This window comes from Carassius gibelio, chromosome B7, assembly GCF_023724105.1.
Source record: "Carassius gibelio isolate Cgi1373 ecotype wild population from Czech Republic chromosome B7, carGib1.2-hapl.c, whole genome shotgun sequence".
Classification (NCBI taxonomy): domain Eukaryota; kingdom Metazoa; phylum Chordata; class Actinopteri; order Cypriniformes; family Cyprinidae; genus Carassius; species Carassius gibelio.
The window spans coordinates 17,320,709-17,575,218 of record NC_068402.1 but is presented as its reverse complement, the minus strand read 5'-3'; the positions used below and the strand labels follow the sequence as shown (position 1 = coordinate 17,575,218).

General features: G+C 38.3%; 3 protein-coding genes and 1 long non-coding RNA gene across 7 annotated transcripts; 1 reads left to right on the top strand and 3 right to left on the bottom strand.

Moving 5' to 3' along the window:
• Window positions 1-1,084: 1,084 nt before the first annotated feature.
• Window positions 1,085-11,770, bottom strand: LOC127962549 (AKT-interacting protein). Of its 3 annotated transcripts, none has more exons than XM_052562157.1 (10): window positions 11,640-11,770; window positions 10,149-10,252; window positions 8,578-8,786; window positions 8,183-8,247; window positions 6,808-6,908; window positions 3,845-3,933; window positions 3,627-3,725; window positions 3,210-3,317; window positions 1,504-1,604; window positions 1,085-1,292 (listed from the first exon to the last, which is right to left on the bottom strand). In XM_052562157.1, the coding sequence occupies exons 2-9, from the start codon at window positions 10,188-10,190 to the stop codon at window positions 1,532-1,534; spliced, it is 786 nt and encodes a 261-aa protein (XP_052418117.1). In that variant the 5' UTR covers window positions 10,191-10,252; window positions 11,640-11,770; the 3' UTR covers window positions 1,085-1,292; window positions 1,504-1,531. The 3 variants fall into 3 exon arrangements, with proteins under 3 accessions (XP_052418117.1, XP_052418115.1, XP_052418116.1); XM_052562155.1 differs by having other exon boundaries at window positions 1,544-1,604; XM_052562156.1 differs by lacking the exon at window positions 11,640-11,770 and adding an exon at window positions 11,081-11,246 and having other exon boundaries at window positions 1,544-1,604.
• Window positions 11,771-33,920: 22,150 nt separating this feature from the next.
• Window positions 33,921-34,901, bottom strand: LOC127961628 (uncharacterized). The gene is made up of 2 exons (XR_008154480.1): window positions 34,722-34,901; window positions 33,921-34,582 (listed from the first exon to the last, which is right to left on the bottom strand). It is a non-coding gene; the product is annotated as an uncharacterized LOC127961628 (long non-coding RNA).
• A 48,138-nt stretch (window positions 34,902-83,039) lies between these two features.
• LOC127961773 (alpha-ketoglutarate-dependent dioxygenase FTO) lies at window positions 83,040-210,475 on the top strand. Of its 2 annotated transcripts, XM_052561025.1 has the most exons (11): window positions 83,141-83,188; window positions 104,141-104,407; window positions 107,439-107,516; window positions 108,445-109,198; window positions 113,068-113,301; window positions 116,797-116,876; window positions 117,002-117,145; window positions 125,237-125,356; window positions 139,444-139,568; window positions 208,741-208,881; window positions 209,015-210,475. In XM_052561025.1, the coding sequence occupies exons 2-11, from the start codon at window positions 104,378-104,380 to the stop codon at window positions 209,019-209,021; spliced, it is 1,713 nt and encodes a 570-aa protein (XP_052416985.1). In that variant the 5' UTR covers window positions 83,141-83,188; window positions 104,141-104,377; the 3' UTR covers window positions 209,022-210,475. The 2 variants fall into 2 exon arrangements, with proteins under 2 accessions (XP_052416984.1, XP_052416985.1); XM_052561024.1 differs by lacking the exon at window positions 104,141-104,407 and having other exon boundaries at window positions 83,040-83,188.
• Window positions 210,476-243,392: 32,917 nt separating this feature from the next.
• On the bottom strand, window positions 243,393-246,804 carry irx3a (iroquois homeobox 3a). The gene is made up of 4 exons (XM_052560242.1): window positions 246,363-246,804; window positions 244,638-245,670; window positions 244,100-244,166; window positions 243,393-243,735 (listed from the first exon to the last, which is right to left on the bottom strand). Exons 1-4 carry the CDS (start codon window positions 246,573-246,575, stop codon window positions 243,681-243,683), a joined length of 1,368 nt encoding a protein of 455 aa, XP_052416202.1. The 5' UTR covers window positions 246,576-246,804; the 3' UTR covers window positions 243,393-243,680.
• Window positions 246,805-254,510: the final 7,706 nt, after the last annotated feature.

Sequence of the window (254,510 nt, the reverse complement as noted above, 5' to 3'; positions counted from 1 at the left end):
TGCAGATTACGAATCAAAAATTACGTTTTGATAGGAAGGAAATGTAAAAAATCTTCATGTAACATGATCTTTACTTAATATCCTAATGATTTTTGCCATAAAAAAAAAAGAAAAGAAAATTTTGACCCTTACATCGTTGGCTTCAAATATACCGGTGTTACTTATGAATGGTTTTGTGGTCCAGGGTCGTACACAAACATATTAATACACATTTTACGGTAAAAATAATAATAATAATCCATCCACCAAATACAAAAATCAGACCAGTTTCATTGTTTATGCATTTATTTGCTTATAGTAAAAAAAAAAAAAAAAAAAAAAAAACACATTACTTACACAGCTGAGCTCACATCAATATTCTTACTGAAACGGTCCAAAATAAACTTAAAAAAAAAAAAAGATGCATTGTAAAACAGCAAAATAACTAAAATTTAAACCATTGTAAATTTCTAGATAAATAAATGAGAGCTATGGACTCTAAAGAGCCCATTCATTTCATTGAACTGCTCCACTATGTACACATCAAACCAATTTAGATCAAACCGTTAGGACACAATAAGAGTGAAGAACATTGCTGAAAAATAAAGGATTAACTTAGTGTCTTAATTAATAGTATTTGTCTTGCTCTGTATTTTACATTAAAACTATTTCATACACAGGATATTACACACACACACACAAAAAAAAAAAAAACGACCTCAACCCAAATATATCAAGACACAAAATCAAAGCGTTCTGTCCCAGTCTGCAAATGTATGTTTAAAATTAAAACTTACTATCCAGGTTTGTAGGGAAAGTAAAATAAGTGGGGAAAATGTACTAAATCCATCAAATTATTAGCTAGAAAACCAAGTTTATCAATTAGAAGAGCATGACTCAACACAAATAAGTGAGGTGGTTTGTTGTGCCTGATTAACATGTGCGAGTAACAGTAATGACTAGAACCATCTCTGTGCTGTCTTTGCTGAAATGAACGAGTGGGGTCTTTAGATCTATACTGGGAACATGTCTATAATTTGTAAGCCACTGTAGCAGTTTAAAACTGTTTTCTTTTAAAGCTGAAGCGCGTTTTTTGCAAACGAGGATGAAGTTCATAGAACTGCATCAGAATTCTATACATGTGGTTCGATGCAGCCACAGTAGCGTAGCGCCCCTCCTGGTGGACAGACTGAAGGGATGAATGTTCACGTCTGAAGGGGGTTGTCCTCTTTGCTGAAGGGCTGAGTGGAACCAGGCTTCACCCAAGACAGCCCAGACACCGGCAGTCCCTTGTTATAATCCTCTGGCCGCCGCTACAACAATAAAGACCATTGGTCGCAAGCACCAAGGATATAATTCAATTTTCACAACAATTCACATTCTAACCAACCCACAAGTATGTAGAGTAGAAAAAGACAACAGGAAATAGAAAAGGAAACGGTGTTCCACACACACACACACACATACAAGCTCATGCTTTAAAAGACGACATGCATCAGATACCAGGAAGAAGACAGTTTTTACTTGGTTGTGGGGAGCAGTCAGGGGAGCGTCACACACTCACTTTATGTGCAAACATCTTCTCTTTTGCCTCTTCATGCACCGCTGGATTCCACGGAGAGAAGCTGCAGAGAGAAAACACAAACATCAGAAGCGGAATAACAAATGAGCCGAAGTCCAGTCTGATGACTCAACACTGAACTTTTAACCACACTGAACTAAAACCCCTGGTTTCATTTTCATAAATGAATCCTAGTTTCAAATAGTTAGGTTATATTTACACTAAGGCTTATTGCACAAACCCAATCTTTTGACTGATTTTTATATAGCCTGTATTCAACATCTGTGTTTACATTTATTCCGACAAAACTAGAACGGTTCCACTGAACCATTTCAACTGCGGACTCTCAACTTTTATATCCCAGCTGTGAGTTTACGTCAAAAACACTACGGTTATCACCTCACTGATGAAAAATAAGAGGGGATAACATCAGATATTTTTGAATAATATTCATGGGGCACTTGTTCAAAACAAATGTGCACAATCTCTTATCTATAGTTTCCAAAAAAAAGTTTCCATCTCAAAAGAAGCTGCGAGTTGTGGTAGCTTGTAGTGTTGTCAAAAGACCCGGTACTTCGGTACCAAGTCCGTACTAAAAAAAAAACAAAAAAAAATTAAATGTGACTGTACCAGGTTTCTTTAAGTACCAGTGTCACCGAGTACCCGGTCAACCCGGTTCATGACGCATACAGTGCTATGATTTCCGCGAAGCAGGAAATCCAGTCATGAAAATGAAACTTACATTTTAATATGGACAGTGTCACCGAATTTGTCAAAGTTAGCATAAATTAATCAAATCTCCATATGGACCAGTATCTGTAAATGTTAAGCCGCAGAAGTTGTTTGAAATATGAATCCTACATGTTCCACGCATCTCTGTGTGAACGAATGAATGGTTTGTTAACTACATAGACTGAAGCGCGTCTTGCCGCTTAAGCATTTTACCGTTTCATTTGAGTAAAACCAGTGTCAATTTAAAGGTATTCATGATAACCCGTCAAAATAAAAGTAAACTTTTACATAAAGGCACTGTGCTAGAAATATTACTATTATTTAGTAGAATGTATAGGTGATACTGCTACTACTGTTGAAAAGAAAAAAACTATTTTTTAAAGAATTAAATCACACAATATTTCTACAATGTCTTAATTTTAATAGCAAATCTCCTTTATTTACCAAAAAAAAAAAAAAAAAGTGTTAATTTCATTAATTAAAAGAAAATTAAATTTGGGTGAAACTTGTTTACTATTTTTCATAATTATATTACCTGTAGAAAAACTTTAAACAATTGTAAATACATATAAAGAATGGCATTGGTTTTAATTTTTAGTGATAGAGTTTTTTTTTTTTTTTTATTAGCAATTTGAGTGTTTTGCTTTGGTACAGACAACAGTGGATTTTCACTGGTATCGGTAAAGAATACTGAAATTTCGTTACCGTTACAACAATAGGGCTTGGAGTTCGAACTTGTATATATATCAGATATCCAGATAGGTATAGGATTAAGTGGCTCAAAAGTGGATACAAAAAAACTAAATAAATTGCAAAAAACATTATGCAATCTGTTACAGATGTGAGTTCAGATTTTTTGTCTCGGTGTAAATATAGCATAAGATTTCATAATTGTGGAGGAAAACCTCACAATACAATAGCTAAGTGCATGACTTGCCTTATTGCATAAGGGTCATCTATCTTGGGCTGATCAAACAGGTGACTATTGCATAGCTTGACACTGTCTACCGCTTTGCTTTTGAAGAGCTGGATGTCTTTGTCATACCTGCAGAGAAAGCATTAATATAAGTAAGCAAAAGCAGTCCAGTTCATAGGACTTCAAAACAAGCTTTTAACTACTAAAAGGAACAGCTAAGAGGAAATGAATGTGGTGGGGGTGGGGGGTTAACAAGCTTTCATCTTGATGTGACTTACACAGGCAATGGCTAAGCACATGTAAGAGAAATTGTGGTTACTTAATTTCACCGAAACAGAAGCAACTTCAGTGGTTACACTTATTTAGTGTATTTGCTGGGAAGAGTTCAAATAAAAAATTAAAATAAAAAATAAAAGGAATGTTGAGTCCATTACTCACAGCACTGCAGCCTCTGGGTTGAGTGGATCCATGGTGTTGATCTTATAGAAGATTGTGCGGGCGTACATAAGGACCTGCCAGATATGATTGTGGTTTCGCCTGCAAATTTATAGAATTTTTTTTTTCCAATAGTCACATAGTACACAACATACAAGTATTCATAAAAAACCTTGATGTCAATACGACAGATTTTTTTTTTTTTTTTTTTTTAAACAGACCTCCATTTGGTGAAAGCTCTCCTCACATCCAGCTCTCCAGAGACCGGGTCCACTAGTGGGTGGAAAACTGGGGTGTCGAACACAACCCTCTGGAATAAAATATATACAAGAAATATATATATATATATATATATAAAGCTATAAAGAACAGATCAGCTCTCCTGGTGGCAGCAAACGGAGATGACATGGGCATTGTCAAAATGTGCTTCCAAACCTTTTGAACAATTAGTTGCTTAGGAGTTAAGCATAGATATTATCAATAGACATTTCCATGACTTCAAGGGATAGTTCACCCAAAAATAAAAGTTCTGTAATTACGCACCCTCATGATGTTAAAAACCTGTGAGACCTTTGTTCATCTTTGGCTCTCAGACCCTTCCATAGACAGTAACGCAACTAAAATGTTTCCAGACCCAGAGACATAGTAAGAAGTTATAACGTCGGTAAAGCTACAATAATTCTTTTTTGTGCGCAAATAGATTTACTCATCAATTCTATTGAGTATTCTCTCAGCTGGAGCTGGACGATTAATCGTTAAAAGATCACGATCTTGATTCGGACACCCTCTCGATCTCATTTCTAAAATAACAACGATTCCCCGAGTCTATTAAATCTTTGACAAAGTCTTACCGGATCATTCAAATCCATGCTCGTACTGCAACTGACACAGAGAGAGCAGTTAGCATGTTTGGTTAAGAAACATCTTCACAAACTTTTTCAACTACTCAGTAATATTTCTGTCTTACAGTCATTTATATTAAATCACAGAAATAGTAGGATAAAGTTTATAATTCAGATATAAACATTGATGTCTATATGGCAGCGATCAAAATATAACAAATCCCCTTTTGAAAGTACTGAGCTTCAAATAACGTTTGTGTCGATTGCACCGTTTCTCCACTAGGTGGCAACAAGTGTCTTAATGTATTTGTCAATTGATTAATTTTTCATTCAAGAGAATCGTTCAAAAACGCCGATTCATCCAGTAATGAAACAAGTGTAGTAGGATTATAAGAGAGTCGTTTAATCCGTCATTTAAACAACTTTTCATCATTCTAATATAAAAAACTGGTGTTTTAAATCTACAACAGTACCAGTCAAAAGTTTTTGAACCATAAGATGTGTAATGTTTTTTAAAGTCCCTTCTGCTGAATTTATTTGGTCTATGCAGAGTCAGAGCTCTCAAAATTATTTTTATTTGGGTTCCGAAGATGAACGAAGGCCTTACGGGTTTGGAACGACATGAGGGTGAGAAATGAATGACAGTTTTCATTTTGGGGTGAACTGTGCCTCAGTTTCTTTAGTCATAGAAATTAATGACGACATACAGGTAAATAAAATGAACACATCTGACTTGATAATGATGTTGCCAGTAATTTTCTGTTCCCGGACACACCCTGCTGTCATCACACCATACAGTTAAAGAATTTAGACTGAAGTATTTCAACATTCCATTTGGCATTAAAAAGGCAAGACACTGCAGGTGAATCGGGTTTAAAAAAAAAAAAAAAGTTAATCACCTTACTTACGAAGTTCATTGATTACATTGATAATAGCAAACATTTTTTGTATTAATTTTTTTAATGTCATGTTTAAATATGCAAATGGGTATTATTTAATGAAATGTGTGCTAACTGGGATACATTTCTAGTACAAAAATCTGAACACTGAATGTAGTCAATTTCAAAATTCTTGTTTAACTTTTTTGACAGTCAAATGTTTGTACAGAGGGAATTCTGGGTGTCTGTCACTCCATAATTCAGAAAATATTTTGAACAGCCGGAAAACAATATATTTTCACAATTTTGGGGGGAATAATAAAATGTTGTATTTAATCAAGAAAATTATATATTAACAAATCCCTCCGTAAAAAAACTTTCAGAATATAGACAGGAATAAATATGTAAAGTTTGGTGTGTGTGTACGTGCTACTGAAGTGGAGATTTATGGCTCAGTGTTGGAGAAAAAAAAAAAAACTCCTTGAGAAAACTGCCTTTAAAAATATGTACTGTAGTTGAAATCTATTGACAAATCTACAAAAGAAATACCAACCGTGTCTTTTGGATGTTTTCTTTCCATTAGTCTGAAAAAACACTTAATGAAAAGCCAAAAATCTAAAAATCGACAGGTGCATGAAAAAAAAAAAAAGTTGAATCAAATTTTTGCATGTGGTGTCTCTCTTTAAAACAAAGAAACCTGTGTAGACTATAGCAAAGTTTTCGATGGCAATTTAAGGAAGAGATTAGCCAGCAGAGGTGGTTTGTAGTCTTCACAGAAATCTAATTCTACTTAAGAAAAAAATAATAATAAAAATAAATAATCAGTCTCCTGTCTTTTTAAAGCCCTTTATATGACAAACTGTTCACTGCACAATCTAACTTGTGTTGTAGTCTGGAATTAAATATGCCATGCTGGTGGTTTTGTCTGGCCAGAGGAGAACTGACCCTCACGACTGAGCCTGGTTTCTCCCAAGCTGCTTTTCTCCATTCTTTACCACTGTCACCTTTGGCTTTCTTAGTTGGGGACACTTAATTTCTGGCAATACTTTCAAACATAATACTGCATCATATTCTCACAGGCAGTAAAATGTTCATATATAGTGTCATTTTCCAACCCCCAATTTTCTACATTTACTAACAAAATGCCAAGAACATGCAGTTTCACTCTTGGTTTGATATTTTAAAGCCACAAGTACACAAGTTTCCTATTCTCCTGCTTCTTCATAAAATTGGTCTTACATTTCAAACAGTTCCAATTCATGGTGTGTGTGTAGCTTATTCAATGACTGTTAAAGAGTTTGCCGATTTAAAAAAAGAAAAAAAAAAAAAAAGAAAGAAAGAAAAAGCAAACTAACATCGGGAACCATTACGGCGAGTCATGGATAGAATGATCACGTAGCAAAACCTCTCCTGTTACAGCACAAAATTTAGAGAAAAAGTGTGGAAATTGTATACTATACTTACAGGACAGTCTCCATCTGGGTAGTTATCAGGAATGTAGACTGTGAACTTGAACACACCATCTTGGTACAAGCCATGTCGAATGAAAATTACACCAAACCACACTGCAGCAGAGACAAAACATTGAGGGTTACTTAACAGAGCAAGTCAGCAATCTAGCAAATCAATTTAACACTTCAACTCCATTATTGGAAATGAATAATTTTACAGGTAATCTATTTGATGATTCAAAACAAGCAATACAACACAATGACTAATGCTGTGCTCCATTGAAAAACTGGTCTGGGAGTCTTCTAAATGTCTGACTTGTGGCCACACTGATTTATGGGGTCTGATGTTTGGTAGATGCATAAAGAAATAAAATGACAACCCTAGTATGCGTTTTGTGTGAGAATATATTACATTTGATTTCATTAATCATGAACCTCTCTCTGGACATCAACAGATTCATGTGAAACTGCAACAGAGACATAGAATTCCATAAAAGGTTCCAAGTTAATCAACTGCACATTCTGTTGCACTTTTCCAAGCAGGAAGTCAGAAATTCTTTTGGAGGTGAATGGAATGCAGCATAAGAGCATTCTGTATGGAAACGGTTTCACACGGAATGCTCAATCTGTGCATTCCGTGTCCAAATGATATGAAGATTTCAAAACAGAGCAATAGGAATTATTAATAATGTGGAATATCTGGAACAGACAAATGTATAAAGTCAAATATTGATACGTTTATTGAATTGGTTAAAATTTAAAACAGCACAAGTTTTGTTTAAAGCAAGAAATGAGTTCCTTCCGGGAAATGCACAATTTTTTTTTGGAAAGCAGGGTGGGTATAACTTTAGGGAGGAGTTCAATTTTAAAAAGATTTATATAAGAACAGTTTTAAACCATACATGTATCTCTGTTTGTGGGGTGCAGTTTTGGAATGGCTTGAGGCAGGTGTTAAAGCATTGTATAAATAAACCATTTAAAACACTTTAAAAGAATATGTGGATGTATAGAGGAGATGTGTGGGTTGTGCTGGTTATAAAGTTGATCACATTGGGATGGGTGATTGTGAGGTGACTGGTTGTTTTGGATAAAAACCATTTGGTTGCCATTTAATTATTGTGGATTTTTCATTCTGTAAGGAATATAAAAGAAACTAAGATACCGATATGATCTATTAAAAGATATACTGGAACAATATGGAACTGTATATGGCTTTTTTTTTTCCATCCCACTCCTTTTTGGACATTTGGCATAATGTCTTTGGGATGTGGTTTTCTTTGGTGATGCAAAATTTTTTTTGTATTTATGCGTTATGTTTTATATGGTGTTTTGTTTGAAATAAAAATTAAAGTATCTTTGACAGCCAAAATAGAGGAAGACATGCTTACTTAGTGCTGATCTGTATGAAGGCTGTACATATATGCCAGGGAGCTTCTGCTTGATCACCAATGTGCTGCAACAGACAGACAGTCATAATTGTATATTTAAGACATGCACCTCAAAATATGCTGCCAAACTTAAGAGTGTTGCTACACAACTCCAAGACAGGTGCTGAATAACAAATGTGATGCATATTCTCATTTAATTCAGTTGCTGTACTTGATCATAAAATTATATACGAGTATGAGATGTTTTATAAAAATCACAGCTCGATTTAGGCTATTAAACACTTCTAAAAACCAACTAAACTCTTACTGCCCAAAACCTAGTTAAAGCCTGTGGAACCTGGTTGTCTGTACAGTTACTCATGGAAGCCAATAAATAAAAACGGAGCATAACTCACAACTCAGCGAGCAGCGAGTACTCCAGGTAAAAAGGGCCATATGAGGCATGGGTGCCGTTGGCAGACTGTGTAGAGGAGGCGGGCGAGGCGGCTTTAGTAATGGGGACGGCATTCTTTGGGATGGAAGGAAGCTGCTTTTTACCAAACGAAGGACGAGCTGGACTGGATCTCTGCTCCCCTTGGCCACCCTGCTCCTCACCATCAGATCTCTGCATAAACAAAATCACACTTATTTAATGGTTCTAAAATCTATAGAAACCTTTTATTTGCAATAGTTAATAATGTTTTTTTTTTTTTTTTAACATTTGAATCCAGGGCCATATCAATGATCTAAATACTCAACATGCTGGATAATGTCCAACATAAATTCTTTGAGGAAATATGTACGTTTTCAAACCAGTAAATGAAAGGAGTTGTGCTTAAATAACTCCAAGTACTTTGTTAACTGTACAACCGTTAGTTGCTTGAAAACAAAATAAAAATATGGAAAAGTGATATGCTACAAGTGCAAATTTATTTTCTTTTGGATGCAAGTGAAATGTGATGCTGAAGTGGAAATCAATTGGAAAATATGTTCAAGCTTCTTTCTTACACATTTTTCTTATTGTATATATGCCTTCATCCACCAATACATATCTAGCACTGTTAATACATTTTACCATATTTAAATTCACTATGCAGAATTCCACTTTTTTTTTTCCAGAGAGAGAAAAGAAATCCAGCAGGGCTTGATTATAATTCAATAGAGTATGAAGGTAAAAATCTGTCACCAGAAATCAATAGGCAGTAGAGGCCTAAGCTTGGGGCTTAATGAAAAGAGAAACTAACAGCAAATTGTTTCAGCTATTCAGCACACATTCAAAAAAAAAAAAAAAAAAAAAAAAAAAAACACATAATACGGTCAAAGAAAGAAAGAAAATAAATTACTAACAGCTAGTCCAAGTGTCTATCAAAAATCGAACAGAGTAGTTGAGCCATGAGTCATCGATTAAGAAACAACTGGTTTTAACGTCTTTATGACAGCTGTGGCCCACACCACACCCAAGTCAGGACAACACCTTTGTAGTTTACAACAAAGAAACCAAATCAAAAGCACTAATTGACTGCAATTCTCAGACTTTAGCAAGAAATTTAAAAACAATTCCAAAACAAATCAGAATTGAATGACAAGCCTCCAAACCTCCTCCACTACAAAAGCTTGTGACTTTAGAGGCTGCTCTGTGCAAAATCACCTTTAGACCCAGAGCCTTCCACGTGATTTCTTATTGCAGTCACCTGTTGTAAACCGTACTCTGTGAACAGTCATGTAGACTTCAGGTAGAGTGCACTGGGATGTTTGTGTGTGCTAACAATGTCAGACAGTATCCCAAATTCTCTTTAAATAATAAATATACCAGTTCATACATATGCATTTCAAGTACTGCTTTTACAGCACATTGTCTTACAGGAGAGATGGTGAGAAACTGTCTCAACTGATCCACCAAGTAGTTTAATAGGCCAGAAATAAGTGACAGGATCAAGAGGTCAAATGTGTTCATGAGAAGACATACAGGTTGACGGCCATGATTCACCTTACGACCAGCGTTTGTCGACATGCTCCAAAATGGGTTCATTACTCATTGAGCTCTTGATTGGAGTATGCTGGTTCACTGTTTGGTGGCATCCGAAGAATTCGCTGTGAGAGAAACAGACAGAGAAAGAGAAAAAAAAAAAAGTGCTGATGAGAGCCTGGACATTTGGAGAACACAATGGGTAACCCGATGCTTTATGGCAGCTGGTGGCAATCCAATCCCCATGAACCATGATGTTGTCAGAGCTAGTGAAAACTTCAGTGAGCTACGGTCTTTTATTACAGTAAATGTGATCAACCTAAGAGACCCCCACTCTGAAACTTAAAAGGCAGGTATATATCAAATTTATACTAAATATTAGAAATGTAAATAATTATTAGCTAAATATTTAGTTTCTATTAGGTTACATAATTTAGTTTTCATTTATTAACTTTAAATTTATTGTGCTTCTTCATTTTATATTTTTAAACTCTTCTCGAAAGTTTTCCATGTACCACAAAACCTCTGGTCTACAAGAGCAAACAATCAATTCTACAGTCTTCAATATGTGCCCTTTTTGAAGAGCCAGATCTATCAGACATGAACCGAAGGCCTGAGAATCCTCCATATAGCTCATATTAAATGATAACCAGGGCGAGGAACAAGTCCAGCTGTAACATTATACGGAGACTGATGTCAACGCCTGAGCCTCAACTAGAAACAAGAGCTCAGACTCGTTGTAAGGCAAATATATTGCCTTAATTTCTACCTGACACACATTACAGGACGCTTTGTTTGGTGACCAGCAAAACTGAGCGTTTAATGAGGTGTTCTCTGGGTGAAAACACAGTTTTTTTTAAAGCGGAGTTTGCGTTACTGTCGCGGTATTCGTAAATATGGCTAGACTAGCCTTTATTTAGCAAAACCTCCTTAACTAACGGGGTTCCACTTACCGGAGTCAAATAATGTCACCTGGCTGAAGACATCTTACACCGTAACTTGTCCAAATGTGAAACACTTTGATTTAAACTATTTTTAATTCTATAGAGTTAACTAATCCACCGTCGACCCTGTTATCCGAATAATCTCACGAAAATACTGAACACCTCTAACTAACTTGACAGGAAAAGGCGGGACATAAACACAATTGAGAGACGATGATTGGCTCCCGTTGTGAGTGGCTAGCGCTTCGCCCTATCAAACGTTCAATACAGCATTCCACAAGGTTAAATGTCTTTAGGTTAACGTTTAGAAAGCAAATATTTGGCACATACCGATCTTTTTAGATGGAAAATAGTGTGGGGATAATATCAGCCGCAAAGTCTACACCGAAAGTGGTTTGAAAACAGCTGACAAAAAGACTTGCTGCTTGTGATGTTAGCTCAAGTTTTAAGATGAGCGTTTTAACGGACGTGAATTGTGGATTTGAGTTTACGGTACCATATACACGGAATTATCTACGTTAAACGTTCATCAACCTTTGTAAATCAGAATGAACTTTGAGAAACTTACCGTGCAATACTCAGAACATTTCACGCTTTTTTAAAAACATGTAACGTTAGTATCCAGCCTCCCGCTGACTGACGGCACAGAAAGAGCTCGCGCGCTGTCATTGGCTTATAGAGACGCACGGCGCACTCTATTGGTGCATTTCCCTGTCAATCATGTCAGACCAAGGTAGTCATTTCGGATTGGTCTTTTTTATCATGCCTTCATGTGAATTTATCAAACGGATTCATTGGAAGCTATTCATACATAATGAGGTCAATTTATTACGAGCTTTAGTGTACAGTACCTACAGTCAGCCATTGTTTTAATTTAAGGCAAATCACTTGTTGTAAAACTAGGAATATGTAGGCTAATCTGTTTATTTCATTTTTACATTAGCCTTTATATAGCCAAAACATCAATGATACCTAAGCTATAACACCATTGGAGTAGAAATAATTCCGCCTTTTAGTCATTATAAGAAATGTTTGAAGATAAATGTGATGAGGCATATTTGGCCTTTCACATCAGCGTTTTAAAATAAAATTAAGAAGCAAATATAATTTCCGAATGCACAGTCATTGGCAAGTGGATTGACTGAATTTTGCAATGTCCTCTTAAGGACAACAGAGGGAGTCAAACACTAGGAATCAGAACAATTCAACAATCTTCCCTACTGACTGCCTAATTTCACCCTCTCTGAACAGCTTTTGCTTTAGAAATCAGTAGTGTCATTATCAAAACTGTCATTGATGATTTCATTACATGGTCACAATAGTAGATTACATATAGACAGTTTCATTGTGGCCTGCTATAGTAGCATGGCTGGAGTAATTGCACGTTTGATTGATTGATTGATTGATTGAGGGATATGCCTAATAATAATTTATGAGGAACAGAGAGAAAAAGAAAAAGCAAATTTACTGCTTCACCGATTTACCTAATTGAGGAAAATGACAAAGTCCAGAACTGAAAGTGGAAGCTAATTATTGACTTTAATTATCGTTTAATTATCTGATTCCTTTTTGTTTTTTAATGCAGTCTGCTAAATAAAAGTAATTGGCCTGTAGTTTCTTGATGCAGCCAGTAAACAAAGCAAGGTCACTGACTCGCTGACAGAACTAATTTGACTGGATTCCAGTGGCATTTCCAAAATGTAAATGTTGGACAGGAGACAGGTGATTAAACTCGGCCTCAAATGCAAACACTCTCTGGCCTACCTGAGCAGAAGAAGTTAAAAATGTTGCCAGCACAGAAAATTACTGTTTGCTTTGTTCAACAAATAAAATAATGTGGCATAGTCTGGTTTCAGACTGAACATTTTAATGTCATCCTGATGTTGTGTGAGTACAAGTCAATGTTGAATGTTTTATATGTTCAATAGTAATAGCAGTATATGTGTATAGTTTTCTGTAGGCAATTTCTTAGTAATGTATGTTCACCTAGGGAAGTCTGACCTGTAAGAGGTCAACAGAGCTCAAATTCAGCAAGTTTGTTTGTGCTCCCATTTAGTCTTTAAAATACAGGAAGACCTGTCTAAAAAGCCTTTTTTTAGAAGACTTTAAAATAATGGATTTCCAACAGGCTTTCAGAAGTTGTTAGCTCGCTTAGTCTGTTGTTTGAAGTGAAAAAGCAAAACACTAATGAGTGGCTGGGTTGTTGTTTTGTCCTTTTTGTTAGTATTGATTAATGTACCAAACTTTCTAAAAAGCAGACACTCAGTAAGCCATTGTGTTTGAAACCGCAGATGAAAAATATCCTGTGCTCATCCTCTCCATCACTCTGTGTCTCCTCTGAGACACCAACGGCCTGCTTATTCTGATCTGCAATTTGGTTTAAATGACAGTTAAAAATTGCAATTGGCAGCCCCCCAGTGAAATATGCCACGACAGCAAAAGCCATAAAGCAGGCAGAACGAATGACTTCACGTCTACATAATAAGTAATAACAATGTTAGTTTGAATAAGAAAAGCCAGAGCTGGATTCAGATGCAATATTCATTGTTGGAATATGCACGACTGGGGAGAGGAAAGAGGAGGAAGAAAAGCATCAACCAAGTCCCACACACAGCAATAGGCTTGTCTTATCCCTTAGGCTATGGCCCGGCTAGCACCTCAATGCAGCAATTATTTGCTATAATGACTGCAGTTCAAATAAGCCCGGAGATTTTATTAAACCAAATGAGGAAATCTTCAGTGTATTATCACCTTGTGATTGACAGTGACAAGTGTTGGGGCGGCTCAGATGTGAGTGTGATGAAGAAGCTCTCGGCAAAGCTCTCAATAATGTTCCCCCTGATAAAGTTGCGTATTGAACTCCAGCGAGAAGAGAGCGCAGAACTGCACGCATATTAATTCTTATTGTCAAGAGGTGGTTAAGGGAGCAAGGGCAGACGGAGGAGCGAATAGTCTGGCCGGGCTGGAGGACCCTTACACTGCCTGGGCTGGCATTTTACTGCACTAATGAAAAGGAGATCTATTGTGCGTAGATTTTACTATATGATAGTAATAATGAAAAAGAAATATTCATATTAAAAGCAAAGGTCATTCACAGAGTAGGCTAAGCTTTCCTAAGCTTCAACCTTTACAGGAAAAGACAACCTGTGATGCAGATGAAGAGGAAAAAAAGAGTTAGAGAAAAAGACACAGAGTGCTGTTTCTTAGACTGGACAAAGGGGGGAGACAATGCACTGTTCATCGGGTGTGTTTACACACAACTAAACCCTACTGTAAGGGATTATGATGACCATTATTCTGGTTTACACAGACTATTAAATACAGTTGGCATGGTTAAATATATTATCTAAAGGCTTCTGTTAGAAGTTTCCATTGCAACATACAAAATGTTTAATAAAATGTAATAATAAAAGTTACCTTAATTTGTGAAAATTATCATAATGATAATAATTAGCCCATAGTTTCTGTAATAATTGAAAAGCCGATGGAAAAATACTTTTGGGCATTTGGAACCAGGGTGACGCAAACTTCTGGTTTCAATGCTTACACATCATCACTCTATAGTGTGTATAGTTATATTGGCTGTTTTCGAAAGCTTAGACAGCTGACTTGATGCCTTGCTGCCTTATCAGGCAATGACTTCACAGGTGTGTGTGTGTGTGTGTGTGTGTGTGTGTGTGTGTGTGTGTGTGTGCACAAATGACACCTCACGATGCAGCATAATTGTTAAATGATCTACAACATTTTTTAAGTGTCTTTTTTTAGCTCGACGCACAGGATTGTGGCAGCAAAAGATCAGATGAAGGTATCTTGCAATGCATCTTCAAAAGGCAGCATTTTTCAGCATTCAGACCTTGCCAAAGAGTAAGGTTTTTTTTTTTTTTTTTTTTTTATCAGCCAGTTTTTGGCAAGAATCAAATCAAGTCACCTTCATTTCTAAAGTGCTAAATACAATACAGAATGTGTCAAAGCAGCTTCACTGTGATAAACAACGAAAATAATCAGTTATGGAAACTCTACTGTGAAGATGATTCAGATTCTGCAATTAAGCAGCTCTAAAAAGACAATAGTGTCATTATAATCACAATCCGATAACACCTTAATCATGTCAGACAAATAAGATGTTCTTATGATAATATCTGAGAACAATTTAGGATTTTTATTTGTATTTTTCAAGAATTGCAAGTTTATGAACTGGAATCTATGACCACCCTTATCTAACTGATAATCCAATTAAATATAATCAGATTGTGTGCAGTCAGCATGAATGATAGTTGTCATAATTCATATCGTTGCTTGGGTATGTTATGCTAATCTTAACAGATCTGAACGCAGAATGATATAACTTAATTTTAACTAAGAAACTATCATCCTCACAACTTTAATCCTCACAACATCCTCACAGTTTTAATCAAAAACATAGGCTAACTCACTTTTAATAACCAGCTCACAGATGATATGAAGAATTCTCTTTAAGCTGCATGCTCTGGTCGTTCTTTTTTTAGACTCGGGCAGAGTTGCTGTGAAAGACAGTGCGCACATTATTGTCTGCAGTATGTGAATGAGCGAGTAAGTGATGTGGGCTCTATGTCCGCATATGCATCACACACGCCACCATTTATTAGAGCCGTGCACTAAGTACAGGCCATGTTATTGGATTTGAGTACCGACTCCCAGACACGTTCTCTGGCGCTGGATATATATTAAGATGAAGCAATCTCATTTAATAACACCCAAACTAATAAAAGGCAGAGAAGATTGGAAATTAAATTTATGAATATTGCTCAGCAGCAGGGGTTAGCCCAAAAAGGCAGACTTGAGCTGTCAGTCTTGAAGCAGATGAGCTCTTATGAGATGTTCAGACGGGCTTCTGGAGAAACTGCAGGGAGACACTCTGGCACAACCTTCAAAAGCAGGAACAGAGAAAGCACTGTGACTTATCTGAGGTCTGCGAGTCACCATATTAAACAGGAGTGAATTAGACATCTAAACATATGCTCCTTGTGTAAATTCACAAAATTCTATGTATGCTAGAAGATAGATCACTTCATATGTCATGTATGCTTGTATATGACATACTCTATGGCATATTTCTCCAGCAGAAACAAAAATGAAAAGATACTGAAATATGTATTTCAGAAAATGGAGAATGTTACAAATAGCCATCGTTTTTAGCTATATTAATATTATGATTACTGATCCATCTTTTGTGCTTATTCAGCTACAGGACTACAACTAATTGTACTGTGGCTTTATGTCAGATATATTACTGACATTAACCACATTACTTACTGAATTATTGGCCTCAATCCACAATAGTGTAATTATAGGCTGCTTGTAGTTTTATTTTCATAAAACATGTTTAACTTTATTAAATGTTTATATTTTTAATTGTATTTATTTTGACCCGATAAATGTTTATTTGTATTGTAATTAAAATATTGTGTAGGCTATATAGAATTATAGTTTTACCAGATGCAATTATTGTAGGCCCTTTTTTTTTTATATATATCTTTAAATGTAGCCTATATCCTACACGATGTTTATTTTTATAATAAATATTGTATTTTATATGGAGTTTCCTACATAATCTATCTTTTTTTTTTTTGGCAGATAGGCCTACTGTATTTATTATAATGTATTATTCTAATCCTATTCTATCTATCTATCTATCTATCTATCTATCTATCTATCTATCTATCTATCTATCTATCTATCTATCTATCTATCTATCTATCTATCTATGGTGTTAGTTTTCTTCTGGAGAAGGCTGGATGATCCGGGTATTATGAGCGTGTCCCGCGGCTGCCGCTGATTGGCTGCAGGCATCGATCAGCGCGTCCAGCTTCTGCTGCACTTCCCAAACCTCCATCAACAGACGCAGCCGCGCGATTGATTAGCGAGCGAGTCTCTTCGGAATCATATTTATTTATGTGTGTTATGTAGATAACTTAGACGTCCATTACTGTGATTACCTTTGAGAGCTTGGTGGAACAACAGCTGCTCAAGGACAGCTCATTCAATATCACTTAGCGAGAACACCTGTCCTCACTGAGCGGAGAAAGAGATGAGACGCTTGAACAACAAAGCACTTGCATTTATTCGTCGTTAATATTGCCAGTCTTAATCAATAACTAAATGTCGTAAGTAACCTACTCTGGGAAGAGAATTAAAGGAGGGAAATATTGCTTATAAACAGAATATTGAACGTGGGAATGACAGGAAGAGAATGCTTCTGGACACAAGAGGGCGCTCATACAACATTTATAATTTTCAGATTTAAGCCCAGTGTAAGCACCAAACACGTCTGCACAGGCACGATTGTGCTCATGTCGGGTACCATATGAGCAGCATCACTGTTGTAAAAACAGTTTCAAATCATAAGCCCTCATGATTATGGTATTATTTAATAATTTATATGTAGATATCCTATGTAGGCTACTGTACTATAGGCTATTAGGCTACTAAGAGTATTCAAAGATTATTCGTGGATAGTAGGCTACATGTCAAATGGTACTTTCCTGTATATTACATTATTATAAATCTACATACCGGTATACTATATACCTTTTTAAATTAAGCTACCACAGTTTTATTAATTTGGTCAAATAGTTTCTTATGACGTGGCCTACTGATTTTCAAGAGACACATATTTAAAGCATTTTTCAGACTAATTTTCTTGCACTTTTATTATGGATTTGCCAGAATGACATAACTCAGAAATATTACATTTATTATTATTATTACGCCTTTTTCAGCTCATAATATGCAAGGTAAAGGGCTTTGTAAACAGGATTATGTACATTTGTAGAGGGCGGGGCATTACAGAAATAAAAGCAGATTTAGCATACACTGCTTTATATACAAAATACAACTCAGTTTATTTAGAATAAAAAAAGTTCAATAATGTGAATATATATGATAGTAGTCTAAATATATTTTATATAGCCTATGTTATTAAATTATACTAGACTATATTTATTTTTTTAGTCCATGATGTCTTTTATGTTAAGCACATCTGGTTAAAGTTAGATACTCTGCAACAAGTATGCTACACTTAGCCTTCTTCTATTAGCTTCACGCGCACACTGTTAAAACACAAGCGAAAGCATAAGTCATAACACAAAATGAAATGAAAAGTTGAAGTGAAACAATTTGCATTGGGATTGGATTAAATGTTAATTCGTTCCCAAACTAAGCCCCTAACAATCTACTCTCTTCCATTTACCCCCCTCTGATTATTTTTTCCACACGGATGCGCCCATTCATTAAGCTAAAATTATAAACATAAAGGATATCTCGGTATTAATATTTCCTCTTTTTGTTAAAGCTCAATCAACCATAATGTCCTAATTTTTCTCTCCGAACCTCATTTCGCTTTATCTCGCTAACCAAAGATGGGTGTCCCAAAAGGGATTTATTTCATTTATCGGGATTATTGAATTAAATTAAACTAGACACTTAACGCAGTCGGGGCGCGGCGAGCCCGTCTAGGCCTACTTTAAGATGAACTTAAGTGTGATGTAGGGAGAGACACGCAGTCGACTTCCATCTGCAATCAGCTGCTTTTGCCTAAATCAGATTTAACGATGATCGCTAGAAAAGCAGTGAGCTGAAGTGAAGATTCGATGGTGGAGCGATTATTTTTCTTACACAGTCACGTTTTTATTTATAATTTGTTTTAATAATGTAAAAAAACGAAAGAAAATGTAATCGAGACTGGATTAGAGAAAGTTAAATAAATCAGTATGAATACTTTTTGCAGCTGTTCATTTACGGACACATTTAGCACTTCAAGGCAATATGAGCTATTGAAATGATTATCTATAAAATACCTATGAAATGTTTTTGAGCCAGTTTCTCTGAGCTGCCTGGCCTGCTTATCTAATTTAAAGACAAAACCAAGTTCTTAATGAATTAAACACTTTTCATGTTTACTGGTAGGCGACACACTTGTTTCCGGTCAGCAGTAGTTCAGCACACAAACAGCAGGTGGCAGCCTTTCTCTATCGTTCTTTCTCTCCTGGGCTGAACTTCTAAACCCCTCTGTGATGTTGCTTTCCCAAGCCTCGGAGCTCATGCCTGTGAAAAGCGCTGCCTATTAAAATGATTTTAAAAGGCAGCACCACGGTTATAACCATCATCTCCCAAAAACTGGTGCCACACACAACAGCATGTGGCGGCTGCCGCAAACAAAGGCATGGCACTTTCCTCCCCGATCGCCACGGTTACAGCCCCAATCCTGCCAGAGGCAATTACAGCCCTAACCAAGTGTGAGGTCTGAGAGAACCAATCACCGCTAATAAGATCAAGACCTAATGCCATGCCACCCTCCAACACCTCTCTCTCCCACATTTCTTTCTCTGCTCCTTTGGTGTGTTGGTCACTGCTGAGCTTGAGACAACAGCGCATTGGTATTTCACACACTTGAGGGTTAGAGACCATTATTTTTACTCTAAATTTGCACTAGATATTTAAGGGTTATGTTTATGCTTATTCTATTAGTGGACCAAAGCTTGCTTCTCCAACATGCTAGCTTGGGCTCTTCACATCTTGGGTCCTGCATAGTTCAGAAGGCTAGGCCTACTTTTTTTATTTAATTTTTATTATGATTCAGATTACCAAAGGCTATAAGACCAATTTTATATACATGTGCTGTGTTGTTCCCTTTATTACCATACAGGTGAAGTTGGATTCCAAATAAATCTCCCATAAGCCTTTTATTTTAGTAAATCAAAAACATAAAGCACAATCAGTGAAGTCCGATTCCTGAGCTTGACTCTTCTGGTCATTTTTAGTGAATTAGCATCATGCAGCATCATGCATCATGCAGTGTGATCAATTAAGTCAGAAACGGTGCAAACAGTGAAGTCAGATTCTCAAACGAAGAACTCTGAGAAGCTGGTTCTTTTTAGTGAATTGAAAGCAGAGTGACAAGTGAAGTCTGATTCCTGAGCGAAATAATTAACAGTTAATAAACAGTTCTTTTTAGTGAATCAGCGTCATACAGTGTGACCAGTGAAGTCAGATTGTCAAGCAAATGACTTTTATGAGCTGATTCTTTTAGCGATTTGAAAACTGTGACAAGTGAAGTCTGGTTCCCCAGGCCTAGTGAAAGCCTTTTATAAACCGGTTTCTTTTAGTGAATCTACATCATGCCGCGTGAAGTCTGATTCTTATGAGCCAGCTCTTTGTAATGAATCAAAAACATATACATTTCATTTGGAGCAGTTTTCAATAAAGCTGGGCAACATACTGAACCACAACTCAATGTTGTCCAACTCGTGACCAAGAACTGGTTTTGTATTAAATCAAAATATACATTATGTGTTTTGTAAATGGCATTTACAATAATATAGAAATGAATACAATTTTATTTTACTTTGACTAATTGCTAAAATGATCTAAGTATTAAAAAATGTGCATCCTTCGTTCACAATTTCCTTCTCAAAGTCTCAAAGAAACGACTTTAGCACCACTGAGTCTAATAAATTCAGACTTTATTATATTCAAGGACATAATTAGACTAAAGTGGCAACTATGAGGCAGTCTTCCAGCAAACCCGTCCGCAGCATGTGTCAGCTTTCAGGTGCTGGTGTTGAATGCTGGGTACAGAACAGACACCTGAGACATCGGCGGTGTGTGCATGTGTCCCTAAACAACCCTGAACAAGTTCAGATCCTCCTGCTATCATCTCATCCGTACAGCTCGTCTTTCACTGATGGAGAGACAGTTGACGAAAGAAAAACAAAGAAAGTCTTCTTAGATCAGCGTGTTCATGGAGGCCTTACTCTAACCTGCTGCTTAGGGAGACGAGGACATTAGTGACAATGGGAAATCAGAGCATCTGCGAGCTGATGCAACGGATGAATATGTATAAGGCTCTTTCTCTCTCTGTCTCCTTCCCCCCCGGTGGCCTCGCACACCCGTGGTTTTGCTCAGGGAGTAGCAGTGTGTAGCATCGCTGTCGCTCTGGCAGCTTGCTAAATAATTTGTGCTCTGTTAGTGGGGTCATTGGATAGAGAAGCTGAACTCTGAATAATTTATCCACAGATACAATCTGAGCTGCCCTCTCTCATATCCTTCAGCTTTCAGACGGCCGGCTGCGTGCACGCTGACGCACAAACCTGTTAACGCTAACACGTTCATTTAGATGGAAATAAGCACCGACAAAATGGGAAATACAGGGCCTGGCGGACTTTGTCCTGATTGTGACCCAGAGGATCTGTAAGAATCTCATCGTCTTCCATAAACACAGAAAAATTTGCCTGTGGATTATGTGGATGGAAATGAGACAAAAGGCAGCATGGCCGATGGGCTTTGTATATACCTACCTAATTGCTTTTCATTATTGAGCAGACAATGGGAACCTGAGGAGAGGGATGAAAGGAGTACAGTTGTTCTTGTTAGGGTTGAAATGTACTGTATTGATGTGGCTGTGTCTCAGATGTGCTGAAACAAATAGAGAATCGCACCTGATGGCTTGTCGTGCCTCCCGCAGAATATTAATGAGAGCATCCTTCGTTACAGTGAGATCAGACACTTGGACAGAAAGAAATGCACACCTGGACACCGCACACCTGAATACTGAACACAGAGCAGATGAACCTCCTGTAGAGCTTTTTGTCAAGAAATCAAGCTTTTTCGGCACCTGGAACAGAGCACAGCAGTGGGTGGCTACTTTCTCGCTGGCCTGGGTTGCTAGCAGTGCATTTTCCCATTCATTTTCTCCACATGAGCATGAAGGCTCTTCAACAAGCCAGATCTGAGTTGAATCACACCATATACAACTATATTTAAAAATCATTGATCCCCATTCATAATCTAACAAACAGTAATGGCCACAAATTTGCATACTGAAATTAGATTTTTTTATTTTATTTTTTAAACATCTATGTAATCATATAAGGCCCACTCACACCAATGATGATTTTTTTTTTTTTTTTTTTTTGATGAAAAATCTAAACAACTGACAGCCAGTCAGAATCCACCAGACTTTAAACAGCTTAAGCATTTAAACTGGCAGAAGACATAACTGCAGCCTTGCTTATAATACACAAGACATTATCATCTCTTGATGTGGATGCCAATATAATTATCCATATAGTTATCATGATCTGGCCTTTATAGCAGTTACACTGTTAAAAGTCTTATGTACCGCCAATTGAATACATGCCATACACTTAAATCCTAAACCTAACCTTACTTAAAACCCTAATGCAATTTTTTTTCCTGCTTTACAAGCACATGTTGTTGTTTTTTTTTTTTTTTTAGTTTGTATTTTTCTGTACACAGAGAAGGACCTCACAACAGCTCTGGTAAACCACTGGCGGAATGATCAGCCAATTACCATTGAAAATTTCCAAGAGACAATTATGAGAAGGGAAGAGCGGGACAAAAAGCAGAAAAGAGGCCAGCCATCAGATAACCGCACAGTTGGATGTGTCTCTCTCTATCAGAGCTCACCAGTGTGGCAGACAGACTTGACTGGTTCTCACCGCAAGAGAACTTTAAACTGGGAACATCCTGTTTGCTGCGAACAGCAACTACAAATGACATAATTACACTAAGCCAATGCAAATCACTCATTGTATTACTGTCCCTAAGATTCCCTTGCAGTACAACAAATTGTGCCTAAACACAGCACAAATACTACATTTCTGTGGCTAAAAGAGCTGCAGATTGTGTGTGTGAGTCTCTTGTACAGTATGTCCCAGTTGCTCTCCAGCAGAAAACCAGTATTTTATACATTTAAATAAAGCCATAATGTGCTAATTTTACCCAGCCTACAAAGATGAAGCTCTCCAGTATGGTCAATTAGTGCAAGACGCCTGACCCTCCACCCCTCACACCGGCTATAATGAATTGTCAGCTAATCTATCCCATCCCCTGGACATTAGTTGTCTGGAAGCATGAGCTAATATGAGCAGTATAGCCTCATTTTCCAGATCTGTGCTCACACCGCGCGCCTCTCACTTAACGCTCCAAGTCAGATGTGCCATGAGCCACAGCTTTAATATATCATGCAAAATTAGGTCAATATTAATAAAGCACAAATCCAAATGAATGCTCCACATATGCTGTAAGGATGGAGGTTTTAATAGAGGAAAGGTGTGTGAAATAAAACATGCATCTTCTGAAACTGGAAACGAAGGCTGTTTTTAGCAACAGAATGACTGGAGAGAAAAGAAAGAGAGGAGGAAGAAAGGGAAGGATAGATACAGAGTTGAAAATCCTCCATAAATCTGGACGTTTTACCTCAAACCAGTCCGCAGATGAAAAATGTGAGTTTACGGGAATAACTCTGACTGTGAACAATGCAGCAGTGTGTTTGAGTGGGAGTGTGTTTGTGTGGCAGGTCTGGAAGCACTTTGCGTCCAGCTTTTCTTTTGTCTTAGTCTGGACAACTGTCCTTTGAAATCTGCTCACATGCTCATAAATTCAAAGTGCTCTTGGATGACGATCTTGTCAACACACTCTCATAAGGGAACATCACTGTAGAGACATTCTTGTGCTGTATGACTCCACTGTGATTCAGCATTCGCCTCATTTCATAGCTTTCCATTACTTTAACCAAGGCTAAAAACTCTATAATTTAGATTTTCCCCCCGAATGTCTGCGATGCTTTTCCATCAAATGAAATTGACTTTTTAAAAAATAAAATAAAATAGGATTGATGTATACTTTCTTTCTTGAAATAATTTAAAAGCATAATGTAATTAATAAAATTACTAAAGCCAAACGTAAGTTTTCTGTGTTTTTTTTCTTCTTTACTTTCTATTTATTTTCTTTAGTACAAATTAAGGTTGCACTTTATTTTACAGTACGTGTACTAACATGTACTTATTGTGTACTTACAGTGTATTTATCTAAGAAAGTTCTGGTAATACAAGGTAACTACATAGGGTAGGGTTAGGTTTAGGGGTAGGTTCAGGGTTAGTACCTAGTTGTTACATAGTTATTGTAATAACTATAAAAAGTATATAGTATGTACATGAGGAACAGGACTGTAAAATAAAGTGCTACCCAAATTAAATTGCAAAAGCACCGTAAAATGTACTGCAGCAGTCCATTTTTACTTGTGCAACATATTTAAGTCAAACAATAGACACTATTGACTATTTTTATCTTCATCTATTTTGTTTTATGTACAGATTTGTCCCCCCAGAATTTCTTGAAAAACTAGCACATGGTTGTTTTCACTGAATCTGATGTCATCCTGCAGTCTAATATGCTATTCTTCATTCAAAACTATCAACAGCTGTCTATTAAATCAACAAAGGATCTGTCTAATACACTAGAAGGAGTATGCTATTTTCGAAACACTCTTCACAATTTAAATAAATGAATTTAAGAAACTGTGAATAGGAAAAATTTTAGGGTCTGAGGCTAATCTCCCACACACATTTCAGACCACTGTGTTTAATTGATCGCTGTTGCTTACAGGAAAGAAAACACACACACTGAGATTCAATTGGCATAAAACATACATTAGCATTTTTAAAAGATGGATTAAAAAACTTAATCCGAGCAAATTTACAGACAGCTCTTCATGCGAAGAGATGGTCTCTGCTTAAATGCCCCTAATGGAGAATTACTGGCTGGCACACTGAAAGACACTCAGGGATGAAAAGAAGTTTCTCCAAAAATGAAAGCTTAGAAATTAAATTCCTTAATCTGTATTTTGAAATGGAAGATTAAGTGTAAATGATGTCCAACTGACAAGACATGTTGGTTTTTACGCCAACATAGCAGGTGGGACGTCACCATAACCATAACCACACTACTACTAAACTTCAGGTATAGCCCATCTAGTTACAGAGAACATGCATCAATAACAGTGACAGGTCACAACCTTTCATAACCACAAGGGACGGGTCATAACCTTTTGGTAGGTTGATGTAATCCACCTAATGGAAAATGACAATATTTAGAAAATAAGTACAAGAATATCTTATAACAACTCCAGTTACAACCTGTTAAAACAAAGGCGTTGTTAGGTTGGACCGAAATCAAACGCATTAGAAAGTCAATCCATTCCTCACCTGTGTGTTAATATTAATATCCTCTCCTCTCATCTCTCTGTACATCACTCATCAGACAAGGGTTTGCACTCAACTCAGTGTAGGAATATTTTATTACACGGATTGTTAAAATCAGAACACTGTTCAGAATTAATAAACAACGGACTATATTGCTTTAAGAGGGAGAAACCCTCTTATTTTTTTATTAGCTGGTGTTACTGGAGGATCATGATTATTTTAGTGAGATTGTCCTGGTGAGGTATTTTAAAGTACAGATCCATTAGACAGAGAGGTTTCTTCTGTCTATTCGCCATTATCAGAATCGCACTGCTCTCAAAAAACAAAGTTTTAACTTGATGTTTTTGACTGGTACCAAAAACATCTGTGCGCACACATCAAGCTATACTGACATTTGCACACACACACACACACACACACACACACACACACACACACACACACACACACACACACAATGGAGCACAAAAGGGTCTACTGAAACGAATGCTCTTATCCAAAAGTTTGCTCTGTACAGTTAAGTTATCCTCACACTATTTAAGATAAGAGATTTCCACCCTTTTTTCATTTTCAGTATGAATCAAGTCTAGGACAATCATTTTTAAATTCAATCTCATGGAGTTTTTATCTTTAAAAAAAAATTGCATTTTCATTATTAACAGAATAAAAGGTAGGATTACTTCCCAAAAATATTCACAGAAAAAAGCAGAAACATTTGACAACCCACCTGCACTCTGAAAGGACAAGAAAAAAAAAGAGAAAAAGGCAAGAGAAGCGATAAGAGATACAAAAATAAAACTTTAAATGAAAGTTCAAGATGAGTTTGTTTATCTCATTCTGTCAATCACAAGATTGCAGGGTCCAAAAGTTTACAACTACCATGTATTGTATATTCTTGCAATATGGCATTGTGGTTTTAAATAAAGAGCATGCATGTTTTTCATTAATGGGACTGACATAAGCAATGGTATGCATCAGCACACCCCAGCAGCACCTTCACCCTTCATTCAAACACGTGAAGAAAACAGTTAACCCTCTTTCAAAGTGTCAGCAAAGATAACGTCACACCCCAGTCCATAAATCCAGCCTCTCCCAAATCTGTCGTTCTTATTCTCTGTACCATTTCTGTGTGTCTAACAACTACTGGAATCAAAATCTGCTCTTAATTTACAAAAAGAGAAATACAGATAAATGGGCATTTTCACCCAGGGGCTAAACAATGGTTTCATATTTGGACCTATATCCAAAAGCTATTTTTCTTTCCAGATTTTTTTAAGTTGCTGTGTGTATGTGTGTGCATAATTATGGTTATCTTCTATGTCTGATGTGCATTAGTGGCTTGAGCATTGGCCAATGCAGTTGGACAGACCAAAGGATAAAATTCATAGCAGGGAGAATCGTCTTTTGACATGGCTTGGCAACGAACTTTAGCGACAATATAGCTCATTTCCTTTGAACCAACTGATAGGAATAAGTTAAAGCTGCAAGGACATGAAGTTAAGTGGAATCCAATTTTGAAATAATTCTCCCCAAATAATATGATCTCGCTCTGGAGGGAAGATGCTGTTTAATGGGTAAAATCAAAACAATGTAGATGACCAAATTAAAAACAGAAAATTCAACAGCAAAAAAAAAAAAAAAAAAAAAAAAAAAATATATATATATATATATATATATATATATATATATATATATATATATATATATATATATATATATATATATATATGGTTGATTGTTATAGTAAAATAATCTTGTATATTGTGCTACAGCTCCCACTAAGGAAAAATGGGTTCCTACAAAACAATCACGATAAACACTTCAACAATGTTAAAGTCCTCTCAGATCGTTTTCACATGCAGTAAAAAAAAAAAAAAAAAAAACAGAGCAAGAGTATAGTATTCCATGTGTGGTAAAAATCTAATATATTTTATTTCAATTATGACAATTAAGATAATTTAGTCATGGTATTGATGAAACCAATCAAAAGTCAATGGAAAACAATCATTCTTAATTCAGTTAAAAATAAAGCCAATTATATGGAACAAGATTTTAGATTTCCTCTTTTGAGTTACAAAAAGTGAAATACTTTAGGTTGATCTGGCAAGACTGGCTCCAAAATTAAATGGAAATAAAACATTGAAATATGCTACATATGTTTCTTGCTGTTGAATTTTGAGGTCGAATTTCAACAGTGCATAATTGCTAATATTATGTGCAGACCATAAAATACTATTTTATGTCAAGTTTAAACAATCAACACAGGCTTGGCAGCACCACTGATGCTCACAGAGATATACCAATCTCATAGTTATTCTAGCAGAAGAACACACACAGTGGTAATGTGACTCGCTGTATGTATGTGTGAGTGTGTGTTTGTATTTTTAATGCATGGCTAGGGCGATATATTGGCTTTCCTTTCATCATTTCACATTACCCACGAGCCATCTCTTGCTCGCAGACAGACACAGGTAAATAAGGTCCAGCTCTTGTCACTGATCCGCATTCCAAATCAACGCTAATCATCATCATTGTCTTCATCATCATTACCATAATCATTATCCCTGTCATTTCTGCCACTGTACAAACTAGATTTCTCTCCTCTCGCTACCCTTCCGCTAATCTCCATATTCATAATGGGGACGGATATTCTAATGATGTGTGTGAATATTCCTGAAGGCAGTGTGGATAACTGAGACTAGCAGCGCTGACAGTGTGGTCTGGTCACATCCTGCTCGCGTCTCAGGTGTGAGTCCTTCATTTAGCACCGATTACCATGACGCCCAGCTTATGCATGTCACTTCCTTTCCTCTTCACAATTTAACCAAGACTGAGGCTGTTGCCGTGGCCGCGAGCCCCGGTGGCGAATCAGGCGGTGCGCTGCCGACTACCCGGCCTCCCGTCACCTCGTCTGTGAGCCTGCAGTTGTCAGGCGTGTGAAAATCACCCAGCCAGGCCTTCAAGGATCGGGAGCGCGTGCATGCTGCTGCATGAACTGACGCCTGCTATGTCCAATTAAAGTCTGAAGTGCTGCGACGAGCGCTGTAACTCCACATACAGACTCTTGGGCACGCACACACTTTGTGTCGCTATCTGAGTAGATTATTGGTCTGTCTCCTGATTCAGAGCGTGCAACATCCATTTCCTTTTCTTTAGCAGGAGCCGTCACTCCTGTCTGCTGAGTTATTGCCAATGGGAACATGCATCTACCACACACTCAGCAGCCCACCCTGTGTTATGTCCTGAAAGATGTGAGGGCCGAGGCCTTTGTGCACCTATCAGTGCTGTCCTCAGCAAAAGTGATAGATTAATGAATGACAAATGTCTGTGATGAAAACTCACACAAGTTTCAGTCCACGGTAGCCCAGTAAGATGTACATCACCAGGCTGGAACTAGAAGAACCATTCTGTGACCATGTATTTGCTTCAAACCAGAAGTTTATGAAAACATACAAGATAGTCAGCATTGTTGTGATCTTATTGTGAATAATTTGTTCATGAATATGTTTTTTACTTGGTAAGTTGTAATCAAAGTATCATCACTCAATCCTCCATTGAAAACAGACTTCTCTCTGGTAATGTATGCCAGATCATTTTATTTTTTTGTTAGTTTCTTTTTGGAGTGCAACTAGTGCTGGGTGATATACCAGGTTTTAATTACACACACAATATGATGGTAAAAAAAAAAAAACTGCATTCCGGATTTGGGGTATGGAGTCTTCAGATATATATATATATATATATATTATTCTTAACTCTGCATAATGCATATGAATGTAGTATTTGAAAGCACAGTGCTGCTCCGTTTACAGCAAGGAAACATTCTATCGCTGCTGTTCCATAAGTGCCACCTGCTGTCAGAGAGTGAATTTGCGTTCTTATACAGAAAATGATTACAAATAAAATAAATAAAAACTGTGATACATATTTTCGGTCAAACTGCCCAGCACTAAGTCAAATTAACAGCCAGTGAACCCAGTTAGCCAAGTCCCCGCCCTACATTTTTCAATAATTAATTTCACTTGGATGTTGGTTCACAATACCAAAGATCTATTGCTACTTCCGTTTCATCATAACTTTAAACGATTGATATTTTTAACTAAAAATCCACTAGTCATGTTGACTATTTACTCTCTCTCATGTTGTTCCAAACCTGAATTCTATATTTAAAGACAATTCTTTTAGTCATTCGACAATCCCAGTCCCCATTCACTGTTTCATTACATTGAGACTAGTGGTCACAATATATTCCTTTATATCATCATAAATAAAGTCACACAGGATTGGATCAACAAAAGGGTGAGTAAATAATGACAGATTTGTATTTTTTTAGGGGGTGATCTATTTCTTTAATATTTAGAAGTGTATGTAACACATGTCTGACCCTGTTGCATGAGACTACCTTGTTTTGATTTTTGTTGTTTTGTTTTTAGCAGTTGAATGATCGCCATCTAGCACAGCCACTGAAAATGTGGTCAGATCTTCATGGAACCGAAGGGTAAGCCATGTAATTCTGATGCTGGGACTACAACATTTATTGTTCGAAAATTGTTTTCATTTGCAAACCCACATTCCTGCAGGCCCGTTTAGTGACCTGCTCTCTAAATGTGTTTTCTCTCATTCTCTTGCCACACACTGAGCTGTTTCTCTGCCATCCCTGTTCGCATAAACCCCAAAACAAAGAGAAAAGTTGGACGTTTTTCAGTGGTTTGTTGTGTGTGTGTAGTCACGGTGGCCTGTCTAGCTTTCATCATGCAAGGATCTCCACGACAATGATGTCATCGCAGGGTCAGTCTTGCACATGAAAGCGAGGCCTGCGTTCACTAAGGATGTGTGTGCAAAATCTTTTTACCGACCATGAAATACATACCCAGACATACACTCAGCATTTTAGGCTTCACCTGGTTATGGTTTATTGAACAATGCAAGAGCAGATGAGTATAACGTCAGCATAAATTACAATGTAGATGCCTTCCGTTTCAAAAGCAAATGATGTTTGTGATATTTCTGTGTATAAACAGCTGGAAAACAGCTTAGAATCAAGCTCTCAACTAAAGCCGCTCTGCATCTGGGAGCGGGAGGGACCGTATGCGAGATATGTTTTACAGCACGGTGATGAAAAAGTCACCATGTCAAATGTCAGCGGAGTTCACGGCAGAGCTGTGTTGAAAGGAGGATATAGAGCGCTGAATCTGGTTTGCCAGGAAGCTGCTGTTTCTAAAGCTACTTATGTTAATCAAACTTTTATATATTTGTGGTTGTTTTCACTTTGAAACAGAACAGATTTCTCCGCCTTTAATTTTTCTGTCCCTCATATCAGAGGAAAGCAGAGGGTGTGCGATCATCCCGGCTGTGCCCTTCTCAGACATGTGTTACGTGAGGATAACAAGTCGTGTTTCTAAAGAGCTCGCTTTTTAGCCGCAATCCACTCTCAGATGAAGAGGAAGAGGAAGGAAATAAGACAGAGAGAGGGGAAGAGACAAAGAAAGGCACTTTCAAGCTTTGCATTTTAGTACAGGAAACAGATTTAGCAGAGCTGATTCCTGTCTTCTGTATCTCCATTCTCTCCATTTTTTATTCTTAAAAAAACAGAGCGTGAACCTTAATCTCATGTTTTAAAGATTCTTTGATGGGAAAGTCTAAATATTTCAATATGAGGCTGTTTTATTATTCAGGATGTTCGCAGGTGTTTTAACATCCACCGACCGGTGCTTTCTACACACACACACACACACACACACACACACACACACACACACACACACACACAGGTACACTGCTCCAGCCAGCAATATTACATGGATTAGCATGATATATGAAATATTTAGTAGATTCGTCTCTTTTTTCCAGTCCTAAAATCTAATATATCAAATGACTGCCAAATGACATTAAAAAGACTGGCAGTGCGAGTGAGAAAGCTTTTCATATTCAAATACAAGCCAGGGGAAATACAGCAAAGGAAAAGGTTACTTGATTTAGCACACAACCCTGACTGACCTACAGTGAAGAGAGCCACAGAGAGAAAAAAATGACTATGAAAGAAAAAGAGATTGAAAGAAACATGACTGATAAAATACATGAGGAAGCAGACAAATGAAAAGGTATAGTTCACCCAAAAATGAAAATTCAACATCATTTACACCGTTCCAAACCCATGTGACTTAATTTCTTCTGTGGACCATAAAATTGTAAAAAAAAAAAAAAATCCAAAATGTGCTGATTGTGCTTTTCCATGCATCTGCAATAAACAGAGACTGGAGGTTTCAAAAACACACGCACACACACAAACACAACAGAACCATGCAATTATCATAAAAAGGTCCATGCACAAATCTGCAATAAGTTTTCTAAAGCTTTGTGTGATGAACAACCCAAAATTTGACTTTGGATCATAGAGACAATTACAATTCAAGAATAATTCATTTTTTGTCAACTGATTCACAGATAAGATTTGCTCAAAAGAATAATTCACAAATTACACACACTCTCATGAATGAGAGAATTTAAAATTTTTTGAATATTGCACACAAGTCGTATGGACTACCTATTATTATAATTTTATTCAGACAAAAACATTAAAACCCATTATTAACAAGGCACCTGTAGCATCCAGTGGGGACATACAGCAATTACTGATTATAATGACTTCTACTGTTCTTTTTTCACACATTTGTTGTTTGTAACCCGGCTTAACCATAAAACCATTAACCATGTCTGCAGCTGTGATCAGAGAAACGCCAAACAACAAACCACGACTCTGCACTGCTCAAAACTCACGTTTGAATCATCAGTGGCAAATTATTTAAATATAAAAAATGTACTTGAAGTCTGTAAATCAGTTGGAATTTTTTTTTTTTTTTGGAATTGCCACACTTTCTCTTCACAGCCTTTGATCACAGACCCATTGAAGGCTAGTCTGCAGGTTCAGGAAACAGTTCTCCATAAAATGCGCTGCACACATATGAATATTTGGTTTGAACTGTTCTGGAACAGTTGTGTTGTTAATACAACTTAACCACTGATTTCTAGTTGTGTTCTCTTTTGGACGACCTAACAAAGTAGTTTCTCTTTCACAATGAAACACACCATTTAAAGGAAGAGTTGACACATAGATGTAAATTTTATCATTAATTACTCACTCTCCTATTTTTGCAAACCTATAATACGTCTGCTAATCTTAAGAACACAATTTAAGATATTTATGATAAAATCCAAGAGCTTTTTGACCCTTTATAGACAGCAATGCAACTGAAACTTTCCCTAGTGCATGAGACATCAGGGGCTCAACCGTTATTTTATGAAACTACAAGAATACTTTTAGTGAGCAAAGAAAACAAAAATGTCTACTTAATTCAACAGTTTCTTCTATCTGTTTAAAAGTGCAAAATTTCATTAAAAATAGTATAAATCTTAATTTGTGGTCCAAAGATTAATGAAGGTATTATAGGTTTGGAACGACACAGTGGTGAGTAATTAATGACATAATTTTTGGGAGATCTAACCATTTCAGTTAGAAAACGCTATATCTGAATCAGATTTTTTTTTTTTTTTACATTTTTTAAATCTTGGATATGCAAATGGTAAGGAAAAAATTTGCAGACATTATGTAAATGTTTTTTTGTTGTTGTTGTTTTTTGTTTTTCACTAAGCAGTTCACTAAAATCCACATTAAAATGTTTCAGATCAAGAAAACTAAACAGAACCCTTAACATGAAAGATGTATTGTATAAAGATTGTTTTTGTACTAACATTAGGCCAGGCCAACTGGTCTTTAACAGAGGTTCTAGTAAAGTTGCTGAAATTACCTTGCCAGAAAATTCTGAGAATATTCCTTGTAAGCTATCCAGTACATTCTAGAAGCACACTTATTAACAGTAAGAATTTACAATGGTAATGAAACACAAACACTTTCTAGAACAAAATGTTTCAATATCCACTTTAGATTTCTTGAAAAAGAAGCAAGGCTTCCAATCACAGTATAATACATTAAATTGATACTGCAAACTCTAATAAGTCAGGATCATAAAATACTAATGTTTTCTCAAAAGTTTTCCCCCTACTTTTTATTCTCACATTTATGAGACTTTTTGAGTGTTAATTAGTGTGCCCCTGAGCTCTGGAGGGAGAAGAACAGACATCATCTTGAATCATCCTGACAGGACAGCATGGCCCAATTACAGCGATGCTCCGTTTCACTTTGATGTAGCGGAAAGAGAGATAGATTGGGGCGAATCACTTAGAGACACGTGCACACACACGTTATGGTAATGATGTGATTTAGCCCCAATGCTAAACTCTATGTAGCACCTATAAAGACGATGCTAATGCTAATTACGCCGCTCTAGCGGAAAGGAAGAGGTGGGGGTGAGCTACTATTTTGCCCAAATGAAGAGGCTCTTATGTACATTGTCAACGAAAATGAGACAAAGTGACTTTTCACTTATCAGGGTTTAATTATACACGGGGTGATGTGAGAAAAAGGTCACGGGGCGGAGTTTCCTGCTTTTACATCGAACCTGTTGGGTGTCTTCCATTAATTAGAGCTTTGGAGAGAATAAAGAGAGTGGAAGATGAGAGGTGAGGGAGAGAGGGAAGACGAGAAGGAGAGATAGACGGGTCTACAAGGAAAGCTTGATATTATCAGGCTGTAATTAAGTTGTCACTTCAATTAGGGCGTCTCAAATTAGAATTGTCTTGGGTTGCAGCACTGAGCGATGTCTGTTTGGTTAATTAGTCTGGTGAGTAGCCAGAACATTGCACACACACACACACACACACACACACACACACATCATCAAGCAGGGTCGTTTACGGTCTCAGCTGACTGGTTTATTGTCGAACATCAGGCAAACACGCCAGAGAACACACAACCCTCTCCAGAATAATGTCGACTGAAGGTCAAGCACAATCCATCTGTTATTAGTGAATAAACCTGTACTGCAGCGATACGTGGATGTCAGATTTACTGAGCTCGTCCCGAGGGCTGGTGAGAACACGCCGAATAAATAATCAAGCCAATATACAGTAGATGGCAAATGAGGGACTCTATTAGTCTTTTAATGTGTAGTTCTGGGAATGGTTTAATCCAGTAAGCTTTACTGAACTTGGACTGATTAAAGCAAAATTACACTGAGGCATTAACTGAGCATGCATTTCAGATAAACTGACAGATCAACTGTTTCAAATCACGATATTACATTGTTGTGTAATGAAGATATGATTCTATTGTAACTTTTTTTTTTTTTTTTTACATTTCTGATGCGGTTCAATTCAGTGACTGTGCTGCTATTTTTAGATGTAGATCAGTGGTCAGCATACATCAACAGACTTACTGATAATTATGAAATCCATTACAGATCCAGGCTTTAGGGGTGTGAGGTTGGAATCTGGTGTGTTGTATAGGCCATGGAGACTGTTAAAGAAATGCTATTTAACCTGTGTTCTTCATGGGCACACAACAGGTGAATTTCTGAAAAATAATATCTTGATTAATAATTTCATGATAATGAAGATTGAAGGAAAGCACCATTACAAGTGGTCCACAAGACTCATGAAGCCATTTGAAAATGTTTTGTGAGAAACAGATTGAACTTCTAATTATTACTTACTGAAAATCTTGAAATTTGCCATGGCTTTTCTTGTTGTGTTCATAAGGAAAGAATCAATGTCCGATTCATTATTTTTTTTTTCTTTTGAGTCTGATCTTTTCAATGAATCAGTTGTTTCAATTCATGAAGCAAGATAGAATGTTTTGACCAGGGAGTTCACAACTCAATAATTTGGTCATAGTTTTTCACAGCTCACAGCAGTATTTTCATTTAGCTTCAGAAAATGGAAGCTTTAGCCTAAGTTCTGCCAGGAAGACTCAATCACTTCGTCACTAATTACCTTCATCATTATCCAATCACGTCTTTATACTCCTGTATAAAAGATCGTACTTACACATGTTTGAGTTCGCAGATGCCAACGCGACAACAACCACAGATTCCGACGCGATTGTACTTGCTCAAGCTGTTGTGTTTATTCATCTCCTTGCTGTAATTAAGTTCGTGCCCCGCAAACTATCTAGAGTTTGACGTTCCTCTAAGATGCACACGGGATCGTTGGCTTAGCTCCGTGTGGCGGCGATCATCTGCAGTCGTTTGTGTTGGATGATTTACAAGCTTTTCTCGGCAGAGGATGTGAACATTGGCGGAGTTCCGTGTGCTTCCAGGCCAGGGTTGCCAGGTTCTCAAAACCGCCAGTTACTACTATTTTAAAAAAAAAAAAAAAAAAAAAAAAAAAAAAAAAAAAAATAGCCCAATCGCGTTCAAAAGGGATTTATCGGTAGAATTCACATTCTAGGGGCTATATATAACACTATTGGGGTCACCTCAAACCCAGGACAGAAAAGGCAACCCACAAAAAAAAAAAAAAAAAAACGGTCTTGGCAACGCTGGTGCTTTCCGAGATTTCGCGTCAGTGCTGCTTGGGTCTCAACACCTGAAAAGACTTTCGTCTCAATCAACAAATATTCATCTGTACGCTCACGTGAACCTGCAGCAATGAAGTTTCTCCGGACCAGCAGTCAGAATTAAGGCTGCCAGTTCTCTTCGGCATCTCGCCTCCATCACTTCACAAGTCTACAGCATTATAAGTATCATTTTGTTCTATGCACTTGCGGCGCCTGGGCATTAATTTATTCTCTGCAAGGATTTATACTTGCACGTTCAAATAAAACACTGTGCGTTTCGTGCTTGTTTATTGACTTGCACAGCATAATTAAGATGTTGATCATAGTGCATGCAATTTTCTGAATTTCTTCGTAATGAGGCACTTTAAGGCTCATCATAAACGCTACAATCTTTATACTGATAAAGATTTTTCGCATTTCTTAAAAAAAAAAAAAAAAAAAAAAAAAAAGCTCTGTCTAGCACACTTGAGATTCGCTGTTTTAATCCTATGCTTTAATATTTGTTTATTCAGTCTTTCATTTGCGTTATTCCTGAAAGTTCATACTCTAATGGGATTCTATGGTTGCAGATGCAGGGAACCGCTGCTCTCACCTCATCTTTACATGGCTTACTCTTGGGCTAGTGAATTATGAACACCGGATCTACCAAGCTGATGCGTATAGAGGTCGGGATCGTTGCGTCACGTCGCAATGCATTGTGGGAATCGCGGTACAGAAGTAGATGTACTGTATAGTAGGCATTAGGTAACGTTGGTCATTTGGTCATTAATTTTGATTATTTTTTGGAAAATGGTTCAGTATTGCTGTATTGTGAACTGCTGTAATCGGTTTCATGATCGACAGGGCAAACGCCTCGTGAATCATATTAGTTTTCAACATTTTCCTACTTGGAAAAAAAACACAAGGTGTCTGAAATCACCAAGAGGCGTCAGATGGCTTGGGTCGCCACTGTACGGAGGGAAACCATCACCTTCGATAATATTATAATACATAGTTATGGTGAGACATGTTGTGTATGGTCTCTCTCTCTCTCTCACATACACACACACAAACTCAGACACAAACACATTACGTTTTCTCTAGTTTTTGGCCAGTAAGGGAGTCAGTTTAGTGTCTGTATTTTTTGTTTAAACATTTTCTTTTGACCCAATCCTGAACTTAATTTGCTTTTTGATATTTTTGTGCTGACTGTATTTAACAAATTTGAACAACTTGTTAAAAAAAAAAAAAAACTGGAACGAACTTCAAAATAGGAAGTTAAGCGTCTTGTTTTGGTGAATGGTGGGTTGTGTCTGAGGTGAATGTTCGTCAATATTATACCGGATTACAGAACTACCGGAGGAAAACAGTGGATTTTTGCAAGTAGGCTATGATAGGTGAGTAATTACTCCTGAAGTGTAACAAACCCGCATAGACAAGCTTCATAGCTCGCAGAATCTGATAAGTGTGTGTGTGTGTGTGTGTGTGTGTCACCACTGATGCTTGGTTAATGTTAACATTTCCTTAGTGAAAAATATTGTTTTCTCCACGTTTAATTTGCAGATCCATTTATGATCTGCAGGTGAGCCTCCAGTGACTTTTTAAAAAGTGAAAGTGACATTTTTAAATTGATCGGAGGTGTAAGCGCTCACTCCACAGACTCGGTAGGATAAATTATCAGGGAAACTGAGGCTTGGTAAACTTTCATGTGTTCATAGGGATCGATTCCGCCTACAACCTCTTTTTTTTTTTAAGTAGCGTTGTTTGACTTCATTATTAAGTTTGTCCGTATAGGTATAGGCAACTTTTTTTGTCACGTTCTATAACTTTTTCTGGAGACTGGCTATTATCTTATTACAAACCTGCTTTGCGATACCTCTAAAATGGCCGCCGTTACCCACAATGCACCATTCCATGACGTCTACGCCCGAGCTCTATATGGACCCTTCTTTTGAGTCGTAGGTAAGATTCGGCTCAATGCTCCGTCAACAGGCATATAACTCCACGTGACACGAGTTGCTGATGACCTTATTTCAGAGTAGTGACATATCTTCAGTTTAAACCGAATATTAATTAGCAGGCATGGTTTGTTTGCGCTCCTGGTCTCCGTCTCAAGGCGCGGTCACACTAGACTTTAAACATGCAAAATTATTTCGAACGCCACTGCGAATATGGGCGGGAGCAAGATAAAACAGTCTCCCCTCAATTATCACAAGATGGATTATTATGTTTGCTAGCACTGTGTCTTTTGCAACGGCGTCGAAAGCGTTTTATTATATTGTAACGTTACTCTGTATCTCTCTATAAATATATACACCCTAAGGGGAGGAGGGGGAGAAGAAAGAGAGAGAAAGAGAAAAAAAAAAAAAAAAATATATATATATATATATATATAAAACGTTGTCATTCCAATGTATCACCTGTTCCCGTCGACACTACAAACCATGCAGCTTTTCTTTTATAAATCTTTTAATGTATTATAAACTAGGACGCTGTGCAACAGCTAAAGTAGGCTATATAGCGCTTCCTTTTTGAATTTTTGTACAGAGGCCATGCAGCAATGTATCGCTCTTCTACTGGTCCACATCCTCACGTTATGCAAATTCCCTGGTCAGAGTTCACCAAACTTGAACTTTGGAACGCAGCGAAATGCAAAATTTTTCGCATAAGCTTGCGTTTCCGGTCCGACGCTTTCGCATGCGTATGAATGGAAGTCAATGGAGAGAAAAGTGCAGTGTGACCGCCCATCACCCATAACTAACTAACGGCCGGAGGGGCGCGTTAAGTAGGTTCTGCTCATGCTGTCAAACTGACGTCATCAGAAAATTATTCGTTACAGGGTGGAAATATTCAGAATTTGATAAGATTGCTAAGACAAACAATGTTTAATTGTTTACACCAAGATTAGCAATGTGTGCTAGTAAGTCAATTCGATTTATGCGTATTTTAAACTTAACCTCTGATACCTCAACTTAATATTATAAGAGGAGAAAGAAAAAAAAAAAAAAAAAAAAAAAAAAAAAAATTGGGGCGTGACCGTTAAGGGGTTAAGCTACAATCAAGGCTTGTTTATATTCGCGCATCTACTGGTGTTGGTTCATCACTCTTATTCGGCTGTTGCGGCTTTCACTTTACACTTTTAAACTTTCAGACAGCTGTGCCCTCAGCCAACCCGGATTCTTCAGTCTGCCCTCCGTTAGCAGACATAATACTAAACGAAGTGCTACGTCAGCTGGAAATCACATTTCTAAGGCGTCGCTCCCTCTACAATCAAGCCTACACGTTTGCATGGTCCGCTTCTAATGTTTTTCCTTCCAATTTTTGCGTTCCTATTCTAATTTCGACCGTTGCTCCTTTCTTGTCCAAAAAAATAAAAAATAAATAAATAATAATAAAAAAAAAAAAAAAAAAAATCGCAATCTTAATTTCTCTATTCGCAGACTCCTTGCCAGCATCTAATCCACGCTAAATTTTATAATCAAATTTTCAAGCCTTTTGGTTATTCAGTTCTATTACTACTTGAGGGGTTAGCTAAATCTTCCAACAAATTAAAGACAAATGTCTGCCTATTACCCTGCCCATATTGCAAAATGAATTACTTCCATCTGCTACGGCCTTCCTTCAAAGTACCTCAATATTCTTCTGGAGGCAGTGTTTATCTGCTTTCTACAGGTTATGCTTCCAGGGGAATTCACTTCAAACCAATCAATTTGATCCTGCTCGCGGCATTTCCTTCAGATCTATGATTCGGACCAAAAATTCTTCACACTCTCCTCAAGCACTCAAAAACCGATGTGCAAGGTTCTGGTGTCACCTTAACAATTCTAAAATCAATAATCCTGTCCCTTCTCTGCATGGTGAAATTTCTTAAATCCGACCTAGAATTTCTAAAACGCACCAGCTCTATTTTTCCTAACGGAGCCCCCTTTCCAAGGCTGTTTAGAACTCACTTAACCACTGTTCTCAAAGCTGCAGTCTATCTACTGGCCATTCATTCAGAATTGGGGCAGCTACTTCAGCAGCTGAATGAGGGATCTCTACATCAGCTGTTAAGATCATGTGCAGATGGTCTTCCGAAGCATTTGAATCATACATCAGACCTGATTCAAAACCATTATTGAAGCTCAGCAAGCTCTCCTGTAACTAATCAGGTAAATTTATGCAATTACTGGTGGTGGTGTTACTCTATCTGTATGGTCTTTCAAGGCCTGTCTGTGTCTGCCTATCGTGACTATTTCTGTACGGTCTATCGAGACCTGTCCGTGTCCGGCTATCATGGCTATTTTTCTGTATGGTCTATCAAGGCCTGTCCCATGTCTGCCTATTGTGGCTATCTGTGTCTGGCCTATCGTGGCTATTTCTGTACGGTCTATCGAGACCTGTCCGTGTCCGGCTATCATGGCTATTTTTCTGTACGGTCTATCAAGGCCTGTCCCATGTCTGCCTATTGTGGCTATCTGTGTCTGGCCTATCGTGGCTATTTCTGTACGGTCTATCGAGACCTGTCCGTGTCCGGCTATCATGGCTATTTTTCTGTACGGTCTATCAAGGCCTGTCCCATGTCTGCCTATTGTGGCTATCTGTGTCTGGCCTATCCTGGCTATTTCTGTACGGTCTATCGAGGCCTATCTGTGTCTGGCTATAATGGCTATTTCTGTACGGCCTATCGAGGCCTGTCCGTGTCTGCCTATCGTGGCTGTCTGTGTCTGGCCTATCGTGGCTATTTCTGTACGGCCTATCAAGGCCTGTCCGTGTCCGGCCATCATGGCTTTTTTTCTGTATGGTCTATTGAGGCCTGTCCTGTGTCTGCCTATTGTGGCTATTTCTGTACGGCCTATTGAGGCCTGTCTGCGTCTGCCATTGTGGCTGTCTGCGTCTGGCCTATCGTGGCTATTTATGTACGGCCTATCGAGGTCTGTCTGCGTCTGCCTATCGTGGCTAATCATGGTCTATCGAGGCCTGTCTTGCGTCTGCCTATCGTGGCTGTCTGCGTCTGGCCTATTGTGGCTATTTATGTACGGTCTATCGAGGCCTGTCTGTGTTGGCTATCATGGCTATTTCTGTACGGTCTATCGAGGCCTGTCCGTGTCTGCCTATCGTGGCTGTCTGCGTCTGGCCTATTGTGGCTATTTCCGTTGGTCTATCGAGGCCTGTCCGTGTCTGGCTATCATGGCTATTTTTCTGTATGGTCTATCAAGGCCTATCTGTGTCTGGCCATCATGGCTATTTCTGTACGGTCTATCAAGGCCTGTCTGCGTCTGCCTATTGTGGCTGTCTGTGTCTGGCCTATCGTGGCTATTTATGTATGGTCTATCGAGGCCTGTCTGTGTCTGGCTATCATGGCTATTTTTCTGTACGGTCTATCGAGGCTGTCTGTGTTCTGCCTATCATGGCTATTCTGTATGGTCTATCGAGGCCTGTCTGCGTCTGCCTATCGTGGCTGTCTGCGTCTGGCCTATCGTGGCTATTTCTGTTGGTCTATTGAGGCCTGTCTGTGTCTGCCTATCGTGGCTGTCTGCGTGAGGCCTATCGTGGCTATTTATGTTGGTCTATCGGGGCCTGTCTGTGTCTGCCTATCGTGGCTGTCTGCGTCTGGCCTATCGTGGCTATTTATGTACGGTCTATTGGGGCCTGTCTGTGTCTGCCTATCGTGGCTGTCTGCGTCTGGCCTATCGGGCTATTTATGTTCGGCCAATTGGGGCCTGTCCGCGTTTGCCTATCGTGGCTGTCTGCGTCTGGCCTATCGTGGCTATTTATGTTCGGCCTATCGAGGCCTGTCCGTGTCTGCCTATTGTGGCTATTTCTGTTGGTCTATCGAGGCCTGTCTGTGTCTGCCTATCGTGGCTATTTCTGTTGGTCTATCGAGGCCTGTCCGTGTCTGCCTATCGTGGCATTTCTGTTGGTCTATCGAGGCCTGTCTGTGTCTGCCTATCGTGGCATTTCTGTTGGTCTATCGAGGCCTGTCCGTGTCTGCCTATCGTGGCTATTTCTGTTGGTCTATCGAGGCCTGTCCGTGTCTGCCTATCGTGGCTATTTCTGTTGGTCTATCGAGGCCTGTCTGTGTCTGCCTATCGTGGCTATTTCTGTTGGTCTATCGAGGCCTGTCTGTGTCTGCCTATCGAGGCCTGTCTGTGTCTGCCTATCGTGGCTATTTCTGTTGGTCTATCGAGGCCTGTCTGTGTCTGCCTATCGTGGCTATTTCTGTTGGTCTATCGAGGCCTGTCTGTGTCTGCCTATCATGTCTGTGTCTGCCTATCATGGCTGTTTCTGTTGGTATATTGAGGCCTGTCTTTGTCTGCCTATCGTGGCTATTTCTGTTGGTCTAACGAGGCCTGTCCATGCCTGCCTATCGTGGCTGTCTGTGTCCTGCCTATCGTTGCTGTCTGTGTCTGACCTATTTCTGTAAAACTTAAGAAGTTTAATCTAACGTCATTTATACTGGTCATGCTAACTCCCTTTCTATTTCTTCCAGGAACCTTAGGATTCACAACTGGTGGGTATACTTCATCTACTTTTTTGGGGGGGGAAGGCTGGCCCCGTCTGGAGGTCTCATAATCCACCTAATTTTGGGGGTCTGCTGCGCCCCTGCCTTCGTCTTCAGGCAGGAAATGCAGATTCGCTACCCTTGGATTACGAACCATGGACGGGGCCTTCCGCCAAAGAAATTTATAATTGTGCTCGCTGAGCTGTCAATAAATGTATGCTTCGTACATTCCTCTATCTCCCGAGTCTTTCTGGTAGAAATGGAAGCTTTAGCCTAAGTTCTGCCAGGAAGACTCAATCACTTCGTCACTAATTACCTTCATCATTATCCAATCACGTCTTTATACTCCTGTATAAAAGATCGTACTTACACATGTTTGAGTTCGCAGATGCCAACGCGACAACAACCTCCACCCTCCCCACCACCACCAGGATGGTCCTGTCCTTACCTTCCAGGGGGGGTCTGCTGCGCCCCTGCCTTCGTCTTCAGGCAGGAAATGCAGATTCGCTACCCTTGGATTACGAACCATGGACGGGGCCTTCCGCCAAAGAAATTTATAATTGTGCTCGCTGAGCTGTCAATAAATGTATGCTTCGTACATTCCTCTATCTCCCGAGTCTTTCTGGTAGAAATGTGTAATATATTGCACTCAAGTCATACAGACTACTTATATGGTGCTTTTGAAAGACCTTTGTAACCATAAAATAGCGATCAGTGCATTATTTAAAATGTGTCTGTCTGTTCATCCAAAGATGAAATGAAGGTGAGGACATAAGTAGGACAAAAGAGTAATTTATCATTTTTGGGTGAACTGATCCTTCAGCAGAAACTTTTTGTAAAACCAATTTGTCTCTCGATTGTGGTAATCTCTTTCTTATACTTTTCATTTTGTCCATTCTTTATCCTTTCTTTCTCACAAGTCTATTGATGTGAGCTGTTTCCCATCAGTCTGCTCTGCCCTCTTCTTTTATGGTTTATCCATCACTTGGTGTCTGTGGCTTTGCTTTACTCGCAATGAGATGTATTACAACTACACTTGAAGATGCTCTTGTAAAAGGCCAGTCCTGATGCTTTCTTGCAGTCTCGAGATAACGATCACTTTATCGACAGCTGTTGTAGCACATGCTGGATAGTATTGAGCTGTTAAAAGAAAAACTACTGGGTCAAGAGCACTGCAGTACATGGACAGTTTAGATTCAAATGCTGAATAAAACACAACCCTGGTGCAAAAACAATTAGCAATGTACTTACAGACTCAGTCTGACAGTGTTTACAACACGTAACACATAGGACAGCCAATAACCACAGTGATACAATGTATTATCCAAGGGTGGATCTTTGGACTCTGCTGACCATAGCCATTCATTTAGCTAAGCCCAGATTATAAGAAATAAAGAGAGAGAGATTCATACCCTTGAGGTCAGTTAAGATGGAGGATTTGGCTGGAGGCTGCAGGCTTTGTGGTGAGAGAAAACATGTGAAAGTATGTTTAATGCTGGATCTCTCACAGTTTGTTTCCTCTGTGCTATGGACCTCATCCTGCGGGTTTAGGCCCCTGGAACTTTAAAATGAGAGCCCACACCACAAATCTAAGTTTAAAGTAAAAGTTATCTATGAATGTATATTGAGAGGATGCCAGATATATGTGTGTGTGTGTGTGTGTTTGTACTATATATATACACCAACAGCAAACCCACATTCACAGGTCAGGTAAAATATTATTTAAAATTCAGATTGTTCTTGTTTATAGTTTCTCTCAAAGTTATTCATAATTGCAACACAATAAACTAGTAAACTAAAGACTTGCAAAATTTAATGACCCAATTTCACCAAATCGTCATGACTTTGAAGAAATAACCACCACGTATTTGCTGTACCACTAGTATTGTTTATTGCAAAGCAAAAAACGTGGATGGACTTTTCTAACTTTGTAAAGAATGAAATGAAATTAAAATAAAATCAAATAATCTTCAAACTATTTTATTGGCCAAGAATGTGTGTCAAATCAATCAATCAATCAATCAATCAATCAATCAATCAATCATCTAGATCCCTGGCCAACTGTTACACCAGAGAACATTTACTACTCATAACAAGTTCAGATTCAGTCTGGCCAGTAAAAAACATCACTATATATATTTCTTTTTGCAATCCAGCTATTTGCCCATTTATTCTTCTGCGTTTTAGCATGTGATTACTACAGACACACTGGATGTTTGTGTCATTCTGAACAATGAAAATGAGGCAGATTTCAGCACCCCCAGCCTCTAATAAATACGACCGTATTCAAATACACAGAATGCTTAACAGGATACATTTGAACTCTACAGACTGTTGGATGACAGTATTCTCTTGGGGCCGGTCAGAAGGCGAACTAATAGTGCCTGACAAAAACCAAATGATAGAACTAGAGAAAATGCCAAGCTATCAAAGGACCGATGTGATTTTGGGGTGAGTGCGACATGCAGAAAATGCAGCCAAGAGATTTTTACAGTTGCTGAGCAAAATGAATCCGTCTCTCTCGCCCTTTGCTTCAGTTGTTATGTGGGAGAGAGCAGGATCCAAACTTTCATAGAAACACATTGTTAAATGTTTGGCCAATACAGACTGAAAACAACGAGGCAAACACGGAGGAGTTGGACGAAGACAGAATGCAGGGACAGATGAAGGCCAAGTTGGGTAGTGGTTTTGTGTGCTCTTTGTCTCCAACATGTGTAAGCTCTAACCCATCCACACATGGTCGGATTCTCTTCTCAAACCTACACGTTCACGTGTGACATGCTGTTTTAACTCTTGGGTGGGCACGTCAAACAATGATTTGTATTGGCCATTTTAGATGACATCACAGTGAATTGCATTAATCATCAGGGAAATACATGGTTTATCTCTTCGTATCAGGGACGCCTGCTCGCTTTACCTCCCCTAATAAATCCCATATGGGACCGAAAGCTGCCTCATCCAAACTGAGCTCTAGCATTCGAAGTCTACAGCCAGGAAATGGCATAGTCAGAGAGGCGTGTAAACACTCTCTTGAGAAATAACAGCAGTTGCAAAGACCGTGATCAACTCCACCAGGGCACGTTTCACTGTGACAGAGCTTTAAGTCATTACTTACAGTCACAAGCCACTGAATAAAGATCTCAGCTCGCACATAGTCTGCAGTCAGTTTATTAGTATGAGGCTGCGATCAGGGATCTGGGTGTTATTAAGACTGACATTGTCGTTTTGAACTGACAAAGCATCTCTGCTTCGATGAGGCATTAAAAAGAGCAGTTAAAGTGCTAACACAAACACGCTGATAAATTACATTTATGTGCCATCGAGCTTCAGCATTTGCTGACACCAGAAATGTTTTAACAGATCTGCCGAAGCAATGTGTTTTCATTATGATACTCGCGCTAACAGAGCAAGAAGGCTAATGAAAAGTAAACACGCTGTGACCTTTAGCAAAGTCGTTCATACAGAAGACGCAAATACACTGAGAGAGAAAAAAGACGCAGTAAGAAAGAGGTTTAGTTCTTCCGTGAACTCAGCCTTGAGGTCAAAACATTCAACTCTGACAAGCAACGAGTTTTCAAAACTGCTTTTCCATAAATAACGCTGCATGTGACACTGTGAAGGTTTAGTACTTGCAGATGTTGTCCACTTAGACAAATGAAGAGTTCATAAAAGGTCCTTGGACTTTGTCACCTCTCAGACACCTCACAAAGCAGAACGGTCCTAATATGCAGCTCTGAGGGCTTGGCGCAAGTCTAAAGAAGAACATTACAATTGTTTCATGAAAGCGCAAGAGTTTCTAGAGAGGCTAATAGCTTAATTAGCCCATAAGAAATAATAAAAGACAGAAAAAAGTGGGGCCGCCAAATTATGACAAAACGGCAATAACTTTTTACCCTGCAGATTCTTAGAAAATATGCAGCTCATTAACTGAAGGGGTAATAGGCTAATTTCCTATTCTGCAGACAAGGTTTATTCGTTTTTATTAAAGATAGGTGTGGCCAACAGACAGCACATAAAATTATATTTTGTTTCCTTTTATGCACTCAGATATGTAGGCATTGCTGTGATCCCATTACTGTAAAGTCGTATTAAACTTTAATTAAAGAAATCCAGTTATGTTTTACAATAGAGGAACATGTTAAATATAGTTTGACCTTTCTGTGCCCTGCAGCCACATTTCTCATAAATGTTATTTTGGATTAAAGGATAAGATAATTTTTAGCATGGTTTATTTGAAGGTCTTTGCAGACTGGGCATGGTTACTGTTGGCCTAGTGTTTTTTAAAATGTGGTTTTGCAGAATAGCGATTCTCTGGGTATTAAGAGTGCAGTGTGATCATTAAACAAGCTCTATAAAACACATCTCAAATGGCCATGGCTGGACAACTGACCTCTCGGTGACCGCAGTGTATGTCAGCGCACAAAATCTCCACTGTTTCAAGACCATTTTGAGTTTGAATTCATCAAGTTCATCAAGTTCATTTCAGACAAGTAAAGTCTCTGTTATCAATACTGTTATTTAACTTGTGAGAAAACATAATTTGTTGTTCATAAAAAAAATTGTTAATTGAACTGATTAATTCAAAATACTGATTCATACAGGAACAAAACAAGGGTTGGGTCCGGAATAATTATAAACAGTGTAAATAAAATATTGAATGAATAACTACTTTAGCTGCGTTTCCACTGCTGGAACTTTACCCAGGAACTAGGAACTTTGGGCTGGTACTCGGTGTGTTTCTACCGCAGGAACCAGGAACTAAATAAAGTTCTGGGTAAAAAATTGCCCCTCAGAAAGTACGTGAGGTAGTACTTTTCAAAGGTCCGGAACTTTCAGGGACGGGACTTGGGTGCTTAACATGCTGATTGGTTGAGTGTTTGATATGGTGGTGTTTGATATCATATTTCGTCTTATTGTAATTATACATTGAGTAAATAGTAGTAGCCAAGGCCAGCTGACTGATGTTATCAAGGATGCTGCTGTTTGCAGAATTTACATTTACATTTATGCATTTAGCAGATGCTTTTATCCAAATACAGTGCATTCAGTCTATAATTTTTTTTTTTACCTGTATGTAAACATTACAGAATTAACAGACTTGTGTCGACCCGTCCACAGGAGGTCACACTACTGAGTCGAACTCACAAAGTCCAAACTACCTAGGATGCAAGTCCGAATTTGCGTACTTTGTATTGAGAAACGCTCACAGACCTACAGACTATTTGCCTAATCTTCACGGTACTTTAGACCACGGTAGAAATGCAGAAAGCAACAGGTCTGGGGGGAAAAGAGTACCTGTGAAAAAAGGTTCCTGGTACAATTGTTCCGGGTAATTTCGGTGGAAACACAGCTTTTGTTCTATATAGTATGAATGTGTACTATTAATGAAATCCAGACATTATTAGGGCATCCAGGTACCTTTTGCATATTGTTTTTTGAATATTGTGAATTCAGAAACACACCTGTTTTCTCATTATTGTTTTTTCCTACTACTATATAAATAAGTATGCATATTCAGATTCTTCCAAACAGAATTTTCAAGTCAATGAATCATTCATTCAATTGATTTGTTCAAAAACACTGATTCATTCAGACACAAAACAAACAACATTTTGAGTCAGTCATTTAATCATTTATTCAATCCATTTACTCATTTATTCAGGAGCCAAGCATGCACTTGTGTAGTCACATCCAAAATTGTCACTTACTCAATATACAACTCTTTTTTACTGGATTGTTATTTAAAGCAGTATCACACTTACAACTGTGCTGTTGTGCTGAATGTTGGCATATCTGTATTCTAACACATCTAATTATATGATACATCTTGTGGTTGATTATCACAACAATAATTTCAGCCTGCAATGTCATCATGTGGCTTCAGATGATTTATTTATACTTTTTCATTACGCTTTTTTTCTCATTTTGGTGGTTGAAAGGGATCATCTTCCATTTTGTTTTTTTGGAAAAGAGCATAATTCCTTTGAAAATCCATGGAGCAAAAAATTGTTTGGGTAAATAATGACAGCATTTTCATTTCTGGATGAACTGACTCTTCAAAGCACATGCTACATTTGTTTATAACAAATTTCCAGATTGTGGTTCCAGACTGCTTATATTAGCTTCGTCATTGTTCTTTGATGGAAACCTCTGCCCTTTCTCACACTATGGATACGGTCATATGGCCTTAACTACAGGAGGCCTCCATCCAACTGGTGCTACAAGCCACCAAAGAGTTGTCACACCTAAATAAGAGAGATCAAAGCTCTCCGCAACTAGAGAGCTGCACCTGCTAGACCACCACGTCACAGACGCAACCTGTCCAGCATATTGCTCTGACCCTCATATTCACTAATCCAAACTTTGATCCTGTTCTTTCCTGTATTTATTATTCACAGGGGGTCATGAGTCAAATATCATGAGGGATCTAACAAGGTTTTACTGTCACGTCGCTGCTTTTTCTGGTTATTTTGAGGTTGTAAAACCACACTTTTATGTATTTGTTTGTTTGTTTGTTGTCATGTTTATTCATGAAAAGCCGCAGGCAAGAAAAAGCGATGCCAAAAAAATAGGAAAAAACTGTGAGAGACAGAGAAAGGGTTCTGCCATCTCCATGCTGCCAAGCCATAACCACCAAGGCTAAATTGTGATGAGGTTTCCACTTGTTAAACAACAGCTTTGGCTGGTGACAGAAACAGCTTTTCATAGGACAAACACGCTTGCAGCCCACAGCTCTCCACTCTCTTTTCTGAGCATGCCCAGAGAGCTCTTTCTGTGGACTGTCATTAGCAAATTCCACAGGGGCGAGCAAGATGATTAAATGCTAACTGCAACGAGGCAGCAACTTCTGTGCCATGAAAACAATCACCAAAAATGAGGGCTGTAAATTTCTTTGGGCACTGAGCAAGGCAACAAATAAGCAAACAGGGTGAAAAAATCCTGTGAGGAGGAGAAAAGCGGGAGGCAGTTCAACACTATGCTCCGTTGTTGATTAATTAAGGGATATTTGGGATTATTGAGCTTTCAGAATGTAGAGGTCCAATGACATCTGTTGGATCCCTGTTCCAGTATTCCACTTTATCCTTGGAAACATAATTAACTTAAGTATGCACACCCAATTGAACTAAACCTTTTTAGTCCAGATTGATTTGGGGAAATGTCATGGCAGATCACGTTAATGCTCCACTCTCATTCTTTTCTCATAAGGGTATTTGCTTCTTCTCTTCTCTCATTACTGCAAATAAAATGGTTGTCATTAAATGCTAAAAGCTTTTATTTTCCATTAACAGAACAAAACATGTTGCCGGAGGGTCCTAAATACATTGTTAACCTTAAAATGGAAATAATTGTTAATCATAAATACCAAAAAAAAAAAAATATTGATATTCACAGTGATACGTTTAAAGCTTGATCAACTAAAATCGTCTTAGGTTTTTTTTTTTTTTTTTTTTTTTACCAATAATTCAAAAGTCGATAAATGAGATGCAAGTTGGCAGAAGTTGCATTGAATTTGCCATTCTATGATTGGTGGAGAGCTCTTTTCAACAGATTTCTTACTGTAAAATATTATTTCTAAAATAATCCTGTCTAATGGCTTCATCAAAAGCATGCAATCGATTAACAATCTTAAAGCTCATATAGGTCTGTCTTTAAAGATTGACAAGTTATTGTTAAAAACTCCACTATGAAGAAAATTAATAGATTTTTACTTTCATAACCTGACTGTTGTACTCTGTGGGGATGAATGGCCAACCAGAATCTAGTGTTCAATTAGTAATTGAAGAAAGAGAAACAATAGAAAGAAGGTATCTTTTTATTTAGCTTTTTGTGGTTTAGCAAAATACTTAATTAGCGTAGATTAAGTCATACTGTGGTGAATTTAAGATAAACAGTTATGTTTTCTTGATATAAATCAGTCAATGTATAAATTAATTTAATAACTAATAAAAAATAAGTTTCAAATATACAAAAGATGTGTAGCATACTTGGGGAAAATAAGATCTGTATCATAAAACAGACATTTTAATGGTTTGGTTTTTGGTAACAGCTTTGTGGCATTATGTTATTGATATTTTTCTGGCAATGAATAAAAGACACAGAAGAGAGGGAGAGGGGGATCGGGGGTGGAGGGGGTAGAGAAAGAGACCCAGGTCACACTTGAAAAAACACAGATGTTTTTATCAGAAATGAGTCAGTGTATGAAGTAAGAGCTTATCAGTCAAAAAGCTGTGACTGCCAGATGCAACCGTTTCAAGACAAAACCAGTTTTTTATGTGCACACTAAAAATGAGGAGAGCAGGCTTCAGTTAGTGTCAACCACTGGTCAGTTTAGCGTTCAAAGCCATTATCACAGACCTAAGTGCCCTAAAGAGTTTTCATCACTCAGGCAGACATAAACATTTTCTTCCACATACACATATATAACATAGGCTGTATCACCTACCATTAAATGAGTGCTGTTGGAGACAAATTGTAAAGAAACATTTAGTCTTAGCTCAGTAGTAAATCAAATGATAATATTTCTGTTAGTCTATCACATTTAGATCATAGATGAAAAAAGGACTAACCGCCACCAGGTCTGTGTTTTTGCATTCTATTATAGCAAATAAACCAGGTTTTGTGGTACATAATGCAAAATTAATTATTTGTCTAAGGCTTTAGGTTTCATTTTCACAGTCAGTCAGACCTCATGCAAAGCATAGAATGCAACCACAGTTTTGCAAGCATGGAAACATTTTCATCTGTGGTTGTTTATGATAATTCATAGGAATACAATAATTACATCAGCCATGTTGCAAAAATATTTTTCCTTGAAACGTTTGAGAACCTGAGCAATCTATAGTCTATATTTCTAAACCTCATAGAATGAATAGCATTTTATCAACAGGCTGCTGTGCTAACTTCATATAATTTATTGTTATAAACTATCGACTATATTTATATATACATATAACAAGGAATAAATTAATGAAAATGAGAGACAGGTTACAGGATATCCATATTCAAAATGATTTTGCAGAAAAAAAGAATATATGGTCTTTGTATAGACCACATATATGTCCCAAACTGTCTGAAAACATTGCATAAAAACAGGAAACTACTGCTTTATGAAGATTAAATATATTTGTGGGGAAAAGCTTACATGCACATGATCCCTCATGATCCAAGAGCCTCCTTCCAGTGTGGACAAACTAAATATTTATTTATTTAAAGCAGAAAGAAAATAAATTATTTCAGTTCTAAAGGGATTTCTGAAATCTGGGAAACATCTTGCATAGAATTTATGAATAGTTTATCACACGCTTCACACATTTAAAATTTGCAGTGTACATTTTATTCAAAGTTTTCAAGGATGCTCCAAGACAAAAACAGTCCTCTTGAAGTCACCACTTTACCAGCAGTGGCAGAACTGAAATAATTATTTTGTCATGGTTTGTCATCTTGAACAAATAAATGCATGGATGTGGTATACATATCATTTTCTTATTGCAAAATGCATGATTTATATCTGTCATTTTCATTCAAATAAACATTGATTCAGCTTTTTAAATTTTAATTGCTGTGCATCAGTTTCTCGGTTGCATCATCTTTACATTTCTAGAAATCCTTATTGCTTTGTTTCAAACGAATCAATTTCAGAGAATGAATCATGAGTTGCGAGAATCCTCTACTGAGCGATTAGCTATTAAGTTGTCAGTCAGTGCTGTTTAGCAGATCTACAGCTATTATAAGATCAGTCTGACATTAGCATCTGACAGAGAGGAAACATCTTCTATATTATTATCCGTTGCTTTTGGCAACCCTACCATTACCATTTTATTAAACGTGCTATTCCCTTGGCCTAACCTGGTTCTTCATGATGCACAGTACTGTTGGCTTTTGGTCGGATTTATTGGTGATGATTAATTGAGCTTAAAATCGTAACGATAATTCCTCTAGTTCCGCACAATCCCTCCACCACAAGCTCTCCCAGTTATGAAGCTATAGAGAATTGCGGAAAGGTTAGATTATAGGGATGGCTTTTCATTTGAAATGAGAAAATGGGTAATGTTGCACTCCATGAGAGTATGTTAATCTCTTTGCTGATCTAGAACTAGTTTCCTGTGGCCTGATCTGAGGCATTAGGAGACAACGACTTCTACTAAAACCAAATGTTAGGCACAGAGATGTGTGATCATGTGCGAGGTGTTAGCGTATGCTGAAAAGCAGCGGCCTAACATCTCACGCGCTCATGTTGGCACAAGCAACGGACGACTGAATGGCCGCCAGATGTATTTAGGAGGGCGAAGACACAAAGGCAACCGAGTTGAAACTTTTCAAACCTCATGGCAGCGCGTGTGTGTGAGAGCACACAAGCTCGTCTTAATGAGTCTCAGTCACATCAAAGCTAAATTACACCCCTTAAAACCTGTCTCGCACTTCGATCTAATACAGAGAGCGAGAGAGATCTGATACCAGAACAAAAACCACAGCAGACAAAAGCTAGCCATGTGCTAACCATTAGCGAGCCGCTCTTTTCTTCCCCACTCTGATGGAAGCAACATGTATAAAACAAGAGAGACATAATCTCAGCAGCGGCAGCGAGGAAAAGATTTCGACATCAAAGACACAGCACACATTACCAAAATGTATGCCTTCACCCTTCTTGTGTCTTTATTGCTTTTTCAGATTTTTACATTTGTTAGATCATTCTGGGAATGAAGCGTACAGGCTACGCCGCACCGATACTGACAGCTGTTAGCAGACACGGCTGTCGCAAAAGGCAGCGAGAAACAGAGAGAGAGAGAGAGTTGAGCTGCTCAAAATGGACGGAACGTGGTGCTCAGCAAGGATGTGATGACTCGCTGACAGAGCGCATGGACGAGGAGGGAATGTTCCGGCATGTCAAAATCAAGTTCGCAAAGATGTGAACTAGGTCATAAAACAGTGCCGGAGAAGAATGGGAAAAACAGAGAAAGAGAGAGAGAGAGAGAGTGAGAGAAAGAAAGAGAGACCACAACTGCTTCAGTCTGTGCTTGTGGCTAAATGACACCATGTTTGCTAGTGTGCCTCTGTTGTGTTCTTGTGTTTCAACAAAGCCAAAACAAAAACAGACAACAGGCACACCAGTGCCCCATGCTTGTAAGTGTGGCATGGGGCCTTGTAAGAGGCTGAAAGATGTAATAATCGGCAGTCTGTGTTTAGTTTAACATTATTTTGTTCATGCACATGGACTTCAGCCTTCAAATATTCAACAACTTACAGTATGCATGTTCTTTTAAAATAGAACATTAAAGTGGTTTCAGTGACGAATACAATGTAAATGTCTTCTACAAGAAATGAATACTTTTATTCAGCTAGGAAGCTAAAACTTATAATGCTACAAAAGATTTCTATTTCAAAGAAATGCCTTTTTTTCATAAAAATGCACTATGGTTTTTACAAAAACACTAAGCAGCACAATTGTTATCAAAACTGGTAATTATGAGAAATGTCTTTTTTTTTCTTTTTTTTTATCTATGATTTTTGAAGGCTTGTCTGCTACTAAAGAATTCAGATTTGCCATCAAAGAAAGAAACTACATGTTAAAATATATTAAAACAGAAAGCATTTATTTTAGATTTTAATAATATTTAATAATATAACTGCTTTTGTTGTAGTCTCGATCAAAAAGCAGTCTTGGTAAGTATAAAAAGATAAAATAAAAAATCTTACCAACCTCAAACTGTTGAACGTCAGTAATAAATAAATAAATAAATCTATCACTCAAACAATCAACTTTTGGCTGCCAGTTTTATTCTCAAGTATTATTACTCGGGACAAACTTCAAAAAAATGTAATGCAAAAACAAAAAAAATTTAAAAAATGATTCATCCCTCTCAATGTTTCTTTTTTTCCTTTTTGTGAAGTGATATGTCAGTATTGATGATCATTGCTTGTAGGTTTGATTCTTAAAAGTTTTGAAACCATTGTACCCATTAAGACACAAAACCTGAGGATGCTGCAGAAGGATTGCTTCTGTAACAATGTTTCTTTACTTCACTATCACTGTCAAAATGTTTTATGAGTAAATAATCAAAGTCCACATGAGAACAAATTGGGCTTTCATCTGCTCCATTGAGTTATTTTGGTCTGAACTCACTTCCTTTCTAAGGGAAAACGGACGCGTACGTGTTGCTATGCGTTTGATATAACTTCAGCATCTCTCTCCTTCTCTCAGCCTGAGATACAGCTGGTTTGCTGTCTCAGGTTTCTGCCTTTAAAGTTCTTGATCCCACAGGATGCGAATCACACCTGCGAACAGAAAGAGCAAAGGAAAAGAGGAAGTAACGCATACCTTCCCTTGATTTCATTTCTCTCCATCACTCCATTTCCAAAATTCGTTCTTTTTTTCGTTATGAGGTGGGATGAGTTTCCTGCATGGACCAGCAGAAATGTTCTCGCTCTATCCCTCAGCCACCATTTTATCATCTCTCTATCTGTCACACACACACACACACACACACACAAATCTCTAGTTAGAGCCAGTGTTAAACAAGTGTGGGTCCTCTTTGGTTTAAGAGATTATAACAGTCCGACAGATTATAACAGGTGAGTAGGTGAAATGTATTTAGAAAGAGAAAGAGAGCAATAGTATGATTTTTCTTTTTTTCTTTTTGGTCACACTTAATGAAAGGAGGGCAGTGCCATTGTGTAAGCAGGTGATGCCTGAAACAACCATAAGACATTAGATCATCTTGATAAGAAACATTGGTTTGTCTCTCCCTCTCTCCTACTGAGTTTAAAGTGGATCCATGTGATGCTGGACTCCGAGCCACATCTGGAGCTGAATGCCATGACATTGTGTGTGTGCTCTGTTGCTCAGCCCCTTATTAGAGAGCACATTTAGCTTCTTTGTTCATGAATATAATTATCCCGTTTTTAACTTATGCAACAGAGCAGTAGCCAAGCCAAATGACAAACAGACCACAGCCATAAATTAAGATTTTTTAATGATTTTCACTGCCATAATGTTTGCCACTTACTTTGTGCTGCAAACTGCAGTGCTATTTATTTTCTTTCCATCATGTTTCCCTCTCTCTCTCTTTCTCTCACTGTCTCACTCTCTCTCATTTAACAATAAGTTTCCAAGCAACAAAACAAATGTGCCATATGTGGAATTGCTTTGCTCTGTGCATTTGGTTTCACTGCTAAACACATTGAGAGTAAGTGCACAAAATGATACCGAGGGTTTATGAGGATATAAAAAAGTTTAGAGTGTTTGTGTGTGTGTGTGTGTGTGTGTGTGTGTGTGTGTGTGTGTACGCGCGTGTGTGTGTGTGTACAAGAGTTAGGACAATGGCATATGAATTTCTTATAAAGATTTATTTTTATGATTTTTACACAATATCACACAAAAGCAATCAGCAGAACACCTCACCCCTACCTACACCCAATGTCCCTTCCCTGTTGACCTAATTAGATTTATAAAACAAACAAAAAAATTATATCATAACAATTAAATTAAAAAATGCATTTAATTGTATAGATTTTTTTTCTTATTTTTTTGGTGTAATTATTTATCTATGTCAAACAATAAAAATGTGAATTAAAGCATTTTTTTATATGTAAAGATTTTTATATTTTTAAAAAAAAAATTGATAATTTTTATATTTTATTTTATATATAGACTTTAAAAACTGTTCACTTTACAATAAAAAATACTACTACAGTCGTTCAAAGTTCATTAAAACTGTAATGAAGAAAAGACTCCGTGCTGATAGTAAACAGGTGTTTAACAAAAATGCATTTCTTGTAAAGTGCAGAATTTGCTCACAAATAAAAACAGCATTCCATTTATGGCTGCGAGAGAAGCAAAGCATGAAAAGTGTATGTGCAACTATATCATTGTTACTTGCTTGACCAGGGAACCCATTTAGTCTTAACAGGTATGTGGCACATCCACACACACACACACACACACACACACACACTCCTGTATAATTATATCTTGTGCTGGATTCAGATTTACAGCAGGCCAGATGTGGCATCAGTCGCCGTTTCTCTGACTTGTTCACGGTGTGTTTATTTTGACAGTCACCAGTAACAGCCGGAGATGCTGCTTGTTATTCAGAGTTGGTTGAGAGCAGATCCAATAACAAAATACATTTGGTTTATAAAAATAGAAATAGAATCCACATACTGCCTAAAACGCTGCGGTCTGAAGAAATGAAAGAAAAACAGCTCATATAAGCCCATTTTAACCTCGCAGTCTCTCTGTTTCTGGGAAATGCTCCGATTTAGTGCTTAACACACACAAATGTGTAAATTAGGCTTATATGTTCATACATCCGTCAAATATCGTAAGGGTTCAAGCGTTTTCATTTCTCCGCATAGCATAACAATGCTTCCTGCTCACCGCACATCTGCGGTGGATAGCAATAAGATGCCTTTAAATGCATGTCAAAGCTCGCCACTATGAAAAAAAATAATAAAGCAGACTAAAAACAACTCGAAAACCAAACTAAAACCAGACTGAAATCAAACCTAAACACAAACCTAAGAAAATCTGCTCCCCTTCTACAAATACACCAGTCCCTCTGTGTGCAAAATACATTGGGGTTTGGCTTTTTTTTCCCCCATATGATAATCTCAATTCCCCAGTGGTGCTCTTCAAGCAGACACATCTATATGTGTCTTCTTCATTTTTCAGCTTTAGTGCACTTGTCAGTGCAGAAGCAGCTGGAGAGAGGATAAAACAGCTTGAACTAACGCGAGTTCCAGCTGCTGAGGTATTATTACTAAATTAACCACACCGTGTATCTGTTAATTGCTTTCTGCGTAATGTGCTTTTCAAAAGCCCTGATGTTTTATTCTTTCTTTGCGCAGTTTCAAAGGGAAAAGGATAACGTGGACACTTTAAATGAAAGATTTCATCTCTCTCTCTCCTGGATGGATGAATATAAGACTCTCTCGTGAAATATAACCACAATGGCAGCATTAAGCACCTGTTACTGTGTCTTTCAAATGAACAGATTTTATACGGTAAGGAATTATACGGGTGCATTATGTAATCAGCATTGCCAAGCTCTAAGCTTTCTATTTCAATTTTTTAGTCTCGCTCACTTTTGCTTTAAACTGAATACTTACTATATATTTTGAACATCCCCAGTGCCTGTATTTAATTCCATGAAAGACATTCCACTATTATCTGTGTACACCTCAAACATATCCAGTTTGATTGTTGTGTCATGTATAAACTAGCACTGTGTGTGTGTTTGTGCGTTTTGTGTGTCTTCCTCCCAGGCTCCAGTAAGCTGTAATTGTTTGCTGTAAAACATTAATTAGGACCAGATGAAGAGGGAGAGATTTCTAGCATGATTTGAGGTTATTTACACAAAATAAATGAGATAATAACGAGTCACTAACCAAGACGGAGAAGAGACAGAGACTTGGAGAGGAAACCCAAACTCACACACGCTTTTGATGAGCTTGTGCTCTCACCTTGTCAATCACAACACAAAGGTTTTTAAACCGCCGCTTACTCAAGCCTAATAAAAATCATTTCTCATTTTTAATCTCTCTGCCATACATCAGCAAACTTCCATTAATAGACCTTAGTCAGGGTAGCACCGTATTTCATGTTTGTCAAGAATGAAAACAAGGCTGTGAGGGACCAAAGTACAGTATGTACAATGGCTCGTACTGTAGTTTAACAAAATTCCAAGAGTTCAGCTGACAAAGCATATTTTTACAAAAGAAAAGGAAAAAAAAAAACATCAGTAGACAAAAGCTATTGTACACAACAGTGGGGAAGTTGGGAGTTTTAAAGATGAACTTTAGTACCTTTATATAGTGCATGGTACATGCCATTTTAAAGACAGTAGTCAGCCTCATTTTCATCTGCATAAAATGCAATATGGCATCTGCCTTGACTAAAATTTGGTAATTAGGAGTTTGAGCCTCATACTCCGGTTCGTTCAATATGGATAGAAAGTTAAGCTTTATCTCTAGCACTTTCAAGGACTTGATAAACATGAACTTAGTGAAAACTTAGTAAAGTGATGTTAAAGTGATGTCTTTCTCATAAACAGCTACCAGAAGATGTGATGTGATCATTTTGACCCCTGTGCCATCAGATCAGATTTGGACAGTCCTCTTGGCTGTGTGTTAAAACGAAACTGCTCTTGTTCCTTTGTTGTCCATTAGGTGGCTGACTTGTACAGCACTCACTCCTCTCTCTCTCTCTCTCTCTCTCTCTCTCTCTCTCTCTCTCTTCTCTCTCACTCAGTGTGCACAGAGCCACAATTTGGGTACAGCCTTATTACATTAAACTTACCAAACATACTGAAGTCTGTCAAAGGCAGAAGACAGGGAGTAAGAATGAGGTCTGTCACCACAAATCAGACACACACACAAACATCTGAAGCAAATCAATGGAGTCACCAGCTTAAAATGACAAGTGTATTCTAGATTTCCTGTGGTAGGAATAGGAAAGAGACAAATAATTGCATTGCATGATGTTAAAGAGATAGGTCACCCAAAACGAAAATGTTCTCCTCTTCATTTTGTTCCAAACCCACAAGTAGCTGTTACTTCATCAGTGGAAAACAAAAGGAAGAATCATCACATAGATCTTTTCCAAAGTGAGCACAGGCTGTAAACCTCTGAAAAGAACAAAGACAGGACAGATTTGGAAATGACATGTGAGTAAGTAATGGCATTTTCTTTTTTTAATTAATGAATTGTTAATGCTTCATAATATTTAATGTTTCCATTTTTAAGCTCTCTGTTATATAACAGCTACACATTAATGAAGTCACCTAATTGGAAATGAATAGCTTAATGTGAGTTTCCTGCCCCCTATATTACAAACATCAAGCTTGTTTATATCTACAGTACCAGTTTCAAACATTAGACAAAACTGAACTTGTAAAGACTTTCTCATAATTTTCTCAGTATAATTTTGACCTCTGTGCCATAGGGTCAGATTTGGACAGTCATAGTCTGTCTGTCACTGTCTTTAGTACTTGTGTTGTCAATGTCAAACCTTGTAATTAACATTAGAGTATTTTTAGATTGAGATCTATTGTGGAGGTGAAGATCCCCCCCCCCCCCCAAAAAAAAGGGCTTGATAAACCGTTTATGTCATTTTACTGTTTCTACGCAGTATTCAGAGCTAAGAAAAGATCCAGAATCTTTCCATTTATACAGGTTTGGAAATGACATCCATGTGAGTAAATAATTTCCTTCTTATTTTAAAGGTTTATGTTTGAAACTACTGTTGACCCTCAAAAAGTCTCTTGAATCTGAAGAGCTATAATTTTTGGATCAATTCAAGTCACAATCCTCTCAAGGGTGTTACATATCACTTCTTGAAAGAAAGAAACTGTGCACCGTCAGTTGAGGAGAACTTCACCACGTTTCCCTCTCACATGCAAATGCTTCATTGATTTGATGTGAAGTTGCTTTCGCCTATAAATCTAACTCTGAGCATGGGCGGCATCACATTCTGAATCGATGTTCAGCACTTTCAGCTGTCGTTAAGGTGTACAGCACTTTGAATGGCCCTCAGCCCATGACAGAAGATGTTATGAATAAATGAATGCCCATTCCACATCAGCAGCTTTCCCTCTGCTTTTAAAATGCATATTGCCACATATATAAAACATTTTATTTTTCCACCTAGATAACATCTCGTGTGCCAGCCAAAAAGAAAGGGAGAATACAGACAAAATCAGCCTTTATGTCATTGGTTGCAAGTTGAAAGTCCTTTTTCTTTTTCTTTTCTTCTTTCTTACATCATGGCGTGATTTATTGTCACACTCCACAAACTTGACATCCATCTTTTAATTCATCCAACTTCCATTCCAGCGAACCAGAGCTGTAACTTCTGGCTGACTGTGTCAAGTTTCTCTCTCTCTCCTGCTTTCTCTCCTCCCTCTCTGAGAGGATTAAATCAATTATGTTGATTTTGTATTTATTGCGTGCATGCCCTCAGTCGTTTGTAATTAGCTTATAGCTTTTGATGTGAGGTAATGTGATGAGAGGGTTACGAAGTCTCTGGAGGCGGGAGCGAGAGAGAGGGAGAGTCGGGCGCCAATGCTGGTGGGTTTTCTGGCCATCCCTTTGTTCTGACCCAGTCACAGTTGAACAGGTGAGTTCCACCTGAGCGGAGCGGGACAGAGGGGAAAAGGAGATCAGTGTCAGGGCTAAAGGGGCACATGACTCAGGGAAGGACCACCCAACGGACTGGCGTCAATCCTCAATCAAACATTCATTACATACTGGGGTACCCCCCCCAATCATTTCCCCTACCCCTCAAATACACAATTACCTTAAAGATGGTCTTACAAGCACTCTCCTCCCTACCCCCACCCCGTCTCTCATATTCCCATACACCCCTCACAGATGTGGGTGGCCGCCTCTAGACTGGTCAGTTCAGGGATGCAGTTTTGTCCCCTGTAATGGGCTACCGTATGAATTTGGTAGCTTTGAGGAAGGAGGAGAGAGAGAGAAGCAATGTTTTAACTGTTTACAAAAATATCAACTGTTACTATTAGTGTTCCTGTAGCTCAATTGGTAGAGCACTGCGCTAACAAGCTCAAGGTTGCGAGTTTGATTCCCCGGGGAACACATGATATGTAAAAATTGATAACCTGAATGCACTGTAAGTCGCTTTGGATAAAAGCGTCTGCTAAATGAATACATTTAATTTTAATTTACTATCAATCAGTTAATCATCCTTAATCATCCTTAATGAATAAAAGTGTTGATTTCTTTCAAACATTCTTACTTTCTTAAAATCTCATGTTGTATCTCATGCTGTTCTGCGAGAACAAACCATTTTAGATGTCTGTAAAAATGTAGATGTCCACCTGAAGAGAGTTAATAAAAATAGGTTAAATGAATTCTCCTCTGCTCTCAGGATCTGAGTGAGAGGTTTAAGTCAAGGGTCAGACTCTGTTACGGGCAAACAGGCATTTAGAGCCGGAGTCGGATGGCTCGGGTTGGATCGCAGACAGAAAGGCTGTTTGAAGATAAATTTAGTCCCATTCTCTGGTGTCAGTCAGGAGGAGGGATTTTAATGGCCCTGCTCTAAAAAATGGCTGAGATGGACTTCAGACAATAGATGACTTTCAAGTCTTGCCCACTGTTATTCAAAGACAGACGCCTAAATACACCTACTCCTTTCCATCATATATATTCACACACAAACACACACGCATGCACACACACACACACACACACACACACACCCAGATCCATCTCTCTTTTTGCTATCTTAGGGTTCACTGTGCATCATAAGGCCCCAGTGCTAAAACACACACTGCTGCTGCCACGGTTACTAAAATTGCTCTGTGGCTGTCTGAACATCCCATTATAAAATAAACTCTGCATGTTTCAGGCTGCCTCGCTGAGGATTTAATGACCGAGGATTTCAAACTCTGGTCAAATTCGAACATGTTACAGAAAGGCAGAGCAAAAACACTCAAACAACTTAAAAAGCCTAGGGATATTGGATTGGACGTCAGCAGCTTTCAAGAGCTGTTTGCATTGGCAAACGGAGCAGCGGATATTCACGGGAGAAGTGTGTGCCGTGAGACACTGCTCCACGAATAACTGCATCACAGTAAGCCGTAGGAAACTGGTGGTGAAACTCAACACATGTAATGGCAGCCACAGGCTAGTAATGCCAGCCAACGCTGCCTCTCCTCTGGAAAAGACAAATCCCACAGGACTGCAGGGCATCTCTGATTTCTCGATTTTTAGGCTGCTATAATGTCATAGATGTTCTGAAAATATATGTTCATATGTTTTGTCTTCCTAATTTCTTCCCACTTGCAAATTTGATGGAAAAATTTTGTAATTCAAGGCTGAAGAGAGCCTCAGAAACCATGAGGTCAGTTGACCCTTTGCTAAGCCCCGCTTAGCCTGATGTTAGACGTGTATATTTGAGAATGAGGATGGACACACTGTTTAAACCACAGAACCAGCTTCACCGTTTTCAAGATTTATTTAAAGATCTGTCTAAGGGAAGAAAAAAAAATGTTTGGGTACCTCACTACTACAAGCAACCTAGAAACAATGTTAGACTGCATCAGTGCATTTAAACTTTATCAAAACACAAAGATCCTTCATAGACTTAGAATGAATTAAAATGGTTTAAAACAAAACAAAACAAGCTTTAAATTTGGATTATACACCAAGATGTTTCTTCGTTTAAATTCACCTCCTTAGCAATGAAGAACCAGGTTCCAGGTAGCTGAATTAAATGTGATTCCTAGACTTGGAAAAGTAAATTAATAAAGTTTTATTATGAATATATAAGAATTTTATAATGATTTTGTTTTCAAGTTTTGCCAAACTCTAAAACTTTAAAATTATTTTTTTTACCAGATAGAAATCCAATTCAGATCCAATAAATCACGAACAACTGGAAAAGTCATAAATTCATTCATGTAAATGGGAATCTTAAAGATTCTGGAATCCTAGCATTTAATTTACAGAAACAGAGTGTTGGGCTTTCAAATGTTGGAAAGGACATGGACAGCGGGGTGAATGGGGGATGTTTTTGTTGCCACGAAATGTTTTGATTCCATTTTGTTCACAACTAATAAAGGGTATGATGTGTGATTTTTTGCCTTAAAGTCCCTGATTCTCTCTGCTTTTAGACATAAACTGAATAATGTATATCTTAAAATAAAACGTTAAAGAGATTAATAAAAATAAAAGCTAGGTCATAATTCTTTGCAAAATATTCTCCATCTTTGAGGAATAAGCACCTGGCTAAAGAAATTAAAATATATTTTTATTTTTAGATAAAAGCATTTGCTAAATGATGTATGTCCATTACACAGTATTTAAGTGCAGCTTTAGCATTTTGTGTCATTTTCTCTTTAAACAATGAGAGTCAATGAAAAAGTCTACCACCTCATCACTTGTTGCATTACTTAGAGCTCTGGGATATCAACTAGTCACATACTGAAAAAGAAAGTGTGATAAACAATGGATAAAGAGAGTGAAAAAACAACACATGTGGCAAGAAAAGCCTGTGGTCTCTAACTTCTGGAAAATGTCAGTATCAGAAAGTAGTAATTAAAGATACACAAACCAGAAAAGGGACAGGAGGACGGAGAGAGACAGACAAACATGACAGACAGAGAAAGTTTAAGATGAAAATCAATAAAGGACATAACACGGAGCAAACGAGAATGCTCTTTTTTTCACTCGTGGCAGGGAGGCCACTGTCATCATGTCTCAGGAATTAGGCAGACACATGCGTTGGTGCTGCAGTAGGAGTGAGGCGCCGCTCTCGGCCTGCGGTTGGGGAACATGAAAGGGTTTGTGGGATGAGCAGGAGGGCTGGCCTGGCCCCTGGAGCGCCGCGCTGCTCCTAGCCAGAGAAATTTGGCAGCACGCTCTCTCTGCAGCCCGCGGAAGGAATCCACTCCTATATTCCAGCAGGGAACCACAACTCCAAACAATCCCCCGAGAACAGGGCTTCTGACAAAACAACTCTGTCCACACACGTTCATGCACACACTAAATCATTAACAAACACAAGTATACACACATACAAATTAGCAGACATGCCCTCGGTGTACAAATGCGCATCATAGACAGTTTCACCTGAGAATTAAAGCTAAAGGGCATTGCAATGTTTCTCTTCATCACTTCTTTCTTTTCTGTACTGCAGAGGGAAAAAAAAACTCTCCAGTCACACACACACACACACAAACAGAGAGAGAGAGAGAATGAGAGAGACTGTGGCTTGCCTCTGCACTCATTTGGCTGTAATGTTCCCCTAACAAAGTTGTCTTTGTGTTTTGTTTTATTGCGCCCAATTAAATGGTTAAATCTGATATCTATGATTAAGAGGTCAGCTGGTGTGGTGAGAGGGGTGAGAACAGAGAGCAAAGCAGTGAAAAGGTCAAAGGAAACTCTCTGTCACTCACTCGTCTACCTGTGGAAACACTGAGAAAATGTCCCAACAAAACTTCTTCTGATAAAAGGGCAGCTATAACAATGTGTCGTTGACTAAAGAGATTTTTCCAGAGAAACCTTCCAGCGAGCTGATGTGTTATTGTTTGGCGCTCTGAATTACATTCATTTCGGCCTCATTTTAGGATGCTGATTCATTACTTATGTGTATGTGTGTTCAAATAAATGAGAATAAATAGAACTAGATAAAAAAGTTTGTCAAGACAAACTTTAAGTTGGCTTGAGAAAGCCTAGCCAGTTTAAAGAGTTTAAAATTAAATTTTAAGTTAAGTTAAAAAGTTTGATAATTGCTATGCAGTTGCTAGGGTACCCGGAGTGGTTGCTAAGGTGTTGCTATGCGGTTGCTAGGGTACCCGGAGTGGTTGCTAGGGTAATGCTATGCGGTTGCTAGGGTACCTGGGATGGTTGCTAGGGTGTTGCTATGCGCTTGCTAGGGTACCCTGAGTGGTTGCTAAGGTGTTGCTATGCGGTTGCTAGGTTACCTGGTATGGTTGCTAGGGTGTTGCTATGTGGTTGCTAGGGTACCCTGAGTGGTTGCTAAGGTGTTGCTATGCGGTTGCTAGGTTACCTGGGATGGTTGCTAGGGTGTTGCTATGCGGTTGCTGGGGTACCCTGAGTGGTTGCTAAGGTGTTGCTATGCGGTTGCTAGGGTATCTGGGATGGTTGCTAGGGTGTTGCTATGCGGATGCTAGGGTACCCTGAGTGGTTGCTAAGGTGTTGCTATGCGGTTGCTAGGTTACCTGGGATGGTTGCTAGGGTGTTGCTATGTGGTTGCTAGGGTACCCTGAGTGGTTGCTAAGGTGTTGCTATGCGGTTGCTAGGTTACCTGGGATGGTTGCTAGGGTGTTGCTATGCGGTTGCTAGGGTACCCTGAGTGGTTGCTAAGGTGTTGCTATGCGGTTGCTAGGGTATCTGGGATGGTTGCTAGGGTGTTGCTATGCGGTTGCTAGGGTACCCTGAGTGGTTGCTAAGGTGTTCCTATGCGGTTGCTAGGGTATCTGGGATGGTTGCTAGGGTGTTGCTATGTGGTTGCTAGGGTACCCTGAGTGGTTGCTAAGGTGTTACTATGTGGTTGCTAGGGTACCCGGGGTGGTTTCTAGGTTGGTTTGTATAGTTGCTAGAGTGTTGCTATGAAGATAGATAGATAGATAGATAGATAGATAGATAGATAGATAGATAGATTAGAAACAGACAGATTATAGATAGATAGATAGATAGATAGATAGATAGATAGATAGATAGATAGATAGATAGATAGATAGATAGATTAGAAACAGACAGATTATAGATAGATAGATAGATAGATAGATAGATTAGAAACAGACAGATTATAGATAGATAGATAGATAGATAGATAGATAGATAGATAGATAGATAGATTAGAAACAGTCAGATTATAGATAGATAGATAGATAGATAGATAGATAGATAGATAGATAGATAGATAGATAGATAGATTAGAAACAGACAGATTATAGATAGATAGATAGATAGATAGATAGATAGATAGATAGAATAGATAGATTAGAAACAGACAGATTATAGATAGATAGATAGATAGAATAGATAGATTAGAAACAGACAGATTATAGATAGATAGATAGATAGATAGAATAGATAGATTAGAAACAGACAGATTATAGATAGATAGATAGTTTAGAAACAGACATATTATAGATAGATAGATAGATAGATAGATAGATAGATAGATAGATAGATTAGAAACAGACAGATTATAGATAGATAGATAGATAGATTAGAAACAGACAGATTTTAGATAGATAGATAGATAGATAGATAGATAGATAGATAGATAGTTTAGAAACAGACAGATTATAGATAGATAGATAGATTAGAAACAGACAGATTATAGATAGAAAGATAGATAGATAGATTAGAAATAGATAGATAGATAGATAGATAGATAGATAGATAGATAGATAGATAAATATATATGACATGATAGATGAGTTTGAATGAGTTTGAATGGGTTAGTAATAGTACATACAATATATACATAGTACATAGACTATGAGTTTAATGGGCTTCAGTGTGTTTAGATTTGAATTTTTGACAGTTGGAGTTTGACGGAATGTTCAGTTGAGCAGAGGCTTTTCAATGCAAGTCTATGGGAGTTTTTATGATTTTTAATCTTCAGTTTTATGAAAAGTATAAGTCCGATCAGTCTAAAAAGATATAGCAACTAACTTCAGATCAGTCTGAAGAGCTGGGCTGAGTTTGGAGTTTGTAGAGTTAAAGCTCTAGGAGGAGTAGCAGTCAAGAGTTTTAGTCTCAGAAGAATAATAATAATAACTAGATAAAAAAGTTCGTCAAGACAAACTTTAAGTTGGCTTGAGAAAGCCTGACCAGAAAGTCTGAAAAAGTTTGAAAAGTTTGAAAAGTTTGAAAAGTTTGAAAAGATTGAAAAGTTTAAGTTTAAAAAGTTTTAAGTTTGATGGTTTTCAATCTGAGATAGATAGATAGATAGATAGATAGATAGATAGATAGATAGATAGATAGATAGATAGATAGATAGATAGATAGATAGACAGATAGACAGACACAGTCAGAAGATAGATAGCTAGATAGATAGATAGATAGATAGATAGATAGATAGATAGACAGATAGAGAGATAGATAGATAGATAGATAGATAGATAGATAGATATATAGATAGATAGATAGTTTGAAAATGTGAAAAGTTTAAAAAGTTTAAAAAGATTTAAGTTTAAGAAGTATAAAAATGACAGTGATTAACATATTGTTAGCATTACAAGCAAGTGACTATCATGTGACAAGCATGTACTTAGCATGATTAGCAAGGTATCTAGCATGTCGCTAGCATAATTAGCAAGTGACTAGCCATGTCGTTAGCATGATTAGCAAGTTACTAGCATGTCGTTAGCATGATTAGCAAGTTACTAGCATGTCGCTAGCATGATGTTAACATGATTAGCATGTTTCTAGCATGCGACTAGCATGTTGCTAACATGATTTTAACATGATTAGCATGCGACTAGCATGTTGCTAGCATGATTTTAGCATGATTAGCAAGTTGCTAGCATGATTTTAGCATGATTAGCATGCGACTAGCATGATGCTAGCATGATTTTAGCATGATTAGCATGTTGCTAGCATGATTTTAGCATGATTAGCAGGCGACTAGCATGTTGCTAGCATGATTTTAGCATGATTAGCATGTTGCTAGCATGATTTTAGCATGATTAGCATGCGACTAGCATGTTGTTAACATGATTTTTAGCATGATTAGCATGTTGCTAGCATGTCTCTAGCATGATTAGCATGCGACTAGCAAATTGCTAGCATGATTTTAGCATGATTAGCATGTTGCTAGCATGATTTTAGCATGATTAGCATGCGACTAGCATGTTGCTAGCATGATTTTAGCATGATTAGCATGTTGCTAGCATGATTTTAGCATGATTAGCATGTTGCTAGCATGATTTTAGCATGATTAGCAGGCGACTAGCATGTTGCTAGCATGATTTTAGCATGATTAGCATGTTGCTAGCATGATTTTAGCATGATTAGCATGTTGCTAGCATGTTGCTAGCATGATTTTAGCATGATTAGCATGTTGCTAGCATGATTTTAGCATGATTAGCAGGCGACTAGCATGTTGCTAGCATGATTTTAGCATGATTAGCATGTTGCTAGCATGATTTTAGCATGATTAGCATGCGACTAGCATGTTGTTAACATGATTTTTAGCATGATTAGCATGTTGCTAGCATGTCTCTAGCATGATTAGCATGCGACTAGCATGTTGCTAGCATGATTTTAGCATGATTAGCATGTTGCTAGCATGATTTTAGCATGATTAGCATGTTGCTAGCATGTTGCTAGCATGATTTTAGCATGATTAGCATGTTGCTAGCATGATTTTAGCATGATTAGCAGGCGACTAGCATGTTGCTAGCATGATTTTAGCATGATTAGCATGTTGCTAGCATGATTTTAGCATGATTAGCATGCGACTAGCATGTTGTTAACATGATTTTTAGCATGATTAGCATGTTGCTAGCATGTCTCTAGCATGATTAGCATGCGACTAGCAAGTTGCTAGCATGATTTTGGCATGATTAGCATGTTGCTAGCATGATTTTAGCATGATTAGCAAGTTGCTAGCATGATTTTAGCATGATTCGCATGCAACTAGCATGATGCTAGCATGATTTTAGCATGATTAGCATGTTGCTAGCATGATTTTAGCATGATTAGCAGGCGACTAGCATGTTGCTAGCATGATTTTAGCATGATTAGCATGTTGCTAGCATGATTTTAGCATGATTAGCATGTTGCTAGCATGTTGCTAGCATGATTTTAGCATGATTAGCATGTTGCTAGCATGATTTTAGCATGATTAACATGTTGCTAGCATGATTTTAGCATGATTAGCATGCGACTAGCATGTTGCTAGCATGATTTTTAGCATGACTAGCATGTTGTTAGGATAGATAGATAAGTTTGAATAGATAGATAGATAGATAGATAGATAGATAGATAGATAGATAGATAGATAGATAGATAGATAGATGAGTTTGAATATAGATAGATAGATAGATGAGTTTGAATATAGATAGATAGATGAGTTTGAATATAGATAGATAGATAGATAGATAGATAGATAGATAGATAGATAGATAGATGAGTTTGATAGATAGATAGATAGATAGATAGATAGATAGATAGATAGATAGAGTCAGAAGAAAGATAGAGTTAGATGATAGATAGATAGATAGATAGATAGATAGATAGATAGATAGATAGATAGATAGATAGATAGATAGATAGATAGATAGATAGATAGATAAATAGATAGATTAGTTTTAATATAGATAGATGAGTTTGATGATAGATAGATAGATAGATAGATTAGTTTTAATATAGATAGATAAGTTTGATAGATAGATAGATAGATAGATAGATAGATAGATAGATAGATAGATAGATAGATAGATAGATTAGTTTTAATATAGATAGATAGATGAGTTTGAATATAGATAGATAGATAGATGAGTTTGATTATAGATAGATGAGTTTGATTATAGATAGATAGATAGATAGATAGATAGATAGATTAGTTTTAATATAGATAGATGAGTTTGATAGATAGATAGATATATAGATAGATAGATAGATAGAGTTTGAATATAGATAGATAGATGAGTTTGAATGAGTTTGAATGGGTTAGTAATAGTACATAGGTTAGTCTGATTGAGTCTAATGGGCTTCAGTGTGTTTAGATTTGAATTTTTGACAGTTGGAGTTCACGGAATGTTCAGATGAGCAGAGGCTTTTCAATGCAAGTCTATGGGATTTTTATGATTTTTAATCTTCAGTTTTATGAAAAGTATAAGTCCGATCAGTCTAAAAAGATATAGCAACTAACTTCAGATCAGTCTGAAGAGCTGGGCTGAGTTTGGAGTTTGTAGAGTTAAAGCTCTAGGAGGAGTAGCAGTCAACAGTTTAGTCTCAGAAGAATAATAATAATAAGAAGTTTAAATACAATATCAGTAAGTTGGCTCTCTCAAGCCAACTTAATAATAACTAGAAGGTACATTTCCTGAAGAAAATGTGAGTGGTGCTTGCAGTGGCAAAACTCGACCCTCTGTTGCTAGGGTGTTGCAATGAGGTTGCTATAGTGGTTACTAGGGTACCCTGGGTGGTTGCTAAGGTCCACATGATGGTTGCTAAGGTACCAAGGGTGGTTGCTAGGGTAATCTGGGTGGTTGCTAGGGTCCCCGTAATGGTTGCTAGGGCCGTTGCTAAGGTACACAGGGTGGTTGCTAGGGTAATCGGGTAGGTTGCTAGGGTGTTGCTATATGGTTGCTAGGGTACTCTGGGTGGTTGCTAGGGCGGTTGCTAGGGTCCCCATGATGGTTGCTAGGGCCGTTGCTAGGTTACCCAGGGTGGTTGCTAGGGTAATCGGGGTGGTTGCTAGGGTGTTGCTATGTGGTTGCTAGGGTACCCGGGGTGGTTGCTAGGGTGGTTGCTAGGGTCCCCATGATGGTTGCTAGGGCCGTTGCTAGGGTACCCAGGGTGGTTGCTAGGGTAATCGGGTTGGTTGCTAGGGTGTTGCTATGTGGTTGCTAGGGTACCCGGGGTGGTTGCTAGGGCGGTTGCTAGGGTCCCCATGATGGTTGCTAGGGCCGTTGCTGGGGTACCCAGGGTGGTTGCTAGGGTAATCGGGTTGGTTGCTAGGGTGTTGCTATGTGGTTGCTAGGGTACCCGGGGTGGTTGCTAGGGCGGTTGCTATGGTAACCTGGGTGGTTGCCAGGCAGTTGCTACGGTACTTGGGGTGGTTGCTAAGGTGTTGCTAGGCGGTTGCTAGGGTGTTTTGGCTGGTTGCTAGGCAGTTGCTATGGTCTCCTGGGTGGTTGCTATGATGTTACTAGGTGGTTGGTAGTTGTCACAGATGGTCACTATGTAGTTATTATAGAGTTCTTAGCCCATTTGAGCACTTAGCTAATCACTATTAGCATGTAGCTAATCACTGCTAGCATGACTAGCATGTTGGAAGTCCAGTGTGCTAGCATGAGTCAAAAAATCCAACCGCCATGTCTGTACGATGTTCTGATGCAGAGATATAGGTCGTGCAAAACGGTTGCTAGGGAACTCCGTTTGGTTGCTAGGGAGTGGCCTGGCAGCTGCCAATGATGATACTCCAAAGGCTGCTCGCCAATATAAACCAACCCCCATGCCTCTATGATGTACTGATGCGGAGATATAGATCTTGCAAAACGGTTGCTAGGGTACTATGTTTGGTTGCTAGGGAGTGGCCTGGCAGCTGCCAATGATGATACTCCAATGGTCGCTTGCTAATATAAACCAACCCCCATGCTTCTATGTCTTTCAGATGTTAAGATATCTCTCTATGCTTTGGGTTGCTAGGTAGCTCTTAATGGTTGCTAGGGCGTGGCTAGGTTGTCTTGAAGGAGATACATGATTGGCCGTTTGCTGCCCGAGTCAAACGAGCCCACCCTCATGTTTCTATGACACTTCTATCCAAAGTTATTCATTTGATCTTTTTCAATGGAAGTCTATGGGGCTTGTTGCTATGGCGCTCTATATGGTTGCTAGGGCGTGGCTTGATAGATTCACAGTGATCCTGAGAGTCTGATTGGTTGCCTGATTCAAATGAGCCCACCCCCTTGTCTCTATGACACTGTGATCCAGAGTTATGTTCAATACAAAATCCCTATGTAATGTCCCATAGCAGGAAAAGTCCTCCCTATACTTTGTATTAGGGGCAATTTTGGGGGGCTCTTGCGCCCCAGGGGTACAACTTATACCCCCCTGCTGGGTATGTTCTCGCACAGCCTGATAGCCTCTCCAAATGTGGTGATTCACGTGTTTCTGCGAAATTCTCTCTCAGAGCTACGTTCCGTCAAAGTTGACCCCAATGTTAAGTCTATGGGTTTTATCGCCCGATTTTTCGCCCGCCGGACGAACATTGTACACCCGATCGCTTATAAAAGTCATAGCACACCATTCCCGAATAGGTCGCACGATTTGACGTCACTTTTGCGGGTCTGTGACAAAATTTGCGGGACTAGTTACGCGCCGAAATTTGTACGGAATCTATAAGAATAATAATAAGTATGTGAGATAATAATAGTAGTGCCTTGCCTCCGGCAAGCACCACTAATAAGAAGTTTAAATACAATATCAGTAAGTTGGCTCTCTCAAGCCAACTTAATGATAAATGAGCTTGGAAAAAAAGAATGATGACAGTTATTTGCCACATTGCTATTTTGGAAAAATGCAGTAGGAAAAGCTATTAAACCCTAGATCAAGGACTTTCATACTTTTAGTGTCAAGAAGCCCAAAATAAGATGACATTTCCAAAATGTATAATTAGAGTTATTTAATTTCATGTATTTAAAAAAAAGACATAAAAAATATGTCTGAAAAACATATTAAGCATCTTATTATAAAGACAACAGGCTTTTTCCAAAATATACTACTCTTCAAAGGTTTGAGGTCAGAATGATATGATGATTTTTTTTTTTTTTTAAGAAATTATTTTTTTATCCAGCAAGCATGCATTCGTTTGAAAAGTGACAGTAACAGCATTTACGATGTTACTAATATATATATATATATATATATATATATATATATATATATATATATATATATATATATATATATATATATATATATATATATTAGTAACATCTATATATATAGACGGTTTCAATGGCAACAACATAAACAAACGTTACTGCGCGTGCCCGTATTGTGGACCTAACTTAACTTCCGGTAGACTTCCAAATAGAATAAATAACAACAGCCAAGTCCCTCTAGAGTAGATATTTTTTGATAACAAACAAAATATGTTTGCTGCGTGGATCAGGCGGACTTAATGAATATGCAAATTCATTATTTGCCAGCACGAGATGTTTTAAAGCATAGACATAAAGTGCGAGAAATAGAGGTTTCCCCAGTAACAGCTGTAAACAAAGCAGAGCTACACTCACAAACGCTGCGTTATCAGGCATATAACATGCAAGTCTTCCTTCAGAAATACAGCGATATAAAAACACCTGTGCCTCGCTTTGATATTTAAACATCTAAATGTAAGGAATTATTATTAATAAAAGTGCAGTATGTAACGTTACTCATGTTTATTCAACGAAGCCTTTTTGAAAATCGATCAGTTTTAAAATTGTGGCGAGTCTCCAAAAAATAAATAAACGTATGGGAAACACATCCCGCAGCACAACCACTTGAGCCCAACTTCAGTCTACTCATCACCTTGACTTTAACTGTGTTTGTAGAAGGCAAGGCACTGCAGCCAACAGACCGGAAGTTAACTTAGGTCCAGGTGCGTGCGCTCGATGAAACCGTCTATAGACACACACACACACACATTTAAAATGTTGTTCCTTTTAAACTTTCTATTAATGAAAGAATCCTGAAAAATTATCATGTCTTTCATAAATAAATAAAAAATATTAAGAAGTTCAACATAATAATAAAAAATGTTTCTTGAGCACCAAATCAGCATATTAGAAAGATTTCTGAAGGATCATGTCACACTACTGAAAATTCAGCTCTGCCATTACAAGAATAAATTACATTCATTCAACTCTGAATTACAACTTTGAATCCATCCTCTGCACTTCAATAACTGTCTGGTTCAGCTCAGCTACCAAATCTACTGAGCGAATCATTGGTACAACCCTCCCCACTCTCCAAGATCTTTACTTATCCAGAGAGAGCGAAAGGGCTAGCAAAATCATTCTGGACCACTCACATCCAGCAGACTCCCTCTTTGAACCTTTGCTGTCAGGTCGACTCTACAGAGCTCTGAGCACCAGAACGACCATACACAGGAACAGTTTCTTCCCTCAGGCAATCCATCTCATGAACATTTAACAATAAAAGTGGAACACACGCTATTTATACGCTTATTTATCTAACACACATACTTATTCTACATTTCAATTTGCACATAATACTTGTACATACAACTGTCTATTGTTTTGTAATAGTGCTTTCGAAAGGGGCTTCTAAAACCACAGCCAAATCCCAAGAAAGCATACTACATCTGTACATACAACTGTCAATTTGTATATTTTTATTCTTTATTTACTTGTACAATTTCTTTCTTTTTAATGTTTTGTTCTATTACTGTAATTCTGTTACACTGTGAAAGCTTCTGTCACAAAAACAAATTCCTTGCATGTGTAAACATGACTGGCAATAAAAGTTCATTCTATTCTATTCTATTCTATTCTATTCTATCATTTAAAAAACCAACAACATTAAATCATAATATTTCACAATACCTTTTTTAATATATTTTTGATCAAATTATCAAAGGCGACTTCTTTCAAAAAAATTGCAAATGTTATAGACAAAAAACTTTTAAATGGTAGTGTAGTTTACTCCTGTTTTAAAAACTATAGTTTTTATTTTTTATAGGCCTATTAGATTATTACATTTGAATGAAACATTTAATGTGCAATTTAGTGTAAAGATATGGCATCTGCATAAGAACCTTTACTTAAATTTAATTTATTTGCACTTACAGGTTCTCATGGCCTTTCCTATTTCATCTGTCATACTGAGATGGCTAAGATATAACCTCAGACAGTAGGAGGCAGCACAGACCGACAGATAAGCCATGCATCATTAAACTCTCTGTCTTCTGCTTTCTTGCTTCTCTCTCTCTCTCACACACACACACACACACACACATTTAAAGAAAATGATACAGTTTTAGACCAGAAGAAACTGTCCATCCCTCAGGCTCAGTGTCTTGTCTTAGGCACACATCTGTGGAGCAGATCACAGGTCTATGGCCAAATGTAACATATGGCCTACAGAGAAATAAAGAAATGTGTCCGAAATCAAACCCGGCTTCCATCTCTCACGTCCTCACTTGCTTTCTCTCTCTTTTCATCTCTAGATTCATCTGTCATTTCCTCTTCTGTGCTGCAGGGCCAGATTGAATTTGGCTGCTGCTGTTGTTAGCGGCCGTCATTTTGTTGTTATCCTTCACAACACGGGCTTACATGCAAACACGCAGTCATACAGTTGCTACAGACACATCTTTCCCACAGAATCAGCAGAAAAGGCCGTCCTGATGCTGCCAAACCAGCAGTCGGGAGGGAAAATGTCTTCTGGTGACACTCGATTCATCCGAACAACCGCAAAAGATATTGCAAATGGCCACCGACTTGAGTTTACATCTGCGAATGATTTTGAGGATGTCACACTATCAAACACACAGAGGGGGGTGGTTTAGGACAATTTATAACCCTTCACAGGTATAATTTATAGGATTCAGAGGCACAGAGGTTTATGTAAGGCCAAAGTATATGGTCTGTAAAACAAGGCTTATTCAAGACTATGTACAATGAAATCTGACAAGATGTTATCCCCCCCCCCCCCCCAAAAAAAAAAAACCCGGTCACCTCTTCAAATGTTAATAGAGAAATTTGTCCGTTCTGGCATAGACTACAGTTTAATCAAAGCATGATAATGTCTCATACAGCATGAGCAGGAGACACAGAGTATGCACTCATGCAGTAAATTGGCCATTAGACATAAAGAGATGAGTTTAAAAAAAGAACCATGAAGACCGAGAGAGAGAGAGAGAAGAGAGAGATGCACATCATCAAACCCAAAAATACACTTCTGCGCATCTGTCTCTCTTTAAACACATTCACTCAGCTATTTCACTTTATAATTTCATGTTCGCAATTAAAACAGCCTGGCCCGTCCCTGAAGCTGACTGTAATTTACTGAAATAATGCTCTAAATCAAGCGCTTCCCCTCTGACAGACTCCTGTCTCTCTCTGGAGGAATCTGGGATTCAGAAAACCACAGTCTGCCATCCGCATGTTGTTGTCTCTCGAAAACACGTTTAATCTGCCATCGTTGACTAATTACCAGCAGCAAAGCATGCCGGGTAAAGCCTCAAAATGGCTGTCTTATGTTCTCTGCGGCGCAACTGCGCAATAACGGCCTTTCTTTGCGTTTTTAATTACGGCTGATTTATGAGGCAGGGAGCTGAGGTCAGAGGCGTATAAAAAAAGGGGTCGCACTAGGTTTACAGCTTCACCGCTCTGCAAATCTGACGCAGCCAAAAAGTGTCAACAGTTTACTATGTAAATTTAGGGGGAGACAAAGGGAGCGATATTGTATCCCAGCTCGCTTAGGGCCAAGTGCTGTTTACTGTTTAAACGCATGATTATATGCATCCCTTCACCCGCTCATCAGGTCGGCGTAACCACATGTTAAGACATCTCTAATTGCTACATTCGCTGGCACAACCTTATCCTTTGCGCAAGTCAGACCGTTAGCACTGAAAAGCATGTAATTAGTAAACATTTCATAGCATTTGTGTGTGATGAACAGTGTTAAAAAACATTCAGACTGAACATTCCTGTGGGTTCTGGCTCAGGGAGATAGTACTTGTCCGTCCAGGGCTGCAAGTCAATAGATTTATGGGTTCATCGGGTCAAAAGAACCGGCATTGTGCGATTTGCACACCACTTGCCGTTGATGCCGATCGAACAACGCGTGGTCTTCTGGTGTGACACGTGGCGGGGTTTTTCTTGTCCTGTCTGATCAAGACAGCTCTAGGATGCTTCATCCCGCCTGCTGGGGTCTTTCACGGCAGCCCGGAACAGCGCCAGCATTTCTGTCACCTCTCCGCTTACGGATAAACAAACAGGCTTTATTCGCTGGCTGAGAGAAGTGACTAATGAGAACGTCTGGAAGCACTTTCTGAAAAGAAATAAATTGATAAGTCAGTAAATATTGTTTTGCCAGCATTTCGGTTGCAATTGCAGCGTCAGTCGAAACAAAAGGAAAACAGATTATTAAAGCCTTGGACACATATTCCGCTGTTAGGAAAACCCCAAAAATGCAGTCGAAATTCAGCCCGCAACCACCATAAAAGTTAAAAGTCAGCTAGCTAGGCCTTTTTTCTTTAATGATAAGAGGAGCATTATATGTGGTCACATATTCGAATGCCACCTGCAAATTATTGGCCCGTGGAGGGATTTTTTTCCCCCTTTAACACATACAAATGCATTGTACGCTTTTTATTAGGGTAAGTGAAAAAAAAAGAGAAGTCACTAATCTGATCCTGGTTCAGTCAGAGGACGCCCACCACCAACACATCTGCGGACCAGCTGAGCGAAGCGTTCCTTCCCCATCAAACTCCTCCCGCTTCAGCATATCAAAGAGCCTAAGGGTGCCTTGGCACTGCTCGGATAGTTGTCCTTTTTCTAAAAGACAAATAAGCCCAAACCTCGGGCTGCCGTCCAAAAGCCGTCTATGACACCATGTTGAAACGAGCACTTGGCCGGCAGACATGTGATCAACATGCGTTTAAAAGCTGTGGCGGTTTCAGGACGGCAGCGCTTGTCTTCCACATTCTAATACAGTCACACATTCTTTCATTAATCTGGCCCAGCGCTGCGCCGCAAAACAACATAATTTGCAAAACCACTTGATGGCTTCAAAAGGTTTTACCCAGACGGCTTTGGTCTCCTTGACAGTGGGAGAGACAGAGAGGGGGAGGATGGGGGTTATGGAAAGTGTCAGCACTAGGTGTGCGGTAGGCCTCTGTCTTTGTCGGCTCTTGAGCGTGCTCTTTTCCCCCTGAAGGGTGTGTTTACGTGTCGAGAGGGGTCAGATTGTTTGTTTGACAATGGTGATATCATCATGAAAATCACGAATTACAGTGGTGTTCAATTAAGCAAAACATCACAGGGTGCTTGTTTTTCTTCCCCGCGGCCTCTCGCCGCATTTGTGCATGCTTTTGCATCGGATGCGTGTGAGTTTGAAAGGTCCTGTAAAGGCTGATATAATCAGGTGTCAAGACAAGGGCGAAAGGCTTCGAGATGATGTAGCTTGTGTGATGATGATGCAGAAACTGTAAAACAATGCTACCAGTCATGAAACATTGAAAACTGACCGCCAACCGTGTGACACACTCGCACACTCACTAATAAGGCGTCCAGTTTAACACACACACACACAGACAACACATCGTCCTCACTGAGTCAGAGTCATACAACAACTGCATCTAAATGGAAACAAGCAGCTTTTGGGTTTCGACATCAAAGCAATTAATGAACGATGGATAACCAGAAGCCACTTTTTAGCCGAGGCCAAACCAAACACAATACACACGCACATACACGCCAAACCAAATACACAATTAAACACATGCTGTTCGAGCAGGGGGACTGTTTTAATACTGCTTAGATCCAATGAGCAGCTGCTGAAAGCCTCAAACTGAAGACAATATTGCTTTATCCGCACACACACAAGCGTGTCATTTTTACATCCTCATGGAGACAGAATCATTCATTGGGAAAGTTAAATATAAATAAATCATCTGCGGAGTACAGTTATACAGAAGAGATCACAGATTATCACTATTTGAGATGATTGATACAGGGGAACTGGGGACAATATTTGCTTTATTCTTCATGCTACTACAAATCTGTCTGCCATATTTTGGTATAAAACATATGGTTTAACAGTAATAGCACTACTAAAATGTTTACATCGATAAATGTAAAACATCTGAATGTTTCAACTGCTTATGTTATGGGTAACCGTGGCCCCACCTTGTAGGCTATCACTATAAAATAAAAAATGCTAATTTCGGTGCACACAATATTTATTTACGAACACGTTTTACAATCGTATGTCATTAAAAGGTTAGTTCACCCAAAAATAAAAACTGGTCTGTGTTTTACTCACCTTTAAAGCATCCTAGTTGTATTTGACCTTCAATGGGGGTGCTGGTGGTCAACAGTCCAAAAGACATTAAATAAAGTGCACGCATCCAAAATAAAACATAATAAACACTTTTTTTCTCACTTCTGCTGACAGTTGGATGCCAGCTGTGCTGACAGGTTTATTATTTTCCAACTAAACAAGGTCCACTGTTGATATAGTACTATTTTTTCATTTTCATTTATCTTTCTTAATACAAAGGCATTGATTCTTAAATAAGAAATCAAAAACCATGTCACCAGCTTGTTCCATTTAATGGCAATAATAATAACGTATATATATATAAAAAATGCAATAATAATAACAATAATAAATTTTATTTGTAGTTTTTATCTAGTACCTCTCTACTTTTATCCTCTGCAATTTAGTAATGGCTTGTACACAGTGCATCATGGGAATAAATGCACACTGCAGTCCAGACGTCATTAAAATAACCCAAAACATTTGGGTTCGAAGAGATTGCTTTTAATATTCATTTACCTCTTAATTATTTTGTTATTGTTCTTCAGCTTTCATTGTGAAGAGACTTTGATCTGAGGAGGCTGTACAGAAGTATTTTGTAGAAGCTGCTAAGACAAAAAGACCAAGCAGAAGAATGGCATTTGGTGATCTGCAGCGATGTGCCCTACTTTCTCTTTGAAAACAATGCTTTTGTATGGAAGGCAGATGACTTCAGCCTACTCTGGTGATGTATGAATAAAAGCAGTCATTCCAGTGGCTTAACCTTCACTATTAGGACTAGCAGACGAGGCACAGACACACAGAAATGATGTGTGCTTCTGTATATAGAATGTTATAATGTCTTTCAGTCTGACATTGGGCATGGGTTTTAAAACAGGGCTCTTTTGTATGTCAAACCTCACGTTTTAATGGGTTTCCTATAAAACTGTTCACCGATCATGGTATTCAAATCACAGCTCTAGCAAAACTGCCCCCTCTGATGGTGTCTGGAAGCGATCCTAGCCAAGGAGGTACACCACATCTAACGCCAGGCTGCACGCTCTTCCTTCAGCACCCATCAGGCTTTTTCCTGTGGTGCGTGTGTGATCATTTATAGGGGGCTTAATCAACATGTATTTAGTGCATGTATTTTGTGAATCATTTTTATAGGCCTTAGTTGCCTGATTCTGTGTACACAAGCCAAAGGTTGTGCCAGATCTGAACATGGATCTAACAAAAAGGGCCACCGTGACATTCAAAGAAGGGGTTGTTAACCCTTATTTCACAAACTATTACAAGGTGCAGTAAATCAGAGACTAATAACGTTTGTAGAGCTTCATATGGTCCTCGAATCATGCCGGTGCTACCACTTATTAGCCTATTTGTTGCATATCTATCCATTCATTATGTTTTGTACCCAGACTTTCCAGTGCCACAGGCCACCCTCTGACATCTGAGGGCTTTAAAGGTGGGTCATTCAAACAAGAATATGAAAATGAAACTGAGAACGGGGGCGGGGGGGATAAAAAGCAGGAATGCATAAAGTCAGCAAGAAAAGAAAATCTCTTTTGAAAGGGGTGCATAATCATTCTGAGAGCTCCAGTGTGGAACCTAAATAATACAGTTCAGGTTTTGATATAACTATTACTGCCTGGGAAGAGCGCTTTGAAGTTAATTGAAACCACTGGGCAGCAATCTCCTTTATAGCACTGACAAATAACAGTTTCCTACAGCTTATCATTGAAGGTTAGGGCATGGGGAGGCACATGCCTGTTCCACATGCCCACTCAATACAAATAAAACTCAAAAGGCCTTCCTTTTCTTCAAGGCACACCATGCAGGACACTGAGAAAATGGTCACGGACAGGATGTGGGGAGGACAAAACTGGTCTTTAGTGGTCTTAAACAGCCTTAGTGTCTGACCCCCATTACTGTGTTTTTACCAGAATTTACCACTTCTTTAGCACAAACCACATCACAACTTAATAATGCTACATTAAAGTATAGGTGGCCCAATATATTGTATGCACTCAAAGGGAAACCCATTATTAATCAAAGGAGAGGCTGCTTTTACTTACAAGCTGTTTTTCGAACCACGTAGCAGGTTCTGGTTCTAATATATGAGCTGAGTATAACGGTCACTGAATTTGTCTTTAATGTTACTTATTGTTATTCTGGCACAAGGCTCATTTCACCTTTGATTTCAGCTCTCTCTATCATTTTTAACATGCCTGTTTGCAGGGGTAAAACACAGGCCCGTCAGAGGGTCATCCATCCGCTGTCGATGCGCTGCACAATAACACATAACATCCCCCATTGTGAAAAGTGAGAACAGAGAATTGGCCAGACAAAAGACAAGGAGGATTTGATGAGCTCCAGGAGTTCAAAGTTTTCCTCCTCGCTTGTACCACATCTGAAAGCATGCTGCCCCTAAACCTGCGTTTAACTTGCTGATCACGTATTAAAAGTATTCTTGAACATGATGAGGTGCGTGATTGGACGCAGAGCAGGCTGACAGGCACCGGTTTGAAGACACAATCCGCCGCTGATGGGTCCGTGATGTCCCGCTGGTGAGATTTTTAAATAAGCTTTGAGTGACAGATGTAATATATGAAGAGTGGTTTAACACGCACACACAAAAGAAACGTTAATTGAATGATTAGATATGAAGCATAAACAGCCATGAACTTGGTTTCCTCAAAAAGCTATGACAGAATAATAATTTCCTGTCCATTAGCTTACAAAAGAATCCCCATAGACACAAGTGCTTATACACTTATATCCATATGGAGCCACTTTGCTCAAGGTATTTTTCAAACACACATTTCCCTCCAAAGCTAAAAGAGAAGGGCGGAAATGTAGGTTATAAATAGGAATCAAAAGAGCCCTCCTGTTTATTGCAACAAGATGACAGACACACTGAAATCTTTGAAAGTATGAGTGCTTTGAGCTTTTTACAAGACAGGTGAAGAGAACACATGTGTTCAATCTGCGTACCAGGCTCGCCTGGGTCGACCCTATCATAAAAGAAGAGAGATTACAAAGAAGTCTAATGAAGACACTGATCAAAGTCTGTAATGCTAATACATAGCAGGTGTTTTGAAACCTTTTAATACCCCCCTGCCCCTCCGCAGGGCTCGTGCCTGTATATCTTTCACAGAGCGGCCCTTTTGTCCTCGGCTGGAACTGGGAACCAGCGGAGCACTTTTCAACACCGCTTCACATGCATTACGAGATATCTGTTGACCTCAGACGCTCAGAGGGGGTTATGTCCATGTCATACACAAATGCTGCTACATATTCTATTACAGCTCAAAGTGGTGTTTTTGGAAAATAGAATATCCTGCTTTGGGGCCCTTCTGTCTTCAGCTGTACAGCACCTGGGCAAAAGCTGGAGAAGAGGTTGCAAGAAACCTGACAAGACTGACTTTTTTGGAATATGCTCAAAGCACGATGACTAATTTTGTAGGAGCTGCAAATCTCTGTTTCTGATTTCCATTCATTGAAAGCAAGGGCAAACCTCAGGAGAGTATAAACAGTGGCTAAGCTGCTCTGTTTTAACTCAGCTATGTATTAAACCTTATTATGGTATAATCATTTGTAATTAATTTACACTCTGATGTTAATTAGCCTCCCTATTGTCCAAAGAATCTGCACCCACCTGTGAATCTTGGATAGAAATTGAAAACCATCATGATGTAATCACTGCACCCGTTTACTAATAAATTTTGGAGCACTTCATGCTTCCTTCTGCTGACCAGCTTCTTGAAGATGCTGATTTCATTTTCCAGCAGGATTTGGCACCTGCCCACACTGCCAAAAGCACCAAAATTGGTTAAATGACAATGGTGTTGGTGTGCTTGACCGGCCAGCAAACTCACCAGACCTGAACCCCAGAGAGAATATATGGGGTATTGTCAAGAGGAAGATGAGAAACAAGAGACCAAAAAATGCAGATGAGCTGAAGGACACTGTCAAAGAAACCTGGGCTTCCATACCACCTCAGCAGTGCCACAAACTGATCACCTCCATGCCATGCCGAATTGAGGCAGTAATTAAAGCAAAAGGAGCCCCTACCAAGTACATGTACAGTAAACATACATACAACAATTCATATACCACAAATCACTAAAAAATTTTTTATTTTATTGTATTTATTTATTGGTCTTATGAAGTATTATAATTTGTTGAGATAGTGAATTGGTGCGTTTTTGTTAAATGTGAGCCAAAATCATCACAATAAAAAAAAAAAAAAAAAAAAAAAAAAAAATATATATATATATATATATATATATATACGTGTGTGTATATATATATTCCTGTAAATGTCACAAAGCCTGGTCCCAATAATCGTAATAATCTTGTTCAATCTGAAAGTATAACATATAACATTTTCCTGAAGACAACAGAATAACCTTAGATAACTAGAACTTTAATCTAAACTGGCATGAAAAGTGGAGTTTCTATTCGTTGTAGGGCAGAGTAATTCCCTTTATGAGCTGGTCATACATTGTTAATATGTTCTCTACACATTTAGTTAAACAGTCATTGTTTTTACATCACGTCTAGCACCGCATGAACATAAAATCCATTAGGAACGTCAGTCAGCCCATCTGAGCCTATATTTACTTCCGGTTTGACTCAAATTACAAGCGTGGTTTTCCTGGCGAGAGGATTTTGGGAAATGTAGTCCTGACCGGAATGCTGATAGCGACTCAAAAGCAAAACAGCAATATAAAATAACGACAACAAGTTCATTGTCATACATGTTGCATATAATATCGCGAACATAGATAATGTTATATTTAAATCCACTCAAGAAAAGTTTACAGGCTAACGGCACAATCTTAAGACTACATAGTCCAGCTCTGTGCGCTATGAAACCGAGGCAGCGTAAACAGTACTTCAGGAACATGAAAAGATCGGATGACAGTGAGAGGGAAAAGAGGAGAAAGGTATCGCTTGTAGTTTTCTCTCAGTTCTCCAAGCACCACATATAGTTGTGGAGTTTGTAAGACACCGTTCAGTGTGTCCGTGGCGGTATTGCACGCGCTGGTTGCTGCAGGGCGTTCATTTGAAGTGCGCATGTGATGCTGCTGATCGCTCCTGTAATGTTTTCATTCTTTTATCCGATGAGTTCTGTCTCAGTGTGCGCACAGCCATCCGGCACACGAGTGTGTGTGGAGGCACAGCGCGGGGGGAGTGTTTTCTCATGATTGCCACACACTGACTTTGCAGGAATGGCTTGTGTGGCGGCATTACAGCGAGTTCATTCGTGGTGCTAATGAATGAAGTCAGGACGCGTGTTCAGGTGTCTGTCACTCTGCAGGTGTCTCTTCTAAACCGAGTATTCCGCATTTAGTTTCCTTCTAAAGCGCATGGGTCCTGGTTTCATCTGTTTTCTGACTAAACAAACGACTCATACATGAGCTGGTCAGGAAATGGACATGTTGTGTTCTTAATTGAGCAGTAATGTTACAGTGTAATAGAAATAACTTGTGGTGCAGATGTATTTATCTGAACCTGTTGCTTTTTCAGTGTGGCATTTTGTGAAGCATCGTTGTGTGAAGCTTTGTGGAGTGGTCCTGAAAGTAGATAAAGTGATATATTAGTCTTTATCACAACATAAACACTGATTATTATTACATAGTCCTTATCAGATACATGGACAGTAGTATTATTATTGTGCATTTTTTTTTTTTGCATTGCATTGCATTCAAGGTATAATTTATCAGTTTATGTACTCCCTTGGAATCAAACATACAGTATGACCTAGGTGTTGCTAGCACAATAATAAGAAATTATACTTCCAATATATACCCTTTGATATTCTGCTATACTCCAGTGTAGGTGTCGGGTTTCTTAGGGGTTTCAAGTATTTAAAATTGAGTGTTTTATTGGATAGGGAAAAAATGTCAATGCCACGAAAATCTGTTTCAGTATGAATTTTTACTGGTGCTGATCTTAAATAAAAACCAGTAATCTCTTAAAAAAAGTAATCATGTTTTTAATACATCTAAAAATGAAGTATTTCAAGAATAAAGTTTTACTCTTTTTGCCACTGATCTCTAATCATAGTTTTTATTAGATGGAAGTAATGTTTAACATGTCAGCATGTTTGAAAATGTCACATTTATTTATAATTGTACTTGACAAGTTGACTTGTCACTTTCTGAACTTGTCTGCGGTTAAGATGGTTAAGTTTGATAATCAAAATACATATAATATAATGTGCCATTTTGTTTGCTTTTCCAGTGACATATGTTTGATCTGTCTGCAGTATAATCAAGTTCCTTGAAGGTCTGCCAGCAGTTTCTCTATTCAATTCTCTCTTTCTATAACCTGTTTAAACCCTTTTTGTTTTAGTCTGCTCCCTCTCTCTCTGATGGCATGCTTTTGGATCTTGTCCGACGGCAGGGAGTCTGTGTAGTACGTGGTTCCTCCACTTTATTGCAGCTGCCAAAGGAACCAGATGAGTCCCTGAGAACTTGATCCAACTGGTTTTGGGTCTGTAGAGCAGACGGACAGACAGACAGGTCTGCTACCCTGCCCCATCTCATTTCGTCTTATCTCTTCTTCACACAAAATAAACGGATATGGAAAGAAACCCACCGATCCGCTAGACTAAGGGTCTGGTGTGTGTTCCTGCGGTTCCTTAATAGAAAACGTGGGTCCATTTAATCATAATAATAAATAAAAGAGAGTACATTGTTGTCTCAGCCATAAACATGTGTGCATTTGTGCCCAATAACTAGGATGTGGATGGATGTCAAAAGAAGGCCTGTGAACTATCCGTCTCAAAAAGGAATTATTTTTATCCTGAGTTCAGCTTTGCCAGGCATTTCCTAACCAGATGCGGCACATATGTATGATAAAAAGAGCACTTCCATTATCATGCGCTGAAAGAGGAAGACTAGACTATTGGCTAATAGACTTCATCCTTTTAGAAGAGACCTTACGTGGCCTTCGACCTAAAAAATACTGTTTTAGTAGTTGCAAAGGGACAGTCAGAGTTGGTGGTTTTAACATTGCCAGGGTGACTACAAAGATCCCACTGAAGTATTATTCAATAATAAATGCCAGTTTGACCATTTTATTGCATTTGCAGGAGAATGGGGGCCCTGGTGTTCTTCTTTCCTGGCAGTTATAAATTAAAAAAGCACTTCATTGTTTTTTTCGTCCATCATGTTTTATTTCTTCACGCTCACATCTCTGTTGGCCTCCGCTGCTTTTGACACCTTTCTTGATGACTGCGACATTATGTTCTGCTTGCTTGTACTCTAAAGAATAGTGCTTTTGATTGGGGAAAAAAAATGAGTCGATAAATAAACAAAGATTAAAGCTATATAAATAAAAATAACTAAATGCATTATTTTTGAGTTCCAGAGTACGTGAGGAGCACAGAGGGTTGCCAGATGTTCAGAGGCTTGCGCTCCTCGCGGCCCATCATTCAGAGCGTTCTCGGCTCATTGGCTTTCTCAGCTCGTGTGTTTGCTGGGAAAAGCTGTTTAGGCTATTCCATTCGTGAACACTCATTAAAATGGTTTGTGTTCCCCTTGGCAATTCTGTTAAATTAACAGCTAGCTTCAGTTTAGGCCTGATTATGAGGCCACACAGCCAGTCTTGATTAATCAATTTCTCCCACAAAATGTTCCTCTGTAAATTAGTGTTAAAGTAACGATTTATAGGTCCTAATGCCGAGCCGCTGTCATGTCGAAGCCGGTGTTTTAGCGGGAGGTGGTGTCACTTTCGGCGTAATCAGCAGCTTTTCTGCCCCCCTTGTCGTTTTCCCCCTCTCCGTCCGTCACCGTACGTCTACACCCTATTAATGAGTCCATAATAGAGAAACAGTGTCGGACAGCCACATAAAACACACTCAGGAATACATAATTAGACTGGTGTTCAAGCCACGCTAGGGGCAGATTTATATCGGGTGATGTCAAAAGAAAGAAAAAATAAAACAAAATAAGGAGGCAGTGCAGTGCAGCTCATGACTTCTGATTTTCGAAATCTGAAAAGACGGAAACACAGGCGAGGGAACGAGGGAGGGTGGGAGTGTTAGAAAAAATACTGCCACAGTTGATAATGATACCATTACACTAATGGAGGCAGCAAATGAAGTAGCAGGCGGACACCGTGCTTTATTGCCATAGGGGGTCGTTTTCTGCTGCATTCCTAATGGCTGGAACTGCCGGTATTGATCAGGCCATCATACCGCTAATCCACACGCGCATTACTTTCTGCCGCAACGCTGTGTCAGTCTTTCACTGCTGCCACCCACAGCCCACCCTGTTCTCTTGCCACAGGCCCTGCAGAAGACCCCACAGAGCCTGTGATTTGAGGGGGAGGTCGAATGGTGGTGTGGACGGGGTCATTGAATGTCCCCTTAGTCAGGCCTCTTTTGGTTTATGATACACAGAGGGAGAGTGAGTGGCCTGAGTGATTAAGTACAGGCAGATGTGTTGGTTTAATTAAGAGGTAAGGCATTATCTACTCTTCTGCCTTTTAATGGTAGTCTGTGTTTGAGTTGAACCGTGAGTGTGCTGCTGTCTTTTCTAATGGTTTGGAGCTGTAAATAAGTCTAGGCTGATCCATATCCATTGGTAAAGCCATCTGCTAAAGATCCTTGATCAAGTATTTTACTGGACTCCAGGGGAAATGGCTTTTAATTTAAAAATGACTGATCTGGCAACTCTAGTCTTTTAAATTTTCTTTTGAAATGAGAAAGTAGATTTAGAATGTTCCATTAAAGGAATCAATCTCAGATTATTTATTTTTTATTTGATTATTTATATATTGATTATTTATGTTTATTTGACTATTATTACTGTCTTTTTAAATTATATTTAGTATCATGCAATACTAATATATTTATATCATGATTTGAGTTTGTTTGCAAAGTTCACATTTACATTTACACTTTTATCCAAATTGAATTACAGTTGTGACCCTGGAGCACAAAACCAGTCTTAAGTCACTCACTGGGGTATATTTGTAGCAATAGCCCAAAAAACATTGTATGGGGCAAAATTATACATTTTTCTTTTATGACAAAAATCTGTAGGATATTAATTAAAGACCATTTTTCATGAAGATATTTTGTATATTTCCTACCATATATATATATATTTGATTATTAATATGCATTGCCAAAAAAAATCATTTGGAAATCTTTAAAGGCAATTTTCTCAGTATTTTCAAAGAGTTGTATCTCAGCCAATTGATGTCATATCCTGACAAACCATACATCAATCAAATATTCATTTAGCTTTCAGATGATGTATAAATCTCAGTTTTGAAAAAAAAAAATCTTGTTTTGTGGTCCAGGGTCACAAATGAGGACAATGGAAGCAATCAAAAAAATTAACAAAAGAGCAATGATAAGCAAGTGCTATAACAAGTCTCAGTTAGCTTAACACAGTACACGTAGCAAGATTTCTTTTGTTATTATATAATAAATAAAATAAAAATGGATAGAATAGAAAAAGAATGGAGCAAGCAAGTGTTAGAGGCCTTTTTGCTTTTGTTAATTGTATAATAAATAAAAAGAAAATGAATAGAGAAGCTAGTGTTAGTAGCAGTTAGTAAATGAATAGAGTGCATTTTGGATTAAATATAAAAAATAATTCAGTAATAATAATAATTAATAAAAATTCACAATTATAATTCTGGACTGACATAACACTACCTTTTTAAAAGTTTTGTGTCAATAAGATCTCTTCAAAAATATATTTTGAAAGAAGTGTCTAATGCTCATCAAGGCTGCATTTATTTGGAGAAAAAAAATGTAAAAAGAATATAATTGAGTAATATTATTCCAATTTTAAATATAATTTAAACTAAATTATGACTAGTAAAGCTGCATTTTTTTTTCAACAGCTTTTGCTCTAGTCTTCAGCGTTGCATGTTCTGATCTGCTAATTTGGTGCTCAAGAAACTTTTATTTTTATTACTGTCAGTATTTGTATGTAATAATTGAAATGGTGACTATTTTTCAGGATTTTCTGATGAATAGAAAGAAAGCTCAAAGAAACAATTAATTAAAACAAATATAGAACTATTTTCTTTATACCCTATGAACGTATTAACTTCCATTTTTGATCAGTTTTAATGTGACCTTGCTCAATAAATGATTCACTCGTTTCACCCACACAACTTTTAAAGTTTGTGTCTAAGATGGCAATGCTTGCTTATTTAACCCTCTCAAGGCAGGCGTTGCAGATTTGCAACAGTAAAGTAACTAAAAACCTTATTACTCCGGATACATATTTTATGAATCTGGAGTACTAAAAACATTACTATAGGTTACTAAATTTACTAAGTTACTAAAACTTAATTTGAGCCTGAGAGGGTTAATCCTTCATGTAATCTTTGAGCGAAGAATTAGATTCTTAGATTATCAAAGGTTCTTCCAGAAGATTTTTCATGAATTCTTCCGTAAGCCCTTAGCACCTGATGATGAAATCCTCTTCATCACAAATGACTTAAAGCTCGATTAACATGTGCGAACAGGCCTTACTTGAGCTCGGTGCTGCTCTGCTGTCATCTCCACAGCCCCGGCCCGGCCCGAGCCATCAGTCTCCTTTTCCTGTATCAGCATATCGGCACTAACCTCTGCCCTCCGCTAATCAAACACTTCACCTTAAGGGAAACATTCATTCAGCTCTCTCATTATGATGGCTTCTGTGGCCATAAAGATGTATATTTATATTTCCCCACCTCGTTGCTCGGCTGTTGCAGGGAAACTAGATATTGATCTGGATATTTAGTCATTTCTTTCTGCTGGGACATCAATATTACGCTAACGTGTATGCGAGCTGTGCTTGACCCTGGCCCCCGTCTCTATCCGCTCTCCCATTGGAGCTCAGTGATATACTATTCTGAAAAGCAAATCAATGAGTGAATATGAAGTTTGAGGAGTAATATAAGGCGACCCTGAGGCCTATAGCAGCCGCATTGATCCAAGGTGTGGATTAAGGTTGATTTGTTTGTTGTGAAGCTTTTCACCTTTATATCATCAAGAGGTCCGGCACACACACACACACACACACACACACAAACCCACCCACATGCCCTAAATGCCTTTTATGGTTATTTCCTTCATTTCCATTACAACTTATTGGCATTTATTAAGAATACTGATCATGAAAGAATTCTGTTATAGGCTGTAATATTCATTCTTTTCTTTATCAGATAATCATGCAGGGTGTATTATTGTGCGCATTATGCACGTCTCGTTAGATGTCTGAGCCTGTTTAAGGTTTTGTGTATTTAACAAAGATTAAAGAATGTGATTTTCATAAAGACGCCCAGTCCTGAAGTTGGTTTTCAGCATATTTATTTCTCCTGAGACCAGAGAACGTCTAAGAAAAGAGCTGCTTTATCAGCTTTTATGTTCTTTTTATAGTGAGTCTGTGATTGTACTTGGTTTTATAAGGAGGGCACACTGAGTGGGGTTTGTTATTCACACTAAAGTTTTTACCCTCATTCTAACATTTCATTTAGTGTTGAGATCTGCGTGTGTTTCAGATGTCATGAAAGGGGCTATTTACTGTATACTTGGTCATACAAACTGATATCTATCCGATCGCAAAATTTAAAGCGTCAGTCCCATCCAATATATAAAAGACACAAATCAGTCCAAGAAAGATGCCACCTGTTTATAGTGAGTCAAGTCAGATACAGAGAGATTTGAAGTAAGCTGTTATATTTGCATGTAGTGCATTTTACATATTTATGTGACCAATTCTGTACCCAACTGAATAGCTGTCTAGTCAACTAAGATGCATAACATTAAATAGGCCTAAATGTGCCTTAGTCAGCCGTTTGACTATGTTTGTATGAGAGAGAGAAACTTATGTAACTCAGGGGAGGTTGATCTGGTAGCTATTGGCTGATCAGTGGTGATGTATAATCAATAATCAATGTGATCAATAACAATAGGATCACTTCAGGAAAGCTTTGAATAAACATAAGATTGACCTTTTAACCTAGACATCAGTGGTTAAGTTTTAAGGGGCTTCCATTCAAGGCTAAAGGCTTGTCTTCTAATTCTGGTCTTTTTCATATTTTATTATATAATGTTTTTATTAGTATAATTTTGTTATCTTTTTATCTTTTTATATTATCTCTGCAATATATTTTTATATTACATTAATAAATTTAAAAAACTGTATTTTATAAAGCACATTTAAAGGTGCTGTATGTAGGATTGACACCGAGTGGTTAAACTAGGTATTGCAGTCCAAATTCAAAATATTTGACGTTTTTTTTTTTTTCACCCGGCACCTCCTCCTCAGACTTTATGCACTGGCAGGTTGGCAGATTAATTACAAAAACACGAGCGAGGGCACTTGACGATGACCGAAATGAAATGCGCGGTGTTTTCTTGCTAACTGGCAACCCAGGGTGCCTAAATACAATGGGATAAAACAAAGACCGTCATTATGGCCTAGACCGCACATATTCAAAGGAGAATAACTGACTGTAGCATTGTTTTTCAGATAAACAAGTATGTTAACTTAGCATGTTTCTTAAATATCTGCAAACATATTATGGTATTTTTATGCTTTAGCAGAGTGAAAATACATACAGCACTTTAAAGTAGCTTCTCAAAGCATACAGTAAACACAATCTAAAAAATACAATAGAAAAGTAAAGATGATAAAATGAACTAAATAAACATCATCAAGCAAATGCAAGTATATAAAAAAAAAATGTCATAGTTCTGAACTTCCCTCCATTCAAAATGCATTAACGTTGGAAGAGAATGAAAGCCCTGTCCCCCATAGATTTCATATGTTTCAATAGTTGCTTTCAATATGCAATGCAATGCTTCATATGTCAGCATCATCATTTTAAAATCTACTCTGAACCAGTGCAACTGTGCAAGGATTCTAAGACTAGAGTAAAATGGTTGCATGTCCTGGACCCCGATGGCTGAATTTTGTACATATTGCAGCTTGATTAGTGTGGATTTAGAAACTCTGGCTAAAAGGGCGTTATAATAATCTATCTGAGAGATGACAAAGGATCTTTATTTCTGAGATGGAAATTTTTTTTTAACAGTACTCTGAACAAAATAATCAAATGACAGATTAGCATCAAAAATAACTAAGGCTCAACAGTCAAAAGTCAAACACAGAGAAACAGCTTTAGAAATCTGATGATGGGAACCAATGAGAATAACCTTGGTTTTACCACTGTTCAAATTATTACTGATCCATGTTTATAGCACAGTAATACAGTCAGAAAGAAAAGCACTGCCAGGGCACTCATCAGGTTTTAAATGTGTATATAAATCTGCGTATCGTCACCCTTCGTATATACATAAATTAATATGTTTAAACATTGGATAATTTTTTCTTTTTTTATGTAATGTAAAAATCACTCCATAATTTTTCCATCTGACTGCTCCACTGAACAGCAGGCCCCTTCTTTGCTGTTTATTTGTGAATTTATTTTCTTGTGTAATAGCTCACCTTTTCTTGTAAAGGGAAACTAGCTAATGGCAGCCCTTTGCCCAACATCTGCTTCCTATTGCAAGTCCAAAGTCCCTCTTTCACTGGAACTACAGGAGGCCACTTTCACTAGAGCCTGTAAACACTAACTCTTAATTTGTACATCATAAGTTATGTTCTATAAATGAGGGGAGTGAAAGTGGGCCTGAGCACCTGGTGTGTGTGTGTGTGTGTGTGTGTATGGATGGCCGATGGGTGACGAGGCACTGCCCCATGTTTGTGCCAGTTGGAAGGCTGTACTTAAGCTTGCATGTGCCAGACAGGAAAATGTAGATCCTGCCCTGCCAACCTACTGCTGGGTGCACACACAGCCAATGGATTTAGAGCGAGAGACTGGAGGCTTTTAGAGGCTTCTCAGATGAATTTGATGGCTTTACCTGCTGTTGCTTATAATACAACACAGACAGGCTGTGGAGATAGGGTTTCATGATAATAAAGAGTGTTTTGTTAGTATTCTTTTTTTTTTGGTGTTCAAAATGTACAAAATTAATATAAGCGAGTACATCCTGAATCCATTTTCCAAACTGTGTTTTTGCTAATCCTGAATCACTATGGTACACCTATAATACATTTTTATATTCTGAATATTTCAGACTGGTACTGGTGGATCCGCTGTGGAGTAGCCCAGTACCTGCGTGATTCGTCATAGACATAAACAGAGAATCAGCCATGCCCTCCTAAAACGGCTCATGTAAACACGCCCCCACATCTCTACGTCACAATGTGGCAAGATTTGCATAACACCGCCTGAATGTTAATGCAAAGAAAGAAGGCGCAGCTTTAATTCTCACTATAGTATTGCTGTTGTTGCGCCACCATGTTGTGGAGATGCTGTGTGTTTCGCTGTGAATGTGAAGCTACTTTGTTTGGCCTTCAAAAAAAGAGGATGATATTCGCTTTGTCATGGCTAGAGCTGATCCATGCTGGTCGGCGAGGAAATACATCAACTTCGCACTGTGGATTGCTGGATTGGCTTTCACTGTGGACAAAGCAGAGTCCAGCCCAGGGTTGTCACATGTGGTTGCTGCTTCTTTGTTGAATCCACCAACCGTGCCGTTCTCAAACCCGCCGCCACTCACTCATGCCGGTCTCCGCTCTATCCGCCGTGTGTGACGCTGTGTTTTTTTGTGAAAGCTAATATACATTGTGCCGGCTACAATGACAACTGTTCTGATTCACAGACTGTAAGTGCATTTTTTTTTATTTAAAGAATTTGCCACTGGCGATTCAGATGTGAGTTTTGAGTAGTTTAGAGTAGCACTTGTTTGTCATTTCTCCAATCACAAATGCAAACATGGTTTTATGTTTACACAGCGCGATGCAATGCCACATGTACAAAAGACTGTATGTCCCTACTGGACGCAACAAATGCCTCATTTATAATGGGTTTGAATGTTTTTGTCTCGTCGCTCCAGCATATGCCATATGGTGAGGGGCGTAACATTTACGTCACACACTTGAGGTATTTGGCCAATCACAACACACTGTATAGCTGGCAAATCAGAGCACACCTCGCTTTTCAGACCGATGAGATTTGTAAAAATAAAGGCATTTCAGAAAGCCGGGGCATTGAGGAGAAACAATAATGTACAGTGTGTGGAAAATAATGTTTTTTTTTTTTGTTTTTTTTTTTATACTTTAAACCGCATAAACAAATTTCATTACACCAAATATGCAAAATAATGTTCTTTTTAACAACATCATATGACCCCATAAGATATTTTTGATGAAATCCAAGAGCTTTCTGACCTTGTATAGACAGCAATGCAGCTACCATGCTCAAGGCCCAAAAGAGTAGTAATGACATTGTTAAAATAGTCCAGTCATCAGTGGTTCAATCGTGATGCGATGAAGCTACAAGAAAACAAAAATAATGGCTTTATTATATGCTACGACACATGCATGTCTGACACATAAGAACTTGTTGAATAAAGTTATTTTTGTTAAGTTTTTTGCTCACAAAAAGTATTTTTGTAACTTCATAACATTATGGTTGAACCACTGATGTCACATCCTTTTGTCCTTTTTGCTGTCTGTACAGGGTTAGAAAGCTTTTGGATTTGATCAAAAATACCTACGCCGTTGCCTAAGGATAGACACACTCCCTTACTACGTAGTCTGATGTGCACCTCTCCAAAAATCTAACAGTGCGTCAATTCTACGCAGACTGTGAACGCTGTGAATGGTTTGCTAGAATCCCTCCCTTCATATGTACTTGAGTTTTGCGTGTTTCATGTGCACTTTACTATATTTTAATGTTACACCTTCTTATATAAAGTAAAATAAAGCAAAGAACAAGTGTCTTTATCATTTATTACACTACATAGCATTCTACATCAGTAGTTGTCCGTGAAAAAACAATGTTGATGGTACAAGTTCTTGTGGAGATGGAAAGAATGCCATCTTCTGATCCATTGATGTTTCCTTTTGTAGTTTTTAATGATGATTTAATGATTTGATATTTACTTGCACGTGGACACTGCAGACTAGCAGTTTGCATCTGCACATCGATGTGGACAACGACGCAGAACTATACATGAAAACTGATGCATAAGTTACAGCGTAGCGCCGATGCAGAAGTATACAGTAAATCAGCCTTTACGGGTTTGGAATGACACGAGTGGGATTAATTAAAGACAGAAATTTCATTTTAGGACGAACTATCTCTTTAATGATTTAAGCAATAAGATTTTTTTCCTTGTATATAAAAGCTTTTTGTTAACTTTGTGATTAATATTGTTCATTTAGCATCAAAAGAATTAATGTCTTTATTCATCCTAAAATTTTAATCCTGTCATCATTTACTTACTCTCATGTCATTCCAAACCCTGTTGACTGACTGATTTCTGTGAAACATAAATATCTTGAGAAACGCATAATGATAATAACAACAATAATAATAATACAAGTAATTTCAATTAATTTAAAATGTGGTTGCCATTCCTGTTTCTTACAGAATTCTATTTCAGTGCAACAGCATTAAGCGCTCGGTGACATATTTAGCTGCAGTATGCATGGCCCTTGTTTCCTTGACTTCGTCACAACTTTTCTTGGCATCACCATGCCAACAGGTTAAATGACACCTTGTCAAATGTCTAGTTTGTGATGCTGTTGTTTCAAGGTGAGGTGCAGCAGGAGTGAAAGAGAGCTCGAAGGGTCACCGATGCATGACACTGGCCTCTCATTACTGTCTCTTCTGCCTTTACCAGCACACACACAAACAGGTTTGGTTGTGAGCGCTGGCCTATTGAACGCTCATTGGTATGCTTGTGGTAATTTTACTGTCAAAACTGGCTCTCTCTCTGTTTCTGGCTGTCTTTCTCGCTCTCTCAGTCTCTTTGCCTCTGGTCATCCAGCTGTAAGTTCACCCTGAACTACTGTCAAGCACATGATCAGGGCTGCATAAAGAAAGCTGCTCTGTCTCGCTGTCTATCATGTGCTCTTCTTCTTCCTTCTCTGTGTGTGTGTGTGTGTGTGTGTGTGATAGGGCCAGACCTCTCGTCTCTCCTGTTGTTTATTTAGATGAGATCAGCCAAGGTTGGTGGTTCAAGTTCAGTTGTTATGGTGATGAGCAGACGTCAGTGTGTGCTGTTCTTCTAGCGAGACCGGCTGAATGGAAAATGTCTGTCCCATCATCCTTTGTTTTGAGGGAGATTTGATGTTTTGAGTGCCTGTTTGTGCTACACTTGTTGTTGAGCTTATTTCTTCAGACAGATGTGATTCACTAAGTAACAGTGGGACATACTAACCTGAGAGTCTTATCTAGTGAAAGACAAACTCTGAAAAAGATTTATAGCAAGTTTTAAATGTTTATAAATACAAAATTACATTAATAATGATAACTTCTAATATTGTCATGCTTAAAAAAAAATGAATGTATATGTGTATATATAGTTTTCATTCGCTGGTGACTTGCGGTACACAGGTCAGTGTTATGGTGTTTTAAGTTAGAATTTTTATGAGTAAACAAATCCAGTCAAAAGTCAAAGCTGCTTTCTAATTTAGAAAAATAATAATCCAGGTGTTATGTTATGATTTAATTGTAAAGCATAACACCTTACTTTACTCCTTACTTCCAAAAAGTAACCTGTTTTTGTAACTGTTTGAGAGGATCTACATCTACAACATCTCTCATGCTCTTTTATACCCTAACTACACACTCTACCTCTACAGACATTTTTTATTTATTTTTAGCTTTTTTATGTTGTAATTGAGACTTTCAAGAGTCTTTTTATCTACATTTTCAGAAAAAGGAGAAACATGCGCGCACACACACACACACACACACACACACACACACTTATAAACAGCCAGATCAGTATGACACACACAGTGATTATAAACATAATCCTTCTCTGATTCTTTCCCACTGTGTGTGTATATGTGTTTGAGCGGTATATACATGTCTGAACACATTTTTGCTTAATCGCATTGTCACACATAGTTTGTCTGACATTTTCTCTATTCGTGGTGTGTGTGTGTTTTTGTGCGGTTGACACTCTGACAGGCTTCCTCGCCCTTGACTGATGGCACGTATGGATTGGACTAATCCAGGAGCCCGTTTCCTCACACACACACACACACACACACACACACACACACACCCTGTCTTCTGTTCCTCACCCACAGACAGCTTCGGTTGGGCTATCTCTGTTTGTAATGGCATCCCCTGCTCCATGATGACAATGGGGATTAACCACAAGGTTTTTTAAACATATTTCTTCTCTTTTCCTGCTTCTGACGAAAGAGAGCTTTCTTATCAGCTCTCCCAGGATCCACCATCATCCCTCTCTCCTCTCCTCCGCTGCCAATTACACAGCGGATCATTTACTTCAAGGGTATAAATGTTCCAACACAAGTATTAGCGAGCAGAGCTGAGTCGCTGACAGATGTACCAACTTTAATTCTCTACTTGTGTGTGTTTTTTTAACTTTAATTAATTTATGTATCATCCTTTCGTCCCTCCCGCTCCGTGGTGATAATCTGGGTTGCATGGCGACAGCTGTCACTCCAGCATGTGTTTCTGAGGTTCAGGTGGCTAATGTATTCAGGAAGAGGTAAACAGAGGACAACTGAGCTCCTGTGTATATTTAGATGTGGGTCTGTGACGGGACAGCGAGCGGTCTTATTGGCACATACTGGAGCATATAATCTCTTTCCTAACCTTTCTTATTTATAGTTGGTTAAATAATAGTACTTGTTTAAGTTTGTTTATCTTTTTACACAGTATTATACTTTGCAGCATGCAGTATGGCTAGTAAGATTTTGATAGATTAAGCATTTTGCTGATTTGTTGTTTGTTCAGTGTAAATTCAATTGCAATTATTTGTAAGGGTGATCTTTGAAAGGCAAGAAGTTTTGGAGACCGTAACATTGGCGTGTCAGTGCACTAGAGTCTTTTGCACATATAGTGAGTGTGTCGAAATGAGTGTAAGTATCTGCTAATGGGCTAACTCGCATTGTTTCCCTAGCATTATCATTAGCTTTGTATTATTCCTTCTGTCAGGAGGCGTGACATCTATTCTGCTGTTGATCAAACAGTGCAGTGACTGCTGTGAGTGTGTTGCAGGAAGTCTTTCTCCTGTGCTAATTAATCGTGAACCTGGCCTGTCAGCTCCGAGAGGAAACAGAAACTACTACTTCATGTCACGCCATACCTGTCCTGACATTTCTTCACCACAGACTGTGATGATGATGCATTTTCATAGTTATTAACAATGTAAATCTAGCATTTTTTACATTTCAATTTATAACACTATATTTGATACTTTTTATTAACTAAATTACTTTTCCAAAAAATAAATAATTCCCTGTTTTGGAAATTTGTGGTTAATGCTATTTTTTTTAAACCCAACTATGACTTCTGCTTCTGAAATCCCTGGAAACGTGAAATGGTTCCAAAGCTGATTTGAATCTTTCCTGCAGAAGCTGTTGTTTAGCTAGAGCCAGTATAGGTGAACCTCAAAGTGACAGTTCACGCAATAATGAAAACTCTAGCCTTTATATATCATCGGCCATTTCTCATGTTCCACAGAAGAAAGGCAGTCATTCCTTGTGGTCTGTAGTATCAGTGCTCGACCTACCTTGATTTTCTTGGAGTATGGTATCATACCATGCTAAAGTAGAGATGCGCAGACATTAAAGTTCTGGCTGATTAACCAATTATTTTTAATAAAACCAATATAACTCTGAGAAATGTTTTGAAATCTACAAATTAATTTAGGTATCCTAATGTTATAATAATGGAGATTCATTTTGAAGTTTAGATTATAATTTGCCGTCACTGTACAGTAGTGTAGTCTTCGTGTAGATTGTGCGTGTGTGTGTGTGTGTGTTTGAGTGGCAAGTCCTTTGCTCTCCACAGGACCATAATTTACTCCCACCCCTCTCAACCCAGATGAGTCCTCCGCCTGAGCTGGTTTGACCACTGGTCATGTGGTGTTACGCGGGTCAGGAGGAGTAATTATTTCTAGCCGCTGAATACACACTGAAGATGAATAGTTTTTGAAGAGAGTGTAATGTGTGGCTGACCCATGCTGACACATGGTTCATCCCGACCCTACAGCCTTGATTTATCCCCTCACTGTGTGTGTGTGTGTGTGTGTGTGTGTTAACGAAAGGAGGGTGACTGCGCTCTTAGCTTCACTTCCATCTTCATCACGGAGCACAGGAGACGGTTGGAGGGAAAGGCTAAAGGGGATGCTTTTGCTCTCATCATCATCATATCCCCATCACTCTGCTGCCTCATATAGGCCATTTATTCTGGTCTTTGTAGAGAATTGTAGCATTTTTCCCAGATAAAACAATGCAAGTTTATCTAAGGCCCTGCCCTGATTTTGACGTTTTAGTCAAACAGCGATTTAAGTTATTCAGACACAAGACAATACTAAATACTGAAATATATAGCATTATGTGAGCCTTATGGTAGCACCAACTCGATGGTAATGATAGCTGCACAGTTGCTGGTCCCCATTGGATAGCATGGAAAAAAAGAAAGTCATCGGGGACCAGCAACTGTTTGGTTTCGCAGATTTTGCATTCAGGAAAAAGAAAGAAATAAAGCTTTAAGAACAACTTGAGTTAAGTAAAGTGAGTTTAAGTAAATTGATTTTCACATTTTGTATATATGATGTGTTAAAAACATGCTCTCGAGTATGACCTCACATCCCATTTGTTGTGGTGTCCAATGACATTTTCATATGCTGAAAGTATGGAGTGAATGTACATGCCAGACATTCTCTCTCGGCTGATCATTTGAGATTAGTTAACCTGAGAAAATAGTTAAAAATGAAAACTAGCATTATCATATCTGAGCAGCAGTGTTAATGAAGAAATGGGCCTCCTTCTTTTGATGCTCTCACTATAGGGCCAGGGATCTATCACTAGATGGCAGCTGGACATCATGAATGTATCTGTTTTTTGTTTTTTTTTACCTCCCCCTCTTTGAGCAGATGTTAAAGTGTAGTGTTTTATAGGGTGATGGCTTCCCATGCCTCTGTGATGCTGTAAAGAGCCCAGGAGCATGACCCGCCCCGCTCCGCCCTGTTAACCCTTCTGATTGGCTCTAATTCTTAGTGGCACAGTACACTGGGCACATGACAGTAACAGTGTTCCAGTTCGCTGGTGAGCGAGCCTCCCCAAAACACACCCCACATGCTCTCTCCTGCACACACACACACACACACACACACACACACACGATCGTGTTAGTGTCACTTCTGTTTCACTGGTCTCATATGAACTTAAGTGCTTAAGCAGACTGTTCAATATGCCACCAGCAATTACATTTTCAAATGGGTGGGTTTGCAAACATCATCTGTGTTAATCTGTCTGTCACTGCCCGACTTCCTGCCGGAGGGAGGAAAGAGGATTAAGTTATTCAGTCCCTGGTAGAATATTCTCTTTGTTCACCCTGACTGAGGGAGAAGTAAATAAAGCAACAAGATTTTTCTCCCGACGAGTTAAAAAAGGCAGCTTCCTCCTGCCATGTCTTTTGGATTTGACTAATGCTGTTCAGACAAGTCGTCCTTCCAGAATCATCTAAACGCGAGGGGACATCATGGGTCTGGTGGTGGGAAGGAGCAGAGAGTGGCTTAGCTGTAGATTGTAAAATGTAGATTAAGTATTTTCCTTATTCGATTCAATTATGATTCACAATTTCTATTTCACTTACATTTTTCTACCCATGAAATTGTCTTTCAGTTAATACTGTAAATCTATTACTGTAAAATGATTATAAATTGTTTCAATTACATAAATATTATTTAGGGAAAAGTGTGTCAAAAATAGAAATGAATGCTTCCATTCAGCAAGGACACTTAAGATTAATTAAAACTGACAGTAAAAGCATTTAGAATGACTATAAAGATTTCTGTTTCAAATAATTGCATTTATTGTACATTTTCAATAAAAAATAAATAAAAAAAAGTTAACACAATTAAGAAAAATGATTCTTGAGCACAAAATCACTGACACTGAAGACTGGAGTAATGGCTGCTGAAAATTCAGTTTTGTATCTCAGGAATAAATAACTACATTTTTAAATATATGAAATTTGAAAACAGTTGCAATAATATTTCATAATATTACTGTTTTTACTTACTTATCTTAATGACACCAAGTTTAAATTCATTCATTCATTCATTCTACAAGAAATGCATTTTTGTTGCAATGTTGTTTGTGTTGATTATTATATTTATATGTTATTATCCCATTAAGAAGGTTGATTTATTTTTCTTTCATCCTATAACCCCTTGTGAGTCGTTTTGAATGATTCATTTAAAGACTCTCTGATTATGTCTGATTATGACTTAAACTGTCCTGCAGATTAACCGGACTATCAGTTTTACCCAGCCCTATGAATTAATGAATCAGTTTACGAACGCATATTTCATGGCTCTGTTTGTTCTGTAGAAAACCGAAGCGATACCCACGTCTTTATTCACAGTGCCAGGGAACAGCTGACAGCAGTGGTAAAATGATCTGATTTACTGTTTGAACTACTGAGAACGAAGTAATCAGTGTGTCACGCTGGGATTTTCAGCTGTGAGTCTGTGGCACAGTCCCTCACACAGAAAACACATTCTTTAGCTCAGGTTGACAGGAACGCTTTTAAAACATCATACACCAGTGGGCCTAAATGTTATTGAGTTGTTTATTGTAGGAAGATCCCAGCTCCTGTTCTTTTCAGCTTGAAACGCTCCGAGCAGGGCGAGCATGCTCCATCACTCAGCTGGGCCAAACGAGCGTGACGCTCCCGCTAGCTGAAATTTAACGCCTCACCCGCTTATTGATCCTTCCTGCAGAGGAAAGAGAGAGAGGGGCAGCAGGTCTAGGCCGGACACTGTCCTTGACTCCGAGCCCTGGAGGACGCCCCACTTCCACCGCCCTCCACAACAGCAGCCTCCTCCCAGGGGCTCACTGCACTTTAACGCAGGATATTGATTTTGTAGGAGGAATGCAAGGAGGGAGAGAGTGAAAGAGAAGAGCAGGAGGAGGAAGAGAAAGTGACAGAGAAACATAAGGCTTGAACAGGTGAACAGAGGAGAGGAGGGACACAGAACTGAGGGTTAATGGGTAACTAAAGGCCATGACTGCTCCTCAGAACAATGGACCGATTGAGTCAATCCACTCTTAAAAATATATGAATCATACTCTTATAGCCGCCCGATATAAAGATCCATCTGCAGTTTTATTCTGCCATGCCATTCCTGTGATATTAAAACATACATAAAAAAAGAATAATATTTTTTTTTACTATTTGACCTTATAGCACAGGTTAAACTGGTCTTAAAATATACATTTAAAATAGTTAAAGATAGATTAAAAATGTCTGCTAAAGGTGTAATTCAAAAACATTTTTTTTTGAAGCAAACAATGTTTACATAATTTAAAAACACTCCAAAGCCAATTGGTTATTTTAAATAAATTTGCATTAATGTTTCTTTTTTTTTGTAATAGTTCAAATAGCTAAAAGGAGCAATTTCAATCACAGATCTTTTTTTTTGTATCAAAAAAGGTGAAACATCACTGGCAGTGGTACACCCTTAAAAGGTTCTTCACAGTGATGCCACAGAAGAAAAAAAAATTGGTTCCACAATGAACCATTCATTCAAAGGTTCTTTAAAGAACCATCTCTTTCTTACCTTTTAAAATCTGAAGAACCTTCTTTCACCACAAACAACCTTTTATGAAACGGAAAGGTTCTTCAGATGTTAAAGGTTCTTTATGGAACCATTTAGACAAAAAAGCGCTTTTCTTTCTCTTTTATTTTTAAAAGTGTATATTGCAACATTCATGCCTACATATATATTTTATGCCACTTTTTTAAATCATGAATTTTGCGATATACCAGTGCCAGTGAATTGTAATCCTTTCTTTTGTAACATTACATAGGTCTTTACTGTCACTTTTGATCAGTTTAATGTGTCCTTGCTATATACAAATATTAATTTCTTTCAAAAAAGAAAAAAAAAAGTGATGTTTCGAATGGTAGGATACAGTATGTGCCATCATTTCACTTTGATCAGGACAAACTCTGTGAAAGACGTGTAGTTTAATCTGCAGGTTAATGCTAAACCGTCCTTTCATTAACATAATCTCAATATTAATGTTTGCTAGCTAACATAGTGACTAGAGTGGCATAGACTGACCCAGTGACTGTGTGTTTTTCTGCTTGTGTGAGTATAACTCCATCAGTGCGTCTGACCTTTCACCTCTCTTGTCTCCTCTTTCTCCTGTCCTGGCAGCTTGTGACGTGATCGGTCACGTAAACATCTTTTTCTGCTTTTAGATGAGGACGAGTGTGAAATAGATGTCGACACACACACCCTGAAAAGCACTTAAGCCAAGGGCTGTGTGTTATGCGTCAGGCAGGCAGTGGAGCAACTCTCCTGTGAGCATTTCTAAATACTTTCAAATGATTGATTTGAGAACCTGGGCTTCAGTCGCAGGCTTACACCTGCTAAAGACCTTACCAGAGAGAGTGAATGAGAGTAACAGGAAAAGGCATGCGGAGAGTGTCGTGTGACATTAAAGCTTCTGATGTGTGTGTGTGTGTGTGTTAGGTGTGTGTTTTAAGCAGGTGTAATATGTGTGCTGTGTTTAAAGCTAATGGATGATCCGTGTCTTGGTTGACACATTAGTAGTTTTAAAGTCTGTGTGTCAGTTTCTGACCTAGCTGTACTTTTTGGACACAATTGCTGTAAAAGCAGCAGAAGTTGGCAAAGTAAAGTTAGATTAATTCAAAACAATCCCTTCTTTTATAGGCATTTTCAGTCATTTTATTTTTTCAGCATTTAACCAAGAACCCATAAAAAAAAAAAAAACAAACAAGAAAAAACATTTGACTTCAGGACTATGTAAAGGGAAGTTCAAAAATGGTAACTTCGGTAGTTTCTAGATTTTGGGACTCATTCCTGAGGCACTCTAATGGGATTTGTCATGTTGTTCTGGAAAGTTTCCGTATCAGATCCAGAGCTTCAGCAGTCAACACGTGGTATTGATATGCAAAAATGGACTTTGTTGTGCATGTTATATGCATGTGTTTGGTGTGCATATAATATGCCATTTTCCCGTGCATTTGATACCAAAATTGTTGGTGTGCATATGATGCGCATTTTCGCATACATATAACCTACACATCGCATAGCATTTAATACGTATAAATAGCACAAGTTTTCATTTTTATTTGGCATGCTATTTATACGCACTTTCATGAGATTGGGTTCATATATTCAGTACAGACCAAAAGTTTGGACACACCTTCGCATTCTAATAGTTTTCTTTATTTTAATGACTATGAATATAAATTGTAGATTCACACTGAAGGCATCAAAACTATGAATTAACACATGTGGAATTATATATGGAATTATATAAATAACAAATAAAGTGTGACTCAACTGAAAATATGTCATATTCTAGGTTCTTCAAAGTAGCCACCTTTTGCTTTGATTACTGCTTTGCACACTCTTGGCATTCTCTTGATGAGCTTCAAGAGGTAGTCACCTGAAATGGTCTTCCAACAGTCTTGAAGGAGTTCCCCGAGAGATGTTTAGCACTTGTTGGCCCTTTTGCCTTCTGTCTGCGGTCCAGCTCACCCCTAAACCATCTGGATTGGGTTCAGGTCCGGTGACTGTGGAGGCCAGGTCATCTGGCGCAGCACCCCATCACTCTCCTTCTTGCTCAAATAGCCCTTGATTCCTTCAGTGTGACTCTACAATTTTCGTAGTCATGAAAATAAAGAAAACTCTTTGAATGAGAAGGTGTGTCCAAACTTTTGGTCTGTACTGTATATAGACTCAGGACCAAGTGAACTTAGAGTTCCTCAGACGTTTCATTGAGCCTCACTCTGAATGGTCAGTAATGTAGTGTCTGTTTCCATAGGACCGTCCTGTTTGAGATGAGCTAACCGTGAGTTTGCCGCATGGATCATCTGGCTGTCACCTGAATCTCCTCTGCGGTGTTCACATCTTTTTAACATGATGGAAGATCTTTCCTGTTACTTGGAGATGCTGACACTCTGACTACACTTCCACTTTAGCACAGTCGTGAGTTTGTTTGAGCCGGGTCCACGGGCATGTGTCATGACACCTATGTGGTGTGTTCTCACAGGCAGGTTCGATGCAGTCACACACAAGCCTTCAGCATGAGGTAAATGGCTCTGTTTGCTCAGGTGTGTCCGTTTTCTCATTCCCTTCTCTTGAAGGAGGACATCCCCAGCTCTTCCTCCTGCTTCTGTCTGCCCGTACCGCCGTCACCCACAGAACACATTCCGCAACTCTCTGAAAAATTGGAGATGTGGAGGAAGTGTGTTTGATGTGTGTGTGCGACGACATGTTTGCGTTTGATGCTGTACAGGTGAGCTGTCCGACTGCTTGATTTAGCAGGAGAAAAAGAGCTCAGTCACTGGTGACACACAAGCTCCAACTGTGTACTCGCCAAACATGGGGCTCCATTACACACATGGACCTCAATGGGCTACCTCCAGACACACGTACACATAGTGAAACTCTCAGATGTGTTAGTAAACACATTAAATATTACATTTTCTTCAGTCTTCAACAATTTAATGCTTTTATTTACAACGATTTCCTTTTTATTTCATCCCTCTCCAGTGGATTCTTCCAAGTTTTTTATTTATTTTTTTTACTAACAAGAACGTTACATTTTAGTGCTGTAAAAACTTAGCTAGTTTCCCATGAAAAAAAAAAAAAAAATCATATTGTGTGTACGTCTTTGTGTGTGTGTGTGTTTATATATAATATGAGCCCAGTCTCATGAAAATGTGTACGCCATTTAAATAGTACGCCAAATAAAAAGGAAAACACGTGAAATTGATATGCAAAAACAGACGTTGGTGTACATATGATACACATGTGTTTGGCGTGCATATAATACATAGTTTACGTGTGCATATGATACGAAATGTGTTGCCATGCATATGATATGCAGGTTTCGTGTACATATAGTACGTGTCTACCCCAAAAACCTAAACCTACCCACCGCGTAGCATATACACGCCAAAGTCCATTTTTGCGTATCAATTCCATGAGTTGTCATTTTTTTATTTGTATTTATACAACTTTCATAAGATCGTGTTAAAATATGCACACAACATAGATTTCATACATCATATTTTTATGTTTATTCATTTTTGCACTATTTATTTATTTTTTATTATTTTCAACAATTTACTGTTTTAATTAATTTTTTATTTTCCAAGGCTTTTTTTTGTCTCCTTCATTTTTAGAATGATTGTTTTCAGTGCTGTGAAAAATTTGTGTACCCCATGAAAATTGTGTGGGTTAACGTTTATTATTGTATTTTTTATTTGTAAAAACATAAATTTGTATAATTACATTTTGTGTACTAGCATGGAGATTTAAAAGTAACTGTGTTGCCTCTTGAGGTTTATTTTGCACACAATAATGCAGAAACACATATAATGTTTGTACAACTTCCAGTGCTTGGAACCTTAAGTCAAAAAATACGTATGAAAGAAACCCTTTTTTTCCTTTATTTGTTTCCGTGTGTATGTTGTGTGAGAGAGAAAAGGGCACTCGCTTAGGCTCATCTGTGGAGTTGAATGGGTCTGTCTCTTTTTTTCTTTGGAATTTGTGAGCAGCTTGATGTATTTGACATCTGCGTGACAGGCCACTGCTCCTCAAGACTAGCCCAGAAACTGTGCTGTCCAGACCATTTCTGTGTGTGTGTGTGTGCATGGGATTGTGTTTGTACATCAGAGCAGGCAAGCATTGCCACCGGCGGAAAAAAAATACACACAAGCACACAAATCCACTGGCTTTTTGTAAAAAACCCATCACTTCTGCCTTGAGATAAATTTTGACACCAACAATGAGTGCGTGTCAAGTTGTCAGTTTATCTCCATCTCTTTTTTTCTACGCATCCACTTTGTCTCATTCTTGCCCTTTTTCTCAGCATTATTCTTCCCTTCTTTTCGTCTCTCTCAGGCCTTTAAGTCAAGACTGTCCATGAATAGTGTGTTATTTTGTTTTGTAGATTTCTGTTTGACAGTCTGCCTGTCCTTTTTATTGTTTTGGTTTAACGGAAAGAACCAGAAGAATCAAGTCCAGCCCGGGCCTGAACGAACCCTACCAGAGCATCTTTTTCTCAAGAGTCTCCTTGTATCGTTATTGCAAAACCTTGCAGTGACTTTAACGGTTATACAGCCCTATTTCCACTCACTAACACATCCGCACACTCTCGCACTTGCACCCGTGTCCTTTCTCAAATCAGGACGTAACCTTTTTAATGCCTTTACTTTAATGTTATTAACAGGACATTTTATTTTACTCTAAAAGTCAAGACCCATTTGGGCGAAGTGTAGCCGCTCGGCACACTCACAAAAAGCCCTTCCCATGTGAAAACACTGCCATTATTAACATGGCTGAAATGTGAAACTCGGCCTCCGTAAATGTCAGGGAATATAGGGCATATATATGGCCCTCTTTCTCCGTTAACGTCTCTGCTGTGCGTCTGCGTTCTTAAGGGAACAGCGTGGCCATTCTGCTGCGCTGCTTGATGGGGGTATCGGGCGCAGAGGCCGGATCGGGGTCACTGATGTAACACCCCCCACCGTCCCACCTGAGCGGGGTTAGAGAAGGCAGTCTCTCCTGCACCTGCAGTGAAGAAATAGAGGACGTGTGTGTCAGAGAGGAGGAGTGGGTGCACTTGTGAAATTTATTTGGGTATCAGAGTTTTACGCCGGTTGCTGTTGGATTTACAGGTCGGAATGGAATGCAGCCCAATGAAACGCTCTTTGATGGGCAGAGCAGGTTGAGTTTTAACAGATGAGCGACGCATAGAAGGCCGTAGGTTATGTGGCTTTGAGAAGACCCTCTGCTGCCTTCTAGAGCCGTAAAAACTTGAGATGCCCATGAACTAGAGCACTATGGGATGGCAGCAGAGTCTGGGAAATGTGCTCTGACTGGGAAGAGATACTTATAAAAGTTTGTGAAATGTTCCTCTTTTGGAGCTTTTTTTTATACTTTTGTAGATGTATGAATATAAAAATAAATATAACAAAGGCCAGTATGACTTTCTAATATGCTGCTTCGTGGAAATGCTGATGATGTCCTGAGAAAACATTGAATATGCAGTGATTTTAAAGACTAAAAAAAATCTAATTCTACATTTATTTGTGGTTTTGTTATCTTTACAGAGGCGGAGGCTTATACAGGAACTGGGAGAGCAGAGGATTCCCTATCTTTCTCCTGCAGACCCAGGATTTCAGGAACTGGTTAGAAATTCAAATATATCTCCGCAAGGCTTCATAATTTTTGATTGATCTGTGTGTACTCTACTGTTAAAAAGGTTAGGGTCAGTGTGTAAATATATGAATAGCAAGGTTCTATTAAATTGATTAAAAGTGACAGTAAAGACATTTATGGAGTTGCAAAAGGTTTCTGTTTCAAATAAACTGTGTTCTTTTGAACTTTATATTCATCGAAGAATCCTGAAAAAAAAAATATATTTTGGTTTCCACAAAAATATTAGGCTGCACAACTGTTTTCAACATCGATAGTAATAAGAAATGTTTCTTGAGCACCAAATCAGAATATTAGATTCATTTCTAAAGGATCATGTGACAAAAGCTGTTATGACACATTAACATTTTGTTGTTACAGGATTAAGTTACAATTCAAAGTAATAAAATGGAATACGATTAGTTTAAATTAAATCATATTTTGCAATATTACTATTTTAAGTCAAAATCATGCAGCATTGTTGCAGCAAGAGCTTAAGATACTTATGTCAAAAGAAAATCTTTCACTCAGTTGTGTATAATGTAAAGATTTCCATGGGTTTCCACAGTCACAGAAATGGCAAAATCATAATTGGTGTTTTTCAGGCTTGGAAAAATCTGAAAGGTAATAAATTTTGGTGCCACTGGCAGAACTACAAAAACCTATGGCTGTTTTAAACAAGTTTCACACACAAATGATTCATTAGCAAGTTAATCTGAAGTTTAACATTAGAATTATTATTAACATTATCCTGTAGCGCCAAATGAATGGAAAAAAAGTAATTTATTAAGATCTTTACGGGAGTCCCCATACTTTCTGGCCAAGACTGCTCACATAGTGTTTTTTGTTTTTACTAATTTAATTGTTCTGTTTCCTTGGGACAATGTGTAACCTGTGCACGATCTTTGTGTAATCTGACAGTGGGACTCCAGTTATGCAGGGCTGGCTTTACGACAGTCTAGTGCCCTGCCAGATGGTCTCCATGAGAGGGTGCAGTCTGCTTTGAGAACTCTTCAGCGGCGTGGATGTCTCCTCCGAGATCTTGTTCGAGTCCGAGAACGGGACGTCTTCACAGCTGTTTCCCGTGCTCTCGTGGGTCAGCCGGGCTACACATACCGTTATCTGGACACCCGTCTGTTCACCATCCCCTGGCACTGTGAGGGAGAAGAAGGCCAGAAAGATGAGAAAGGCAAACCTTGCTGTGACTCCGACCTGAGGGACGCTTGCAAAGCATTGTGGGAGCTCAATCAGTTCTTTTGCTCGGATGTAAAGCAGCAGACAAACGCAAGAGGCGTCAAGCGTTCCCGCAGTGACACTGAGAACAGTGAAGACACACCAGGGGAGGGAATGAGTGAAGAGAGTGTCAAGGACAGGTTACTTGAGGAGAAGCAGGAGAAAGAGGAGGAGGTGGAGGAAGAGGAAGAAGACAGCGGTCAGGGCTGTTCTCATTCCTCACCTCCTTCATCTGCTCCGCCACCTGATGTGGCCGGCCTGGTGCAGTTTAACATTACCCTCATTAACTACATGGACCCAACAGCCATGACCCAGCTGAAGGAAGAGCCATATTATGGCATGGGCAAGATGGCGGTCGGTTGGCATCACGACGAGAACCTGGTTCCTCTATCACCAGTTGCTGTCTACAGCTACAGCTGCCCAGCAGAGCCAAAGAATGAAGGTGAGAGGTCAAAGGTCTTGGGTAGAGCATGTAATACTGTATCAGAGCCATGGCACCAAAGGGGTCTGTCACTGTCATTCTGAGCCTCTTAGATTCGAAGACCCTACTTTGTCCAAGACTATATTTAAAACCCTACTCCTATCAAAGCTGATACAGTATGTTCCTCTAGTAATTCTGTTAACAAATAAACATAGACATATGATGGCAGTTTACTCTTTTATTTTAATGGGGTATTAGCATTTTTAGTTAAGATTATTATTATTATTTATTTATTTTTTTAACCTACATTTATATCAAGCATAGCATTTTGGCATGTCACATCAGCTGACTCTCAGTTGATCAATGACTATGTAAAGGAATACAGAGCTACCCACCCTCCTACATCCCCAGCTCCTCCTTTCGTTCACAGTCAGGACTTCTGATATTCCTCATTGAGTCAGACTACTTTATCTTTAATTATATTGTCACATTAAGTACATCAATGATATCTGCTCCATTTGGTTCTGTTCTATTAACTCTAGGGGTGTTATTATTGCTCTCTCTGCTCTTATTCATGCCAGGCTGGATGGATGGGCAGGGAGTTTTTGTGAGCTAATTGTCAATCCTCTTTGACAATAGTGAATTAGTGATCCTTACAGAAATAATTTAAAGACTTATTGAGGCCTCTCTGGATGATTTGCTAAGGTCCCCTAGTGGACTCCAGCCCACTAGGGTACATTTATTTGTATTTATTATTAACATTATAGAATTATATTTTAGAATCGAAACTGATAATTAACTGACAAATGCATATTCTGGCATTTACTCACCCACATGTCATTCCAAGCCTGTATGACTTTCTTTATTCTGTGGAACACAAAAGAAGAACAGTTTTTATCCATGCATTGATTGTCGGTGGTGAGCAAAAATGCGGAATTCTTTATTTATTTTTGTTCTGCTTCAGTATGAAATGCATTATTCACATTTTCATTTTTGGGTTTACTCCCTTCCCACTCCTGTTTCATTCTCACTGAAGAGACAACAAATCCTTTCTTTTTCTAGCTTACCACTGAGAACCTAAAACATTTATTATGACACCAGCTAGTTCAAAACCCTCCTTCACTTGATAGCTTGAATGTGTTCATGCAGTCATTGTATGAACTTGTTCCATGAAGAAAGTGCCAGATCTTCCATATTTCACATGAATCTCACTGGAGACGTTTTTCTGGACATCAGTCTCTCTTCACGTCAGGCTAACAGCTTCGCTTTGCAGCTGTGTGCGTGCGTGTGTGTGTGTGTGTGTCGGTTCGACAGAACAGAGCGTGGTGTGCTAACCAGAACCACCTGCTTCGCGAGCTCTGTTTCGCCAATCTCTTACTGACCGATTTGACCTTTGACCTCCCCAGGGCCCGCTTCAAACAGCACATGAATGGTCTGTGTGTGTGTTTTTGTGTGTGAATGTGTCAGTTTTTGTGGAATTATTCCACAGCTGTTCTTTTGGAGGTAAAATTGACCCCTCGGTTCCAGACTTCAGAGAGACTCCCCTGATGGAACGCTTTTGCATGCGTGCGCACCCGTGCAGAGCATTGCACAAAATGTTGCCTTCACTTTAGAGAAATCACTATGAAATGCTGCAGACCAGCTGAAACCAATTGTTGCTCAGAAGAATATCACTTTGTACATCATTTATTTGTTGCTGTGTGTGTGTGTATGTGTGTGCATGAATGGGTTTTATTTTTTATTTTCCCTTTGGATAACATCTGTGTGTTGTATAGATTCTTGTTTCACCTGAACAAGCTTTGAAGAAGAATATCTCACCGAAGCTTTTCATGATGCCTGTATCTTTTAACACATCTGTGATGGGTTTATAGAGTATGCTGGCCGTGCTGTGGCGTGTAGTCTCCAGCGAGGGGAGTCGCTCAGTGACAAATCTGTTCAGCTCTTCATCCAACACTGACTAGATCCAGCTCATTTCCTTTTCTAACAGGCAATGGTGTGTGCCACTGTGATTTTGAAGTGTTTTAGATGGAATCTTTTCCACCGCTGCTGTGCTAGCTGCGCATGGCCCTTTGAGAGCTGTGTCAGAAAGCAAAGGCTGAAATTAAGTTACAATTTATCCCTGCTGAGCGCTGAGAAAGCCTTGCTCAGGGCTCGGGCTTCCAAGAGCGCTTTTGTATTGATTTCACTGATAGGTGCCAGCCTGCCCTCTCTGATTTTGTTTACTTACTTTTTTTTTTGTATTATCAGTTACACTTTCTTTCTGTATTTCTCTTTCTGTATTTATCATAGTTTTTTGATAAAGACAGCTCATTGGTTGAAGTTGCACAACATTCTATTAATACGTACTGTATTAAGTATTAGTAATACATTTTATCCAAAGCGACTCACAGTGCACTTATTGTGGTTCTTGAAACGGCAACTTCGGGAAATGGCATTAAACTGCTGCATTGTATCCAGAACCGACTGAAGAAGTTGTTAATGCAGTGTGGTCTAAAACTCCTTGTAATTTTGTCCTTGAAATGTTCTCTGATTGACTAATTTGCTGCTAAACTCATCATATGAAAGTCTTGCATGTATAATTCATAATATTTCGCGTCCGTGGTATGAAAATGATCTCCACAGGACGCTTCCAAAGTGAACGAGTCTTCAGAGTGTTGTGAGCGAGAGTGCGAGACTTGTTGCCAGATCCAACTATTATAAGTATTATTATGTATTAAATATTATACAAATATTTTTTTTACTTGTTTTTCCACTAAATTTAACACTTAAAACAATTAATAAAGTAGGAAGTTGCGGTTTAGGGTCAGCGATAACTTAATCTTATCTAATGTACAAAATATTTGAAATAATTTCCGTTTATTTTATTTATTTATAGGTTTTTGTTTATTATAATAGCAACATCTGGCAACATTGCATCCCCGGCATTAGTCTGCCAGTAATCCAAAAAGGCAGTGGCTATTTACACTAAGTGCAAATATCTATAGATTGTATTTATATTATGTTATAATAGCAGAATTTTCTGCTATTTATACTACTTAATGCAAATAGTGGCAATTATCTGCCCCTCAGTATTGTTGTACATTATAAAACAGTATGCAATAATAACTTATTGAGTCTAATTTAATGGATGCCACCTTCCTGGGACAATAAAGCCCTCCCTACACCTACCCTTAACTTTTTAATTATTTACTTAATTTTAACTTAATTTAAACTTTTCTAAAGTGATTTGAAATTTGAAAAAGGAGGAAAAAAAATTGCCAAAAGGCGGATTCGAACGATCACGTCAAAATTTGTATGACACGCTTTACCTTCTGCGCCACTGGAGCTGAGTGTCAGGTATTGTCTTTTGTAATGTTGACTATCCAAAAATAACGCGTGTGGTGGGCAATATGTATGTTTGCATGAATAATAAACAACTGATAAAATTATCCACCCCATAAATAGATTATTAACAAACTTTGATGCAATAAGTAGGGTATGATTTTAAATTGAGCATCACTCCAAAAGATTCTACATTCCTGTCTCTTTCCAAGTGTTAGAGTATATAATTAGTTGTATTTAAAGGGGTTATTATAGCACATTTCTATAATAAGGGGGTTATTATAGAAACCCTTGGACCTCACTAATTTTCAAAGCCTGGCTACGTCCATTGTTTGTGTACGATCACTGTTATTACTATAGTAAATAAATACATGTGCTGTAAGTTGTTGCAAGTTGTTGACACATTAAACTAAAGTCACCATAGAAATTAAACATTGAGCATTCAGTTGTCACTGGCTATGACAAATAAATAATTATCTCATTATTTGTTATAAAAAATATATAAATACATAAAAAAACTGGTGCATCCCTGCTGTAAATGTTAAGCTACAGTACATCTTTGCTTACAGGGGTGACTGAAAAGGATGGGGAGGGACAGAGTAAAGAAAAAGAAAAAGAAGCAGAGACAGAAGGTGAAGGAACAAGTAAAGAAGAACCGAAGAAAGAAGAAGGAGAAGGTTCAGGGAAGGAGGAAGTACAGAAAGAGAAAGCATGTTGGCGTGTTGGACTGAAGGTGGCCTGGGACATCCACACACCAGGTCTGGCTTTGCCTCTACAGTCCGGAGACTGCTACTATATGACAGGTACACAATCACTTTCATCTGCATCCAGAAACAGTAGACTCAAGTACATGTGTAAAGCGGATTGTACCGTCTCGGTCATCTTGAAATGCATTAGACCAGGAATTATCTTTCCCAGAGGATATACACATCTACATCCTTTTATATACATATGTGTCTGTTTCCCTAGGATTTTGCTTCCACAGGTTCCTTTATCATGTGTATCAGAGAGGTTAAGAAAACCAAATGTTATTTTATGAAGCGTTGTGACCCCAGTCTGAGAGCAGGACTGAGAGAGAGAATCAGTAAATCAGACTTTTATTACTGATGGCTACAACAGATGCCCCTGTCTTCGACCCCACATACGCACAAACCCTCTCCTCTAAATAGCCCATAAACTGAGTCTGATGACCTTGATAAGGACACTATTTATTTCCCGATTTCTGTGTACAAGCATGACTAATGCCACCGCCCCCCACAATCATGCACACAATTGTATCATCTTCGCTTGCAAATTTTCCTCTGTTTGGAGGAGCTTTGCTGTAATCAGGCCTCTTTGTGGCTGGCTGCTCTAAACTGAATGTTATTTATACCTACCTAGTGGCACTCTTATTCTTGTCAAGTGACTTTAATTAAGTGAAAATCAGCAGAAACATAATGGGTCATAATGCGTTTCCTGGGTGCAGGGCAATGGTGAAAGTGTGACTGGAAAACTGGCTTATGAACTGTTAATGAGACTTCTTCTGGCTGAATTAGTCAGATTTTATTTTATTTTCAATTTATTTTTCCTGAATTTGTAGAAAGCTACTTCTAAAGGCACATGAAGTCAAGATGGATGTGTGTTGAGGGTTTTCAGTAAGCATCCATTAAGAAGTGATAGAAAATATTTATATTGTTAGAAAATATATACAGGTGCATCTCAATAAATTAGAATGCCATGGAAAAGTTAATTTATTTCAACTCAAATTGTGAAACTCATGTATTAAATAAATTCAGTGCATAGAGACTGAAGTAGTTTAAGTCTTTGGTTCTTTTAATTGTGATGATTTTGACTCACATTTAACAAAAAGACACCAATTCACTATCTCAACAAATTAGAATATGATGACATGTCAATCAGCTAATCAACTAAAAAGACCTGCAAAGGTTTCCCGAGCCTTCAAAATGGTCTCTCAGTTTGGTTCACTAGGCTACACAGTAATGGGGAAGACTGCTGATCTGACAGTTGTCCAGAAGAGGGTAAGCCAAAAACATTCATTGCCAATAAAAGCTAGCTGTTTACAGAGTGCTGTATCCAAGCATGTTAACAAAAAGTTGAGTGGAAGGAAAAAGTGTGTAAGATAAAAATCCAAAACCAACTGAGAGAACCGCAGCCTTATGAGGATTGTCAGACAAACTCAATTCAAGAATTTGAGTGAACTTCACAAGGAATGGACTGAGGCTGGGGTCAAGGCATGCAGATGTGTCAAGTAATTTGGTTACACTTGTCGTATTCCTCTTGTTAAGCCACTCCTGAACCACAGAGGCATCTTACTTGGGCTAAGGAGAAGAAGAACTGGACCGTTGCCTAGTGGTCCAATGTCCTCTTTTTAGATGATAGCAAGTTTTGTATTTCATTTGGAAACCAAGGTCCTAGAGTCTGGAGGAAGGGTGGAGAAGCTCATAGCCAAAGTTGATTTAAGTCCAGTGTTAAATTCCCACAGTCTGTGATGATTTGGGGTGCAATGTCATCTGCTGGTGTTGGTCCATTGTGTTTTTTGAAAAGCAAAGTCACTGGACCAGTTTACCAAGATATTTTGGAGCACTTCATGTTTCCTTCTGCTGACCAGCTTCTTGAAGATGCTGATTTCATTTTCCAGCAGGATGTAGCACCTGCCCACACTGACAAAAGCACCAAAGTTGGTTAAATGGCAATGGTGTTGGTGTGCCTGACTGACCAGCAAACTCACCAGACCTGAACCCCAGAGAGAATATATGGGGTATTGTCAAGAGAAAAATGAGAAGCAAGAGACCAAAACATGCTGATGAACTGAAGGTGACTGTCAAAGAAACCTGGGCTTTCATACCACCTCAGCAGTGCTACAAACCGATCACCTCAATCAATTCATCAACCAAAAAAATAATTCAACATGAATTCTAATGATAAATCAGCATATTATAATGATTTCTTCAGGATCATGTGACAGTTTATACTGGAGTAATGGCTGATGGAAATTCAGCTTTGCAAAACTGAAATAAATTACAGTTTAAGGGATTTTTTTTTTTTTTTATAAAATAAATGCAGCCTTGATGAGCATAAGTCTTCTTTAAAAAACATTCCAAATCTTAATGATCCCAAACTTTTGAAAAGTAGTGTATATGTGTGTGTATGTGTGTGTTTGTATGTGTATGTGTATAAGAATATATAGGAAAGGGAGAAACAAAGGAAAATGTGGTACAAAAACACTGTAAAGGATAGAACAAGCTGTAGTTTGCAAAAATGGAAAAGGATGCAAGTTAAAAAGAAGAGAAGGAAGGGAAACAAAAAGAAGGAAGGAAAAGAGAGAAGGAAATAAGGAAACAAGAAAATTAGGAAGGATAAGATATGAGAAGAGAAAAGTAGGAAGGAATGTAAAGGAACAAAAATAAAAGGAAGGAAATAAAAAAAGAAAGAAATTTTGAGTTTAAGGTAGGGGACGTTTTAGGAAGTAAAAATGATGGGAAAGGACTTTTAAAGAGAGAGAAGGAAGGTAAAGGAAGTATTAGGAATGAAAAAAGGGGAATGGTTAAAAGGAAAAATGAAAAAAAAAATGGAAAAGAAGCTAAGTATAAAAGACAAAGGGAAGAAAAAGTGGAAATGGGAGAAGGAAGGAAAAAAGAAAAGCAAGCTAAGGAGAAAGAAAGGTGTACAGAAAATAAGTCATTTCACTCCCCATTCCTGCGATTCTCTAACACTGTCACATCTCTTCCCCTCCATCTGCTGATGCCTCACACTCCTGTGTGCAAATCTAATCAGTAGATTCTCAAAAATGGAATTTGGTGCTGGGTAGCGGAGAACAATTTGTTGGACCGACACCGGCCCCAGCTGTAATAAGATTTCCTGTGCTGAATGCTCCAGGGACAGGACAGACCTAGGGAGAGGTTTTGACCCTATAGATTTAAAAGCCCGCTTTTAACTGAAGCACAGCAGCCCCTCGATGACAAGAGAATAACGATAAATATGTATTAGGAGAATTTGGTATGGCCCAGGATTTACACCGAGGTTGAGAGAATCAGAGTTTTATTAGATACCAATTTAATGCATCAGAAAAATAATAATAATAGCATACAGAGGAAATGAAAGAGACATTACTGTTTATGCTGCAGTACATCAGAGAAAGGAGCAAAGGAAAGTCAGTTCACTCAAGGGCTGTATATATATATATGTATATATAAACAGAATAACCAAGACAAATGCTCTCTTCCTAGGTTCATAATAATATTGAAGTATGTTTCATCTGTTGTCTATGTGTGTGTGGCTGTATGTGATGGTACCTGTAGATGATCTGAATCGGACGCATCAGCACTGTGTACTGGCTGGTGACACGGCTAGATTCAGCTCTACTCACAGAGTTGCACAGGTAAGCGCCACATCTCCAGTTGTCCTGAACAGACCAGAACCTTCATCAACATTCATGTTAAATCCTCAAACAGTATTTCTGGCTCATAAGTAAATATGACACTATTATCTGTCATGTTCCTTTAGTGTTGTACAGGAACGCTGGACTACATAAAGAAACGCTGCTCAGAGGCCTTGGAGAATTTACACACCGACTCTGAGAAGACCACCAAGAGCCTGAAGTCCCTCCTCCCCTCCACCCTCCAGCACATTGAGGACATCCACAACGAGGTGTGTATTTGAACAAGATTGTGAGTGTGTTTGAAGCAATGTAAAATGTGTACTCATAACACCAAATCCCAAATGTGTGTCTCGTGCCATAACAGATGAGGTTGCTTGGAGGTTTTTTAAAGGTTGTACTTGCCATTAATTTTTCAAACCCCAAACAATAGCTCTTTCAGAGGGCCTAACTATCAGTACGGCCTTGTGTAAGTCTCTGTTGAACGCCAACCCAACTGGATTACAACCCAGCACCTTAAAACCCCCATCAAAATATAAACGGCTATATATATATTTATATATACACCCCTGCCCGGGGGCAGCAGCTTCCCCTGAGGTTACCGACCTCGATACTCTGACCTGATTGGGGCTATTTTGTTGAAACTGCCCACGAGGGCCTGTGTGTGTTCTTAAATGATGTATTATTGTATTATTTATTATTGATACTCATTTTTATCCCAGCATGCTGTTCTAGCAGAGCTCGGTGTGTAGCTCTTGTTTAGTGAGGTGGACTGCATGGAGATGATGGGGGATCTGTAGAGGATCTGCAGTGTATAGGATTAATGGAGTGTGTTAGTCTATTGATGTTGAAAGACGAAAGTTTACCTGTGTGTTTAGTGTTGATGCTGGGATTTGGAGGTTCATGAGAGGGTGCTTAGTGCTTTTCTGCACCATGTATCTCTCGCTTCCAAGGTTTGGGGTCTGCAGGGTCTTCTGAAATGGTGTTGAATTGAGGGCTGTTTCGCCTCACAATGAAAATTCTGTCAACATTTGTTTACCCTCATGTTGTTCAAAACCTGTATGACATGCTTTATTTTCTGGAAAACCAGAAAATGTCCAAACAACTCTTTTCCATACCGTGAAAGTAGAAAGTGCTAGGGGCTGTGAACTTTCAAATGGACACAAAAAGTGGCACCTTGACACCTGTACACGTGCAATATTCCAAGTCTTCTGATGCCGTACGATGATAGATTTGTGTGAGGGTTGTATCGTTATTTGCTGAAAATCCTCTGTCCGCCATTGCTTTCAAATCTAATTTGCTTATACATATTTAAGTTTAATACCAGTAATCAGATTTCCAGCAATGTATTTTTATGCAAATTTTTTCAACTGCTCAGAACGCACTAGTTTTGCATAAGCACTATAAATGTTTGTGTTCTTTTAAATAAGTAGGTGAGTTTCCAGCCATGTAATTGTTTTTATGCAAAATCTTGTGAAATTGAATAAAAATTGTGGAACAGAAACTCCAAGATGCAAATAAAATCGGGCAAAAAAGTTTTTTTTTACACTTTAACACATTTGTGACCCTGGACCACAAAACTAGTCTTAAATGTAAATTTAGATTTATACATCTTCTGAAAACTGAATAAAGAAGCTTTCCATTGATGTATGGTTTATTAGGATCGGACAATTTTTGCTGAGATACAACTGTTTGAAAATATGGAATCTGATTTACTCAAAATACTGAGGAAATCGCTTCTTAAGTTGTCCAATTGAAGTTCTTAGCAATACATATTACTAATCAAAAATGTAATTTTGATATATTTACAGTAGGAAATTTACAAAATGTCTTAATGGAACACGATTTTTGCTTAATATCCTAATGATGGCATAAAAGTTAAATCGATAATGTTTTTTTTTTTTTTTTTTTTTTTGGCTATTGCTAAAAATATACCCCATGAGTGACTGTGGAGTGAATGCTCCAGGGTCACATTTATGGAATAAAAGAAGTTATGTGACTGAATACTTAAGTTATATGTAATTACTTTTTGCATCACTGCAATTCTCATTGAACTGATGTGCACACACACATATATGGCTCTTTATTTATATGTGTGGATATGTGGGTTGACAGAGCAAACAGCACAGACTGGCCTCTATTGATTGAGTCCCAGCAGTGCTGGACTCGAGGGTGATCTGGTGAAATTGATTGGTAGTCCTAACAGTGAGCCTCATGTGAAAGATATCTAGAAATCTTAAACCATTTGATCTATAAAATGGCACAGTGCTTTATCCTCCGGTTACTGTGATGAGCACCTGACCAGTAGCATAGCTTACTAGTAGTTACCGCCACGTTCAGCTGGAAATATAGGACAACAGACTCTCCACCTGTCTCTGTGAGCCTTTTATTTCTGTCTGTTTCCTCTCTCTTTCTCCCTCCAGCATATGCAGGTGGCATTTAGTCTCAGTACCTCACAGCAGCAGACGGCTTGGCTCTAAATGCCAGCCGCATAGTTTCCAGGTCTGTGCCTGTTGCAGGCCTGCTCTGCGGGAAACTGGCCTCCATGTTGGCTCAAAGCGCTCTGCGCTGTGTGGGCTTTCAACGCAGAAGGACAGACAGACAATCAGCACGGGGGGGAACGACAGACACAAAAGCGGCTGCTAGCATTTGTAGCCTCCGGCGTCCGTAGAGAGACTGTCAGCGGTCGGCATTGGTCTGAAGCGATTGTAGGTTTGAACCAACACAAAGTGTAGCATTTCTTTGAAGACGGCCATATGTGAAAGTGAACCCTGGGTGTCTGATCTCAGTCCAACTAAAGATGATCCTGTTCAAGCCAGTTTGAATGCTTATAAACTGATAGCCAACACAGGTTTTTATGAAGCTGAATAAGAGAGTCAGGTGTGTAGTTTTATGGTCCATCAGATCCACACCAGTTTTTCAGTGCAACAGGATTTAAAAACAAAACGCATACACACACACACACAAACACACAAACATATATATATATATATATATATATATATATATATATATATATATATATATATATATATATATATATATATATATATATATATATATATATATATATATATACAGTATATATATATATATATATATACAGTATATATATATATATATACGTGTGGTCAGAATGGTAAGTACCCTTGGCAAATATGATCAAAGAAGGCTATGAAAATAAATCTGCATTGTTAATCCTTTTGATCTTTAATAAAAAAAAATAAAAAACAATCACAAAAAAAATGTAACATCTAAGAATAAGAATTAAAGGGAGAGGGGTGTCATTGTGAGATAAATGTTTTTCTTTAATACACGTTGGACACAATTAATGGAACCCTTTTATTCAATAATTTTTGAAACCTCCATTTGCCAAAATAGTATAAGAGTTTTCTCCTATAATGCCTGATGAGGTTAGAGATCACCTCACAAGAGATCAGAGACCGTTCCTTCATCCAGAATCACTCCAGACCCTTTAGATTCCCAGCTCCATGACGGTGCTTTTCCTCTTCAGTTTTTCTATAGGGCTCAGGTCAGGGAACTGGACTGGCCATAGCAGAAGCTTGGTTTTGTACCCATTTTTGTGTTGTTTTTGGATTATTGTTCGGTTGGAAGATCCAACCATGGCCCATTATAAGATTTCTAACAGAGTCAGTCACTATTTGGTTTTTTATCTGTTGGTATTTTATAGAATCAATGATGCCATGTGTCTTTTTTTTGGTTTCTTTTTTTTCTGGAAGCCCTCCTAAACAACATGTGGTGATGTATGTGCTGTTTGATAATTTTTTTAAGGTTTTCTGACCCCGAAACTCCGCCTTTTTCTGCAATTCTCCAGCTGTGGTCCTTGAGTCTTTGGCCACTCAAACTCTCCTCCACACGGTGCATTAAGACAATATAGACACGTCCTCTTCCAGGAAGATTCATAACCTTTTCTGTTGATTGTAACTTCTTAATTATTGCCCTGATCGTGGAAATGGGAATTTTGAAGCTCAATTATCTTTTTCTGCACATCAGAAATATATTATTTGTTTTTTGGCACTCTATTTATATTTCTGTGAAACAGGAAGCCATGGCTCGATAATTTTATGCTCATAACAACCCTCTACGCACAGCTTGGCAATATAATCGCCATTGGCTAGACATTTTTTTGTTTGTTTTTTGTTTAGACTGATATACTATTTTACACACACACATACATATATATATATATATATATATATATATATATATATATATATATATATATTAGGGCCGGGACTCGATTAAAAAATTAATCTAATTAATTAGAGGCTTTGTAATTAATTAATCGAAATTAATCGCATTTTAATCGCAGATAAATATTTGACCTGAGAACAATGAGAAGTAATTTTTTTTCACATGGATTTATAGTATACCATTGAATAATGACTGAATACATAAGCTTAAGCAACAAAATATTGTTTATTTTTGTTCAAGCAAATTTTGCAGACCAGTGCAATTTTTGCCATTAAGTGTAGCAATAGCATATTTAGAAACAATTTAGAAATAGTACATTTCAGAAATTCAGGTAGCTTATAGGTGCTGGAACCTTCTGTAAACTGTTTTTTAACACAATACTGTCAAGTACATTCAGAACATTGGAAACACTGACTATTAGAAAACATCTCTCTGTTGCTTCAGAGGCCATAAAATACTAATTCCAACTCTCAATAACCTTGGCCAAAACAATCAAGAGTTCAACATAAACTGTTGCACCAACAAAATAATACATAGTTCATCAAAGTGTAAAGTCCACGCTAGCTGCTATATGTTTTGCGTTTAGGTGATACTTGAGGCTCGATGTGCTGCAGTGATATGCGAACGCTAGTTGGTGCTTCAGTATAATCGGTCCGCCGAAACTCATCCAGTGAGAAACGTTCCGCGGTGCAAAAATAAGTTATTGAAAATGCGGGACATTTTTTTCTGTTATTCATTAATCTTAATTAACGCGTTATTTTTTGTGTAATTAATTCATCTAAATTAACGCGTTAAAGTCCCAGCCCTAATATATAATATATCATATATATATATATATATATATATGATTCCACTCAGCTAATCTTTGTAAAATGGCACAGCTTCTTAAATCTTAGCTTCTTAATCAGTCAGTCAAGCATTAAGTTATGGTATTAGGCACTATTTAATGATATAACTTTAGTGATTAGAACTAAAACTTGGTAACCATGTATGAATGCATATTTGTTATTTTAACTGAACTTATATTTATTTATATTTTTGATCATTTAGGGTTTCTGTTAAATAATGATTTGCTGAAATCAAAACCAGGACGGTAAGATGAGCGCATTGACTCCGCCCATATCTATCCCATATCCGCGGCATATCTTTTGCTTGCTCTAAAAAGCTGAATAATTCTAAATGAAGTCCATTATTTTGACAGGAAATTACAACAAAGAATATAGTTTACATGTAGCACATCGATTCAGCGTGGTTAGACTCACTTTCTCTCTTTGCATGTGTGAGAAACAGCGCTATCAGCAAAGCGACGGTGAGTTGTGCGCCTTCACAGAGTTTACAGTTCAGCAAATACAGGTGCGCTGTGCGTCCGTAAAAAAAACAAAAAAACAAACACCTTATTTCATAATGATATTTCACCTATTTTAAATTCTTATTCTTCACTGAAAGGTTATATTTTTATGTTAAAAAAAATAAAAATACATTAAAGATCAAAAATATTCATTTTCTTAGCCTTCTTTGATCATATTTACCAAGGGTGCCAGTAATTCTGATCATAATATATATATATTTACAGTACAGACCAAAAGTTTGGACACACCTTCTCATTCAAAGAGTTTTCTTTATTTTCATTATTATGAAAATTGTAGATTCACACTGAAGGCATCAAAACTATGAATGAACACATGTGGAATTATGTATGGAATTATATACATAACAAAAAAGTGTGAAACAACTGAAAATATGTCATATTCTAGGTTCTTCAAAGTAGCCCTCTTTTGCTTTGATTACTACTTTGCAGACTCTTGACATTCTCCTGATGAGCTTCAAGAGTCACCTGAAATGGTCTTCCAACAGTCTTGAAGGAGTTCCCCGAGAGATGCTTAGCACTTGTTGACCCTTTTGCCTTCTGTCTGCGGTCCAGCTCACCCCTAAACCATCTGGATTGGGTTCAGGTCCATCACTCTCCTTCTTGGTCAAATAGCCCTTGGTGCCTTCAGTGTGACTCTACAATTTTCATAGTAATGAAAATAAAGAAAACTCTTTGAACGAGAAGGTGTGTCCAAACTTTTGGTCTGTACTGTTTATATTTATATATATATATATATATATATATATATATATATAATATACAGTTTGTTTAGCTCAATTAGTAGAGCATTACACTATCAAGCGCAAGGTTGGGGGTTCGATTCGCCGGGAACACATGATCATAAACTCAGCATCTGGCAATATTGTGTCTTGAATATGCTACTCCATATGACTTGATTGTTTAATCAACAGTTGTACAAAAACAATCACAACCATGCTGATATTTTAAACAGAAAAGAAAAATTATTTCAAAAAGAAATATAAATCAAATTTGTGTACTTCAATGTCCTTCAGATGCTCTAGATCAAACCAGGCAACTGTACAGTGAAATCCAGTAAAGAGACAGGGTGGATGTTTGGGTTGCTGTTCTATTGTTGTGTTTTGGACGTGTTGTTTAGTTGTAACTCTTAGCTAAGGCGCAGAGGGGCCTGTTGTTTGGAGAATGAATTTTGGAGCAGTGCTTTGTTCAACCGTTGTGGGAGGGCAAATGTGAGGTGCTTACATTTACATGTGGGGCAGACACAGATACACACGTGCACGTGGCTAGATTAAGCATCCTTAGGAGGGTTAACTCATCACTTCAAAAGAGTCAAAGATGGGGAGATTCCCAGAGGAGAACGGCTGAGAGCCTGTGGTGGATTCTGTTGCTCCCTGTAGAAAGAGAAAGTGAGAGATTGATGGGATGAAGAATGAAAGCAATGAAGTAAAGAACTAAAAGAAGCCGACTGAGGAGAAAAGGAAAGAGAAGTGTGTGTAGGTGAGATGTTTTCGGCGTGTGGGATAAATCTTTACGTCTCTCCTGGGTGTTACGTAGCAGCAGACATAAACAAAGGAAACGAAACAACAAACAGGAAAACAGGAAATGCAGATGTCATCAGCCCCCTTCCTATTGTGATGACACCGTTTTGATCAGCGGTACACAAAAATGCAAAATGTTGAGTATGAAGCAAAGCCGTTCTGTTAGAGGGGTGTGTGTACGATTTGTTCTGCATCCATTGTCCTCTAGGAGTGTGTGGGGCTACCTGTGTTCCCTTAGCGTGACCTTAACGTGGGTGTTTAGTTTTGAAAATCACTCCCAGCACCCCATATAAATGCCCTTCCCCCGTCTCCCCACCTCACTGACTCACAGTTCCCTCCGCTGCTCTGTTGTGCTGCTAAATTGCCCAGTGATGGATGGATAGAGTTTGATAAATGGATGGACGTCTGGATTGCTGTTGTTTCAGACCGTGCTGATATAATACACTACACATAGGCCAGAGTGAGGGATAGTGAAGAATGACTGGAGCACAAAACATTTTTGTCCAACAACCACATTTTACAGACTATCAAACACACTTGACTGCTGTTTTTTTTTTTTTTTTTTAGTCGCTGTGAAGTAGATGTCAGCAGCTTGCAGTGGTTTGACCTCTTGTTCAAGGACTGGACTTCATTGGCCTAGTTTTCATAAGCCTGTCTTGTCCAGGAAGGCAAAATGAGTTGGTTTTTGCACTAGGTTTTTAATTGTTCTTACATTCAGAAACCAATAGTATTAAAGGAATAGCTCACCCAAAAATAAATGTTATCATTATTTTCTTACTATCATGCCATTCCAAACCTGTGCGAGTTTCTCTCTAATGTTGAACTCAAAAGAAGAGATTTTGAAGATTTTTGAAGAACCAAACAGTTGCTCGTCCCCATCGACGTCTGTAGTAGAGAAAGACTACTATGGAAGTCAATGAGGACCATCGATAGTTTGATTACTAGCATTCTTCAAAATTTCTATCATAATATATTTTTCTATGTTCAAAACAAGAATTACAATACATTACATTTTAATCATAATTTGTTATTAAAAACATTCTAATGTACATGAATGACTTTTATGTATAACATTTGATCAACAATTTGTGTACATTTAGGGCAGGACTACCTGTTTGTCCAACCAATGCCAGACAAAGAACACGATTAGTGAAACTTGTTTTACAAAAACCCATTGATTCATTTTGCAGATCTTTTGTTGTCTCTAGTGTGGAAATGACACCGTGCAGCTTTAACATCTTGGCCCGTGTTGTTCCTTTCAGGTGGAGTTTGAGTGGCTGAGGCAGTACTGGTTCCAGGGCCGGCGTTACGCTCGATTCTGCAGCTGGTGGACTAAACCTATGGAACAGATGGAGAAAGACTGGAAGGAAATGGAGCGAATGGTAAGAGTGATGGAGCAGGCCTGTAAAGAATCTGCACCCAGATTGCAGCTGAATTCAGCGTCTGACATGTAGCTCTACATGTGCATGTTTGTTTACGAAATATTTTGGATAATTTGATTATGCTTTCAGCTACCAGTGCAGAGTGGTAATCCCAGCATTGCTTAACACATTTTACAATATTTAAACCAAACAAAACATGTGGTAAATGTGAAACAAGTGTGCAGATGGAGTGAGAGAATAGGAATAACATAATAGATTTTGAAAATCAGTTTTAACACTATCATAAGACCTTGTCCTATTTTTTTGCCTGTTTACCTTTCATGGTTTTTGTCATACTGTTTGTTTATACACACACACACACACACACACACGCACACACATATATACATTTACATTACTTAGTTACTTTTTATTTAAAGTAATGTTACATTACTTTTTAAGGCTGGGCTGGGCTTGCTTGTTTGTTTTTAATATAACAATGTATATTTTTGGCAAATGTAAAAGCTCTTTCGCACCAAAAGGTTTAGGCTGAAGAAAATGTAAAATTCACGTCTGTACAGTAGAACGCAGAAAAAGAAAGTTCAACACTCTTCAGCAATAAAACAAGAAGAAGAAATGTTTTGCATTTTAGTATGGTTAAATTGGATCATCGAAGGTCTGTAGCGAATTAGTTAATAAATGTGCTTAAACACATAAAGGATATTTGTATTATTCAACATATTTAATTATTGCAGCTTTGAGTGATATTCTGAGTTGCTTTTAACAGTTTTTCTTAATTTTGAGGAAAACTAAATCGTGTGTTTGTGAATGAAATGATTTAATGCTTGTTCACATTTATTCTAGAACTAAAGGAAAATCTTACTCCTGATTTCTCTCAACATTGGGACAGGAGAGCTTTCAATTAATAAATGGGAAAAAAAAGTAACCGACTTTTATTAAAAAGTAATGCGTTACTTTACTAGTTACTTGAAAAAAGTAATCTGATTAGGTCACAGTGTTACTTGTAATGTGTTACACCCCAACACTGTGTATATATATATATATATATATATATATATATATATATATATATATATAGTAAAAAATAAATTGCAGCATTGATTAGGTCAATATTTGACGAGCATGAAGACAAATTGCAGTTTTGTCCTTTGTAATTTAGTTTTGGTGGCTTAATAAGAGGTATATTCCACATTGGTATTTTTTATGTGCTGTACTGGGTGATAAAATAATCTTTAGGTATCCTACATAAACCTATGAGGTTACATTTTCCATGCAGCTTGTTTGTTTCCTGTAATATTTGGTATTTATAAGCCTCAGTTGCTCATGTCACATCAGTGCAGTTCAGAAAATTAGATTTGATTTAAGCCATATAGACCTCATGCTGCAGTTTTAAATATTTACTGGCCAAAGTTATTTGGTACGGCATTATTTGTAAAAAAAAAAAAAATTGATATTGTCTGTCCACGTAGTAACCCTTCTGCCCGCAGATGACCCCTGTATGCAGAGCGGCAGAGTACTGCAGAGGTTATTTAAATCTAGACAATAACAGCTGATCAGTATTATCTGTTGGACACATGTTTGATTATCCATATGTGTGTATATGTGTTCAGCACACAGCTCTGCTCTCAGAGCTGTAGTCACTTTCAATAGGGGGCACTGTTGTATCGTTATAAACTGGTTTCCACTGGCTGCCTCTTTCGCTCTTTGAGCAGTAATCACATCTAATGTGCTGCTGGGGCTAAGGACCGCTCTCTCTCTCTCTCTCTCTCTCTCTCTCTGTGTGTGTGTGTGTGTCTGAAGGGGTGAGACACTATCACTGTGAGACACTAGTCTCCCTCTGTCAAGAAACACAATTTAGAAGTGCTGATCTCCACACATATATTAAGACATTTTAGAAATGCATAATGGTTTAAAATGTAAACACACTTAAAAAAAATGTTTTAGTTAATATGTAAGTGCCGTATTTTTTGTGTCAATGTTAAATTATTTCTTTATAGTAACATTGTGCTTGTATGTAAATAATACAGTAAGATCAAATATAATCTTTAAATTATGAAATTATATTATATATTGTTTTGACCATATAAATCTTTTAAATAAATATAGGTACAAAGGACATGGAGGGAAAAAAAAAAATCTATATTTTGCAGCGTCCATTCATCTAGCCATTTTTTGAATGTATTTCTCTTTTTGTAAATTTGTCATTAATTCTTACTTATTCTTTTTTTATTATTTATATTTTTTAAATTGTGGATGAATGCAGTTTAACCTGATCAAGCCACTTTCTGCATTTTATTAGTTAAACAAATATTGAATTTGTAGGATTGTTAGCGCTTGAATAAATGGCTCATGAATGTGAAAGCACTTAGAAAATAAATATTCATCTGAATTCCTGATATCTGAATATCAGATATTTCCATGGCTGATTTAAATTCATTTAAGTATGATTTCGACAGACAGTCTTGGCATTTACCGGAGACATGTGTTTATCTAGATTCTCGGGAATTGTCTCGTTGGCCTTCCTGCACTCTTCTGGATTTTTGCACAGTCCGAACCGGTTCCGGGGTTGGCTGCTCCGTGTGTTTCTCTGTGTGCTCACCCTCTTCCTGCTGTTTATTAAAACCGCTCCTCTCCCATGGGGGTTTCTCTCCTTCTTTTTCCTTCTTTCTTTTTTCTCGTGTCTCCCTCTCTTGCTCTTCAGGCTGTTGTGATGCAAATTTTCACCCCTCCATTTGAATGACATCCTGATAAAACAACTCTCTCTCTCGCTCTTTCTGTGGCTGCCCCCCCCCCCCCCCCAACCTGTACCTCATGAATTAATGTGAACTGCTTAATGGAAACAACATAGGAAATATAGCAGAAAATAGAAAAGGAGAAAGAAAAGAATAAAGATAGCCATTTAAATGTGCTCTGATAAGATGAGGTAAATGTTATCAAACATCAGGTCTCAGGTCCCTTTCCTCAATTTCTCTCGCTCTCTCCTACACACACACACACACACTGGGTGAACATCGGGTCCCTACAGAGAAGCTATCGTACTCCTCATACACCACTGACATTTATTTAGGCTTTTAACAGTGACACTTTCATTCTCTCACTCTGTCTATCCCGCATGGCTCAGGAGAGATAGTTGGCTATATGCAAAATATTTTAAATACCATCCAGGCATATTATTATTATTTTTTTTCATTTGTACATGGTTGCAGGGCTGAGAGTGAGACAGCTGAGAGCGAGACAGCTCTGTGGGTTTATTCTGATGTTTTAGCTCTAATTTGTCACTTTTTTCCACTTCTATTGCTCAGAGCGTCACATCAAAAAGCTTTTTTCTCTCTCTCTCTCTCTCTCACACTGTCTATTCTATCTTTCTGCCACAAACGGCGTCATCAAATATCGTGCGCTGAAACATTTATTTTCAGACTGAATAGACACTATTATGCGTTGTATTATATACAGTGAGCGGTTTAGGTGCATCGTCTGTTCCTATTCGGCGGTGTTTGTGTTGGTCTTTATTTGTGTGTGTCGGCCCGTGCACAGTTACTGTTTCATAATTTCATCCTCTCTGTCCAATGAAAGAAAGCGAGCGAGAGAAAGCGAGCAATCATGACTGCAGGGGTCACCATTGATATCTGATTACGTTATTGACCTAGCGTGCGCGTGTGTGTGGCAGACAGGAAGGTAAAGACCTCTCTCCCCAGCGAGAGAGTGAGAGTGAGGGTCAATGTAAATGTTATTGCAGTGTGAGCTCATTTGATCAAAGCCACTGAAAGGTTAAGCGAATCCAATCTGGTTTAGTGTGTCTGAAGGTAGGGGGTGTATATGTGTGTGAGGGCAGCAGAGAGAGAGAGAGAGAGAGGGGGATTATCGTATAGCCGCTGAAATGCTGGATGTGGTGCGGAGCGCTTCTCTCTGTCTCTAATGCGTTTAGACAGCAATTGGCCTTAATAACCTTTATTGACTTCAGTAGGTCAGTGCCAAGGATCTAATTATTCAAGTGTATCAATTTCATCTAGTTTAGAGCTGCCTCGTTCTGATAATTATTTTAAGGTCGACCGGGGCAATTAATCTCTATTCACTTATTTGATGAGTTTGTAAAACATTATAAATGTAATAGCTTTGCTGTACATTTTCATCATAATAATATTCCAGAATGCCTTCTGTAGGGCCTCTGTATTTTTCTATGTAGCTCTTTACTGTCTTGCGTATTATTATTATTTTTTTAATCTATGCATGCCAGGGAAATATTGTACTGGTTATTTCTGTAATAAAATAGATCTCAGAAAAAAAAAAAATAGCAACAGCAAACCATTTTATTATTAGATTGTATATATGTGTGTGTCTGTGTATGTGTATGTATATGTGTGTGTGTGTGTGTGTGTATATATATATATATATATATATATATATATATATATATATATATATATATATATATATATATATTTAAGTTGGAGTAAAAATAATAATTATTATAGTAATAATATCTGCGGGTGTTTCTGTGTGTCACTGCGAATTTTGAAAATATAGGTTTTGGAACAATTTTGGTACATGTTTTTCTCTCAACAATTGTTTCCTGTCAGAACAAAATGACAGATCCATTTACCTGCATTTTCCTTTGGCTCGCCTGCTTAAATAACAGCAGAAATTACCTCCCAATTTCTCTTATTACACTTATAAATGGTAAATAAAAGGCTCCTAATAAATTTCACAGTAAGGGATGGTTTTTACTGCAGAATGGGGGGGGGGGGGGGGGGGGGTGAATGGGAAGAAAAGAAGCAGGAAAAGGGGGGCGAAGAGAAAAACACTGTACAGTAGAATTTGCTGGCAAAAGGTATTTATGATTCCCTTTGAAGTCCTTATTGAACAGGGTAAGCTGAATTTTAGCAGGGAGGGTAAATACTTAAACCCCTTTAGAGAATTTCATGCGCTGATATGCCACTTGCAGGTTGTGTGCTTGTGTTTGTGTTTTCTACCTACAGGGCGAGCGAGAGAGTGGGCGCTGGCTTTGTACCTGCATACAGAAGCTTTTACAGAGTCTTTGGGCAGGCAGGGAGAGCGCTGGGTTTGTGTGTGGTGGCAGGGGTGGAATATCGTTGGATATTTTTTAGAAGTACACACACAGAGCCTTACAGGTCCCCACAAGACCAGTTATACACAGTCGACTAACAGACAAAAACATCCACCCGTTTTATCACACCAACAATGCTGAAAAAAACCTATTGTCTTGTCAAGCTGTCACTGGATTGATCAAATATTTTGAGGAGTAACTAATCACTGGTTTTGCAACAGGCTGCCAGATTAGTGAAGTCAGATGTTTGAGACATGATGTGTGATTGATCCATTATTACACTTGTTACACTATTACAAGCTGTGCATGTACATAACTGTGCAAAAGTTTGGGGTGTTAAGATGTTTATCAAGCCTGCATTAATTTGATCAAAATACACAATAATATAAAACGCATAACACTTAAATACAGGGACAAATTCTCACTATTATCTAGTAGCTTATTAGCATGCCTATTGTTAAAATGCTGGCTGTTTATTAGTACTTATAAAGCACATATTCTGCATGAACGTATTCTACATCCATAATTCTACACAGTACCTAAACCTGACAACTACCTTAATAACTATTAATAAGCAGTAATATATATATATATATATATATATATATATTATTGCTGAATAATATTGCTTTTTAAGTCTTGACCCCAAAGTGTTGAAAACTTGTGTATCATTATATAATACAAAAAAGGCCTTTCCCTTCAGAATTGTGTCAGATCTTGAAATAATTTTCCATTGTAAAAACAAAAAAACTATTTTATTTAGTATGTATGCATTATCTGTTGTTATTTTAGCAGGCCCACGTGGATTCAGCTTGCACAGCACTTTGTAGAAATCCATACAGATTTCAATAAGATTGGAATGACCAGCGTTCCCAAAGTTTGACCATGTTTGTTAATATAATACTTTGACTAATTTCATTATGTTTTCAGCTACCCATAACAGCATAGTACGCCATTTACCACATTAATACCATGTTTAAATCCACTTCCCTTAAATCTCACAGATCAGATTTCAGCACAGAAGATGTAAAGGAAAAAAAGCATAAAGAATCAGACTGCTTCTAGTTATTAGTATCATCATGTGCATGTGCGTGATTTGACGCTTCCGTCTTGTTCTGCTGGTGCTGAGTGTAGCTCGGAGTGTGCAGGAGCAGACGTTCTCTAACAGCCGTTCAAGTCTTTGAAGTTGAATTCTTATTTTTCTTAGAAAACCAATAAGTGCTTTATAATGCCTGATCTGTCTTATCTCCCCAAACCCTCCTCGCACTCTGGGTTTATTTAGCGCTTTGTTTATTTATTTATTTACTCTGCAGTTTTTCCAGCTCGCTCCTTGATCAGCGAGATAAGCGGCTGAAGTAAGAGGAATAAGACCATGACTGATTAATCACTGCTGGGGATATACACACAAACACCACACACATGCAGTATGCTTCATTAAATTCCACAGAGACGTACACAAAAGTCAGGTACATGCCGACCTTATTTAGCAGATATATGTCTTTGAGTGTCTAATGTGTCTGTCTTTCTTCTCTATCCCTTCTTTTAATTCCCTTCTTGAAGTCACCAGGCTGGCTATCATGTTGGGGCTCTTAACCGAGTTAAGCCACGGTTCAGAACAATACGTGGAAGAATGGGAGACCCTGATGCCAAGCCACTGTAAAATTGTCGGATTCGCCTCAAAGATCGCAAAGAAAGAGAGGAATTATCAAGAAGATATTGCAGATAATTCGAGAGGTTTTAGGAGAGGAGGGAAAGAAAGAAGATGATATAAAAGGATCCTGGGAGAAAGAGAGCTCCGAGCGTGTCTGTGTGTGAAGACGGGTTACGCAGGAGTGCAGTCTGGTGGCTGATGCATACTCAGAAGTTGCAGTCTTTGTGTTTGTTTGTTTGTGTTTGGACAGAAGTTGAGAGCGAGGGATGACACTCTGGCTGAGATGAATAGACACAGATGTGTTTGATAGTAAACACTCGCTCCCTCTCCAAGGGGAAATGTTCCTGTAGAAATCTGTTATGATCCCCCTCGCTTTCAACTCGCTTCCGTTCTCTGTCTCTCTCTCTCGCTCTCTGTCTGTGGAAAGTGGCAGATGATTTCGGGATTAGAAAGCAAATTCAGCATCTTGGCTTGACCACGAGAAAGTCAGATCGCATGCTACTTGCGAAGACTCTTGAAACTGTAGCAGATTGGTCCTGAGCGATAACTCAATAGCATGAACGCTTCAGGTCCACTGATCCTGGAGTTGGATTTTTTGAACTAATAAGAGAATGGTAGGCTTTACCTGTAAAAGATTTGAGATTTAAGTTTTATTTTGAAAGCGTGTTGCAGATACAGCTTATTAATTCACATTCCCGTTATGAGCCGGTTTATCATGCGTTTTTTTATTAGTATTTTTTTTTTTACGGGTTTTTGCCTTCTGAGCAGATTTTGTGCTTTTATGAGTAGGTTTTTCTTTTACAGGCTATGAATATTATCTGCTATTTTCTATGGTGTACTTAATGCGAGTGTCTGTTTGTATCTGTCTACCCACTAATATTATACTTACATGTCATAGTGAAAGATTCCTGCACATATTTCTCAAGGCATTCTCGCTGGAGGTATTAAGCTCCGATTTTGGAAAGAAAATTCTCTTTTTTCTCTTACACTTACTCATATATAGTTAATGCACTGGAAAAATGTGTCCTGCTATACAAGAGCCCCCAGGCTTCCCAAAACCACTGATGCATATTACTTCATTCACTTCACTACTGATATTTTCAGCATTTAGATGACATATAAATTACACAACACGGTGTCTCCTATAACATCATACAACTTGGGTTGGGTTTCGTTTCTTTTAGTGGCAAGCCAACGTTAATCTTTTTCCCAAATGTCACTTTTCAGCCACCATAGAAAAAAAGACACTTAATGAAAATGGCTTCAGGTCTATGCGATGGTAATCTCTGGTAGAGTTCACATTCTTTAAGTGCTGAAAATGAATCTGTGTGGAGTGAGGAGAGAGTGAGGATTTGGCCTGGCTCCCGCTGCCAAAAGCTTTCCCTGGCAGGAGAATCGTGGGTACAAGATGCTAATCTCTAATCTCTGATCAGCAGGCAGATCCAGAAGGAGATGGAGGTGGAGAGAGATGAGGCATATGTGTACACATATGTTTGTGTAGGAGAGAGTGGAAGTGGTTATGAAGTCACAGAGTAAGTGATACGTTCAAGAGACCAGCAAACGTGATTTGAAAGACACTGATATTGTATTAGTTGTCACAACCAACCATAAAACATACGGACCACCATTTAAATGTTTGGGGGAAGATTTGTAAAAGTCTCTTAAGCTCACCAACGCTGTATTTATTATCAAAAATTGTGAAATATGATAACCATTTAAAAATGGTACTTTAATATATTTGGTAATACGTTGTGGAACGTTATAGAGCAGCTGCATTTCCAGCAGACATTACTTCAGTCTTCTGTCACATTATCAGGACTTTTTTCTTTGCTGTCGCTTTCTGATCTAATTTAATGCATCCTTTAATAAAAAGTATAAATTTATTTATAAATAAATAAATAAATAGACTAAAAAAAAATTAAAGGTGTTTACTCACCTCAGACGTTATATTTCCATATAATGACATATAATAATTATATATAATTGCATATAATTAATTATAATGGTCACACTTTATTTTAGGGTCCAGTTCTCACTATTAACTAACCATTAACTATGACTTTTGCCTCAATTAACTCCTTATTTGCTGCTTATTAATAGTTTATAAGGTAGTAGTTAAGTTTAGGGTATTGGGTAGGATTATGGATTTCATGCATTATATGTACTTTATAAGCACTAATAAACAGCCAATATGTTATTAATAGACACGCTAATAAGCAACTAGTTATTAGTGTGAATTGGACCCTATACTAAAGTGTTACCATTATAATTACACACAAGCGTGGTGGATTATTAAATATTATTAATATACATATTGATATGGTGCTATGTTGGTGCTATGATATAGTAATGTAAGTGTGTAAGGCAAAGAATTCCATAATACTTGGCTTTAAAACATGGTATTACTAAGTACATTTACTTAAATTATTAATAGAGCCTTTTTTACTCATACTGTTTGTATTCTCTGGATGTAGTTGAAATCTTTTGGGTGAAACCGCTCTGCAGATGTGATTTTTGAAGCTAAAGTTACGTATACAGAAAGAGTGGTAGAATCATTAAACTCTTAATCTATAGACATTAGGCAGCAGATTTGGTGAATTGAGATGTTATCAAGGGCTTTTTGGTTTGCAGTTGCCTTTTTTAAAAACGTTCCCACCTAAAAAAGGCAGAGAGAGACAAACCATGGTAGATAAAGGAAGAAAATAACAAAGCTTTTAGCCTTTGCCTCATTAGCTCAAGCAAAAAGCATATGTCCAGTTGCCTCTGGCTAGAGGAACCACAATCCCCAGCACAAAAGCCTGCGGCCCACAGAGCTGCCCTACAATGCCTTCAAACACTGTCACTTGTTGCGTTGTGCTCTTCAGCAGCTGGGATTCTATTATCTGTCCCCTCCTCTGTCCTCGGACACATTGCTGTGATGTTCTGAACACATTTTTCTAATGTTTTACACTTCATATAATCCATTCTCTCAGCGTGCTGGCTCTGAGGGGAGAGGTAATTGATGAGCCTCAGAGAGATCAGAGGGTCAATCTGGCTGAAAGGCCAAGCTCTCAATCACACACACACACACACACACACACACACACATATACACACAGAGAGAGAGAGACATACATGTGTATATGTATTGTCTGTGCTCTATGTGTTTAACATGGTACAGTTTGTGTGATTCAGTCTGCCATAGTACTCTGTTGTAGTTTGTACCCTTACAGTGCTTCAGTCCATCAACTGTGGTGAGGACCGTCTGTGCTGGACATAACAGAACTCCCCCTAAAACATGTCCCACCAACTATAGCCAGATACGTGTCTGTGCATGGGCACAGAAGGCCCAAAAAATCTTTGAACACCTGATTTGCATTATAAATGTATTGATGATATTTAGTTAAAAGAAAGACAGCAGTTTTCAAGCAAAATTTTTACCAAAAATGTTTATTTTTAAAGATAAAACAATAGGTACACTGTTTAAAATGTAATATAGTCAAGCAAATTTTCTGGTTGTCAGATATTAGTGGGTTATATGATACTGATTTTGATTAATATGATTCTCGACTGTGGAAAATGTTTCATATTGACCCACAAGTTCATGTGTGTAGTATGAATATAATCCTGACATTTTTATACGACATTTTTATACGACTTTTTATTTTTTTATGTGACTTGTTGCTATTGTCAAGTTGACCTACTATGTCAGCGGTGTCACTGTTCCTCACTGAAAGCGTGTCTCCTGTGGCCTCATTGGACATTAAAAACCAATCAGATATGTATTTTAGAATTGTGGAACCTTACTCTTCCTATTAAGACTCATCTGACATGCTGCTTTTCACATTTGGGTTCCCCAAAGAACCTTTCAGTGAACAGTTCCATTTTGAAGAAGATTTAAAAAATCTAAAGAAACATTTTCCCACTAATTAACCTTTTCTGCATTTTAATTTTTCCATAAATATTCAAGGGTCTTCATGGAAACATTTATTTTTAAGAGTGCAACCCCTATTTTGGTAAATGCTAGTATCAAGTAAATTATACATTCCAAGTAAATGATCCAATTATTAGAATTTTATACATTCCTTAAGGTGATATTCAAAAAAAAAAAAAAAAAAAGAAAGAAAAAGAAGCCAATTCTCTCATTGTTAAATCACCCTCATATTATTCCAAACCTGTATGACTTACTTTATTCTGTGGAACATCAAAGAAGACATTTAAAAAATGTTGGTAACCAAACTTTTGATGAAAAAAAAAAAAACACTAAAACGTTTATGTTCCACAGAAGAAATAAAATGATAAAGATTGAATGACATGAAATTGAATTTTTTGTCCAGTATTTGGAGCCACCATAGACACTTATTGAGAAACCGAATTCACTTGGCATTTAAGGTATTGAATGATACATGCTGAAATTGCATTTTACTCATTACATTTTATTATTATTATTTTTTAAACCTATTAACATAAAACTGCCTTGAGCACACTAATTTCTAACTCATAATTCCTTCAAACAGAAAAAAAAACATACTGTGTAACACATACTGTTGTCATGCTACTTATATGTTTTATGAATTGATCAAATACAGTCCATCTGTGTAAATTTAGTGCGTATGTGTTTGTGTTTGTCAAACGTAGGTTTTTTTTCGGAATATCCATCGGCTGTTATGCGTTTTAAATCCTCATGTCATACATTATCTTAGTTTGGCGCTAGCTGTTCAGGTATCTGTTGGTATTTTAGATGGCCTTTCTGTCATTGGTTGGCTGATAGTCCTGGTGAGTGTGCATGTGTGTTTATTCTTCCCCTCTGTTAGCGTGGGGTAACCTGAAGTGTGTTTCCTTATACAAATACACTCAGCCGCCTCTGTTAGTCACTTGCCCTCTGTCTCACCCTCTTCACTGTGGTCCTCAACCCAGGAGCACTGCACAACATCACCCATCTGATGACAGCTACCGTCATTTTGGGGTAAACCGGCATACTCCCAGATAAGGTGCACATATATAGGGTGGTAGATGTAAGTTGGTTGTGATCATTTCTCTCATCATCTCTCTCTCTCTCTCATACTCACACACACACACACACATTGTCACTGTTGTTGTGTCATCTTTGTTTAGTCTGATGTGATTCAGCTGACCTCATGACCCCACAGTCAGAGTTAGTCATGGCAGACTCTTTCAGCTGACGCTTTCTGAGACAGGATGAGTCTAACAGGTAACGATCGCTGACAGGTAATGCTTCAGCGAGAGACAGAAGTGCTGTCTCATGGATGAACGGGGGATGAAAAGAAATAAAGAAAAAGAGATTGCTGTGAAACGGGTGAGGTGAACCAACGCTCAGAGGACTTTTTGCGTATGCTTCATCACTTGTCAAACATTTTAGCTCCTGCTACTGTCGAGGAAGACCGCGCGAGAGGGACAGTTTGGCATTTTGCATCTTTTTAAAAGAAATGAAAACGCAGATAACTTTTTAAAGTATATTTTAATATATGTTGAATTTTTTATTGTTAAATTCAAATGTTGTACCAAACAAAAGTTTAGTGCTAGTAAGATGTATTTTTATTATTATTATTATTCTTTTTACAAAATATGAACTTTTCAGCAATGAGGAGTTAAATGAACATACAAACATTTACAGTGTTAAAAAGATAAATCAAATGGTGTTCTTTTACACATTTCCATGCATAAAAACTAGGGTTGCGAAATTCTGGGAATTTTCTAAATGAGAAACTTTCCATGGGAATTCATGGGAATAAACTGGATAATTGCAGAAAATGGGGACTTAAATGTAGTTGAGAAAAAAATCTTCCAGCATTATATCTGTTTTTAATTCAAAGTTGCTTTCATCTTGAAATATTCTGAAAGATCCCCTCTTCTTAAAACGTCCTTGTGCTGTGTGTAATATACTAAATTACTAAAGCAACTAAATTAGGCTATACCATTGTAAAAACAAATACACTGACTGAACAAACCATAGACTGGAACAAACATTCAGGTGAGTAAAATAAAATAATAAAACTGAAGTCTAAAAATAACCTTCCCCCACACACAATCCCTTCTAGTCTCCTAAGCAGAGGATTCCCCTCCATTTTTTCTGAAGCCACACTTGCTGCAGTTTATATATATGCATGCAGAAAAATCATCACAATGCAAATATAATTTTATCCTGGAGTTTCTGATTCTTACTTAATCATTAGTGTTTGCAAGATTGAGTCAGCAGCATAAGTAAAGAATAGATTTGACTTCTGACCTGAAGGGAATGAATGTACAGTATATTGATTTGTTGAAGCGCTGGCTAAGAGCTTGTTCACAGGCTTGCTAGTACAGTTTGATTCCTGTATTTTTATTTATTTATTTCAAGACAAGAGCAGTTGTTTCTTTATTGAGGATACTCCGGGATCCATTAAGAGCCAGAGTTGCTGTGCAGCCCTAATGTGGTTTTATGCTTCCATATTTGTGCCAGTCCTAAATATATTACTTAATAATCACTCATGAATATGGTTGTGTACTACTAATTCATGATTGTTTGAAATGCAGAATGTAAAAAAAAAAAAAAAAAAACTGACTGTAAGATATTGTGTGGCCATTGTCTTGCCTTATGCCATGACTCTTAATCTCATTTACAATTCTTAATATTCAAACTTCACATCCTGGTAAGTTATGAGATGCCTCATGGCTAGAAATGTTTTATCAGCATGTCTTCATGTAGTAATTTGAATATATTTACACATTTTCAAGTAAATTGTAATGATTTTGTCTATCATAACATTATCACTAACATTAGTTGTGTTTTTTTAAAAATAAAGTACACAACCATTTAAATTGCAGAATTTTTACATTATTAAAAATGCATTTGAAACAATAATATTGTGAAATATTATTTCACTTCAAATTACATTTTCTATCTTGATATATTTTAAAATAAAATATATTTCTGTGATGGCAAAGCTGAAATTTCGGCAGCCATTACTCAGTCACATGATCCTTCAGAAATCATCCTAATAGGCTGATGTGGTGCTTACGAAACATTTGCTATTAATATCAATGTTGAAAACAGCTGTACTGCTAATTTTTGTGGAAACCATGATCCTTGTTTTTCAGGATACTTTGATAAATAGAAAGTTTAAATGAACAGCCTTTTGTGTGTTTGTGTGAAAAATAAATCTTTTGTACCATTATGAAAGTCTTTGAGGTCACTTTTGATCAGTTTAATGCATCCTTTTAGAATAAAAGTGTACATTTCTTAAAAAAAGAAAAACAATACTGACTACTGATCTCAAACTTTTGTATGGAGTATAATATAACGTTGTTGAGCATAACTGACTGACTGAGTGAAACTGATTTTGTGTAATTTCTGGTTTGAAGTTCTAAAGCGACTGTGTTGTTTGTTTGCAGACTCAGCTGCTGTTGGCTGTGGTGGAGGACGAGAACACGGTGCAGGAGAACAGAAGAGAGATGGCAGACATCTTACTGAACGCCCTGACGGACAGACAGCAGCACAGACAGACATGGAGGGACAGGTATGTGCCTGTGTGCTAAACTCCTGTGCTTAATGTCCCATTGTATAGAAGCGAGGTTTTTTTATGTTAGCAGGAGGACAGCCCTTCAGGCCGAGAGAGTTCACACAAACACACGCATACACGTGTGCTGATAGCCCATTGACTTCCTTCCTCTGAGATAAGGGCGACTGAGAGACATAGTCCATTTGTTCTGATAACACAGTGAACCAGCCGTACACACACAGATACGCATACCAACACACTAGAACACACCTTCTTTCTCTTGCTTTATTACTTCCCATCAGACTACTGTGTGTGTGTGTGTGTGTGTGTGTGGTAATCTGTCTTCATTCAGATCAGACCATTAGTCAGCATGGCCTGAAAGGAGTGAATTCCCCCCTTGAAATTCTTGCATATTAATTTTAAGGCAAATAAGGACTCCTCCCTGTCTTCTTGTTTCTGTAAAGTGGCCCCTTTAAGGGAGTCGTCCCCTCACTTTGACCCCAGAGTGACGCCCGGGGCTGCTGGTACCTGTAAACAGTGCTGATGTTTTGCTAAAATTGAGTCCTTAAATCAGGTGATGAAAACTATGGACCAGACCGCGATTCATTTGTCAGATGGCATCAAGGACACAACTTCACTATCTCCACTCCTCTGTGTGCACACACTGCAATGTGTTTGAACTCATCCCTTTCCACTATCACTTCCTGCCCCCCTTCTGGAGCGAGATAACGTCACTCTTCGAAACATCAGGCACAGGTCTGTGAAGTAGCTGTCAACGAATCGCATTTGGGGAGGGGAGGCAGATAGATCAGGCTAAGGTTAAGACACGCTGTTAAGACACAAATGAACTCATAGCTGATAATATCTCTTCCAACATGAGCTGATAAAGCACTCTGCTCACCTGAATGCGGTGATGTATTAGTACTATTATTATGACAGACGGTTATAACAACTATCATGACTCACAGCGCCCAACACAAACATCCATTTCTGACCACTCTTCTTGAAAGGAAACTTCTTGGAGCAGCGTGCTAAATCATGTCGCTTATTTCGCCATGAAAGGTTGTGATTGTTTTATTCATTTAGCATGCAGCAGGCCCGCTCCTCACATTATGCCTTTCTTTTGTCTCTGTGTCTGTGTTTTGAGTGGTAAAAACCGGGTGATGGATGGTTGGCGCTACAGGCTCATAAACATAAGCACAGCAAGCTGATTGATTAAAGCTTTTATTGTCTTACAGACATTTGCTTTCTTAAGCAGTAGTTGGAGTGCTGCAGACTGTGGGGCCTCTGGACCTGCTTTCAGCTATCTGAAGTTACCCTGAGGGACAGAGATGCTAAATGTGACTGTAGGCTCCTTCTGTTGACTTATGGGTACTCAGCCTTATTAACTTACCACCTCCAGACATTTTGGCTCTTTGGTTGAACCTCTTTCGATGGACTCATTTTGGTCGTTAACTGTTTATTTTGCTCTTGCAATATGAAAATGTCAAGACAGGTACTGCGGTCACCCGTGTTTTTTTTTTTTTACTATATTCTTTTACTAGGCCCTTTTGTTTTCCCATAGCACACAAAATGTTGAATTTAAATTTGGTAATTAAACAGTGAAGTCATAAATATTTGAATAAAATAGTCTATAAAGTGGTAAAGTAGTCTAAACTTCACGCTTGGAAGTTAGCGGAGTCTTTCTGGTTGAGCACTTTTACAATGAAGGTGTAATAAGTGCAGTGTATGCAAAGGGGAGAATATATGCATATCCATCTGTGCTTTTGAAATATTCCGGAATGATTTGCTCTTAAAAAAGTTTCGTTTCTTTCATAGGTCAATATCAAACACTTACAGAAGGAAGACCTCTTAGAGATTCATTTGCATTGGCAGACGAAAGGGGTCGGCCTCGTGGTTTCGTTTCATCCATATGCAAGCCGCAGTGTTGTGGGTCAAAACCATTGATCTCGCCCCCTAGACGTGCTGCAATTCGAGTTTACGTAAAAAGTACACATGTGAACACGCGCTCAGATAGAAACCGACCTTGCTCCCATCTCCTGTCACATCTACATCCCTCCTTTGACCTCTGCAGGGGTCACAGTCCATTCCTGCGGTGGGCAGATTGCGTGTTTGGGAGGTGATGAAGGGGGCAGTGCCGGGAACAGCTGTGTGGTTTGTAGTGACCGTGCTAACTGCTGTAGGCTTTGTAAGGTCATTATATGATAATGAAAATGATTATTGAATTACATGGGGGTTTAGGAGAGGGGAGGGGAGTGAACAGTCTGAGTTTGATAAATGATCTCTGAAAATGCCCATCTGTCTCCACCTCCCTCTCTTTCAGTCTCTTTCTCTGTTATATTCCCCTCTGTGTTTTTCGCTTATTCTGTTTTTGGAGTTCTTGCATTGTCACTTAATTACAAAAAGTGAAAGAGTAATAAATGGAGCAACGAGAGAGGTGTGAGAGGAAGTGTGCATCTGTGTGCATGTGTAGTGCTGGACTCTCAGTAAAACCACAGGAGAGAGCAGCCACCGTTCATACTTTCTGTCAGACAGTGGAAAAACGAACTCACTCTCCTCTAGATGCACAAGATTGTCTGTCAGGTTTAAGTGGACGGGGCAGATTTAGGGCATAATTTACTAAAGCATGTAGGTCATCCAAAACCAGTTTTTCATAGACGAAAAGAGCAGGAGAGCATGCACTTGGATGAATGGCTCTTATTAAACACTTGATGAATCATTTTATTTAAATCTGAAAAGATTTATGAACTGCAAAAGACGTCAATTAATTTGTTCTGCTGTTTCCTTGCGTTATTTTGAAAATGTCTCTTAAACATATTAGGGTCACACTTTGTTTTAAGGTTTCCTTGTTACATGTTAAATGTATTTACTATTACAATATCTATAAATTATGCATAATTACATGCAAGTAACCCTTACCTAACCCTAAACATTTAGTAAGTACATGTAGGTAATTAATATAGCTCAGTACTTAAATGTAAAATTACATTGTAACAAGGACAGCTTAAAATAAAATGTAACCCATGTAACACTTACGTGGTTCAATTCATCAATATTAATTAATGGATTAGATATCATAATATATTTCTGCATTTTTTACAACATTTATTATTGCGGGTTATTGTTGAAATTGTATTGCAGTTTACAACAGCTGTTTTTTCTGTTTCTTTGCATTTGAGCACGTGAGTGTTGCATCCTGAAGGCCGCAGCTGCCCTCATCACTCACCCTCAGTGCGTGACCTTTGACCTCAGGCTCTGAATGTCTGTATTTTAGTGAGTGTCTCAGTGTGTTGAGTGTGGTGTGACCTCTCGTACTTCACCTGGGTGGAAACCTTCTGAACAGAAATGCCACAGGCTGTCATCACACACTCACACACACACAGAAAGGTCATGGAGTTCAGAGGGCAAGCAGAAGTTTCTCTACAGACTAGAACATCAAACACCACACATTACTCTCACAGGCAAACATGATCGCTAACTCACCTATGTTTTGGCAATACAAACGAGGTCAGTGTTAATGTTTTAAGAGTAATGTGCATTGAATAATTACACTGTTTCAGAGGAATAAAGTAATTAACATTAGTTTTTGAATTAACACCATAATATTTGGTGCTTATATAGCACTATAAGCACTATACTTTAAGTAATGCACGCTTTGTATTATTTGATATTTTTGCAAAGCTTTTACTATGCTTCATTTTAGTTTTATTTGAGTAATTGTATGCATATTTTGGTTAGATTCTAAGACAACATTGCTATTTAGTATTTTTTAAATGTATTTTTTTCGTGTAATATGTGTATTTAGCTTTATTTCTGTATAGTTTTTGTTTTGATTTTTGATTTGACTGCAATTGCATTAAACTTAACTAACCGCATTTATATTTGCAAGGCTAAAATATTAAGTTAAGACATTTAGAAAAGATATATTCAGGGGGATGGGTGATTGAATTTTGCATGCCACCACAACATGGCACGACACAAGATTACTAGCATTATTATATAAAAAAAAGACAGTCAAGCATTCAGAAAACCATAACACAAAAGTAACTAGCAAAAACAAACATGTTAATTTCCTTAGAGTCTACATGTTGTTAGGCGTAAAAAAAACGCTATACTACCATTCTCAAGCACCGATTGCATATGAACATATTCACAGTTGGTTTTCCCTCTGTCTTTATTCCTCAGTCTCACTTTCATTGGTACACAAATTCACTCCACCGGTTGTCGTCTCATGAGGAACGGGGTGTCTCCATAGCTGTCAATCCTGCGGCGTATCTTTTGTCCCAGCAGTGACTGTGTCCCTCCCACCAGGGTCTGACAGAGGACAGACAATAGAGCTGCTGTCCCCGAGTGGAGGGAAAAAGTCCGTTAACGTCTATCTTCAATAAGAATGGACATGCTCACCCTGCACATGACAGCTCTGATGCTGGGGAGACCTTTACAGTTCATAAGGATGGAGATATCATGCACACACACACACCTACGCTTGAGGGTTCGATGGCGTTTGCTCTTGCTAACTCATCAGTTTAATTAGTCAAACTGCTTTTGAGTGTGAGTTTGTCTGCCAGTAAGTAGGGCTGGTTAATGAAAAAAGCCGTAACAACACACAGGTACACACCCGTATGTGGACATGCTTACACACACACACACACACACACACACACACACACACACACACACACACACAGACTCGAGTGTTAGTGCAGTGTGTGTTTTATCATCGCTGGCTAGAGCTTCTTATGTGTTTCACCGAAGGCTCCAGTGCTCACGGGCAAACACCTGGACTTGCTCTCTGTGAAGACACACACACACATACATGTATATTCTCCTGCTGGTGTGTTTGCCCACTGCACAGCGCTCAGAGAGGTAACACATTTATTTGTGTGCGTCTGTCTGGATGTGTTTCTTTCATCATAGACAGGGCTGTAATTAGTGTGAAAGTGATGGTTGGGCATAAAAGCTGTCATCTAATTTGTCTGTCTTTATCGAAACAAACATGTGTGGTCCCTCCCTTGCGACGTGCGTGCAATGTGTGATTACCAGTAGAAAAAGCGTCTGAGAGTTTGATCGTAAATTACTCTGCTATGCCTAAATCACTGTTTAGCAATCATAAAGCTATTCGTGACATACCCACCATGGCTGCTGTCCCCTTTGTGTGCCCGCTCTCGTATGCCTGTGGTTGTCAGGATTGGATAGTACATGCAGTGACCCGCTCGGCAAACCGCTTGGATTTGGGGGGTTGCCAGTACACACTGGAATGTCAATCTTATTATATTTGTTTGTGGAGAGGAGAAGTCCTATTTGTTTCTTAGCTTGTATGTTTGCGGCGACCGAACGCAAACAAGTACAAGGGATTACACTAAAATGTACACATGCACACTGGTGAACACATGTGGCGTCCTAATAGCTGGGTGGATGGAAGGCTTCATTATGTGACCAAACTATAAACAACAGTTTATAAGAGGACATGATTCAGCAAGTTGCCTCCCTGTGTAAAACGAACGTTTTCTCGGATGCATCCAAATGAGAGGGGAGAATACCATTAAAAAAGAGAAATTGCTTTTCGTTTTAATTGCTCACTTGGCTTAATAAAAACAGCATCTCATAATTATGCTTTTTGCAGTGATGGTAAACGGTTTGCCGTGCTTGATGCAATTATGAGCACCGCAGAAATTTGGGGCCCCAGCAAGCAGTTGTGCACTCTGCTATTAAGCGTTGATTTTATATGGAAAGGGAGACTGGGAAACGCATGAGGCTAACCAGAGTGGCACAACATTACTGCATTGCAGAAAACACCAAGAACAGTCCGAATTTAAGCAAGGATATAACTGTGCTAGAACGTAGAGCTGTGCTGGAGCTTAATGGCTACTGAAACACTTTAACAGACTGAAGCAGACACAATCACATTTTGTTAGCTCAGCTGTTTGATACACTTGAGTTTGCTGTATGAAACGCTGGTCTTTACTTTTAAAACAAAGGATATTAACACCTTTATTGGTTTGGCTAAAAGGTGAGAGAGTTCACCCCCCCCCCCCCCCAAATAAATAAATAAATCTGCCATTTACTCACCCTCCTGTCATTATATTCACCTTCATATACAAGGCTTAGCCTAAGCCAGGATTAGGACATAGTTCAATTTTTATAAACATGCCTTAGAAAAAAGCATTACTGGAGTCCATTTTAAGACAAAATATTAGGGCTCTAATGTGCTGCACATAGTTTTACATGTGGATTATAATTTTCAGTAACCGAGTTAAAACATAAATTGTAACCATTGATCTCTAAGTACAGCGTCCCTGGGAAGGCCAAACAAAGGTGATTGGACTCCGAGATGAAAATAACAGAGTTTCGATGACATGGCGACAATCACAAACGCAACTCTTCCTCCTTCTCCGACGGAGCACAACAAGACCACGCCCCCTTTTTTTATGTTGGCGGAGGTTAGTCAAAAAACTGTTTTAGTGACATCATTACTGCAGGAACTAGAGGGATGTAGTCCAAATGGGTTGTTTGTTGTAGGCGAATTCTTTAAAAAAAAAAAAAAAAAAAAAAGCTCTGCTATTGGCACTGGCATGCATTATATTAGCTTTTGGGCCAAATGCTGACTGTTAGCGACCCATTCTTACCTTAAAAGTTCTCGGAGTTGATCAACATTTTTGGGCTTCTGCTTGTCTACTTGCCCTTTGAGGACTGACCACAGGTTCTCTATGGGACTGAGATCTGGGGAGTTGCCTGGCCATGATACAAAATTTAAATGTAATGATCTTCCAGCCACTTCTTTATTACTCTTGCTTTATGGCATGGTGCTCCATCATGATGGAAAATGCACGGATCACCAAATTTCTCATAGATCGCTCTTGCAGGACGCTTTGATACCATTCTTTATTTATGGCAGTATTTTTGGGCAGAATTATGAGAGAGCCCACTCCCTTGGCTGAAAAGCAAACCCATACATGGATGGTCTCAGGATGCTTCACTGTTGGTATGCACAGGTCTCATCATCAAAAGTCTTGGCCTCACTGTGCGTGCAGATGCTCTCACACCAACCTGCTGCCATCCCTGAGCAAGATCTGCACTCAGTGCACTGCTGGAGATGTGATTCCATAGCTGACTCCTCAGGAGGAGACGGTCCTGGAGCTTGCTAGACACTCTGGGAGGTCCTGAAGACTTTTTCACTAAAGTCAAACCTCTCTCCTTGAAGTTCTTGATGATCCAGTAAATGGTTCTTTCAGGTCCAATATTCTTTGTAGCAATTTCCTTGCATGTGAGGCCATTTTGATGCAAAGCGATGAAGGCTGCACGTGTTTCTTTGGAGGTAACCATTGCTAACAAGAACACAATGATTGGAAGTGCTTCTTCCCTCCTTTCATAGCAATCAGTCTGCTCTTACAATGTAATTAGTATGATAGTGATTTCAAACTTTCAAACTTCATGTGCTGCTGATATGATTAATGTTAGCTGGTCATTTTGTGTCAGGATCTAAAAAAAAATTAGTTGTATTTATTTTGAAATTTATATTGAAATGTATTTATTTATTTTTTGGGAAAAGTAATTTTTTTGGCCAACGAAGCTTTTAGCAATTATTTAAAATACCTCTGATCACTCGACAGAATAATCTAGAAGCAATGCAAATGAACACCTCAATAGCTTAAGCAGCAAACTTTGCAAAACACAAAATGTATGTCACTGTTAAAATTTTTTGGCCATGACTGTACAGCATTGAAGTTACAAATATAACATGATTAGAGTTTGCCCTCAGCCAAATCTATTTGCTCTAGAACAAATAATATATATATATATATATATATATATATATATATATATATGTATGCTGTTCTCTTGATTTCTATCCATCAAATAATCCTAAAAAAAAACATGCATTAAGTTTTCCACTAAAGTGTGGAAAGTATAACTGTTATAAATATTAATAATACGGAATTTTTCTTTAGCACCCAATTTGAAATATCATGTAACACTGAAGACTGCTGAAAATTCAGCTTTTATTTTCCAAGTATAGGTTACATTACAGGTTATAGGTAACATTATAGGTTAACATTTTTATATGATTGTATGTACTTTTTGAAGCTTGCCTGCCTTACATCAGGTAGATAATTTTCATTTCTGAAAGTATTCCTTTAAGATCAAGCCAAGAAAGGAGGAGGTGATTGAATCTGACAGCTTGCTTGGTGCACGTGTCATGTGACTGTTCTGCAGATGTGCCTGCACTGGTCTCAGGTTAGAGGACAGGAATCTCTCACTTATGACACTGTAATCTGAGTCATGGCACTGTGAGTAGTTCATGGGCTGACGGAGCCATTAGTCTACATGAACGTGTGATTATGTGTTTTTCTCTCAAACACAAACTCTCTTCCTTATTCTTTTGGGGGACCAAAAGATGCAGGAGGTGGCGGGCTTTATTCTGTGTTTGTGTGTGTGTAATTAGTTCTTCATATCCTTGACTGTGTTGAAGTGACATGTACGTTAATGATAGTGTTAGCTCTTCTTAATCTTCCTCTCCACAGACACACACTCACTTCTTATGCCCTTGCACTGTTAATTATTTCCAACACCGCTGGAGCAGTCTGCTTCATGGCAAGCATATTGTGTCTGGCAGGCGAGTGGCGGGTTATAAATGATCCTGAAGGTGAAGATGTGACTGTGAGGAGATAGTTATGAAAATTTCATCTGTCTGTGCGTTACGGCTACAGCTGCTGCTGTCAGTGGAGAAATTACTGCGGGTCAGCCCTGTCAGAGAGAGAGAGGGACATCAGAGCGGACCTGTCAGACCCCTAAACACACACTCACACACTCAACACAGACTGTCCCCAAGCTGTCTGTGTTCATTACCAAACTTAGACAGGGATACAGCAGGCAGGTGGAGCAGACCTTTCAACCTTACCTACTGCCATCAGCTGCTGTCTGTGTGGCTACATCTCGCTCCGAATTACCAAATGTTGCTATGCACTATCAAAGCAATTGCTTATGATGTGTTCAAAGGAGCAGTTTGCCATTTTTTTATTCTTTTTGGATGAATCCAGGTCACCAAAAAAATATTTTATATAAGGAAAATAAATTTTACTTAAAGGCCACTAATTTCTTTCTTTCTTTTTTTTTAATTGTGACATATAATGAAAATAAAATTATTATTATTAATTAATATGCATTTTTTTTTAAATACACTAATGTAGGGTAGAATCTTTTTACATTTTAAGATTGACAGTCTGGGTCTGAGACAAGGGTAAAACAATACAATATTGGTTTTCCTTCTTTTAATAAATTACAAGAAAATACAACAGGGTTTGTTAACTCTCCTTATAGAAAATGAAGAGCAAAAAAATTGCATCAGGTGTGTTTTGCATTTTAAATTTGTAAAAATAATTTATAAAGCCACTATAATCTGTATCGCATAAAAAACATATGAATTATTAAATAACTTCTTAATTGCAATCCTGTATATCAATTTCAACTAAAAAATTACCATCAACAACAAACGTTGCATCCATCGATTCTGTCATGTTTCTCGTTGACATGCCCCCAACTCGGAAACTCTGAGCTTAAAGAAAATTTGGAGTTTCCCACTCGTAATTATGACTTTGTGGTGCCGTTCATGTGCGTTTAACTCGTAAATACGATGTATCTGACATGATTTGAGTGCACCACTAGTTCCCCTTAGTCGCCCTGATTAGTTCATTCTGTTCCCCTGTGTGGCTTCCATCACCTTGTTAATCATCTCAGTTGCTCCTTTTGTTTGCCTGGCTTTTTAAGCCTTCAGTTTCTGTCTTCTCATCATCATGGATTGATGTTTATGAAATGGATTATGTGAGTTGATGTGTATTAGTTTTCCTGGTTATTCTACTGTACTTTTGTTTTAAAGTTAGAATTGAAGACTATTTAGGTTTACTCCATCGTCATATGCTATTGCTAAAACCACATTCCATAACAAATGTATTCCACAATTGAGAGTGTCAATATTGGGGCAGTCACCGAAATGCTCTGTCAATCTACAGTCCACAGGAGAATTTGACACAGAATTACAAAAGCTACACCTCTGATCAGCACCAAAAGGCAAGATTCTTCACAAAAGTGAGCCAGTAGAGTTTTGGAACTGAGTTGATGGACCGATGAGACAAAGATGAACCTTTTACTAAGTGATTGGAAAGCAAAAGTGTGGAGAAAAAGGTAACTGCAAATGATCCTAAGCATGCAACCTCACCTGTAAAGCTTGGTGGAGGTGGTTTCATGGCATGGACATGCATGGCTGTCTCTAGAACAGGACTTTTTCATTTTAATGATGACTTAATGTATGATGGCAGTAGCAGAATGAATTTGGAAAGGTACAAAATCATCTTGGCTACCAATATTCAAGAAAATGCCACCAAACTCATTAGAAAGCACTAACATATTGGATCAGGACAATGACCCAAAACACTCTGCCAGTTCAGTCAAGGACGTTATCAGGGCAAATAAATGTGAAGTCTTAGATTGCCCAAATCAATCTCCAGATTTAAATCTGACTGAACATTAATTTCACCAGCTGAAGAGGAGACTAAAGACAGAACAAACAAGCAACAGTTGGAATTGGCTGCATTAAAGGCTGGGGAAAAGCATTTCAAAGCATAAGAGTCTTGTGATGTCTATGGGTTGCAGACTCACTGCTCTGGTCGCATGCAAAACATGTCAAACATGTATGTGCGGAAAAACCTAATAATAAAATGTGACATTCTGTAGTTTTGTCACATATTCATTTTTTAATTTGCAAGTGTCTTGACTCCACAGTCTTTACTGTTCCAATACTTATGGATGACACTGTAAGTTCACCTTTCTAATGTCCTTAAAAGGATTTTCGCAGCTTCAGTCCATCCTGAAGCATTGTAATTAATACAGGCATGGCCTGCCATCTCCCTCTCCCTCACCACCAACTTACAGTTTCCAGAGAATTCTATTAGCCCAGTCTAGCAGCTGTTAATTACTTCTCTATATCCGTTGCTCTCAGACAAATGAAAAGCTCTGGTACAGATGTAGGATAGAGTGATACACTGCCTTTCCTCTGCCTCCTATAAAGCCACTTTCGGAAATGGGTCATCAATCCGCTGTTGATAAGTGTCTTTGGTTGGTAATGAGTGTTTTATCAGGGTGGGATTAGTGCAGATATTTTTTGTAATTAGTGTACTAGCCCAGCTCTCGCTGCTTTCTCTGAGGTGTTTGTCCGTGTTTTACTCGAAGCGAATTGTGTGTGAACTTTTCTGAGGATGAAAGGAGCCGGCCCGGGAGGGAGCACAGCTTATACAGGACTTTGAAATAAAAACAGAGAGCTAATCCACAGCCAAGTGCTTTACAAAGAGATTTCAAATGAAGTGAGATACATCGGATGGCCTGGATATAGGAATGAGGCTGACAATAGGCGATTAAATCAGAGCAAGTTTATAATAGTGCTTTACAGTAGCTTGAGTGTGTTTGACTAAAGCTTTTGGGTATGTTTGAAGGAAGGTGCTGAGTGGGTACTTCAACTTGACTTAAATCTCTCAGTTTGTGAAAACAAGCAAAATGTTTACAAGTGTTTCTTTAACTACACATTTGGCTCTTGGACCTGTAGAAGATTTGTTATTGTTATTTTAATGAACATTTCCACCTCCACAACCCAAATTATGTATTGTACAGCATCCTGTGGCAGGCATGATATTGACTGAAATAATTATTCTATTTTGGACTAAAACGATTCTTGACACGAGAATTTTTATGTTTCTTGCAAAGACTATGAAAAATGTATTAAGTTGTGTTTTAATTACACAGTTGTAACCATTTTGTCACCCGTAATTTGACAAAAGTACATTATCTACATTCTTGTAGCTTAAAAAGCAGAGCATGGTGAGAACGACACTGAGGTTATGGGTTTGATTCCCTGAGAATGCATGGACTGATAAAAAGTACAGTATACTTTGAATGCAATTGCCCAAATACAGTACATAAATGCAATACATGTTGATTGGAGATAATGCATAAAATAAAAATACTCTATATTCAAGCCATATTTACCTTTTTTTGTTTTATGTGAAGAGTTTTTGTTTATTTTACGCTTTTATTTGTTAGGGTTATCACAGTATAAAAAACTTATTTACCACAGTTAAAGAAACGCCCTTCCCCAAGCTGAAAACAGGCACTTATATGAGTTCTTAAGTAGAAAAGTGTTTGTAAAAAAATGGTCTAATCATCCCTTCGAGGAGGGATGTTTTTATTATAGATTCTGGCAACCAATTAAATTGTTTTCCCTAGTGTTTACTGCATTTAAACAAAGCTTTACTGATGACTGATGAGTAAAAATGATTTACTGTGCTAATAGACAGCCATAGATGAATTAAAGTTTAGTTTGGCCCTCAAGTTTGAGTTGGTAGTGTGTTGCAGCTACTGGAACTCGTAATCTCTCGTATAATCATGTCTCTCATGTAAGAAGTACACACTGTTTTCTCTCATTTTCTGGATCTGCTTCTGTCCTGTACCTGATTTCTTCAGCTTGGCTGAGGCTCTCCAGTGCTAGTTTACACAGCCTCTGGTCTGCCTGCGAGTCTGCTAGCTCAGAGGTCACATTATCAACCCACTGCTGGGGGCCTTCAGCCTCAAGGTACCCACTTAACTGCCTGTGGGAAGAGGAGGATTCACTTTCAACTTTCTTTTCTCTTTCTCGTTGCTTTGAGATATCCGCTGTGAGTCATTTTTGTTTCCTCCGCTCTCCTTTCTGTCGGAGGGCTGCCTTTTTTTCTCGCTCATGAAATCACAATGCGATGTATTCTGCCCGAGGTGCAACTATTCAGAATGCCGTTTGACACAGAGGAACTGAATTCCTGCTGCTCGCTGCTGTTTAAACGACCCCACGAGCTCCGAGAGGCCTTCGAAACACACACATCTCTCTCTCAGGCCTCAGTCGGTGGCTTATCTGACATTTATGAGGCTCTAAACTGCACTAGCGGGTCCACTAAAAGAAATCTGATAAATAAACACATCAGGCTTAGTGCATTAGAAATGCTTCTTCCATCCTTACGGATGCTTCATGAGGACCTTTTTAGCTTCGCTTCTTTCAGTTATTTCTCAGACTTTTACTCTAAAAAGAAAAACAATGATTTTAATTTGCTAAGGAGACCAGCAGATCTCTGTTAACGGTTATAAAAAATAAATAGCATGACTTCTCGGTGTTAATTTGGAGATTCTGATTACCTTATGTGTACTGTGCTTCTTATGTAAGTTGCTTCTGTAAATATTCAGCAGGTTGGGCTCTTGTCATGTCTGATAAGGAAGTAGCTGTCAGAAAATAGTGGTATGATATTTATGTCTACTCTTATTTAGTGAGATGTGATACTAATTTTCAAAACTCATATTTTGCCTATTGTTTGCTAACCATGTAAATGAAAGGCGATAAAAGCTGTTTCTGCTATGTCTTTTTTTTTTTCATTGCTCTCCAGCAATGACCATAGCAAGCAAGGTGACAACCATGTTAACCAAATGTTAACCATTTAGTTTCTATTTCTGAAACATTGTGATAGCTTGCTTATGACTGGTCCTGCCCCCTGAGAAATGTAATCGATCTAAATTTGATCTACTGTTATCTGTACATTAAACCTCAGATATCCTCTTATTGGTTGTAATTGCGCTACGTCGTAAAGCATTTTTTTTTTTTTCATTAAGTTACTACCAAATTATTTGTCACATCACACCTGTATAGAACACACGTGACATGTATGTGTGCAGGTTGTTGAACGAAATCTGTTGGATTCGTTATTTTGAGCATAGAAAATTATACTTGGTGACTGCACATTACTAGTTCTATAACAGTATATTTTGCTGCAGGGATGACATTGCTTTGTATGGCCCTGCATTGACGACAACACAACCACATTCAAGGGCCAGAAAAGTAGTAAGGACATTGTTAAAATAGTCCATGTAAAATCAGCAGTTCAACCATAATTTTATGAAGCTATGAGAATACTTTTTTTTTTTTATGCACAAAGAAAACAAAAATAACTTTCTTCAACAATTTCTTCTCTTCTGTGTCAGCCTTCTCCTGTACTCTCATGAACACGCATTGAAGACTGAAGAATTGTTGAATATTTTTTTTATTGTTTTATGTTTCTGACAACTCTTTCTTACTTTATTCAAAATCTACAAGTTTGAAAGTGTTAGGTAGAATAGTTCACAAGAACATGAATATAAACACCAGGCTGTAAGCTTCCAGTAGGTTAGTGAATAGATGAGTTATTCCTTCTCTCCATTATGACATTTAATTTTTCTAACATCTCTGTAGTCCCATTTTGGCTATTTTGTTAGCAACTGCTTTTTTCAAGATAGTTTTGTATTTTGTTAGGGTGATCATATGTCCTCTTTTTCGACCTAAAAAATGTATCCAGCCGGACAAAATTGCCCAAAATGTCCGGGATTCGGCTGTTTTCTTTATGTGTTTTGCTCCCAAGATTTTCATGTCATTCAGGCTGCCACTCTCAGTATGCGGGGTATTTACATATCTTTTGATTAAGCGTTTGTGCTGGTCACTTTCACTTTTGATTTTGCCATCACACACACTCTGTGTAAAGGAAGCACATTTTGCAAGATGAGGTACTTTTCAGTGAGCTCAGGATCTGTTAAGCAGCAAATACTCCAGCATGGTCTTGTCAGTCATCTCTCCTTATTCTTGACCTGGCTTTCTGTCAGTATCGCTTCCCTGTACAAACCTGCAAATGACATGTATACCATTTTCTTTTTTTTACTTTGCTTTTTAAATGTGCAAATTTTGCACTAGTAGCATCACCAAATGGAGCTGCAAAAACAAGGATTATTTTCTTACACTACATTACAGTAGTCATATCCCAAATGGATGCTGCGGGGCAGTGAACGTGCCACATTGTCATAGTCTACACTTTTTCAGGATGTCAGCCTACAAATAGTCTCTACAGATTAAACTGGTTAGAAAAAAGTATTTTAATGTCAGTTGCACAACATTATGAAAGCATGTCAGTGCACACACTCCTGAGTCCTGTGGAATATAATGCACTTCTTTTCTGCTGTTTTTGCTGTTCTGTAGTTGAGTGCATGTACCCTTCACAAATGTAGTTGTTTTAGTGTAGACTTCTCTCCTCATGTCTGTGCTGTTCACTACCTGTCTCTGATGAGTGTAGTGTGCAGGCTGTGCAATAAAAGGCTGTGGTAGCTCTAATTAGTAACATGCAGTATCTAATAATGAAGTCTAAGCGGTTCCTCATTACGCGCTCCTGGAGCTTGATTAAAATGTCAAGGTTTAGTGAGGACAGATTTGGCCAGAGGGTTTTTTCTTTTTTGTGTGTATGTGCTTTGTAGTAGTCAGTAAATATCTGCGCTTCAGCTTGTTACCCGTGTTTTAATTGCTAGCTCTGGCTGTAGTCATTTCACTGAATCATTTTAACAGAAACAAAGCAATGCCCTTCCCAGCAGCTCTGTAGCTTGATGTGGTCATTGTTTCTGTTTCTGTTGTGTCAGCAATGGCAGTGACTGTGCCCCTTCCCACAATCAGACACTGGGTTTGTTAGTGGTCATTTCTTTATTTTATTTGATTATTTTTTTTCAGTAGCAAGTCATTGTCTTAGGCTGGATCTGAAACCCTTACATACTTTCTTATTGCTTAGCACATTGCAAACTGGTCTGATACCATCTGGTCTGTTTCCTTGAGAGCTACTCTACCAATCAAATGTTTTGACAAACTTGACAGATTTTATTACTGTTATGATCCATAAAAAAAGTTTAATCTAGCGAAAAAAACTAAATATCAGCAGCAAAAACAACTATTATAATAATACTTGATTATATATATTAAAGAAAAAAAAAAAAAAAAATATATATATATATATATATATATATATATATATATATATACAATTATGGTGCTTTTATTTGTGAATATAAGGATTAATGCTATTATCTTGATTATAATATAAAATGTTTTATATGTGTGTGTATATGGATGACATTTCTGTTTTTATCATTTCAATGTTTTAATATTATATTATTATTAAATAGGGCTGTAAAAATCGATTCATCACAATTAATCATCCAAAATAAAAGTTTGAGGTTACATTACGTGTGTGTGTGTGTGTGTACTGTCTATTTATATTTATGTAAATATATTTAATAGAAATATATCAGGGCTGTCAAAAATAGCGCGTTAACGACGTTAATTAGTTGTTTGTTGTTAATTACGTCAATTTTTTTAACGCATTTCACGCATGCGCAGTGTGACAAATTATTCAGGTCAGGAAAGTCTTGTCGATCTCTGAATTCTCAAGATAGTAAAAAACAGCGGCGAGCGCCGCAACGAAAACACAGAAGAAGCTTAAGGTTTTACCCCAGTTACTCTCAAATACATTCATGCCAAGCTCGATAAACAGAGACGACTTTGGTAGTTGATACGCTGGAGCTTCTTCCTATTATAGCGTCCTGTGTTTCACACTGCGCATGCGCAGAACGCCTACATGCAATGCAGCGAAAATTACAGCTGTTTGGAAAAGCATATTGCATTTTTACTTGGTTTTACTGGCACTTGAAGCCTTCAGAACGTGAAAATATCGATCCTAAAGTATTGTGGCAGAACAAGTGAACACCTCCCAAAAACAAGAGTGCCCAGAGTGCTGCTTATGTGATGGTGGCGCATGTTTGTGTTTCTGAGTTCATTCTTTCGAGTTTCTCTATGCATAATTTCATAGATATGTGGCTATATTTAACCACTGGTTCACCTAAAACTCTTACACTATCTGTAGTTAAATGGCATGGTTTGATATAATGCTCAGGTAAATTTGATCTAAGTAAATGTTAAACAAAACAAAAAAGTTAAACAATGTTAAAAAAAAGAACCACATATTGATGAATCAATACATGAAAATTATTTATCTGTGTCCTGTTATTTTTCTTTTGGTATGCATTTCAGAAAAAAAAATGGTTAGGATTCAGGTGTAATTGCAAATAGTGATTAATCCTGATTAACACTGAAAATTCTGATTAATTTGATTAAAAATTTTAATCATTTGACAGCCCTAATATATCACTAATATATCAATATATATATATATACAAATAGATACAGTACATTTTATGTTAACAAACTTTTACTTTTGTTATAATTGATCTCGATTAATCAATTTTACAGCCCTATTATTTAATTATTGTTTTACTCATTTTGAGCAGTTTTGCAGAGGGTCCACTCCATGTTTCCTATGCTTTCACTTCATAATTCTGCTGTTTAGTGGAGATGTTTCTGATTAACCAAACTTTAGCAGCCACGTTCTTTCTCTTTTGCAGTGCTTCTGTTTTCCTCTCCCTCCTTTAAATATCTTTTACTCTTGTGCTCTTTTCTTTCCTAAAATACTGCGGGTTTGTAAATGGTTATTCGGTACACGAAGGAGTGTTTCTATTGCAATGTAATCAGGGCTGATTTAAATTGCAGGCAGCTGAGGCAGACTTGAGGGGGGTCTCGGTGCTTTTATAAGACACTTAGAATCTGTGTATCAGACCCAGCGCTGTAGATCCTGTGTGCTAAATGGCATTTATTCAGCCGGTTAGTCTGGGAAAACATATGGTGCCATTTGGAGCATCAGACTGTGGCATGCTGTTCCTCCTTAATTAGAGTAGGCCAGCTAGTGAGTGCCACACTTAGCACTCTGTCAATTTCCCATGCACCATGCAGTCTGAGAGGTCACACACTATTACACCAACTCCACTGACTTCCACTACACACTGGATGGAAGGGGATGATTTTTAACTATGATTTTTGTGTACATGTAGATGTTTGAGTGCATCATTAGGAGGTGTGAGGTTCGGTTTGTGCAGTATGTTGGTGATTGACCAGTCATCTGAGAGATACTCACAGAGAGGAAGAGAGGAAAAGCAGGTTGGCAGCACTGCAGGTTGTCTCTGTTAGGAGTCACTGCTGGGATTTCACTTTAGTGAAGTCAGTCAATTTAAAGAGACACACATTATCTTTCATAAACAATGAGCCTCTCATAGCCGTCCCACTCTCCTCTCTCGCCTTCATCACTCTTCTCAGGTTATATACTTCACCCGTTTTAGAATAAAGACCATATGGCTGTCCTATTTCATTTAAACATTTTGCAATCAGTATGCAGATCAAAACTCAACTGGCCAACCATAAAAATGATGTCAACTGGAACAAATCTCTGTTGGTGTCTCTTGGGGGCTTTCACAGTATAGCTTTTGAAGCAGACCAGAGTCCGTTTGTTCGGTTGGTGTGAGAAGTGTGCTGAAAGTGGTTGTCTGGAGTTTATTTTGTATGAACTGTGCAATTTGTGAATGTGATCCATTCTGTATTACAGAAGGTAAACCAGTATGATGATGCGGGATCAGTGCATGCCTCTGTCTGATAAACACAAGTGCTGTTCTTTATGTGTGTGTGTGTGTGTGTGTGTTCTAGTGGTAAATTCATTGCAAGAAAAACAAGAATAATCTGGCATCTTTCATAACCTAGTTACAGTGGTAAACATCTGCCATTCACCTTGATGATGCAAACATACTGTAGTCCAAAAATACAATAGGAACTTTAGGGAAATCAACCTCAGGTTTGAATTAAGCAGCTGAACCAAGAGTGAAAACAGCCTTAAATTACAGCTTTTTACCAACCTTTTTATTTCTAATTATGCTCCAAACCTCAAAACGTGTCTCATATTTTGTGATCTTGCTTTCTCTTTTTGACTGTTTATTGCCCAAACTGCCGAAATAAAAGTGTGGGAGAGCCAGCAGACAAATTAGCATATGCTGCATTTATATTTCAGCAGCATTTAAAACACATATCTTCAGCCGTGAATTATGCATGCTGTACAGAGAAGTTCTTGTCTTGGAGCCACCTGGGAGCCTAGTCTGACTTATTTATGTATTTAGATATTTGCTTTTTAAAAATGAAATTAATTATTAAATCGGCTATTTTCATTTCATATTGCACCCTTATTATTGTTGCTATTGGTTCTTTATTTTTGGAAAAGGCATGAACTGGTATGCCTACGAATAAAGAAATGGATGATCTTAGTAGGGACCCGAAACTCTTATTAAATAAAAAATCGGCAGACATTTTAAGGTTCAAAAGGATTCAGCTGTCAGTTGAACCATTTCTTATATATTTTTTTAATATCATTACTGCATCGCATGCGCACGTTTGAGCATGTATTCGTCGCGTTTTTATCTCTGTGAGTGTGAATCATTGCCAGTGATGGCGGAGTGAATAATTCAGAGCCTCATGTCCTGTGGAATGTGGCGTAAGCGGCGTTTGATTGTCAGAGGATGGAGATTGTGTAATGGTAAACATGGCTTAAAAGACTCAGGCATTTATTATGGACAAGCCTTTTCCAAACGCTTGCAGATGCAAATCCACCACAGATCAGTTTAAATATGCTGCGTACACTCCTGCAAAATTATCTGAATGAGTTTGAGACGTTTATGTGCATATTATCTTGCTCGGGTAAATCGGATGAGAAGCATACGATCAGGGGGGATGGAGTAAGTGAAGATATGTTTTATGTATCAGTGAATATACTCTGAAGCTCGTATTCATCACAGACTAAATCTTGCCATCAAAGCCCCGCTCTGAAGCACTGTCACAATATGATATAAAGACTGCTTTTAATTCATACTCTCGGTCTGTTTTTATTCCTATAAGACTTAGGGGCTGTTTAGGTTTAGCATGCAGTAAAGTGGTTTACACATGTAGCATCAGGCTAAATTGAAATAAATAGCTGCTTTGTTAGCGACACAGTTGTGAGCTTCCTCATGATGATAAAGCTGCGGTCTGTAATAAACACTCATCTCATAAACAGCACTTTCAGACACGTGCCGGCCTGGGGCACTTGTAACCACTTCGTATCACCATTTATTGCACCTTTAATAAGTATTTAATAGAGTGTAGCAAGGTAGGAGTGAGAAGAGTAACCTTTCCTAATGGGAGCTGGGAATTGGACCAGGTATCACAATTATTTGTTCGTTGTTTCTTTCCCAAGCATCTAGTTAGTGCACGCTATGTTTAGCCCAGTGTTGTTGGCCCATCCTGTGCGTCAATAATTTTTTATTCTCTGGCATGAAGCGTTTGGCTCTTAAAGACCTTTACTAGAAAGGTGTATTGGAGCCATGCTGTTAGATGGGAAGAGTTTGTTTTTTAACTGCAGAACAGAATCGCAATACAAATTATTGGTGGGACTTTAAAGGTTCGTGTGGTTTTCATGTGGGAAGACTATCTTGACCACATCTCGCTGGCTCTTTGTTTTGGAACTTTAAATATGCTATCGATTTGTTGTTTTTGATTTTACTGCCTCGCTTTAAAGCATTTGTTCTTGTGCCAGCATTAATCTGTCCTCAATGTTCTAATGGCTAGAATGAGCTAACGTATAAATTACTTTCTGCCCAAGTACAACGTCTTCTTTGTTGGGCGAGATTGTGTTTGTCGAGAGGAGCAGCCGATTCCTTTTCTGAGAGCACGTTTTCAATCCTGTACACAAAAGTCAGACATTTTCTTATTATCTCTTATTAAAGTTACCTCTGGGTCTGGATATCTAATTTTGCTCACTAACTCACTTTCTCCAAATACCAATTTGACCTCCCTTTTATTATTACTTTCTTTGTTCTTTCTGCCTTGTTTTCCACTCTTACCCCCTCTGTAAAGAATAAAGGTATTAATCTTTTATGTTTTGGAAAAATCAGACGACTGCTATTTGCGGGACCTCCTGCGCAGTTCAGGTTGGTGCGCTGGCAATTGGGGGGAGAGAGAGAGAGACACCAAATTGCCGAGTAAATCAATACGTTGCTGTAATGTTAGGGGATCCGCTTTCAAAGGGCGGCGTTGAAATTTGTAAGCCTTGGTTTTGATCTCTTTTTCATTCCACTCCAGCTCTACTTGTTATCATAGTTGCTGTTGTTTGTATGTTATTTTAGCTTCTTTTCCAAGTAGCTATTTTGCAATTTGGACAGAAATACAATTAAAGGCCCATCTGGATGTAATGGCACTAACAGCAGACAGATGGATGGCTCTATTGAAGCCATACCTCGGCTTTGGCAGGTCTGGGCCTCAGTAATGTACGTCTGTAAATCGGGATCCTTCAGATTTGGGTAGTGTAAACTGTTGAAGGAGCTATCGGAGAACCAGACGATGGGTTTTTAAGTGGTTAAGACAGTATGTGTGTTGGTGCCAAACATTATGCCCTGAGCTATTACGGCTTGACATCATGGCAACATGCTCTGTTCATTTTTATAGTTTTAGTTGCAGTTTTTGTCTTTTTTGATGTTAATGTGATTTAAATGTATTTAATAATTAGATACAATTTTAGTCAGTGCAAAACAACATACACATTCTGATTAGCAGTAATATTATATATCATATTACATGTATTTTTTTAATACACTGCTGTATAAAAATGTGTAATCTTCAACTTTGGTTTTTGAAAGAAGTCTCTTATACTCGCCAATGCTGCATTAAAAATGAAGACTGTAATATTGTAAAATATTATTGAAATTTTAAATAACTGTTTTTATTTAATATATTTTACAATGTAATTTATTCCTGCGATGACAAAGCTTTCAGGAGCCTTGACCGCATTCTTTAGTGTCACATGATCCTTCAGAAAATATGTTAATATGCTGATTTGCTACTCAAGAAACATTTTTTATTGGCATAGTTAAAGAAAAAGAAACAGTGCTGCTTGATATTTTTGTGAAAACTGTGTTACTTTTTCCAGATTCACTGAGCAATAGAAAGTGAAAAAGAACATATTTTATTTGAAATATAAATGTTTTGTAATAATATAAATGTCTTCACCTTTTTTTTTTCACATTTTACATTGTATGGCTATTAATTAACTGTGACCGGATTATTTGAAACAGTATATTGCTTAGATTTTTGTTACTTTAAAGACATTTTTTTTTCATCTCATGATTTATTTTATTTTTATTTTTATTATTATTATCATCATGATGCTTGTTTTTTGCTTGGTCCTTATCCATGACCAAATCCACCACCAAAAATATCAGTCATTTTGTGGATGAGATTGACATTGAAAGTAAAATATCTGCTGAATCTGAATATTTTTTGAACAGTGAAGTGCACTCCACTTAAGAAAGTGTTTTCACGTACTTTCATCGCAAAGTACTTTCCATCCTAAACGTACACGTACACTATCAGTGACAGGTTAATCACAGGTTATAGATTTGACTGACTACCTGCACTGCTTGTTTTGTGCTAAATCTCCTAGTCAGAGACACAGGCATCTCACGTTTCTCCCCGACTGTCTTCAGGGTGATTGACTGCGCTGTGAGAATGAGGACAGAGCTGGACTACATTTAAACACACACATGCAAGTACAAACATCTCTGACACCCTTTATTAGCTAAAACAAACCCTGGAGGCTTGGGCCAAACGGGAAATATAGGAAAATTGAGCAGCTTTGAACCGAGGTGTTTTTGATAACTACTTGGTATGCTTCCTGAAGGATAACCTGTAGGCTTGGCTTCTTCAAACCTAATCCCTTTGATTAGGTGCCAAGCCAGATAGAGCACTCTTCCCCTTTCTCTCGTCTCACTCCCGATCCCTCTGTCTTCCTCTCCCTCTGAAGGCCTGACCTACTCCTCCTCATCTGGCCTTTGAAATTGTTCTGAGTCCGACTCTTTCCGTATAGGTGGACAGGCACATAGACCTCATTAAGAGCCTCTTCAGAAGTTTGGGTTTTGATGACGCCCTCCCACGCAAAGAAACACGTGCTTCTATCTCTCCTGTTCAGGGTCACCGTGGCCTGTTCCTCCTCCCGTACACTGCGTGACGGCTGCATACTAACCTCTGCCAGGCATAACCTTTGGCGCTCTTGCCAGACTACTGTTTCTCTGGATTACGACTCTTAAGGAGTTGCTCGTTGGCTGGCTGATGGGGTCATAGTGACAGTTGCTAGCGGATACAAGCTGAAGCCTTCAAGTCAGCCGGATCAGGCTCTGCAGATTCCATCCCAGTGCTTGTTATCCAGCTCAGACCCTGGGCTCAACCTTTGTAAACAGCCACCGGTTACCTAATCACCTCCTAATAGCTCTCAGCTTTGCCACTGAGCTGTTTGACCAGAATGTGGCGCAGCCCTCCATAATCCTTTCGGAGTCCATTGAGAAGACTCGCTCCGCTCTGATATTCAAAAACGCAAACTTCTGCAAAATGACAGGATAAAGACAAGACCAACTGTCCAGCTGACGCTCACACAGTAATAGGCAACCTCCACTGAATTAATCCATAAAACCCCAAAACCCCTCTTACAGTATTAGAGCTCATTTCTGTCCAGTTCATGTTACCCAACCCTGTTCCTCGATTGAATTTAGTCCATCACCAACAGTCTCAAACCCCGCTCCCAGAAGACCCCGGTTCCAGTAATCCTCCAATTTCATCAGTAGCTTCCGGCTCGTTGTCAAACCCACATCCCTAAAGCGTCTCTCACTTTGCTTTCTTACTTGTGTGGCTCTCTAAAAACACTTCTATGTCAGTCCCCAGAGGTTTCGTGAAATGTTTTCTTCCCAGCTGCAGTTTGTCAAATGTTGTATCAATTTAAATCCATTAGAACATCTATTTCAGGCCTTTCTATTCAGCTCAGTAGTTTGTTATTTAAATAGTGTAGTATTTGACTGCAGAGCAATGTTGATATTTGTTTACAGCTTTAATTCAGATTCAACTACTCACCTTATTTTTAATCTAAGAACAAGGCGCAGTTATTTTACCTTTTAAAAACAGTCCATTATGATGCAAGCTGGTATCGGTTATCGTATTATTTTAAATTTCATCTCATAAACACTGGGTTGTAGCAAAAATGGTCTTAAAGTTTACCTCGCTGTTGTTTTAGCTGTTTACTGAAAGCAACTTATGAATTGGAAGTCTCTCACATTCACAGGAAGTAACTTACTCCTGCTTTGAAAAAATCAGGTAGATATTTAATTTACAGTAATATCTATTTTTGCTTACAAGTGATAGAAATTCTCTCTCTGCTAATGGTATACATGACAGTGATTTGGACTTATTCAATCCAGAAACTTTAAAAGCAGCTCATAAGAGCAATTTATTTTGGAAATCAGGCTACACTAGTTGTGCTGTATGTTTTTAATTCACTAAAAAGAACTTCCTCGTGAGAGCTATTTTCTTTTTGTGTGTATTCACTATAACACTATTCAGGTGTCAGAACAGTTGGGAAACTGATTTGGGAATATACTTCAATCTTTAGGAGAACCACACATTTCTGGGATCACACCAGCTTCTTCCTAGTTTTGTGGCTGAAAACAAATTCAGCAAGAGTGCTTCAAGTTAGCTTGCTAGAGAATCTGTTTCCTGTCACCGTTTCATTGAGCTGACAAACCCCTCGATTGTCTTCGTGTCTATAATACGGTATCCTTGGTTGTTTCCGGTGGGCCAAGGCTATGCAGTGTTCCCTGTTTAGTTGTTTTTTTTGTCTTTCTTCTAACCCAAACCAGTCGTGTTTGAGATACATAATCTCCCGTTACTATTCCTTCATCCATATCAGATGTTTTGAAAGAGATCACAGCTGGCTCTCAAGCATGTTTTATTTGCCTTTTTCCAGCAGCCAATTGAAGAAACAAAAGCTGCCTCAACAAAAGGCACGTCAGTGTTTTCAGTACTTCTGGTGGAGTACTTGTGCTTTTCATTGCCGTGACATGCATGAATTCTCAGGAGATGTTTCTTGTTAAGCAGACTGATCAAAACGTATCATCAGCGTGAATAGCTAAATTTGCAGTCTAGTCGGATTGTGATGCTAACAACTCCATTATCCCGCATCCACTGTCAACCTTCTGATCAGAGCAGCATCATTTCAGAAGTTTCTTATGTGTTGAAGAAGTAAACTTTGAAGCCCTAACATGGAGTTGACGTCCTGATGGAAGGGTAAGCTCCTCAAAGTGGCTCCACCACGATCTATTAAACATAAAGCAACGTTTTCTAGAGTTATTTATTTATTTCTTCCTTCCAACTTTTGTCATGCCAGAGCACAGGGTGTGGATAAGCATGTGTCACAGCTCTTTACAATCCCTTATGATGAAGTCCCGCCCTGTCGTAGCATAGCTTTGCATGGTGCTAAAGCCTAGCCCCCAGCAGCCGGAGAGCACAGAGAGCTGCTGATATCCATGACTGGATTTGAGCAGGCAGGCCAGCCCAAGCCTTGTGCTGATCGCTTTTAGTCAGGGATGGAAAGCTGTCTTGAAAGGCCTGTTAATGGGAGGGAAGCCTCTGTAGCTGTGCGTTCTTGAGCGTTTGTGTGTATGCGTGCTTGTCTGGAGGGGTCGGGGATGATTCTAGGCTAACAGACGTGGAAGGTGGGACGACAGTGACCCTGAGCTATGCTGTCGCTCTGAAGTTCCTGTAACCAGGCACCTCAGGAAACTACTTCTCTCAGAACTTTGTGTTTGCTAACACTTTCCAAAGAAATTGAAAACTGGTTCTGCACCAGAACGTAGAAACTGATATAAATTACATTTTAGGCATTTGAAGTATGATTTCCTCATACCATTAATAGTTTAAATGTGTTCTTTTTTCAATGTATCTTATCTTATCTTATCTATTATATATATATATATATATATATATATATATATATATATATATATATATATATATATATATATATATATATATATATATAATGATTCTTTGAGAAATAAAAAGTTAAAAAGAACAGTGTTTATTCAAAATATACATTTTGTGTTACAATATATACACTAAAAATTAAAAATTTGGGGTCAGTAATTTTTTTTCTGAAAAAAGAAATGAATAATTTTATTCAGCAAGGATGTGTTGAATGTATAACAAGTGATAGTAAAGAGCTATTGTTAGAAATGCAATTTTAAATGTATTTTTTTAAATTTAGTGTTATTATTTATTAAAAAAAGAATCAAAGAAAAAAGTATCACAAGAATATTCAAAAAAAATATTAAGCAGCACAACAGTTTCAACACTGATAATAAATCAGCATATTAGAATGATTTCTGAAGGATCATGTGACTGAAGACGGGAGAAATGACTGATGACAGTTCAGCACTGCCACACAGAAATAAATTATATTTTAAAATATATTAAAACAGGAAACCAATATTAGAAATTGCAAAAATATTTCACAATATTACTGTTTATTTCTGTATTTTTAATCAAATAAATGCAGCCTTGATAAGCATAAGAGACTACATTACAAACATAAAACATCTTAATGATCCCAAACTTTCCAACATCCGTGAATATATATATACGAGTGTGTGTGTGTTATATAATATTTTGTCATACTGTATTTATATTATATAAGCAGCTTTGAAATAGAGAGAGAGAGCAAGAGTGAGTGTGACGGTCATTAGTCCTTCAGGGTGAGTCAAGATCCCTTTGATTTGCATTAGAGACCTGATTATCCTGTTAGGCTTTAATTTTTGTGCAACTGACTGTACATGATCGATTATTTCTGAACCACTGACACTGACTTAACATTCAAATTTGTATCGTATGTGATAAACAAGGCTTTTGGTATGTTCAGAATGAATTTTGTTCATGTCTGTGCGCACACGTGCATTTGTGCATTCAGCTTGTGTTCCCTGTTTCACCTTGTCCTCAGTCTTTCATAAAACAGTCTTGAACATGAGAGAGACAAATTGCAGCGGAGTTATCTGCAGGTGTGAGGAGTGTTCTCTAGTCTGTAGCTCTGGGCCATGGCGTATATGTTTGAGACTACAGGTAAAGGTGTGTACGCTCAAAAAGGAATGCATGGCGGATCACAGCTTCTCCCCACACAGAGACCGAAATAAAGTTGTCCGAGTGGGCCAAACGTGAACAAACAATTCCAATTAGCTAGGGAGGAGAGAGTCAGAGTGCCCAGGACACGGAAAGACAGGCGGGGAGGAGGAGAAGGAAGAATGTCTAGGTCAAAGAGATAGAGAAAGAGAAAATGAGAGTGGAAGTGAGGGTGTAGAGGCTAGAAAAAAAAAAAAAGAAAATGAGAGAGTGAATTAGGGTGACTGCCAAACTTATTTTGGACAGAAAGAGTTTGACACGTTCTGCTCTACCTCAGCGAGTTCTGCTGGAGGCCATGACATGTAACATGTCCGCCACAGGCACTGCTCCGGTAATTATGTGATTACAGATGAAATACAGCCTGTGTGTGTGTCACAGAAGGTGGAACAGGTTTTAGCAGGCTTTTTCGACGCTCTCATACTCTTTGACACTAGTATGTATCTTAATACTGACAATGAATGTGCTTTCAGATCTGAGAGGTCATACATAACTGATAAAGTCACTGAGAGGAAAACGCATCAGGTGACTGCATCAGACAGGAATGAGGGTCTGGATAGTGTGAAAGGCCCCTCGTACACATCTCTCCTGCACAGAAAGTGGTGAAGGTGTGCACACACAACCACGTCTATGAGGACGACATGTTTGTGCGTGTAGGTTAGGAACGATGGATGGATGGTGCGCTGTGCACTTTAGTTTATTTTCAATTGCAGCTTACAATTTTTCACGGTCATATCATTCCCCTTTTCAAAATAATCCGATGGCGGCTGGCTATGCTGGCCTCCTTTCATTTGGGGTTTGTTTCTGAAAAGGTTGCTATTATAGCCAAATGGGTTGTGTGCTTCTCCAAACACGGCAAACATTAAGCCGAGCTCTGGTTTCAACGTTGCTCTTTAATGAGAGACTTGAACAGCGAGGGGGGAGAAAGGAAGATCAGTTGTATAGCATGAAACCCCAAAGTGTGGTTTTACCCCTTCAAACAGCCATTCTTTCATTCTGTCATTCTTTTTGGTTTTCTTTCACTCTTCTTTTCCTTTCTCCCCTGGGAGAAATGTGTTTATTTGGTTTACCAATGAATTATCTGCTGTAACAGCCGTCTTTAATAGTGCGGGTGGGCAACGTCACAAGACGGGCAGAGCTGCACTCCGTTGGTTTTTAGCATGTGGAGCCGCTGACTCATTTTTGGCCTTCTATCCTGGCTCCTGTCATGGTTGGATCTTTGAACATTTCATAGGTACTGGAAATGCGCTATTTTGTTTTAAGAATTATCAACGGCTGCGTGTTTTTGCATCACTTTTGCATGTTGAAGTTGCTATTTTGGAAATCCTCCCATCATATTAGTGGTCTGATCAATTTTGGATGGTCATAAATACCATTAAGCATGCCAACAGATGTAGGAAATTTAATGCAGAAGTCTTTTTAGGTGAAGTCTCTCATGTCTTACTTTTTTTTTGTTCTCAAGTCAGTGTTTCCATGTGCAGTCTCAAAATCCCTTCTACTAATTGTTTTCTGTATACTTCAGTGTAGTTTTATGAACCCTTTTAGACACCTATTTTAGAACAACTATATATATAATATTTTTTTCAATGGGGGTCAAACATAATTTGAAATTTAATAATAACAATATTTTTAAGGAATATTTGAATATTTTATTTTAGCTTTAATAAAATGACAGCCAAATATTTATTTTTTTAACATTTCTATATAATGGTTGCCGTTAATATTTTAGGAAGGGGGTCTATCAAAGGGCGCTCAGCTTAGGTTATTTGTGGATTTGTGTAAATTTGCAATTTAAGTGGGTTGGTTAGGCCCCGTTTACACTAGTGCTTTTTTTTTCTTTTTAAAATACATTACTTTTGCAATGGTTACGCCTATCGTTTACACTACTCCGGCATTTTCCACGTTTGAAAACGGAGACTTTTGAAAATGCTGCTCATTCCGTTTTAGTTTGAAAACTCTAGGCTTATGTTTCAGTGTAAATGGACCAAAACAGAGACTTTTGAAAACGATGACATGGCTGCCCACATGATCTCTGCGTATCCTTCATGACTGTGAAATCGTATCATGAACAATAATCATGCTCATTGTTGAACCTGCCAGTGACTAGCAACCGACTTCTTGTTTACATCTTTACGCGCATGCCTAGTTTAGTGTAGACGGAGATTGTGTCTGAAACGCATCTAAAACAGCAGTGTAAATATGCATTGTTTAAAATCCAAAAAGCCATTTTAAAATGAAACCGCACTAATGTAAATGGGACTTTAGACTCAAAATCTGTCATTATTTACTCACCTTCATGTCATTCATGTCAACAGTGTTCTGTTTCAACTGATTTCAACTGTTTTTACCCATAAGTCCCTGTGGCCCAAACAACACTGAACCCCACTGACTTTCATTGTATGGATGAAACACTTCAAAGAAGCATAATCTTTTATGTTCCACAGAAAAAAATAAAGTCATACATGTTTGATAATGTGAGGGTGAGTAAATGATGACAGAATTTTCATGTTTGGGTGAACTATCCCTTTAAGTGTGACTCACTTTTGGAAATGAATGTAACCTAATCTAATCTAACCTACTTCATGGTCAAACTAGTAACCAAACTGTCCATACATTTCATCCAGGCCTTAATCGTGTTTTAGGTTCTGATAAATGCAGCTAGGAGTAGTGTCCACTTTTGTCCTCCCTCACACTTCCTGTCAGTCGTCAGTGTGTCATCTGGTCCTAAAGCCTGTTGTACAGCTCAGATAATTCCTCTCCTCTCTGCCTCTATCTCTCTCTCTTTTTTTTGTCAGAAGCAGGTGTTTCTTCTCTCCCTGAAGCGAATGTTTGTTTAATGGTTTATATATTCTTTTTTTTCTGTCTGGCTGATTACTGGGGCGGTGAATTGGGTTTGAAACATTCACCATGAACTGTTTGAACTTGAAAGCTGTCCCCCCCACCCCCTTCTGGCCCTGTCTTAGCGAAAAGCGTCCCCACCACAGAGCTGTCTAATAGTGTTCGTTATCTACATATTATTGCTTATTACTGTGTAGCTTGACATGGCTGTCATAAAACATAAATAAATAAATAAAAAACAGTGTGGCAGAATTTTCTGACGAACGGGGGCCTTCGCTGCTTATTACTACAACACACACATGCAGCGATGCTAATGCAGGGGTTGACAGGGGATACACTTTCGAGGCACTCAAACACACACACACACACACACACACACACACACACACACACGTGTCCATTAATGAAAAGTGTTAATTTATATAGACAACATCTCAGGAGTTTGTGTGAACTCACCTCTTTTACCAGCAGGTGTCGTCAGGCTAGTGTAATGTAAAGCTTTTTTCTCGTTCACACACATACCCAGCATGCACAGGTGCACATATACAGCTGGAGGGGACAGGTAAAGGGTGGAGCGCTTGTGCAATGGGCAGGTGAGTTACTGCCTCGGTGTCAGCGAGCGCATCTCACCTGTGAAAAATCTTTCAGCCTCGGGTGACTGTCATATACAGATGTAGTACCTCAGTTCCCACCATTACGGGCCGTGTCGGATCAGGACTGGATAATCGCGCCTCCTGCTCCGACATGCAGAGGCCCAGAGCTGCTGTCTTGGTTAATGACTAACCTGACGAGCGTTTGATGTAGCTGAGCATTGACATTAGCATAGACTAATTTACTCCACCGATGCGGTATTTGGACTCACAGCACGCGTTCCTACGGGCCGCCTCAGACTGTTATTAAGAGATGAGAGGGGTGTGTTTAAGTCGAGCTCTCGATCTCCTTCCCTCGCTCTCTTTCCATTTGTCATGTTTGATGATCTGAGTTGAGATGGTGTTTGAGGAGTTCTTATGAGAGAGGTCTTTTGTAATGAGCGGAACAGCTGAAAGGCCTGCAGTTGATTCTAAATTACCCTTTATTCCATAAATCTGCATGATTTACAGTCAAAAGAACAACATGCCATTCTGATGAATGAACAAGCGGGTGTGAAAACGGGCCAGTTTCGCAGGCTTTATTGGGAACGCGGCGTGTGCGAATCCGTAGTGTAGCGTTCTGATTTCACACTAGCGAACTCTCTAAAGGGAGCCTGGTGCGCTTGGAGAGAAACTGCTCTGAGTAGTTTGAAGTTGTAGAACAGACGTTTGGGAAGATCATGAATAGTAACAGCTGTTTTTGGCACTGTTGGATCAGTGTTCTCATATTGGCTGGGCTGCATTATCTCCGGAGAGCAGAACTTAGGATGGCTACCAGCTACGTCTCCGGGATTTCTCGGCTTACCCCGGCGCCGCTTCACATCTTCACTCAAGGCGAAATTATCCTGCAATTATGTAAACTCATTTTCCAACACACACACAAAAAGAAAGGCATTAATATACGCTTTCACCTCCAGCCAGTGTTTTATATGCTAATGCGAGTTAGTTTGCAGCAGAAAGAGGAGGTGTTTTATCACAGGGGCTTTTGACTGGGCCTGTAAACGGATCCGTATGTAGAATTAGATTAGAGACAATGTGGAACTCGCGGGAGCGGCCTGGACCCGAGCTTGATGCACGGTAGCAGTAGGTGCGGGTCCCACCTCTCTGCTGGTTGCTTGTGTGTGAGCTGCTGCAGTGTTTGTCTAAGTCATAATGAACTCTAATAAGCTGAATAAATCATGCTGACTGTGCTGAGCTCTAAAGGGACAAGCTGGCATTGATGGAGGGCCCAACCAGTGGGAATAGCTTCTGTTAGGAACAAACAGGAAATACAACTCCGCCATTTGTTTCCCTTCGTGTTGTTGTTCTTCTAAATCAACAAAGTGTTACAATAAGGAGAGATTTTTATGAGAGGAGAACGGCGTGACAGATCCTGAAGTCCAGAAAACCAACACAACATTTAAAAACATGGAAACTTTTTGGAAATGATTTATCCCTTTGTTCACTTATTTAATTTGGCAATTAGTTCATTTTTCTTTAATTTATAAATAATTGTATTTTTCGGTTCAGTTATGTATCGGAAATATCTTTTTTTTTTTTTTTTGACCATAAAAGTCAGGAAATTCTGATTTTGTAAGCTGCGTTCAAAGCAGCATTACAATGTACGTCTGTCATTACACAATCATTATTAATATATTGAACTGCCATGGGTGGAATAATTGTTTATTCTAATTATAATAAATATGTTGTGTGTTATAGTTATATATTATATATAGGGCTGCAAAGTGATTAATCACATTCAAATAAAGTTTGTTTATATACTATATGTGTGTTTACTGTGTATATGTATCATGTGGATATGTATCATACACACTGTATGTAAACATAAACGCAGTGTGTTGTAGTAAATAACAGATTCTAAAATTATTGCTTTATTAGTATATTCAAAACAACCGATCATGTGCGGTCTATATTTATTAATGTCTTGTCACTGAGACATTTGGTCCACTGTGTGTTTGTAAGCATTATAGAAACTTGACTGCAAAAAAACACACACAGCGCTACCTACTGATTAATTCCATTCTGTCCTTATTGAGACATGTTATCTACTGCTATTAATGCGCTGAGATAATTGTACTGGGCTATAATTACAGCCTCAAACTTCACAAGTGTTTTGCATCAAATATCAGTCTTCATACATTCAGTCTGCGATTTACAGTAAAACTTCATTTAAGGCAATAAGTCTCGCAGATTATGATTAGGGTTAAGAATGGAGATAGTGTGCGTGCCATCAGAGATAGACAGGTTAGAACAGGATCTGAACAATATTACTGCACAACGCTGCAGGTTATGAAAAATAATTAGAGATGCTTGTGTGTGTGTGTGTGTGTGTGTGTGTTTGAGGAATAAAAACATACCCTCACTGTTTTGAAGTTGCATATTACAGTTTTCACAACTTTCATTGCTTGTGCACTCTCTTTTAATTCCCCTCCAAATGAAGACCATTATTCTCACTCTTGCATACTGTTATTAAGGGGGGGAAAATATTAAAGTAGCTATTGCATTAAAAATCTTAAGTGCACATTAATGAGAAAATAATGCACTGCAAATGATTCTCGCCTTTTATTCTGAGACGTCACCAGTATCAGACACACTGAAGCAAGAAGCAGAAGTCTGTTGTGTCACCAAAACAATAACTTCATGATTATTTGAAAAGAATACTGAAGATAAATGGACAATTTATGTCATACTGTATCCAGTTTTATATTTTATTGAGATGCCAGAGCTAATAAAAAAGCATCAAATAGGCAGCAGCCGGTTTCCAAGTTGTTTCTAAAGGTTTCCTGGCATCATGTCCAAAGCCTCTGAAATGCAAACTATAATTAGAGAGAGAGAATGAAAACGAGGAAGGAGTGGAGGGGAAGTGCTTAACGTTAAGTGCACAATCGGGTGTTTGAACCGCTCAGAGTTCAGGCTTCTCGGTTTTGTGTTGCTGTCAGACTGTGTCACGGTGTTAGACTGTGTACTTTTGTGAATTCGCAGGAATAAAGATGAGATGAATCAGATGTGCGCGTATGAAAGTGAGGGAGTGCTCGCCTGCATAAAGAAGAGACTCAAAAGAAGCCAAAAAAAAAAACCTCGGCTTTGGTTTTCAGGCCCACTGGCAGAACTAAACAAACGGGTGCGTATTGCAGGGGGAGCACATTAACTGTAACGGCTCTTGATCTGTTCGAGCTGAGAGTGCTGTCGGCATGGCTAATAAACACTTCATTTAGTTTTAATGGTGCCGGCGTCTCTCGGCAGCCTTCAAAAGCCCTCTTTATTTGGGTCATTTATGTCTTTCCTCGAGGAGCACCCCGGGGACGCAGGATCTGTCCACACCACTGCGCGCCGCAGCGCATGAAAGCGAGGGGGAAATTAATAGGGCTATCTCTAAAAAATAAATAAATGATGGGCAGAATGCCGCCAACCAGCCCGCTGAGCTTATTAAAGAGAGACAGCGAGAGAGATTTTAATATGAATTTTGCACCTTTTAATGTGCGAGTATTTTCCTTTTCCTCTTTGATTTTTCTTTTCTTGTCGCCCTCCCTTCGTCTTCGCAGGCTCTCTGTTTCAGACGGAGTAAATGTAAACATGGCAATTATGGATTGTGTGAGAGTTAATTACTGGGTGTGCTCCTGCCCCGGGGGACGTTTGGCAGCGTGTTTGCGTTGATAAAACGTCCTACTCATCAGCAGCCCTCCAATGGTGGCTGTGCCCTCTGAGAGTGGACCGAAGGGAGCCAATCCCCGGAGTCCTCCAGGCTCAAGGACCAATTAGTATTAAGCAGAATTAATCTAAACGGAATATTGCCATCCACAGTGGGTCCACTGGAGGTGAGGGGGAATTAACCGACTGGATTGATTGGATGGATCTTTTTAGCTGCCTGCTCTTGCTTCCTCCTCCTGAAATAAAGAAATTAAAAAAGACACATTTGTGCCGGAATGATTGACTGCTCTTAAATGTTTTGATGAGGACAACAACAAACAAAAGTGAACAGGGCTCCCAGTGTAGTCCTGCACATGTTAATTCTTAATTAGCGTCTGTGGTTCAGTGAAGAAATTGAAACCTCTCCATTGCACAAAAGGTTCTTCATAGGGATAAAAGGTGCTTTTGATGTTCTTTACACTAAGAAAAATGTTTCTTTTGAGGACTGTTCAATAAAAGGAAATGGTTCTTCGATGGTAGGGTTTTCCCAAATGGTGGTTTGTGGTGGAAATGAAAGGTGTCGTTCATTTCCAATCACTCTTTCAAGCAGCTCATGATCCGGTGTTTTCATCATCTCACGGTAAATGTAGTAAACCCCATCTCGCCACGTGCTGTGATTTTTAGTGTGCATTTGAGAATTCTAGTTTTATTTACACATTTACATCATTTTTGTGGACCGAAGTTTACAGAATTTCTCCAGTATTCTGCCAAAACAAAAACTGGGGGATTAAAAATGATAAAAAATTGTGGATGTTTACACTGTCCCAACAGACACTGACAAACGCTGATTGAACATGTTCACTCAGGTGAAAACAAACCCCGACCAATGCTGAAAGGGCAAAATCAGGATCAGACTAAATCCAACAAACATGTTTTTTGCTGTTTATCTGTGCGGTGTGAATTGGACTTGAGAGTGTATTTGGACATGTAAATGTGCATTGATCTGAGACTAAAGATTTGGCCTAGACACTGTCCTATTGTGGTTGTTTTTTTTTGGTTCAGATGAGCACCCGCTGGTTCACGTCCCTCGTGTCCTGTATCGATTTGGGGCAAATGCAGCTCCATTAGGGTGCAGTAAGTGTGCAGGTTTGTTTGGAATGAGAGATGTGACACTCGTGACCCCCAGCTGCAGTGTAGAATTGATTAGACCAGGCTGAGAGAATAGGAGTTGGGTCAAGGTTAGCTTCGCCAGGCCTCATTCGCGATTATGCTACATTAGCCTGTTAGCGGTCAAACAGGAGGGGTCCTGTTAAGCTAATTAGCACTTTCTCATCATATCAGCGCTGACAGGAATTCACAGCTTTTCATTGATCCTTTTTTCTGTTTTCCATTTAGCAGGCCGGTCCCGAGTAAACTGGTGCACCTGACTCGAGCGTCTCAGTGGAAAGCGCGCTCATTTGATTACCTGGAAACGATTAGCGCTAGTTGTCCCGCGATGCTACGCTAATATGCTCAGCACCACAATGCTTTCTCACTGGAGTTCTGGTGTAGGAGGTTGTATTCAGATTTCACGAGTTAAAGAGTTGATTTAGTAGCCCGTGGAGAGCGAGTCGGAGTCTCTTTGCCTCCGAGCCATCTGCGTTCACATCAAAAGCAGGTCAAAATTCACAAACGTCGTTTCGTGCAAGCAACCCCAGCGCGTGTTTACACGCAGACTCTGGAAGGATGTAAAGCTACGGGGTTTTATACGCTGTGACAGCTGCTGAGATGAGCGCTGCGTTTGAAGACTGATCTCCTGGAGTTGCAGGTGGAAGTGTTGGGGATGCTTGAGCGAGTGAGAAGCAAGGCATTTGCCTTTTATGATAGTGTGATTTTCTCTCTCTCTCTCTCTCTCTGTCTCTGTCTCTCTTTCTCTGAGAGACTGGTTCATTTTTTGAAATCTTTCCCTATATACATGTGCTCACACATACACTCGCTATCGGTAATTTCTTCCTTCGGCGATTAAAGCAAGGAAGTGTCAGAGGCACGGCGTCTTTGTCTCTGTCTCGCGGTGAAACACTGATCCCCCTGTCACATCACACCTAATCCCCTCATACAGCAAACTGCCATTGTCTTCATTTCACTTTCTCTTCTCCAGCTCTGCTGTCTGTCCTCTCTGTCTCTCTCTTCCCTACTGTCTTTCACTCTTGTTTATTTACTTTTCACAACATGTTGGCATTTGGATGGGGCTTTGTCATGGAGCAGTTACAATGTCTAGGTCTCTTTTAAGTGATTTCACACTTTAAGTAAAAGCATTTATCATGAATCGATAGACACTCTTTGTCTACTTTAAATTGTGTTCACGTTGAAAGTGTGATGTGGCAGCAGAGTGACGAAACTACTCATTGTCAGTGAGAGATGATTATGTCCAGCAACATGAGCAACACCGTCTTTTGTTGGTGTCGTTGTGTCTTGCAATTGAACAAAGGTGTAGGATTTTTTTTTTTTTTTCTCAGTGTAGAGGATAAAATAAGGGATGCACAATATACCATATTGATTATCAGCCGTGTCTATAGCAGTACCATATCGATTATCAACTGAAATTACTGATTATTCTGTTATTATTCACCTATTATAACTCACTTAAAAGTTGATCATGAAAAGCACTAATATTTTAAAAACACTGTTAAATTGGGTCTTTAGATATTTTCTAAATAATAATATTCTTTCTTTTTAAATTCTTAATAATGTACATTAGAATGTTGTGATTAATTTAAAACATGTTCATAATGATGTAGTATTTAAAGCATGATTTCTAATTGATTTTTTAAAAATAGTATAGAGTTCTAATTTTATAAGCCATGTATTGATTATGTGCGATAACATGAAACTAATCCCATAATATATTCAAACTATATATGCACTGAAAACAGTGTCATATGTTGTGAACGTATTTGTATATGATAATCATAATTACATTTGTGATATTATGAACTGTTTTGCTGAAATTTGATATTTATATTTTCTAAACACCCCTCCAGAATGTATTTTTTTTTTAGTTTGAAGTAATTCTATCTTTTGGTACAACTGAATAACATTTATATATATATATATATGTGTGTGTGTGTAAATGTTATTCAGTTGTACCAAAAGATAGAATGAATATATATATATATATATATATATATATATATATATATATATATATATATATATATATATATATATATATATATATATATATATATATATATTAATGGTAGGCCGTTATCGGCATTAACGTGCTGTGTTAACGCGACACACTTATCGGGCGATAAAAAAAAATATCGCCGTTAATCTATTCTCAAAGTTGGGTTGGGAGCTGGGTCTATACTAAGCGAGCTATGATGACTTTCACCTTGATATTTTATATAACCGACTGACTGAGGCCAGCCTAAAAAGATGCTCAGGACAGTTGACGGGCCACTGCTGCGCATCGTCACGAAAGCTTATCTTTTTCACATGTTTTTACGCCTTACCGCTTGTCGATTTAAACATTAAAGCATCCAAACACAAGATGAAGGGCAGCGATTTAGGACGGGGTGCCGGTGACAATCAGGGAGGAGGCAGCTGACTCGTCACAATATATATATATATATATATATATATATATATATATATATATATATATAATTATTTTTTTTTAAATGCAATATACTTGTGCATTATTTATGATAAAATTTTCTACAACTATGGTTAACTGAAGCCAGGAATACAATACACAGTCTTTGTCCCAATTTTCTGCCAATGTACAGTCTGGAGAAGTTGATGCATGTTGTTGAAAGTCAGAGCCAGATTCCACAGGAAATTGCGTAGTGTATAATGGTCACAGACTCAGATTTTTTTTTAGCTTCAGACTTTGATTCCATCCAGATGGAGGACATGTTTGATATTTGGAGCCAATTTTAGAAGGCATATTGTTTTTATTTGTCACGCGTCTCAAAGCAACAAGGCACGTTTATGCGTGAGTTTGCTGTGATTGGAACAACTGGAAAGTCTGGTAGTGTGTGATCCTCAGTCGTTTAGTGCATGAAGCCCAGTTTTCTTTTGTGACTATTTACAAAGTCAGTAAATGTATGATACCTAGTGTTTTAAAAATCGTATATACTTGTAGTGTATTCCAGCCTTAAGCAGACCACAAGTAATCTACTAGTGAGCTCCAGTGCTAAAATCACTGTCATTGTGATCTTTAGAGGAAGACTTTAGAGGAAGAATGAATAAAGCAATGTACAGTATGGTGATCTGAATGGAAAGGGTAAATGAATATGTGATTAGGGTGAGTTGTTAGGCCTGATTTGGGTCAGGTGAAGAATGCTGCCATTACAGATCCCCACTTGATTTACTGGGATGGAGCACAAGCGGAGGCCTCGGGCTAAGAGGGTCATCATGACAATTATACAGTCTTGTTTTCTCTTTCTTTGCTGCCCTGCCCTACATTCCTCTGGGTAATTTGCTGCACTGAACTGAATAGCTACTTCATTTTGGCATTTGTGACACATTGACATATTTTTGCTGTTAAACAATGTTTAAGGTGGAGATACATCGAGGATAATTACAGGTTCACTTTGAACCAGAGTTTAGTGAGATGTCAACAAATCCAGCTTTGCAAAAGAGAATTACAGATAAAAGAGACAAAATTAGAAGAGAGCTGGAATGTTGTTTGTTAAACTACTGTCCATTGTCCTGACAAATCTGGTCAAAGGAATAGTTTGACCAAAGCTCTAATTAAAATTATTTACTCACCATCATGTCGTGTTTTGAAGAATATTCTGTTTTCCATAGGGTACGATTTTTTTTTTTTTTTGGCAGGGTCAGTCGAAATTCCCCATCTGCTGTGGATTTCACGTTCAGATATTGTTTGTCAGATCTGATGTTAAACCTAATTGGTGTTTGTGCATCTCAAGTGGATTGTCATTTAAATTAAATAAATTAAAAAGTTAAGTTTAATGAGGTTAAATAAAAGTTACATTTGGAATCTTGAAGTGAAAATGGAATGAAAAGTAGGACGGAATGTGTAAAAACCAGGACAGAGGAAACTTATGTTTCTCTGGAAAAACAAACGTGCCAAAAATTAGTTTGAGACAATAAATAGTGATAAACAAACAACATGCAGAAAGTGTAGAGCTGCAATAAAAAGCACATTTCCTTTATTCTTTCTCCAAACAGGCATATTCCAGTGGTCTGTAAATCCAAAGCAGCTTGTTGTTAAATATCTAGTGAAATATCATGTGATCATGAGAGCTCATTAACAATCATTTCATTTTTTTTTACTTTGGAAAAGTTATAAACTAACGACAGATGTACTATATCTCCATCTGTCTTTCCATTTATCTAATGCTGAGGGTGTCGTCTAGTTTTGTGGGTTCCTTGCATTTCCCAGTGTCCCAGAATGGTTTTGTGTGTGTAGTGTTTGTTTGTGCCACCTTTTTATGCTTGTTTTAATTGTGGCGAGAGGAGGAATCCGTGGTTGCATGCTCATATGCTCAGAGCACGGATAAGGGCCAATTATGAGGAATGCAGAGAGCGATGGAGTGGCAGAGATGGGAGAGGAAGGCCTGGTTTGCAGCTGGCCTCTTGACTGGTGCAGTGCAGTCTCTCTCATGTCTCTCTCTCTCTCTGCTTGTACTGTAAAGTTCTGTAGTTGTTAATTTTGGTTTCCCTTTTCTCTCTCCAGCATCTGCGCTCTGTGTGGCCAATTAGAGCATGGCTTATGGGGGAGTGTGGAGATTAGCTGTGTTCTGCTGTTTCCTGGCCGTGCTGTGCGGAGGGATCGAGTGGGTGTGTTCCTTTGTGCTAAACGCTTTCTCTGTCCTCAGGACCCACTGACTCTTCTTACTAGGCATGTGAAAACCCCCGTATTATTAAAATCCTTTTAGAAATGAGTAAAATGGGGTCAGGTTAACCTGGGCTTCTAGTTAAAGGGATATCTAAAAATACAAGTCCTGTCATCATTTACTAAACCTCATGCTGTTTCAGTCCTGTGTGTAGGACACAAAATAAGACATTATGGAGAATTCTGCGGTCCCAACAACCTTGGACCCCATTTTGTATGGACAAAAAACCCTAAGACTTTTTTTTTCCCCAAAACATTTGAAAAGATCATCTTTGTGCCTCAGGAAAGTTGTACAGGTTTGGAATGACATGAAACTAGTTGATCCACAGACTAGTTGACTAATATCTTAATTGCAACCCTGTGTAATAACACTAAATGGTTTGTTGTCACTAAGATTTAGATTTTGAAAGAAGTCTACTTTGTTCACTAAGGCTTCATTTATTTGATGAAAAATGCATTAATCACAGTAATATTGTATAATATTATTACTATTTAAAATAACTTCCCACTTTAGAGCCACATGATCCTTCAGAAACAAATATACTGATTTGGTTAAAAATATTCTTTATTGTTTATCATTGATGTTGAAAACAGTTTTGGCGATTTAAAAGTTTTGTAGAAACCTTGTTTTTTTTGTTTGTTTGTTTGTTTTTAGTTTTTTTATAGAGGTTTTTTTATATTTTATTTTATTTTATTTATTTTGTATTTTAATATGAGTTTTACTGATGAATAAATGTTTTCATGCATAATTATACGTATTATATATATATATATATATATATATATATATATATATATATATATATATATATATATATATATATACAATTCTCACCATTAGCAAACCATTAACTATTTATTTTGCTTCAATAAACTTCTAATTTACTGCTTATTAATAGTTACTAAGCTAGTTGTTAAGTTTAGGTATTGGTTAGGATTATGGATGTAGAATACGGTCATGCAGAATATGTGCTTTATAAGCACTAATAAACAGGCAATATGTTAATAATAGTCATACTAATAAGCTACTAGTTAATAGTGAGAATTGGTCCCTATACTAAAGTGTTACACCTAATATTTATTATTATTATTTTTTAAAACAAGTAATTTACATATATATGCAGGCAAGGCAAGTAGTACTGCCATGAACTGGGTAGCAGAAGTAAAAAAAAAAAAAAAAACACTCACTTCTGAGCCCTGGGTGGTGCTTTGTTATTCCAGTTTGATCAAAGGTAGTTTTGGCCTGAAATGTTTGAGAGCCTCTGAAGCAGAACAAGTTTCAACTGCACAGATGCGTCCATCCTACAGTGACTGGTCATCAGGTGTTGCTCAATAGCAGGTATGGTTATTTGAGAAGTTGGTGTCCTGAGGTGAATATGTATAGCTACAGAGTTAAGGTCCTGACCCGAGAGGAAGCTCGTCTTATCTCCTTCCATCCGCATCACTCAGAGTGATAGCGTTCAGCTCATCGCTGTGTGATAAAGAAAACAGTGCATCATTTGTCAGGCGAGGCCCACTGACAAGACCCCCATTAAGATCCCAGCCTGAGGCGTTAGCTGGACTAGTCATTGCCTGTCTGTTTTGAGTGACAGTTGATAAAGCGTCGCCTGGATAGAGAAGACATATTTGTTTACAGATCACTCTCTGGCTAATTGTAGGTGTCTTTTTTTCCCAACCCAGCGTCCCTCATCGCAAGCTTCACTCTTCTGTCTGCCTTCAAACTTACCGCTCCCCTCCAAATGAGTCTTGACACTGTGGAGAAATGGCTAATGGATCTGTGTAATGGCTTCTGATGACAAACTCCACGCTTGGAGAACCATGTAATCTCTCCACAATTAATTAAAGTGCTTACCGCTCTCTTACACACACAAACGCATATGCAGGCACACACTCTCCTCCTCCCTCTCCTTTTCTTTTACTAAGCAGATGTGGCTAAATGACAGGAATAGCATCGCTGTCAGCGGTAAAAAATGAATGCTTGGCCTGTTAACAAAGAGAGGGGTGATGTGAGACACAGATGCGGGGTTATCGCTGGCGTAATGGTGGGATGGATGCGAGGGTCCTGTGCTCCTTAGCATCTGCAGCTAGGTGCTAGTAATTACCACAGCGACCCCCAGCAGCACACCGGTCTGTCAACACCTCACCACAAAGAGAGATGAAGAGGTAGTGTGTGCGCTAGTTCTGCCCATACTGTGAACAGCGTTACATTAGATTCCCCTTCCACTGCTGTGAAGCAGTTACTTATCATACAAACATGTTCCTTTATTTGACAGGGCAAAATGTTTGTGTCTCCCTGTCCCATCAAATTTGGCAGGAGTTTCATAATGGCTCTGGAATGCTCTGGGTTTACAGAATTTTTTTGTTGTTGAAAAATATTGAGTTGAAAATATCAATATTTTTTATTACTACTATTAATGAAAGTATTTTATAAGAGTTTATTGATATTGTCAAAATGTATATTCAGAGCTTTAGCATGTTAACTTTAAATCATTAAACAATACATTTCTAACATTCATTGTTAATGCAGTAATTCTTAACATATTTCACAAATGTAATTTTTATGACTACATTTATTTTATTTATTTTTTGTCTAAACACAATTATTCTATTGACAGTTCTTGTTAAAACTAAGCAAAACTAATCTGGATATGATGTTGTTGTTATTATTATTATTATTATTATTATTATTATTATTATTATTATACTAAAGTTATTTTTTTTTATTTTACTCCATGTGTAGCATACATAATCACATGATTATCATTTCATTTGGGGCACCAACTATTATATTATATTATATTATATTATATTATATTATATTATATTATATTATATTATATTATATTATATTATATTATATTATATTATAAATAATAATAACTTGTATAGTCTTTTTTCTAACATGCAATTTATATCTTTTCTATTTTTTTTTTTTTTTTTTTTTCTTTAAAGAAGGTGATTTGAACATTTGGGTGTCTATGGCATCAAGAAAGTCTAAAAACTCCTGAAATTGTTGCCATAAATTGGCAGTCATGCTTATAAGAACTTTGTTAAAGAGTCTGAACAGTTGAAATGACTTCTAATAATAATGTAGATGTAGAATTAAGTTGTTGAACGAATGGAAAAACCTTCAGCTGTAGTGATGTGATTATCGTTTTCATTTGGAAATCTTCTTCATTTTGATCTTTTTGGTTCAGCTGGTTTGTGGCGGCTGCTTTCTCATTTGGAAGATCAGGATGAGTGGCCACAAAATGCGTCTAGCTCTATACCTATTACCACATCATCTGTTCAGTCCCATTAATAATTAGTTACAGCAAATCCTGCATGAACTCCTCTCAGCCTCGAGAGAACACCGAAATCCCTTCAACTCAATCACCTTTTCCGTTTGTCTTTTTCACCTTTGTGCTTTGTTTTCGTTTTCCACTGCGATATCGATCCTAAACGCAAAAGCATAATTAAGCTCATTTTGGAGATAATTCTTCCATCTTAGTTGATCTTTCATAAATAAATGAGAAATTCTCTATGCTTTGTGTAAGTTTTGATAGGAGCCATCAGTTTGGAGTTGCTTTCGCCATTGATTTGATTAAAGGCATTATGCATTGTTTAATGAGTTTTACACTTGGCTGGGTGGAGAAGAATTGCAACACTTTCTTTGACCCAAAATTCACTCGTTCTCTTTCTTTCCTCATCCTCTGTCCTTCTCATCTTCCTTTTCTAGAAAAAAAAAGAGCTAGCACTGGCACACAGCGCAAACATCGCACAAATCACTGGAGCCTTTTATTTGGAAACGTATTTGTTTTCCCCCCTCAAATTGATTCTCGAAATCAGTTCTGCTTTAATTTCCATTTTCATAAGAGTTCGATAACTACAGCAGGAATTAATATGAAGATTGGTTACCTACCGTATGCAAGCGATTGTTGGGAAAACCACAAAAAAAAAAATCGCAGTGCCGCGAACTGCCTCGCAATTAGAATTCTCAAAAAGAAACAATATATTTTTTTCCTCGCTTTCTCTCTCACCTTCTCTTTCTCTCTCTGTCTCACTCTTTCCATTTAGCTTTCATAGCAGTCTTGTTTAGACACCCGTTTTATACCTGTGTCTGTTCAAAAAACGCAGCGTATAAAAGATGAGCTGAATATGTTTGGCTGAATATTGCCCTCCTTCCCCGTGCCGATCTGTCTTGCTTAGGGAAGCAATCCTAGGTGCAGTGGATAAACTAATATCAGAGCATCACCTCAGAGAGACAATACAAACGATGGGGTAATCTTTCATCTCTTTATGCATACAGGGAAATATGAAAAATTGCAGTTTAGGAATATTTCAGCGAGATTGGAGGCTCAAGCGGCGGTCGCTGTGGCGCCCAGGGCCACTTCTGACGCCATGACATCCAGAGGAAGAGTGATGAGAGTATTATGCCCGCCTGTCGCCCCGCTATGAGCCCCCTGCCAGGGCCGCACATCAACGCACACACACTATTTCTCTCATCGTCATGATTGACAGCTGGGCTTGACATAATTGTCTCCGTCATCTCTCTCTCCGGTCGCTTTATTGCTCCTGCCGTGGCGGCGTCTCTGCTGGAAGAGAAAGATAAATCTGTCATTTATCACTCCTCCTTTCATCCCTCCATCACTCGTCTCTAACAGACCCTGTTAAAGGGGTAATCTGCCTGTGTTAGCCAGCGAGCCTATTCATCACCACGAGCGGACCCGGAGGGGTCACGCCGCTCATTCCTCCTCCCCGGTCCCAGTGCACTACTGCTAGGCCGGGCGGCGGGAGCGAGCTGGTGTGAGCGGAGCTCAGGATCAAGCTCAGGGCAAACAGAACAGGCTCACAGCAATAAGGCGGCATTAGGCTGGGATTGACGCTCACGCTCGGGGTCTGAACTCCCATGATTAGATCTCATATTAGCTGTTAGCATATGGCTAACACCTGAAAACCCCAGTGCACTGAGTAAGCCCTGAGACTTATTGAACACACAGCCCTGTGTGAGATGATATCAAAACACCATTGATGGGTACCTCGGTCATATTGCTAGCCTCTTAACACCAAGTGTGCTTCCATGACCAGCCGTTAGCCGCGCCATCGTCTGATGTGTCTGAAAAGACAGCTCATTTTCAGCCTGAAGACCATCTTGTGTGTGTTTTGGATGCAGTGACTCCAGGGATTGTGGGTAACTCCCCTCCTCAAAACAATCCTCGAAAGTGCTGAATCCCTTACAATTTAGCAGGTAAATGCTATTGCTTTCGCCTCTGAAGTGTTTTTAGAGAGAGAGGGGATTTTATTTGTTAGTTTATTGCGTCATCTTTCTCTAAAGCTTCTTTGTTGCTGAGAGTCTCAAAGCGTCTCTGTTTACTCCCCATATATATGTATTATCAGCCTTTCTCTCCTCCTCTTCAATATAGACTTTTTTTAACTTCACAACCCACTGCTTATTTTATTTTTTTCTCTCTCTCTCTCTCTTTTATTCAGCTAAATAACCTCTCGGTCCCAGGGTAAATCTGAAGAATATGTATGGGTGTGTGAGTAAGGGAGTAGATGAGATCAGCATTCTCATATCTCGCTCGCCATGTGTAGATTTATTGGGCTTCGATAAGCAACAAGCGAGCCATCACTCTGGACCAATAGACTGCCTCTTGCCTGCCTGTACTTATTTCACAGTACCGCTCAGCACCAAACTAGCAGTCCCCATTGGCCTTCTCTGCACCAGAGGCTGCCCACACAACTGCCTGAGTCATTATGTGTTATTATATAAAGAAATTGCACACAGAGGGTATGGATGCTGATAGGTCTTGCTCTCTGATGCTTTAAGGTGAATCTGGAGTGTCTTCTTTCTTTCTTCTACTTCTTTTTTTCCCTTCAATCTTTTTTGAGTAGTGAATCTTCTTGATGTGTGACTAGCATGCTAGGCTTCGAATGATTGCATAGTATGTTGATGAGGGTAAAGTGATGGGGAAACTACTTTATAGACTAATTCTACTCATAATCACTACTCATAATTTAAAGCAGTTAAGCAACAGGAAAAGCCAACCTTTTTGTTTGACACACTACAAGCTGCAAAACGAGCCAGTTACATTTAATATATAGCATCTGTCTGTCTGTCTGTCTCAAATAGGGTGGCAGCATTACATTTGAACACTGTAAATAAATGTACACAATACAACTGAGATACAATATAACAAAATATCTGAAATGCACCCTGACTGATATTACTGGATGTGACATGTGGCCAAGTATGGTGACCCATACTCGGAATTAGTGCTCTGCATTTATCCCATCCAAAGTGCACACACAGCAATGAACATGCACACTGTGAACACACACCTTGAGCAGTGGGCAGCCATTTTTTGCTGTGGTGCCTTGGGAGCAGTTGGGGGTCCGGTGCCTTGGTCACGGGCACCTCAGTAATTGCATTGAAGGTGGGAGAGAGTGTACATTCACTCCTCCCACCTACGATCCTTTGGAGTGTTAGAAGCTGTTCATGAATGGATAAGATCCTTGAAGTTGCAAAGACTCAAGTCTCAAACCCAAAGATAGATTATTATTATTATTATTATTATTATTATTATTATTTTATAAAAGTTAAGGCTCGTCCACACCTTCCTAAAATGCCTCGTTTTAAGGGGTCATGTGATGTGCTAAAAATAACATTATTTGGTGTATTTGGTGTAAGGAAATGTGTTTATGTGGTTTAAGGTTCAAAAAACACATAATTTCCCACATACTGTACATTATTATTTCCTCTCTGTGCCATCTTGCTAAAACGCATTTTTACAAAACTCATCAGTCTGAAAAGCGAGGTGTACTCTGATTGGCCAGCTATCCAGTGCTTTTTGATTGGCAGAATGCCTCTAGCATGTGACAGAAATGTTACGGCCCTTACTATACTGTGATGTGTGTGTGTACTGGACAGAACACCAGTAGGACAAGACAAAAATAATAAAACCCATTGCAAACGAGCCATTTGTTGCATCAAGTGGGGACATAATTACAGATTATAATGACTTATACCGGGTGATCAGATCTGTGATCAGAGAAACGACAAACAAGCATATTCTAAACCAGCGGTTCTTAATTCCAGTCTCCCTACTCCCTGAGCAGGGGAATCTGTTGAAGTTTAACTTCAGAACATTCGTTCACGGAAAGTATTTTGGCTTTCACAATGAAACACAGCATCTGTCTCTTATCTATTCACGAACAGCTTGTAACACTCCAAAGAGAAAAGAAAACTTGAAATTGCATCAAATGACTCCTTTAAACACCCCCCCCCCCCCCCCCCAACATGTCTACGTCATGATGTGGGTAGATTTGCATAATGCTGCCCAAATGTTCAAGCAAAGAGAAAAGAAAAAGAAAAATACTTTGTTACTTTCCAGTAACCCTCTTAATGAACTAATTCACTACAATAACATTATAAACTGTATCATACATAACTATAAACATATATATTCACACACTCTACTGTATATAGTGCCTTGCCAAAGTCCCCTTAGTTTTTCACTTTTTTTTTTTTTTTTTTGTGTTCAGGTTTTATGCTTAATTCACATTGACCTATCCTCTATGGCATCCTATTTCTAATTTTTCCAGGTGCAGATTCTTTGTAGGGGTATTGTCTTGAGTTATTGTTTTAGTCACCCATTTTTTTTATTTTGATCCTTTAAAGATACACTTGTTCCTGTTGTCAGTTCCTGTTTTAGTGTGTATAGAATCCTGTAGTTCAGAAAGAGGTCAGATGGTCGTTTTTCACAACACATGTTGTCAAAATACTGTATAGATTGCCTTAAGACCTTTTTTTTCTCCACGCACAGAGCAGGTGAGCTTTCTGTTATCTGTGTGTTTGTTGCATTATGTGTGGTATTAGAACAAATCTCTATGTTTGTGAGGGTGTTACGCACTTCTCTGACCCCTGATATCCTGCTGAGAGAAATTTCATCAGATGACACGCTCACTCTCATCAGGGGGGTCTGTCTTCCTCTTTCACTCTCTCTGTCTCAGATTTACAGTGGTACTCCAGGTCTTTTCCAATATCTGAACAAAATAGGGGATTTGGTCTGCAATAGACCTTCCTCTGATGTGCCCTGTTTTTCTTTCAGCTCTAAAATGAGACTACACATATCCAGTAGCCCTCAAAACCTGAATGAACCATAACAATATTTCATTATTCTTTTTTTGTTTGTTTTGTTTGGTTATTTCTGTTTTAACATAGCGTAGCCTTTTATGTGATTGAATAGACACAACATGTATGCTATTAGTTTGTCTTTACACAGATCATCACTGTTTTAATTGTATTTTAGAGATTTGAAGTATTCATAGGGAGAGTGTGTCTCCCTCTGCCCAGGTTGCCTCTGTTCCTCACACACAGACACACACACACACACACACACACACACACAAAGGTATTGTATAGATTTTGTGTGTGTGAGCAATATCAGTAGAAACTGCTACAGCAGGCTAATCAATGCTTGATGTAAAGACACGCAGACTAGTGAGTGAAATCACCATTTGGACACAATGACTGTCGATAAGCAGCTGTCTTCCTGAAGACTGTAATTGGCCTAATGTGACCAATCTGAACTCAAAGGATTTGTTTTGTTGTAAATTGCACTGTTCAACTTTATTTTCACTATACATATATACATATTTACACTATACATATCACTATCCATATAAACATATTTACACTATACATATATCAATATATATAATACATTTAAATTAAAATGTTATATATATTAAGATACAAAATTATTATTATTTTTATTTTATTTTTTGCATCAATAAGGCAGTGCAGCTGCGGTTTCCAACATACTTTCAGAGGTACTGCATTAGAAGAGTAAATTTGGGAATTAGATATTTTTTTATGTTTTTAAAAAAAAAAAGTAAAGTAAAGTAGACTATAGATCAGTTATTGGCTTATGAATTTATTCACTACTTAAGCCGCTATTTGCAATAGATATTGGGTGATTGGTTACCACATTTCCAAATAATTCATCATCCAAGTTATTTTCCACATGGACTTTTATGAACTTTTGACAGAAGTCTCTGTATGAGTATGTCATCCATTATAGTCCTGTGTAAAGTCTGAGAGTTTTAAGAACAGCTGTGTGCACAGCAACCGTGATCTGGAGAACTTAATGTTCCTTAATGATAAACCCATTGTGACGACTGCTTATGAGACTGTGTGTTTCTAATCATGCTGTACTTTGAAGAAACTAAAAATATTGTCAGATGTTGAAAATAAATCTGCTAAATATGGGTTCAGGAAAAAAAAGAAATCTTAAAGGCTGTCCTTGAAGAAAAACATTTGGTTGTTGCATTTTTATTTTAATAATATTTTTGTTTTATTTTATTATATTTTAGAGTTATTATACCATCCATTAGTCTATATTCTACACTGTTCTACTCATTATATAATTCATTATGTTTTACATTACAGTTTTTTATTTTATTTTTATTTATTTTGTCAGTTGTAGTTATAAATATGGGATATCCCCGTTTTGATAAGTTAGATGTATGCAAGTGTACTCATCTAAGTTACTTATGTCTGTATGCATTTATGTCAGGATTTCTACCAGCATGCAACTCTGCTAGTAAATCAGCCAGTTACATCACTGCTCAAAGACTGTGTCACATGAGGGTATATCATTGCATAGTGTCTGATTGGGCTTGTTTGTGTGTGTGTGTGTGTGTGTGTGTGTGTGAGAGAGAGATAGAGAGAGGTGAAGCCTGCACAGTCCACTCTCCATTAATTTAATGTTAGGCTGCCTATCATCATGCACAGATGCCTATAGACACATAAATGGCCCTCTTGTGTGTGTGTGTGTGTGTGTGTGTGTGTGTGTGTGTGTGTGTGTGTGTGTGTGTGTGTGTGTGTGTTTGCACAAGCATGCAGCCCACTGAGCCTAATGATGCGGAAAGATAGCGTATGCCACTGCAGCACACGGCTTTATTTACAAACACACTTTCTCACACACATACGTATACACACACACTCATTAGCTGATCAGTACAGTTATAATAATTAACACATAAAACACCAGCTCTTTCGGCACCCCCCTCTCTGTCATTAAGATGATATCATTGAGCATTGAGATGGAATGGTTACGTCTGTTCATTCATTAGAGAATGCATCCATCTGGTGTGTTTGGGTGTGTGGGAGTGCGTTTAGCGGGCAGTGTGCCCATCGATCTGAAAGGCTTCATTAGATAAGTGCTGACATCACAGATTGATGTCTCTTTAAGGCAGCCTGCCACAGCGCTGACAGGGGAAATCAGAGATATTGACTTCCCTGTGGGTATGTGTGTATGTGTGTGTGTTTTGGATGCTTAGAGATGTGAGTGGTGTATGTAAAGTGCATGCATGCATTATGGGAGCAGGTGAATGTGTGTGTCCTATTCCTCTGGTTTAATGGGCTCCCAAGCTTTAGGTGTTCACTAATGATTGTTGTTACACACTCCGCAGCGCGGCTAAGGGCCTTGTCAAACTGTCAGCATCACATACACTCGTTCGCACACAGCTTTTCAGAAGAGAAGAGAATCAGAGGCGAGGCATCAGACTAATAAGAACCGAATTCAAAATGAACAAACCAGAGAAAGACAAACTATAAGAGGGTGTGGAACTAGAAAATTATGATAGATATAAACTGTAAAAGAATAAACGAGAGAGGAAGAGTAATTGAGTGAGAGATTATCTATGTTTAACCCCTGTTTCTGAGAGTTGATAGCAGATTGATTGGGGATGTCTTTACTATTCAAAGGTTTTTACTAATGAAGACTAGGACAAGATCATTCTTATTGACCATCTATGAGGCGCTATTGATCTGTTCAGAATGAGCAACAGCAGTGTGTGCACATGAGCTTATTTTAATGTATGACTCTCTTTAAGGTTTTCCTGGTTCCGTCACTTATATAAATAAATTACAAAGTTACAGTCATGACTAAAGGCCTGCATTTCTCACATTAGCCATTATTTATCCAAGTAGGACATGTTTCCTCTATCAACATCCTTGTTGGTCTTGGAACAATATTCTTGTAAACCAGTCAGATTTAAGTGGTTGTTCATGGTTAAAGTTATTACTATGTTTGCTAAGAATGTTGTTCTAAGTCCAACAAAAGATGTTGATCCAGAAACAGACATCTTAATTGCAGCTAAAAATGAGCCATATAGGCTAACGCCTTTATACTCTCTGACAAATCAGACACAAAATCTGCCAATAGGCTGGTACCTTTTCAATCGGTTTAATTATGAATACAGTGTATGTACACTTAGGTATTTAAAATGTATTTAGACAAGTCATATGTAATCAGACAAATAAATATTTTAAAGATTAGTAATTTTTTTAAGATTAATTAGAATGCTTTGACACTCATTGGCATCACCAGAGACCTGTTTGCTGCTTTGTAATGCTTTGCCAGGCCTTTACTGCAGATCACTTCAGATGTTTTAAGTGTTTTTTGCGTCTTTCTTTCCTTTAGTTTTGTCTTCAGCAAGTGAAATGCATGCTCAATCAGGTTGAGCTCAGGAGATGGAATTGGCCATTTCAGAATATGTCACTTTTTTATCTCCAAAAACTCCTGTACACATATATATAGTTACATCCTTCAATAAATTCTTCTTTCAATGCAATACTCAGGATGCGAGCGTGGGCTGGCTTTTGTTGTGCATCTCTTAAAAGTGACCCGTCCAGTGCTGTGAAGCATGATGAGAGGAGAGTGATGTTTCTGTGGTCTTCATGTCTGATCTGTTTCTCATGGCTGTAGTGAATCAGTAAAAATGACATGCTACTATCAGCATCAGTGCTTTATGTTAGGTAAGTTTCACATGGAGGATTGATTGTAGTTTTTGGTTTGTGAATTTTTGAATTTGGATGGTAAAATCAAAATTATATTCAACAACCTCATTGCTTAATAAAACAAGACTTTCTGGATCTCTCGTCGTGTGATGTGTTAAAGCAAAACAGAAAGTTAATGCTGAAAGTTTTAGTAGTAGATAAGCATAAATATGAGAAATATAGTGTTTAGTTTAGCACAGGCAGTGTTAGCAGCCGCAGGCTGGATCCCCGCTAGGCCCTGCTCACCCAAGGCTCTTTCCCTATTGGCTGCCTCCAGGAGATTAAAGAGAATAAAAGCCACCTGATTGGCTGTTTAAAATTTCATAAGGCTTGCAAAATTTACAGCAATGGCTTGGTTTTTTATTATGCATATTGTTGAAAAATTTAACCTGTTAAAAGGTAAGGTGTGTTGATGTTACGTTCATTAGCATATAGACAAAAAAGTGTCAGTTTCATGTTCCCATCAAATGTCAGTGATAGGTGTCGTTTTATTTCAAGTTTATTTATTTTAAGTTTGCTTTGTTCTGCAGAGGGTAAGTGACTAACAAGCAAGCAAACAGCACTAACAGTTCTTGTTCAATCTAATTTTACACAATACATAATTACCTGTTTTGGAACCATTTACATGGCAGGGAAAATTGACATATTTTCTTATTACTGGTCAACAATTTGGGATCAGTGAGATTTTTTAAATGAATAAATTGATAGTTTTGTTCAACAAGATATATAACTTCTGATGATTTCTAAAATGTGATAGAGAAAAAGGCAACGAGGAAGTCTTTTTTTTAAACAAAGGTCAAAGCTCCTTTTGTAATGTAGATTTCTGAGGGTGCACTCTTTTCATAAATTAATCTATTACTTTTCCTACATAATTTTTAACAAAAAAATATTGGTAAAATATATATTTGGGAGTCTTAGACCTTTCCAACGATATATAGTTTGTCAAGATTAGATTAAATTTGATTGTAATATAGTATAGTCAACGTAGGCGTCCCGTATACGGGACAGGGTGACATTTAACAGGTTAAATTGATAAAAAATGACTGTAAAGAAATGTTTCGAACTTTTTCGAACAAATGGTGTTCTTCTAAACTGTCTGTTCATCAAAGAATCAAAATAAAATATGTATTTGTTTATTATTATTGACACTGAAGACTGGAGTGTAAATTCAGCTTTGCCACCACAGGAATAAATTACATTTTAAAATATATTGAAATTGAAAACATGTATTTGAAGTTGTAGTAATATTTCAGGGTATTAATGTTTTATTGTACTTATGAAATCAACTAAACACAGCCTTGGTGAGCATAGGAGACATAAAAGAAAATGAATGACCTCTAACCCTAAACCTAAAGCTGAATGTTAACTTAAGCATGATTTTCTTAATGACCAAATCACAGCCGTGCTGATATTCAGACAGCTCTCTTTCTCACTGGATATTGCTTAATCACGGAGCAAAAAATAAATAAAATAAAATAACAACAACAACTTTAGTTTGCATCAAAATATTCCTGTCTTCTCTTTTTCATAAGCCTTTGTTGAATCTCCCAAGGTGCTGCTGAGTATTTTATTCAGCTTGTCAGAAGCGGTAACAGATCTATTGTGGGATGATTATAACAGAGGTTTTTTGAAAGCCACTGATCAACAGAGCAATTAAAAACAATGAATAAGGCATCCAGCTTTAGCTACAGCTTAGACAATACAATCCTCTCCTGGTGTCGGAAGAGAAGTGGGGAGAAATGTCACTCTTTTTCTCTTTCTCCCTCTTTCTCTCCATTTATTTTTCAATGTGTCTCTCCCCATCTGGTATATTGTAAATTCTATTTACTCCTCTCTCAGCATATTATGAGGTTGTTTATGTTTGTTAGGTTTGGCATAGATATGTGACACTGTTTCTCACTGATATGGAGATAATTTAATAGTGCCAGCTACATGTGTTTAGCACAGCAAACTAAACCAAGTGCCAAAGGCAGAGATCCAGAATTCAACCTTAATTCAGATAGAAGAAATAGACAGAGAGAAAATGAGAGCCCAGAAGTATGTTGGGTCCAGAGGTATGTTGGGTGTTAAAGGAGCAATATAGGTAAAATGGCACTTAAAGGGATTACTTAACCCTTACTTAATGCCATTTTGCATGACTTTATTTTTTTAGAACACTAGAGTGTTGGTGACCATTGACTTCCAGGTATTTCCTTTCATATTCAACTGAAGAAAGTCATACAGGTTTGCATCAACATAAGGGTGAATAAATAATGGCAAATACATTTTATGGGTGAACTATTCCCATATTCAACATATGTTGGCATGCTGTCCATTACCACCAAATAATTATAAGTCACCCAATGGTTGTATTTGACTGTGAAGATTTTGGATCATATAACATGTAAGAGCGAATTGCTAGACATGTGGCATTTGTCATGTACTTTGTGTCAGAATGGCACACATGCCACCTTATGAATAACTAAAGAGAAAGGGGCAGACTGTTGTGTGTGTGTGTGTGTGTTTGAGGTGGTGTTGGTGCCAGGTTCATGCTAGGCTCTGCTGAAGGCGATATGCCTTAGCAAGATCCTGTGTAGGATAAGCAGAGGAAGCTGGCAGCATTAACATACTGATGCCAGAGGACTTGAGCGGAAACGCCTCTTCAGTGCCTGTTTTCTCTTCCCTTCTTAATTCTCTTCCATATGTTTCATTTTAGCCCTTTATTCCATATGTGTGCTTTCTGCTTTCTTCCATGTTCTCTTCCTCCTCCATGTTTGTGAACATCACACTTTTGCTGTTGCACCACACTTTTCCTCTGCAGTATTATGTTCCAAGTCTAGGTTGTTCAAAACTCAGAGGGTTTCACAATTTTCTGTAGGTAGCTAGAAATATGTGGGTTGGAAGTTCATGACAAAATTGGGGAGCTATAGCTTGTTGAGTCTGTTCTCCAGTGTGTGTAGGCTGAAAATTACACTCATAAAAGCAGTTTTAAATTCCATAACAATCAAAACATGGCACATTAATTACCCCAAGACACTGACTAACTGTTGTTTCTTTGGTGGGATGTTCCTGCTAACTAGTTTCCCAGTTTACAGCGTCTAAATTGTATTACATTTGCAATAACTTACCAGAGCCAGTTTGGGCCTAACAGCCAATAAGTGTATCAAGTCCGAGTTTTCTTAACGTTTAGTGAAACACCAAGTAATTAAAACACTTTTTATAGAGAACTGTTATAAGCAGACACCATCACAATACACAATACACTTCATAATACATTATATATATATTAGGGGTGTAACGGTACGTGTATTCGTACCGGACCTTTTCGGTACAGTGCTCGTGTGTACCGAATGCAATATTTTGTGTATGGAACATAGATACAATTTCGTGTTTCCAAATGAACATATTAAGTGGCGGAAGTCATCGCATTCAGCGTTAATCCCGCCCTGCAGCTGATTCTAAGGCTGGTGACACACCGGCTGCGTGGCGTGAGCGTGGCGTTTCTGATGCGTGTCAGTTGCGTGACGGCTGCTTCGCGTTTTCTGTGTCTTTACACACCAGAATCGTGCCTGACACAGTGCTGGCTTGCTGCTGATACTGTAGCTGACATAGAGGGAGAACACTGACAGACCAGGCTCTTGTCTTCATGACAACAATATCTATACTTCGTGTTGAGCATAAATATAAAGCCTACTGATAAAGGACACCGTAAAAAAAAAAAACGATTGTAACTCAAACGCAGCTCCCGTCGGCAAATACAACAGACCTTTGCTCTTTCCGATCGGTCCGACGCAATAACGAAATCTGAGGGATTGGTAATGCTGCACTGTAAGCGTAGTTATTTATATTTTTCATTATATTTTATTATATGATATTGGTTTGAGACTGAGAGTATTTTATTCAGTGGAGAACTTTGCATGAGTATTTTATTTATTATGCTTTTTTATTTTATATATATTTTATCAAAAAGTATTAAAAAAAATATATATATAATAATAAATAACCTGCAGTTAATGTTTGCATTTTTTCCCTTACTGTACCGAAAATGAACCGAACCGTGACTTTAAAACTGAGGTACGTACCGAACCATGATTTTTGCATACCGTTACACCCCTAATATATACACACACACACACACTCACATTTATTTCAAATCTTTTATATTGACACCAAACTGAGTACACATTTTAATACAACAAATGAATCTAGGCATCACAACATTATAATGTACAATATAATTTGTTTTAATTGTATTATTGTTAGCTAAATGTTATTGGTAAAATAGAGTTATGAAATGTTTAATGTTTTTGGAGATTAACCTAAATATAAAATGAGCATGTGTTTATATATATATATATATATATATATATATATATATATATATATATATATATATATATATATATATATATATATATAATATGAATTAACTGGCCACACATCGACCAATATAATGACTCAATGTAATAACTGTAATACACTTTAACATGTTGTTTGAACATAAATGTGTGTTGGCAGTGTGTGTACACAACCCCCCTATAATGAATAAAAAAATTCACCCAGTTTATTTTTTTTTTACATTCATTGCCCCTTTCTCAAATCAAGCCATTCTCAGCGTCTTATCTATGTGTCGTCACAAAGACCCAGGCCCCTCCCACGGAGTCAGAAGAGAGGGGCAGGGTCAGCAGAGCTCATTCGCATTTAAAACGGCATGCAAGAAAACGGCTTTCTCTAAAAAATAGCTTTTTTGACAGGGTAAAAAGGATGTTGTTTTACACTAACATTGAGAATTTTTAAGCAAAGTATGTTATAGACTTTTCATTAAGACCCTAAAGAATCATATCAACTTGTGGAAAATGGGCATTCGATGACCCCTTTATAAATCTGTAATATTGACCTATGACTGATATTTCACTGATATATCATACATCCTAATGACTCCCTATTGTTGCTACAGTATGTGGGACATTCCTGCTGACTTGTTTGTCAGTTAACAGCCTCCAAACTGTATTAGATTTGCAATAACTTACCAGAGCCAGTTTGGGCCTCACCCCAGAGGCATTTCATTTTCAAAGAGCATCAGAGAACTGAGTTGAACTTGCCTTTTACTGCCTGTTCGACATGAGAGCGACTCAGAGCATGCCGCTGTTCCAATCAGAGAGAGTGTGTGCGATTCCCTTGTGTTGACTCCTTGTTCCTGTTTTGGTTTGTAAGAGCATCTGTTGTTCATGTCGCTCCCCTAGTCTGAGATTTGAGCATAACCCTGGCCTGTCTTTCTCTCTCGTTCTCTCTGATTAAAGGTATGATGGTAGCAGTGGCCCTTGTGCTTTTTAGAGCATTAAATTCAGCCTCTGCAGATTTGCACGCCTGTCGCTCAGCCCTCTCAGGTGAATGCCAGAGAGACCGTGAGAGGTACCGGGGTCCACGGAGCTACATGGATAAACCATTTGTATCTGTTCAGTACTGTGAACAGCGATCAGACAATGTACTCCCACGTCTCATGGGGAGCGGTTAGCCGTGTGTGCTGTATTTGAGGCGTGAGTGATGTGTGGGGTGGACAGGGCCATGGGGCAGGGTGCCACGGGGATCCACCCACGTCATGTGTCCTTCCCTAAGGCTGCCCTCCAACATTCTCTATAAAACTCCTCTCGTTCAGATTAGCCACAGTAGCATCATCAAGGGACTGAGTCTGTTTTAGCATGGCCATTATTGTGTGATTTGTTTAGCTACAGGGTCCATATTATTATTAATATTATTACACAAAGCAATGTTTCTGAAAATAACAAATTCTTCGAGTCATTTAAGAGATAACTTGTTCGTGTTTTTTGCAGCACAAAATCGGGTTATTGATGCTGGTTTCTCTTTATTTCTCTTCAATGACAGTATTCATTAGAAATGCACCAATATAAAAAAAAATTGCCAGTGTTGATCATTTTGATAATTTTTTTTGGCAAATATTAAAGCCGCTGCCAACTTTTCTTCCCTGTTGTGATTTATATCCAAGGGAAATCACTTCTCAAACAAGAAAACTGAAGAATTGGTGATTCTATAATTCTGTCTGTTTTGTCTTAATAAACGATTCATTTTAAATGCTGCAATTGAATACAGATACTAAGGTATCATAATATAATGTCTGATATTTGCAAACTTCTGAGTGTTTTAGTGATGGTTCTTGTAATATAAATCTAAAAATATGAAATAAATGGGCAAATGAGCATGCACTTTATGAAATATGCAATATTAAACAATTTACATCCCATATTGACTGATATGATCAAATTAAAATCTTTCATATCGGGCCATAACTGATAATTTACCAATACATCACGCATCCCTAATATTCATTCCACCCACACACAGTCAGGTACATCCAGAACGGTTATCCACCACGAGAGGACAGTCTTTACACTGTGCTAATACTTATAGCTCTTTCAAAACCAAAATGTATCTCTTACCTTATTATGAAAGAATGTACATGTACCTTTGTACATATACTATACATCCTCTAACAGCAATTTATACCTCACGACATGAGAAACTAATTGTGACAAATCACACCCTGCCTTGTCAGTGGGCTCAGCAGCATCCTGTTGAACAGGACACAAGTGCTAAAGTAGGATCTGCTAGATTAGAAACAAACAAAAGCAGGTGAGCCGCGATGTTAGCACAAGTAATTTGGTCCCTTTGTGAACTTGTGTAGACTAGGGTTTAGCTCTTGTCAAAAAATGTATGTTTGTCGAAAATGATTTGCGTTGTACGATTCTCAGTGCTGGTTTAATTTAAGATCATTATATTGGGTTGGGTGTGGGTTTGTGGAGTTAAATCTGCACATATACTATAATTCAGGCATCTGTTTTAACATACATGAAGTAATAAATTAAATCTTTCAAAATAGGTAGTCCGAATCCACTTTGAACCCCGGTCCAGGACAGTTGTATGTAAATGCGCTTAAGGCATCGTCAGCGAGGTCACAGGTGGCGGCAGTAATTCTGTCAATATGATATACAGTATCTCTGCTCGATTCAGCACCTCAAAACCACTTCAGTGGAGAGAAATTTGGCACGCAGCTCGCACTCTTATTAAACAACAAAAGGGGGAGGGAGCGTGGTGTTGTAACCTGTTCGTTTTTAATTAAGTGAACCATCCTCATCCAAAGCTCACCTGGTATTTTGGGTTTGTTTGATAATGATGTTTTGAATGAGTGTCAGAGCAACAAATAATACCGTGGGAGAGGGCACGAAATCTTCACATGCCTTGCTCTGAAATAGCAAACCGGTGTAGGATTGAATGAATCGGAAACTTTTTCTTGACAGACAGCATATTGTATTCCATGTTTTTGTTTTTCAGTGAAACCGTGTTTTATAGTGTGTTTAATGGCAGGCAGCCAAAGCCTGGCTAAAGAGCTCAATTAAAGGTAAGACGCTAAGCACACGAACATCGCTCATGACGTAAAACAACTAACTCGGATTTGACTTACTCTTTGCACCAGATGCCACGACAAACAGATGTTGTGAACATATCGGTTATAGTAAGAGAATTGATTTGTACCATGTTACTGTACCACGACTTACATTGGTGTGGTTAACATGGTACAGCAAGCTTGTCCTTGACCTCTGTGGAAACACTGAACTGTTCCTTTAGATGACGTTTATCAGCTATGGGAAGCAAAAAAAATCTCGGGGAAGTTTTCTTGAGATAGATGTATAAAAAGCAAGACGCACACACAATACACACACATACTGTGTTCTTATTCACCATGGGCAAAAATACTCTCTCCCCATCAAATATTCATCCAGGCAAGCTGCTGAATGATTTTCTGTCTGTTCTAGCCGTGTGGCTGGAGGTGGACGGAGCGAGTCAGGAGTCATTAGGCCTGAAGAGGCTGCAGGGTCCTCAGATTTACAGGAAGGAGGGGGAATGGATGGTGACATGTTGATGTTGAACTCGGTGTATGTTAGGAGTCCCTTGAGAGGCTAACCCCCTCTTTTTTATGCTCCTCTTCCTCCTCCTCTCTGGACAATTTTTGCCCCTTTGCTTCATTTTATCATTCACAGGCAGCCTTTAGACTCCAGAGTGCCACAGATGATAACTTTATGCACTTTGTGTTGGCCGTTTCGTTCCAGGGGTGCAGAGGCTAAACAGTTGTGAAGAGTGTAATCTCTCAGATTGACTGGGCTGTCTGGCTCATACTTCTTTGCTCTCAGACACTGGCCTCGGGCCAGTGAAGGGTCTGGGAGTCTTGACAACTGAGCCCCTTTAGCGATCCATCCTGCTGTTTGCAGATCAGCAGTTAACCCCTTAAGACGGTCATCTCACCGTCCCCCGTAGCTGAGCTCTGTGGGTGCACGCAGCCATCCAGCGAGGTTCAGAAAGATTACAGTGTGGTTTATGCAGCTTTAATGGGAATCGCATGAAGCAGAGGAAACAATTACTGCTGCTAAACACAGCGATGCCGAATTATACTCGCAAAAACGCAAAGGTCACATCATGAGGAATCAAATTTTGCTTGATCTTTTGAGATAAAAGAGTTGAGTATACTATGAAAACAATTTTCATGACTTCAACTTTGTCCCGAGTCCAAAAAGAATTAAGAAACCGCCACTGGAACAAAAAACTAAATTTGGAGCCCCATGTCATTTCTTTGAATTAGAAAAAAAAGCCAATGATTTCCCTGACTTGACATTTTCTTCCACACATATGATAAAAGGAAAGTTGTATAACATTTAAATCTATGATTGTGGTGTCACTTAAATGACTATAATTATCATGTCTGTAATAATTGTGCAGAACAGGTTTGTTAATAATGTGCTAGCAGGAATTTTTTTTATGTAGTTTATAAATGTAATAGCTAGTGCCCGATTGGGTTAAAGTGAAAATGCTGAGTTAAGGTGCAGTCACATTTACTTTCTGTTCTGCTATTTTTTTTATTGGAAATCCAGTCATTTTTAAAGGAATCCACTCGTTCAGGAACTTTGTTTGAAGGTGAAAGGGTTATGTGAATTCACCATGTAGACTAACAGAAAGTCGTTTGGTTTAAAACTGATTTCTGTGCGTCATTCATTGCTACACTACTGTCAATAGAAAATGTAAATTTTTTCGACTGTGAAAAATATTTTGCCAACGTGACCGTAGCTTTAAGGGCTGTTTTTGCATTCCACTGTGCTGCTTTTCCATTGTTTTATGTAAATGTGCTTTAGACGGACACGTTTGTGCTCATGTCCTACAACTCTTGCTGCTTCTTGCTCATGGCATGGCATTCTGAAAACATGACACATTTCTAGACTTTGCTCTTTTCAGTCAACTTCCTTGCTTCTTTTGCTTTTAAACACATAAACATGTTCTGTGTGAATGGCCCTTTAAGAGTTAATGAAAGTGCAAAAAATTGGAACCAAAAGATACCCCACTTCTCTTAATACACCCTCAGACAGAATTTTTGGTTGCATTTTTATTATACCTAGAATCACAGTGCACAAGAACATGCCTGCAGTTTAGTAAACATTTTATCATCATAAGTTAGATGGAGCTGTGTGTTGACATTTTAATTGTATGTTTTTGTTTTTCAGCAGTAATGGTAGTATAAATAATGCTATAATGGTAGTTTAAAAACCAATTATGGTTAACCTTTTGTAAGTAGACCAAAAGGTAAGAAAAAAAAAATGTTATGACCTCTTTAAATAATTTTGAACATGGATTTTCTTTGTATTTGTCCTGATTCGCTATACTGTTGTATTGCATTACAAGAGTTTTACTGGAAACTGAAACAAATCTCATGTTTATCCTGCTATTGTACCTTATAGAAATTTCTGTTTGAATAGGAACATTCCCATTGTCCTCTTTAAGATCCTTCTCCAGTTCAATTGTTGATGTGCTCTTTAGTCTCAATGTCTGAGCTAGTCCTTAAGGTATAAGGCCACTGCAAAAACACAAAGGCTTCTGTAAACCCTCATTGTGGGCTTTTGTTTGCGTGTTGACGCTAGTAAAGCTCAGATGGTGTAGACAAAGGGCTGGGTACATTACCCAGCAAATTATTTTCCAAATATCAATGGATGGGAAATATCAATTCTATTCATTACAAAGATGACCTGTTTGATTGTGTCAAGCATGTGTTTACCTATCACTTTAACTACGCTGCTTCAGTACCGTTAACACACACACACATTTAATTTACTCCCTTAATTTTTCTTCCCTTTTTCTCTGTCTTACAAACACTCATTGTGTAAGCACATATCCTCCACCCATTACCCATGTGTTTGATTCTGCTACCTGCTCGTTGCAGTGCCCGAGGGGCTTGCTCGGCCTGACCGCTCCCTTAAACAAATTGTTGGTAGTTCACAGGCTTTTAAATGCCACACTGTTTTAATGACACTATTTACTTAATAGGCTGCAAAAGCAGTTTTCACACAGCAGGAGGAGCAGGTGATTCAGGACTTCAAACACCTGGTGGATGTTTCTCTGCCATTTCTTTAATTTGATCCTCTGTTTTTGTGTGTGTGTGTGTGTGTGTTTTTTTTCACTCTGATTAGGTGTAGATGATTCACTGCATGCATGCTGCTCATATTTGAACGAATTCCTTTTCTGCTATCTTGTCACTTTGTAACTTTGTCAGTTCGCACCTAGTACTCTTAAATTACCCGAGAAGCCCATTTAGAGGTAAAACGTCTTATTTCACACGTTCTTATTAGCAGCTGTCATTTGTGACATGACACTTAGCACCTGCGGCTCTCTCAGTGTAATTATTTCTTAGTAACTGAGACAAACCTGTCCTGTTTACGGAAGTGAAATATTAGTGGTACGTGTCCAGGATATGTTGGCAAACAGTGACATTTGTGTTAGAACATGGGTCTGTTTGTATTTTAATGAGATGACATGAATTTATTCATGCTGTTTGAATAGAGTAATGATACAGGGCTAGTGTCACCACCCAAAATTTGAGTGTTTTTTTTTTTTTTTTGTCCACTTCTACCGCCACTGTAATCATATAATCACTTTCACGTCATTCATTGTTTTTGTATTTGACTGTTTAATTAGGTGTGTGTATGTCTGTATGCACTAGCCTATGCCTATTGAAAAGTTACTGACTGTAAGTATAATGCAGACTAACAAAATATGCCATTGTTAATTGTTACACTGCCTTTCAAAAGTTTGGGGTTGGCAAGATTTTTTTAGGCCTCCCATGTTTACCAAGGCTATGTTTATTTAATCAAAAACAAAATAAAATTGTAACGCTGTGAAAAAATTTAAATAACCAGATAAAATATGTGTTTTCATATATTTTACATTTTAAATTCATTTATTCCTGTGATCGCAAAACTGAATTTTCAGCAGTCATTACTCTCCAGTCTTCAGTGTCACATGATCTTATTTTGCAGATTTGGTGCTCCAGAAGCATTTCTTATCAATGTTGAAAACAGATTTTGACACTAATAAATATAGAACATTCAAAAGAACAGCATTTGTTTGATATATAAATTGTATGTAACATTATTATTATTATTATTATTAACATTATGTATAGCATGTGACATTATCTTTATCACTTTTGATCAGTTTAATTTGTCCTTGCTGAATAAAACTTAATTTCTTAAAAAAAAAAAATAATAATAAAAAAAAATAATAATAAAAGATCTACTGACCATAAGGTATTGAAGGGTAGTTTATTTTAAGGTTCATTTATACAACTTGAAATGTAAAAAAAAAAAAAAATATATATATATAGTATGCATTGAAATGTTACCTAAAGATGAATTAGTATTATAAAATGTATGGTTTAGTTTGTACTTATTTTGTATATTGTGATGTGTATACCAGTTTAAATTCTATGCTATATGAATCATTCCCTTTCTTTATTTGTCATGTCTGCAAAATACTTTTTTTGATAATGTGGGCTTTATAGATGATCGGGTCATGTGACTGTGTGTGGTCATGTGTGGGTCACTGAAGTTGCAGTACATCTGTCAGAACAGGCACATTTGTCACGTCTTTCCACTCTGAGATGCCCACAGGGCTGAAGCTTATGTCGTGTTGATCGCACAGTACACGTATGCATACAGGTGTATGTTCTTTTACGTATCCATGAGACTGATCGTTTTACTGGTGCGTTTGTCTGTTTTCATGTGGCAGACATTTAACATGTTAAACGCAGTGTTAGTGTTCCCAACCTCGCTGTTATCCACTTCCTGATCACTCTAAGATTTATTGGCCCTCAAACACTCCCCTGTGAAAAACTGTAAACATTCAGAACCTCATAACCTTCTCTCCCTTAGGCACTTTTCTCTTTTTCTTTCTCTCTCTCTCTCTCACACACATACACACACACACACATATGCATATATAGCCTTTTCCTTCTTCCAACCTCTCCATATTTCATTCAGACATGTAAGTAAACACCATCAGAGTGAAAAACCCCTAGTGTCTTTTAAATTCACTAATTAGTTTTGGCCCAGAATATCACAGTGTTGTAAATGGCAGGCTGTCACCTCAGTACGTGACAAAATGGAATGGTTGGACATGTCAGGGCGCAAGTTACAGCAACACTATTTGTTTTTACCTTAGTGACACCCAGAGGGACCACTGTCCAGGTGGGACAGCGACCCACAAGGACACGGAGACCCATGCATCTTTATTCAAGTGTCATTTAAGGGAGCTGACTGACAGACAAACGACTTCAGACTTGACTGTTGCCCTCTTCACACACTCCTCCTTATTACAACCTGTCTCGGTGTGTACCGGCGTGTCATGTGTGCTGTAAACTGGGGCTGGTGTTGACATCTGGCTGCATTCTTTCACGAAGCCTGAGGGGGGCGATCGGAGGGGCGTGTGGGATAATTTGTTACGATGTTAACAGGCTAATAGATGTTCACCTGGTTTGGAGAGTTCAGAGACAACAGTGGCCTCCTCTGCAATCTTCAGCCCCTTTTTTTATTACCCCAATTATGAAAACCGTTTAGAGGCAGCCGCTGTGTGTGTGTGTTTGTGTGTGTGTGTGTTTCATGTCGTCTGGTTGGGTTAGGACCCAGACACCCACTCTCACCACATCAAACAAGCTTTACTCAGTAAAGGTGTGCTGGTGGGCTCCGTCCCGTTTTCTCTTGTGGTGTCTGTGTGTCCTGTAGCAGAGCTTGGGAGAGCTTGTTTCATGTGGTCTGCTGTGAGCTGTTGGCGTGCAGATGCTAAAGACCTTCTGTTTCTTGTGAATTCATTGCCACCCAAATATAGCTCTGCTCATTGTCTCCCAACCCACACACGTGGCAAAATATGTCTGTTCTTTTTGTTATTGTTGTTGGTAGCTATTAATTAGGGGAATTGTAGATCAGATGCTAGTTTTATTAGGCTTTAAAAGAATCACATACCACTCATTCACTCACGTACTGACCAATCTACCCACATACACACACACACACACACTTACTGAGATTTTAAACTATGTATCTACTTTTTTTTAGTTACTTCCAGATTATTTTATTTTATTTTATTTAAAATTTATTTATTTTTTATTTTGGTGGCATGAAAATGCATTCTAGACTAGTTTTAATTTCTACGTTTTAATGTAAGTTTTATTTTTACTGCAGTTAACCGAGAACTTGCTTTCCTACAAGGAAATTTGATGAAACTTAGTTGTTATTGTTCCTAAATCTCATTGGCAAATAATGTCCATTCAGATCTATTCAGTCTGTAATAGCTCAATACATTTAACTTAGTTTAGTGCTTACTACCCAGTTTGAACGTTACCAGTTCATTTTATTTAATCTTAATTAAATTGGTCTCCAGTTTAGTTCAGAGACAATAAAAAAGCAAAGTTTTATACCCAGGCAAACCCTTTTTTTATATAGTTTTAAATGAGACTCTCTGAAGAATCTGTTGAAGATGTTATCAGTGTGCTTGTTCGTACTCCTATATTGAGATGTGATTGCTTGCATGGGCCTTAGAGCCAAATCGTGATTTATGATCGACTCACTTGTTTTCGCATGACTCATTTGATGGCATTCTCTGAACAGGGCCAATCACTGCCAAAAATCGTAAAACTACACACACCCTTAACACCTGTGCACCCGAAATGAGAACGAAACATTTCACCCCCTATGAGTAACACCATCAAATACCTGTAAATTTCACAGCAGGCGTATACAAACCACAGACTTCGTATAGACATGCTGTCGTACAAATAATGCTTATCGCTTGCAGATACAGGATAGCGCACAGACTAACATCACCCTAATGTCCTAACCAAACAGGCCCATTTGTAGCTGTATGCTTGTAAATGATCTCCTGGTGGGCTAATGCAATTAGCATTGTCTCCTGTCTGTGTACCCAGCATTTTAGCCCTTCATCTATCAGCGTAATGGCGTCGGGCAGAAGCTCTGATGTTGTCTAATAAGGGCATTTTACTCCCTTTAAGAGTTGGTGGGGGGGGGTAATGTACGACCTCGCAGATGAAGTCCAGCACTGTGCTATAAACCACAGCGATATGTCAAAGAGAGGGAAAGTCCAACTGAAAAGAGGTTTTAATCATTTCATTTATCAGTTAATTCTTGCTTTTCACTCCCCCTCTCCTCTAGTTTATCTCAGTTGGAGGAGGATTCAGAGAGCGAGGGAAATCGATGCGGAGAACATTACAGTAAAATGTATTGATCAGACACCGAGAGAGCCTTGCGTGCCGCCCAGAGATGGCCCAGTGATGCAATGCTTAAAGGAATTTATCCACTGCCTTCTGCATTAACCTTTTATTGACTGCTTTGCCTGTCCATAATTAACACTCACTTTAGCTAAAGTGGTTAGTTTCAGCTGGGAGGCAAGGTGTGCGTGTGTGTGTGTTCGATGCATTGTTCGCGGACCGAGTCGAAGTTCAAGTGCGGCGAATGTGTCGGGTGGGAGTATGTGAGCTGCCCCCCAGAAGAACAGAGGTGATAGATCTCCTTCCCTCCACATTAGCCCGCTATTCCAGCAGGCCTGGCTGTAGGGTTATAGGGTTTCAGAGCAAATTGAAATGAGTGATTGTAACGTCGATCTCTCCTGAGCGCGGGTCAGATGGGAGAGGTAGACTGCATCTCGCAGAGGTTAATCTGTATGGATGGTTGGCATACACTTCCAAATATACTTCCAGCAGTCCACACACACACACTTTGCGTCTTTACTCTTAACCACTGACTGCGTGTGGAAATGCGATAGGGAGTCAGATGGTTGTAGGGTGAGGTGTATGTGGATTTCTGTAACCTAAATGATTCGGTTATGCATATTCATGATTCAGAGGTGATTCCGTACAAAGGAATAGTTCAGCCAAAACTGTATTCCAAAGAATGTTGCTAACTAAACAGTTGATGGTAGCTATTGACTTCAATAGTATTAAGGTCAATTTATGCTGTAAAAGTATAGTTTATTGTTACCTTGGACATTCTGTTAAATATCTCCATCTGTGTTCCACCTGTCATTTACAGGTTTGGAGCAACATAATAGATGATGCCAAAATGTTCACTTTTGTACAAACCATCCCTGTAAGTGTGTATGTTTATGTGAATCTTTATTGCTGGTATTCATTTGTATGATTGCGGTCTCTTTCACCACAGTCCCTCTTCTCTGTATCTTCCAATAATCCAGTAAATGATGAGAGAGTTTAAACACACGCGCATGCGTTTAGAACAAGCTCTCATATTATTTATGAACTGATGTGCTACATTAGGGTACTTAGCGCATGTTAACGGATGTTATTGTCAAGCCCTGATGCAGTATGAGGATGATATATTGAAGCGCTATATGCTAATTCCACCCTCGGCGTGTAATGCAGCCTCTCATGTGGCCGGTGCAATTGGAGAGACAGCACTTAACAGGAGAGCCACTCCACCATTAAGTGGCCCTTACAAAATATATAACCACAAATAGTGTCAGAGAGGGGCTGTCCTCTGACCACTGGACAGCACAGACTCATCCATAACACTGGCCTCCTCTGGGCACCGCTGCAGGCTTTGAGTGGAGGACGATGAGTGTTTACGGCAGCCTATGTTTGCTTGAGCCAAGAGAACTTTTTGTGTTTGTGAGGATAGTGGTTATCCCTCTGTTAAATGTGAAGTGTGTCAGTACTATTAATGGCACTGAACTGAATAGGCTACAGCTTAAAAAAAAAATAAGCAAACATTTCTTATTTTCAGGATTCCTTCATTCAAACTAAAAGGATTCTTTAAATAAATAATATGAAGTGTAAAAGAGCAGCATTTATTTGAAACTGAGGTCTTTTGGAACACTAAAAATGTATTTTATTTTTGCTTTTGATTAGATCAAATTTAATATATCCTTGCTGAATAAAAAAGTTAATTTATAAAAAAAAAACAAAAAAAAAAACAAACAAAAAGAAACGTTTAATTGTAGTATCTTGATGCATGTTTAAATTTACATTAGCCTAATTATTTATCCCTATTCATTACCCTAAAATAACCACTGATTATATAAACAATTCCCTTTTACTGAGCCAGTGTTGCACATACCATTAGATTTGTGCCGTTAACAGTTCACACTCATCTTTATATTATTTTTGATGCATAACAACAGCAGGATGTGCCTTCTATCTCTCCTTCTCTATCTCTCTCTCTATCTCACACACACACACACACACACACACACGTTTGTTTTTGTGAAAAGTGGGCACATCCCAAGGGTGTAATGGTTTTTATACTGTACAAACTGTATATTCTATTGCCCTACACCAACCCTACACCTAACCCTTACCCTCACAGGAAACTTTGTGCATTTTTAGTTTCTCAATAAATTAAAAAAAAAAACTCATTCTGTATGATTTATAAGCGTTTTAAAAAATGGGGACATGGGTTATGTCATCATAAGTCACCCTCTCCTTGTAATACCTGTGTCATACCCATGTCATTATACAGAGTTGTGTCCTGATATGCCACAAAAACAAGAGCACACATACACACACACATCCAGAAATGCTGTACATTCTCACTAACACACCCAGTTTTGTCATATTTACGAGAAGCAATATTGTCGCATTCTAGTGAAAACCACACTGTATATTAATTAGGTGACAAAATGAAATCCAGTAACATCAAAGTTACTGTGGAATTAAAGCCACAGGCTTCACCTGCCCAGGTGTAAATGATTGCGATATTAATCAGCACCAGGTGTGTTTAGAAGGTGATTTACACTGCTTACTCTTGTAGGATTGCAGAAGTGCATTCCTGGGGCTTCGTTCAAAGGAAGAGCAAGGGGATGATGCCATACCACACACACACACACACACACACAAAAGCTGTGCAATCCTTCGTTCCATAATAAACGTGTCATTAGGGCAGGTTGTTGTATGTCGTAAAGAAATCAGGAAATGAACGTGTGGACTTCCCCTAGACAAACACACACTTCTTTGTGTGTTTAGGGTGAAATTGACTATTCAAACACTTTCCACACACTTTCCAGAGAAAGCACATGCAATAACCTGGAGGTGTTTTCTCATCAATCTTACACTGTATAGAAATTGATTGTGTAAATACATAACCGTTCAGAGTTTTTGGCAATGTTAGTAGTCAGGTTTCTTTTCTTTTTTTTTTTTTTTTGATGTTTATGAAAGATTATATATAGATAAGTAAAATTACTGTTTTGTATTGATAATAAAGTTGTTGATCACTTTTGTGTCCCAATAGATGCCAGTCAAGCTTGGCACAGACCTTGCCCCCTGAGGAAGCACCTTTCGACCGACCCTATTGGAGTAATGAAGATCCGGACATGCCCCTCCCCTTTGACCTCTCTGAAATCATCAACCGCGTTGAGTCGCTTCTCTGGAGGTGAATTACCATTACTGTATTTTTGTGCATGTCTTATGTTAGAGATTGTTATTAAAATCAGCGAAAGTTGCCTTAAGGAATGTTCAGCCATAAATGCTCTGAATGTGACTTTGTGTTTTTTCTTTCTTCCAAGGATGTGAGGTGTTAGTGAAGGGGTGAGATAAATGGAGAGAAAGAATGTTTTGAGGTGGATGTTAAGAGATAGAGGCCGGGATGGAGATCACAGGTGACAAAAAAAAAGAAAGAGACACAGTACAACACACGCCTGATTAGTTTCTCCTTGCTTTCTTGCTTGAAGACCAGCATTCATCGTAACACGCACCACATTGAGATCCACTCGGATGAACGGATGGATATAAGGATGGATACCGGGGTGGACACAGGGTGACATCTGGAAGGGACATTTTATTTCCTATTTCCATCAGTATCGTTTACTATCACTTTACCAGAGTCTGTAGTGTTACAATGACCATGCATAGACACATATCAGTAGTAGCATACGACACCTATTCATAAATATAGCTATATATATCCATTAATGTATGTATGTTTTAGTTCAGTTCTCCATATATCCTCTGAAGCTTTTTTTTTTTTGGACAGGCATTATGTAGAAGTATACAGTATACACAGTTCATTTCTCCTCTGTGTGTGTGTGTGTTTTTTCTGCCTGCAATCTTTTTAGGGGAAAATCCGGTAAAAAATAAAATATGACATTGTGGGGGTGTATGACATCATCATTAACTGGTGTCATATACATGCCGTTGCCTTTCACCTGGCGTATTGTCTAGGGATCTAGTGTGTTTGAATGTGTGTGTGTGCATCCATCTGACTGTTTGTAGGAAGAAGGTCAAGTAACAGTTCTTGGACTGGCTTTGTCAGTGGTGTTTGTCTATATAGGCGCATGTAGGTACGAGGCACACACATGTGTATGTCATCTTTTAGACGGTTTTATTTCTGTGTGACTGAATATGAATGTGTGTGTATGTGTACATAAGATGTTTCTCTCCCAAGCCGAGTAGTGTTGATAGGCGGCTCTTGCTGAGCTCTCCAAGAGAACTTATACCCCGTGCATCGCATAATTCTCGCAGCTCATTGGCTCCTAACTTTTTAATAGCGCCTGCCTATGTCTGAAATGCTGCCAGTTTCGGGAGGAATGCACTCAAACATCGTCAAATGATTGAAGGACGAAGAAAAGCACTCTGATGTCCTCTAAACGAATGAAGGATGAATGAAAAAGGGATGACTGTTGAAGTCCAGCAGCTTTCTTCTTGTTTGTATGTTTTTCTATGTCATCAGTGTTAATGTAGAAGATCCATATTATAGTATTCGATGAAGATGCTTAAATGTGTTTTATACTTTTGAAGTTTTAGAGTTGTCATTGGTTGCCAAATATTGTGTTCTTGCTGAGTAAATGCTGTGAGGTTGGTATAAAAATATATATAAATAATCTTTATTTCATTGTGGGTTTTTTTTCCTCTCTCTTTTTTTCTATATTCTTTCTCCGGAGTGCCACAAACCCCTCTGCTTTTCTGAAAGCGTTGTGTGTGCAAAGCGCTAGTTATAATGGAAATAAAATAAAATGCTGGTTTATCAATCAGTGCATGGGTATTTGTTCTTTTTTGTATGACTTTGATTTGTATATTAGTAGCAGTTTCTTCAGATTTTTATTCAGAGTTATCAGGAAATTATTATTACTTTGTGTAATGCATAGCAGACGGTCATTTGATTGTGCATTAAGATAGATGCAAATGTTTAAGTGCTGTACATGTTTTATATCAGTATAAATGGCCTACTGTATATATGTTATGAGTAATTAATTGAATTAAAATGAGATAATAGAAGTTTTATCAAAGACTTTACATTTTATATACAGTGGGGTCCAAAAAGTCTGAGAAAATGCCTTTATTTTGCATTCTTTAGATTTAAGTTGCCCTTATTAATTTTAAACAACAATCTTTTAATAGCAGTGAAAAGTTAAATCTAAAATTTTTGACACATTTCTGAATGGTTTGGTGTGTGTTTTATTGACTTGAACTCCAAACATAAGACAAATCTGGCTGATTTTGTACCTCAGATTTCTAAGTTTTAGACTTCTGGATCAAACTTTCAATTTATCGTGTGAGAGAGATGATGTCTATTTGTCTGCATTTATCTGAAGTGCATTTGTATCAGTCTTCCATATATTTTCCTCTCAAAGCTATGACGGGGTCAAATAGACTGATTTGAGCTTTTGTCTCAGCTCTATTAAAGTGTGTGTGTGTGTGTGTGTGTTGCCTGTAGGGGATGGAGGTGTTTCCTCTAGTCTGCAGTGAAGGTGTGATAGATGGCAGAGCCTCAGGTGAGCAGGTGATCATGAATGACCACTCTAAACTTCACCGAAGTCTGTTTTCAGGCGTGTGTGCACAGGTATGCATTGTTCTAAGGAAGGGCGAAGGTTATCGGTAATTTCTAGGATCTCTTACATCACCATAGGTTAGAGGAAGATGACCAGGTGCATGTGGAATTAACTAACGTGTGTTTCCTATACAGGCAGGCCGTTTATGATTGACAGCTAAATTAAAGTCACATCTCAGAGGTGACATTCAAACAACATACATGATTTGAAGGACAAATGCAATGTAATAATATATCCACTCCTGTTATGACTGATAATGTGTTATACAACAGTGTGCTGAACAGAAACATAAATTGGTTAAGTTTATAGTAACAAAAACCCAGAAGAGGATTTGCATTTTTGAGTTGTGGCTTCCTTTGGGAAAACAAGTTTCGATGTATGATTCAAATCTGTGGTTAACATTACCTGAACTTACACAAAGTCATCGGAACTTACACACAGTCATAGCTCAAATATGAAATTTTGCAGCCACTGTGTTTTGTTTTCATGTAAGTTACTAAATTAGGACATTAGGACTGTCATTGTAACGACTGTGGAAGTTTTCTGTTATCAACAACATCTTTGCCTTTTATTTTATAAAATAAGACGTAAAACATGACTTATGTAGCACATGATTCATATGAACCAGTTTTATGGTGTTTCTTCTTTCCTTTTTATAGCTTGACAGCCTGTGGTTATTGCATGCTTTCATTGAGTGGAAAACAGTAGCAGTATTCTTTCACAGATCTCCTGTCGTGTTCTACAGAAGAAAGTCATATAGGTGAGTAAGTTATAGCAGAACTGAAATTTTAAGATGATCTGTCCTGTAAGAGATAATAATTTGGCATTTTTTTCTGTTCAAAAAAGCAGATGTCTGATAAGTGTAGACAATATCATAGCAAACTTGAGATTGTGAGAGTGTGTGCGCGCATGTTCTCATGAGTCCACATCTCTACACAGAATGAAGAGTGGGTTATTCAGTAAGACAGTGAGTCCCAAGAGCACCGTGTGTGTGTGTGTGTGTGTGTGTGTGTGTGTGTGTGTCCACATGATGAACACATAATGCACTTCTCCCAGTTAACCAGCAATGAGTGGACCTGTCAGACCCATGAGCCTCATGGTTACTGCCTGATGCTGCATGACAACACTCTTCAGTGCTGTGTGGGTTAAACGGCCACTCAAGCCTGTCATGGCTGCCTAAGCAATGGGGAATACGAGCTCTGTGACCCCCTGGTTATTATCAGCCATGTGGCCCCATAGTACTGTACAGGAGAAGAACATAAATAATGCATTGTAGTAATTTCAGTATTGTAAAAGTTTGTTGTTAGTACTTTTATAGCAACAGACATATGATAAAAGATTCTAGGCTAATAAAAGGTTGATAATTAGGTTAATAAAAATAAAATATAGGCTTGTTCTCAGAGAACAAACTCCATTCAAAAGTTTGCATTAAAGTATCTTATATGGTTACCAAGGCTTCTTTTTATTTTGTCTGTTTTAATCTAATGTGTTATTTATATATATATATATATATATATATATATATATATATATATATATATATATATATATATATATATATATATGAATGAGAAAATTAGACTAATATAACCAGTTATATAACTGTTTCATAGAGGATATTTCCTGTTATTTACTTTTATTGTTATTTTCTTGTTTTGAGCATAAATCAAACTAGATTTTTTTTATGCAAAATAATTAAAGATGTAATCTATCAATATCATACACAATTAACATTGTGTGCAAATGTGTCTAGTTTACAGATGTTTAGACCTTTACTGATGAGCATTGAACATTTTATTGTGTATGTGGTTCACCCGGGGGATCCAGGGCTCTCAGCAGTGTGTGTGTGTGTGTGTGTGTGTGTGTGTGTGTCTGTGTTCGTGATAGAGCTGATCTGGCTTTTGACTGATGCGCTGATAGTGATGTGAAACTCTTGAAGCACATTTCTGGCACTTGAGTGAAGGGACACTGCTGTGATCTGGCTTAAAGGATTCCAATGTGTGTGTGTCTGTGCTGTTGACAGTTTCATTCTGCTAAACTCTGCTGTGACCTGACTTTAGAAATGTATATGCAGCGCTCCAGAGAGAGATACAGTGTGTGTGTTTGTGTGTCGGTGGCCTTCTGAAGTCCTTCCACTCTGCAGAGGCTTTGGTCTCAGGGACCACTTTAGAAGTGCCTGTCATGTTGTATGACCCACTTCCTGTCCTGTCCCACAGCACTGGCCACCACTGGTCCCAAAAACCTCAAACACACCAAAGCCACTACAGTTCCCCAGCCTGAGCACTGCAACCGGTTCTGTTTGAGGTGGTTAAAGTTCAAGAAGACTGTCTGTCTGTATGATGTGTGCGGCACTGGTGTTTATAAGTGTTTGTTTTATGAGAGGTAGTGGGTTTAATGCATTATCTCTCTCTCTCTCTCTCTCTCTCTCTATTTCAGCTCAATCTAGCCTGACATAATAGAGTCATCTGCAACTCATCTAATATGGATGAAAGGCCTGCATAGTATTGCTGGCCTGTGTGTGTCTGCACATATGCTTCATGATCCCTTATTTCAAATCTTTCTTTCTTTCTTTCTTTCTTTCTTTCTTTCTAATCATGTTTAATGCATTTTCTGGACACAGGATGGATGAAGCCGGCTATTAGAGGGGAATTAAGATGTTTCGATAGGCCTGCGAGAAGAGATGAAGAAGGAGAGGGTGATATATTCATCAGGTACGATATTCACCTTATCTGCTCCGACCTTGAAGAGAGTGTTTGTGTGCTTGGCCACTTCACAGTCGTACACACACACCTACACACTCTCCTCTCTGCTCCTTGATTGACAGGTGCTGAAATGAGCCCCTGAATAGCTGTGGGCTTCAGTCTCCCAAATAACTCGCCCGTCAAATTACATCCCGCCCTCCTCACTCGCCCGGTCGCCTGGGAGACCTATTTATTTGTCTGTTTATTTGCTTGGTTTAAATATTTGGTGGGGAAAATATTGAATTTTTGTCCCCCGGTCAAAGTGCTCATATTTAGTTAATAACAAGAGGAGAGAAGGTTGTTTGCTCTGAGAGACGGAGAGGACAGAGAAGGAGAAATGGGAAAGGGGAGGGTGATTTTATTTTATATAGGGAAGCCCTTATGGGAAAGAAGATGACCTGTCACTGAGACGCTCTGTGAACGCTGGAGTGTAATCATGGCTCATTTATACGTTCTATAGCTATGAACGATAAACTGATTTGTGTAGTGTCATTGCCTTGGTTATAACCTTTATGATTATGCTACATGACCATAAATGTATTGAACTGGTATTGATCTTTCTTTAAAAACCTGTTTGTATTCATTCTCCTATCACCACATTCTGATTGTTTTACTAAACTAATCCTAATTGTGTGCATGTTCTTCACAGCCTGCATAAAGTGTTCATCATCTACTCACCCTCATTCCTCTATAACTTGCTTTCTTCTATAAAACAAAAAAGATATATAAAAAACAATTGTTAGCCTTGATTAGTACATTCCTCCACTGTTTAATCTCAACCTTGCACCCCTATTTTACTTAAGCCACAAATGGCAATAGACGTAGGGAGATAAGAGAGACAGGACAGGCAAAGCTTTAGCAAGTGAGATCAGTGATTTCATATCCCCTCATATTACAGAGTTAATGTGTGTGTCATTCAGCCCTCCCTGCCTATTGATTCCTGTTTAAAGGCAATGGTTCATCAATACCTCGCCCTGCTCCATCTGTCTCCTTTTACTCATAAATAAAGTGCACAGCATTGACTGATCAACCCTCGTCCGTAAAAGCACACAGGGTAATGAAGACAGCCTTGCACATAAACACACACACATGCACTCTCTCTCACACACACACATTCACTTCGTATCGGTTTAAGCATATGTGCTAATCAAAAGTGGCTTGGAGAATACCTGAGGGACTGACACACAAATACACATACGCTCTCCCTCCAATCATGGTAATTGCCCAGCAGCGCAGTCGTTGTTTAACGTCCCTCGTTGGTGGAGTGATGGTTGCGCTAGGTTCATCGATTTTGTTCCACTCATTGTTTTTCTTTTGACATCAGCCAACCTCGCGCCCCTCCTTGGCTTGTGTAGGTCAGCTCTAAAGGTTGTGTTTGGTCATTTGTCAGACAGCAGTAGCTGAAAGCACACAGACGCACACGTTTATCATCTCAGTCAATTATAGATCATACACGGCAGCCTGGTTGCTTTGGTCTGACCGCTGCATTTATTCTCAGCGGTGGCTCAATGTTTCAACCCAGTTTACATTTCAATACAAGAGAATGAAAGCACTAATATTCCTGTTAATAGAGGTGATGGATTGATGTGGTGTTTTTTTGTTTTCAAATAGACTCTTATGGCAGTATATCATTGAGCGCTGAACCAACAAATGTTGCTTTAATGTTAACAACTGCATTTGATCTAGCAAATATTCTGTCTGTCTGTCTGTCTGTTCTGTCTATCTGTCTGTATGTCTGTCTGTCTATCTGTCTGTCTGTCTTGAGCGCTGAACCAACAATGTTGCTTTAATGTTTACAACTGCATTTGATCTAGCAAATATTCTGTCTGTCTGTCTGTCTATATGTCTGTCTGTCTGTCTGTCTGTCTGTCTGTCTTGAGCGCTGAACCAATAATATTGCTTTAATGTTTACAACTGCATTTGATCTAGCAAATATTCTGTCTGTCTGTCTGTCTATATGTCTGTCTGTCTGTCTGTCTAGCTAGCAAGTTGACTCCAAAGTTTTGAATGGTTGTGTCTGTTAACTTGTAGCAGACTTGTATTGATTTTAAGAGAACTCAAGATCAATGTTTATTGTACAGGATCGAAGCATGCAATTTTGGGTCCTGCCAGGAATACCATGAGTGCTATTTGCATTTTGTTCCACCTGGAGCTAGATTGGAGCTACTCTGATTGGGTAGTTCTTAAATGGGCAAACAACTAATAATGAATAAGACTGATAAATATGATTAACAGCATTCTGAATGTAAAATGTTGTAGGCCTATACATAGTGTTTAGACATAGGCTACAGTTAATTATCTGTTGTGACTTGTAAGACTTGTTGTTTGATGATAATCTTTTTTTCCCCGTCTTGTTTCCTGAGAATTGTAATTTCCAAAAAAAAAAAAAAAACATTTATGAAAATTCACTTTTAAGAGTTTAATAGAACCATACAAATGCTAAGATGTTTATTTTGCCATAGTATATGCAGTCTGTTTTTATCTTGTAAAAAGCACTGTCCGTCACTGCATCCACTAACTTTGCACCCCATAGAGAGCAGTTATAGAAATAAAGCACACACACACAGACACAGACACACATACTCTGTCATTGTACAACAGGGAATTACACGAGCAAATCCGAGTTATCTGAACTTTTGAGGAACTGGCAGAAAGTGGTTTACCTGTGTAACAAGGCCTAGATCCCCTCCGTGGATCCCAGGGTGCAGCGTATGTATGTGTTCAGAGTAACTCAGTGGTAATTCTTCCTTCCTCTCTCCTGCTTCCGGCTCAGTCTGTCCCCCAGCATGCATTGCAGGCGTGACCTCAAAGCTAAATATTAGGCCTGCACTTAAAAGAACACACACCGGGGTCCAGGCCTTGAAGTTAGTCAGCATGAAACAACAGGATTATTGTATTACAGTCTGTGTGTGAAAAGAAGAGAGAAGCAGAGTTCAGTCAGCTCTTCCGTTGTCTTTCTCTCCGTTGAGCGTCAGATGATATCTCCAAATATTGCTTTAGAGCACGCACACCCATTACGAGTCTCCCAGTGTATTTACCCCCAAATCATTATTGTTGTTTTATTATTATTATTATTATTATTTACTTGTATATATTTTTTATTGTTGTTGTTGAGAGAGAGAACCCTAGTAAAAGACAACTCGGCCAATCTTACTTCCTCTTTGTTCTACCTCTTTTCCTGTGAAGGGTGGCAGTTCTCCCTTTCTTCTCCTCTCCCTCGTTCCTCTCCTCTCATGCTCTGTCCGGGGAGTCATTATTGCTTTGGTAAATATTTCATAGCCTTCAATACCTCTGCACACAAACACCTGACAACCTTTCACTTCACTCACTCTCCCTTACACACACACACACACACACACACACACAGAGAGAGAGAGACACGTACGCACAGATCACAGATCAAAACAGCTCTCTCCTGCAGTTCCATCTTGCATTTCCATCTGCAGGTTTAGCACACACACGCTACACTACAGAGACATTGAGGTTTGTGTTTTAAGAAATAAAGGAGATCTTCCTGGAAGTTGTCATCTCTATGGCCAACACTTCTTAGCTTTTTTGCAGCTTGACTTAGAGTTTTTCCCAAATATTACGCATTGCACAGATGAAAGGAAAAGGTTCAGAGGCTGCTGGTTAGCTTGTGAAAGAGCGTGTGCGTGTGTGTGTGTATGGGTTTGAGAGTACCAACATCCTTTCTAACCTTGAAAAGTCCTGTAATCCATCTTTCTGTGCCGTGTCTGTACTATTGCTAACTTTATTTTATTTTAGATGGATGCAAAAAGGATAAAGTTGGCGATGAGATACTGTCTCTTTTAACTATGTCTCTTTTTCTATCTGTCTGTGTTTGTGTGTGTACTGTATGTGTGTGTGAGTGTGGTTACATTGGTTTAGACCAGAGGTGTCACCAGCCTTTCATCAGTACTGAGGCACAGGCCCCCCACCAAAAAGTCTCCCCATATTTTGTATTATTTAGTTTTTTGCTTTTATGGTTATATTGATAAAATTGTCTTTATCTGCACTACAGAGTTGTTGATAAGCTGCATGCACAATACAAAACTGCTTTATCAAACAAAATGAATCCTGAAAAAGTTTAGATCATTTTGTGAACCTGTTTGACTGATTTGATAAAAAGAGTGAATTAAATTATGACTAGGTCATTTCTCAAGTAACTGAATATGACTATTAATATGAATATGAATTTTTTTTTTTTTTTTTTTACCTGGGTGTTATGTGTAATAAAATGTTTTTCTGTGTCCAGGTCTGACTGTAGGAAAATTAATGCATTAACTGACATTTCAAGCCCACGTTTCAAGCAAACAACAACAAAATCCAAACCTTTACAAAAAGTTGTCTTTGAAAATGTCTAAATATATATCCAAATCTAAAACTTAAAAAAAAATATAATAATAATTTTATAAGCCTTATATTAGCTATGTAGAAATATAGTGGCTATATATATATATATATATATATATATATATATATATATATATATATATATATATATATATATATATATATATATATAATAATAATAATTATTATTATTATTATTATTATTATTATTATTATTATTATTATTATTATTATTATTATTATTTTCAATGGGAAAATTTATCAACATCATTGAACCATTAAATTCTTTCAAAATACAAAATATAAAATAAAAAATATTACTTTTTATTACTATTAATTTCTGGTGTCTGTTCACTTTTGACCACAAACAACAAAGTGTGACTCCCAAATGAACAATAGCAGAGGCTTAAAGAATGAAACCTCAACACAGAGTGCAATTCTGTACAGAGGGCTTTCTGTTGTTAGTAAAAATGTTATTTTTAAATTCTTGTTACCAGTTAATAATGTTCTGATCATTTTCCATTACTTTTTCCTATTTCTTGACAGTTTTCTTGACAGTCTTTTAGTTTCATATAAAACCAAACAGTTAACATTTGGAAAGTAGGCTTTAGCCAAAGCATACAAATACTGTTTCTTCTCAGAACAGACTAAAACATCTCATTTCTAATCCTTGAAAGTTGTTCTGTAGAATTTTTTTTTTTTTTTTTTTAATCATTATTGCTATGCGTGCACATAGGAATATGTGAATAGTCATGCACACAAACCGGAACAGAAGAAAGGGCTTTAGCCAATGTTTTGGCTTCTGCTTCTGTTCAGAAGTATTGTGCTGCCAGCAACAGTAGTATGTTTTCTTTCACAGTGACCCAGAGGGAATGTGACCTCTAAGCTTCTGCCAAATAGAAGGAAATTCAACATTTTATTTGATTCACCTTTCAATTCCTTATGGACCTCATTTTCTAAGCTGACATTTTGCGGTCTTAGTCTTTATTTTACATTTGCAGTTCTCAAAATTAGAGTCTTTACGTCTTTATTTAATGTTTATTTTAAGAAATGAATGAAGAAATATTAGTGTTAAGATAACATGACAAAAGACATGACACTTCCTCCAAGAAAAACACATTTGTCTTCATCATATTTGATGTTGTAATTGTTTAATCTGACTCCAAACCAACTTCTTTTATGTTAGTAATCATAAAAAGTAAAGTTACTGAATTTAGGCGACTTATTTCCTTATATCAGCTTCCAGTGTGCAAAAGGAGAGATGAAGGATTTGGAGAAACAGAGTCCCAGTCTTATTCAGATGAGTGACATAAAGAGTTATAAAGAGGAGAAATGAAACAGGAAAAGGAGTGGGGTGAGTCTGGATTAGACTTTCTAATGCTGTAATCCACCTAAAACTGAGAAATAGATAAACAAGTGAGAAGCGTGAGTCCGATGGATAGACTTGGGTGTTGCACTGCAGGTTAAGGCCTTTGCCGCTATATCTGTCTGTAAACAAGATACTTTATGATTATGTAGTCTTTTTATAAGATTATTATTAAGTGAAATCACAGATCTGTAGTGGTTTCTATCAGGCCTCATACACGGAAGTGCCATAGAAACAGAGATCATAGTCCTGTATTAAAGAGGCCTAACTGTCTCCTCTGCTGAAGGGCTTTTCTCTGTGATCAGCCTCTATTCTTTTCTCTTTGCTCTCTGTCTTTTAGCCCCCTAACTCTATCATTTAACCAATGCATTATTCAGTGTTTAAACAATGCCAGAGAGGCTATGCGCAGATCTTTGTATAGGACACACACACACATATTTTAGGATAGCGCAGTGGGCATTAATAATGCACCGTGTGCCAAGGAGAGCCAGATTTACCTCGGCCTGGTTAGAGAACACCATCTTATAATGGTACTCTTTGATTATACGAAAGTCGCTTGAGATAGCTAACACTTGCAGATTGTTGAGATGTTGGCCCAGTGTGGACTTATCTGATTTTAGGACTGGCATTATTGTTTCAGAAGACCGGTGGAGGATGTTTGAGAGCGAGATGCTTTCAAAGCCTTGTCTCAGAGAACGGTATGGGTGCATGAGCAACAGCAGGTGTGTTAGAGCACTGTTTTGTGATCCTGCGCTATTGTAATATTGAACAATGAACAAAAAGCCTGTGTGTGTTTGTGTATGTGGATATGCCATTTAAACCCATTTATCTTGCAGACAGACTGAGCACTAAAGGTGTATAAATTTAATTTCTTTATTTTGAATTTCACCCCCAGCAATTCAGTAAATTGCATCTTGAAATGGGAGTAAAACTCAATGAGATTTCACATGAATCGGATATATTACTCGCAGAGCTGTCCCTCCTGTTGCTATGCCGTGTAGTTCTGTACCTCTCTCTAGCTCTATTCCACAACTGATTGAGCTGCCTGTGGACGAGGGATTTTAAGGCGTCAAAGGTGTCACTGTCCCACATAGAGTATGTTGCAAAATGTTACTTAAATGGATATTCACCCAAAATGATGACAGTTTTGTTATTATTTATTCTCTAAAAAAAAAACATGTTTTTGCATTCCACAGAAGAAGATAAGTCACACATGTTTGGAATGACTTGTGGGGGAGTATATTATTACAGAATATATATTTTGGGTGAACTCTCCTTTGAATTATGCTGCTACTAAGATACAGGAGTGAATAAAAGAGTGTAAAATGGTGAATTAGGCAAGTGTTTTTGTTATGAATATTGGTTCCAAAAAAGTGCCCCAAGTTGTGCGTCCCGAATCGTTTACTTATGCACTATTCAATGACGTTTGGTAGTATAAATAGTGCGAGTATGTTCACACTGAAAATTTCAAAAGGAAAAAGTGCACTTTAAATACCTGGAAGCTGCACTTAACTGAAAATATAAAGTGTGGAATGTTGGGCACTTCATGCATTCAACTGTTGCAGCTTTAATTACGTGAAGTTGCATTCAGGCTAACAATTTTTACCTATGTGTTCCTGGGGAATCAAACCCCCAACATTGCGCTTGGTTGCTAACACAATGCTCTACCACTTGAGCTACAGGAACACAGTACATATTGTAAGGGCAACATTTGGGATGCAGTTACTTCTTAGCAACATCTTAAATGTATGCTTTTGGCATACACTTTTTTCAAAAGCAACATATAATGCATTCAGGCTATGCATTTTATCTGTATGTTTATCTGTGTGTTTCCTGGGAATCGAACCCACATTCTTAGCATTATTCTGCTAGTTGAACTGCAGGAACACTGGAAGAACAAATGTGAGTCGAGTCTCCTGTGTGGAGCGCTATTTGTATAGCTTGTGGAGTTCCTGCCAATGTAGAGTGTTCCGAAAAATGTTTTTTATGAGGTTCCATCTCATAGGCTCTCACCTTGTTGGGTTTGAGAATAACAGACCCTCTCTCTCTCGCACTTTCTCTCCCCACTATGCCTCTGAGACTCTATATTTAAAGCAATGACTGCATTTGTGAATAACTCTCACAGTTCTTAAAAATTAACATTTTAAAGGCACTACAAAAGTAACAAATAAATAGCGTTAAACTTTTTCATGCCTACTTTAGACGCCGGTCTGGCATGAAGTTAATCAAAAAGGTGCAGATTTTTTACTGCCAGGGGAAAAGTGAGAAAAGAGGGAGACGGAAGAGAGGAACTGTCAGTTCATATTGCGAGTTAGCTGCTTAATTTGATCTTTGTAAAACTAAGTTGCTTCAGGTATGCAGCATACAGCAGTGCTCATAGCCTCAGGGCCGAAAGAGACAGAAAGAACCCTTAGAGATTTCCCCCTCTCTCCCTCCCGTTCTCTCTTCCTGAACCTCCTCTGAAGTTGCCCTTGGTTCTACATGTGTAGTGGTAATTATGAATGAGGAAGAGTTAGATCGGTACAAACCCATGAAACATTTTACAGCTCGCTGCTATTGTAATAAAGATCAATGAACATCATATCGCTACTTGTCCTAAGACTTGGGAGGGGGTGAGAACAGTGTTTTTTTTTTTTTTTAAGTTTTCTTTCATTCTATAGCTCACTCTCATCATCCGTACCAAAGGGAAGCGTATCAGTTTTAATTGTCGTTTGCTAGCTTTTGTGATACTCTGTGCTGAGAGACAGTGGTCCTGAGAGAGATTCAGGGAGACATACATTAAGAATAAGAGAAAGGTAAGAAGAGATTAGAGAGAGAGAGAATGGAAGAGCTAGAAGATGGAGTGACAGACAAATTGGTCGACATACAGTTAGACAAACGCTGTTTCTCTTTCACTGCGCACAAAGTGCCACACTTTGATTGATTTGTGCCTGTCTTAAAGGGGCATCATTTTAAACAAGCTTGAGAGATTTGTGTCTCTCTTAAAGCCTGCTCGTCTATATAACTTTTCAGTCAGCCTGTGATTAATGCACTCAGGATCACTTCATGGGTGATTAAACTCACGAATAAGTATCTTGGCAACACATTAAAAATGAGTCACTGTCACACATAGGAAAATATGTGCTTGCTTAAAAGAGCGCGAGTGGCTTAAACTTATTCCAGCTTGTCATAACTCCAGCACTTTTTCAATTAGAAGAGTATTTTTTAAAGCATGGCTTGTGGAGAATATTTCTTTTGTGGATCATGCTTGTGCGCTTTCTGCTCTGTTTCAGTTCACCACTGCTGGTTTAAAAAGTCATTTTTAGTGTTTGACAGTGTGTCTTATAAACTAAAGTCAGCTGAATGTGCCTTTACTTGGCATAAGAAATGTGTTTTCTTTCCTTCTTCCACTGCAATCGAAACATGTTGGCATTTAAACTTTAAAATAAACCAAATGTCTTAACAGGCTTTTTGATGTTTAAATCAAATATTGTTTTGGATAATCATTTTATCAGATGAGAGCGAATCTCAAATCGCCTTATCAGAGAAGCTCTCAAACTAGTTATTTTAATCCCTTGTGCTGTGGATGGGGTTTAATTGATTCACCAGTGCTCAAGCTTCTTTTAAGAGATAATGCGATGGTGGATGCACTAGGGTCAAAAACATGTTTGTACAAAAAGCTTGTAGAATTCTGTCTTATTAGGGTTTTGCAGGCCGTCCGTTTGCCCTTCATACATACAGAAGACATACAACTCAATGACGACATACTCTCTTCTGTGTCCTGTGGCCTTTACGACATTGAAGAAACATGCTGGGGGCACCAAGTAAGTATATTTACGACTGCTTTCTGTGCACAGTTAATAAAACCATCATTTATATTCATGAATACAGTTGCCCAAAGTATACTCATTGTCAATTTTAAACTTTTGTGAACCCAGCTACAGTTTAGCTACAAAATACCCAAATAGCATGTGGAATCTGAGCTAAATATAGTAATATGTAACGATGGAGATCCTGTTGACAGACATCACTACATGCACCTCACAGTGATTGGCTGCTGTCCAGTGTTTTCAGTTCTTATTTATGTAAAATTGAGCATTTCTTAACCGTTTCATTCTCTTGCTATCCTTGTACCACCCCACTGTCAATCCCACAATCCACCTCACGGGTGTTGTACAGCTCCCATAGAGAATAAACTAGAAACGCTTGCTCACTCTGCTTTGGTGAAGGGTTAGGAAGGTTGTGAAATTCATTTGTTAAACTGTTTATTGAGACTAAATATTTGATAAGTTCACTCTAACTTGCTTTGTTCTACATTAGCAATTCTCAAAACGGGGTTCGCAAACCCATGGGGGTTTTTGAGAGAACTGCAAGGGTTTTAGGATGAAAGTCCTTAATAAGAATAATTAATGTTTGCAAAATTAAAATAACTATATTTAAAATAAACACGTTTATTTAAAAAGTACAACGTGTTTGTTTACCTGCATGTCATGAGACCTTTATCATGTACATTTTATTGAAATATTAATTTCAATCAAATATTAACTTCAGTTCAAATCTCTTTTAGGTCAAAGGTGTTTGGCTGACAGGAACGTTTGGGAATCCCTGCTCTACATCATGATAAAGTATGTGTTAGACAGGTGAGCTAAAACCACGTGGGTCGGAAAAGTGTCTTTGCAGTGTTGATTGATAATAAATTTCACCTTCTCTGTGGTCAAACATTTGGAAGCTCGTCGTCCCACGGTGTCCTTTTAATAGCATGGAAAAGGTTATCCGTTCCCTTGTTCATTCAGAAAAGAGCGTAAAGTTTCCCTGTCCTCTGTCAGCACAGATATCACTTCTGATCTTCCTGAACTTCTCAACCTGCGGTCGTGGCCCAGGCTTGCAAGCACTCTTAGGCCATTAATGAATTTCATCCATCGCTGTCAGTCATGCTTCTGTTTTATTGTCCCACCCAGGCCTTTCTGGGCTTGGACAGAGTCTTCTAACCCCGCAGGCGGCAGCTATTTTTGAGAGTTCAGGGCTGGGTGATGGAGCATAGGCGTAGTTGTGAAGTTATTTAACGTGTTACTTTCCCTCTCTCTGTGTGTTAACCAGTGTATTTGTCTATAATCTCGACAGCAATCCTGTCATAACCCGACCAGCCCGTAGACGTCTCCCTTCAACCTCTGCACCGTTTGTCCCAAAAGCCCCTATTAATCATAGTCTAATTGAATTCCAGCAAACACATAAAACTCTGATTGGGTTTAGTTATTTCATTTTGCAAACACATGTCTCTGGTGAACCGTGTAAAGTGATATGCAGTGGTGAGCCATGTCATCTGGAACTGTCTCGTTGCTCTGGCTGATGTTTAATAAGCAGAAACATGTGTTGTCCCCGATTTGACTGCCATAGCTGGCCTGATGTCCGGGGAGAGCCATACTTCTGGATTGAGCCACGTCTGTTCCTATCTGTGATTAATGCTCTGTGATTTTATTCTGTGAAGGATAGCTCTTGTGGTTGCTCGTTTGGTCTCTGTGACCTGCTAAACTTCGCTCTGGAATTGCGTGGATGGCAGCGAGACAACAATGAGAATATTTCCGTCAGAGCCGACCAACACTGCAGAGCAGGAATAATTATCAGCAGCTGTCCGCATCAAACTTCAGAGCGTCGGGAGGGACCCCGCTCTTCTCAATCGGATACGAGTGACAGGACTTGTACCCTCTTTGCTGTACTGGATGAAGAACAAATAGAAAATGGGCAAGGTGAATGAGGGAGACAAGAAAGAAAGGGATCCATATGTCTCTGTTGTACCAGTCACTGCTTATTATCCACGGAGAGCTGCAGAAAATGTTATGTTTGTGTGTGTGTGTGTGTGTGTGTGTGTAGATTCAAAGCTCCGCTCTGTTATTAGAACCTACGCTCTGCTGAGGAAAGAAAAGCCCTACTGTGAGCTTAAACGATGTCTCATTTCATCATTTAATACACATTTAAAGTGGTTTTGAAATGGCTGAGGCCATTGTGGTCTGCAGCCCTAATAGAAGCTCTTCTCCACCATTAATATATCCAGACTTGTGATCCTACCAGAGAAACACAGATCCGAAGTACAAAGCATTTGTCAACGGTTAACAGTTGCTGTGTTACCGCACATAGATCAGATTGAAGTTTTCCCCCGTTTCTCCTTTTTAAAGGAGCAGCTGTCGCCATCAATGTTCTGTCGCCAGATTAGCGGTGCATGCCACTGATTCTGCAGATGGTATGAATGCACACCCTCAGTTGTCGTGCTTTCGTTACAAAACCCATATGAAACTCATCTCGGGCTTATAAATTATGTTGCACGTATGATGGCCAGCTGCCACATTGCTACATGAGCACCAACATTTCATCTGAACAACAACATGTGCATTCGCTGTAGATGACACTGTTGTTTTGAATAAATGATAGCTGTTTTTTTTTCTTAACAACTCTTGCAGAGGTTAAATTTATGTATGCAGCATGACGATATTCAAAGAGCATTCAATCCTCAGCAAATTGGCATTTTGACACTTATTTTAGGCTTAATATTAAGAAATTTGTTTTTTACACAAGTAGTACTCTGAATAAAGTTTAATTACTATTTTTCTTGAATGATATGTCAGTTAATATGTTAATAGATTTGAAATACACATAGTATGAAATAAATGTATTTTAAATATATTACTTTATTCCAAATGTTAAAACTTTACAATTTCAGAATGCTCCAGTTTTACTGTATTTCTGTTCAAATAAATCCAGCCGTGGTGAGCATCTGAGACTTCTCTCAAAACATCAATCTTACCAACCCTACACTTCTGAATGTATATGCAAAACAAGGCCAACATTCTTACTTTCCGAAACATATTCACTTGAAACCAATCCCCCATAATTCAGCAGAGTTGTCTCTCACCTTGACGTACACCAAGTTAACATGTAAAACACATTCCTAGGGGATTTGCTACATTTGAAAAACTTCAGATATTCAGCCCGGGCCACGGAGACCTGATATCATTTACTGGATTTTAAGAGTCTGGCACAGGCTGGGATGCCAGCGCTCGTGCTTTAGAGAAGACTCATGTCCAAAACTAACAGAGGGGACAAGCAGGCAGTTTTTGGAAATGCGGTTTTCAGTTTCTGCACATATTTTTCCAGCCGTGCTGTGAGGCCATGATGAAATGCACATCTGGCCCTCGAGAGCGGCGTTTACCTGAGTGTGTGTCAGGTGATAGCCTGCCTAATGACTCTGGAAGTTAAACAGAGGGGCTTTTCTGGCTGAGGTTTCACAGAGCCCCCCATGCCACTAAAAGTGTCGCTCCACCGGTAAAATGTGATCTTTTCGCTAATGAACGACACGCTTCATTTGTCTAGCTCACACGCTCCTACTCCGGCCTCTAGGGGGAGCGGCACTGAACGACAGTCTGTTTTTTTTTGTTTTTTTTTCTTCCTGCTCACATTAACTGTTATTGGCTGCTGTAAAATCTTAAAGCATCATTTGTGGAGAGCTGCTAAGTGAAAGAAAGTTTGTGTTGCGGACTGTTCCCGCACACACTACCGTAACTGTTTACATGGTCCCCTTGAGTTGTGTATCGCTATGTCTGCATCTCTCACACTCCACACCCATACCAATCTGTGAGGTGTAACATCGGTGTGTATGAACAGTGGCTTCACACACATCACTTTCACCTTGTCCGGCCACACTCACCTCCTCGTCCCTCCTCTCTCTCTCCTCCCCCTCACTCAGTCTTTCGCTGTCTAGCTGTCATTGGAATATATGTTTCACAAGCAGTAGTGGGACAGTAAAACTCTCCAGCCACAGTGTTATTCTAGCTGGACTAACAGGCACCACTCTGTGAGTTATGCTGCTCTCTTAAAGTGGACGACATGTCAACATTTTTTTTCTCTCACGTATCAGTGTCCAACATTCAGGCTTGAGCAGCTCGTTATAGCCCAGGCGTAATAGTGTGGTGTTTGAAAAGCGTTTTGAGGTTTTGGCATGTAAAGCCAAGCGCACACTACAAGACTGAAGTCTGTCGGCTTTTAATGTTTTTAGTCCCTGTGTCAAAAAACTAAAACAAACCCCACCAAGACCATCACCTACCCGAAGTGTGTGCCAGTGCACAATTAGTCAAAGATGCTATGACAAGTTTAACGTTTTGAGATATTTAAAATTTGCCCAAATTACATCGTAATGATTTTTTAAAACTTGTTTTACAATAGAAATGTCTGAACATTCTTAAAAACAACATTATTTACTTGAGAACATTAAAGGGACGGTAAACCCGAAACAGCACTGGACCTCGCTGACTTTCATTGTATAGATAAAAAAAAAACAAAAAAAAAAAACAGTGAGGCTTTTTTTTTTTTTTAATATATATTTTGTTCCACAGAAAGAAACCATACAAGTTTGAAACAAAATCTGTGTGAGTAGGTTTTTCATTTTTAAGAATAGGTTTTTTTTTTTTTTTTTTTTTTACACATCTTGAATATGTGTGAAGCGGATAAGTGTATGATTGTATTAAATATACATTGTCTGAAACTGTCTTAATGTCTAATGCAGTGCTTTTTTTTTAACCCCAGGCTTTCATGCTTTCATCTATTTGTAAACATATCAAGAATCAAATCTTTGAGTATTTGAGTTTGTGTGAAATGGGTAATTTCATGATTAGAACTAAATAATCTTGTAACTGACTCTTAACTCCATGTACGCACCAAAACAGCAGAAAAAGTGTGTATAGGATGATGACCCGTAGTGCTGTACAGTGTGCTTGGCTTAATTCAGTGTAATTGAGTTTGAAATGGAACAGATAATTGAGACACAATTTATTCCCCCCAAAATCAGCACAGAACATTTGAAAAAGGTCCACAGACCCCATCTGGTTCTGGTCATAGTATGCATGTTAATTCATATTGTACACTTGCTGTCTCTGTTTTAGTTCAAAACATGTTTCTCACATAGAATTGCGTGAGTTACTCCGGTATTTCTTATGCTTTAGACCGAAACAGACACCCATCTGCTTGGCCAGGTTTTCTCCCATCAGATCTGATACTAAATCTGTTAGGATCTGGACTGTTACATCTACAAAGCATGTCTAATCTCTCCTCTTTTTCTTTTCTCATGTTTTCACCTTTTCCTTGTAATACATGTACATGTACATGTACATGTAGTACATGTAATAATCCAGATACTTTTGGTCATGAGTCAGTTTGCATATGTTTCACTGCTATCTGGTAAATAGACGTTATTGTTAGCCAAGCCAAAGGCCTGCTGCGCCTGGGTCAGATAAATGCTCTCGATTATGCCTCTCTCTCTGGCCACTGACATGCAAATAAATGTGTCCATAAATTGAGTTTGTGTGTTTGAAAGTGAGCAGGGATATCTGGGATATTAGGGCAGCGCAGCGTCTGATTGGCTCCAGCCGCTGTAGCATAACTTCAGTAGGGAAAGCCATGCAGTCTGGCTGCTGTGGTATGTGTGTGCATGAGTGAGTTGTGCTAAGGAGGTGGAAAGTAGAGGAAGTCTGAAGCCTAGCCAAGTAAAATAAAGACTTCTTTATTGCTGTTCAAAAATCATTTGACTGAGTTTGCACAAACACAGGAGTGGCAAGGAGTGTGTGTGTCAGTGGAGTGCATGAGATACATGTACTTATACAAGTCCCTGCGATTCCCATCTACGGTAGCCGCTCATTGGTGATCCAGCACTCAGAGCAGCATGTAAGTAACCCTGACAGATCTTTAATGTGTTGGCACCAGATTCGGCCACTTTCAGCTGGCTTTCATTCGCTTTGCTCCAACTATGTCTGACCAGCAAGCGATTCTACCATCTCTCACCGCACCACTCCCCGGTCCATGGTCTCACTCAGGTCCATGTGAGCAGCTTTAACAGGGATGTAATGTCTCATGTAGACCACAAACCATTTTAAGTGGCCCGTGTGCCAGAGGTGTATGTAGGACAGGGCTGAGCTTCCTGAAAGATCACTGCAGATTTCCAGATATCTCAGAATCTTTCTGCAGCGCTCCAAAAAGCCTTGACCTTTTTTTGTTAGAATAGAATTTCTTTCTGAATGTTCTTTTGTTTTAGTTGTGTGCTTAATGCTTTTAACACACGTGCATTATAAACTCATAACAATTCAAAAAATATAGTTTCATAACTGCTAAAAAATATATTTATGGCCTGTTGGTAATTTTTCCCAATTTGTTCATCATTGATGTATCCATAGAGAAACTGGACCCTGGTCGTACCTTTTTATTTAAAGGAAAAGGAGGAAGATGTGTTTAGTCAGTTAGATGTCAGTTATTAAACCTGATGTCCTCCTTCTCTTCGTCATCCCTGTATTTACATGAAATTAGTTTTGGGTGCAAGTTCACAATCAGAAAAAGGCATTGTGTAAGACAGGCAGAAGCTTCATCCAAATTTCAAGGAACACAGGGAAGGACACACTGAATGTTTCTCAAGTTGCCACATGTAAGGTGCCTTTAGGGACAGTCATAAGTACCACTGAATAAAACACAGTAATAGGCATTTAAAACAGAAAGAAAACCACTTTTTAAAGCAATGCTTTTCTTTTTAAAGCAGTGATTTTCTCATCCATCGCTCCTTCTTTTTACTTTTGGTATTGTACCGTTTGTAATAGTTAAGTTTTGCCAAATAGCCTTGTGTATTATTAACCTGTTGCTATTTTATATAAAAATTACTAGTTGGGCAAGTAAACTGTACAAACAAAAAAGTGAGGATATTACTTTTTTTTTGTTTTTTTTTGTTTGTTTTTTGTTATTGTAGTTGATATTTAATTTTATTTAGACAAATAGCATTGCGTTTTATTTATTTGTATTTATTTGTCATTTGGATCTCTCTCTCTCTCTCTCTCTCTCTCTCTCTCTCTCTCTCTCTCTGTCTGTCTTTATGGTAGCAATCAAACTGCTATTCTTAGTAAACTTGATGAGGGGAAAAATCCTGTGATGTTATTATGATTTTGCCAAAGTGTAATGTCATGCACATTGAGACACAAGGGAGGTCTAATAATGTATTTGAGTTAGATATATATATATATATATATATGTATATAATAGGCTATGTATTTAAAATGGGCTACATATATATATATATATATATATATATATATATATATATATATATATATATATATATATATATATATATATATATATATATATATATATAAATCTATCCATTCCAGATGCATGTTTCATGAGCCTGTTCTCTCTCTCTCTCTCTGTGAGTCAGATTTTTGGACAGTGCTATGGTATCACTATAGCTAACCTGTGTGAGAGTATAAATTCTGTTTATATGGAAGGGAGTCTATTTTCAGGCTTTTATTCACCGTGCACCATAAATGTTCATCAGTAGCCCCTTCACCGCCTCTTTTTGGACCCGTCAATAACCATTAGCAAATGCACCATATTTGTTTCTCACCCTTCTGAAGGCTGTCCTTTGAATGACCTGCAAATGTTTTTATCCTTTGAGTGAAGTTTAGAAAATGAAGGAGCAAATGGGTCTCATCGTCACTCGCTCATTTAATTAAAACTCTCATCTCATTAAATCTGCCTCTCATTATGGCCCTCATTTGCTCACAAATTTGAAGAGTGGGGAGGAGAGGGAAAAAAGAAAAGCAAAAGCAAATCTGTTTACTGTGCACGCTTTTCATTTGTGTAACCAATCCCTCAGAACACACTCTGGTTAGGGGTTGTGTTTGATATAACAATGCTGTTGTTTATTTTGCTATTTAAATGTGCTGAAAATGAAGGTATCAGGAGATTATACTGGTCTCCAGCTCGCCCCTTAATGTGTAGCTCCACATGCAGGCTTCTAGTTCAAAACTATGCTCACAGTGTAAACTTGGGTTCACCCCTCTAGCCGAGTACAGTCTGTAAAAACAAGACTCAAGCCCCATCATCTGGTTTCCCTTTTCTGCCCCAAACATAGTGGCTTTCTTTTGGGTCTCTCAAGAATGGCTGACTAATAAAAATGTGAAATTAGTTTATTTGTGTATTAAAATGCCCAGTTATTTGAACATTTTAAACTAATCTAATGATCATCCGCAAAGGGAATCAAGCAACATAAAGACAAAATTCTCCTAAATTAAATAATTTGCCTTTTATTTCTATACTACAGCCAAAGTGAATTATTAATTTTTTTTTATTTTTTTTTTATGTTAAAATTAGTTTAATATGCTCACCAAGGCTGCATTTATTTGATCAAAAATATGGTGATTTTGTGAAATTTTATTACAGTTCATTCATTGAATTGATGGCCAAGCTTCAGAAATTATAATATAATATGCTAATATTATCAATGGTAAAAAAACAGTTCAGCTGAATAGTATTTTTGTGAAAACAGTGATAAAAATTCCGATTTTTTTGATTATTAGAAAGTTCAAAAGGACATCATTCATTTTAAATAAATAATAATAAAAAAATATTAACACTTCCAATGTATTCCATCCTTGCTGTATGAATGTATTTTTTATAAATCCTTTGAACTGTAGTGTTTTCATGTTGCAGTGTTGGATGAGCACGCATGAAGATGAAGATTAAGTCAAACAGTCTTTAATTAATCCACACAAGGTGATCCAACACAGAGGAAGGCTGCTGACACGAGACCGGACAAAGACAAACTGAACAGACTTGAACTTAAGTAGAAAGACAAATTAGTTTAATTAATAAAACACAGGTGAACTAACTAACGAAATCAACGGAGAGAGAGAAACTGCGTCAAACAGGGACGACTAAGACAATGACATCACACAGACTGTGACAAGTGTATAAACCCTGATAGAATTGAATAACATAATAATGATTTCATATTTTGATTTCCAACCAGTATTTCTTTCCCCTCAACTGTCAAGCTTTTCCCAGACCTATGCGAATCCCATTTCCAAATCCCCTGCCACAGATGACATGATAGGCACAGAGACAAAAACCTACACATTGCAGACAGTATGCTGTCACTGGGAGGTTGGGGAGGACTTCTTGAGAATATGACTATTTCTGTTACCCTGACTCAGTCTTCTTTTTCCAGTGACTTCACAAATCAGTCATGTAGCCATTCTGATTGTGTGCCTGCTGCTGTCTGCTCATGAGTGTTAGTAAGCAGATACCAGCCTGGTCTTCAGGTTTCTGTCCTGTCTGACTGCAGCATGATGTGCTCAGGTTCCCCGTCTGAGTAACAGAGGTTTGCGGGACAGATGACCTCACTAGATTTCACACTGGACGTTGTACAGGTAACATGAGTATTCCTTCACCTCATGAGGCAGTGAGCGAGAAACTGTGGCCATTTCCACAGGTACACATTAAATTAATACTTGCATCAGGACTCTACGTATGCTGGGCTTTGCGTATTAATGATAGAATAAATCTTTTACAAATATGCTACACATTTCTCTTACAAACGGTCAATAATTCATGGCATTAGACCATTATTTCACTCCCGGGTGAATTAATTAGTCATGTAGAGCTTGAATGTACAAATGCCTACAGTGTTAGACACGCTTTACTGATCCATGTGACATTAACAGGAGAAGCCTTGGTGGAAAAAAAGGACATCTTAAACCAGCCTAAACTCGTTTGCTGTTCTCCCAACCTGGTCAAGCTAGTCGGTTGGATGTTTCTTGAGGGTTTTGGACACGTTTCAGCTGGCCACCCAGCAGAACACCAGCTTAGTCTGGGTGGGAGTCCATATTTAACAAGCAAAGACCATTTAAACCAAACAAGACCAGTAAACAGTTTAGTAAAAAAAAGTAGAAAAGTAGATCTGACGACATGTTATAGCCCCTCTTTATATTGCATAACATGGTTGTTGTTATAAAAGCTTGATCTTAGACTTGTTTATCTAGTTAGTATAGGGATTTGTCTAATTGCTTGCTATAAAACTTGTTAAACTAGTTAGTATATGCTATTAAACATAGTCTAACATTTATTAAGACAAGGAAACAGTATATGAACCTTATATCAAAAGTCAACAAGACCAAAATAACACAGGCCCTTCTGCTGCCCTGGTTAAATGGCTCGTGTAAAGCAGCTCATTGTAAGTAGCCTGATATAGACGGTGTGGATGGATGGTGATGTCTGGTTTGGGTCGACCACTTGTGGAGAGCTCAGAATAGTCTGAGAAAGAGAGGAGAGACGGGGTGTGGTGAGCAGCTCTTAATGAGAGCTTTCCATTACATTTGTGTGTGTGTGTGTGTGTGTGTGTGTGTGTGATGACTGAGCACCTGTCTATCACTGATAGATCTGCTCTATCTGGCTGTGTGTTATTTCCTCGCCTTAAGCCCAAGTTTCTTGTAACGATTTTCCCCCCTCGTCTTAACTGATTGGATCATATTCTTTTACACAGCTTGTCGTGCGTGCCTGTGTGTGTTTGAGCAAATGACCAGCTGTGTGCCAGCTGTGTGCCCACTAAGTGTTGATAGGATTGGAGAAAGAACCTGTGTGACATGTACACACACACACACACACACGACATAAATACACACTCATTTCACACCTACCACCAAATGCTTCTCTGAGTCTGCCAGGCAGACATTAGCAAATTTTAAACTCACAAGATCAAACACGGCTGAAAATAATGAATCAGCGTTTGGTGGACTATTAAACATGCCCACACATACACAGAATGAACATTAGCTATAAGAGGAATAGATGCAGGGAGATTACTGTACTGTATGTAGTATGTTATACATCTATATTTAACATGCCTAATTTTTTTTGTATATTTTTATTACAGCCTATATAATGCTTTACATTATTCGTAAACGTATGTTTTTTGATCTGCGAGCAAGTAATAAAGAAATATCCCATCAATACAAGTTAAACACAACAGAATTTGTGGCATAATTTTAATTTAATAAATGCTGAATATATAATATATATCATTCCAGATAATGGTTGTCTAACATATGCTCTTGTAAATACTCTTCTTTCTGTCTAAATGATTTTTTTTTTTTTTACATTTTAAAAGTGGAAAGAGAACTACCACTCCTTAATCTACATAGCTATTTTCTAACAGTAACTGATTATTTCCTCTAAATGATACACTAATTACACTACTCCCAAATTTTGTTTTTGTTTTTTTATTTTTTTGTTATAAAAAGTTACTATGCTTAATGCCCAAACCTCTGATAGTGTAAGATTTGGCCGTGGACATACTCATGATCTCATAAAGCAATCAGAGGAACATGTTCTTGAAAACAAAGAAAAAACACAGAGAAATACCTTCAACGTCTCTGTCTCTATCCGTAGTTCTCGCAGGATCCAGCAGGCTCCAGAGCGCAGTTAGCAGTTGTTAGCAGAGTCAGGAATGCAGCGGGCTCAGATTTGCCAGAACTGTGGTTGGGTTGCATATGTTTGTAATTGATTTCTTAAATATTTATTTCTCCATTCACAATCTTTGTTTGGCTTTGTGTAACTCATATCAGAATGCCACTCTGAGCAATTACAAACTTCTGGGATGGCCTGCAGATGAACCCTGAGATACATTTGATAGGTGTCAGCAGTAAGTGTGTGTGTGTGTTTGTGTGTGTGTAGTCTGTTATGAGATGAGAGAGACAGAGAAGAGAAGACCAGACCAGGCGAAATGGATGACAGTTACATGCCTTTCAGCCAATTAATTGTCATCTCAGCTGTTGTTTTAACTCTCTGCCCCGCGCACATCCCCACTGTTATTCTTATCATTTCCGGAAGACGAGCTCATCTGTGTATGTAAAAGAGCCAGATGACCTTCAGCCCCACAGCAAAGGTCAGAGTTCACCCAATGTATATTTCATTAGCAAACGGCGTGGATTCGGAGAGAGAGCCACAGAAATAGATCCAGATAAAGCTCTGGGGATTTCTCCATGCTATATACACTATTAGCGCTAATTATTCGGCTCTCCGCTGCCGGTGAAATGGGATTCGACATGCTCGCGCAGCTCTCTCGCACAGGAAGGACACTGTCAGTCCTTCTTCTCATCTTCTGGATGGCGAGAGTCATAAAGCAGATTACAGACACTTACATCAGACGCAAATAAAACTGCCTGTCTGCCTGAAAACACAGATAAATCAACTTTTCCATGCGAGCCTTGTCCTTCGGTTGTTATGCTTCTGGATGTCACGCTCTCCCTGCTGTTGTTTAGTCCCGCACCCCGCTGAGAGGCCATCTCTGCAGTCTTTCAAAAATACACAAGCTTTTGTGCGATAGGAAGCGCAGAGAAGGGAAGAAACCGTGTGTGTGCGTCTGTGTGAAAGAGCTTACAGTTCCAGTGAGTGACGCTGATTTAGCATTACAACAGAGGAGGCGGCTCTGCTTGCCTACACTTTAAAAGTGTGTGCACACACTTGGCAAGGGGTGGAAGGGTGTGTGTTTGGGCCTGACTGGACTGATCGACCATGGGCTTCTTTTTTAGCCTCCCTGGAGCCCCCTACTTCCTACTTCCTGTCTATCCAGGAAGAGCGGGACGAAAAGAATTCCAGAAAAGAATTAGTTTGCATAGAATGCACAAGCACAGACAACACACACACACACACGAATTCCTGAACTTATTGTGCCCAGCAAAGCAAAAAAAAAAAAAAAAAGTCCTTTGTCCCTGGTCCAATAGAGGTCCCCTCTCACCCATATTTGGAAGACACGCTCACACAAACTCATCCTCTCTCATTTGCATGGCAATAGCATTATTAAGGAGAGAGATGTCATGGTGACAAGAAGTTTATATGTAAGCACAAAGAGAAGTGAGGAAGAATGGAGTGCTCTTTGCTGTTTATTTGACAGCCCTTAACACACACACTCATGTTTATATCACACATTTTTGTCCTGGTGAACTCCCTCTTCCACTGATATTGTCACAAAACATGTTTACAGTTCTAATCAAGAAACAGTGCATTTTGTGGTAAGTATAACATAATACATGGGTGTGCAATCGAATATTTGGATTAAACACACATCATCTTAGACTGCAGGGCAAGCATGCAACTCACAGGCTGATTGTGGTCTGATTAACTCTACAATCTGAGCTACAATCACATTATCAAGATCTGTTGGTCTGACTTTGAACAAACTGGAGTGGCGCTTTTTCAGTGTGTGGTTTTAAATGCTACAAAATATTGCTTTTGCCTTACTGAAAATGAACTTTACTTTCTCTCATAGATACGCCATCCGATTGTAACAGATAAAAGCACAGTGGAGTAAGAGCTGCAGCCGAATTTTTTTGGCCTCCCGTTGCATCTGCATTATGAAATGGGACGCAAGAGTATTTAATAAAACCTATTAATCTTGTTTAGAGAGCGAGTTCATTGGTGTGCTCTCTCTTTCCCAGCTCTCCCAATCAATCAGCCGAGCTCTGCTAATGTATTCATGCGAAACACACGGCACAACTTGTTTGACAGGGCTCCGAGAAAAGAAGAATTTATGAAGTCTTTCCTTCCACCACAGCCAATCCAAAGAAGCCCTTAGCCACTCTCACGATCAATACCTGAGCTGGTAAATATATGATCTATAATTATACAGGGAAAACATTAGCCATATATCTGTTGTCAAGACGAGGCTCGGGTGGAATTCACAGAATGTGACTCGTGCTGTTTGATTTGCAGAGTTGATTTTGACCTCAAGGTATTGATAAGGAAGTGGTCCAGAATCTGTTGAAGAGGTCAGATGGACGTGCTGGTGACACTCCGGTCTCAGTCATGATGTCATAGTTCTCACAGGGGCGCAGGAGCTGAGTTGAACTCTTAGGGGAAGTTTTGTACTTCACTGCTGACTGAAGGGGAAGGCAGGTGATTTTTCTCTCCCTTTCTTTTGATTTCTCTCTCATTTCAATTGAAAAAGAGATCCATCCTAACCTTGGTATTTCAGATTTGTATCAAAATGTTATTTTGTTAAAGGAATATTCAGGGTTCAATTCAAGCATAAGCTCAGTTGACAACACTTGTGGCATAATGTTGATTGGCAGGAAAACATATTTTGATTTGTCTCACTTTTTCTTAAAAACAAAAAGTGAGTGACACTGAAGCATTTACAGTGAAAGGGGGCCTGTAAACACTAAAATACATAATAAATATGAGTTTCAATAATATAGCCCAATATGGAAAATGCTTTCTAATCCTTTCTGTGAAGTTATATACAACTTTACAGAATTGCTGCCATGAGGAAGCAACACTATAAACCCTAAAACAACTATAACATTTATGATTTTAAAATGATACACAATTTTTTAAAGAAAAATTTGTTTTTTGAATAAAATAAGCTATACATTACTGCTTTTAGATCCTCCAAAGGTTGGCCCCATTCACTCTCATTATATGTTGCCCAGTGTAACCACAATTTTGCCTCTTTCAAAGAAAAAACAAGGGGCAGAAGGGGCAAGCTGAATCACTTTTATTTTTGTAATTAACATTTTATGCCACAAATGCTATCAGTTGAGCTTGACTTGTACTGAACACTATTATACGAATAATTATAATCCTTTACTGATAGAAAAAAAATATTAGATCTCATGTCATGTATCTAGTAAATCATCTTTTAAAAGAACCCTTTCAGCAGCCATAAAAAAAAGTAGATTTTTCAAGCCTGGCACTGGCGTGATCCCTTTGTAGTTTAACCTTTACAGTTCAGTCGCTCCATTCAGATCACATTCACCAAGGCAGCCCTTTTTTCATGCTATGGAGAAAGGGGAGCAAATGCAGGGGGAGACAGAGCCATGTCCGGGCAGAGGCGAGGAGAGAGGGATGGAGACTTCTCTTGGTTGGGGGGAGGAGAGAAAAAAGTGCAATACTCTGCTTCAAAGAAACATTTCCATAATTGCCCTGTAACTCGGCCATAATGGCTGAGGAGGCTGAGAAAGGCACAATCTTTCAGATGGCTGAACGGCAAAGGCTCCCACCACCTTTCTGTCTTTCTCTCCCTCTTTCTTTCTCCGTCCTCTTCCTTTTACACCCATAACCCACTGCCCCACTTGTTGTCTTTCAGATGGAGTGAAAGAATTCCTCTCTCTAACCTCTGTCAACAAAGGGCATGAAATTAGCGCTCTCCCTAGCCCCGCCTCCTGTCCTACGGAGTGTCACTCTCTCATTCTTTTGTCCCCAGACCTGCCAGAGACACAATCAACTGACAAATGCCCCGCTGCACCTTCATCGCTGGGCATTTGCGTGCGGTTTTCTTTCCCTATAGTATCCCAATCACATTTTCTACATCCGACATGGCCTCGCTGCTCAGCTTAGATGGTGAACGCTGAAAACATCAAGACCTTGGTCAATTTCAGCGAGGTACGAATTACCCAATAGTTCTGAAGTTGTTTTGATGGATTTCCTGCAGATTTCGAAAATGTTTTTCATCAGAAAACTAATCCTGGCTTTAGCGGACCAGTCGCTGGAGGCTGGTGTATTTTTGTATTTGTGTGTGTAAAACAAGATTTAGGGGTGTAAATGTGGTTATCTCTTCGTTGAGGCAGCAGAAGTGTTCAGATGGCCTGTAACCTCATGCACAGTGACAGTGTGGAACATGTGTCCTCTATGCTTTCACTGTTTTCCTCTATAGCCTTACAGGTCATCTAAACATGTCAGCCATGTCTGAGGAAAACAGCAATTCTACACACTGCTGTGTGAGATAGTGAGAGAGAGCGAGCTCTGAGCTGTGCATATGTGTGTGTTTGCCAAGCTAACAATCAGCAGTGCCTCATAAAAGGATTAGTGACCTCCACAAAGAGAACAGGGCACTTCAAAGCTTCTGCAGGGCTACAATAGCGCTGACATTTGTCCTGCTCGGTGCAGGGATGGGGTGTGGTGGGACATCGTCGCCACAGAGCACACTGACAGAGAGGGGTGGACAGGGGCACGGCACAGGGCTGGTCCTCTCTTTCACAGTCTGACTCTGGCCCCTTCGGCAGCCCACTCCAGTCTTCATGTCCTCCTCCGGCCCTGTCCATTCATGCAGAAGGCTGCTGATGACTCCATTGGCTGGTTTTCTCTAAAAGGGTTAGCCCTGTCTGTCCTCCCTTTCGGCATCAATGGCGAGTCAGAAAGATAGATTAGATTTGCCTTTGATTCCACTGCATTTCATCGCTTTCCCCCATCCAAATTGGTATTTAACAAAGCATTCCTCACAGTGAGTGGTACAGCTATGTAGCTCTGTCATTGATGTAGAGGGAGAATGGTACTTGGAGATATAATGGGTTAGTGGTGGCTAATAGACTGAATTGCCATTTATTTGGAGAGTGTCAATGGTGCTGAATTTCCCACAGACGCTGCAGTTCTGTGGCATTGAAAAGGACAGGTTATGTATGTATTTATGCACATTGATGATATTATCCCACTCGACCTACTCAACCCCCCCTATATATACACAATGTATTATCTGCATGTGAATAAATACATATAAATGCTCAAATTTTTATTTTCATTTTTTTTTTTTTTTTTTTTTTTTTTTTTGGAGCAAGGTGCAAATTAAACTTCTGAAAACTTCCGGAACAGTTTTTTTTTTTTTTTTTTTTTTTTTTTTTATATAACTGTTGTTAAATGTAATAAAAATAATTACTTATATCAATGGTTATAAATTGCCATTTCTTGCTTTTTCTCATTTATTTATTTATTTAGTAGGCTACATTTAATTAAAATGTTAACAATATGTTTTAATTCTACATGGATAGGTATTATTATTATTATTATTATTATTATTATTATTATTATTATTATTATTATTATTATTATTGCAACCATGTAAGTCGATTTGAATCTGATGTTTCTAGCTCGGAAGCATTTGCTTCTAGCCCTCTTGTGTATCAGCGGGAAAATGGGCTCGCATTTTTAACATTGCTGGAAGCGTTGGAATAAAAAGAGGAGTCACTGTTGATTATTGCTCATTAGCCACAAGGACATCCACTTAACTCTGAATAAATGAGTGACACTAACAGCCCCAGTCGGAATGTCCTCCGCGTAGCTCTGAGCAAAATGTTCATTAATGCTCTCCATTTGCTAAGTTGTGAAAGAAAGCGGTTGGACATGTACGGCGACGTCGGTATCGGTGATTACTTTGTTTCTGGCGAGGCATTTTAATCCTTAATTTCATGCGATGATCAGAGACGCCGTGAAGCCCGGTGTCATCCTTTCAGGAGCATTTCAAATGGATTTTAATGATCAAGAGTGGCCCAGGTCCCTCAGCGCCTAATATGCGGAGAATGCACACTAAACAAGCATCAATATTTATGACAGCCCCGAACGGGCTCGTCACTGGAAAGGCGCGTGATAAAGTCTCTGTCGTCGACCTAACGCTGATTCTATTTTATTTAGCTAATGAAAGACAGAGTATTGGCAACTTAAAAGTAGTTTGGAAGCGCTTTAACACCATCAACAAATACCGGGGTGAACTTGATATGCATGACCAACATCCTCCTGGGGTGAATAAATATGTGCAGAATATAGGCTATAGCATATATATATATATTTCACCAAAGCATTCCAATACAAAAAGGATAGGCTATGTGTGTGTGTGTGTGTGTGTGTGTGTGTGTTTAACTATTCATTTATTTTTTTTTTTTGTATTGGAATGCTTTGGTGAATTGGTGGATGGTGATCATAGCGTAAAATTTATTTTAAAGAAGCATCTGACTACCATATTAGTTTACAAAATGTAAAATATCGATGTTCTATTGGGAGTAAACAGCAGTACCTAATTTACAGATATTTGGGTACGTATCGTAAGCTTATATTTCTAAACTCTTGTAAATTAGAAGAACACAAATACAATTATCTAAAAGTAAAAGACGCATAGCGGGTAAAACCAAGAGAGTTACAGGGGTTTGAACAAAATGTGTAAAAAATGATCTCCCTACGCCTTCGAGGGGGGAAGCTTGGTTAGGAATAAGGCCCGCATCTAATGTATAATTTAATGATAGCCTAATATTGTAACGATTTTAGATTTAGATGTGGTTTTTGCTTCATTGTAATCCACATGTAGCCGATACTTCCTCGGTCTGTTGATGTGCAAAATGCACCCAAGTCTCTGCGAGCCTGTTTGCCACTGGCCTCGCGCTCTCCCTCTTGACCTGCACGGTGCGCGTGAGAGGGTCAGCGCTGATTGGAGAATGTTGGTCACTTTCTGCGCGTTAGCTGGTGGCTCTCTTCCGAGTTAAAGCCACAACGATGATAACATCAATCAGTTTCACCAACGTCACACGGCGTTTTTTGAATATTCATAGCTCTTTGACGGAACGGAATTTCGGAGAAATTGACTAAATTAATATGCTTAAATATATATATTTTGTATTATTTATTTATTTATTTTATATAAAACAAAGCACAAACTCCCAGACTGAGATTTTTTTTTCCTTCCGGTTTATTATGGACTGGAGCTCTTTGTTATTCTAAAAGAGGGGCAGTGGCATAATTAATTAGGCTACTATTTTCTGTATACAGACTGAAATACCATGTGTGCTCCGTGTCAGTAAAGCATAGCTGTTGACAGGCTACACTTTGCGATAATTGTATATTTATTTACTAATTATATTTATTTGAATCATTCTCAAACATTTTTAAAATCTTGTGTGTGTGTGTGTGTGTGTGTGTGTGTGTGTGTGTGATTGTTGAACACGAACTACATTTTAAATATTATTTAAATGCAGGTAGTTTGGCATTCAAGAGGGTTTTATATTTTAATTTTGATTCTTGAACATGTTGTATTCTTTTTCGACTATTAGCTATTATTGTTATTTTTTTATGTCTTGGAGACTCGGAAATTTATTTCACATTTAAACATATGTTGATAATTAGTCTTTTCATTATTTAGCTACTATTTATTTCGCTGTGCGGAATACAGTCTTCGGTTTCGAAGATGTAATTTTGTATGAACTGTGTCAAAATAATCCACCAGGCATTTTTCTCATTGGGAAATCACTAGCCTTACATTGCTTAACACTCTGCTTATAAGCTCCCAGCAAATCTCACAAAAAGAACGAATTTTCAACTTTCTCGAATAAAAGACATAGGCTAAATGAAAGATTATGATCAAAATGGCTCAGTCCATGTAAAGTCCGCTCAGAGTGGACTGTAGAGGGAGCTCCAACTCTAAATTTCTCCAAACTTCGGAAACCCTGAAACAAAGCTCTTGCCATGCAAATCATCTTCAAGACGGAAAACACATAAATAAATAATTTCACACAGTTTCGAAGGCATATGGCAAGCAGCACAACATCAATGTCTTATTAGAATTCATTACATTTTTAAAAAGCAGAATCTCGAAAATTATAAATAGTCGAGATTACATTAACCATCTGTACAGAGGAAAGCATTTAACTTTTGTGTGTGACTTTTCCTCTTCAAAGAAGAAAATATTCAATTCTCATTACAGTGAAATTGAGTTGTATGCTATTTCAACCCAATATAAATGAAATAATTATTCATTTCATATTGGCTGTTCCGCCTCGGTGGGGATAATCCCCATCCATTAATATCCAAATGCGCGATTCAAGAAGGAGCTAATTACAGTTAAGTCCCTGAAATAGGAAAATACTTCAAATCCTCCGTTTCAAACCTCATAACCTCGAGTTAACGTTTCCCATGCCTTTCAAAACACACACGGTAACCATTTCCACACAGAAAAGCATGACATTTGTAATATCATTTACAATATTAGCACTCCACTCCATTTTTTTTTCCGTTTTTTTTTCGTTTTTTTTTTTTTTTTTTTTTTTTAAAGAAAAAGTGACGGTAAAGTTGCAGCGGTTCATTTATTAGCCAAAATATAGACTTTCTTGTACAATTTCGGATCACAAGTATATACATTTTCTTTACGTTATATACAAAACATTTCAACATCAAATCCTCACAGAGCTTACAAAAGAAAATGGGACTCACAGACTACTTGGCCTGACAGCATTAACATCAGCCATTGTACACAGGACATGCTTACAATGTAAGTATACAGAAGTGAGTTATTTTTATTTTACATTCCTTACACAGGTTAAAATGAGAAGTAAACAACAAAAGAGAGAAAAGCCTACGAGGACGAGAGGGCAGATAACACCATGGCAGCTTCGAGTTGGTTCTGGGGCCTATAGGGATAGGAAGGGAAGCATGAAAAACATGGGGCAAATACAAAACTAAATCTGCAGGCAAGTATAGACAAACGTTTCTGAAATCAACATTCTGAAATATCGCATCGACGCACTGGAGATTTATTAGTTTGACATTATGGGTTTATTATTGCACAAGCACAATATATAAATCATGTTTAAAACCACGGTATACCAAGTACCCGAATGCGTGACTAGACAGTCATGCATGAACATTATGTCATATTCAAATGTTAAAATAACAACAAGTAACAATTAAAAAGAAGAAGAAGAAGAAAAAAAAGGTAATGCTGAATTGCTAAATTAAAGTCATGGACAGGCAATGTAAGATCTCAGCTCTTACCGTCTCTGAACAGGATGGAAGGCTGTTTTTAACAACTTTTTCTCTGCTTCCAAGGCACTAGATCTTTCTGAAATAATAAAACCAGTAACAACAAGAAGAAAAGGAAAGCAAAATTAATGTAAATGCACATTTATAAGTATTATTACTATTTTAAAAGCAGAGTCTTTACAATTGATCGTACAGCCAGTTGTTGAGAAAAAAAAAAAGTTTTCGAGCTAGAAATATCCAAATTCGCACACACTAACACAGCAACTGGAAACCTTTTCCCACATAGCTATTCAACTGAACAGACTTTGATTATTTGAAAAAAGACGAAAACATTTGTTATATAGTCTATATCATATAAGTACTCTCCACTAGACATTTGCATTTCAAGCGTAATTCATTTTACTTGAATTATTCACTGTAGTGATCAAATGAAAATGGATTCAGAGAGGAATACGAATGGTGCGTTTCCAGTCTGTCAGTACAGTCTTAATGGTGTCAACAAAAGCATTAATTGCACATCTCTGCGCTTCTCAGTGTGGGTGACATGTACCTGTGACTGTGGACTCGGAGTTTTGACTCCTGTCCTCTGTTTGTCTGCTGTACAGGGCAAGGCCATTTGCCGAAGCCTGGTTACTGAGTCCTAAATAGTGGTTTGAGTTCAGCAAGGCGAGCTGGTGTGCGGTGAAACCCCGATTTGCCCAGCTCTGGATTTTCCCTACGGGACACGAAAGGAGTCTGTGAGGAGTGATGATGGTCTGAGCGGCGGACGCAGCGGAAGTCCCGTTCATCAGAGGAGATTTTCGTGGATTGTCTGGAGTTGTGGCGGTCTCTGCCAAAGACCAGATCTTAGGTTTTGGAGCCGGAGGTGGGTTGTTTTCTGAGGGCGGAGAGTTGATGATGGCCTGGTTGAGTTTGACCGGTTCGCTGTTGGCCTGTTCTAAGTTGTTGTGGTGGTGGTGATGATGATGATGGCTGTGATTGTGAAAGTGCTCTGCGCGGTCGCCGTGAATCTCTTTGCCGTCTTTCACCATCGCTTTGAACAACCTTTGCTCCGGTCCTTGTAAATCCTCATAGCCGTCTGAAATTTCAGAGTCGCTCCTGCCGTCCAGTTTCAAATCAGAATGCAGCTCGTCCTGCTCGTCTAAATCGTCCTTATTCTCAATATTCTCCGTGTCAATATTTTCCAAATCGATTTCCTCCTCATCCTCGCGTTTGTCACCGTCCTCTCCCTCGTGATCGCTGTTGTAAACATTTCCTTCTTCGTCCGTGCGACTCCGTGGGGCCCAGGTCATCTTGTTCTCCTTCTTTAGCCTCCTCCTGGCGTTGGCGAACCAGGTGGACACTTGAGTGAGGGTCATTTTGGTGATAATGGCCAGCATGATCTTCTCGCCTTTGGTAGGGTACGGGTTTTTCCGGTGCTCACTTAACCAGGCCTTGAGCGTGCTGGTGCTCTCCCTGGTGGCATTTTTGGGTCTGGAAGGGTCTCCGAACTGGTACTGACCATATGGGTAAAAAGCAGGGTGATGGTGGGCAAATCCAGGATGCTGGACGCCCGGACTGTCCTTCAGTTCGTACTGTGCCCCCTTAAAAACACAGAACACGGAACCAACATTATTGCGATTCACTATTATTATTCTTGGCCTGGCAGATAGGCTACTACGTTTTGTTTTACTCAGTTGCAGTTCCCTGGTGTATTGTTGCGGAATATATTCATTTTCTGTCTATGTGAGCAATTACAAAAGCAAATATTTTTGTATTAATTTTTATTTTATTTTTTAATAGGCCTAATTAATGTCATTCTTTAGTAGGTTAACTTGCACTTTACTTAGGCTATATTAATTGTTCCAAATAAATTGACAAGATGCACCCATATATATGTACCTAAATGTACTCTATGCATTGAGTCTTAATCTTTTTTCTTCATTAATATGTGTAAGAATTGTTAAACGATTTTAATTTATTGGAATTAATTAAAATCACAAGCACTCGCAATCTGCACTTTATATTATTATTGTTATTAATATTATTATTATTATTATTATTATTATTATTATTTTTTTTTTTTCTTTTACTTTTTCAACTGATTTTGTATTTACCAAACGGAGTAAACAGCAAAGTTCACCACCGTCTTTGAAAACTAGCATTCATTAATGAGTGGTTTTAAAACCTAAAGTAAATGATTTTGTTACAGACTAAGCATTTTTTTGAGGTTTACTAATTTCTGAGTTTGAGAGAGAGAAAACAGCACAAAAAATAAAATAAAATGATTACTCACCAGCTGGTTGAAAATGGACAGATCATTTGAATAAGGAAGAAAAGCTCCATAGCTTTGTGCGGCAGCGAAAGGTGATCCGTACATAGTGGAGAGAACATTAGAGAGCGCCCCGGACGGGCTCAGGTCTGTCCCGGCTCGGGCACTGCCTATCCCCTGCCTGTCCTGCGGGTATATGGGTCGGATATACTGATATCCCAACTGTGGGAAAGACATTGTTGTGTAGAAAGTCTACTGGAGTCACAAAAAGCGGCGAATCGCCCTCTTGGTGCGCACCACGATATCCACGTTACAATGAGTACAAAGTGTCAGGGAAGTCTATATTTCCTCCAAAAGAGCCAGTGTAAACGATCCGATTGCGCTTTCCTCCCTTACTTCCCTATTGATCTGAATGGACTAAGGTCAGGTCCTTACAGATTGCTTTAGATTATTGGAACTCCTTTTTGTGATTGACATTTTTAGTCGTTCAGAAGCTCCTCCTATTTCTCAAGTCTCACCCCCACTTACAGAGCGTCTCTCTCTCTCTCTCTCACTCCCACCCTCTCTCTCTCTCTCTCTGCTCCTGCTCTCCGTCTGGATAAGTCCTCTGACGTCGCCATCTCTTATTTGAATGAGTTTCAAATCTTATTTTATGGCTCGCCAATCATTTCATTTGTTATTTGTTCGCCGCTTCAGTCCTTTCCCATTTCTTGTGTTACTTCTCAAAAATTTTGATCGTCCAAAAATGGTAAATATTTTACTCTTGTTGAGTCATTAACTTCAAGCAGATCTTTTCTGTCTTTATTTTACTCGTGTCTTTTCAACGTGAAACGAATAACTTTAAAGTTTAAATCGGAGAGCACACCGCCTCCAAAATTGTGTGATTGCTCTTACTAAAATACTAAAGGAAAATATTATGCGAAGAGCGGTTTTAGTTCATCTTACACGGAACAAACCAATCGGGGTCTATTCTGATGCCTTTAGTGAAACATCAGAACACTGGCATGTTACCGTTCGCCTTTAGAGTAAGTTGAGAGAGAAAGAGAGAGAAAAAGCCTTGAACAATAGCATAATTTCATATTACATATGCGGTATTGTGGATTTCTCCAAATTACCCTTTAGTTTGGTGCATTTTAATTTCTTCACCTATGGAAATGTATATTATTATCATTATTATTATTATTATTATTATTATTATTATTATTATTATTATTATAGCAGCCTGAGTTTAAGATGTTAGTCTTGAAGGCTTTTTGACGTATTAAAATATAATCGCAAATATTTCAATGTCATTCATGTGTAAAGCTTCTGTTCCAAAAAAAAAAAAAAAACTTATTTTGGGCGATTAACCTACAGGATTACTTTACCAGATAGACAGATATCCATTGAAAAGATCTGATATAATCCACACCCTTCTGTAAATAACAAGGATTAAAACAAAGGAGTATGATCACAATTGAAATTCCTTGAATCAATATATGAAAATATGCAGGAAATATTTATAATCGTATTATGCTCCTAGTCTAGTGTCATCATATGTCTGCTAATCGTCTTCCAAACAACGGTACCGATTAGTGCGTTAACGAGTTTCGTTTATTTGAATATAGGATGACTAAATCTCAGTTCAGTAATGAAAGATTATGGTGAATCAGATTCGGCTTGGATTTAATGTGATGTGGTTTCCAAGAACGCAATGTTCCTCCTAAACCTTCCATCTGCTTTTAAAGAGATAGCCTGGTTATTGTTATGGCATCCTAATATCAGGAATGTCATTTGTATTGGCTCTTTGCTTATTTAACGGCTCCCGGATTTCCATGTTCTCCTTACCACGTGCCTGCTGTTTTGACGTCTAACAATGCAGGATTACGGGGGTTATTAATTAGAACAGCAGTCTGATGCCATTCAGAGCGGATGGTAATAACTACATAACCGTCAATAACACCCACACGGACCTGCAGAGCTAACAAGAGCTCTCAGCCCACCCGGCTGACCCCACAGCACTGCGCCATCTGGGATTATACAAAACACAGCTAACCCTCTAGGTTTCAAGCAGTCTGGTTTTCTTCATAGTCTTATTTACCTACAGGTATTTGCATTTTTAGTATTATTATTATTATTATTATTATTATTATTATTATTATTATTATTATTATTACTATAATTATTTAAGATAACCGTTTTCAAATCACTGAATGTAGTAAAGGTGGATTCACGGGGAAAGGATAAGAGTGCGCGTTGGAGTCCGCCCTGCAGCGCTCTGAATTCGGATGGACACGTGTCTCATCCCGGGACCTGTCAGGGCCTCAAGGTTTGCCTCTGATTTATTGGCCCAATCAAATACACATGCACTAACTTAACACTTTCACACTGACCCAGGAAACTGGCACAGCCATAAAAGCATCAGGACAGTGTTTTCTTCCTGCCTTCTTCTCCCACCCCTCTAGAAGGCCTTTGTAACAATTTAAATAAAAGGCTAAAGCATTATTATTGTTGTTGTTTTTGTTTATATTTGTATAGTTAGCTACTATATTAATTTGAACAGCACAATAAAACTAAACAATTGTATCAGAATTATTAGTAGCCTACACTTACGCTAATATGTAGGTCACGCGTTTTTTTTAATTGTTAATTAATTTTTCGTTTATTTTTTTATTTATTTTTAAGTTTTACCTATTGCCTAACAAGACTCAATTTAAACGCAGGCCAACATTTCAAAGCACCGCACTAACGTCACGTGTATAAATACGGCAATCTCGGATGTGTGACTTGAGGGATGATTTCTGTGACTCCTTTACTAGCAATTATGCAGATGACACCATTTCGCATTCTCCAACACGCATCCAAATAAACAAGCAGAGACATTGCGCTCAAAAGCGTTTCCTTATGCAATACACAAGATGCCTGCGACAGCGCTGATCAAAGACTTCAAACAGGGGCTCTTCAAATTCCACCTCTGAATCAGCTCTGCAATGCCACGGCGACAGAAAACAAGTAACACATACCCCATCGCACATGGTCTTTTAAACGGGCTTTTCTGATCCGATCTGTTAATCGAGGTGACAAAGGATTTAAACCGAAAAGACACTTAATGACCTTTGATGTTTGTGGTGTATTCGACGGGGGAGGGATGAGAAATATGTGTGTTAGAATGACTGGCCTAAATCACATTTTCTTTAACAGCTCCGGCAAACAGGATTTTATTTGGTCAGAGTTGATAGGGGAAAGCAGTTTGCAAGTTCTGTGAAGAGTTAAGTTTTGCATATAAGTTTTGGTTAAACAGGAAAAGGCCAAGACATATAGCCTAGTAGCTTTATCAGCATTATCCATTTGTTCTATAATATGTTTTATACTAAGTAATTCCAGATTACCACATTTAATCAAAGTCTATACGCTATTTTTATAGAGCAGTTTAAAGCAAAAAAGAAAATTACAACCTTAGTTCATATAACTTCATTAAAACTATATGGTGCTTTTTTGTTGTTTTAATGCTGAAGCACAAAATAAATTGTAGGGAGAAATGTATGTCATGTCTAAAAATCAAAATAGGCCTAGACGTGTTGTGTGTGTGTGTGTGTGTGAACATTTAATCCAATAAATGAAATGCTTTGAAAAATTAACTCAGGAGCACGTGTACTTCCTGAATATGTTTAAAGTTTAATTTTTACTGTTAGCATAATTTGACTAATGTTATTTTAATTAGGTTTCTCCAATCAATCGTGTCTATTAAAATGATAACTTGCAGTGGAGGAGAAAGTGACGAGTTTTGAACTGTTCCCTGGGCACACACAGCAATTTGGAGTAAATTAAGAGTAGTCAATGGACTGCAACTTATTAAAATGCTTTAACAAATTGTATCAAACACCAAATTCAAACGGCGACGTCTGTTTAACCCTTCATTAGCGAGGACCAAAAGCTCTATGAGAACCGACCTTGTTGTTGTCCGTCCGATCATCTACAGGTAGATAGCCTACACGTCCTGGCGTCTGTACACTGGGAGGATTTTCTACCTTTACGCCTCCTTTACACGGGCAGATTTAGACCTTGTGTTTGCACAAGATCAAGAGGCCTAAATAGAAAGAAGAAATAAAAATAGTTTATCGTAATTTTATAAATGTTAACCGTATATCTAATATTATACTGTGTGTAGCCTTTGGCAACTCAAGCAAAGCACAGACGAAAAGAGGAGAAAACCCATTTTCCTCAGCATCAACGCTTCGACGACAGCCCCAGTCTATTAAGTGACTGCTGAAGTCTGTGTGCTGAGGTGGCGGAAACCTGGAGGGACTCTATTCTCGATTGTTTCATCGGCTGTGATACGGGGCAAGCGTATAGTCGGAGAACCGCGGTCATAAAGTGGGAATTTGGATTTGGTAAATTGCGCAGCCAGCGGCGGCCACGCGCAGTAATTGATTGAGAAGGTCAGAGCACGCGCTGCCCAGTCTTCGCGCGCAGCTTTGGTAAATATTTTGATGGCGGTCTAGCGCGGGCTTTGAGTTGTTCTATTAGCAAGGCAGGGTCACTTTCATTTATCGCTATTTGCCAACATCTGCCCTCTCAGCAAAGAGTGCACACACCTACAAGACCTATTTTTTCTCAGTTGCCTTTTAGAGTAAATTTGTAGGGAATGACTGACAATGTGAAAGTGACAAGAATAAATTTCCAGTTTTCCTACTTTTGCTGGTCATTCAGTAGTTCCACCTAACAATAATAATAATAATAATAATAATAATAATAATAATAATAATAATAAGTATTATTATTATTCTTATTAATAGTAATTCTTCTTCTTCTTCTTGTAAAATAATAATAATAACAATAATTATTATTATTATCATTAATCATCATCAACAACTACATTCTTTTTTTATTTCTGGCAAAAAACAAAGCACTGAAAATTGTCCAGTGTTTTTGGACTATCTTCACCATGGTGATTTGAATATTAGCCACATGCATGCTTTCTGCACTGCTGCCGGCCTTTCTCTGCGTGGTTGTCTCCTGTATCAGTAACAAAGCAGCCATTGATTTTATGGTAAAGTCACTTTGCAAAGGGAATGAGTTCCTGTGGCCGGGGATATCAGTGTGTTACACGGGTATAGTCCAGGTAACAAGATGAGCATTGATTCAGCATTACAGCTGATCAATACTGAAATAAGTAACTTCAGGCCTGAATTAAAATACAAGTTGGCGCTTACGTTGCTGCTGTCAGTTTATGGAGAAGTGACAGAAAGGCACACAGTAGCAGGACTGAAAGAAAGTGTGTATGTGTGTTCAAGGGCAAGACCAGAGTGCACAAGCACCATTTAGGAACTCTGAGATTCTTTTTTTGTGTTATGTTGACAGATGAGAATTCAGTTATCCAAGCTATAAAACTGTCATTTGTGCATATGCAAATTGCTGAGCCAATGCATTATCATTACTAATACCATTACAAATGTATGCTAGTAGTAATAACTGTAAACAATCCAGTCACTTATGCTTACTGCTTCATGTGGTGACACACACATTAACTACTTTTGGTTTCAAAACTAATTCAGTCAGCAGTAACTCCTAATAATAAACCACGTAAAGAAATTATCGACTCTACAGTGACTTGCCTTGAGACATTTCATTTAGGGCTCAGTAATAAACCACTTGCACAACAAAAACCTGTATTGGTCCTCTAACTAACATTCCCTGTGTACGTAATAAAATAGTTTGATTAAGTGGTGAAGCAAGCAATTTCTGTACACAAGATTTTTCAGGGGAAGTTATTTGACTTGAATATTCATAGGCCAAAGAATGCCAGTTTATGATGTACAGTAAGTACCCAAGGAAAATATGGTTGCATTCTATCTATCTCATGTTGAGGGCAGCCACTGGGAAGGATTTTATTTATAGAAGATGTTTGCCTGAAGCAAGTTGTGTCTTATATCTATAGAAAGATTACAGGATACCCCAATAGCATATTGAGCTGCTGGACATAGCATGCACATGTAATGAAGACATCTTCTGTGACGGAAAAGAGAGTGACAGAAAGAGAAAGAGAGTAAACATTCATGATAAAAAAAAATAGACCTATAGAGTGGATTTACTGCTAAAAGAAAGAAGCTGAGTAATCAGGTAATAATCTAATTGTGTGATTTCTTTTATTTTTTTATAGTCCATTCAAGATTACCAGCTCTCTCTCTTTCTCTTTTTTTTTCTTTCTCTCCAGCTGCTGTAGCAGGTTTGTATGTAGCTGCAGGAGAAGCAGCTGTACTAACACAGAGGCCCCTATCCACCCAGAGGCACTGATAACCCTGCTGGAAGAAAAGTTCACAGTCTACATACTGATGCATCTTCAAATATAAAGTCACATAGGTTTTTAAAGATTGCATGCCTTGTATAACTTTCCAGTTCAGAAACTAGGCTCATGTTTTTAATGAAAAAGAATGCAAGCTCGTTTTTCTGTCCTTATTATGTTTTAGAACCGGCTAATAGCAAATAGTAGTGCATGCCTGTTATCAGGTCTAGACTGAATAGCATTATGGTCTTCAGTGTGTGTGTAATCTGTAATATTGAGTGGCACAGCATGCCAACACACTGAGGTCAGTGCAGTTTATACTGCTTGCACTTATACTCAGCATGCAGTTAGTGATATGACATAGACCACCTAAGCACTGTCCTCATGTACACACGCCAGACTGAGTGTGTGGTGCACTATCTATCTATCTATCTATCTATCTATCTATCTATCTATCTATCTATCTATCTATCTATCTATCTATCTATCTATCTATCTATCTATCTATCTATCTATCTATCTATCTATCTATCTATCTGTCTCTCTGTCTGTCTGTCTGTCTGTCATCTGTGTATGCATGTGATGTGTATGCAAGATCTAGATATATATGAATGTTAATAAGTATAATGTTTTTTTATAATATCTAATATAACTAAATGTGAAATTACAATGTTACATTGTAGGCTACACACACTGATTTCAGTTTAATTTCAACAACATTCAATTCCCCCCCACCATGTATGTATATACATATATATATTTTATTTTTTTCATTATTTTGATTGCTGATACAAGCCTGCCCTGGGATAAAGAAAAGCAGCTATTTGCAATAAACAGAAACACACTGACCATTTTCATCAGACCTCAGGATAACAAGATCACTCCGTTTATTTTGTGTGCAGCCGAGTGTAATTGTTTGTAGATTTAGCTTTCAGAGTTGACTTGTGAAATTGAGCAAATGTTAACCCACTTTATTTCTCTCTGTGTGTACGCATGTGTTTGTGTATTTGGGGCCATTTGTTACCTTGTGAGCAGTGGAGCAGCAATGGACTCAGCTGGTAGGTCACTCCACTGTGACCCAGTGATGATTACATACGCACACAGACACACACTCCCCTAATTCCCTTTTCATACACAGGCTTGGGAAGAGCTGCCAGATTTTCAGAACAATGCCACCCTCATCATCACCGTTAATGCCTCTCTCCTCCTCAGAAACATCCCAGATCCCAACACGCCTCTATATTATCCTCACATATCAATATCTGCTGGTGTCTGTTGTAGCTGGCCCTGTCAGAAGCTTAGCATGTGTGCAATCAAATCACTTCCTTCTGTATCCTGCAGATTATGAAAAGCGATTAATGATTACATGCGGCACCAAACTGAAAAATTTAAGGGGGTGAATTGACCCGAGTGAGAGGTTTTCAGTGCTACACAGATTGATGTTGAGCATGGTGACCAGAAATCCAATTTATGTTTCGAAAGGTACACCTTTGTACTTTAAATACCTGTAAAGCGTGCATATTAGTAATATAATGATAAATATTAATCCTTATTAAAAAGGGCACCGCTCCAGTGCCACAATTTGTGTTTCTTAGAGTGTAGTCTATTGCACTATGTATAAGGTTACTTAATCATCCAAAGCTAAAAATGCTAAAATTTTGTTTGTCAAGCATTATTATTTTTTCGGTTAGTCAAGTGCATCATCCGGGTATTTGAAGTGCACCTTTTCTTTTTGGAAATTGAACACACTACTATATGGCACAGAGTAGTGCATACTTATCTGCAGTGGTGTATGAGGTACCTGAAAGTCATACTCAAGTAAAAGTGCAGATATCGTAACAGAAACTTTGGTAGAAGTTGAAGTCAACATTTAGAATATTACTTGAGTAAAAGTCTTATGTATGTGATAT

Excerpts from the sequence above, each read along its gene's own strand:
- LOC127962549 (XM_052562155.1), bottom strand. The coding sequence starts at position 10,190 with ATGAACCCATTTTGGAGCATGTCGACAAACGCTGGTCGTAAG. Across the intron at positions 3,726-3,844 it reads AGAGCTTTCACCAAATGGAG|GCGAAACCACAATCATATCT; the intron begins GTCTGTTTAAAA and ends ATAAATTTGCAG. Across the intron at positions 3,318-3,626 it reads AACCCAGAGGCTGCAGTGCT|GTATGACAAAGACATCCAGC; the intron begins GTGAGTAATGGA and ends CTTTCTCTGCAG.
- LOC127961773 (XM_052561024.1), top strand. The coding sequence starts at position 83,111 with ATGAAACCGAGGCAGCGTAAACAGTACTTCAGGAACATGAAAAGATCG. Across the intron at positions 109,199-113,067 it reads AGCAGAGCCAAAGAATGAAG|GGGTGACTGAAAAGGATGGG; the intron begins GTGAGAGGTCAA and ends CTTTGCTTACAG. Across the intron at positions 113,302-116,796 it reads AGACTGCTACTATATGACAG|ATGATCTGAATCGGACGCAT; the intron begins GTACACAATCAC and ends TGGTACCTGTAG.
- irx3a (XM_052560242.1), bottom strand. The coding sequence starts at position 246,575 with ATGTCTTTCCCACAGTTGGGATATCAGTATATCCGACCCATATACCCG. Across the intron at positions 245,671-246,362 it reads TGTCCATTTTCAACCAGCTG|GGGGCACAGTACGAACTGAA; the intron begins GTGAGTAATCAT and ends TGTGTTTTTAAG. Across the intron at positions 244,167-244,637 it reads CTCCGAGTCCACAGTCACAG|AAAGATCTAGTGCCTTGGAA; the intron begins GTACATGTCACC and ends TTATTATTTCAG.